Source organism: Cyprinus carpio, chromosome B24 (genome assembly GCF_018340385.1).
Source record: "Cyprinus carpio isolate SPL01 chromosome B24, ASM1834038v1, whole genome shotgun sequence".
Taxonomy (NCBI): domain Eukaryota; kingdom Metazoa; phylum Chordata; class Actinopteri; order Cypriniformes; family Cyprinidae; genus Cyprinus; species Cyprinus carpio.
In genome coordinates, this window is record NC_056620.1 from 11,643,341 (window position 1) to 11,931,698 (window position 288,358).

The 288,358-nt window shown below is 36.8% G+C and overlaps 18 protein-coding genes, 3 long non-coding RNA genes and 1 other non-coding gene across 35 annotated transcripts in view; 11 read left to right on the plus strand and 11 right to left on the minus strand.

The window, feature by feature from the left end:
• Positions 1-30,296: 30,296 nt before the first annotated feature.
• Positions 30,297-51,735, minus strand: mtrr (5-methyltetrahydrofolate-homocysteine methyltransferase reductase). Its single transcript, XM_042752185.1, has 15 exons — positions 51,557-51,735; positions 50,719-50,872; positions 50,473-50,626; positions 50,283-50,400; positions 49,821-50,199; positions 49,154-49,267; positions 48,409-48,562; positions 48,151-48,239; positions 47,789-47,969; positions 44,735-44,777; positions 44,055-44,241; positions 43,621-43,739; positions 35,557-35,649; positions 31,869-32,054; positions 30,297-31,774 (listed from the first exon to the last, which is right to left on the minus strand). Exons 2-15 carry the CDS (start codon positions 50,860-50,862, stop codon positions 31,630-31,632), a joined length of 2,106 nt encoding a protein of 701 aa, XP_042608119.1. The 5' UTR covers positions 50,863-50,872; positions 51,557-51,735; the 3' UTR covers positions 30,297-31,629.
• Positions 51,736-51,955: 220 nt separating this feature from the next.
• LOC109070643 (T-complex protein 1 subunit epsilon-like) lies at positions 51,956-58,852 on the plus strand. Its single transcript, XM_042752187.1, has 11 exons — positions 51,956-52,192; positions 52,576-52,636; positions 52,716-52,880; positions 53,949-54,147; positions 54,242-54,434; positions 54,527-54,679; positions 55,034-55,153; positions 55,594-55,779; positions 55,877-56,014; positions 56,117-56,297; positions 58,186-58,852. The coding sequence occupies exons 1-11, from the start codon at positions 52,088-52,090 to the stop codon at positions 58,311-58,313; spliced, it is 1,629 nt and encodes a 542-aa protein (XP_042608121.1). The 5' UTR covers positions 51,956-52,087; the 3' UTR covers positions 58,314-58,852.
• Positions 58,507-61,418, minus strand: cmbl (carboxymethylenebutenolidase homolog (Pseudomonas)). Of its 2 annotated transcripts, none has more exons than XM_019066736.2 (6): positions 61,268-61,418; positions 59,945-60,156; positions 59,763-59,870; positions 59,532-59,674; positions 59,334-59,425; positions 58,507-58,799 (listed from the first exon to the last, which is right to left on the minus strand). In XM_019066736.2, exons 2-6 carry the CDS (start codon positions 60,154-60,156, stop codon positions 58,620-58,622), a joined length of 735 nt encoding a protein of 244 aa, XP_018922281.1. In that variant the 5' UTR covers positions 61,268-61,418; the 3' UTR covers positions 58,507-58,619. The 2 variants fall into 2 exon arrangements, with proteins under 2 accessions (XP_018922281.1, XP_042608120.1); XM_042752186.1 differs by lacking the exon at positions 61,268-61,418 and adding an exon at positions 60,958-61,092.
• A 498-nt stretch (positions 61,419-61,916) lies between these two features.
• On the minus strand, positions 61,917-61,990 carry trnat-agu. Its single transcript has one exon. It is a non-coding gene; the product is annotated as a tRNA-Thr (tRNA).
• Positions 61,991-63,033: 1,043 nt separating this feature from the next.
• klhl15 (kelch-like family member 15) lies at positions 63,034-70,964 on the minus strand. Of its 2 annotated transcripts, XM_042751877.1 has the most exons (5): positions 70,681-70,964; positions 69,190-69,271; positions 68,836-68,933; positions 66,836-67,547; positions 63,034-65,691 (listed from the first exon to the last, which is right to left on the minus strand). In XM_042751877.1, exons 3-5 carry the CDS (start codon positions 68,853-68,855, stop codon positions 64,582-64,584), a joined length of 1,842 nt encoding a protein of 613 aa, XP_042607811.1. In that variant the 5' UTR covers positions 68,856-68,933; positions 69,190-69,271; positions 70,681-70,964; the 3' UTR covers positions 63,034-64,581. The 2 variants fall into 2 exon arrangements, with proteins under 2 accessions (XP_042607811.1, XP_018942736.2); XM_019087191.2 differs by lacking the exon at positions 68,836-68,933.
• Positions 70,965-71,697: 733 nt separating this feature from the next.
• eif2s3 (eukaryotic translation initiation factor 2, subunit 3 gamma) lies at positions 71,698-82,295 on the plus strand. Of its 2 annotated transcripts, XM_042752135.1 has the most exons (13): positions 71,698-71,780; positions 72,112-72,180; positions 73,541-73,604; positions 73,689-73,816; positions 74,076-74,197; positions 74,795-74,889; positions 74,994-75,152; positions 76,132-76,266; positions 76,357-76,451; positions 76,611-76,755; positions 76,848-77,017; positions 81,625-81,797; positions 81,942-82,295. In XM_042752135.1, exons 2-13 carry the CDS (start codon positions 72,112-72,114, stop codon positions 82,003-82,005), a joined length of 1,419 nt encoding a protein of 472 aa, XP_042608069.1. In that variant the 5' UTR covers positions 71,698-71,780; the 3' UTR covers positions 82,006-82,295. The 2 variants fall into 2 exon arrangements, with proteins under 2 accessions (XP_042608069.1, XP_042608071.1); XM_042752137.1 differs by lacking the exon at positions 71,698-71,780 and having other exon boundaries at positions 72,093-72,180.
• Positions 77,563-81,054, minus strand: LOC109070666. Its single transcript, XR_002014414.2, has 3 exons — positions 79,570-81,054; positions 78,500-78,737; positions 77,563-78,309 (listed from the first exon to the last, which is right to left on the minus strand). It is a non-coding gene; the product is annotated as an uncharacterized LOC109070666 (long non-coding RNA).
• A 652-nt stretch (positions 82,296-82,947) lies between the features above and the next one.
• On the plus strand, positions 82,948-92,143 carry zfx (zinc finger protein X-linked). 2 transcript variants are annotated; one of them, XM_019087195.2, is made up of 8 exons: positions 82,948-83,495; positions 84,815-84,892; positions 84,977-85,294; positions 86,785-86,937; positions 87,446-87,583; positions 87,657-87,791; positions 88,186-88,335; positions 89,490-92,143. In XM_019087195.2, the coding sequence occupies exons 2-8, from the start codon at positions 84,847-84,849 to the stop codon at positions 90,725-90,727; spliced, it is 2,178 nt and encodes a 725-aa protein (XP_018942740.1). In that variant the 5' UTR covers positions 82,948-83,495; positions 84,815-84,846; the 3' UTR covers positions 90,728-92,143. The 2 variants fall into 2 exon arrangements, with proteins under 2 accessions (XP_018942740.1, XP_018942741.1); XM_019087196.2 differs by lacking the exon at positions 82,948-83,495 and adding an exon at positions 83,527-84,009.
• LOC109070664 (lipocalin-like) lies at positions 91,924-93,542 on the minus strand. Its single transcript, XM_019087198.2, has 6 exons — positions 93,398-93,542; positions 92,940-93,079; positions 92,768-92,847; positions 92,576-92,689; positions 92,385-92,486; positions 91,924-92,305 (listed from the first exon to the last, which is right to left on the minus strand). The coding sequence occupies exons 1-6, from the start codon at positions 93,491-93,493 to the stop codon at positions 92,286-92,288; spliced, it is 552 nt and encodes a 183-aa protein (XP_018942743.1). The 5' UTR covers positions 93,494-93,542; the 3' UTR covers positions 91,924-92,285.
• A 1,198-nt stretch (positions 93,543-94,740) lies between these two features.
• Positions 94,741-101,751, minus strand: c8g (complement component 8, gamma polypeptide). The gene is made up of 7 exons (XM_019087202.2): positions 101,452-101,751; positions 101,098-101,234; positions 99,879-99,949; positions 95,812-95,919; positions 95,599-95,700; positions 95,486-95,515; positions 94,741-94,834 (listed from the first exon to the last, which is right to left on the minus strand). The coding sequence occupies exons 1-7, from the start codon at positions 101,620-101,622 to the stop codon at positions 94,824-94,826; spliced, it is 630 nt and encodes a 209-aa protein (XP_018942747.1). The 5' UTR covers positions 101,623-101,751; the 3' UTR covers positions 94,741-94,823.
• Positions 101,752-101,804: 53 nt separating this feature from the next.
• msrb2 (methionine sulfoxide reductase B2) lies at positions 101,805-104,316 on the minus strand. Its single transcript, XM_042751915.1, has 5 exons — positions 103,930-104,316; positions 103,102-103,199; positions 102,943-103,019; positions 102,582-102,729; positions 101,805-102,421 (listed from the first exon to the last, which is right to left on the minus strand). Exons 1-5 carry the CDS (start codon positions 104,054-104,056, stop codon positions 102,317-102,319), a joined length of 555 nt encoding a protein of 184 aa, XP_042607849.1. The 5' UTR covers positions 104,057-104,316; the 3' UTR covers positions 101,805-102,316.
• A 260-nt stretch (positions 104,317-104,576) lies between these two features.
• On the minus strand, positions 104,577-112,577 carry armc3 (armadillo repeat containing 3). The gene is made up of 18 exons (XM_042751912.1): positions 112,525-112,577; positions 112,353-112,424; positions 112,138-112,255; positions 111,875-112,000; positions 111,719-111,787; positions 110,764-110,939; positions 110,320-110,514; positions 109,977-110,160; positions 109,185-109,337; positions 108,943-109,051; positions 108,600-108,849; positions 108,279-108,415; positions 107,295-107,463; positions 107,089-107,189; positions 105,616-105,714; positions 105,341-105,535; positions 105,098-105,260; positions 104,577-104,842 (listed from the first exon to the last, which is right to left on the minus strand). Exons 2-18 carry the CDS (start codon positions 112,398-112,400, stop codon positions 104,642-104,644), a joined length of 2,493 nt encoding a protein of 830 aa, XP_042607846.1. The 5' UTR covers positions 112,401-112,424; positions 112,525-112,577; the 3' UTR covers positions 104,577-104,641.
• Positions 112,578-113,570: 993 nt separating this feature from the next.
• On the plus strand, positions 113,571-145,840 carry pip4k2aa (phosphatidylinositol-5-phosphate 4-kinase, type II, alpha a). Its single transcript, XM_042752436.1, has 10 exons — positions 113,571-114,477; positions 126,877-126,974; positions 128,207-128,303; positions 138,649-138,801; positions 138,911-139,057; positions 139,142-139,180; positions 141,600-141,713; positions 141,866-142,106; positions 142,536-142,639; positions 143,489-145,840. Exons 1-10 carry the CDS (start codon positions 114,337-114,339, stop codon positions 143,567-143,569), a joined length of 1,215 nt encoding a protein of 404 aa, XP_042608370.1. The 5' UTR covers positions 113,571-114,336; the 3' UTR covers positions 143,570-145,840.
• An 8,552-nt stretch (positions 145,841-154,392) lies between these two features.
• Positions 154,393-159,706, minus strand: skida1 (SKI/DACH domain containing 1). Its single transcript, XM_019066743.2, has one exon. The coding sequence runs from the start codon at positions 159,101-159,103 to the stop codon at positions 156,695-156,697; it is 2,409 nt and encodes an 802-aa protein (XP_018922288.2). The 5' UTR covers positions 159,104-159,706; the 3' UTR covers positions 154,393-156,694.
• A 3,316-nt stretch (positions 159,707-163,022) lies between these two features.
• Positions 163,023-213,282, plus strand: mllt10 (MLLT10 histone lysine methyltransferase DOT1L cofactor). 7 transcript variants are annotated; one of them, XM_042751941.1, is made up of 22 exons: positions 163,024-163,233; positions 166,702-166,864; positions 168,800-168,879; positions 172,898-173,023; positions 173,581-173,635; positions 176,240-176,349; positions 177,579-177,682; positions 177,906-177,999; positions 182,232-182,321; positions 189,003-189,098; positions 189,268-189,580; positions 194,195-194,845; positions 199,759-199,931; positions 203,728-203,842; positions 206,179-206,251; positions 207,710-207,882; positions 209,884-210,075; positions 210,350-210,423; positions 210,760-211,100; positions 212,204-212,224; positions 212,538-212,628; positions 213,049-213,282. In XM_042751941.1, the coding sequence occupies exons 1-22, from the start codon at positions 163,159-163,161 to the stop codon at positions 213,265-213,267; spliced, it is 3,429 nt and encodes a 1,142-aa protein (XP_042607875.1). In that variant the 5' UTR covers positions 163,024-163,158; the 3' UTR covers positions 213,268-213,282. The 7 variants fall into 7 exon arrangements, with proteins under 7 accessions (XP_042607880.1, XP_042607875.1, XP_042607874.1 ...); XM_042751940.1 differs by having other exon boundaries at positions 163,025-163,233; positions 212,201-212,224; XM_042751942.1 differs by lacking the exon at positions 212,204-212,224 and having other exon boundaries at positions 163,026-163,233.
• Positions 213,283-219,930: 6,648 nt separating this feature from the next.
• On the minus strand, positions 219,931-222,013 carry LOC122142219. The gene is made up of 3 exons (XR_006158448.1): positions 221,788-222,013; positions 221,542-221,652; positions 219,931-220,533 (listed from the first exon to the last, which is right to left on the minus strand). It is a non-coding gene; the product is annotated as an uncharacterized LOC122142219 (long non-coding RNA).
• A 1,220-nt stretch (positions 222,014-223,233) lies between these two features.
• On the plus strand, positions 223,234-229,244 carry LOC122142227. Its single transcript, XR_006158455.1, has 3 exons — positions 223,234-223,334; positions 228,170-228,241; positions 228,989-229,244. It is a non-coding gene; the product is annotated as an uncharacterized LOC122142227 (long non-coding RNA).
• Positions 229,245-238,602: 9,358 nt separating this feature from the next.
• On the plus strand, positions 238,603-248,461 carry LOC122134000 (polycomb complex protein BMI-1-A). 2 transcript variants are annotated; one of them, XM_042751631.1, is made up of 14 exons: positions 238,603-238,903; positions 239,547-239,658; positions 239,763-239,826; positions 239,916-239,950; positions 240,364-240,421; positions 245,249-245,381; positions 245,485-245,581; positions 245,842-245,897; positions 245,982-246,032; positions 246,167-246,272; positions 246,462-246,504; positions 246,629-246,727; positions 246,949-247,029; positions 247,250-248,461. In XM_042751631.1, exons 1-14 carry the CDS (start codon positions 238,768-238,770, stop codon positions 247,568-247,570), a joined length of 1,392 nt encoding a protein of 463 aa, XP_042607565.1. In that variant the 5' UTR covers positions 238,603-238,767; the 3' UTR covers positions 247,571-248,461. The 2 variants fall into 2 exon arrangements, with proteins under 2 accessions (XP_042607565.1, XP_018946277.2); XM_019090732.2 differs by lacking the exons at positions 238,603-238,903; positions 239,547-239,658; positions 239,763-239,826; positions 239,916-239,950; positions 240,364-240,421 and adding an exon at positions 242,030-242,685.
• Positions 248,462-249,903: 1,442 nt separating this feature from the next.
• Positions 249,904-256,466, plus strand: spag6 (sperm associated antigen 6). 2 transcript variants are annotated; one of them, XM_019090764.2, is made up of 11 exons: positions 249,904-250,722; positions 250,907-251,002; positions 252,163-252,329; positions 253,535-253,724; positions 253,810-254,015; positions 254,091-254,264; positions 254,587-254,739; positions 255,392-255,583; positions 255,719-255,835; positions 255,939-256,084; positions 256,223-256,466. In XM_019090764.2, exons 1-11 carry the CDS (start codon positions 250,698-250,700, stop codon positions 256,284-256,286), a joined length of 1,530 nt encoding a protein of 509 aa, XP_018946309.2. In that variant the 5' UTR covers positions 249,904-250,697; the 3' UTR covers positions 256,287-256,466. The 2 variants fall into 2 exon arrangements, with proteins under 2 accessions (XP_018946309.2, XP_018946310.2); XM_019090765.2 differs by having other exon boundaries at positions 249,909-250,722; positions 253,541-253,724.
• Positions 256,467-258,439: 1,973 nt separating this feature from the next.
• Positions 258,440-281,934, plus strand: LOC109103694 (polycystic kidney disease 1 like 1). Its single transcript, XM_042751904.1, has 53 exons — positions 258,440-259,848; positions 259,951-260,053; positions 260,793-260,941; positions 261,679-261,837; positions 261,918-262,115; positions 262,217-262,385; positions 262,620-262,859; positions 263,045-263,381; positions 264,162-264,343; positions 264,420-264,623; positions 264,747-264,910; positions 265,171-265,581; positions 266,370-266,444; positions 266,541-266,620; positions 266,687-266,885; positions 266,973-267,050; positions 267,153-267,295; positions 267,382-267,502; positions 267,596-267,719; positions 267,805-267,997; positions 268,508-268,564; positions 268,748-268,966; positions 269,690-269,935; positions 270,012-270,128; positions 270,211-270,362; positions 270,442-270,542; positions 271,256-271,451; positions 271,698-271,781; positions 271,874-272,081; positions 272,179-272,285; positions 272,394-272,610; positions 273,770-273,943; positions 274,063-274,182; positions 274,344-274,410; positions 274,500-274,597; positions 274,714-274,870; positions 275,439-275,571; positions 275,684-275,768; positions 275,893-276,054; positions 276,156-276,274; positions 276,363-276,476; positions 276,561-276,684; positions 277,568-277,651; positions 277,767-277,897; positions 277,994-278,228; positions 278,543-278,644; positions 278,764-278,904; positions 279,123-279,257; positions 279,367-279,579; positions 279,741-279,902; positions 280,002-280,169; positions 280,801-280,871; positions 280,977-281,934. Exons 1-53 carry the CDS (start codon positions 259,659-259,661, stop codon positions 281,437-281,439), a joined length of 8,481 nt encoding a protein of 2,826 aa, XP_042607838.1. The 5' UTR covers positions 258,440-259,658; the 3' UTR covers positions 281,440-281,934.
• A 142-nt stretch (positions 281,935-282,076) lies between these two features.
• On the plus strand, positions 282,077-285,809 carry pdia4 (protein disulfide isomerase family A, member 4). Its single transcript, XM_042751847.1, has 10 exons — positions 282,077-282,382; positions 282,634-282,802; positions 282,899-283,104; positions 283,246-283,384; positions 283,506-283,711; positions 283,790-283,948; positions 284,060-284,211; positions 284,440-284,596; positions 284,723-284,956; positions 285,175-285,809. Exons 1-10 carry the CDS (start codon positions 282,295-282,297, stop codon positions 285,588-285,590), a joined length of 1,926 nt encoding a protein of 641 aa, XP_042607781.1. The 5' UTR covers positions 282,077-282,294; the 3' UTR covers positions 285,591-285,809.
• A 1,430-nt stretch (positions 285,810-287,239) lies between these two features.
• The window catches only part of LOC109066954 (histone-lysine N-methyltransferase EZH2), a 14,535-nt gene continuing 13,416 nt past the window's right edge, over positions 287,240-288,358 (plus strand). For both annotated transcript variants that reach the window (XM_042751845.1, XM_042751846.1), the window contains exon 1: positions 287,240-287,619. The gene's annotated coding sequence lies outside the window, so the exon portion shown is untranslated. The remainder of the gene's footprint in view (positions 287,620-288,358) is intronic.

Sequence of the window (288,358 nt, forward strand, 5' to 3'; positions counted from 1 at the left end):
TATAAAATTTTATGGTGTATGTTTTAGTCCATTGGCTGAGACTGATTTTAACTACACCCCTAAATATATGATCAGGAAATATTCCTGTGTCCCCCTCTCTCATAGCTATAAGGTGTGAGTAGATAGGTCTCATCATTTTGAGGTCAATTGTTTCCGAGAATCTGTAAATCTGTGTGTAACTTTAAAGAACGTCGCAACCGAACACCTTTTTTCTGATATTAAGCACACTTTTTTTTTTTGGGGGGGGGGGGGGGTTATTCTATAACATTTAGTTTTTTATATGTATACAACTCTGAATATATGTGTGTGTGTGTGTGTGTGTGTGTGTGTGTATTATATATATATATATATATATATATATATATATATATATATATATATTACACACTTATTTTTATTTACATTTAAAAAGACTGAATTTATAAAGACTGAATTTCATCTGATGTAATATCATGCAAATATTTATTGACAGAGTGTGCAATTAGTTTCATTGTATTTGTTGAAATTAGACCTGCTTTGTATGGTACCTTAGTGAATACAACATAATTAGTGGTTGCATTGACTCACGTCTAAATCGTGAGAAATAGGTATCTAGCCGTAAATAAAATGGAACATGGAGGCAGGTGGAATCTGTCTTTGCTGACAAGGTAGCTTCTGGTTTTGGAGTGCATCACTCATATCATCCCCCATGTGAGAAATGGATCCTGTCATGAGCAGAGCTCATATCCACTGCTTTTAACATCTATACACCTCTGAGTGCTTTAAACACCTTTACGGATTCATTCAATGTGTATGGGCTCCATTAAGCACAGTGAATTTCTGCTGTTAATACAGACTTATACAAGTTTTTTTGTCAGCACAAAATGTGTTTATATTTTATTGATGCCTATGACATTTTTGGCTTTACGTTGTAGGCATACAGTGGTTAAATACTGAAAAGCATGCATTGACAGTTCCTGACAATTTAAGAAGGGTATTAGATATTCATTTATGATGTTTCAAAAGAGCCCTGTGCTGTCTCTTAAAGACATAATAATGCAGTTTAATCGGTGACTGTACTTATAGTCTGCACTATGGCATTTCAGGGATTGATGCTCAAAAAGCAAATTGAGAACCTAAACATGAAAGAGATGTGGAATGAAAGAATTGAAATGAATCCAGCATCTAGCTCGTCCCTCAAGAATAACGTCTCTGAAAAACCACTGTTGCATATGGTATGACTAAATGCTGTTAAATTAATGCACACTTTAATTATCGCTGACATGCTGCAAGACATCGGCTATTTTTCTCTGTCTGCCAAACAGCAAACCCATCTACATATCATTTTTGTACCATATGCAGTCTGGTTTAGTGCATAAAATAAATATTAACATAGTAACTATTAACATTATTCATTAGCAGTGAAGGTTTTGGGCCATTTATGAGAAGTTATTGTAATAGCAAAGAGGCAGAATGGTTGTGTAATATTGCTTTTACATTCAAGAAGCTAATATTGATATTGAGTAACATATTTTAGGCACAATATTGCAAGTTACTGTAGAACTGTTGACTAAACAAATGACTTAAAGGTGCAGTATGTGCAACACATTCTCACTCCCAACTCATCACATATTGATGGTTGGTCAGGAACCCTTGGCGTCGCTTTTTGATGTGCAGGGTCCTCTACTGTTTTCAGTTGTTTGTCTTAATTTAATGGTTCGCATGCATTTGTAATGCATTTATCTAAATTTATCCTTTGATTGGAGCACCTAACCCCACCCCTTTTAACCCATCCAAGTGCACACACACAGCAGTGAGAAGTGAACACACAGCCGGAGCAGTGGGCAGCTATATCCAGCGCCCGGGGAGCAATTGGGGGTTCAGTGCCTTGTTCAAGGGCACTTCAGCCATGGGTATTGAGGGTGGAAGATAGCGCTGTTCATTCACTCCCCACCCAGCACCGAGACTTGAACCTGCGGCCTTCGGGTGACAAGTCCAACTCTATAACCATTAGGCCACAGCTGCCCCCTCTGTATAATATAAAACACATAACAGGCAAATATAAGTGCAGTCACAGGCATTTAATGCAAAAACTGACCATAAAAAAGCAGTGTAAAAATATTGCATAAAAGTCGTGTTGTATTCCAAGTCTTCTGATGCCATACGATGTCTTTATGCGAAGAAGAGAGTAAAACAAAAGCTTTTAATTACTGAAAATGAAAATATTAAGTTTAATTTTTTATTTTATTTTTAACTTTATTTCTTTCAAGTTTAAAGGGGCCATATGATGCAATTTCAAGTTTTCCTTTCTCTTTGGATTGTTACAAGCTCTTTGTGAATAGATAAGATCCCTAAAGACTTGTCCACGTCCTCCTAAAACGCCTCGTTTAAACACGCCCCCCCACATGTCTATGTCACAATGTTGGAAGATTTGCATAACGCCACCCAAATATTCACGCAAAGAAAGAAGGCGTAACTTTGATTCTCGCTGTTGCCGCCGGAACCATGTCGTGAAGACGCTGTGTGTATCGTTGTGAAAGAAAAAATACTTTGTTTGGTCTTCCAAAAGAGGACACAACTAGAAATCAGTGGTTAAGTTGTATTTACAACACTGTTCCAGAACAGTTCAACCTAAAAACACATATTATTGAAGAACATTTCATGAAGCTCTGTTTCCTGACCCCGGGAGAGAAGACTACAATGCTGGTGCTTCTGACTCACAGTCTGTAAGTACGTTTACATATGTAAAGGATTTTCTGAGCAGTGTAGAGCAGCGGTTCTAAATTCCAGTCCTCACGCCCCCCTGTTCTGCACATTTTGTATGTTTCTCTTATGGCTTCAGACGTTTGTTCTATTCGAACGTAAGTGTGCTGCGAAGTGGACATCACAGGATATTCCGCCATGATTCCAGTTTGAAGCAAACGTATATGTTCCATTCAAAGTGCATTGAAGTGTGTGAGATCTGCCTATATATATCTATGGTTGTACCTGCATGAATGGTCAAGTCACATTCGTTTTCCGTTGTGTAGTGTAGACGGAGATTGTTTCTGAAACGCAGTGATAACACCAGTGTAGACGAGGATCGTTTTCATTTTAAAGCGCTGTTTTAAAACGAAAACACACTAGTGTAAACAGGGCCTAAATACATTTAGTATAAATGCACAAACAGGATAGCTTAAATCACAAAAAAATACTTTAATTATATTCTATTACTCCTTTAATACATTAAATTAATATTATAATATATTAATAAATTAATAATAGGCTACAATACAATTCAATATTAATGTTCATTTTCAGGCTGAGTAAGTTTAGTTTGGAAACACATACAGTGCAAACAAAATCATAGCTTGTATCATTCATAAAAAGCATAATCTAGTGGTGGAATGCTACAGCTACATTTGAATGACCTGAAGCAGGATGTATTGATCATGTGTGGGAATGACTTTGATACTACTGTAATACTAAGCATTCTCTGAAAAGTTCTATCTTGAAATCAATTTTCATTTTTCACTGTGTCCCCAGACCAATAATAAAATTAATCTAAACCCGAGTGTAATACAGAAACTGATAACATTTCCCTGGATAAATGTTTTCTCTTTAACCTTCCAATTAAATCCATGAGTGTATTAAATGAGCTATAGGGTGCGTTATTGATTGCTCATCCTCTTCAAAGAATCATTATATTAAACTTACTAAGAGTTCAGAAAAGAAAACAAAGACATTGAATCGGCTGAGTGATCCCTAGAATGCCCCTCAAAGAACATGCAAATGAAGGTCGCTGTGAAGTGTTGCGAGGCAAGCGTGGTTGTTAATATTCTCAGCTATGGCAGCTAGCGCATAGATAAACCCCCCGATGATCCATCAGACATCCACTTTGACGAATGACTTCGCTCTGCATTCATTAGAAGAGATGGAGATCGTAAGATGCAAAACCATAGGAAACAAAAAAAACCTGCAATATCGTTCAGGACACACGGAGCCCCATTAACCTCCTCTGCAGGTATTCATCTTTATTATCATCAAGCAAATTATAATTTGTCAACATGATCCCGATGATAGTAAACACGCGTTTAACCTTAAGAACTTTACAGCATTACAGAAGATCAAATATTGTTTTAAGTACACAAATACTTTTGTCAGAATGAGTCTTGGGGGAAAACAACAAAACAAATGGTTTGAAATATAAGTTCTGGTGCCCTTCGTCTGGGAAATCTATAGTTTATGTGTGAATGATGATGTTAATAATGAAAGAAAATGCCCCTTCATTTCAGTGTAAACTCCCTTTTTTCAGTGGTGAGAGAACTGAATGTTCCTGACTTTCTTTGTTAAATTGCTGGTTCAAGAATTCTATCTCTGTGCTTTTAATTTTTCTGAAGGACAGTTCCATGAAAACATTGTTTCATGTAAAGTTAAAGGATTTAATAGTCTTCAGAACTATTCAACTAGCCACACTAATTATACAGGTCCTTCTCAAAAAATTTGCATATTGTGAAAAAGTTCATTATTTTCCATAATGTAATGATAAAAATTAAACTTTCATATATTTTAGATTCATTGCACACCAACTGAAATATTTCATGTCTTTTATTGTTTTAATACTGATGATTTTGGCATACAGCTCATGAAAACCCAAAAATTCCTATCTCAAAAAATTAGCATATTTCATCCGACCAATAAAAGAAAAGTGTTTTTAATACAAAAAAAGTCAACCTTCAAATAATTATGTTCAGTTATGCACTCAATACTTGGTCCGGAATCCTTTTGCAGAAATGACTGCTTCAATGCGGCGTGGCATGGAGGCAATCAGCCTGTGGCACTGCTGAGGTGTTATGGAGGCCCAGGATGCTTCGATAGAGGCCTTAAGCTCATCCAGGGTGTTGGGTCTTGCGTCTCTCAACTTTCTCTTCACAATATCCCACAGATTCTCTATGGGGTTCAGGTCAGGAGAGTTGGCAGGCCAATTGAGCACAGTAATACCATGGTCAGTAAACCATTTACCAGTGGTTTTGGCACTGTGAGCAGGTGCCAGGTCGTGCTCAAAAACGAAATCTTCATCTCCATAAAGCTTTTCAGCAGATGGAAGCATGAAGTGCTCCAAAATCTCCTGATAGCTAGCTGCATTGACCCTGCCCTTGATAAAACACACACCAGCCAAACACCAACAGCTGACATGGAACCCCAGACCATCACTGACTGTGGGTACTTGACACTGGACTTCAGGCATTTTGGCATTTCCTTCTCCCCAGTCTTCCTCCAGACTCTGGCACCTTGATTTCCGAATGACATGCAAAATTTGCTTTCATCCGAAAAAAAAGTACTTTGGACCACTGAGCAACAGTCCCAGTGCTGCTTCTCTGTAGCCCAGGTCAGGCGCTTCTGCCGCTGTTTCTGGTTCAAAAAGCACACGCCTGTGCACGGTGGCTCTGGATGTTTCTACTCCAGACTCAGTCAACTGCTTCCGCAGGTCCCCCAAGGTCTGGAATCGGTCCTTCTCCACAATCTTCCTCAGGGTCCGGTCACCTCTTCTCGTTGTGCAGCGTTTTCTGCCACACTTTTTTCCTTCCCACAGACTTCCCACTGAGGTGCCTTGATACAGCACTCTGGGAACAGCCTATTCGTTCAGAAATTTCTTTCTGTGTCTTACCCTCTCGCTTGAGGGTGTCAATGATGGCCTTCTGGACAGCAGTCAGGGCGGCAGTCTTACCCATGATTGCGGTTTTGAGTAATGAACCAGGCTGGGAGTTTTTAAAAGCCTCAGGAAACTTTTGCAGGTGTTTAGAGTTAATTAGTTGATTCAGATGATTAGGTTAATAGCTCGTTTAGAGAACCTTTCATGATATGCTAATTTTTTGAGATAGGAATTTTGGGTTTTCATGAACTGTATGCCAAAATCATCAGTATTAAAACAATAAAAGACCTGAAATATTTCAGTTGGTGTGCAATGAATCTAAAATATATGAAAGTTTAATTTTTATCATTACATTATGGAAAATAATGAACTTTTATCACAATATGCTAATTTTTTGTGAAGGACCTGTATAGCAATGGAATAAAAGATATGTTTATTTAAAAAAAAAAAAAAAAAAAAAAAAAAAAATGATGATGTAATTTAAATGCGGTTCTTAAAGCTGTAAGTCAGAAGTAACACAAAAGTCAAATTTAAAGAGTCTTATGTAGAACTTTTCCATCTTTTCTACCAAGGGTGGGTGATATGACCAACATTTTATATCATGATATTATTTTTGCTTTAAATAAGGTCTTTATTATAGCAACATTTTTGATACCATAGAAATTTCATAATTCTTGTCGCCAGTGTCAATATCACAAAAAAAACTAATACTATTAGAAGCAACAGGACAAAAAACTACAGTAGAACAAATAAATAAGAAATTATACATACATTGTACAAATTAAATGTATAAAAACATTGCATATTCTTCACTTTGTAAATTAAATATATATATTTCGTCTAGTCAAGAGAAGGAGCAATGAGAGATTTTCTCTTTTTTTGTTGTTTGATTAACATGAATGACAGACAGCAGGAATATTAGACTGCTGTCACTTTAAGAGCTGCCTGGATCATGCAAACAGTCTATCTATCTATTAATTTATCTATCTATCTATTTATCTGTTTTAGTTCTTAAAGCTTAACTGCTGTTGTCATTAAAAAAAAATTCTATAGTATCTTTGTTTGTATGTTTGTTTGTTTTTTGGTTTTTTATGTTTTTTGTTTTTGTTGTTTCACAGAAGAAAGTCAGTCATGCAGGTTTGGAATGAAAAGTGAGGGTGAGTTTTTATTTTTAAGTCAACTATCACTTTAACATCCAGCCCAACTATACCACCCTGCTTTTTCACAGTCACACACTTCTCTTTTTCACTCTCACGCCTTTCAATTCTTTCCTCACCAAATAAAAAACTCCTCTGGGTTCTCTGGATCTGTGGACCGGAGAGTATATTCGACACCTTTCAGAGAAAATTGAGATGCATTCTCAGCAGTAGGCTTCTCTCCTCTAAGGAAGTGCATGTTGCTGACTCAACTATTATTCCATGGGAAGCTTAATAATGGACTTTTTATAAACATATGCAGTTAAGAGGAATGTGCTCACAGGAGTCTGCTGACCATAGGCTCCAGTTCAGTCAGAAAGTAGAGAGAGCTGAATACGATTGACATTTTCCCTGATGAGTGGACGGCATGATGAAAGCCCACCCAAAGCCTCACGTCACATACCACCAAGACCAATACTCCTCAGTCATCCTTCATTAGATTGACGTGCTTTCGTTTCGGTCATGTGGCAGTGAAGAGGCAAAGAAGTCTCTGGAGAAGAATTGGACTGAGATGTGATTTGTTTGCCTTCTCAGTCAGGTAATGCTCCGCCTCTTTCCTTCGTCTGAAAAACTCCTTTTCTCCCTTTGTGCACATTTATTCTGGCCAGCGGCCAGGATGGTAATAGACTAGGGAGTTGAGTTTCATTGACCGCACTGGAAAATAATGTGTGGAATGATTGAATTCTTTCTGAAACACAGCAAATTTGGTTGGCTTTAGGCCAGGAGCACTACATTCAGATAATTTGTTTTAAAGAGCATCATCTTTATTTCTGCATGGGCTTGATTTCAGGCGTCTTCTCTGTGTGTGTGTTTGTTCAGGTGGATGTTTCATTATTTTTAGCTCCTGTGTTTGTTTATATCGATTCGTCCTCATTTTCCTCATCCTGTCATTTGAAGTTTTGACAGCACTGAAGGTGTCTGGGTCTTCTATTTTACGTCAGGTGGAGATACATCTCGTATATAATAAAATGCCATCCAAATGAAAACAGATTGTTAGGCCAACCATGCAGCACCTTGGGCCTCCATTACTGGGTTGGCTTGCTGAGCGCAGAAGACGGATGAGACTATTCATTTTCAGTGCCGAATAGCCTCACTGCGTAAGTGGAGCATGCAGCAAATGCATGCTGTTGAACACAGCCTCAACATCAGCCAGTTTTACTGAAATTTAGTGTTGTAATGAGTGTTAGAAGAAATGATGCCATGAATAGGAAGGTTTGTTGCATATGTTTTTGTATTTTTGCCACTGGAGTTTGCTATTTTGGTACCATTCACAACTTCTGACAATGGAAACTATAATGGAAATAATAGTAAATCGTAGTGTACTGTACTGAACCATACCGCTTGGTGGAAACGTCGTTACAGACTTCAGTCCTTCAGACATACATGATGTTGATATTTATACTGACTTGATAGGGACTCTTCAACATAAAACTGATTTAATGGTGTCGCCCTGTGTGCATTTTACATTTCAACACACAAAAAATTTATTATCATTTCTGTAATGGCAAAGTTGAATTTTTTTGCTGTACAGTCTTCAAAAATCAGAAATCATTCTTATATGCTGATTTGATGTTTCATGTTTATTTCACATTTGTATAGTGCATGAAATAAATGCGACTCGTCTCATGAACTTAAATGTCATCTAGTTTGAATTTGTTAATTTTTCTAGGCTAAAAGTTGCTTGCTAGCACCTATTCTTTGTGGAAGCTTTGCATTTAGTGAGCTAATCAAATATTTCAGCTGTTTCGTGTTGAGGGCCTGGGGCCTGTTTCATAAAACAAGTTTACCAAATAAGTCACTTGCTTTGGTTTTATAAAGCAAATTTACCATAGCTCAAGCTCAGTCACTGTGGCATCTTATGCTGAGAAACTAACCTGATCCAGGACAGGCTAACTGCCAGGCTAAGCTAAGCTGCTCTAGCTGCCAGGCTAAGCTAACACTGACCAATACGAACACAATGACATTACGCTGACTTTCTCACATACAATTAATTGACTTTATTATCAGTCCAAAAATAAAAGTATACAGAATATACAATACAGGAAAACACAATGTCTCAAATGCATTAAACAACACAAATATATTCATTGTTTGCCATGGTGGGTTGACTGATTCATGATGGACAGTATAGGCTGCTTAAAAACAAGTGAGCACATCAAATTATCTTGACTCATTGAACCTGGATAGGATTACTAAGATTGCGTGAACTTAAATTGCCGTTTATGGAACCACTTTAGCCCTGATTGATTTGTTAGGTTATTTCAAATCAGTAATAAAACTTTAATCACTTACTCCACAACAAACATTTATGAAACAGCCCCCTGATCACCCTGATCAGACCCTAATAGTCTCAGCCTCAGACGTCATGCCCACAGACAGTTGGCTGAACATCTGACGCATATCGCACTCAAAATTGGAAACACTTCAGGAGTTTTGAAGTCTTCATCGGATTGGTCGAATTATACAGGATTTCCGCTAGATGTGTGTGTCGCCTTCTTTAATTGTTTGTTCTGCCTGGAAACAAAAAAGTAGTGGCGCCAAACCCTCTCATGGAAGACAAAAGCTGTCTTGTTTAAAAACTGTGACGATGAGTGCTTATCAGGATCAACTAAACGCTGGATTTTCAAAAGTATGTGAATTATTTAAAGTTCGTGGCATATAGACATATAGACAATATGTCCAAGAGTTTTACACACAGGTCTGTTATTGTGGGGACATTTCCACGACTCTAAACATGACGCAGCACAAACCAAAATGTGATTGGTTGCTTTGCCTGTTAGTCATATGGCCTCTTGGGTGGGCCTTGGCCTTTCAAAGCGGCCATGATTCCCAGACCTTCTGCCATCAGTCTGAAGGTCTGGATACACAAGGCTAATTCTGTGATAATTAAATGGATGTACATTATGTAAAACTCCCTGAACCAGAATGAAACTGTATGTTGGTCAACAGGGAACTATAAGCATCCAGTATATAAAATTAGCTTGACTGCACAGCCTAACTAGAATTCTTTGTTTAGTTTAGCATTTTTAGTGCCTGAGACTCTTCTGTTTTATTGCAGAATAATGTACATTGTCATTTTGGCTTCAAAGATTCTCTAAAAAACAGGCTACATTTCATAATTTCAGTGAAAAATTGTTGGTGTTCATTTCAGTTAATTTCACATGTTTTTGTGTGTCTTGCAGTCTCAGCTATATTGCACACACAGACAGTTTTGTGGATGAGAAACTGTCTGATTAGATTTCCTGCATTTCTTGCTTAAAGATGTATTCCTCTAATTGGTGGTTTTGAATAAAGTTATGCCTTTTCATTTCTCCAAAAATGAAATGTACATTTCAAAGGACCAGCCTCTACAGTTGTTATTTATTTATTTTTCAAAATTGAGATTCTCTGAATTATAATAACTTAGGCCTGGTTTCAAGTTCCTGTGTTTTTGTGCCTCTTTTGAATTACATCTCATATGGATTGCAAATTAAAATGTCAGAGCTGTTGAGTGCACTGATGTTTTTTAACCTTATGATGTAAAGGTCTTTGCGTTCAGTGCTGTGAACTCCAAAACCAGACACTAAAGCCAGATTTAAAATATAGAGATGGAAAAATGGACGTCTAATTTTCATTAAGAATCCTCATTATCTAACCATCTGTGTTGTTTGCTCTTGGACTATCCTTCTGAAAGACATGAGAAGGAATATTTACTTGAATTTTGATTGCAGTATTTATTACAGCCATAAATGCTTTTGTCATTGTGGAATACGTGATCACCACCCAGTCGCTAGAGAGTTATTCTACGCACTTAACCAGGTTTGAAAAATAAAATCTTAATTTTCTGCATCATAATTTGACCTGCTGTGATTAACAGCCCTGATCGAAATGGGCCATTCATAAAGCTCAATCCAGGGAACTTCGGATGCGTGATTCGATCAGCTCTTCTAAAAATGGTATCAGTGACTTCATAGAGTTTTTTTTCATTTATAGTCAAATCAATCAAAGCTTCACCTTGAAGTGTTCTCATTATGTCAAAATTGCACTTTGTGGAATAATAGTGGTGATATAATACTGAAGGTGGAATGTCATAAGATCTTCAGATCCATATTTCTGTCAGGACCACTATCGTCAAATTGATTGACAATTAGCATACAGTTTGGATTGGTGGTATGTTTCTGTTCTGGGCAAGAACTCCCTGCGCATCCATGCAGCCTAGCTTGGATAAGAGCAGGGAGAGCAGCGATAACCCCCCAAAACAAAACCATATGCTGATATCCCCCAACACAAACTGATAGTAAAATCTCAAAGCCTTAAGCAACAGTTGACTTTAACAGATGACCTAATGAATATGTTGCTAATACCTTAAAAGCTTAAGCAACATGTTCTCAGTAACACTAGATAGACTTAAGAAAAACGTTCCAATCCAACTACAGCTTTCAGAACAAGCATGTTCCGAATAATGACCCGATTGCTCTGGAACAGCATGTTCCAACAATACATCTTTAACTTAAGAACAAGCATGCTCCCAAAAAAAAAAAAAAAAAAAACAGGTAGCTTAAGATCAAGCATGTTCCCAATACGACTAAAGCTTTTAGAACAAGCATGTTCCAATAACAACCAGATAGCTCTGGGACAAGCGTGTTCCCGACAATAAAAGTATAACTTAAGAGCAAGCATGTTCCCAATAACAACCGAGCTTAAAGGAACACTCCACTTTTTTTGGAAATAAAAATAAAATAAAAATAAATAAATTGCGTTTTACCATTTTTGAATCCATTCAGCTGATCTCCAGGTCTGGGTGTAACAGGGCTGATGAGACGTGTGGATCCATATGCAAGCTTTTATTGGACAGAGACATGGTCATAATGGGCATAGGTGAAACAATGGCAAACAGTTATATTGAGGGCAAGACAAAGAATATTCCTAGGGCAAGCGTGGGTCTTCGATGAACGAACAATATCCAGAGGGCTAAGCAAGAGAGGTAATCCAGAATCCAGAGCAAAGGGTCAAAACACAAGAAACAGAGCAAGGCAAGAAAAGGGCTAAACTATGAAAACTAGAAACCGAAACAAGACTATGAAAACTATAAACCAAAACAAGACTATGAAAACTATAAACCAAAACAAACACAGAATGGCTTGGTATCGCAGCTATCACTAGGAGAGGGATATGTGCAGAACAATACTCGGCAGTGTGTGAAAGGAATTCCAGTGCTTATAAAGCGTGTCTGATTGATTGTGCTGTGGTGTGTAATTGGTCTGAGGTGCATTATGTGATTGTTATCAGGTGAGCAGGAGATTGATGACAGCTGTGTGCAATCAGTGTAATGGATGATGGGAAATGTAGTCCAGGGTATGTGTAACAGTCTGTGTAATGTGAGAGTCCATGTAGTGAGCGGGTGACCTCTGGTGGTGAGTGAACGGAAGTTCGAAGACCGGATTCATGACACTGGGCACTTTTAGCATAGCTTAGCATACATCATTGCATCCTATTAGACAAGTAGCATCGCGTTCAAAAATGACCAAAGAGTTTCGATATTTTTCCTATTTAAGACTTGACTCTTCTGTAGTTATATCATGTACTAAGACCAGCAGAAAATAAAAAAGTTGTGATTTTCTAGGCCGATATGATTAGGAACTATACTTCAATTCCAGCATAATAATCAAGGAACTGTGCTGCCATAACATGGCCACAGCAGACGCAGTGATATCACGCAGCGCCTGGAAATAGTCCCCAGCTAGTTTGTGTAGTTGCAGCAATAGCAGAGTTGCTGTGAACTATTTTCAGAGACTGCGTAATATCACTACGTTTCACTTCCTGCCTCCTGAAATATCTCATCTGGTCGATATTTAAAGGAAGAATAGATGTATCCTTCGCTGCCTTGATACCCACAATCCTGTGTGTTCTATCCCTTAATGGTTGATCAAATAAATCATTGAATATTTGCTTAGTTATCACCAAAGCTTGTTCTATTTTGTTGTTGATCATTGAACTGTTAAGCTGCCTCCAAAGCATGTCTGATATCAGATTCATTAGTTACCTTCATGAACAAACGCTGCCTGCGAAGTCATTGGCTGATAGGCGGCGAGGCAGCATGTCAGCAGCCTAGGTTTTCGGATGAAAACGACTTCAAATGAACAATGACCGTTTACCATTTTCTCTTGGAGCTGCGCCGCAGCAGAAATTATTCCGTTAGTCCACTTGACTACATTAAAGGGGAAATAACACACACTGTATCGGCCAATCTCATGTTAATCTTGAGTACCTATAGTGTAGTATTGCATCATTCACATCTCCGAAGAGTCTTCAGTTTTATCAGATTTATAAAAGAAAGATACAGCTTTGCGATTCTCTCTGAAAACAGCTGAGCACCATTTTTGAATGAATTCTATATTTAATGCATATAGCCTACAGTATGTGCAGGATTTAATGTGTTTTGTGTACAGGTAAAGGCTATACTTGAAGGTCAAATCCGTGTTTGTGCATATGCATTTGACCTATGCACTAGTTTGTGCATCTTTTTGTACTTTTGTAGCCCTACAATTAAATACATCCAAAAAAAAAAAAAAATTACCTAATTTGAACCTGAACGGACCGGCCCACTGCTGTGATTATGCTATAGAGGAATTTTTAATTAGGATCTTATTAAGAGCTTGACAACAAACATGATTCAATTTGGAATCTGCATGTGGATGGTAATTATAGCTCACACTTCTGCATAAACTTGATTGAGTCAAGGACTACTCTGAAGAGACCTTGAAATATCCTTTTGCTTGCATGTGCAGATACAAAACTTATATATCCTTAGATGTACATCCAAAGCTGTGAAATACTGAGAGTCATATTTAGTGTTGGGTAGTTGGGTGGTGAAAATATGTAGTATGTTTATGTACCACTTTATACAAGATTGTTTTAAAGCAGCTTCACATTAATAAAACAGGGAAATAATTTGAATGTTGTAAAATGCATCAATTATGAAAACCATCTGTAAAGAAGACAATAGTGTCATTATTCATCTTAATTTAGCTCAATGTTGAATCAGTTAGCTCTGTCATTGTCGCAATGTGCATCAATTATGATATAATTTCAATTCAGTTATAAGCACCTCTACCTAAGGCAATAGTGTCATTTTTCAACTTAATTCAGTTGAAATTTTGTTCTCATCCAAAAGTGTTAGTGCAGTTAAATCAATAATATAACTGAATATTAATCGTCTTTTAACCCTTCCATAAAACTAGTAAAGAATATCTTTGTAATAAGGATTTTATCAATCTATTATCTCTTTTATAAACAAAATCATTGTAAATAAAAATGTAAGGCAAACATCTCTACCCATTCCTTCACTGTTCTCCTTAAGAGTGTCAGCGAGATTGAAGACATGCATTTTGCACATCTGATGCGCTGTAACCCCTGCCTGGTGATTTATTGAAATATGTGGCTAATGTTCATTTATAGGGCAACCCAAAGGTCGTGTTCATAAATCTGCCTCCTGATTAGCTACTCACTATTTTCAATTAACAAACTTGAATCACTTAGTCCAATTAATCCAAAGTGTGCTTCACCCAGAAAGTTACGTTTTCTACACTACTGATGTTGATCTGAAAGTAGCATATTCATATTTAGCAGATGATTTCAACCAAATTTACTCACAAAAGAGGAACATCATAAGCAATTTGTCATAAGAGCAAACTGTATTCATAGTACACAATGCCAAGTTTGGTTTAAAAAAAATAGATAGCTAAACAGACTAGAACAGACATGCAGCAAAGAAAATAACTAAATTCATTTTTGATTTGAAAAAAGATTGAAAAGACTGAAACGGTGGGAAAAAAATAGAAGACATCAGTCAGGTTTTGTAAGTAAAAAATTTTATCCATAGAAAATATTAATACCACCTGAAGATTTTTTTTTAAATACTCTGATTCAGAAAGGATTCAGCCAATTTACATTTAGATTAGATTTAAATTTCACTTTCTATTTCTATTTCTATTTGATCTTTTTTTTTTATCTGTTTCCACAAAAATATTAAGCAGCACAACGTTTTTTTTACATTGATAATAAGAAATGTTTCATCAGCAACAAATCATTATATTCAAATGATTTCTGAAGGCCCATCTGACACTGAAGACTGGAGTAATGGTGCTGAAAAATCAGCTTTGCCATAACAGGAATAACATGCAAATAGAGATCAAATGATTTAAAAATCACTTCCAGGAGCTGCTGAAAAAGAAAGTGTCACTACGGCGATAAATAATTGAATGATTGTTTTGAACAAATATGCGACTGTTAATTCAAATTAACAGTCGTTATCAATGCAGCAGTTATAATGTAGCTTATCTTGTATTGTGTATTTATCATTACTTTGCTGTTATCTCTGATTCCCCTTTTATGGAGATAAAGTGTTTCATCACCCACAAAACAAAAATACTATGCTTTAGTACAATTACCAGATGATTTATTAAACTGCTGTTGTCCACTTTGGGTGTAGATAACAATCATTAATCCAATTAGTGATGAGCCACTAGAGCCTGGAGGACTCTGGAGAACAGGTTTTGTCATTAAAATGATTAAGCCCACATATAAGCGTCTCTTACGCACATTTATCAGCGATGATTAAGGAAGTAGATAAGATGGATCTTGTTTGTGTGTGTGTTTTTACTGTAGGTGGTTGGTTAGATGTTGAAAAATAGAGATGCTTGTTAAAGCTTGTTACGGATAGTTTTTGCTGTTCTCTGCTGTTACAAATGTAGAGTACATGATAAGTGCCACTCAAGCTATTTCTGTTTCTCCTAAGCACTCAAGGAACCAAAAGACAGCTCAAATCAGTGTTAACAAACTATTTTTCTGCTGTAAGTGCGTACTTTGAGGCACAAAAGCACACTGAAGTACAGTGTTTTTGCTAGTGAACATCTTTCTAAACTTTACAGCAAAGGTAAGGTCAAAGACAGTTACCAGCCACAGAATAACCCCTTAAAGGAATAGTTCAAAAATTAATTCACCCTAAGGACAGGACATCCAAGATATACTGTAGGTTAATTTAATCTGAACAGGTTTGAAGAAATTTCCGATGAATGCTTTGTGGTGAATGGGTGCCGTCAGAATGAGAGTCCAAACAGCTGATTAAAACATCACAATAATCCACATGACTCCAGTCCATCAATTAACGTCTTTTGAAGTGAAAAGTTGTGTGTTTGTAAGAAACAAATCCATCAAGATGTTGTAAACTTCAAGCTCAAGTCCTCGGTCCAAAATATTGCTTTCTCCTGTATAAAATTAAATCATGTGAATTGAATTGATGCACAGATCAAACATAAGTGAAAACAGTCCAAAACAGTTCTAAACAAATTTTGATGTGAGAGGACAACAAGGGATTAACCTTTTTTAATGGAGGAACCATTATTATGGATTATGGACTCATGTTTTGGTGAGTTTAAAATGAAAATGTCTTAGTGCTGGATTTGTTTACAAACATGCAGCTTTCATTTCACAGGATGTTAATTGATGGATTGGTATCATGTGGATTACTTGTGGATCATTATGTTTGGACTTTCATTCTGACGGCACCCATTCACTGCAGAGGATCCACTGGTGAGCAAGTGATGTAATTTAAAATTTCTCCAAATCTGTTAACTCACCTTGGATGACCTTATTGCTTATTGACTTGCTGGAAAAGTTTCTGTAGTGTCAACATGTATTTTTTTTCCCCAAGGCCTCAAGTCCAGCTGGGGTCAAGGTGACCCGTAGCCCATGGAAAGTGGGTCACAGAGAGTAATTAAAGTACCCTGTAATCTGTAATGGCTTTACTCACTGCTGGTGTTTGTGACGTTTTTGCTGTCCACTCTCATTTCGTTCCTAGTCATTTGCTTTTTGTCTGTCACATTGAGGGTCAGAGACATGAATGTGTGAGGTGAGGTTAATGTTCTGGCCTCTAAATGGCATCTAAAAGGATTTATTAGGCTGACAGGCACCTCAGCACCTGCCAAAAGGACAAGAACGGCTGGCCAAAGAGGAACATTGTATAATTTGCAAGCAGAAAGAGTTTAAAGGGGTTCATATCCTGATAATATTCCTTTGGTGTTTTGAAATAAGAGTTTGATGTATTATGAAAACATACTGTAATAACTTTCTAGTTCATTATAAACCTCTGTAATTTACTGACTGTCAGACATAGTACATTGACACATGACCACTGCACATTTACATATCAACATCTATTCAGTGTTCAAATAGTTGAACAATATTTAAATTCATCATTAAATCATTTAAAAATAATAATAATAATAATAAATACAATAAGGAATATTCTCATTAAAAATTAAGCAAAAATAAAACATGATAAATAAGACTGAAATATTTAAAATAATGGAAGTATTTATAATTTAAATCAAATAATTATTTATTTGGGTGAGCTAAGAAAATGAGACAAATCAGGTTAAATAAATATGAACTTTGGTATTGAAAACTTAAAAGTTTACATTACTTTCATAAAGATATTCCAACTAAACTTTAGAAGTTCAAATAACTACATTTGTCTAGTTAAACACTTTATTTTAAGTAAATACAACTGATTTAATGTAAAGAAAAATTAAAAAGTTAAGATTATTGGAAACTTAAAGTTCACCTTGCTTTCATACAGATATTACAAATAAACTTTATAATTTCAAGTTACAGAATTTGAAGTTGAAAATACTTAGAATACTTAGAATATTCTAAGTAAATACTAGCTACTTAACTGATTCAGGAAAAAGATAGATCCAAAAAGTTGTTGAGTGAACTTTTTTTTTACAGTGCATAGTTTTTTTATATTATTATTCATTTTTATTTTAGTTGTAGCTATTTTACTTCATCAAGTTTAAAGAAAATGAGAAATGTTGCCTTGGAAACTAAATGACATTATTATATTTTTTTCATGTGTGTGTGTAATATATATATATATACTGTATACACACACACACCAATAATCTCCATAAAGGTATCATGTTAAGTATCAGTTTCTGGCAAAATTGATGCTATTTTTCTTGTCTAGACTGGTCTTATAGATAATGATAAAGATGGAATAGGTTTTATTGGGCAAAAGAATAGAAGTCGTGCACAGTGCACTATTACTTTCATAGCCGGCAATAAATGGTTTTGCTATGTTATTAATATTTCATTGTGAAAGTTACAAATCTTCCAATGCTTTGCTGAAGACTGCCTCTCATTCTTTATTTTTCTTGCTGTAAATACAACAAGGACAGCATGAGCCTAAAAGTCTCTGAGTCCCAGACCTTAATTAAAAGTGTTTGCTTGTTTTTCATCATGCCATCTTTATGCAGTGTGCAGAAATAGGCAAGGAAAGGAAAAAGATTACTGTATGCATCAAGGGGGTTCATGCCATGCTGGATTTCATTTTTAACACACATTGGTTCACTTATCAATCTATAATCAAATATATTTGAAAACCCATCGTTTCATATTAGTTTTTATTAGGTTGAAAAAGACCATATGGTTCAAATTGCTGCTTTTAACCATAATTTGTCTTTTTGAATCAGTTTTGAGAGGTTCAGTGTTGTAGAGCTAACTGTGTTTTCATCAGAGTCTGATTCAAGTCATGATATGTCTTCAAATGATCTATGATGCAATGTTTTTCTTTACCGTTTTATACCAATGAGGCATGACAGTGTAGAAATGCGACCTGTGTAGATACAAAAGGAATGGCTGTTGGAAGATTTAGAACAGATTTCTTCATCAATGTGACCTCAACTTCCATATAAGTTTGAAATATTAAACATAAAAATATAAAACATTAAATATTTAAAAAAAGCTGGACACCAGGCTTTGTGCGTCATGCAGAACTGAATTGAGAATGTGTTTGGATTTGAGGTAGTAAACAGGATCAAGAACTGAAGAAGTTCTCTGTACTTTGTTTTATCATTCTGAACTAATGAAACTCTTCGGTTGACTGTTTGTGTTGACTTCCTATGAGATGTGGCCAGTTCAGTTGAAATTCATAGAAAGGCAGCAAGTTTTATTTTATTTTATTTTTTTATTCTGAATCTTGCTGAATGCCATCCAGGGTAAAAATGATCATTGCTCAAACTGCATGAAGTGAGGGAAAGTCGACATTGGACCCTACAGGTCACAGCTCACCCAGTCTTCAGCCTCCCTCTGATCAAATAAATCCAGCTCTTATCAGTGCAAAGAGAGGAATTCTTCTCAAACATCTGTCTGCATAATGAGGTGTTTGAGACAGAGTTTGTCGTGGCCCAGTTTCTGTCTGGCCTGCCTGCTTAATGACTTACAGAAACATGAAGAGGAGGAAAAAAGAAAGGACCATGGGAATGGATAGAAGTGGAATCTCTCAGACTACTCCGGGCTTGCATTTGAAATGTGTGAATAATTTCCGGGAAAGGATCAGATGTGCGAGAATTGGTTGGAAGTGCACTTAAATTTAATATCACCTTTCAACCTGAAAAATATCTGCTCTGCAGTACTAGTTAATGTATAGTCAAGTGTGTATATGAGTTAAACATATAAACTAGCTAGCTTTCTTTATGGCATACTGTAGTTGACTGAGCATAACTGAAAATACAGTCACTTATTTTAAAACTGTAACTAAGAGACTACTGAAAAGTGGTCAAAGATAAAATACATCATTCTAAATTATAAAAGTACAATCACTCTTTGTACAATTGAACTTTTGTTAAATAAAGCCACTTTATCGCAGCTTTGGCCTTGAAGCCCTTCCACACAAAGCCTGAAGTTCATCTTAATTAGCACTATTAGATGAGTGGTCTATCTAATCCTCCTCAATCCACAATAAATGTTCTTCACAATATGCTCAGAAAGCCATAATTAGATCTTTCTATAGAGCAGCCATCTACAGTATATGATTAAGCCACAAGAACTTCTTCATTGGTAGTGACAGGTTTAATTAAATCATGTCAAACACATCCTTGTATATGTTCATAAATACAGTGTCCCTGAACCTTTCCATGTCAGATGATCACATCTAAATGGCAGCTCATGCAAGGAATTTGAAATGCATAGCACTTATGTATATTTACATTCTGTAACTTAATAAACTTGCATTATTTTATGGTTTGTAAGCTTTCAAAGACACCCTAATGATGGCTGTCCGAAACGGTCAACTAAAACTAAATTCTAAAAACACAAACTTGCATCACTTGAAATTTAAAATGAAAACATAAAAATTTAAATTAATACAAATTATATATTATGTATAAATTATATAGACATATATAAAGAATAGTAAAATGACAAAAACACAAAAAACTAAAACTTTAATATTAAAATCAAACCAGAAAAAACAATATAGCTCAATGATAATAAAATCAGTTGCATTTTCATAATATTTCTTATCATTTACATAATCAAGCATACAGAATGTTGTGAGTCACAGATGCTTAGAAATACTTTAAATCTATACATAAAAACTAATGCTAAACCAAATGATGTCCCAATTCAACAGCTGTCCGAACAAACCAATTTCATATTGAATAATGTTGCTCATTTTAGATTGTCCCAGCATGAATTGCAGCGTAAATTATGTCCTTATTGTTGTATGATTCATTTTGATGAGGTTTGCTGACTTTAATTAGCTCATCTTGTTGATTGTGACTGTAAAACTATCACATAATTGCTCTGTAGTTGATCAGATTGTCTAAAAAAGACAGCAAAATGTTAGTTAAATGTAGCATTCTTCATTTAGTCAAACTTTTATTGTGGAAAAACCCTCTTATAAGGCCTACATTTGCTAAACAAAGTATTAAATGTGGTACTGTACTAATATACTGACCTTGAAAGTTGCACAGTACTTTTATACAAAGTATGTACAGCAGGACGATACCAAACAGCAGCACACATATGAGTCGATATGTGTTTTTCTTCAGCAAATCAGTGAAATGGAAACTTAATATGAAGTCAATTTATATAAAGAATATATTTAGTGTTATGTATGAAGGTAGAGGCCACTATGCCGGGTTGCATTTTTCTTTTTTTTTTTTCAACAATGATTGTATTAACCTGCAGAAAGAGCAAGCCAGTGAGGTGTAAATTTTACCTCTGATTATGTAGGTCAGCCTGTCCGCTGAGGGAAGGTGAATTTACCTGTTTTTCATCCCTGTGAAAAACTGCAAAATGTGTATGTCGACCAATATGAGCCACATAAAAATAGGGATGCCAGTACTTCTGAAAGTCCGTCATACAGTTTAGGTCTCTTTTGCATTGACAAGTCCAGCAGCACGTATGCACGATTAAAAAAAAAAAGAAAATCTCATGCTCAGGGCTGGCTATATCCATTTCACCGTCCTCTGATGATTTCATTTGACCTCATCCGCTGAGATGACAATGTCCTTGCATGAGGCAATGATTGGTCAATCCATCTTATTTTGACTGAATGGTGACCAATGAATGATGGCAGAGCTGATATTATTCCAAAATGAGGAAGCAGGGCTCCTCTGAACGTCAGCAATTACTGTGTTATCACCACCTGCCCAGACGGTATAAGGACTTATGGCCTAATCGCAAGCGATGCTGTGAGTGAGTCTGAACCAGAGGCTATTTTCCTCACTTCTTCACCAAACGCTTTATTGCCAGATTCAACAATGAAATGCTTAAGCTCGGGTCTAATGACCACAGCACACATGGAGAGAAAGAAGGCTTAATATCTCCATGACTTTTCTCTTCCTGTCACTTTCTATGAAGCTGCTCAATTTAGGAATATTGCCAGGGTGTTTGTCCCCCAGGCAGTGGATGAAAAAATAAATATTCTAAATTATGATATCAGATAATGTGTAAAGCACTCGTTTTTTACAGTAAGACTCAGAATTTATCTACAGGCAGCATCTCTTTTAACTTTTTTTAAAGGGATAATCAACATAACCTTGAGTATTCATATGTGTTTAAGGTAAAATGCGATTCTTCTATATGTATCTGCATGGACACCAACACATACAATACTGACATAGGCCTATTGCAGAAATCTAAAACATAAATCAAAACTTTACACATAAAAATGTTCTTATTTAATCCATAATATTTAATTCATGGAATTAATTCATTGTTTTTATTGGTAGCTGCATTGACAGAAGACTGAATTATGTTCTGTTTTCTGAGCCCTCTGATATTTTAATATATTAAATATGGAAATGACTATTCTTAATTGCTGGTGAGTCATGTATACACTTTATTGTAGCCTCAAACATATAAAGGATATATATAATAAAAGTAATCTTAGTCCTGTGGAATTATCTTTTTATGATGAAATATGAATACTTTTAAAATGAAAACAATTTTTAATAAAGTGACCAACTCCATCTTGATCAAGAAAATTTCAAAGCTAGCATTTTGAATCCTAAATATTGGCAATGAAATTATATTTTCTCAATTTTGGCATAAAATGATAATTACTGCTTGATTGGTAGTGATGCCAAATATATATATATATATATATATATATATATATATATATATATATATATATATATATATATATATATATATATATATATATATATATATATATATATTACATTTCTAAATACATTTCTGTACCTCTAAATGTCACATACGAGTAACATATGAACAATAAGACCAAGCTAGAATCATTCACCCAAAAAAATAATAATTCTGTCGGTTTATCCTTATGTCATTCCAAATCTGTACACTCTCAGAACAGAAGGTACAAAAGCTGTCACTGGGGCGGTACCTTTTCAAAAAGCAAACCTTTGTATTGTATTTATCCTGAAAAACTGCATATACCTTAAAGATACATATTAGTACCTAAATGGTACATTTTATACCTAAATGGTACACTTTAGTACCTGAATGGTGCAATTTACTAACTTTTAAAAAGGTACTGCCCCAGTAATGTACCTTTTTTATTGAGAGTGGCTAGCTTTCTTCTAGAGAAAAATGTATCAGTGTTTTTTTTAATTTTTTTGTCCATATAATGAAAGTCAATGGGATCCAAAATAGCTTTCATCAAATAAGAAAAAAAACTGTTATCTGTTCCACAGAAGTATCAGTTTGGAGCGACATGAGGGGGAGATTGCCTTCATTTCAGAAGTCTAAACTTGGGTATTCACAGAGCTGGCCTAACCCAAACAAACATTTTTAACACCATTCATTTATTTCTTCCACTAGTGGAATAGATATGTAAATATATATGCCCCATGTTCTTGAAAAAGTCAACAGTTGGTCTCGTAATTGCACCAGAAGAGCGCCCAGAGACAAAACCAACACCAGCTCTCTGCAAACAGTCAATAACGCATAATTATTTATTTGGAGCATCCCGCACTTGTGTGAACCCCAGAAGCATAATGATGTAATGTCCATCTTCTGTACATTTAGAATATATAACCTGTGTACTAATCTCTAGCCTCTGAGCATTACACTCAGAGTCAACAACTAATTAAACACATCTCTAAATAGAAAATCCATGGCCTCTCTCTAAGGGAGGGGATGTTTTTCCTCTAATAATCATATCATTAAAGACACTGAATGCACAGAGAAGGATGCTGATCATATTCATGCCTAGTCTCCGTGGACTTCATGTCAAACCTGAGGATGTTTTAGAGAGGCGGTTGGTCCCAGTTTGCGTGGATCAGTCTGAATATTTGTCGGATAAGATGAAAACCTGAAGCTGTGCGCAAACCTGCAGGTAAATGGTGGGATTACAGCCAACTGGAAAGGCTGGGTGTCATAAATCACAGTCCCGCTGATGGAGTGCCACAGCACTGAGACAGGAGTAAAGTGTTCTTTACATGCATGTGCAGCAGAGCCAGTGGATTAGAGCTGAACATGTTGCCGGTTCCAATTCAATACAAGCCACATGACAGAAAACTGAATTACAACCCCAGTGTTTTCTGAGCCCACTGATATTTTAGTATAAACAATGGATTTACTTGTGAATCGTATACTTTCAAGTGCTACTTATTTAGAAAACTCCAAAAGGACACCAAAGGAGCCCATATATGCACATATGAAAGGGGGAAAAATCTGAATTTTATAGCATGTGTACAGTGCAACAGCAAAGAGCTTTTTTACATTTTAGAGAAGTCAAGTTGCGATATCAAACAGGACCACATGGAGATGCCAAAAAAAAAAAAACTAAACCAATCGCCTGCTACTGCATATATACTGTAGACAGATCCATTCATTATCGTGAATGTGTGTGGAAACAATGTGAATGTACGGAAATGTCTGTGCTGTGCATAAATACAATGTGCGTTCAGTGCGTCAAGAGCATACACGCATTATAATAACGGACTCACACGTGCTTCCGCAATGGTCTTTACCTTGATTGCAGCCTTCATCCATCAAAACTTTACTAGTGAGACTGGTTATTCAGTCGAGAAACGTAGTTTGCGTCACATCTTGCCCATACAGCGGTGGGATGTGTTGACAATCCGTTCACTCTGCACTTCACACAGCGCAATGTGTGAGGGCTTGCGCTCTTCAGAGACAATCACTATGACAGAGCTCTGCAATCTCTGATGTAATCAACCTGGTTTCCTTTATATTAGCGCTGTTTTGGACGGATTGTTTGAACACATTCGCTTCCTGGATCATTGGACTGAAAACCCTCCTGGAGTTTACCAGCTTAAAACAATCTGATCACAAGCAGAGAAGCAAAACTGGGTTAAAGGGTTAGAATAGAAATAGTGCTTCAGTAATTTTGCATTAACTGCGTTAAATTATTTGAACACATTTAAATTTAAATTAGGATTGTAAAATTAATCGCATGCATTAACGCATTAACGAAGACAGCCCTAATATATATATATATATATATATATATATATATATATATATATATATACAAGGTGTTGGAAACATTCCTCAGAGATTTTGGTCCATATTGACATGATAGCATTATGCAGTTGCTGCACATCCATGATGCGAATCCCCCGTTCCACCACATCCCAAAGTTGCTCTATTGGATTGAGATCTGGTGACTGTGGAGGCCATTTAAGTAAAGTGAACTCATTGTCATGTTCAAGAAACCAGTCTGTGATGATTTGAGCTTTGTGACATGGTGCATTATCCTGCTGGAAGTAGCCATCAGAAGATGGGTACACTGTAGTCATAAAGGGATGGACATGGTCAGCAACAATACTCAGGTAGGCTGTGGCATTTAAACGATGCTCAGTTGGTACTAAGGGGCCCAATGTGTGCCAAGAATATATCCCCCACACCATTACACCACCACCACCAGCCTGAACCATTGAGACAAGGCAGCATGGATCCATGCTTTCATGTTCTTTACACCAAATTCTGACCCTACCATCTGAATGTCGCAGTAGAAAGCGAGACTCATCAGACCAGGCAACGTTTTTCCAATCTTCTATTGTCCAATTTTGGTGAGCCTGTGCGAATTGTAGCCTCTGTTTTCTGTTCTTAGCTGACAGGAGCTGCACCCATCTGCATGGTATTCTGCACACTTTGGTTGCAACGAGTGGTTATTTGAGTTACTGTTGCCTTACTATCATCTCTAACCAGTCTGCCCATTCTCCTCTGACATCAACAAGGCATTTTTGTCCACACAACTGCTGCTCACTGGATATTTTCTCTTTTTCGGACCATTTTCTGTAAACCCTAGAGATGGTTGTGTGTGAAAATCCCAGTAGATCAGCAGTTTTTGAAATACTCAGACCAGCCCGGCTGGCACCAACAACCATCCCACATTCAAACACACTAAAATCCCATTACCAACTCATTCTAACAATCATTTTGAACTTCAGCGAGTCTTCTTCACCACATCTAGATGCCTAAATGCACTGAGTTGCTGACATGTGATTGGCTGATTAGCAATTTGTGTTATCAAGCAATTGAACAGGTGTACCTAATAAAGTGACCGGTGAGTGTGTGTGTGTGTGTGTATATATATATATATATATCTATATATATATATATATATATATATATATATATATATATATATATATATATATACACACACACACACACTACCTTTCAAAAGTTTGGGATCAGTAAGACTTGTAATGTTTTTTAAAGAAGACTCTTATGCTCATCAAGGCTGCATTTTTTTTTTTTTTTTGATCGAAAATACCGGAAAAAAACAGCAATCTTGAACTATAAAATGTTATTACAATATAAAATAATGGTTTCTATTTTAATATCCTCTAAAATATTTATTTAATTTTTTTTGTGATGCAATGCTGATCAGCCTTTACTCTATTATAAAGTGTCACATGATCCTTAAGAAATCATTCTAATATGCTGATTTATTATCAGTGCTGGAAACTGTTATTCTATTTTAAATAATACTCTTCTTTTTAACTTTTTATTCATCAAAGAATCCTAAAAAAAAATATGTATCACATGTTCCAAAAAAATATGAAGCAGCACAACAGTTCCCAGCACTGACAATAAATCAGCATATTAGAATGATTTCTGAAAGATCATGTGACACTGAAGACTGGATTAATTCAGCTTTGCATCACAGTAATAAATTAGATTTTAATGTATATTAAAATATAAAAATGTTATTTTACATAGTAATAATATTACACAATATAAAATTTTTCCTTTATTTTTGATCAAATAAATGCAGCCTCGATGAGCATAAGAAACTCATTTAAAAAACATTAAAAACTTTTGAACAGTAATGTGTGTGTGTGTATATATGTGTATATATATATATATATATATATACACATATATATATATATATTAAATTCCTGTGGAATTGTCCATTTTTGTAGAATTTCTTAAAACAAACACATCTCAAATGAATTGCTAAAGTTAATTGGGACCCAAGGACCCAAGTGAACTTTTGAATGGTATAAACACAATAAAAATTTATATAGTTATGGTACTACATGTTCACTCTTTGTTTATGTTGTCATCATATCAGAATAAGTCATATTTTATCATGTATTTTCATATTTAAAGGTTTAAATCTGGGTCTGTAAGGTTCATTAGTAGTTTCCTGAAACTTGTGTATAACGTGTGTAACTACTCAGTTTGCTAACATCAATAAATCCAACAAATTGTCCATGTTGTTGCCCCAGCTCTGGTTTTACATCAATAACAGTGTTCCGTTTTTAGACTTGACTGAAACAATGCACATGTATCAAGTGAAAATTAGGTTACAACATTAGAAAGACTGAGAGTGTCTCACGAATGCATTTATTTATATGACATGACCTACCTTCAAATTGCAAATTACACTTTAAATTTGAGAAGTGAGGAAAATTTGTTTTCATCAACAGACTTATAAGCCTGATTAAAATAAATGCATCTGTAAAAAGGCTTTTGTGTATTCCAGAGTCATTTACTCAATTTTAAATTACCATTGTATCATTTTTAAAAGATAATTAGAATTCCTAGAAACTAGCTCTATGCCTAAATTTTTATTTTTCAACCTACCATCACAAAATCACAGATTTTACCTATATTCATTTCAGCAATCACAGTGAAGAATTATATAATAAACCCGACTCAACTCTCAAGAATGTTTCTGATTACAGTTTATGCCATAAAATCGTTGAATGGATGATAAGAAGGTCTGAAAGCTCTCTCCTCAGCGAAATATACGATCATGAAAGCATTAACCCCAACCCCCCAAAAACATTCTGTCCTCTTAGGTCTAATATAAAGCCTACAACCACCATTTGAGGGTCATTACTGCTGCACTCATTAGATGGAAAATCAATTAGCTTTGTACTGAAGGCCTTTTAGTAATTATAAAAACTAATTGACTCCCCTATCGCCCTTTTTACACTGCAATACCTGAGATGTGTGTGTTGTACATTTCATCTACGGAGATAAAAAAAAAAAAATGCACCTGACTCCGTGTTTGCTTTCAAGCTATTTGTCTTTGATGAGCAACTTTAACAAGTAGATATGTTTTTCTGCTCTTTGTGTTCTAGTCCTAAAATGAATCAGTCTGCTGGAAAATGTCTCATTGACGCAAGAAACAAACTCAATGCCTCATCTATTCACTAAAATCAACGGTGAAAGTTAACACATTTGATTTTTTATTAGGCTTATGTGGCAAAATTGCTTTCCTTTTCAATATTTAGTCTTGTTTTCTAATCTAATTTAACATATATGTAGTTGATTTGCAAAACAGTGAATGATGTAAAGATGTGATTTAATAGAATATTCATTTTTCTTACCCCTTTGGCTTTGATTTAATCATACCCCTTGCTAGGTTTTGTTAGATATATGTTTAAAACAATGCAAAACCGGTCAATGATTTAAGAAAAAATTAACTTCAATGTATATTTTCTGAAAACAATAATGCTAATTATTATTTATTAATAATAGTTATTATTAATATTAAAAAGCACAAGAGTTTACTGGAAAACAAGAGAAAAATGACTGATAAAAATAGTTTTTTGCAGTGTAGGGTGATTGGATTTATAACTGAGATCTAACGGTTGAGCTGCAGCCCTTTTCTTTGTAAAATTGGTGGCTATTATAAGTGGAATAGTGACATTTGACCTCTCTTTTCAATACTAAATAGCACATTTATTGTTATAATTATTGGGTAGCCTATAACTCTGTACCCTCTACTGAAAAGAGTTTTGTAGAGGTCTATAGAGTTTATTAAAAATCCTTTTCAGCACTGGCCAGACTTGATAATGTCATTACCCTTCCCCTTACAGTGGCAATAAAATGTCAAACCTAACAAAATGACCCCGAAATGGTCAACTATCATACACCTGGACGAACTACGAGAGAATCTGCTGTGGACTGAAGCGGAGGTTCCTCTAATGATAATCATTACCTCTAACACATATCTTTCTGCTTCATTTAAGCCATTCTTAGCAAGGAGATCGATCATAACCACCAGCATGCTGCAAGTTTGTGGCCTTTGTGATTTATTCAGATTACCATTTCTCTTCTATGTGCTCCAGTCATAAAGGCACCTTGAACCTTTTTAATTAAGAGCATCTAATTTAGAAGTAAACCCATCATTAATGCAGCACAATCATTATGGGATTCATTTACGTGCCTTTGCAGCGCTGTCCTGAAAGCCGTTCCCCATGATAGATGCAAATAACACTCGTAAACAAGCAGCTTTTCTATCATGGGATAGAAAAGACGAAAATGAAAACAAGACAAAAACCTGATGATTCGATGTCCCCTCGCTCTTTTGGCTTTGTCTGTTTTTTTAAACGGGTCAGCTAAATCAAACTTCACAGAGGATTCGATTTTGGCTGTTTGTACAGCAAATACCTAGAATGCTGTTTACAAAGTGTTTGTCTCCATCAGCTCCCTGTAGATATAAAGGAATAGTTCACACAAAAATTACAATTCTGTTATATTTTCTCACCCTCATATTGTTCCAAACTTGTATGACTTTCTTCTGTGAAAAGAAGATATTTCTTTTGTTTTTGTACACAGTGAAAGTCAACACTGACCCCATTTGACTTTCATTATATGGAAATTAAAAAATGAATATATATATATATATATATATATATATATATATATATATATATATATATATATATATATATATATATATATATATATATATATATTTATATATATGTTGTCTTTTATATCAGATTTGTAAATTAAATATATAACTAATAATAATTATATACTGTACTTTATATACAGAAATATTTATATTTATGGTTTGACCAGAGCAGATTTTTATTTAAAAAAAAAATCTTTTTTCAAACATGATTACCATAGTTTTGTTTGCATTTGTCTGTATAAAAACATCATTCACTGCTTCTAGTCAATTGCAATTTCAGTGTTCCCATAAAAGTTCAAGTGCTTGTTTTAAATTTTAAGAGCCACACTTATAAATTCACGATTGTCCCAAATCACAGCTCCACAGTTACTCATTGCTGTTCAGACTGAAAGCTGAAAACCCTCTTCCCGCTCTGAGACAACATTTATAATCCGTAGGATCCCTAATTCACAACTGATGTGAAATCCTAAAGGGGTTGTGTTCATAACTTCATAACCTCATGAGGTGAGGGATTCTGTAATTATTCTTCTGTGATTACACTGTCTCATTAGCCTGCTGACCCTCTGGAGTGTTGACGTGAAACATCGCCTTCAAGAGTTCTCATGCACAATCAGTGTTTACCAGACTTCAGCACCACAGACAGAAAACTCTCAAGTCTGTTCTTTTTTTATGCAATAACATTTGAGACAAAAGTGGTCTGAGATGCATGTAAAGAAAGGTCATAAAGATGATGCTTAATGCCACCAAGCTAGGGAATACAGAAAACGAAATGTCACGGAACGGATGATTAGCCATAGAGAATGATTTTAAAGAAAGATATGTAAGAGATAACCTACAGTCACCTGGTCACCGTCACCAAATAAACACCTGAGAAGGCTTATTTGGCAATAATGACTGGCTGATTATTTGCAATAATGACAGCCATTTGATAAGTGAGATGCCACATGCTGCTAGTTGCGTTTGTTGTGTTAATTGCCGCCCACTTCTTCAGCAGTGTTGGCTTCGCCAGCAAAGCAATTTTTCCATTCATGTTTCCCATAAGGATGTTTTAAAAGTTTATTAAAGAGTTATATAAACCATGATCCAAGAAAATCAGCTATAATGTGAATCAAATCATTGCAATTGTCTTATTTGAAGCAAAAAAGTATTTGAAAATCGGTCAAAAAGAAACGTCTAAATCTGTGTACTTGACGGCTTTAGTGAGGAAAAGAACTACAATCCCAAGACAAATTAAAATCATTGGTGGAATATAAAAGTATCCATTAAAGTTGTCGACTGTATGTAGAAACAATATATTTAAAGTTGATTTTAACTCAGTTATGTCATTTATGTGCTTCATGTTGTTCAAAACCCACAAGACCTTTGTTCATCTTTGGAACACAAATGAAAATATTTTTGATGAAATCCGAGAGCTTTCTGAACCTCCATAGACAGCAACACAACTACCACGTTCAAGGCCCAGAAAGATAATAAAGATATTGTTAAAATAGTCCATGTCACATCAGTCGTTCAACCATAATTTTATGAAGCTATGAGAATACATTTTGTGCATAATATTGTGTGAATATTATGCACTCAAAATAGACATTTATGAAGAATTGTTACACAGCCCTTGCCATAAAATATTACTTTTCTTTTTTAGTATGCATTTTATTTTGGACTAATTACAGTGAGTACAGGTATCATGTTAAAGACTTAATTAAAATGTTTTCTTAGCCTGTCAGGTTTAACAAAATATTGGCGTATAACAATAGACTCACCAACTCTCTAGACCGCTATAATTGCTGTGGGTACCTGAGGTGAATTTCAAACCTAAATAGCAAAATCTTTTTCGGGAAGAAAATGGATGACTCTAGAGTATCCTCTCTAATCTTAAAAAAACTGTTGGAATTGAAAAACACGGAAATGCTGCAGATGATCCTGGATTTGGCAGCTTCTGACAGTTTTCCCATCCAGTCTGTCATGTTTTGGTTTCTCTTGTCTAGCATCCTCCTGCTTTCCGTGTCTGATGCATTATGCATATTTTACCTGCGCTGTATCTAAACGTACAGAAACGGTCCTCAAAGAATGAAATGGTTATGCAGGGCATTTCTTTAATAATTGCATAAAAGGCACAGTCAAAAGTTTTGACCAAACATATCTAATCTAAGCGTTTTTAACCGTACCTTCAGATAATTTACTAAAAGCTTTTAAAATACTTGAAAAGGAGCGAAAAGCCTTGAGACTTAAGGCAGTTGAAAGGCAGTTGGTTAATGAATTTGGCTATCACTCAATAGCACCTGTTGTGTGGATATGAACGAAAATGGCCAAAAAGTAGCTTGCACATCTGTCTATGAATAAGACACTATTTGTTTGTGTTCTGTATGTGTGCTTTCTCAACTCCAGATGTCCTGCAGATATCGCTTCTCCTCACGAAGTCCTGCTACTGTCTTCATAGCATCCAGTTTATCGATTTGAAGTTCATTTCCTATGATCTCCAGTAGTGTGTCATTCACATCCTTTGCCATGTTCTTTGCATCCCTGTAAAATCGTGAGATATTGTCTCATTCCTGGAGAGCAAAATGTGATGGTACACATGGTAAAAAAAGTCAAACCATTTATCTTTTGTACCCACCCACAGACATAGAGAGAGCCTTTGTCTTTGAGGAGGATGCTGGCAACATTTTTAGCATGGAGACGCAAGTTATGCTGGACATATGTTGGTCTGTTAACGGTTCCCGCTGCATCAGGCTCATCTCTGGAGAAGCACACGATCAGATGGCTCAGAGTTCCATTATGCGCAAATCTCTCCAACTCCTCTCTAGAAGAAAAGCAGTAATGTGCTTATTACAGCATTTCACTGTTATTTCATCAGTCAGTGGTTGTTTTTGCGGTGGTTAAACTAAACTTGTGCATTTTAACATACAAATGGAACAAATGGCAAATTAGATTCTCTCAGATTTTGCTTTAGTAAAGTAACAACAATTGAGCTCATTAGTACTGCATTCGAAAACTCAAATTTTCATCTCCCTCATCTATCTGGCAGGAATGTTTATAAAACCTCAAGGCTGCTGTTGTAAATCGCTTCTGTAACAGCTTTTATTTCAGCCTCTAACAAAAGTTTGGGTGCTATTTAAAAAAAATGAGATGGAAAAGTGAGAAGGTTACAGACAGGGTCAAGCTCAAGGTTTGAGTCTCTTTTGCAATTAACTGCTTTGCTTTTCTCGAATGTTCACTTGGCAAAAGCCACGTTTTATTGCCTTAAAGGAAATGTTTATCCAAAAATTAATATTCTCATGTTGTTCCAAACCTGTATGACTTTTTTTTATTTTCTATTGAACACAAAAGGAGAAATTTTGCACTGGTCACTTTTTTCCATGCAATTACAATAAATGGAGCCTTCAACCTTCAAAAAATACTCCATAAAAGTGTCTTAAGTAAACTTGTATATAGTACCAGATTTTTCATATTCATTTAGTCAGAACTGCTTGAATTTTCTTCTTTGGTGTCCTAGAGGTTTAGAACAATTTGAGGGTGAGTAAATAAAGGCATAGCAACTATAGCATAAATAATGAACTATAAAAAATATAAATATTAAAAATAAACAATGAACTATTGCAAACAATAGTTGTGATACAACTTCTGAGGCATCTATTAAACATTTCCACTGAAGCTACAGGAGGACGACGGATTAAGTGTAAACAGATGGATGATGTATGAAGTATGAAGTGAGCGTTTGCACACAACATCTGAAAATAGCCGTGTTTACATGGATCATAAGCACCTGAGTATCGACATGCACTCTGAATGAGAAATCACCAAATTTTGTAAAAAAAATTTACATACACACATACATGCAAGTTAAAGGGTTAGTTCATAAATTACTCACCCTCAAGTCATCCTAGGTGTATACGACTTTCTTCTTTAAGACGAATCCAGTCAGAGTTATTTAAAAAAAATTGTCTTTGATCTTTTAAGCTGTTTAATGCCAGTCAGCGGGTGTTACATTGCTTCAGTCCAAAAGAAGTTAAATAAAAAGCACCCATCCATAAAAAAAAAAGTGTCTCACACGGCTCCAAGGGGTGAACAAAGTCCTCCTGTAGCGAATCGATGTGTTTTTGTAAGAAAATTAACCATATTTAAAACATAATAATCAATTTAATCTAACTTGTGCTTACTGTTGTAAATGGAAGCAGTTCCGGGAGGATGACGTATGGAGGTCAGAAGTGACGTACGCAGAAGAGAGTGAGAGAGAGGACAGATCAAAACAAAACAACGGTCATGAATTAGAAGTACAAAATGAGGATCTGTAAAGAAGAATGTCAGAGGATTTCTATATAAGCCAAGAGAAGACTGGTTTTCCTTTGCTAAAGTAAGGAAACTTTGCTTCTTTTGCTCCTGTTAACAAACGTTGGTTTTCACGAGACTCACCGGCGCATGCGCAACGCTGACCTCATACGTCATCAGCCCGGAACTGCTCCCGTTTATAACAGTGAGCGCAAGCTAGATTCAAGTGATTATTACATTTTGAATATGGATATTTTTCTTACAAAATGCATCAATTCACTACAGGAGGCCTTTGTTCACCCCCCGGAGCAATGTGAGACACTTTTTTTTATGGATGCGCGTTTTTTATTTCACTTCTTTTGGACTGAAGCAATGCAATACCCGCTGACTGGCATTAAACAGCTTGAAAGATCAAAAACAATTTTTTTTATATAACTCCGACTGGATTCATCTGAAAGAAGAAAGTCAAATACACCTAGGACGCATTGAGGGTGAGTAATTTATGGGCTAATTTTCATTTTTGGGTGAACTAACCCTTTAACTAAGCAAAGCTAACAATTTTGCATCTAAATTATGAAACTCCTTGTCATTAACAATCAGGTCTATTTATAGCACATGCTTCATGGTTTTGAGTACATATGTTTGCGTGGGCCATCTGGGAGCCACATCAATCCTAACTGGTCCAGATGAGCTGTTCTAGTGACAAATATCGAATGTTTACAAAGAAAACAGACTTGAGTGATCCTTTGTACCTTTTCCAGAATCTAAGCCCCTCGCTTTCCCTCCTCATGTAATCCAAATCCATAAAAACAAAGAGGCTCATTGCTGACGGGGGGATAAGACAAGTGTTCTTTATTTCAACAACACTGATTGAGGCTGATTTCACCCTTTTAACACTCATAAGTATCATATTTGATTAGAATTGATAGCAGACGCCTTGTTTTCTTTAGCAGGCTGCCTGATGGCTAGCCGGTTCGTTTTTTGTTTTTCAGTGAGTGTTGAGTTTTACAATCCAGGTTTTCAGTCGCTTTCTCATCTCAAATGCCACCGGCACTTTCTACTTTGCTCATTAAAGCGTAGCAGACAATGAGGGTGTTACACCGAGCAACACTAAGCACATTTTATTGATTGTCTTAATCAATGCAGAGAAAAAAATGATAAATGAAACCACAGTGTGACCAACGTGAATAAAAACGTTCAGGAATACAATCCTTGGATCTTCGTGACCACTGAAGGCAGAGATAGATAGATTCAAACAATGTGTCAGGACCTTGACTTTGATCTTGTTGTTATTAGCTCTTGTGTCAAGTAGAGGCAACGTTGTGTGTCGCCCAGCCGTCACAACACACACACTTAATACTCACCAATCCAGGCACCAATGTCATTACTCAGGACCTTGCGTATGATTTATGACTGTGTGCCTATGGGAGAGCCAGACCCCAATCATCTTATATAATGTCTCGTATCATATGCCCCATACTCTCAGAGGGAGTACTTTAATTTCATTGCTTTCCCAATCATTACTCTCAAGGACGGTGCAACAGGACCCTCTGGCTGGTAGCAACCAAGAGAAGACAAGACGCCAAGAGCCTGTGTGAAGCTGGCAGATCGAGTGAAAAATACTCTTATTATGGAGATAATGTATGATCAGGTTGCAAAGAGGGACGGTGGAATAATGGTGTGGCTGCACTGCAAAAATCTATTTTCTTAATCAGAATAATTTTTCTTGTTTTCAGTGAAAAATATATTTAAACATTCTTAAAACAGCATAAATTTACTTGGGACACAAGATTGCATCAGATAAGGCTGTTTTAGAGATTATCTTAAAACTGAATTTGTTTCAAGCCTAATTGTTGTATTTTAAGCATCTAACACTTCAAGATATATTTTTTGAACACTGCTCGTATAATAAACTCAATTGCTTCTCAAGTACATTTATATAAATTTAAGGCTGTTTCGATATTTATTCTGGAAAATAAGACAAACAACAAATTAAGAAAGTGATTTTTTGCATGTTTGTGATGCACATACTGTACCTGAAAAGAAAGTCTTTGTCTTTGTGGCGGCATCCAAAAAAGAGCCACATCTCTCCAAAAGTTGCTTCCCGGTTCGCTTCACGTTCTTTCTCTCTGTCAGGTCAAAACAATAATGCAGAATTGAACATAATGTCTTTATAAAATGAAAAGATATAACACGCATACTGAATAATAAACACTTTAACAAAAAGTTTTTCATGTTGATATCTATAGAAATGGATGGCCAATGGCCAAGTTAATGCCAATTAGGGATTTCAAAATGACCTTTACTTTGGAACCAAATCAATACTAAAATAAATACATAAAGTAATCTCAGCCTTTCTGTAGGTCTGGTAATACTAAGTGCAGATTCAATTCAGTGACTGACAGGCAGCTGCTTTCTAATGCTCGCATGCATATTTATATGTTTATGCCTCATGGTAATGTGTGCAAATGGTCAAATGCACTTCTTACTTAAAATGTCTCTTGGCGATTTATTAATGTAAATAAGTGAATGTATACAGTTGGGGGAAAAAATATGGTTTGTGTCAAAATATGAGCTCCGTGCATGAGGCTGTGGATTAAGCCTAACAGGCCTGCCACAGTCTATTATGTTTATACTAACAATAAAAAAAAAACTGGAAAAAAAAAAGAGAAAAACACTCTTTAATTTAATTTTGTTCTTTATTACTTACTGAAAATCACTTTTTAAAATATCAGCAATATTTACTTGTATAGACACTACCGGTCAAAGGCTTGGATGTGGTACGATTTTTAAGTTGTTTTTGTTTTTGTTTTGTTTTTTTAATCTCTTAAGCTCACCAGAGCTGCTTTGATTTTTATCAAAATAAATACAGTCAAAACAGTAATATTGTAAAATAATAAATATTATAAAAAATTTATTTTTACTACCATTTTCATTTTTAATTCTCAGTAGCCATTACTTCAGTCCTCGGTATATGTGTGTGTGTGTGTGTGTGTGTGTGTGTGTGTGTGTGTATACTATGTATATATATATATATAAATATATACATATATTATATATATATATATATATATATATACACACACACACACACACACACACACACACACACACACGATGATATAATAAATTATGTTTCACTGGTATTGATATAGACTACTAAAATCATAGCAAACCTATGATGCCAATATATACATACTATATACTTAATACATTTTAATAATGGCAAAGATATACAGCCAAATTTTTTTAAATACATTGAAAGTTAAATTAAATGTTATTTACAGGCAAGGCTGTCTGGATATTTTGGAAATGAAACAAGGGCAAACAATCTCAAAATTCTTGAATATGAGCCGATTAATCTACCTGACTGATCACTAATTACAAATTCAAAAATCTTAATATATCAAATGATCCAGTTCATAGTTTCACAATGATGAAACCATTAATTGGGATGTGGCGTTTAATTACTCTCTGACCTGCTGCATTACCACAAAAACACAAACTCACTCTGTAGAGCGAAGACCTTGATATTTATCTGGACATGTTCTTTAAGTGCAAGTCCTCCAAAAGATCTGGCAGTGTTCCCAGAATTCCCTACACTAAGGTGACATACAGGTACTGGGCACTATCTGTACACTGCACCTGCTAAAGGTTGACAGACTTCTCCAGAGATAAGAGAGAAGCCGTCACACAAACACAATCAAAACTTCTTTAGGCCCTTGGAAAAAAAGCAGCACACCATCTACTCCATTGCATCTTTACTCCAACATGATAATAGAGGAAGAGATCTGTTAGAGATGCATTACTCAGGCCAGAAGCAAACTCCACTGCGTCTACTCCTTTAGTCATCTCGGCCAACCTAAATGAAGCATTCAGAAATAGAACACGGTCTGGAACTTTCAGAAGCATTAATAGAAGTGGAATGTAGAAACACCCGAAGGACTTTGAGGGTGAGATGCCCTCCATCATGCTGATATCTCTCAAAACACTGCAGTGAGCCGAGTTTCAGACATTAAGCTCTCCCCATCTGCTGAACGTACAGTTTAATTTGCGATTTGAATACCAATGAGCCACAGTGTGGATGAGATGACCACAGGAAATCAAAACAGAGCTTCTCTTCAAACATCTACAATCTGTTCTTTTTCATTTCAGGTCCTTGCTTCAGTGACCCATTGCATGCAGTGAACAACTGGCAAGCAAAGCAAAACAAAAGGCTCACTTTTGAGTTGTTCTGTCAGACAGTTGTTATTGTGATGCCTTTATATTTAATTTAGTGGCATGTTGAGCAATAGCCAGGCGATAGAATACTAATGGGTTGTTTACTGACTGATGATAATAAATTAGATCATGCATCTTTTTATACACCAGGTATATGATTACTTTGTGTGTGACATAAGTCAACCCCCCCTCTTTCTATTTGCCATGTAGGCAATAAACATACTTCTACTTGATTTTAGAAAGACCTAAATAAAACCTACAATTGACCATTCGCAGAAAGTTTGATTGAGTGTCGATTTAACCAATAATAACACGGAATCTGCCTTTTTTGTCCGACCAATAAACCAGACAGGAGAGTAGATTAACGTTGGTGGACTTGAACTTGAAAAATGTTGTGTACTGACATCTTTCCACAGTTGAAACGTAACTTCTGATGCAGATTCATGTTTATGGCACGCTATAACTAGTAAATAGGGAGAGATGATCAGTTCACTGCCGCTTTAACTAAGGTGCTACAGTGATCTGTCATGACACATTAAACAGCCACAAAACGGTATTTATTGTTTGAATTTCTAAAAAGGACAAAAAAACGACTATTTTATATGACTATTTCTCGCAACTGAGACTTTATACCCCACAATTGCCACTATTTCTCAAAATCGTGACCTTATACCTCATAATTACAATTACAACTTGTCAAAACTGGCATAATATACTGCACAATTGTGATTATTTCTTAGAATTGCTAAATAAAAAAATAAACGTAGTCCAACAGTCCAGCCACTCCACATACACATTCTAGAGTAAATAAACTACCAAAAAAGCAAATGGCTCTTTAAAATGGTCCTCAATTGCCAAATTGAGCATTAATGATTTCTCCCATTCATTTCTCTGAGTGGTTCGGCTCCACCCCCTTATACAGCCTTTGAAATAAACACTCTACTTTCTAGATTTCCTAAAACACTTTCTCAGTGTTACACAAACAATTACAGCCACTGATTAAAGGGTAAATGAAACCGTGAATGCATGGGAAATGTTTTTCATTGAGAGTAATCACTTTATGTCTTAATGAGAAATTTAAATAACACACATAACCAAACACAGCTTGTCACATCCATTTCCCCGCTGTCCCTCTCTGCAGGAAATTATATTTTGTGAGACAGGGTTAACATTTTAGATGCTTCTTTTGGTCACGCCCATCTGTTCATAGCTTGGCTCAACTCAGTTTGGCATTTGAACAAACAGAGGGTCCACAGCAGAGCCATTAGCATCTGGGAGTTCAATATCCAATCTGGAAATGGGCTTCAATAAACTAGCTTTAGTGGGGCTTTATGCTGCCCCAGAGGGGCCGGTACCAATATGAAAAACCTGGATTCCATTTTGTAACACCATGCAGACCAGATCCCATTCTGAATACAAATCAACTGTACTGCGACAGCGAGGACGACATATCCGCATCCCTACAAAAAAATTACAGCCTGCCGTTGGGTAGAACAGGAACTAACGCAATAGCTGCTACCTTTTCATATGAAGAATGAAAGCGAGTCAGTGGCCTACTCTGAACATTCACCTTTATAAATCACCATACTGTGTAATCCTCCTCACTTTCTCTGAGAATATGCACAGCATTGTGAGAGCAAGGGACATACAGTGACCTCAAAGCTTATTGTAATAGCTCAGAATAACATTTTCTGACTGGCGAACAGTATGCAAAGTGTGAACAAAGAAGCGGATGTGAACAAGCATTTCATTTCCCTTTATAACATTCAACCACAGTTTTACTTTTTCTACAGAAAATGTAAGCAAACTTGATGATACAAGTGTGTGTTCGGTGGTTGCCAGGACCCTGCTATGTTGTCGTGACCGCTGGCGACAGAATGTAGGGGTGGGCAATAAACCGGTAGAAATTTTTTTTAACCGGTACAGATTTTTGACTATCGTCTCTTATCATGGTTACACGCTCACGTGACGTTGCTGTGCTACATGGTCACGAAGACTTATCGTTTGCGTGTGTTTTTTCATTGTTGTTTAAGAATTGATTTTAAGCTATTGAAAGGCAATCAGAAGTGGAAAAGAACTAATTTCGCTCCATGTGCGCAGTGTCTGCGAGAGTATTGAAAAGAGTTATTTTTCTCCGCCTTATAGGCCTTGAGTGGTTAAGTACACACATTTGTATTCTACACTTGTCAAAATGCCCATTTTTGCAAGTATGTTTGCAAGTAAACACAGTAATTTAGATTGTAAGTGAAAGCAAACAGTTGGGAAAGAAAGCACATGTGTAACAGTATATTGGATCCGGCCAGCTCTTAAAGTGACAGCAGTCTAATATTGCGGCTGTCTGTCATTCATGTTAATCAAACAACAAACCAAAGAAAATCTCTCACAGCTCTTGACTAAATCACTTTTGTAACTTTAATAATATGAAATATATTTTTAATTCATACAGTGAAGAATATGCAATCTTTTTATACATTTGATTACTTTATACATTGTATGTAGTATTTCTTATTCATTTGTTCTACTGTAGTTTTTTGTCCTAGTTTTTCTGTTTGTTTGTTTTTTAATTTAGGCTAGTATTAGTTTTTTTGTGATATTGACACTGGTAACAAGAATTATGAAAATTCTATGGTATCAAAAAATATCACATATTTGATATCATAAATACCTTATTTAATGCCAAAATAACTATTATGAAATATATTGTTACGATAAAATACAATAACTCATATCGTGATATAAGATTTTGGTCATATCGCCCACCTTTAGTGTCAAGCAATGCGAGTCGCTCAACAAAGTTACGAAATGTTTAACTTTATGCAAATAAGCTACGAATTTTGTGAGCGACAACCAATAGGAGTGAAGACTGTCGTTGGAGCTCACACGTCACTCTCTCGAGTGCAACTAAACAGGACTGAGTTCTGGAACGATTTCATTGTTTTATGTAATTTTACTATAAGCACATATATGAATATAATAAAATGCATTCTCAGTTTGATTCATACATTGATAGTTTTTGTTAATTATATGATGCAGTGAGCAGTTTAGCACTGCTGAAGTTCATATTACAGTTTCACCTGCATAATGTTGATTATTAGGGACAAGAAAATGTAGTATTTGTCAAATAAATGACATTTTAGTCATTTTATTGCAGTACAAGTGAGTTTAATTTGTTGATTGATCATTAAATCAGATTAAAGATTACATGCATTGAGAACACTGCAGTTTATATAGCAATCCAGGAGAATGCTACTTTTAATTTTGCTTTTGTTTTGAAGCCAGTCATATAGTTTTTTCAGTTAATTCTGTAGAAGCATCAAGTCCTTTCTGCCTAAAGCTCACTGGCAGCCTGCAAACAGATGAATTGGCTTGTGAGATTCTTACCAAGTCTCCTACTTTCTCCACAGAACAATACATTTCCGGCTGTCTGCCTGCTGCCATTGATTTACAGATGAGGAAATCGAAGCATCCCATGCTGTTTGCTCCTAAAGAGGAAACGCTGAGCTTTGTGACACAAACAATGTCCTGCTGACAGAATGGTGATCGTTATCTTTAATTGAAGGCTGGCATCAAGGTAGCTGTATTTAGGAGAATCTCAAGTTAAGAACCACATGGAAACAAAGTTCAACAGCACACACTGGCAGTAAACCTGCACATCCATGACTAATCGGTCTCGAATTCTTTCACAATTGCGGACGATTGTGTCCAAGAAAAGGCTTTTGTACTTGAGATGGGAAATGTGTAAATTGCTGTCATATTGTCTACAAATGAGCAGGCAAATTCTGTTATAATTGTGGTATTTTTCTTATTGTTAAAGGACTGTTTAGCAAAATTGATTTTGGTTTGACATACAGAATGTAAGACCTAAACTGGAGATGAAATTCTACCCTAATACGTTAATTATTGAATTAAATATTAATTGAAAAGTAGAACATTATACGAAAACATAAAATATTGTTATTAAAGATAATGCAATTTTTTACTATATAGAAAATACTACTACTGTTAATAAAAAGAATACTAATATAGATAGATATATATTTGCAAATCTATATAAATAGTGCACAAAAACATTAAAAGAAACTAATTTGTTATTGATCCATGGCTTGGAGCTAAACCAAACATGCTGTGCTGCATGAATGCCTCGACCTTGACGGTTCGGAAGGTGATGTGGTGTTTGAGGACAACTTTTGTCATTCATCATTAATGTCTCATCCCACTCTCAGCGTCCCCCAGACACATCTGAAACATTCATCAACCGCGTTCAGTTTGGACACTAGCCCCTGTGATTACCTGTGGCCCTTGTGTCACTTACAAACTATTCGTGTACACACACAGCAGGCATCACATCAGCGGCCAACCCTGCGCCAGGGCAGACGGCTTCATTCATATATAGTCCTGGCTTGTCACTCTTCATAGGCCCCTGGCACTGAGTATAAATCACACGCTGAGATGACAGGCCTCCACAAGACACCTTTACAACCAGATCCTGAATTTATGCCCTTCTTCATTTTAACACCAGGGCCTTCGGAAACACTATTAGGCTTCACAGATAATATGGCAGGGAGCAGGTCAATAGCACATTTACACTTTCTCTTCTTCCTTCGACCTCTTCAGATTTATCCTCATCACCCTAGAGGTGTTTTTATGCTACTTTTACACATGAGAATCAATAAACTTTATTTATTTTTTTGAAGATGCATGATAAAGGGTTGTTTAGACTTATTGCTCTATGGAGTGTGGAGTCATTCTGCAAATAACAACTATGACTTTGGACTGACAGCCGTGTTTGTGACAAAAATGGCAAACATATGAATATCTTTTCTGTTTTAATATATCTTAAAATGTCATTTGAATTTTCAGCATCATTACTCAGGCCTTTCAGTGCCACATGATCCTTCTGAAATCATTCTAATATGATGATTTGCTGCTCAAGAAACATTTCTTCTTATTATCAATATTGAAAACTGATTAATAATTGTGTGGAAACCATATTTTTATAGGATTCTTTGATGAATAGAAAGTTTTAATTTTTTTGTAATAATATAAATCTTAAATGTCACTTTTGTTTGAATTCATGCATCATTAAATAAAAGTATGAATATATATATAGGTTCATATATGGTCACAACAAATCTACGGATATAATAATTTACATTTTTTATCAATATCAGCTGATATTATGTGTGTATATATAACTTTTTGGCCTATTTTTGCCTTGTTTGATTATTAACTAGTATTTAGTGCGTTTTCATATTTTAAGTGCTATAGATTTATCAAATTAAAAATATTTCAACAATTACATTAACATAATTATCTGCTCATTGTTATCAGCCAAACTGTTTGTATCTGCACGAAAATATTGTAAAGCATATCACACTGCTTGAGCACTACAATAAAACAATATATGTGACCCTGGACCACAAAACCAGTCATAAGGGTCATCATCTGAAAGCTGAATAAATAAGCTTTCCATTGATGTATGGTTTGTTAGGACAATATCTGGCCAAGATACAACTATTTGAAAATCTGGAATCTGAGGGTGCTAAAAAATCTAAATATTGAGAAAATCAGCTTTAAATTGTTCAAATGAAGCTCTTAGCAATGAATATTACGAATCAAAAATTAAGTTTTGATATATTTATGGTAGGAAATTTTCAAAATATCTTCATGGAACATGATCTTTGCTTAATATCCTAATGATTTTTGGCATAAAAAAAAAATCGATTTTGACCCATACAATGTATTGTTGGCTATTACTACAATTATACCTGTGCTACTTATGACTGGTGTAGTGGTCCAGGGTCACATATTAGAATAAAATATTATACAGTAAAAACATCATCTGAAAAGAAAGGGAGAAATAAATCTGCTGAATGTACCTTTGCTGAAGAAATCCAATGAAGGGGGCCACACCTGTCCCAGGACCCACCATCACTACAGGAACAGACGGGTCGGCTGGTAAGTGGAAGGTGCTGCTGGGACGAGGCCTGACATGTACCTGGAGATGACATTGAGATCCATTCAGCTCTAAGCAGTGATAGGATTCTTAAATTGTGTAATCCCACACACAACATCTGTTTAACTAGAACAAACCCAGTTCCATACATTTTGTAGATAACATCTAAAGCAAAAGCTTTTATGTTGTTGTTGTTCTATTCTGCTGCAAGGATTAGTCCACTTTCTCCAGAGCTTATTTCTGTCCAGCTTTTACCTCAATCAAACAACCCAATTCAGCCCAAATCCTCCCAGGGTCTGTGAAAAGCTCATTCAAAGGTGAACGGGCTCGCTAATGTGTAATGCCTACGGTGCTAACCTTCGGCAGGGCTGATGTGCCTAGATGCTCCGAAGCCGGTACCGTCCCAAGGGGCCGCAAGATTGAGGAGACGTGACCAGCCAGCCAGCCTGTACACAACCCCTTCCTCGCCGGATGCTCGGGACGTGCAGGGAACTCCACAACATTGAACACCAAATTAACTTTCCCAGGGTGCTGAAGGCTGGAGCTGAGGAACGAGACAAAAATAAGAGACTAAGTGCTAACAATCCGGAACCAACCCTGAACATGAGCAAGCCGGTGGACCTCATTATCTCTCTCTTAATGGCCTGCCTCTATCGCGCCTAGGGGACCCCTGCTGACCGGACTTTAATATTTCAGAGCCCTAATGTTTCTGTGTATTCTACTAGCATCAGCGTACTAAACATAAGACATTAGTGTAGATGCCAGACCTCTTACAAGCCAAAGGAGACAGAGGCAGAGAACAAATGAAAGTGGCAGGCGGTTCTGAAAGGACATCCTTTGCATCCAGTGTTTGACTTTGATCACAACAAATGGAGTATCATCAAGCAAGAGAAAGTGATGCATCAAATTCACGTCTGTCTGTAATAAACCTCACAACATCAAAGGAGGATAAGACAGAAATAACAACCTGGATATGTCTCTGCTTTAATTTGGAAGTCCAAATAAAAAGCACAGGTGTTTCAAACAAAGTCTCTTACCTGGCAGCAGAATAGGCTCTGGGCTGAAGCTTTGGCAAATGTTCTGTAATGAAGCAAAGGAGAGATCAGAGATGAAGATGGCATTGTGACCTTGAGGCTATTCGTCCATGTCTTGAGTTTCTCTTTTAGGGCATCACCCCCTCTGGATGATACCCAAGCCTCTTGAGTTGGTGAGGGCCAATTTCTCAGAATAGCTCAGTTCACAACACAATGTTTCATTGCGACTTACTTTTTAGGACAGCCTTGATGTTTAAAGCAAGTACAGTATATAAAATCATGAAAGGTTCAGCAGATTCAATGTTTTAAGAATGTTAAGGGCCAGAACGAAATATTGGCTAGGTCAATTCGTTGGTCAATAATTGATAATTTAGCATTCATATGGTTTCTTTTTTTTTTTTTTTTTTTTTGTTCCACACATTATCATCCAACGTTTAGGGTCAGTAAAAAAAAATTATGGTTTCTTCAAAGATATTAAGCAGCACAACTGTTCTCAACACTGACAATAAGAAATGATTCTTGAACAGCTAATCGATAAATTAAAATGATTTCTGAATGACCATGTGACACTGAAGACTGAAAATGCTGCTGAAAATTCAGCTTTGCCATCACAGGAATAAATTATATTTCAAAGTCTATTAAAAGAAAACAGCTATACGTACTTTTTTAAAAAGCACATTATTACAGAGAAGGATTAACTGAAATTTCTTAAAATATTTGGCTAAAAGTGCAAAAATGTGAACAGAAACAATTTACCATCCAACAACATATTCTTCAACATGCAGAAAAAAGGTGCACGTATGTGAAATGATGCAGGTTTAATTCATTCTGATGTAAATGCAAATTATAATATTGACAGAAAAGGTACTGAATTACACACTTGCTGAAGACTCTGGAAGGATACTGCAGTCAAAACTCACACTGACTCTGCATTAGAGTTTCCTAGTTGTGCCTTAAAGTCCCCAACATGCTCTTGGTTATTGACACATTAACAAAGAGGGTTTCACTATGCTTGTGTAAAGACCGGGAGGGTATTTAATGCATTTCTCAGAAGACAGAGAAGCTTGTGGCATCTTTCATTTCCATTTTCTACTTTTGTAGTTATACTACTGTAGCTGAAGGAAGAACATACTATAATCACTTAGAAATATATTAAAACATTCAAAATGTGTCCTATTAAAATGTTTTGTTATTCCAAACAAAGGCTTGTATAAATGACTTCTTGATTTTGTTTTCACCCAATAATTTTCATTTCAGTGCAACACTAAGCAAGCACCTAATACCATTTTATGGCTTCCAATGAAATTTAAGATGTTGTTTACACTTAACATAACGTTCCTTGTTAAAAACACAGAGGTAGCTGTTTCTCAGCTCAAATGAAGTGTTTAAAATTCCCCTTCATCAGTCAGCAAATGACATATCATTTTCTCCAATTCGCTGAAATGATGAATCAATTTGAAATGTTCATTTCAAGCTCACCATATGTGGATGCTGAAGGTCCTCAATATTAACAATTAATTACAATCAAACATTCAATATAGCGAGCAGCTGTTGCAATTACAGTCTCTCATGAGTGCAAACAAATTCATCAAAAAGGCACATGGTGTTTTGGTAGAAAAATGCTGCTCTTTAATGTCGGGGAAGTCTAAAAATCAGTGACTGATGACAATGATCTTACTGCCAGAACACACCAGCAAAGAGTGATTTTAGGAATAAAATGAATGTCCTGTCAAACACTGCTGAACCAGCATTTCTGTCGATTTGTGCCATGGAGAATCACCGTGTTAATCCTTAATTTGCCAAAGTCGCAGTACTATTCACACAGATTAAAACTTTACATGTACTTGCATCCAATGCAACAATCCACAGGGAGGGTCACTGCATTATGACTACCTTGCAGTTCTCTAAAGCATGGCATCCATTAATAATTTCAGCAATACCAGCTGTTCCTCAAAATCAAGGTGACAGCATATTTATCACCTTGATGGAGAATTTTATTGCACAGTAGAGGCTTACCGTAGGACAAGAAATCTCCAAAACAACATATCCACTAATTATCGCTTGAAGGATTAAATAAGGTTTATTATTAAAAAAATATCAACTTTACATTGTCAAGGTTAATTACTTGATTTCTTATACAATGTGCACATCTAATACCACCAATTAAAAGTTTGGGTCACAATTTATTTTTTCTTTTATTCTGAAAGAATGCATTAAATTTGATTACAAAGTTACTAAATATTTTAGTTTCAAATAAATGCTGTCTACACAAAACCGTTCTCAGCGCTGATAATAGTAAGAAATGTCTCGTGAGCACCAAATCAGAATGATTTCTGAAGGATCATGTGACACTGGAGACTGGAGTAATTTCTGCTGAAAATTCAGCTTTGCCATCATAGGAATAAATTGCATTTAAAATATATATTAATATAGAAAACCTTGGTGAGCATAAGAGACTTCTTTCAAAAACATTTCAAAATTTTACCAACCTCACGCTTTTAGAGTACATAATGTGGGGTTCACATTTTCTGTGCCTATTTGATATGGTTTAAGAAAGAATCTGAGTTTTTTGTGCGAGCGAGATCCGTAAAGAGCACCCAATCTTGTGTCTATACAGCTGTACATATACGTTCTCAATATAGAGTGTCTTTCACTCAAATATTTTCCCCTTAAAAAGAGACTGATGGCATTTAATACAATTAATTATGAAATATAATCATGATTAAGTATCTTAATCGACTGACAGCCTTTTTAGTTTATACTTGCTGAATTCATCATCATTCTCCTCGTGTCCCCTGACATGCTTTGGTGAGTCTCAAATTTTATGCTAAGTTTAAAATGTATTTTTTCAGAGACTATATTTGCAGTTGCTTTTAAAAGGAGAAAAAGCAAAGCGGGGGCTCTGATCTAATGTTGTTTTACTGCCATCTGGTGGTACAAGCACTGCAAACGCTTCCAAACATCAGCCACATTTACCATGCAAACTGCATTTGCTGACAGGAAATTCAAAAATAGCCACATTCCAGTAAATTCCAAGCAGATCGTGTGTTTACTGACCGAACAGAAGGCTGAGTGGAGGTAGGCAGGATGGGAAGGCCCGAAGCAGATCCAGCAAACATACGTTGGCGTCCCTGACAAAGCTGTTGTAGTCTGCTGAGCCTTCTTTGCTACACAGCTCCAGAAGCCTTCTTTTCTCTGAACCGTTCTGAGTGAAGTCCACCAATGCTCGCACAAACGCCTGAAAGCACAAGAGAAACTTGTCCAGATTCTACAGCCTTGCATGTGAAAGCTAAATAAATCATCCCCAGCGGTACATCAAAAGCACTGTTGCGTATGAAGCAAGCGCTAGTGTTAAATCAAAGGTTCAGAACTTCAACAGCACAGCAGCTATCACATTAGGGTTAATAACACAAAATTACTTTTTTTGGAGCGCTCCTTATCTCCAAACACCAGGTGAGAATAAACTGCAAAGAGCCGTTCTGTGGGATGTGAAGGGGAACTTTCGCTGCTGTAAAAGAAATAAAAAACGGCTGTGTATTTATTCAACATTTCTGGTTGTTAAATCTGAATCTAGTTCTCTGACTTGTGAGCGGAATGCATTATATTATCTGTTTTCTGCCACAGTTCGTGCAGAATGTTCCTGGTGTCACTGATTATGTCAACAACGGCTGCGATACCTTTCTTACTGCTGTTTTTAAGCAAGTTGACCTGAACAGCACAATTCTTTCGTGTTTGCAGATCCAGTCTGAGCAGCAACTCCTCAACTTCACTGGCTCTGTTTGGACAGAGAATATCAAAGCCGTCTCCAGGCTGATAAGCAAGGTTCTGCTCCTGGAGAGACAACATTTATTATACTCCTACACAAAGAACACAACATAGATTTTTTTTTTGTTGGAAGAATACATAAACATGTCTACTTGACTGAACCCAAACCAAATTCTAAAGTAAACTTTTGGGTATTATATATATGTAAAGTAAACTTTTGGGTATTATTAGAATTTAGTTTGGGATCAGTCAAGTAGACATGTTTATGTATTCCTCCAAACAAATTTAATTGTTCATGCTCATTTCTCCCAGTTTTTACATTTAGATTACCTTAAATTTGGCGTTTAAATTAAATATGAATCTTTAAAAAAAAAACACTAATAATGTTAGCAGAATTAATATCCATTTTTCATACTGTACATTATAATATTGTTTTATATTTTGATTTAGATTATATTTTATGGAATTTTAATATCAGCCATTGATTTATGATGATTCGTTTAAAAAAAAAATATATATATATATATATATATATAATATATCTATATATATATATATATATTTATTATTCAAATAATTATTGGTTCATTTGTATCGACCAGAATTTTAATACTGCTGCATCAGTACTTAAATAAAAGTGAATAAATTTGGACTTACCGAAATATCAAGCTCCAGTAAAATGGCAGCTTTCACTGCATCATCTTGAGTTAACTGAACTGCTTTTGAAATGGACACCTCATGATAACCGTCTTTATCAGATGGGACTGGCTCCTATGAAAGGAGTATGTTAATTAGCAAAATTAATAGGAACAATTAATGAAATTATATTTCATCCCACATTATCTATACAACTGGTTCTCAACCTTTTTGACTCTAATTCAGTTGTCCAACACGATTATTCAAAGGCTTGAACACTGCTTGTTTTCAGACTTGATTAACAGAAACTGAAGTGATGATAATTCAATTTAATTAACCATGATTCAATTTGTGATTTCTACAAGATCTAAGATTCTGTTATGTTCTTCAATAACAAAACAAGTTAATTAAGGGGGGAAAGAAAATCTTTATTTTCGTTTGTTTGTTTTTAGCATTTTAATTCATTTAGATTTTTTATATTATTAAATGTCCATGCCCTTAGTTGAGAACCACTGATTTGCACTAAAACATTTACTGAATGAACCTTATTCATAAAAACTATAAATGTTCCTAAATCTGTGTATACACACTGTGTGTTGCAATGAATTTACGCAAAAGGTTTTAAACAGAAATTCTGTCAGGCTTGTGTTTCATGAATTGATCTCTGTATTTTCCAGAAAGATCATACCCTTTCAGTTGACACCTGCTCCAAACGGACCTCCAGATATGAAGCGGGAAGTGCAGGAACACTAAGAGCAGACTGTGACAGTGGTGGCACCGATTGTTTCAGAGATGCAACCAACACTGTAGAAAGAGTCTCTACATCACTGCTGTCAGATTTAATCTCTTTTCCTTTTTGTGAGTCTGCTTCACTCAGTTTTAAAAGATGAAGATCAACTTCTAGATCCGACTTATTTTTTTCCTGGCCAGATGCAGTTTTATGAAAATTGTCCTGTGTACAGTCACTGAGGTCAGCGTCCTGTTGATCTGAAGTAGCCATGCTGGAGAACGTTTTTTTCAGAGCGTCCCAGAGTCCCTCAATCCAAGGATCCACCACTACTTCAAGTCTGGAAAGAAATAAGCCTGGGAGTTTGGAAAGGCAATATCTCAGAGAATCTGCTTTTTATTGTTACTTAACATTCATGCTTACCCAGTGCCGTCATCTGCATGCCCAGTGGGATAGAAATGTTTAGCACCAAGCTGCTGCAGACGGCTATCAATGGTCTTGCCCCCGTTGCAGAAATTTGCATAGTTTGTGTCTCCCAAAGCTGCATATATAACAGCATGAAAAAGTGCTCATGGGTGGAGCTCACGCTTACATAACAGAATGATGATCTTACCTAACAGTGCATAACGCAGATGGGAGAAGTGGTGGTGTGGCAGAGATTTGTTCTTGATCTTTCTCACAAACTTCTGAGCTGTGTCCGGAGGGTCACCATCACCGGTCGTGGAAACCATGAAAACAACTGGCCGGATTTCACTATCCAAGTTGTACTGGGAATACATGAGAGAGTTGCATCAGTCGGTTCTGAGATATGACTGTCAAAGATTTGATATCCATGAAAAGTAATAGACAAGAAACATACATTGTGCTGGTTGCTCAAACAGCTGATGTCAGCTGTAAACCCATGTTCGGCTGCTTGTTGGCAGATCTCTTCGGCTATAGACTGAGCCTGACCGCGCTGAGATCCATACAGTATCAAGAAGCGAGCGGCAACTTCACACGGCATACTATAAAAGCTGGATAAAGGGGGTTAAAATGTTGAAAATCATTTCTGCATGTTGTGAAAAGCAATTAAAATACTCCATTTTTACATTATAACAACATATTTATTATAGATATTATAATTAAATGTATTATATCATATATTTACACACATAATTTAATAAACAATGAATTAAAAATGACATAAAATCGTAAATGTATCAGACGATTCAAAGAAAGTTTCCAACATGAGTGATGTTATATTAACTTGCGTAAGCATTTATATTTAATTTACATATCTCTTTGTTTTCATTTTAAAGTTAATGTTAGTTATTCCATAATGAGATTGTTAACCATGTTTCATGATTCTGCTGATTATGCGACAGAGCCATCCTTATCATATTCGTAATGTAGGCATAATATATATGCATACATTAAACGTTTTAAATATGACTTATATTGTGTTTACATGTTTGTGGGGCAAAAAGCATCATCTTCCATGTACAAACTGGAACTGAACAGCTCTGGTCATGGGATTATTTACATCAGACATGTAAAAAGGTCAAATCAAAACAGTCTGCACTCTCATTTATAGTTGACAGGTTTGTGTTAAATACACCAAGCATTCTTTTTAGACTATCCGAAGTTTAAAAAAGATTTAGTTCACAAATTTAATTTATGAGCGGTGAGATTAAATTGAATAAGTTGATAAAAGTTACCTTGTTTTTGTGAATAACAACTCCAACCGAGTCTTGTGCCGAGTAACATACTGACTAGTGAACTGGAGGAACAGGATACCACGGACTCGCACATGGCCCTGCAGATATAAAGGATTTGTAAATTAAAAGATATACTAGTCAAGGACAAATCTTGATATGTTTAGTCAATCTGTATGAAATATAAATCTGTGTCTGTAATCGCGTTATGTGTTGGAGTTATCGCGAGAGTGGAATAAACCATTTTATGTTTCAATTATAAATTTGGTAGAAAGAGATAGTTTTCTTTCTTTTTTATTCCTAAACAATTTTCTGAAGTGTTTTAAATTATTCTTTAATTAATCACTTAAAGTTTAGCAAGTTTTTCTCGAAAATGCCGTAGATGTTAAACCGCTTGGTTTGCTCCGGCCCGCCCCGAGATTCTTCACACCCAGCCGGGAGATCCACGCGGCGAGGTGCACAGCTAGAGGAGCAAACTCTCCAGTATAAAATCACTTTACATAGCTGTGCATTTAATTGAGGTGGAGATTAAACATGTCCTCCCTCGGGACCCTCGCCTTCGATGAATATGGAAGGCCTTTCATCATCATAAAGGACCAGGACAAGAAATCTCGCTTGACTGGCCTGGCAGCGCTGAAGGTACAAAAGCTAACGGGCTAACGGATCATCTCAGCTTTTGACTGGGCATTAAATCACATCTGTAATCCAGAACGACACACTCTGTTTTATATTTTCATTACGTATTTATTACAATATGCTTCATTTAGTAGTCTGACTTAGAAACATGTATTTCTGTAATTGTCTAATGTGTTCAGTAGTGCACCTCGTGTCAACCGCTTCCTCTATCGCTGTTGAGTCATGATGCGCACACACGGAGACTATTGTTTATACATACTATAGGACACCTGTAACTGTACTTTGTCATTATTTTTCTACTAATTACCGTGATTATTTGTTAAGAATCCTGTCAAGAAGTTTGTTGTTTGTGACGCATATTTTAATGTTAAACCTGCACATTTCAGTCGCACATCATGGCAGCAAAAGCAGTTGCAAACACCCTGAAAACATCACTGGGGCCAAATGGTAAGTCCTCAGTTCTATGTGTGGTCTTGCAAAGTCCGTTCCTTGGTGTTTTCTTAAGGCAAATGATTGTTGTTTACAGGACTTGACAAGATGATGGTGGATAAGGATGGTGAGGTGACTGTGACCAATGATGGTGCGACGATCCTCAGCATGATGGATGTGGACCATCAGATTGCCAAGCTCATGGTAGAACTCTCCAAGTCTCAAGATGATGAAATTGGAGACGGGACTACTGGCGTTGTTGGTGAGTTTCTCCTTATTAAACATATAAACAACGGGCTGCACATAGGATGCAGAATTTGGCTTTTTAAATCCATGAACTACATATTTCCCCCTGCATGTTTGTTTATTAAGCATTCTGGTGATTAATAATGTGTACATGTATCAGAGACAGAAATTACCCAGGGCCTGGCTAAAATGACAACTATATATATATATATATATATATATATATATATATATATATATATATATATATATATATATATATATATATATTATAATAATGTTTCGTGCACACTAAAACAGCATATTAGAATGATTTTCATACTGAAAATTCAGCTATAGCATAACAGGAATAAATTTATTTTTTTCAAATTGTAATAATATTTCACCTTATTAATGTTTTTTTTTTTTTTCTGTATCTTGGATCAAATAAATGCAACCTTGTTGACAATGAGCAGTCTTTCAAAAGCATTAATTATATCTGACCTGGAAATGTTTAACTGTAGTGTATATTCATTTTTTTATTATTATTGTTTGTTTTGATAAGATTATTTAAATATGTAGCTTTCATGTTCGCTTGGTTGTGAGCTATAGTAGATGACATTTTTTTTATATATATGTTAAAGTGCCTGATGTACTATATGTGACCCTGGACCACAATTTTTTGAAACTGAGATTTATGCGTCATCTGCATAAATAAGCTTTTCATTGATGCATGGTTTGTTAGGATATTTGTAAATATGGAATCTGAGGGTGCAAAAAAAATCCCCATTAAAGCTGTCCAAATTAAGTTCTTAGCAATGCAAAATATATCAAGTTTTGATATATTTACGGTAAGAAATTTACAAAATATCTTAAATGGAACATGATTTTTACTCAATATCCTGACGATTTTTGGCATAAAAGAAAAATCGATCATTTTGACTCATACAGTGTATTTTTGGCTATTTCTATAAATATACCTACGCGACTTAAGAGTGGTTTTGTGGTCCAGGGGTGCATATAGTATTGTGATTTTTAAGAAAATAATGTTTTCTGCTTATCCAGTGTAGCTTTTGTGGTTTAATGTGTTTGTTTGGCCCTGTAGTTTTGGCAGGAGCTCTTCTAGAGCAGGCCGAGCAGCTGTTGGACAAAGGCATTCACCCCATCAGGATCACAGATGGTTATGACCAGGCCGCAAAGATTGCCATTGAGCAGCTCGACAAAATTGGTGATAGTTTCCCAGTGGATCCCAACAACACAGAGCCTCTTATTCAGACAGCCATGACCACACTAGGATCCAAAGTGTGAGTGTCTGTCTTAGACTTTTCTTTTTATTTTTTTTAATTAACAGCTAATGAGAATTTTCTAAGGAAAATATTTTTTTATTTTTTTTTGTAGAATCAACCGGTGCCACAGACAGATGGCAGAGATCGCTGTCAATGCCATCCTAACAGTGGCCGACATGGAGAGGAAGGATGTTGACTTCGAGCTCATCAAAGTTGAAGGAAAAGTCGGTGGTAAACTAGAGGATACTCAGCTCATCAAAGGTGTCATTGTGGACAAAGAGTTCAGTCACCCTCAGATGCCCAAGGTTTGTGTTTACTATTAATATTCATTTCTGGTTGCATACGCATGGCATGATTATCATATGTAAAGTCTTTCTTAATAAGCATGTACAACAAGCAACTAAAAAAAGAAAAAAAAATCGCCATCCTCACCTGTCCGTTTGAGCCCCCCAAGCCCAAAACCAAGCATAAGCTTGACGTGACCTCAGTGGAGGACTACAAAGCTCTGCAAAAATATGAGAAGGAGAAGTTTGAGGAAATGATTCGACAGGTCTGTATACTGTATTCTTCTGTTTGCATGTTTTTTCAAAGGTCATTTTGGTTTTGTTTTAATTCACTGTTTTTATTTAATATGCATAATTAATATTGTATATCAAGATGTGGTATGTCATCGTTAAAATAACAAACAATGGTTTTCCTTCAAAATAGTCTTGTTAGCAATAATAAAATTTTCTTATTTTGCATGACAGCCCCCTTCAGTAAAGTTATTTAGAGCTACGTTTTGAATATTGTGGAAATTTTTTAATCCAAATTAATTTGCATCTTGAGTTTGATTTTTATCATAAATATTTACCTCTGATTATATAATTGTGTATTTTTTCCTGTTAAAATGCTTCTTCTAAAGGTCAAGGAGAACGGGGCCAATCTTGCCATTTGTCAGTGGGGATTTGATGATGAAGCCAATCACTTACTTCTGCAGAATGAGCTTCCTGCGATCCGCTGGGTCGGTGGACCTGAGATTGAGGTTTGTAAAAACTATCCTGCAAAACACTACTGATCAAACGTTTTGGGTCAGTCTGAATTTTCTGCATCATTACTTCAGTCTTCATTGTCACATGGTTCTTCAGAAATCATTTTAAAATGCACATTTGGTGCTCAAGAAACATTTCTTATCAATGTTGAAATCATGTCGAAAATGGTACTTTCTTGTCAGAATCCCTTGATTAATATAACGTTCAAAGAACGGCATTTATTTCAAATGGAAATCTCTTGTAACATTATAAATGTCTTCATTGTCACATTTGATAAATTTTTTGCATCCTTTCGGAATCAAAATATTAATTTCTTACAAATTTTTTTTTTTTTTTTTTTTTTATATATATCTTTGTGTATAGCACAGATGGGTTACTATCTAGAGTGTGTTGGAAGTATGAACAAACTGAGATTTTATGTAAACATTTCCAGCTCATCGCCATTGCTACTGGTGGTCGTATTGTACCCCGATTCTGTGAACTGACCCCAGAGAAGCTGGGCACTGCTGGGCTGGTGAAGGAAATCTGCTTTGGGACCACTAAAGACAGGATGCTGGTTATTGAGGAATGCAAGAACTCCAGAGCTGTGACGATCTTCATCCGTGGCGGGAACAAAATGGTAGAGAGTTTTAAGAGCTAAACTGGGATGTTTTCCCCTTTCAAGATATTAAATCTGGTTTTGTATTGCTGTTACAATGTTCATCTGAATCATTTAGATTATTGAAGAGGCTAAGAGAGCTCTCCATGACGCTGTGTGTGTCATCCGTAACCTCGTGAAGGATAACCGCATTGTGTACGGTGGCGGTGCATCAGAGATCTCCTGTGCTCTTGCAGTCAACCAGGCAGCTGATAAGGTATTTTATTTTTTATTTTTTTGGAGTCATCGGTACTCCACATTCTCTCAATCCTGAGGTTTTTGTTAAGTCTGTGTTTAAAATGCTCTGCTTCTATTCCAGTGCCCCTCTCTGGAACAGTATGCCATGAGAGCGTTCGCTGATGCTCTGGAGGTCATTCCTATGGCACTGGCCGAGAACAGTGGTTTGAACCCCATTCAAACAATGGCAGAGGTCAGAGCCCAACAACTCAAGGAAAACAACCCTGCACTTGGAATTGACTGCCTACATTTATCAACAAATGGTATGGACTTCTTTATTTTACTTTAGTAATAAGAAATTGTAAACAGATGTATGAATTTAAGAAAAACAGCAAGTAAAGAAATGTATTTTTAGTACTTGTGGAAATTGGGGAGTATTTATAGTAAGACTCCAATCAGAAATTTTAGACATTAGCGGTGCAGAAGCATCAGGTGCTCACTGTTCTTTCACACAGGAGTCTGCAACTGATCAGTGGCTGTTTAACACAACATTTATCCATTATTTTGATTTCAAATCCAAACATTGTTACTGAAAATGCTTTTCAGCATTGTGAATCTTTTTTTTACACAGTGCAGTAGCTAATACAGTCTTTCATAGACGTGTTTAAATGCAATAAATATAAGAAAATTATTCAATGCTTTTTACTTTTGCATTTACTTCTAGACTGATATATTAAGTTGCTCAAGCAAGTGGCAAAACATTCAAACTACTTTTCTTATATTATCACAAACATTCTCAATTGTCAACAAAACTTGCCATTGACAGTAACAGCACTACTGCCTTTTCTTTTGCATTTAAATCTTTGTTACAAGCAATCCTGCAGTTCATAAATAACTTTGTTTTGCTACCTCCACGAGTGCCATCTATTATTGCCTTGTTTAGCTAAAAGTCCTCTTTTCCTTTAAACCTTACCAAAAAGCCATAGCCTGTGTTGACTGTGAAACACAGTAGACTTTATTTATGTGCATTTATGGTGTAGTTACTACATTTTCGTGTCAATCCATGTTCATATTTGCCGCAAACGATGCGCTGTTACTTTAATTCTTCTCTTGCAGCACAGCAAAAATAGACTCGGTACGAAAACTATCTCTGCACTGTTGCAGACGCACTGCTACTGGAACGCACTGCCGGACCGCAACCGTGTGCAGTGAACGCTTTAATCTGTTAACATGAGCGTGGAAAAAATAGCCACCGCATTCACACTGCAAACGGAGTAATGTGAACCTGGCATTATGTGTGTGCGCTGCAAGTGTGCATGAGCACTCAGTCTCCAGGAAAGCGTGCAAGCGCTGAAAGGTTTAAACACCGGCGAGAATTAAAAAGAAATGCCATTTATAAACTTTAGTGATGATGTGACACTGACTCGATTGTGAAAGTGACAATTCTTGTGTTAACTGTGCAGTGTGCAGCTCTCTTATAGTGCAGACGCAATTTGATTTGAAGACATTTGCTCATTTTGAGAGAAAGAGAGAGCGTGCGCAGTGATTCACTCACACTGTTTGTGAAATTATGTCTCACAGAAAGTTTTCAAATTAGCTACTTTATAAGTTATTTAATGAAGAAATATGAACTGTACCGCACCTTCAGCATTATAATTATTTCACCCGCGCCGGACAGAGACTGAGACAGTGCTGCTGCATGTCGTGCCGAACCTCTCACAGCAGACGCATCATCAGCTTGAGATCGTTTTTTAAGATCGGTCTTTATAGAGACCGCCGATCAATCATCCCAAAGCGATTATCGGCCGATAGTGATCGGTAGCTGATCAATCGGAGCACCCCTAAACCCTGATATACACTACAGTTCAAATGTTTAAGATTTTAAGACTGCATTTATTTGTTCAAAAATACCATAAAGAAAATTGTAACATTGGGAAAGATTATTAGTTTTCTATTTGAAATATATTTTCAAATGTAATTTATTTCTGTGATGCTCAAGGAACAATAATTCTCATAAATGTTCAAAAAAAAAATTGTGCTGCTTACTATTTTTTGTGGAAACTATAATACATTTTCCTTCCAAGATTTTTTGATGAACAAAGTTAACAGTATCTATTTTTGTACCAATGTAAAATTCTTCAGTTTCACTGTTGATCAATTTAATCAGTCTTTGTTGAAAATTGGCATTAAATTTGACTTAAATCTTCACAGACATGAAGCAGCAGCATGTGATTGAGACCCTCATTGGAAAGAAGCAGCAGATTTCTCTGGCCACTCAAGTAGTCAAGATGATTCTGAAGATTGATGACATCAGGGGCCCCGGCGAGCCTGAAGACTGAGCGTCGTGTAGCTGTGGTCAAATGAAAGGTCTCAAGCACTTCTAAAGGAATGTGTCGTACTGTTATTTATGATTTGATACAGTTCAATGTAGTACTGAAGTGATCATTAAACTTTTCTTTTCGGATTTGTTTCTGTTGGTTGACACTTTCTTAATGTTGGAATCTCATCATTCAAAAAATACATACACAGAACTGCAAACGTTTTCTAGTGTATTTGAAGGAAATGTCAACACAGTGATTGATTTTTATCATCAGACTTTGCCATTAGAGAATGTTTAACCTTCAGTTGTTTTAACCCATTGCAGTTTACATGTACTTGTTCAACCAGTTGATCATATCTGTCCTGGCCTCCTCTATATAAGGTTTATCATCTGGGTTAATGTCTTCTCTCTTGCGATGGACAAACCCATGTGTCTGATTTGGGAAGATTTTCACTTGGAAGTCAGCAGTGCACTTTTCCTTCAGTCTTGTCTCTAGTGTAGTCACCTTGGTTAAAAATAAGAGAACAATAAACATTAACAGATTGTCTGTGCAAAGTTTATGGCCTTGATGTTTTTTTTTTTCATGAATACATTTACCCTCATTTATTATTTCTTATCCTTTAGAACTGATATTCAAAAAAAAAAAATTAGATTGAATGCTACATTGTATTTGTAATAAGATACTACAAATACATTTTAAAGAAAACTGATCTGATTATATTAAAATTGAGCTGTTTGGCCTGAAAGTAAAGCATTCAATAGGTGCAAATTAAAGCTTATCCATGTAACATAATCCTTAATATGGCATTAATAAATCAATTGTATGTATAAAGAACTATGATGGAATATATATATATATATGTGTGTGTGTGTGTGTGTGTGTGTGTATATTGTCATGTTAGAATAAAAAAGGGTCATGTCAAAACTGTTGCTATAAAATTAGAAATACACAATTCCCTAGAATATCATTATATGCTTAAACATTACGATTTGGAATATATGGTGCAAAACACTCGTTCTGTCCTTGACCTCATCTTACCTGATCAAGTGGAATGACTGCATCGTTTTCCGCAAAGATAAAGAGGGTTGGGCTCTTGAGATCAAACCTGTCTTCCCGCTCTCTAACGATACCTGTGTAAAAGGAGTTTATATTTACAATTTCTCGGATTGCAGAAAGCATCTCACCACATATTTCTTGTGTCTTTGACCATCCAAGAAGACACAACAAATGGATTACCATAGACAGAGACCCCAGCTTTGATTTCCTGATACTGAAGAGCAAGGTAGTGTGTCGCAACACCACCCCAGCAGAAGCCCACAACACCTATATGCTTCACTCCGCACTGCTCCTTCAGATACTTCAGTACAACATCCACTTCCCTGGTTAAACGACAAGATTGTTTAGTCTTTCCTTCAAACGTATGGTCAAGTTCATCAGATAGGAAAATGTAGTTTATTGAACTTGTACTTTTTGATGTCTGTAGGCTTTTTGTCCTCAAGCCACTGCTGAAATGTTGACCAGTCGTGAGATGGGCTCCACGGCTCTTTTCCAACAAAGAAATCTGGACATATAGCACTGCGAAAGAATCAAGTAAGAACAGGGATATCTGCGACTATTTTTATATTTGTAAAAATATAATTCATATTTACATGTATCCATTGGCTGAGAGCATGTCAGCCATGTATCTGGTGTTTGGAAGCTGCCATCCATAAATGTCTTGAATTACAACAATGGCCTTCTCTGATGCTGGAGGCTTCACCACGTAAGCTTTAATGTGCTCGATCTGAACTTCCTCTCCAAGACCTCCATATTCAATCTTGTCCCCGATATCACACGGACAGGGCTTTGCTTCATTTGCCATCTGTTCATAAAAAGGAAAGCATTGTGAACTCAATTTATTTAATCCCAATTTTCCAACTTTATTCCATGAAACAAAAACTGCATGCCTCTGCTTGAAAATAATAAAAGAGTTTGTGACAGTATGTGGGTTATTCCTTGTCACAACTGTAAACAGAGGGCAAAAATATTTCATATATATAAAGTTCATTTTTAAATTTGCAAACAATGAAGAACATACCGGTACTTTAAAATCTGAAAGAAATGATAAAGTTTCATGTTATAGGCCTACTTGATGCAAATATTGTTTGTTAAATCTACAATTTTATAATGTCATGATTCAGTAAGTTACTTGTGACCATGTTTGTGCTGTGATCATCTTTTATTAATAGTAATACTTTTTTATGAGACTGAATTATCTTAATTACAGCCTACGTTATATTTGATACGCGAAGTATCTAAAGTGTATATTATTATAATATACACTTGAGATATTTTGTGTATCAAATATTGTAGCTGCATTGTTACATTTGCGATATTTTTTCAGGCTGTATTTATTTCGTGAAATAATCTTTCAGATTCACAAACTGGATTTACCTAACAAGCTTTTTTCAGCAAACCAGAACTTTCTGTGTAGGCTAGTTTTTTGGTTATAAAATAAAACACAATAATAAGCACATAACATTCTTTATAGGTTCGTTCGTTTGTGGTTAAATAAACAGAGAACGCTTGTAGAGTATTATTAAATAACCGAAGCGTGTGCTAACGTTTAAGGGAACGGTCTGCTGCACGAACTGTTAATGAAATCAGAACAGACTGCACTTACATTTATAGTCGACGAAAACTCTTTGTAAACTTCACCAATAACTCTTTTTGTACAATTTCGGTTATATTAGATTAAATAGGCTAAATTTTAGATCTGGCACTTGATTGCTCCACATTCTGCAGTCTTTCAAAAGAAAGAAAGAAACTAGGTGAATGTATCACGTGATATAAATATGTAGCCTAACTCCGTTCAGACTGTTCAACGCTAAAGCGTTCGCTAGCACTAATGCTGCTACGGACAATAACACACACCGCATTCTGCATTATAGAGTACAGTGGTTTGTACTTTGCATTTAGGGAAATGCACTTACCGCAGCGCTGAAGCTCGGATTTATTTCGCTGTGAGGAAACGAAAAGGCTGAAATCTGGCACAGACTGCAGATTTCAATCTTTGTCCCTTTTAGCAACGCCCACCATAAAAGTGTCGCATAACCCACTCGATGCCGTTCATCATGAGTTAAGCAAAATTATTTTAGTTGAAAGTATATGGATTTTTAGTGGTGTGCAGATATGATTTATAGTGTGATATATATTGTTATATTTATCGTACTATTAAAAATCTAAACGTTCTCTGTAATAATAATAATTATTTTAAGTGAAAATGTTCAATTTAATCACAATCTGAATTTAAAAAAATACATATAGTGTTAGCAGTTATATATGAAATGATATTATACTATAGACATGCATAACTATGTATAGGAAGAGCATCTTTAAGATGATGTGAGTTACAAAATATAACGACTTTGAATCACTATTTCAATGGTCCTGATGTTTTTACGAATTAATTTCTGAAGCATAACTAAACTCGAAATAAACGTCTCTATTGATGGTAAATAATCATTAATATCAGAGCAGTGTAACGTTAAATTCTGCACTAAAAACAAAAAAAAGTCAACACTAATATCAGATTAATATCAGAGCAGTGTAACGGTAAAGGTTGCATGGAATGCATTTAAAAGGCACCGCTGGGATTCGAACCCAGGATCTCCTGTTTACTAGACAGGCACTTTAACCAACTAAGCCACGGCGCCACGTGCGCATCGCGCGCATTACAGCCCTTTTTCCTCAACGGAAATCACGCGTTATGTCGCTTCCGGTATTCATTCAATCATCGGCATCCTTTTATCTAACATACTATATCGCTAAACACATCATACTTATAATGTCTGCAATAACTTCATGTTATGGTTCTGTTCAATCTTCCTTTTATCTTCTAATTACCATTAAGTATCAGCATAAGCGTTTATTTCTAAGCTACCCTTGTTCAGTTGCTTGATTACACAGTATCACTTTTTTTTAACTAAGTCACATTTTCAAGTCATCAAGCCGCAGTAGAGAGATATGAAATTACATTTTGAGATTTAAAGTCACAATTGGGAGATCAGATTGCAATTATGAGGAAATAATTAATTGACATTAATTACCTTTTATTACTCGGAGGCAGAAGTGGATTTCCTACTATCACTGATGAATAGGCAAAAAAAACATTATTAAAGAAAAACACTCTTATTTACAAAATATATCTGCAAGATGAATATTTAGGATTAAATTAAAGTGTGGAATTTTGTTTATTATTGGAAAGAAGATGATTTCACATGAGGCTTAATTCTGCAAAGTTGATGTGGATATAATTCATTTCAAAAGTATCAAGAGACATTAGGCCCCATGACCAAAAACACCCACAAGGCACCTTTCCACACTCTTTTTTATAACATTTGGCAGACACTTTTACCTAACATGACTTAAAATGTCCACATTTTTATCAGCTCATGCATTCCCTGGGAACTTAACTCACAACCTTGACATTGCTATCAGCATGCTTTTACTCTGAGCTACAGGAATGCATTTTTCTCAATATAGCAGCATGTTGCTCTTCTGTCAGACATGGCGACACAAGCTGGAGAACAGGCTTAGAGTCACAGCACCCGTCCCGTCCTGCCGGTGGATCCTCTTACAGGGATAAACCCACAGGATAAGATGCTGAAATCTAAAGAAGACACAGGCTCAAATACACACTACACCCAAAAACAGCAGCACAGCAGGTGCTTGTATTCAATTAGAAAACCCAGAGAGCTGGACAGTATGAACATTTATTTCTGGAAATTAATTACAAAGTCTTCAAATACCAGTGAACCAGCAGATTCTGGTAAACAAGTTCGCAAATCTGATTATATTCCTCTCAAGAACAAGATACAGGGCTGTGGATGATTATTAAGATTAATTATAATAGTGGAATAATTGTCTGTTATTCTGCTAAAGGATAACAAGACGAGGTTAAAATCTACCGCTGCATCTGAATATTACAGCTTGACCCTTACAGACCACAGTTTGGCATCTATATGTACATGAATTTTGGATGAGAAATGTCACATGAAAGAGACAAAAGCTAGTGTTTGAGGAAGTACAAACCAACCAGGAACTCTGAAGAACACACAGCATCACATGTGAAGTCCATAACAGGAAATGACATAGTGCCAATAACCTTCAAGATCATCTTAAAGGGGCAGTTCACCCAAAAACGAAGATTCAGACTCACCCTTGCGTCATTCCAAATGCAGAACAGAAAAGATCACGTGTTTATCCATACACTGAAAGTCAATGGGGTCCAAAACAACTTTTCTTTGGACACCATTGACTATCATTGCACAGATGAACAAAAACATACATTTTGAAAATATCCAACCGGCTTGGAACGAAATAAGGGTGAGGAATTGATGAATAATGGGTGTACTATCCCTTTAACCACAACTGATTTTAAAACATAGTGGACAGAGCTGCTCTTAGTGTTTCATTAGACATTAAACACAAGATGCATATGTGCTTTAGCCCTTTGCTGGTGAAACAAAATGAGTGACACACACACACAGAAAGCAGTTCATTACATTACATGAATTGGATCAAGGCAAGGCTTTGCCATTTTAATAAATAAGTTGAAAATAAGCATAAGCACAACTAATAAAGGTTAGAGAAGCGGGAACTATGTGTCCCCTAATCCCTGCCTCCCCTTTTCTCTCTTTGCATTCAGCAGTCGAGGACCGGTGTTACTGTAGAGCAGTAATATACGCCCTTATACGAGTGCAATGCTTGTCAACATCATCGTCAAGATTACAATCATTACAGTCATTATCCACTACAACATCACTAGTATCAGCACAAATGGATTCTTAGATTAGTAAATGTCAAAGAAAAAAAGGGACGTTTTTTTTTTTCATGAGTTCCTCTACTTCTTTTAGTCTCCTTTTCATTTTTCTAACCGCTCCTAGACACAGCAGACTACTTGTTGTGGAAATATGCACGCATAAAACATGACTTCCTGTGAAGAGAATGAAGGGATATAGAAGAACGTCACATATAGAAGACAAACAATGTGGCGAAACATGAAGAGTATTATGTGCTCTACAGGATGATTACAGTGCAATGAGTCAGACATATGAGCAAAAAGGTTGTCTGTATTCGTTTTTACGGACCAAATAACAACCCTTCCTTCTACAATGCAAGCCTAAAAAGGAGTTTTCTTCTTAAATAAGCACTGGCCTACAGTTTAAAAGCTTCAACAGTATTAGTATTACTTGTCACAACTGTAAACGTTTGTCTCCTAAACTGTCCAGAAGTTACAAAAGACTCAGCTGCAGCGTCTCACGTGTTCCAGAACATATTCTGGGAAGTGCAAACTACACACTTGCAGTCCGTCCAGTTTGCAAGGCATCCTGGGATACTCGTCCTCTTTCCATTTGTTCTCCTCTGGGTCGAATGTGAGGATAGAGTCGCTGTAATGACCGTTGTAGCAAAGTCCTCCAAGCACCATGATCTGTTCGTCCAACACTGCCACTCCGTGTCCGCTGCGTCCTATAGGCATAGATGCCAAAATAGTCCACTCGTCGGTCTCTGGGTCGTACACTTCCGTCGAAGGGCAGCCCTGGGACTCGAAAGAGGCACGCAGTATCACACACACCCCGCCGAACACGTACAGCTTCCCATTGTGGGAGATCATCTTATGGAAGCAACGAGCGTAGTTCATTTTTGACTTGTTCTCCCAGCAGTTGGTGAGGATAGGCGTCCGCCGCATACGGTGTTCAGACGTTCCCTCCCGTCCCGGGTCGAAAACGCATACTTGTTTTGAGGTGGAAGAGGAGGTGATGCCACCAGTGATATACAACTTCCCGTTGAGCACGGTTCCTTCGTGGCCGTACTTGTTTACAGGGTACGGGTCTACAAACTCCCACTTGTCCTCAACAATGTCATAACGCTCTGTAGAATAGAACGTCTCATCGCGAGTGCGCCCGGCGACGGCGTAAATATACTTCCCGATGACGCCGACCGCAAACTCTGATCTGGGAACGGACATGTCAGCCATGCGTAGCCAGGAGTTCTGTCTGGGATCGTAGCGGTAGACCTTAGAAGAAGCATGGAATTCTCCATCTGGGCCTAGTTCTTCACCACCCAACAGGAAAGTGAAGTTGTTGACGATGGCCAGGCAATCGGGGCGAAGCGGCACCTGAGGGCCTTCTAGTTCCCACCACACTTTGGGCCGGTGGAGGAGGAGGATCTTGCTGTTGACCATGCTGTGGCCAATCATTCCACGGAATACAGCAGTCTGGGGTCTCACGGATCTGATGCGGTTGGACTTGGTTTCCGCCAGCGGTTGTTCATTCACTTGATGGAAGTAGCTGAGTGCCTGGTCTACTTCTAGTCTCAGTTGGCGGGAATAACGGTAGAACTCTGATGTCTTCACCTGTGCAAGTAGAAAGAAACAGATAAAGGTCAATGACATGACACTTCAGAAATACACAACTGTTCAAATATTTGGGGTTGGTAAGACGTTTTTTGAAAGACGTCTCTAATGCTGGTCAAAGCTGCATTTAATTGATTAAAAAAAAACAGTCATATTGTGACAGTCTTACAATTTAAAATAACTGTTTTCTATTTGAATATATTTTAAAATGTCATTTATTCAGCAGCCATTAGCATGATCCTTCAGAAATCATTCACATATATTGATTTGGTGCTCAGGAAACTTTCAAAATGCTTATTATTATTATTTGAAAAACGGCTGTTTGCCAAACAAAAATTCATGCAGAAAAAAATAAACGATATCATAGAGAGGACCCCTGCAGATCCTCATGACTGGGTCATATAATATGATTCTTAAAGAGATCGTTCACACAGAAATTAAAATTCTGTCATTTATTTCTCATCCTTATGTCGTTCCAAACCCCTAAGACCTTTGTTCGTCTTTGGAACACAAATACAGTTATTTTTGATGAAATCCGAGAGCTTTCTGACCCTGCATAGACAGCAAAGAAACTGACACGTTCAAGGCCCCGAAAGTTAGTAAAGTACATTGTTAAAATAGTCCATGTGACATCAGTGGTTCAACTGTAATTGTATGAAGCTACAAGAATACTTTTTGTGTGCAAAGAAAACAAAAATCACATTTATTCAACTATTCTTCTGTTCCGTGTCAGTCTCTGCCGCGCATTCACAAGAGTACCACGACGCATGCGTGTGGTGGGGCTGCTGACGTAGAACCCGGATGGCTTGCAGCTTGTTTGCAAGCAGAGAAACTGTCATGAATGCACGTCGAAGACTGACACGGAAAAGTTGAATAAAGTTGTTGAATAAAGTCGTTATTTTTGTTTTCTCTGCACACAAAAAAGTATTCTCATAGCTTCATAAAATTAGGGCTGAACCACTGATGTCACATGGAGTATTTTAACTAGAGTCTAATTTTAACAATGTCCTTACTACCTTTCTGGCCTTTAAACATGGTTCCGTTGCTGTCTATGGAAGGTCAGAAAGCTCTCGGATTTCATGACAGATTTTTTTTTTTCATTCATTCTGTCAGTGACACATAAGGAACAAGGAAGTACTTTTACCTTCTCAAAGATATTGGCAGGGGTCATGAGGCAAAAGCGCAGGTTCTGCACGACCGCATCCGTATGTCTCCAGCGCCGCCGGTCATGTCTCAGCCAGGCCTGCACCGCCTCGTACAGCTCAATTTCCGGAAATCGACTCAGCTGGTCACTATCCAGATATGCCATCAACTTCTCCAAACTCAGATAAGATAGGAAGTCCGGTCGTGCCATCAAGGGCACAAAGTTCTCCAGCAGAAACGCGTCAAGCTGCTCCTGCACGCCTTCCACGCCGACACTAAAGTCTTCCAGCAAGCGCATGACCTCAGCACAGTTCTCCAAGCAGATCTTGGCCAGCAGGAAGGAGCAGCAGAACTCTACAGCCTCGGTGAGTTGCACGTACATGGCAGCCTGCAGGATCTCCTGCACCGTGAGCATGCTCAACTCCAAAGAACCGTAGTACATGAAGCGAAGGACGTGACCAAACCCGGCTGCCGTCAACCCCTTCATGTGAATCTTATCCTGGTCACGTTCCCGCATATCGGCTGTGAACATCACCCGGAAATAGTCGCTTTGCGTTGCTAACAGAGCCTTGTGCGCCTGGAAGTGGTGCTCCTCGATAAGCAGAGTGACATCAAGCAGCAGTCGCTCCTCATACAAGGCTCTGAAGCCCGACGACACACTGCCGTCATGTCCTTGGGAAAGGTACACCTCCACATCCCCCGCCATTAGGCACCTGCAGAGACACAAACGCTCTTATAAATGACGTTTCAAGACGATAGTCGATATGTTCCAATTCAGCTGGTCATCTCTGCAAGGTTGGGAAGATAATAACTGTGATGGAGAGACAGACATTTTACAGCTTTCTCTTACGTATTTGATAGAAATAAGACTTATTTGTCTCATCCCGGAGTTTGAAATCAATCAACAGAATGGGAAAAGCCTCCTAAAGGGACAGTTCACCCAAAAATGAAAACTTATTTTGAAACACAAAAGAAGATATTTTGAAAAATTTCTCAGAGTTGTCTGTCCACACAGTGAGAATTAGTGGGGTCCACGTTAATGTTATTTGATAGACAAAAACTAGTAAGTCATAAAAGTTTGGAATGACATGGAAATGAGTCCAACACCATTTAAAAGTTTGGGTTCAGTTTGATTTTTTTTTTATTAATATTGTTATTTTGCTTAGATGCATTAAATTGATCAAAAGTGCCATTTATACATGTTACAAAAGATTTTTATTTCAAATAAATGCTGTTCTTTTGACATTTCTATTCATCATAAAATCATTAAAAAAAATGGATCTGTTTCCACAAAAATATAAAGCAGCACAACTGTTTATAACACTGATAATAATAAGAAATGCTTATTGAACACCAAATCAGCAAATCAGAATGATTTCTGTAGGATCATGTGACACTGAAAACTACAGTAATGGCTGCTGAAAATTCAGCTTTGTAATTACAGGAATAAATGACATTATATATATATATATATATATATATATATATATATATATATATATATATATATATATATATATATATATATATATATATATATATATATATATATATATATATATTTTTTTTTTTTTTTTTTTTTTTAATTGTAATAAAAAATGTAAATTATAAAATTTCACAGTAATAAGCTTTGGTGAGCATAAGAAATTTCTTTCTTAAAGAAAAAAATATATATATATCATACCGACCCCAAACTGTAGCATAAATGATGAGAAGATTTTCATTTTGGGGTGAACAATTGCTTTAAAACAAGATCAAATTAAGCATAATTACATGATCACAGCATCTCCTCAAGCTCTTAATCAACCAAATCGTGTGAACAATTTGTATTTTAGTGAATAATAGTTGGTGAAAAACTGCCAGATTTAATAAAGCCTCTGGAAGGACTTCAAGAACTTTCACACCTCAGCACTTCAGTTTCTGCTGCTGAAAGCCAAACTCTAGCTCAAAGCTCCCCCACACACACTCCCCCTCTACTGCACACACACACAGCACACTCACCTCTGATTGGCCACGGGCATGTCACAGGGGGGTGTCCGAGCCAATCAGAGGACAGTACCTCTTGTGTCCGTAGGAAATTAAATTCTGAAGATATTCACCTAAATGACAAATCGAACAAGCCCCAATCATTAAAATAATGTGAAAATTACCAACAGACTAAAATACTAAAGATGCACCAACAATTCAATATCCCACTGTGTGCAAACAGGAAACCCGGCTTGCATATTGAAACTACACCATATCTGTGCACAGAGGCTGTAATTTTTTATTATAAAATTGAGATGAAATGCACTGTATCCTTAGCAGGTTATGTGGCTTGTAGAAAAGTAGAGGGTGATGATTTTCTGATATTACCTTTTAGAGGCCTCCTGGCCAACTGTCGGCTTCACTGCGCTGAAGGGCCGTTCACATTTCCTCTGCTTATATTTGCCCTGCTCTAAAAAGAGATGACATCCACACGCTGATAAATAGACAGGTATTCTTGAATTTCTGTGTTATTATGATGTCATTTCCACACACTTGAAAATGTTCTGCTAAAGAGTTCAAAAAGAACATATCAAATGTTACTCATTCAGAAAACACAGAGCAATATCTGATATGGTGTATGAAAAATATGTGAGGGACGCTTTGTTGTACATAAGACAGTATAAGAGCTACATTCACAAACAGTAGACAGATCAGACAAAAGAAAACAAAAAGACTATTCAAATCAATCTGCATACATTTCACCACAAAAACTGGAATTTCCTAGAAATATTTCATTTCGTTTTACAAATAAAGTAAGATTATAAACGCACTACCGTTCAAAAACATGAAATCAGTACAATTTTATTTAAAAGAAATTAATACATTAAACCAAAAAATAAACCAAAAGCAACAATAAAAATATACATTAAAAAAAATTTATACAAAAAAATATATATAAAAAAAAAAAAAAAATGTTTTTTTAACTTTCTATTCATCAAAGAATCCTGAAGAAATGTGTACCATGGCTTCTTCCACAAACATTTATTAATCAGCACAATGGTTCTCAATACTGATAATAAGAATTGTTTCTTGAACAAATAAGCAGTTCAGAATGACGTCTGAAGGATCACGTGACACTGAAGACTGGGGTAATGACGCGGAAAATTCAGCTTTGTATCAAAAGAATATTTTTTATTTTATATATATATATTAAAACAGAAAAAACTTATTTTATACTCACAATAATACAGTTTTACTGTATTTTTGATCAAATGAATGCAGCTTTGTACTGATTGACACTGAGGTAAACTTCTCTGTGGTGACTAATAAGTTGTCCTCCAGTTTAATACTAACTCTATCACAATGTGTCTGTTCTAGCGATGTTCAACATTACATCACACTCAACTTAGTTTTAAATCCCCTAAACGTCTATGACCTCATGGTCAGACTCTCAGTGAACAAAACACAAAAACAACGTTTGACTGATTCCAAGAAAAGCCCGTATTATGTGCTTCTTAATCACATGTTTTGATTTCGCAGTTGTTGCTATTATTCAGTTTCTAAAATCTTTAATTACTATGTACAAGCAACTGGACATAAACACTGGCGGTGGCTTGAACCCTAATGAGAAGTCAAGCTAGACAGCATTTATAGTCAGTAAATCCTAACGCGAATATGATGCCTAAACATGCTGTCTACCTAGGGAGCTCAATATGAGAGGCAGTCAGTAATTACCGCTGACACGTCCCAACGAATGTCAGCCCACTAACGTTACACATGTAACAACTGTGCTGTTTCGGCTACACGAAGTTAAAATGAGTGCGTTATTAAGCCGAACAACGCTGTGTGGGAAATGAAGCGGTTCCAGTAGTGTTTTACCTCGGCGATGCGACTCCACGCAGCCCCGCTTCGACCAGGGAGCCCGCGGTCCTTCGGACATGGAGTGCTGGTGTTAGACAGCGACCAGAGAAATTAAATATGACATCTCATTATCGACGGAGATATGCTATCCACTGGCGTCTTTAGGTGACAATAAACCGGTGTTATTTGGACTGAATCGCTAAATGTTGTTTGTCTGGAGCCTCCACGGCGATCGTAGACGCCATATTATTGTCTGCACTGACGTCATTTCCCGAACATTTGTCGGTGGGACGGAAATGTTGGAGTTTGTGTGTCAATATTCTCTGCCTTGACTGTCTACTACATGTACAAAATGTTTTAGTTCACTGACACAGATGTGAAAATTACTTAGAGCACACAAGTCGTGGTGATATAACTTTTACTTTCCTTATGAATGCTTATGAACATAGGAACCTCCTGTTTCATATCATATTGTATTGTGTTATATTATATTTATTATATGTAGTCTCTCTAAGAATGTTTTTCTACTTTTTCTACAGCTAACCTAGTCATATTAATAGCTTATTCTGTTTTTGATGTCTGCGATTCAATGCAGGCTTTAAACTTCTTTTCCTTTCACTTTATTGCTACTTTATTGATCCCTCAAGGGCAATTATGTTGCATATTGCAAAAACAGATTAACCCTGTATGGTGGAGAGTATGGCGTTACACATATTACAATAAATGCAAAGAGAGAAAAAAATAAAAGCTATACACTGTACACAAGAGGTAAGTTTGCACTGCCCACATTAAAGTTTTTACACTTGTTTCAGAATGAATAGCTGACTGATATCTATGTCAGCATGGGAACATCAAAAAAATATGTTTAGACTAATTACACAGTGATATGTTTCTTTATGTTAGGCTATAAAACTTATGATACTATTAAAATAATTTAGATAGATAGATAGATAGATAGATAGATAGATAGATAGATAGATAGATAGATAGATAGATAGATAGATAGATAGATAGATAAAACTACAAAACGTGTGACGTCATAATCATGAAACGGACCCTGGCTTTATCCTCGTCGATCCAACGTGTGTTCAAGTTTGTAGACGTCAATCATATATTAGGTGAATTAAGCTGTTGGTTGTGTTGGTGTTTTAAGTTTGTTTATGTTATTATCTAGGATGCATTTTCCGGTCTGTTTTCTCCTTTTTGTGGTTTACTGGGTTTTCTAGAAACAGATTGCATCATCCCATGCCTTCAGGACGCTTAGTTTATAATAAATTATTTTATTTTATGGTTTTATACCGTGTAATAGTGAAACATAGAACACTATCTATATGTATATGTCAAGCGCTTCAAAATAATTTATCGGGGTATGCGTTAATGCCACACATGTATTTGTAAAAAAACAGTCAGGCGTTCGCTTGGTCACACTTCCATTCCTTTTCTATCAAGATGGCGGGCGACGAGTCTGGAACAACGCTGGGTCAGCCTCATCTTTCTAAACAAGACCTCAGTACATTGGTAAGTCTTCGTCTTTTGTTCGTTTTTGTAGCATAACATGTTGTAAAAGTACTAGCTGTATCGACAGGTCGAGTTAAGTGGTTTTGTACTCTGTGATGATAGCAGGCGTGCTTGTTAGCCGTACCGGTGAAAGCTCACCACATGATTCATTCGGAGATGGAGAAGGACCCCGTGTAGAAATTATGTGAAAATGTTGTGAAACCCAAATGTCATTGTGTTTAATACAGTTCCAGTCATGCGCTTCTTTGTTTAGGTACTAATCTTGCATGCTTCTAATAAAATGAATTCTGTATCTCTGACGTTTAATGTAATGTCCTCGACAGTTAATTTTCCCCTATGGCAAGCCGTTTTAACATGTATTCTTTGTAGTTACCTTGTATTTATTTTTGTAACTGTAACTTGTATATTAATTACTTGAAAGTAAGTGAATAATTATTGCAAGCTACACTCTGAATCAAAAGCTAGTAATAGCGATTATTTGATTCAATTTAAGTTTGCAACAGCAAAGTGCAGCTTCCCTTTTTTGGGGGGAAAACTTGGTTTTCCCTAAGAGAGGCTGTTACAAAGAAATGTGAAGGACTTACTTCTGGTAGTTGTCACTCATGAACCGATTGATTAAAGGGTTAGTTCACCCAAAAATGAAAATTATGTCATTAATGACTCACCCTCATGTCGTTCCAAACCCGTAAGACCTCCGTTTATCTTCGGAACACAGTTAAAGATATTTTAGATTTAGTACGAGAGCTTTCTGACCCTCCATTGAAAATGTATGTACGGTATACTGTCCACGTCCAGAAAGGTGATAAAAACATCATCAAAGTAGTCCATGTGACATCAGAGGGTCCGTTAGAATTTGTTGAAGCACCGAATATACATTTTGCTCCAAAAATAACAAAAATTACGACTTTATTCAGCATTTTCTTCTCTTCCGGGTCTGTTGTGAGCGCGTTCACAACATTGCAGTGACGCTGCTGACGTGTTATCTTTGTTATTGGGCGCACCAGAAAACACGTCAGCAGCATCGTACATCAGCGGCGTATATGTATATAGAAAATGTATATTCGATGCTTCAACAAATATGATCAGATCAGAAAAGCTCTCGGACTAAATCTAAAATATCTTAAACTGTGTTCCTGAGATGAACGGAGGTCTTACGGGTTTGGAACGACATGAGGGGGAGTCATTAATGACATAATTTACATTTTTGGGTGAACTAACCCTTTAACATGTTTTGATGCTTGTCACTCACTACTAATGTTTTTGATGTTGTTGTTTTTTTCTCTTAAAGTTACACATTAAACAGCCTGCCATACGTCCTTTTCTTGATGATTAGCATTAACAAATCTGTTTTACCGTGTAGGATGTGAGTAAACTAACTCCTCTGTCCCAAGAGATCATCAGCAGACAAGCCACAATAAACATAGGTGAGATTTCTTTTTACTGTTTTGTGCTGCTTTGCATGCAAACAGATGTCACATGAAATGAATTACCTATATATTTGTCTCTAGGAACTATTGGTCATGTAGCCCACGGAAAATCAACTGTGGTGAAAGCGATCTCTGGAGTTCACACTGTCAGATTCAAAAATGAGCTGGAGAGAAACATTACAATCAAGCTGGGTTATGCTAATGCTAAGGTAATTGCGTTGTTCACTAATCTCGCTAAAAAAATTATTGCAAGCTACACTCTGAGTCAGAAGCTAACAATAGCAATTATTTGATTCAATTTAAGCTTGCAACAGCAAATTACAGCTTCACTTTTTAGGATTTTTTTTCCTCTAAGTGCGGCTGTTACAAGTTATTTATTTTGAATAAATGTATTTATTTTTTAAGGATTGAGTAACGTTTGTGTGTTTTGCCTAAAGATGATATGTTTTGTATTGAATCCTTATTTAGGTGTATAAATTGGATGATCCAAGTTGTCCACGGCCAGAGTGTTACAGGTCATGTGGCAGCAGCACACCTGATGAGTTCCCCACAGACATTCCTGGCACCAAAGGCAACTTCAAACTAGTCCGGTATGTTGGTTGTATACATTTTAATTTCATCTAATAGATATATCAAATTTTACAAAATAATCATCTGGCATGCATGGCTTTGGTGTGGTTTTTTTTTCATCAGTATAAAGGTATATTAAACCTAAAAATGAATGATGTGTATGTGGTAAATCATGTGAACTGGGAAATGGATTTGCAACAGTCGCTTTGTCACACCCAGTGTAGATGGCTTTTAGCTGATGCGATGCAAAGCAACAATGGTTTTGTCTGGTGTGTGTTGCTCAGGGGAGTGGCAAATTCACAATAGCAGCTTGTGATGCCGTCCACTGAAAAGGTGTTTTTCTATGGCAAGGTTCTTCTATGTCAGATGATGCCAAGTCTGAAGAAGAAAAATTCAGAGGAATTGGCATTCAGTGCCGCTTTATAAAAGATACTTTTGTCACAGGTTTTTTTTTTTTCCTGCTGATTTCCTGTGCCCCACTTTGAAAACCACTGGTCTAATCAATGTGATATTTCCTTCTGAATTCAATCTCCATATTCAGTTCTTGTAGTTCAATTACAGTGGTCCACAACAAGCATTGGTTTCCCCACACATCCTGATTATTTTTGTCTTTTTAGGCATGTCTCATTTGTGGATTGCCCGGGTCACGACATCTTGATGGCCACCATGTTAAACGGTGCCGCCGTCATGGACGCTGCGCTGCTCCTAATCGGTGAGTATTTACCTAGCAACCTGTAGTGGTTTTTGTTTTGCAAGTAATGAACACAGCTGTTATCATGTGGTATGAGTGGCTAATGACCTTCTTTACTCTTTCAGCTGGCAATGAATCGTGCCCTCAGCCACAGACGTCAGAGCATTTGGCTGCCATTGAGATCATGAAGCTCAAGCATATACTGATTCTGCAGAATAAAATCGACTTGGTGAAAGAGAGTCAGGCCAAAGAGCAGTATGAACAGATCCTGGCTTTTGTGCAGGGTAAGAGATTTAGCTTCGTGCTATTCTGAAATGTCATGGTTATTTACACTATGTGTGTGAATCAGTGGGCGGGGCTAAACAGGCTGCACTGTAGAAGCAGTAGTGCTGTCACAATTACCGACTGCAGTACCAGTCGTTACTGAAATTTTAAAAACATCCATTTCCTGCTAACATTTGAGCACTGTTGAGTGAATTCTTAAACCATGCCATAGTGTTCACACGCTTAACAGATATGACTGTAATTGGCTACAATGATCATTGCTTCACGCTTTTTCATGCTCACACACAATTCTTCTGAAGATTTTAACCCTCTCTATTATGTCAAAGTGGTACATTCCACAACCTGTTGTTTAAGCAGACTGGCTTCAGTATAATCTGTTTTTAGACTAAGACTAAATTAAGTTCTGAAACTTCCATGATGTCAGGACCTCTTAAATATCAATTTTTGATTTTTCAGTTCATGATCCCTTTAGTGATTAAGAAACATTTCTTCTCATTATTGTCAATGTTAAGAATGTGCATTTATTCGAAATGGATAACATTCTGAAAGTCTTTACTGTTGCATTTGATCTAATTCTAAATACATCTTTCAAAGTTTTGTTGCAACAAACCTGATAAACCAATCTAGTGATGACTTCATTCTCTAAAATTGGAACTGGAAACAGATTGGAAAAATGGGTCCTCATTTATTCACTCTCATATTGTTTGACTTGTATGAATTTACTTTTTATGTTGAACACAAGTTTTACATTTTTGTTTTTGAAAATCTTTTTTTTTTTTTCCTTATATAATCAAAGTGCATAGGTCTGTCAGGACATCCAACATACAAATCCAACAAAAACTCCAAAATACTGTCTATTCAAATCTATTACATGAGGATGAGTAGATGATGACAGAATGGTAATTTTGGGCGAACTATCCATTTAACATGGACATTCTGTTACTCTTTTATGTGACTCTTTGATTTATTTTCTTATAGGCACAGTAGCAGAGGGAGCTCCAATCATCCCGATCTCAGCCCAGCTCAAGTACAACATTGAGGTTGTCTGCGAGTACATTGTAAATAAGATCCCCGTGCCTATCCGCGACTTCACCTCCGAGCCTCGCCTTATTGGTAAAAGACCTTCAATATTACTAAAGAGGACTCACTGTGCTCCGTGTCAAAGTTTAGATAAGCGACAATGTTCTTCTTTTTTCCCCACAGTAATAAGGTCATTTGATGTCAATAAGCCTGGCTGTGAAGTAGATGACCTGAAAGGTGGTGTAGCTGGAGGAAGTATCCTCAAAGGAGTCCTGAAGGTAACTTTTGACTTGTTTGATCCAATTTATGCCAAGCATTTTTTTTCACCGTCCCACAATTCCTAAAGCACTTTCATTGTCAGACTATCAGGCTTCTGCTTTGCTGTTGCTATTTTTGTTCCTCTTTTCATGCTGTTCTTCTGTGTTTATTTTGGTTCAGTTGGACAGGAGATTGAGGTCAGACCAGGTATTGTTTCTAAGGACCATGAAGGGAAACTAATGTGCAAACCTATCTTCTCCAAAATTGTTTCCCTGTTTGCCGAACATAATGACCTCCAGTATGCTGCTCCTGGTGGCCTTATTGGTATGCAAACTTAAACATTACTGCAGTCTTGTAATTGTGTGTGTGTTATTGTTACATTATTTAATGTTTGTTACGCACATTCTCTGTTGCAGGTGTTGGCACCAAGATTGACCCTACACTGTGCAGAGCAGATCGTATGGTGGGCCAGGTCCTCGGCGCTGTGGATGCTCTTCCTGAGATCTTCACAGAGCTTGAGATCTCCTACTTCCTTTTAAGAAGACTGCTTGGTGTGCGCACTGAGGGTGACAAGAAGGCAGCCAAGGTGAAGATTTTAAAGTAGTATTATCAAAACAAATGTTAACTCTGTTTTGTTTTTTAAATATAACTACGAATGAGATTAAATTTTTTAATTTTTAGGCAATTCCTCACATCGAAATTTAGTTTATGTAGTCCACTCTTAATGCTTAAGCATCATTTTGGTGTTATTTCACTAGGATGGCCAAGCTTAATTCTAGCACAACAGACATAATATGCATACAATAGCTTAAAGATTTGGGTCTGTAATATTTCGTTTGTTTGTTTTTGAAAAAAATATCACCAGGGCTGCATTTATTTGATCAAAAACACAGTTAAAACAGTATTACAGTTTAAAATAGTATGTTCAAACAAACTATTTTCTATTTCGATGTTTAATGAAAAATATATATTTTATTCCTGTGATGGCAAAGCTGAGTTTTCAGTTGTCTTTACAAAAAAAATAAAAATTATACTTTTTTGGGTCAAAGTTGAAAATGTTAATTAATATTACTACATTTACATTTAGTCATTTAGCAGATGCTTTTATCCAAAGCGACTTACAAAGTAGAAGCTATATATATATAGACCGAATAGAATAGGTAAGTACTAGTATTATTTGGTCAGGTGATGGTGAAAAAGATGTGTCTTTAGATGTTTGTTGAAAATGCTCGGATTGAGATAGACAGGTTGTTCCACCAGCTGGGAAAAGTCCAGGAAAAGGTCCGTGAACGTGATTTTGTGCCTCTTTGGTATGGCACCACAAGGCGTCGTTCACTTGCAGACTGCAAGCTTCTGAAGGGCGTGTATGTCTGAACTAGCGAGTTTAGGTATATTGGTGCAACGCCAGTGGTTGTCTTGTAAGCAAGCATCAATACTTAGAATTTTATGCGAGCAGCTATTGGCAGCCAGTGCAAGCTGATGAAGAGAGGTGTGAGGTGAGCTTTCTTCAGCTCGTTAAAGACCACTCTGACTGCTGCATTCTGGATCAGTTGCAGAGGCTTGTTAGTACATGCCGGAAGACCTGCCAAGAGAGCATTACAATAGTCCAGTCTGGAGAGAACAAGAGCTTGGACAAGGAGGACTGGGCTGTTGTAGCCATATGGTCTGTGAAGCTTAACTGATCATCCATCACAACTCCAAGGTTCCTGGCTGTCCTGGAAGGAGTTATGGTTGACCAACCTAGCTGTATAGAGAGGTTGTGATGAAGTGCTGGGTTGGCTGAGATCATGAGCAGTTCTGACTTAGCAAGGTTGTTGATCCTTCATCCAGCCAGAAATGTCTGTCAGGCTGCAATGTGAACAGCTACTGCCGGATCATCTGGTTGGAAAGAGAAGTAGAGTTGAGTGTCATCAGCATAGCAATGATAGGAAAAGCCATGCTTCTGAATGACAGATCCTAAAGATAACATGTAGATGGAGAAAAGAAGTGGTCCAAGCACTGAGCCTTGAGGAACCCCAGTAGCAAGAAGTTGTGACCTCACCCCTCCAAGACACCCTGGAGGACCTACCAGAGAGGTAAGACTTGAACCACTGGAGTGCAGTTCCTGAGATGCCCATCTTCATGAGGGTGAACAGGAGGATCTGTTGGTTAACTGTGTCAAAAGCAGCAGACAGATCCCGTGAGATGAGTTCTGAAGATTTGGAAGCTCCTCTTGCCAGTCTCAGGGCTTCAGTAACCGAGAGCAGTGCAGTCTCAGTTGAGTGGCCGGTTTTGGAGCCAGATTGGTTGCTGTCCGTGAGGTTGTTCTGTGCAAGAAACATAAAGAGTTGGTTGAACACAACTCGCTCAAGTGTCTTTGCAATGAACGGGAGAAGGGATTATAATAATAATATAATAATTTAAATTTAGAGATAAATTTAGAAACGTCTGCCTCTGAGAGGAGGAGGAGGAGAGAGAATGAGTATTTATGGTTACGTTTTTGTCAGTTTGTGGTGTGGACAATTGGTCGCTGATGGTTCTTGTTTTATTTATGAAGAATATTGCAAAGTCATCAGCAGTATGAGTTGATGAAGGAGGGAGTGGAGGAGGACAAAGAAGAGAAGAAAAGGTTTTGAAAAGCATGCTAGAGCCAGAACAGTTGTCAATTTTGTTGTGGTAGTATGTTGTTTTATCAGTGGAGACACTTGCAGAGAAGGAGGAGAGGAGTAACTGATATACACGAAGTAGAGTTTTTTTGATTTGCGCCACTTCCTCTCTGCAGCCCTGAGTCTAGAGCAATGTTCCCGAAGAACATCAGACAGCCAGGGGTCAGAGGAGGTGGTGTGTGCTGGTCTGGATGAAAGGGGGCAAAAGTTGTCTAAGCAAGATGTTAGAGTGGAGCAAAGAATGTCAGTAGCAGTGTTTGTGTCTAGTGCTGAAAACTGAAAGGGTGGATGAAGTGAGAATAAAACCATAGAGGATAGGTGAGTGGGAAAGAGCGAGCGTAGGTATGCCGAAAGGTGACCTGCAGAGGAGTGTGCGTTGTGTCCAGAATGAGTGTGAGGTTAGAAATGAGGAAGTGGTCTGAGGTGTGCAACAGCGTAACTAAAGTATTGTCATTTGAGCGCTAGCGTGTGTAGATAAGGTCCAATTGGTTACCTGATTTGTGAGAAGCTGTAGTACACACGCGCTTGAGGTCAAATGAGGCAAACAGAGTGTTGAAGTCAGCAGCCTGTGGTTTATCTAGGAGGATGTTGAAATCCCCGAGTAGTACCAGAGGAGTACCGTATTCCTCAGGGAAGTTTGAGAGTAACACATCCAACTCGTCTAAGAAGTTACCCAGTTGACCTGGGGGACGATAAATAACTACAAAATGGATTATCAGGGTGGGTAATAGTAATTGCATTTGCTTCAAATTAACTGTTGCTGGTAAGAGATGGTAGACTATCAAATTTCCATTCTTTTGAAATAAGTAGTACCTCCACCCCTCACAATCGGGTGTGGGGAAAAGTGAATTTAGTGGAGAGGGCTGCAGGAGTGGCAGTGTCCTCAGGTTTGATCCAAGTCTCAGTTAGGGCCATGAGGTTGAGACTTGAATGAGCAATAGATGAAAGAAAGTCTGCTTTGTTTACAGCAGACTGGCAGTTCCAGAGACCAACTGGAATAGAGAGTAAAGTAGTAGAGGACATAGGGACATTTCGCAGATTATTAGGATTGCGCTGCCTCCAACGTACAGTGTGTGATTTACGAGTGTTAATAGTAATAGTAGAGATTTGGAAGCACATTGAGTACAATTAACTAGAACAAGTAGATGAGAACAAGTTATACAAAAAGTAAAGGGGGGGGGGGGGGGTACTCGGGTGTCTTGTCAGTGTCCTTGCTCGGTGGAGTTGCGCAGGAAGAGTCGCTGGTCTTTAAACTCGTCGGGCTGCTGCGGTGTACTGCACAAATATATACTTCCCTGATTCCACGTAATTGAATTCAGCTGGCCACGCCTTACTACTTATTACACCGAAACTGCAAAGCCATGCGATGCGCATGAGAACAAACACACTAATATCTAATGAGAAAAGATAGTAAACACTTACAGACTGCTGTCCTCTTCTGCTGCTCGACTGCTTTTACTAACAACTACTTGCAAACAAGGTAAATTATACCTGGCTTTGGCCACGCCTTACTACTTATTAAACCGAAGCTGCAAAGCCAAGCAATACGCATGAGAACAGACGTGACTTGAGCATGTGTTTACCATGGTAAACACAGTAAACAAAACCATGTGTCCTAGCAATGACAACCATGCTAAAATCTAAATGAGAAAACGTACAAAACATTTACAGACTGCTGTCCTCTTCTGCTACTCGAATGAATGAGTTTTAATGGCCTCATCATTCCGGCTCAAAGGACCATGTAGAAAATTGGAAGGAATATTAGGCTGGTTTGGCCATACTGGTTTCAACATGTAGAAGTAGACATTTCCATGGTAACAAGTGCTGTTAATTGTTTATATTTGTTTATGGTTTATCAGAAACCAACAATTATCAGTCTTGTTACCATGGAAATGTCTACTCCTACATGTTTGTGAAAATAAACTGGAAACATGAGATTGATGACTGAATGAGTTTTAATGGACTCACCATAATGGTAGCAATAGCCAAACCAGCCTAATATTCCTTCCAATTTTCTTCAATGTGTATATTTGTAGCGATAGCCAATAATACATTATATGGGTCAAAATTATCAATTTTTCTTTTATGCCAAAAATCATTAGGATATTAAGTAACTATCATGTTCCATTAAGATATTTTGTAAATTTTCTACCGTAAATATATCAATATGTAATTTTTGATTAGTAATATGCATTGCTAAGAACTTCATTTGGCCAATTTAAATGCAATTTTCTCAATATTTAGAAATCTTTTTTATTTTATTTATTTATTTTTTTGCACCCTCAGATTCCAGATTTTCAAATAGTTGTATCTTGTCCACATATTACAAAAATTTTAGATGATGTATAGATCTCAATTTAAAAAGATTTACCCTTATAACTGGTTTTGTTGCCAGGGTCACATATTATGTGAACACAGACTTATTTTGAATATTAATCACAATTAATTGACCTGACAGCACTAATTAATAAGCATTCTTATTTCACTGTATTTTTGCCCTATTGAGTGCTATTACAGTTTTTGATTTTCATACTAATTTGGCCAACAGGTTCAGAAGCTGTCGAAGAATGAGGTGCTGATGGTAAACATTGGCTCGCTGTCGACAGGAGGCCGTGTGAGTGCAGTAAAAGCTGATTTGGCCAAGATTGTGCTCACTAACCCTGTGTGCACAGAGGTGGGGGAGAAGATCGCCTTGAGTCGCAGAGTGGAGAAACATTGGCGGTGAGCACATTTTTGTGCAGCTGTTTGTTCTGTGGAATAATATACCTCAATGAATCATGCACAATTAGATCAGAAACTTGTTTTCTATATTTTCCTCTTCATGAATGCTGTTTGTACAGTCATTGACTTGTTTCTCTTCCCTAGTTTGATTGGATGGGGTCAGATCAGGAGAGGGATGTCCATCACACCCACAGTGGATGATGACTGAAGAGTAACTACATTCTTTCAATGGCTCTCACTGTCTCCCTGCCGGACATAATTAAATCATTTTCACACACACTCATGCACAGGCCAGCGCGTTTTGTCCTCAGCGCAAAGTGAAGGGAAAGGCTCTTTTTGATAGGACGCACTGGCCCTTTATTTTAAGATGTTCACAATCCTCTGTGGAAGGATTGGTGTCATTTATATGATAAATGCAATGAAAACGATATTCCTTGGTTTGACGAATATATTGTCAACATCTTTAGGTGATGACTAATAAAAACCTTTTGGATCAAACTGTTTGTGTTCTTATTTCAAAGAAAAATTTTCATCATCACAACCACAACAACAACCTCACATGACCCATCATCAAGAATAAGATCAATGTAGTGGTAAAAACGCTCAAAATCTTATTGCAGTATGGCATGCAGGGTTATTAATAGCCCCCAAAGCCTTTTTAGAGTATGGGGTGACACATTGATTTAATAAGTAATTATTGTTTATAAGTGGGGGTACAGATTTATGGTTTGTACACCTTTAATTAAATATCCTGAACAAATATTGTTGTATATTAAAAGTAGGATGAAGGTAATCTATAAGCATGTAGTAAAATGCTTTTGAATGAGCCGCAGTTGTGTCTTAACAGTTTGGCTGCGTTATACCTTGTATTAATAACCTGTTATAGTATTAGTATCGTATTATTATATTGCTTAAATGCTGGCGTGTTATTATTTTTAATTTACATTATTTTTGTATAGGGTGTAAATTTGCTTGGTTTTTAATAAATGTTAAAAGTTATGTTTATGAAAGTATGTTGGCCTGCAGCTAGCGTTAGATCAAACTGGCGTGTTCAAGCGTCTTTATAAAAAGACGAGAATAAAAACCTAAAACCATTAGGTCAGTAACGTTAACCGTACACGCACTAAACTGTGTAAATGTGCTACTCTGCAAATATTTTCAACCCAAACAATTTTCCTAATTAGCCTTTATGGTTATTAAACCGTTTTCTATGCATAAATCCATAACTGGCTAATATCCCGAGCTCGCTAATCATTCTGCATCATATGCCTTTGACGCCACCACAAAATAAAGCCCACAAATACTCCCTCACAAGCGACCTCCGAAGCGTTAAACAAAAGCAAACTCATTCGTTTGGTTTTACTCAAAACGGCCTAGTTTTCAAATCGCCAACGCGCGGAGAAAATACAGTTTGCGGGCCTGCCAAAAGAGCCGGACTGCGGCCACCTGTCTGAGACTCCTTCCGCATTTTCCTGCGGCTCCGAGGCAGTGACGTGCGCCTCTGAAGGCGGCGTAATCTCCGGCGGAGCTGGAGGCTGCAGCGCCGCGGAGCGCATCAGACTCGGCCCCTCCCCTCCGCGCTCCGCGGCGGCCCGCCCTGCTCACACAAGAGCCCCGTCTGCGCTCTGGCCGAGTTTGGGGGTGGGAGACGGAAACCCGTACGGCCTTGGAAACGAAACCAAAAAAAATTCACAAAAGGTAGGCCGCTGTGTTTAACAGAATAAGAACGTTTTTATTGGTTAGATACGCATCTTTTGCGATATCTTGGAGAGTGAGTGGAATACGTGTTTGTCTGTTTGAGAGATTAGCATCGTCGCAATGGCGCGTAGGCCTTTGTTAGCACCGAGCCGCGGCCTTCAGAGGCCTAAAGTAGGCCGCGGAGACGAGACTCTCAAGACGCGCACGACTGATTCATAAGCTACTACACACTGCCGTGATGTTCAAATGCATTGTATTGTGTTGCAGGTCATACTGAGTATCATTGTGCGGACACTTAAGTATATATTTATGAGATTTGATGTATTATTTTAATTTATTCAAAATGGCGATGATCGCGAAAGGGGGCGTGTCTTGTTATTTCTAACAGTGGGCGGGGCATTGTGCTGCGCCCCTCTGACGGTCACAGAAGCGTCAACACTGCATTACAGAATCAGATTATGGGATTCATGGAAGCCTGTTTGCCGTACAGCTGCTGTACTAAAAGTATAATCAGGTCATTCCTATTGTATAGTTATTTTTTTTTTTAGCTCAGTAGCTTGAAAAATAACTCTGCTTGTGTTGTTATTTAAAGTATTTCTACCTAAGGGTGTACTAGACTTTCAGAAATATTCACTGATCGTGATCAGGTACTTAGATGTATTAAAAATTTGATTATTCAAAAAAAAATATTACATTAAAATCTGATTTAATGAATTCCATTATAAAGAATTTCTTTTATGTATTACTTTATGCAATATAAAGTTACATTTTATAATTATTTTCACGTTATGGCCTATACCTGATATAAACGTTGACCATTATTAACATTCTACACAATTTTGTCAGAATAAAATAAAACTAGTGCTGTCAAACGATTAATCGCATCCAAAATAAAAGTTTTTGTTTACATAATATGTGTGTGTACATTGTATTAATTATGTATATATATATAAATACACACACACACATGGTATATATTTTAAACCTATTTACATGTATATATTTATATTAATATAATATCTAAATATATTTAATACATAACAAATATATTTTTCTTAAATTTATACATGCATGTGCACACAAATATACACACTTCAAACACATTTTGGATGTGATTAATCAATTGACAGCACTAAATAACACTACTATCTAAAATAAGATGTTTTAGTTATCCTTTTAATATCCTAGTGTATCGTTTAATCCAATTCTGACAAAGTATAATATAATGCTGATTTTATGCTGTGAATCTTACACAAATTAGACTTTCGTGTTCATATTGTGTTGATGGTTTTGATTCCTTTTCCATGTTGTTCCTGTAGGTCTTATATTATGCAGATGACCGGCGGAGACAATGGATGAAGATTCCCATGAGCCCAAGATCATATTCCATGGGACAGGTAAACAAACAACGACTGATGAAGCCTCTCAGATTGTTGTTTTATGAGTGTAAATCTATTTATGTGTGTTTCTTCTACATGTAGAGGTTGATGGAGAAGAAGACGAGGTGGTGGTAGAACTGCAGGAGTCGGTTCTGGTGTCTGACGTGGATGGTGAGAAGATTGCGGTGCACGGCCTCGCCCATGAGGAGCTGGTCATCCAGGAAGCTATCGAGGATGTGGTGGCGGAGTACGTGTCATGCACAGATGAAGACGAAGAGCTTGGCACCATTGCTGTGGAGACCTGTGTGATGTCACCCGATGATGTGGCTCTGGAGGAGGAAGGACTGCAAGTTGATGTGGTGACTGACGCTCAGGTACAGGAGGATCCTGACACCTGTGGAGACTACCTCATGATCGCTTGTGAGTGGCTTCAGCCAATCAGAATAGAACATTTGCTTGAAATGATCTGTGGATATTAATGTCTCATTGTTGCTTGACAACGGTAAACAGTCTATGTTTAAAGGGATACTCCACCCCAAAATGAAAGTTTTGTCATTAATCACTTACCCCCATGTCGTTCCAAACCTGTAAAAGCTCTGTTCGTCAATTTAAGATATTTTGGATGAAAACCGGGAGGCTTGTGACTGTCCCATAGACTGACAAGTAAATAACAGTGTCAAGGTCCAGTAAAGCATAAAATACATAATAAGAATACTCCATCTGCCATCAGTGGTTCAACCTTAATACGTGCCACAAGGATGCGCTGTTTCTACGTGTATTTAGCTTTGACTTGAAAGAAAACAGCGCATCCTTGTGGCGCAGATGATACAGAAGAGCACACGTTGATATGGAGATACACAGAGGAGACTGTTGACAAAGGAATTGTTGAATAAAGTCTGGATAAAGTTATTTTTGTTTTCTTCGCATAAAAAAAAATGTATTCTCATCGCTCCATAACGTTATGGTTGAATCACTGATGGCAGAAGCACTATTCTGACGATGTCTTTCATACTTTTCTGGACCTTGACAGTATAACTTACTTGGCAGTCTATAGGACAGTCTCAAGTCTCCCGGTTTTCTTCCAAAATATCTTAAATTGTGTTCTGAAGACGAACAAAGCTTTTACGGGTTTGGAACGACATTATATTATTATTTGAGATGCAGAATATATTGGTACCATATCAGTTATTGCCCATTTTTTTATTATTATTATTGTAATTCAGATATTCATTTAGTAGTATATTCATTTGTTATACATTAGATATTCATTTCATTAATGTTAATTATATAACTGTGCATGCTCATTTGCTCTATTTCTACATTTAGATTATATTTGCCATAATCTAAAGCTCACTTGAAGTTAATTTTTAAAAACTAGTAATTGAATAACACTGTTAAATCTAAACTTTAGCTAATTTCCATCCCATACATTATATTATAATATTGTGATGCCTAAATTCACTTTATCATGTATCACTTAAAATAACTGAATGTAGTTGTTAATGTTTTTAGATTTCATGTTTAGATAAAGTAGTATAGAATTTTATTATCTATATTTATCAGTTATTGTTCATAATATAAAAATAATTATCAGAATATTCACGGCATAAAAAAACAATTGCAAGATATAAACTTACATTTACATACAGAGTTGCAGATAAAAAGTCAGAATTGTAAGATAAAATGTTAAAGTTAATTCTGCTAAAGTTAAGGATTTCTTAAACACAAGTGCTTTTTATTATATTACTGTTGCTGCGGTTTAAAGCTTCCACTTTGTGTTGAACATGTGGTAAAGGTAAAGCATGATTTTTTTTTTTTTTTTTTATTCTTCAAAATATTTAATGATGCAGTATGCAAGAACATGGATGTTGCTTGTTTGTCACCATCTGTTTGTCTTGATTTTATTTCAGTGGATGAGGCTGGAAAGGTGGTTTCTGATGAGGATGCTAAAGTTACTATTGAGGGCACTTTAGAAGACCCAGAGGATGTGGAGAAGGATGATGAGGGTCAAGAGGTCATCAAAGTGTACATCATCAAGGCTCACCCAGAGGAGGAAGACTTGGGTATGTTTGAGCTTTCTTCAAGTCTGCATCAAGATGCGGAACCTCATTAAAGAGTTTTTCAAACACATTTTATTTTAGTGCGTATACAGTGCCCTCCACTAATGTAAGCACCCTTGGTAAATATGAACAAAAGCAGATGTGATAAATCTGCATCTTGATCTTTTTGAGCTTTCATTGAAAAACACAAAAAATCCAAACTCATCAGGCATTATAGAAGAAAACTCAGAGCTGTTATCTTAAAAAAAAGAATTTTCAGAAATTTTTTTCAAATAAATATCGCTAACGTGAACTAGAGAAAGTATTTCACAATGAGACCCCCCAACCCAAACATTGTTTTACTTCAGTGAAAGGTTAGAATTTTGTGAATTTTTTTTTAATGAAAGATCAAAAGGATAAACAATGCCAATTTATTTTCACAGCCACCTTTGCTCATATTTACCAAGGGTACCAATATTAGCGGAGGGCACTGTATATATTTGGTGTTTATCGATTTATGGATCTTTTACAGGAGGCACTGTTGACATAGGAGACACTGAGCTTGATGTAGATGAGACCGTGGAGCTGGTGGATCCCTCTGGAATGCCGATAAGAGAAAAGATGGTGTACATGTCAATGGGTGAAGCCAGTCAAAACCAGAATGACATCAGTGAGTCGCATTCCTGTTGGTTTGTTGTGAAAGTGTTTTCTCCAAATGATACGATGGGTTTTTCCTCAAACAGATGTGGCTAAAATCACAGATGAGGTCTACATGGAAGTGGTGGTGGGGGGTGAGGACCCTGGAAACGTTCAGAGGACAATTGACAATGCATCGCTCAGCAGAGACTTCATGCCTGTGGCTTGGGCAGCTGCTTACAGTTAGTCAAACACATACACATTTTTTGATTACATTCAAAAGTTGCATTGTGCAGTTTTTTCCACAGTCAATAATTTGTGCAGTTAATTATAAAGAAATATGCCTGTTATTCTCTTAAATTGTGTCTCCTAAATCATTTGTACATTACCTAATAAGGCTAAGCTTATTTGTACATAAAACAATCTTTTTAAATGATTTTGAGTAATTTGATGATAATTTATTTAAAGTGATAAATTAACAGGCTTCCTAATAGACTTAGTCTTCATGCCAACAACCAAATTCATCACTGAGATGAGTTGTATTTTATTAATCGAACACTTTGTAATCCACATATCTCTTAATCTTCTGTACAAGATAGCTTCTCCTTATAACCTTTAAATATGGTGTAATGTCAGGTGGGGAGGAGAGTGAAAGCGGTGAGAACAGGAATGGAGCAGCAAGTGCTTTACTGCACGTTGATGAGTCTGATATGATCGAAAGACTCGGTCGTCAGCGAAGCAAGAACAAGAGCAAGAAACGCTCTGAACTTCGTCACGTTCAGACAGGTACATCTCTTCTTCATTTTAAGTGTCAGTGTCAATTATATACATCACATTTTATGTAACATTTTAAATGTATATATTTTAAATCTAAAACATTTTATTTCATTAAATATTATTACCAGTCAAAAAATGTCAGTATGTTTTTTTTATTAAAGAAATTAATTGAACTTTTACTGTTTTTAATAACTTTTAATACATAGTTACAGTACATTGTTGCAAAAGATTTGTATTTCAAATAAATGTTGTTTTGAACTGGCTGCTGAAAATTCAGCTTTGCTATCATAATAAAGTACATTTTAAAGTAGAATACAGATAATTTCGTAATATTACTGTTTGTACTGTATTTTTGATTAAATAAATGCAGCTTCAGTAAGTAGAACAGACTTAGGCCCAGTCCCAATTCTATTTTAAACCCCTTCACCTACTCCTAACAATGTGCGCTAGCAAAATAAATATTGTACATTTTAATTTCATGCTTGTATAAATAAACTCACAAAAACAAAAAAAACACACACACACACACATTGTAGAGCGAAACTCACAGACACACACACAACTTTTTCATCTCTCTCTCAAAATGGCTGTATTTGAGAAAAAAAGTTTAGCAATTTCTAATTATTGGGGGGACTAGCCCCCATCAATGACCAGATATGAAAATAAATATGTAGTGTGACTATCATCCAGTCAGTTAAAGGTTTAACGTTAGCAAACTTCAGCAAGATATATATATATATATATATATATATATATATATATATAGGTGTTTGCTCGGGCATACACATATATATATATAAAAAAAATATAAAAACACACAATATAAAGTGCCAAAAATGTTTACATTTATGGTGTTTGCTCGGGCAGCCACGTTGCTGGTGCTGAGATAACTCTCATACCCCTTCGTTTGAAGTGTGGTCCCAAAAAAATCTTTGTTTGAAGTGCTGTCTGGCCCTTTCCCCTACTCTTACCTCTTCAACCAAAAGAGAATCAAGACACCTCTACCCCGTCACGTGAAAGTGCGAAACAGAGGGGTGGGGGTAAGTGTGGGGGTAATGGGAAGAAATGAGATTGGGCCTTATTTTAAAAGAATCTTACAGACCCCCAAATCTTTCAACTATAGCATATATTATAATCATTTTGGTTTACTTTTTCAACTTCAGCAATCATCATTGGACCCTACGGCCAGCCTCTTACAGTGTACCCTTGTATGCTGTGTGGGAAGAAGTTCAAGTCACGTGGTTTCCTCAAGCGCCACACCAAGAATCACCATCAGGACGTCGTAAACCGAAAGAAATACCAGTGTACTGACTGTGATTTCACCACTAACAAAAAAGCCAGTCTCCACAACCACATGGAGATCCACACCCTCAGCAGTAAAGCCCCGTTTGAGTGTGAAGTCTGCGGAAAAGAGTTTCACCAGCAGGCGACGCTGTTCTCCCACCGTCTACAGCACCACCACCACCGAGAATCCAAGCTTCAGATCCCGCCACCCACCACCAAAATACACAAATGCAAGTTCTGCGAATATGAGACGGCAGAACAAGGACTTCTAAACCGACACCTTCTTGCCGTTCACAGCAAGAATTTCCCGCATATCTGCGTGGAGTGTGGGAAGGGTTTCCGGCATCCTTCAGAGCTGAAAAAACACATGAGAACCCACACCGGTGAAAAACCGTACTCCTGCCTTTACTGCGACTACAAATCAGCTGACTCGTCCAACTTAAAAACGCACATTAAGACCAAGCATAGCAAAGAAATGCCCTACAAGTGTGACCGCTGTTTCCAGACATTTGCCGAACCTGACGAGCTGTTACAACACGGACTGACACACGAAGAGGCCAAAACACACCAGTGCACCCACTGTGACCATAAAAGCTCCAATTCCAGTGACCTGAAGCGCCACATCATTTCAGTTCACACCAAAGACTACCCACATAAATGTGAAGTCTGTGGAAAAGGCTTCCACCGGCCATCCGAGCTCAAAAAGCACTCGGCCGCTCACAAGGCGAAGAAGTTACACCAGTGCAGGCATTGCAACTTCAAAATCGCTGATCCGTTCGTTCTCAGTCGGCATATTTTGTCAGCGCACACCAAGGAGCAGCAGGCCTTTCCTGACAAAAAGGGTCTTAAGAAGACGTTTGGACTCGGTGCTCATGGAGGTAGGAAAATTTTGGGCGGTGGCAGTTTGTCCAAGGGCCACCGGGATCGCCGGGTGTACCAATGCCAGTATTGTGACTACAGCACAGGCGACGCGTCTGGTTTCAAGAGGCACGTGATCTCCATTCACACCAAAGACTATCCTCACCGATGTGACTTCTGCTCGAAAGGCTTCCGCAGACCGTCGGAGAAGAATCAGCACATAATGCGGCATCATAAAGACCTAATGCCTATCATGTGACCTTTTCAATCAGAAACCCATTAGGAAAGGCTCTTTTCTGATGTAGCTGTGGTCTTCAGGGCCGTTGGAAAGCCAACTAGAGGCTTTTTCAGATCCTGATAGTACAGACAGGCTGAAAGTGCAAGAAACTAGAGAGAAAAACAACCATCTAATGTGTCCAGTTGCAAGTTACACTGCTTGTCAATATCAGTGTTCTGAAGATACAGTTTTTTAAAGTTAAAATAACCATTATTGATCACCTGACCAGCTTTAGATTCATGCGAAAATAGATCAACTTGCATAATAATTCATCAAGGGTGGATGACATACATGCCGTGAAGTTTTATGTTGGAGCGTCTGGTTATAAATTTATGATTTATGCATGTTACACAAAACGTGTTTGAACAGCTTTGGTGATTGTTGCGTGTACAAGTACAAACATTTTGGGAATAGCCTTGAAGACGTCCGTTGTCATTAAACTACGGTGCTAATGCTTTATCAACCAGCTTCAGATGAGCAGAATGTCTAATTAAAGTGAACTGAAAAATGCCATGGCTGCTAAAAATTTGTTTTAATTTTAGAAAAAAAAAAATGCTGTTCAGACCAGATATAGGCTTTTGGGAAACCCAACTTTTATTTTAGTTCTCTGAACAAAATGCATCAAAAACATTGGTGCATTAATTTAGTAAGATAAGCTGTTATTTAATAAAGAAAATGAATTTAATGTGGGACATGGTTTCTTGGTAATATTTCCAATAAAAATCATATTGCAAATAGTACTCGACTCACAAGAGATCTTGAGGTTTAATCAGAGTGTGCAGACATTAAATCAGGCCGAGTGGCTGGTTAATCTAAATTTATTTTAATTTAGACGCTAGTATGTTTGTGTATTTCTTGAATGTAGCCTTTTGGCTTTTGGTCTGTTTGTTGTAAAACTCACCCTCAAATTAACATTATTATTATCATTATTAAGACGTTTAGGGTAAATTTTATTTTTTACACAGATACTGAAAATGTATAATTTGGAATAAAGAGATTCTAAAAAAAACTTATGTTATGTCTATATGAAATATTTGTAAATACAGAAGTAATAAACAGTATTTTGTGTCCAAAATGTTTTGCAATTTATTTATTATATTTTTTGATGATGAAATGCAAATGGATAATCTGAATAAATCACACCAACCGCAGTAAACAAAACCACCAAAGACAAAAAATTAAAAAGCACTGTTTATAAAAATTTGTTTACAGGAATCCCATATTGGTCATGAAACGTACAGAAACATCAAAAACTGAGTTCAATTTATAAAAATGCATAATTTGAATAAGGTAATACTTTGCCATTCTTTCCCCCTGGCTTGAGAGATTCTTGGATAAGCTCTGTAGTTGCAAATTGGATTATCATTGTGAGCACAACATAACTGCTTAAGGCAAAAAGAAAAACTGATGCTTCCGTACAAAAAGAAAGAGATGAAAACCAAGCAGACAGAAGGCCAGCAAATTCACTTCTGTTTCTAGGTGAAATGATCGGACCAGCAGAAGATGTCTTTGTCTTTCTTTGGTCTTTTGGTTGAGACGCTTAGGCAACTGAGCATTCTCCTGTAGAAAAGTAGGTATAAAGTTAGCAAAGATTTCATAATAAGAGACATTGGCCATTGATTCAAATCTTAAAATGTACCATTTGGTGGCAGTATGGCAATGTTTTCCTCAAGGATGCCAGTGTCCAGAGAGAACTGCCTGAACTTTTCCTTCAAGTCATCCGAAATGTCTGTGGTACGACCTGTTAATGACACATTCAGGGTCTGTTTAGCATTTATTCATTAAAATGTTACAGCTAAATTGTGTCTTTTGGACAAATGGAGCTCTTACTCAAGAGTTTGTTGAGAACCTCAGAAACATCTCCCTTGGTCTTGATCACGTGCACCAGAGCGTACTCATCAAATTTGGCATCAACCACACGCATGTCATTGTCATTTCCCCAACCTGAAAAAAATTCGAGCACATTTAGGCCAAAGGAACAACAGTCTGATCATTAGCTGAAGCAGAAGCAGGATGACTTACGCTGGCTGTAGAAGACGAAACGTCCCGGCGTCTCGGTTTTCTTGGCGAGGTGTGTCAGTCTCCAGCAGGAACCATCACTTCTGAGAAACGAATGAAGCAATTAAAGTTATTCTTTTGTAATTATGAGAACATTTATCAAAACTCTTCTCTTTGAACACTAGTTCGAGCTTACTTCAGATTAGTGCAAGTGAGATCAAGGTCTCCGTCCTCGGTAGGCACCATCATGGCAGTTCCCATCTTCATGTTAGCCTTGTGACTGACAAACCATTTTGCATTCGTAGCAAAGCCAATGAGATACCACTTTCCTCCCATCTGCAAAGAATATATCTATTTCAGACCAATGCTCTTAAAAAAAAATATATTTCAAAATGTTTTTACACTGCTGCCAAAGAAGAACCTTTTTGGTTCCCTAAAGAGCCTTCCCTTCTTAAAAGAATGTTTTTTTCTTACTACTAAGAACATTCTAACTTTTTTTCCACTATGAAGAATGGAAAGATTCCATGGAAGGTTCTTCATGTAACCATTAATGGCATTAAAGAAGAGAAAACCTAACCTGAGAATATCCCTAAAACTCACTGATAACACGCAGATGCTTTAGTAAGATAAATGCCCGTATATTTTAGTTTTTACCTTTTCCAGGTTGAAGTCAGTCATGGGCATGACATCAGCAGAAGTGAACACTGCACAGAGCAGAACGCACAGCATCTTCAGAACACCAGTCATCATGGCTGTAGAAGTGTAGGCTCTCTCTCTGTATGCAGTTTAGAAGGTAAAGTTGGCTGTGTAGAGGACACGAAAGGCAGCCTCTGTTTTATCCTCAGATTTGAGCCCCCCCTCCAAACCCTCCTTCCTTGAGTCCCTCCCTCCTCTGAAGACACAGCATGGATTGATAATAACAGTCGTTACACAACTTGCAACATGCACGTGTGGATTTGTCCAGCTATATATGGGTGTTTGAAGCTTTTTTTTATATACTAATGTCCTTGTTTGGCTTTCATGCTATACATGTTTCTTATTGCTCATCCATGCTGCATTTATTTGACCAAAATACAGTTAAAACTGTGAAATATTATGATTCAAAACAACTGTTTTCTATTTTAATATACTTTCAAATGTCATTTATTCTTGTGATGGCAAGGCTGAATTTTCTCCAGTCTTCAGTGTCACATGATCCTTCAGAAATCCTTCTAATATGCTGATTTGCTGCTATTATTATCAAAGTTTAACAAAGTTTAGTGTAAACCTTTTTTTTTTCAGAAGTCCTTTAGGAATAGAAAGTTTAAAAGAACAGCATTCATTCAAAACAGACATGTTTTGTAGCATTATAAATGTCTGTACTGTCACTGTTGAACAATTTAAAGCATGCTTGATAAATAAAAGTGTATATATTTATATATATATTTAAAAAAAATCTTACTGCCCCCAAACTTTTGAATGGTAGTGTAGATTGGAGATGATGTTAGGTCCAATAGCCTAAAGAAAAGTGTTTTTAATCAAATGTAGGCTAATCAAAATGCATTTTATTGCCAAATCAAGCTCTCGTGCAGCCTTTTGGGTGACTGTGACAGTTGCAGCAAAAAGCAATTTTGAGTTAAAACTCGTTCATTTCTGTGTTAGATGTTTTTCCAGAAGAAAATGATTACTTTAGGATATTTTTTGGAATGTTGGATATGTAACATGTTTACCCTTGTGTTGTGTAACTCTGAAAGGGTGGGCAGGCAGAGTCTTGTTTTGAGAGTTACATCACAAACCACACTAACTTCATCAAGATGCCTTTGCTTGTTTCATAAGTATCTTTTTGTTATATCTAAAATCACCCATTATGATACTTATTAGCAAGGATGCAACCCAAATAAAGATTAGGGGGATGCACTTTACTCAATACCTACTGGTTTCTATTAGGCTATATTGAATGCTATAGTTCAATACAATAATAATAATAAAAAAAATCTCATTTTAAAACACACAAAATCTTAAAATTACAAAATAGCTTTATTGGTGCAATTCTTAGCACAACACTTTCTCACAGTGCTCACAAGATGCTGGCCAGTCAGTCTTAGGATAGATCTGGTGGACAAAGCAATGATTGTTGTGTTAGTTTGTTAGGCAAAAATAGGGATTATATAAAATTATACATATATTTCATTGTGTTACAAAACCTATTTTAAGTTATGCAAGTTTAGAAACACATGTCTTTAAAACAGAAAACGTGAATCTAACAAAAGCAGGAGATGCACAAATGGCCGGATTGGCTCTTTTTGTAGGATGAAAAAATTCTTTCAGCCAATCAGTAGCTAAATGTTGCCTAACACCAAGCAACGCCACAGAGCAATCGAGAAATCCGATTCTTTTAGCGAATCGGTTCGTTTAAATGATTCACATGAATCAGTTCGCAGAACTCCTCGCTCGGGATTTTACGCTTTATTGCACGTAATGAAATTAATAATCAGTTGAATATTTAATTACTTTTTATGTTGTGTCAGTGATTTCCATTAACTACTGTCGAGTATTAATTATTCGCTCTGCGAACCGGTTCATTTGAATCATTAAAAAGAACCGTTACAAAATAACGACTCGTGCGCCAATGTGACATTAGAATCAGTTGTGCGATGTTTAGAATGTTATTAAATTACTTAACAATATACGAGTCGTTCTGTAAATTCCAGTTTATTAAACATTAAGCCAATGTAAAAACTAACAAATGTAACTAGCTCTTACCCAGGACCTTTTCTGTGGACTCGCAGAACCCTGGAAAAGAGTATCGAGTTAAAAAAAAAAAAAGTACTATTTTTTTTATCAGCTGTTTTATTATAATTTGTGCATTGTCTCACCATAGTCAGGATACTGGAAAATGACGTCCAATCCCAATTTGAATGTCTTTGCACGATCCTCAAATTTATCCACTATATTATCAGGCACTTCACCGGAACGTCCTTTCAAACGAAATATATTTTTGATTAAAACAGTGCTCTTTTCCACAGTGGTGTCATTGTGACACTAAAGAATGGGTTTGAGAAGTTTAAAATAGAGGCTAGAACACCTACCATACAGTTTCATGGTAATTTTCCCTGCTTTTTTAAAAACCACCATAGCATAAGAGCTGTAGTCTGTCTCAAGCACCATTATGTCCACATTCTCAGCAGGTCTCTTACCTGCATAAAGAATTTGACATTAATGAATGCCAATCATTTAATCAATCAATAAATACCTACCAAGAGGAAATTATGTTTAAAAATATGTTTTAAATTATAAAAAACAAACTCATATTTGGACAATTTATGGTTGTCAAACTCTCTTACGACACCTGAGTGAACCTGATGGCTAGGAAAATAAAAATGTTAATCTATAAAAAAGCATCATTAGCATTAAAGCATAATTTGAAAACATGTTGTTGTAAATGCAATAATATACATACTCTTAAGTGTGTCTAAAGTGTTCAAATACATGCTGGATCTAATGTATTTGTTCACAGAAACCCCTTATTTTAGTGTCCTTCAAATAAATGTTACATGCACTTTAGTAATAGCAGTTCTATCATGACAACTCTCTGAAGATTTTAGCACGGTAATGGATATGACAATGTTAATGCATTTGGTCTTGAATGTAAGAGCCGAAATGATCTCCCCATGAAATCAAATTCTAGGAACTCTCACAAAACAATAAAACTAATCTGGAGAAGAGATCTCCAAAAAGAGCAATTAACAACAACCTCTCTCCTTGTTTATTTATGACCCCCCTCTCCCCTCTCACTTTCCCCTCTGAATTGGAACTGAAAATAATTGGATTCTCATTGTTTATTTATAAAACTGGCATGATACATTTTTATCTGACAAATAAAATGTTATATTTGACTTATTCCGAACTGTTCTGAAATCATTATGACTAGTAGATTAAGTGAAGTCTGGTATTACCACAAATCTGAATGGGAAAAAGAATGGGATGTCCAGATTAATCAAATATCTTTGTGATCAGTTTTAATTAATTAAATACAGTCTAAAATGAATGATCACTTAAAATTGGAGACAGATTAAACACAGAGCAAGACTAAAATAGAAACTAAATCCTGATAAATTAAGTGAACTTTGCAGAGTGGAAGTAAAAGAACTACACACATTATATCTTCACATATATAGTAGCATATACAGTCGTGGCCAAAAGTTTTGAGAATTACATAAATATTAGTTTTCAAAAAGTTTGCTGCTAAACTGCTTTTAGATCTTTGTTTCAGTTGTTTCTGTGATGTACTGAAATATAATTACAAGCACTTCATACGTTTCAAAGGCTTTTATCGACAATTACATGACATTTATGCAAAGAGTCAGTATTTGCAGTGTTGGCCCTTCTTTTTCAGGACCTCTGCAATTCGACTGGGCATGCTCTCAATCAACTTCTGGGCCAAAACCTGACTGACAGCAACCCATTCTTTCATAATAACTTCTTGGAGTTTGTCAGAATTAGTGGGTTTTTGTTTGTCCACCCGCCTCTTGAGGATTGACCACAAGTTCTCAATGGGATTAAGATCTGGGGTGTTTCCAGGCCATGGACCCAAAATTTCAACATTCTGGTCCCCGAGCCACTTAGTTATCACTTTTGCCTTATGGCACGGTGCTCCATCGTGCTGGAAAATGCATTGTTCTTCACCAAACTGTTGTTTGTGTTGTTGGAAGAAGTTGCTGTTGGAGGGTGTTTTGGTACCATTCTTTATTCATGGCTGTGTTTTTGGGCAGAATTGTGAGTGAGCCCACTCCCTTGGATGAGAAGCAACCCCACACATGAATGGTGTCAGGATGCTTTACTGTTGGCATGACACAGGACTGATGGTAGCGCTCACCTTTTCTTCTCCCGGACAAGCCTTTTTCCAGATGCCCAAACAATCGGAAAGGGGCTTCATCTGAGAATATGACTTTGCCCCAGTCCTCAGCAGTCCATTCACTATACTTTCTGCAGAAGATCAATCTGTCCCTGATGTTTTTTTTGGAGAGAATTGGCTTCTTTGCTGCCCTTCTTGACACCAGGCCATCTTCCAAAAGTCTTCGCCTCACTGTGCGTGCAGATGCGCTCACACCTGCCTGCTGCCATTCCTGAGCAAGCTCTGCACTGGTGGCACTCCGATCCCACAGCTGAATCCTCTTTAGGAGACGATCCTGGCGCTTACTGGACTTTCTTGGACGCCCTGAAGCCTTCTTTACAAGAATTGAACCTCTTTCCTTGAAGTTCTTGATGAACCTATAAATTGTTGATTTAGGTGCAATCTTAGTAGCCACAATATCCTTGCCTGTGAAGCCATTTTTATGCAACACAATGATGGCTGAACGCGTTTCTTTGCAGGTCACCATGGTTAACAATGGAAGAACAATGATTTCAAGCATCACCCTCCTTTTAACATGTCAAGTCTGCCATTCTAACCCAATCAGCCTGACATAATGATCTCCAGCCCTTGTGCTCGTCAAAATTCTCACCTGAGTTAACAAGATGATTACTGAAATGATCTCAGCAGGTCCTTTAATGACAGTAATGAAATGCAGTGGAAAGGTTTTTTTGGGATTAAGTTCATTTTCATGGCAAAGAAGGACTATGCAATTCATCTGATCACTCTTCATAACATTCTGGAGTATATGCAAATTGCTATTATAAAAACTTAAGCAGCAACTTTTCCAATTTCCAATATTTATGTAATTCTCAAAACTTTTGGCCACGACTGTATAATAACCCATGGCAGATCTATACAGGTGGAGCTGGGGAAGGTGGAGGGTTTCAGAGGAAGTCTGAAAGCATGCTGCGAAGTGCTCAAGTGAATGCTAACCTGCCATTTAAATGTAAAGCAGCAAGCTCATTGGCTGCGTATACAACATGAACCAATCAGCTTTTCCCAAGTAGTTTAATGCTATATCATCAGTTTCCATTAACGACCCATCAGCTTGCCATTCTAGAGTTTTTTGAAAGAACTTGGCATTACAATTTTTGCATAATTATCTAACATTAAACCAAACCCTAATCATAACCCTATAAGTAAGGGGCACAACTAGCTGTGCATTAAACAATTTTAATGCACGGCGTGAAGGCTTAGAACCACCTGACATGAAGCGGCCTTGCATTATCCTACTTATACCATGGTCGTTTGCCAGCATTGACAAATTAAAGCTGTTAATGATGTTTGGATTGCAGTATTTTACCAAAAGGGTAAAAATGACAGTTACGAAGTGTTAGCACTAGCAATCTGTCTGTTTCAAATCAGAAAGAGAGATGAAATAGTGCGGTAAGATCACATTTATTTGAATGAATTATAGCAGTTATTTGAATTAATTAATTGATCGAGAGAGAAAGAGAGAGAGAGAGAGAGAGAGTGAGAGAGAGATGACAATTGTGTATGCATTACTGCGCGTCTCTTTACAAACAATTAAGCTGTGTTTAGTTACTTCAAAAACAGTGATTTTACCAGGAATATAATGTAGCAATCTACTGTCTAAGCTATTTTATTAATACCACGACTGAGGTGCCCTTGAGCACGGCACCGAACCCCCAACTGCTCCCCGGGCATCTCAGCATAAATGGCTTCCCACTGCTCCGGGTGTGTGTTCACGGTGTGTGTGTGTTCACTGCTGTGTGTGTGCACTTTGGATGGGTTAAATGCAGAGCACGAATTCTGAGTATGGGTCACTATACTTGGCTGTATGTCATGTCACTTTCATTTTTTTCACTTTTAATAAAGGTCGCAGGGCAGCGTTGACAACAAATTTCTGTGTGTGTTCTGTGCAATCGGTGTGCGTGTGGATTTATGTGCATCAATTAAAGCAGTGCATTAATATAGTACAGGGATTAAACTCACCTGGGACTACTTAATTAAACAGTTTTAATGCAAACCTGCCAGCCAATCAGAACCGACTATTCAGACAGGCCATGATATAATTAACATTACTCAGTCCTTTTTTTTTAAGTCTTTAAAATGACTTTTGAAGATTATGAATTCAATTTCATCTATTGCATACCAATTGTCAGTCCAGGTCAGGGAGCATTTCACAACAAAGAAGAGCCATCAATTTAGATGGTGGTATAAATGACTTTGAACCCTTGTCTGTTGGTCAGTGCAGTTCATTCGGCACCAGATACCTACCTTTGAGAAACAGTTGGCCAGGGGTCTTTGTTCTCATGTAGTTCTGCTTGATTTCCCAGCATTCAAAATTGCTAACATTGGGAAAATGCACAATGGATAAGTAGACAAGACGGGGAAAAAATATTATATATATAATTTACATTTCCTAGTGATTTAAATATAAATCATAAATATAAATTATTATAAATTATTTATAATATAAATATAAATATATTTTGACAAAGCAAGCTGTATCTTGACCACCCAATGCTTTTGCTTACATCAGCTGTAAGTTGCCAAAGGGGACTTACTTAAAGTTGTATAACAAATCATGGTCTACCTGTGCAATTTAGTAGGCTAACACTCACAATATGGTACTATCATCATATTTCATAAAAATGTTATTAAGATTAAGATTTATCAGTATTAGAAGCATTTTATTGCCTGATGGACTCATAATGCCTTAAAAAAAGTTCTTGATCTTGTTAAAGCAAGACACTGCAGAAAAAAAAAAGTTTTTTGTTTTCTCCATGTAGATTTTGGGCTTTTGTAGTTTTCATAAAGTGTTTTTTTTTTTTTCTCTCAGAATAGTGGAATTAAAAAAACATCCAAACTACACTTTTAAGTGTTTCTTTTATTCAACACTATAACATTTTATCTCTATATATAAACAAAAATACATATCTTTAAAGTTCATTTTCATATTTTTCTACTCTTCAGTAGCACTTATGCCAAACATTACAGGTTTATCTTTAATCTGAAGGTTTTTACAGAGGGGTTGTTTGAATGTTTTGTTTGATTTTAAACAACATTTAATTCCTAAAAAATGGTGAACATTTGTTTTTGTTTTTTCTGCCTGTTGACAGAATTTTCAGATTTAAAGAGCGATAAAAAGAGATATCTGAATGTTTATCCAATGTTCAGATTTTTGTTCTAGAATTGTATGCAATTCAGTGCATATTTAATTAGACAATACCTAATTTGCATATTTAAACATAAGATACCAGAAAAAATTGTAATACAAAAAAAGTGTTTGCAGTTCTTAATGTAATCAATAACCTGGGATGTATGGTGATATCTGTGGTTTTTTTTTTTTCCCCCTGTTCACTTGGGTCTTCCTGCCCTGTCATAACCAATAGTAATTAAAGTATTTGGATACATCGAACTATATCATAAAGTGAACTAAGATCAGCTGGCAAGTGAGTAAAATGCTCCTCCTTGTGGCCTAAACAGTACTCACAGTTTCCTCACAGTGCTCACTGACACCTTGTCACCAGTGACAGTCCAAGTGGCAGTCGTGCTCTCCAGCTTAAAGCCGCTCTCCAGAAGATTCTTACACCGTGATGCCACAGTAAGAAGGTACCACTTCCCACTCATCTAGAGAGAATTGCTTACGATTTAAAATCATAAACTGTGCGTGCACTAATGAAGAAACATATCTGCCTTCTGTTGACACAACTCTGTGCAAGATAAATGGCCTACCAATTTGAATAATACAAATTCACTCATTGCCTATAAAATAATGAGCCTTTTTATTAACTGTGCCAAAACAAATTAACTTGATTGCTATGGAATTAAGGATGTTGAAATATACCTGATCAATGTTGATGTTCTGACCTGGAGCTAGTTTTTCAATAGCCTGTTCTGCCTCGGATTTCTTTGGCTTCGGTGGTGTTGGTTTAAAGCGTGCTCTTCGTGCCTCGGCAGGCTCCCAGAAACCGAGCCACGCGAGCACAAAGAACAACCGCAGCCAGAAGCGAATCATGAAATCGGTTGTTTTTAACTTGTTGCTTTACTAAAACGCTTTATACCCCAGTCTTCCCCAACAGCTCTGAAGTTTGCTAAAAAGAGCCAGTCAACTGTCCAGTGTTGCCAAATACAGTTTAGGATGATGACCCTCTACTCAGGTTTATCATTAACTCATCGACAAAGCCACACAGACACACATTTCTGACAGTGTTCACTTTAATACAACCTGAAATGTCATTTACAATCCAAAAAATGTTTTTGTTGTTGTTATAAAGTGTGTGCATTATCCGATTTAGATATCATAATGCAACACTACAGTGCACAGGAACTTAATGACACCTTCTTGTGGGATGTTTAATGGACCACACTCTTTTTATTGCCATCTGGTTCCAATAAGATTCTTTAACAACCCTTCCAATAGGTTCTTTACAGTGGAAAGAGTTCTTTAGAATATTAAAATGCTCAACTAAAAACTATTCATAGAAAGGTTCTATGAGGAATCAAAACTGCCATTGCTGCTAAAACTTAATTTTTAAAAGTGCACTTGTTCTAAAACACAATCTCCAAACATTTTTTTTTTCCCCACCATAAACATTGTAAACTGTAACTCATCGCATACCCCATGGACATGTGTTATTCAAATGCTATTTGTTTTTTTTATTTGCATGGAATAACTGTAAATGCAGAGTTTTTTGCTGGATGTCTCTACATTATTTCTCTCTGGGCTTAAAGTTTAGAGCAACGCTGTTGATGCAGAATCGCTGGCCAGTCGGATCTGGACCATCATCAAAGACGTGTCCAAGATGGGCATCACACTATAAAATAAAATGACACGTTATAATGGTATCTGGCAACCTGAAAAGAAGAGTGGAAATTTTACTGTTTACATTGTATGTTAGCAAACAGCACAAAGTAGGGTTTCCGAAAAACCCAACACATTGATTAAACCGGCTGACATCATTGTCCTGCACTCACATGTTTGCAGATAACCTCTGTTCCTGTGCTACCAAGCGAGTTGTCAGGGCGACGGACAATGTTGGCGTGACTCTCGTCTTTTTCCCATGTCCCGTGAGCCTCAAAGAAGGACGGCCAACCAGTTCCTGAATCATATTTCGCTTCTGAGCTGTCGGAGCCAAAATTGTATTTATAATTGCAAGTTTTAATTTATGATTTATGATAACAGATTTTTTATATTTATTTAATATTTAACAGATTTAATATTAATTTTAATCATTTTTTTCTTTTGTTACTCTTCATAACTGTAAAAATGTAAAAGTGTCAACATTACAATTTTAATTTTAATTGTATTTTGATTTAGGTTTTAAAACATTCTTACCTAAAAAGAGGGGAGTCACAGCAAACACAGTGGTACATGCCCACCTCATTGTGATTCAAGTAGATGACACTGAATGGCTATAAAATAAAATAAAAGTGTGTACTTTATTTGAGTTACCAAATGAACTATTTAAACATTATTATTGCTTTGTTAACTTACCACCTCTGTGCCTTTTTCTCTTGTAACAACATACTGTTCTGGAGTCAGCTTCCTCTGCCAATCTGTGGACTGGTCATAACGTGTCAGTGACTGCAAACCTGTATTAACAGCCATAAACGCAATACATTTTTTGTTCCAACACAGACATCTTAATAATGGATAAATACTAATCCCACAATTTGTAAAGAATTGTTACAAATAAAAAATGTAGAAGAAAAGTGTTTCTTCCTTATAAACTTGTTCTAATGAAAATCTTTCAAACAAAAATGTCTTGAAAATATTGTTTTAATTAGAAATTTTATATTTTATCATATTTGTCTTCTAAAATAACAAAGTTAGGTCTTTAATGACATCATTATCTATGCAGTGAAATCCTTTCTTTTGAGAAAACAACATCAACACAAACATGAATTTGATGAGGTTTCTGAAATATTTTGTGATATTAATAAAAAAATCGAATAAATCAGTGTTACAGGCTATTATCTAATTAGGTCAAATATACTATTATATAAAAAAATGTATATATCGTGTATTTCTTTTTGAATTATTATTATTTATTTTTTTTACTTAGGCCTATTTATTTGAACATGCATCACATAAACTTTAGCAGGCCTTTCTCAAAAGCCACCACTGTGTTTGAGTAATCAGGTCACGCATGCATGTTCTGAGCTACATGACTAGAATAACTGCACTTTGCACCGACTTGCTAGATAACGAAATAGAATTGCACAAGATTTAAATAGCAGAAAATACAATATTACAATAGAAAGAATATCCTAAGGTACTTCATTTGTAAACACAATAAGGATCGAGGATAAAAATCCCTACCCGTTGATGTAGACACCAGCCGAATCCCTACAAATATTCTCTTCTGAGGTAAAATTGATTTGACAGTCGCTCCGTTGGAGACGATAGAGGAGAAGCGAATTAGAAAACGCGACATTTTTCTCGACATATGATTTCATCCAGTGGCCTGACTTTCTCCACTATTAGTTCACATAAGCTACCCCAAAAGACTGAAAAGAAGCTGAACTGATCTCAGCTTTTTGCATTCCCCCCCTCACAGCTCGAGCAGCGGAAACCGGTCACAATTCAGACTTTATGGGTCACGGTCGACTGGCTGCAACTGATCAAACTTTGCACCTTTTGTCAATGGACTAACCGCATGCACGTCGAAGTTCATAAAGCGTGATTTTTGGGTTCCTTGTTTTCTGTCTTATCGGAATGTTTTCGCTCTTATCATATTTCATCGCAGACTTTGACCTTCATATGAGAGAGAAACGTGTACCGCCTTCTCCAACTGTTTATTACAGTCAGAAATGATGCAATGTAACTAAGATTTGACCAGAATTCACATAATTTTGATAATACTTTATTACAATTAAATCCATTTCACTTTGACAGAGTAGGCTATAATAAATAAAATGGAAAATGATGCATTAACCAGCTGACCCAGATGCCAAAATTCATTTAAAAAACAAATATGAAAGAAATCTGAACTGTGTGTGTGTGTGAACATAATACCAACATAATATTGCTATTAAATGGTTTGATATGCTAGAGCTGCTGGTGAGTTGCTTTTCATGAGGTTTCCAGGTTGATGCATGAGATCTATGATATAACATTCAGGCTGAGAGTAACCATACGTTTTCTTTGGACTGGTAATGAAGATTTCGTTCCAGGCTCGGTTGTATTCTCCTCTTATGAGACTGCAGCTCAGCCCAATTCGGTCTGCAAGAACCTAAAATGGATAGCAATTAATCTGTTACAAACAATTGGGCAGAAATATTTGTTGTAACTGAAGCCATAACCACACTTCTCACCAAATATTAACATTAGTGGTTTATTTTGTCTTTTCAATATGTGATTCTTATTTCTGAATATGTGGTTACATCCTTGGTTGCACAAAGTCACTGTCAGACCATTCAAGTCAAGACGAGAGAGGGTTCTGCCAATGGCACAGGATCTCTGGAGCGCATACAGAAGCATAAATTACCTTGTAAAGCAATGCTCTATGAAAGTAGGTGCCTTTTTTTATTTTTCCAATGAGAACTATGTTGGAACAGGCTTCAAATTTCAGCTCGCTTATATGAAGTTCCCACAGAAAGTCATGTAGCTTCTCTGCCTCAACCTGGCCGCCCATTGCATCACACACTAACCTGTGAAAAAAATCACATTACTTGTCATATTCCAAGCCATGTGGATGTTGAACATGGAATGACAATGAGAAAAAACTCACATGGCCAAAGCCGTATACATTTTGACCACATCCTGAAGTGGCGAGATGGATTCGACTGCTTCTTTGACTAGATTATGAAATGCAGCATCATACGGCAAGCTCCATGCTTCATCCACCACTATCTCTGGCTGTGGCTTATACTCATCCTCATCCTTCCTTTTCTCATCCTCTTTGTTACCCTTTCCCTTCATTTTACTTTAGAAAGAGAGATGAGGGTGAGAAAGATGGTTTACAGAAAACCTGTCTGTAAGTAAAAACAACTCACGCACACACACCTCGGTGTTTTGCTGCTCCTTTTGCTGCTCAAAACAGATGATGCAGTAGTTTCTGTTGGACTATCTTGCTTACAATCATCTGGTTCCTTGGCAATAAATCTGATAAAAAATTTGTATTTTTTTAACCTTAAATGAACAGTTCATCCAATAATGAAAATTTACTCACCCTTAGGCCATCCAAGATGTAGACGAGTGTGTTCATTCATCGGATCATATTTGGGGAAATTTTGCATTACATCATTTGCTCCCCGATGGATCCTCTGCAATGAATGTTTGCCAGAAGACTCCAAATCCAATCCAAATCCAATCCCAATAATCTACAAGTAATTAACTTAGTCCACTATAGCTGCATGTTTGTAATAAACCAATTCATCATTAAAATATTTTTAAGACTAAAGCTGCATCTGAATCATGAAAGAGATTTGTACAGATAAAGCACTATTCACAAGCGAAAACAGTTCTAAACAAATATCTCGGTGGATTTTGATGTGAGAGGACAAAATGGGATGGATTTTTACTTTAGGAAGCATTATTATGAATTATGGTATTTTGGCCAGAAGCGATAGTTTAAAGTTACAAGTCACAAGGAATTAACTGGTGGATTATTGTGGATTATTGTGATGTTTTTATTAGATGTTTGGAGTCTCATTCTGACGGCACCCATTCACTGCAGAGGATCCACTATGAGCAAGTCACATAATGCTATATATCTCCAAATTTGTTCCGGTGAGGAAAAAATTCTCATCTACATCTTGGATAGCCTGAGGGTGAGTACCTTTTCATCAAATTTTCATTTTTGGGTGGACTATGCTGTTAACATTCACTATGCGAAACCATCACAACATTTCCTAGAGCTGTGGATCAAATGATCTTTGTGCTCACTTGGCATTTGACAACGGTAGAACTGGATCCACAAAGCCTAAGATTAGTGCATCAGAACAAACACAAAAACAAACATTTAAAGCGGTCAAGTAATGTTCTGTTTGTAATTTAGAATCTTCAAATGTAATTAACTTGAACTGAGCATAAATTGTGTTGCTTGGGCCTCAATGGCAGAATTCCCATTTCTCTTGTGGGATCTGTGGGCCGATTCCCGAGCCAATGCGTGCAAAACAATTTCCCCTGGGGAAATTCATCTATCTACATCTATCTGTTGTGCAACAGAGGTATTTAATATTCAAGTGTGCTGCTGTAGAACTAATGGTGTGGAAGAGGGCGGGCTCTGAAAGTCTTTATTCTCCACAAAGAGCTTGTTTTCTCTCTGATTTGAAAAGAGATCTAAATACTAGTGAAAAAGGCGTTTAGCGTACAATTGATTACATGTGCCCCTAAAATGACTAGGAATGCACTAAATCAGTGAGGAAATTATTATTTGTGGAGCTGTTTGATACAATGTTTGAGCAAGATTCATGTGACAGTAATTTGAAACAGAAGGTTTGGATTGCCAAAGTATGACCCTTGGCCTTAACATACTGATCCAGAGGTTTCCCATTCACTGCTACAGTTGCTCGATGGTTGTTGACAACTTGTTTTGATATTTCCTCCAAGGTAGGAACCTGATGACCCATTCTTATCTGCAGAAGGAAGAAGAGAAAGCAAGAGAAAAGAGAGATTGACTGATCTGTGCAACCTCTGCGAGTGAGGATTTATTTTGGCTCTTGAAAAATTCACATTTGGACCTGTCCAGGGTCGTAGAAGCCATCTGTAGTTATATTGCTGGCTGACAGGTGTCCTGTCAGACTATACTTCAGTGATAGATTACTGTCCAGAAGCTTCTGTAGTGCCAGCTCACTAAATTTGTTGTTACGGTTTGGTGACAGGTTGATTTCCTGGAGTATCTCCAGAGCTCTGTAAGATTGATGACAACAAATCTAAATGACTGAACATTCAACAAAGAGACCCTTAACCAGCCAAAACATCTGAAAGAGTGAATCTCTCAAAACTAGAATCTCTCAGGAACATGTCCTGATCTCATTTCACCCACAAATCAAAAGAAATAATTATTTTTTAAAAGCCCTATTATAGCACCATTAGGATTTCATTAGTAGTAGACATTTTTTTTTTAAATTAAATAGTTAATCGCCTGATTCTGATATAATATAGTGAAAAAATACATTATTAAATACAGACATACATATTATATATATTATTTTATAGTGTTTGTTGTTTTGATGCTGATTTATATAAAAATATTTAAATGTATTTACATTTAATTAAATATAAAAATACTGTGATTAGAATATAATGGAAATGGCTACTGAGAATAATGTGATTTATATAAAATGTCCATATGCAGTACAGGAATGAAACGTTTGGCGAAAAACATGTATAATTGTCATAGAAAATAATCACAAATGTAAAATCTAGTCCTAAAATAGGCTTCATACTCATTAGAAATCTGATACTTGGGATTTACTGCCATCTATTGGTTTTTACTTTAACAGTTAATTATACAAAAGTTGCAAACGTCTCAAGCCTAGTAAAAATCCTTGCAAGTCAATTAATTAAATATTTATTTACTTATTTATTTTCCCTAAATCCAAGGATCATAGCATCAGTTTGAGGAATGGAAACTTGCTTTATATATTTTGTTAATATATAGACTTAGAAATGTGAATTTTAGTGTGGGAAATTTAGTCTATTAAAGCATAAAACATGCTTACCCGGCATTACACAATTCTAGGGCTGTTATTTCATCGTTTGCACACACACTAATTGCCCAGGAAGCATTTCTCCGAATTTCAGCATTGATAGACTTGAGCAGTTGAACTAAAGGTGACAGGCCGCCAACATTTCTCAGCTGCGTGTAAAAACAACAACAACAACAAAAACAAACAATTAACAGAAACTGCACATAATGTAAAGTACAAAAATATCCATTTACATCCTACACACCCACTGACCCGGAAAAAACACAGTTTTTACACTCAGTTTGCTGATAAGCTGTGGCGATTGTATAGACCTTTTGTGCAGTGCACTGTTACCTCCATCCTTGCCTCTGCATCACAGGCCAGTGAAGCCACAGCCTGCGTTGCACTGATGAGAATGTTATTGTCAGTGCAGTGTAGCAGCGCCACCAGTGCTGGCATAGCTTCATGGGCCAGAATGCTTCTGCGCAGCTCCTCCTGCGATGCCATGTTTGTCAAGACTGATGCCGCATACACAGCTGCTCCCATGCAGCTGTCTCGCATCTGTCGCACCAAGAGCTTGTCACCCTCTGCCTCATGTATAGCACTGAAAAAGGCATAAAGAAAGGTGCATTACTATGGAGCTGTGCAATACTGTATTGACTAAATAATCTTGTTGCATTTCGAAATTATGACTCACTAAGCATTGAGGTAGTTGTCGTTGGTCAAGCTGGACAGGGCCTCTGCTGCAGCCATTCTCAACTCACTTCCTTCACTGTTCAGCAGCTGCACGATGGGCTTAATCGCATCTGAAATGCACAGACACATCAGAGCTTCAATGACACAAAGGGACAAGAGTGATCATTTTGACAAAACTAAAGTCAGCTTGAATTAAAAAGGGAAATAAAAACAAGCCCGGATGCTTGATGTCAGTGAGATTACCCAGACTTCTAAACGTATCTCTGCTGGAAAGGTTTTTGCTCACTGTTGCCACAGCCTGGCATGCAGCAGTGCGTACACTCTCATTCTCCTGCATGAGAAGGTCAGTGAGGGTCTTTTCTACATTCCGTTCATGAAGAATTTTTCTGTTCTCACCTTTATGGAGAGAAATAACACAATATACAATTTGGATTGTTATACAATTGTATTGTAAAAGAAAATCCTGTTCTGTCTATTGCTTTATATCAGTTTCTACCAGTGTACAATATTAGACAAAATGTGCAAAAATTGTTCCTTTTGCATGTACACCTCAAAGCTACTAATTTGTCCTCCTAAGGTTCTGATATGCACCCATAAATACTAATATGTACCTGTAAATACAAATACAGCATGTACCCTTCATGTAGTAAAATGTCATATTAAGGTACTAAAATGTCCCTGTAAATACAACCTTGAAGTACTAATATGTCCTCTTCAGGTACTAATACATGCTTAAAGTATTAATATGTGCCAAATACAAATATACAACCTAAAGGCACTAATATGCACACTTGAAGCTCTAAAATGTCCTCCTTAAGTACTAATACAGTATGCGCCATTAAAGTATTAATATGTACCTGTAATACAAATATACACCTTTAAAGTATTAATATGTCCTCTAAAGAAACTAATAAGCATGAAGTACAAGATGTACCTTTGAGTGACAAGCTGTTTCTGCACATTTTGTCTGATGGTGTATAGAGTACAAACCCATTTGTCAAAAAAGAACAGAGAAGTGAGGCTTTTTTTCCATACCGCTCTGTGCCATCCTGGCTACGGCTTTAACTGCATTAGCCTGTGCTTCAGGCAGTGTGGATGTGCCAACAAACTGCAGTAGCTGTTCCAGACCGCCCATTGTCTGAATCAGCTGCATGGACTCGCTGTCTTCCAGACAGTTCGAGATAACCCTGAGAGCCCCCTCGTGCAGGTCACTAAACTCCTGTAGGGAGGAGACACAGCTGTGTTGCTTGATTTTCCCTGAATTGCTTGAATTGTTCTCAACTTTTATATAGAACGTTTGATTGCTCATAATGAAGGTGACTAAGATGCAGTTTCAAAAAGTGCTCATGAATAATTCAGATGAGAATAATTAGTCTACTTTGGTCCCGAGGATCTCCAGGATTCTGTCAAAGCCCTGTACATTCCTAAAGGCCACGCGGGTTTCACTGTCAGTGGTGATGTTCTCTATGGTGCGCAGTGCAAGTTGCTGAATAACTGGGAACTCTGAGCGTAGCAGTTCCAGAAGCGGGGGCAGTCCATTTAGCTGCTGCACGGCCGCTCGATTCTGAAAATCCTGAGTGTGCACAAAGAAGAAAAGAGCACAAATAATTGATTTTAACTGCATCCTTCTGCTATTCAAGGAGTTATGCTTTTAAAGCTGATCGAATATCTATATTGCATCATTCAAAATACTAATCATTTCAAATTAAATTTTCGTCTTACAATTGTGTTTTGTTAGTGCTGTAAAATACCACCCTGACCGATGCCTTTTAGTCTAATTCACAACAGACCTTCTGTTCGACTCGGACATCTGTTGTCTTACTTGTACAAGGTTAAAGATGCACTCCACTGAATTTTTCTTCACATCAGGATCCGGGCTGGACAAGAGCTGAATAAGAGGTTCAAGCCCTTTGTGCTCAAAAATCTGGACCTTGTAGCAAAAGTCCGCTGACAATGATGTCAAACACAAAGTGGCAAACTCGTGGACCACAACATTCTCTATAGAAAAGAAAGTGCCAGGTAAGGTTTGTGCAAAAGAAACAAAAATAAATTATATATATATATATATATATATATATATATATATATATATATATATATATATATATATATATATATATATGAATAATTATATGTAATCATAAAAATAAGAAAAAGAATATTTTATATATATATATATATATATATATATATATATATATATGTGTGGGGGGAGGGGGTCAATAAGATTTTTCATGTTTTTTAATGCTCATACTCAAAAACACAATTAAATCAAAAATACTGTGAAATATTAAAAATTAATAAATTAAATTACAATTTAAAATAAAATTCACTTGGTGGCAAAGCTGATTTTTCATTACTGCAGTCTTTTGTGTCATATGATCCATATAGATTTATTATCAATGTTGAGAACAGCTGTGCTGCTTTATTTTTTATAAAAAATTTTGGAATCGTTGATATTTTTTTCAAGATTCTTTGATGAATAAAAAGATTTTAAAAAGAACACCATTTATTCAATATATATATTATTTTGTAACAATATACACTAATGTGCAAAAGTTTGTAGTCAATACTTTTTTGTTCTTTTTAAAAATAAATTAATACTGTTATTGAGCTAGGATATGTCAAATTAATAAAAAGTGATAGTAAAGACTTATTGTTACAAAAAGATTTCTCTATCTATCTATCTATCTATCTATCTATCTATCTATCTATCTATGTGTGGGTGTGGGAGTGTACTAAAATTGAAAATGAAATGATAAAATGTTTATCATTACCCTCAGGTGATAGTTTGCTGATGACTGCAGGTATTACATCCAGCTTCTTCAAACACTTTTTAACTTCATCTGTTTAAATATGACAGCTCAAATGAAAACTATGTTGCCGAACATTCTTTGATTTACTAACAGTGCCTATTTTTATACCCTACGTACTGTTAGAAGCCATGACGCCCAGAGCCATGACAGCATTCCTGCGCACAGTCTTGTCCTCGTGAGATATGAGACGAGAAAGAGGTTCAACCGCTCCCAGGCACATCAAAGAAGTCTTATTCTCATCACCTAAAAACATCAACACAACAGCAAAACACACAGGGATCGATAAAGGAGAGCCACACATTGGAATATAGTGAGCACTTACCTCTGCAAAATCCTCAGTGACCTTTAAGATGATGACTTTAAGATTAGATGACAGTTACCTTTTTCTGCGAATTTGTGGATGGCCTCACAAGCTTTTGCCAGCACCTCTTCTTCAGGAGAGCTGAGCATAAGGACCGCTGTCGCCGCTGTTTTGCTCTCGATAGGCAAAGGGTCAAACTGAAAGAATAAGACGTGTTATTAATTAAAAGTTCGTGAAATATTTCAGGTAACGTTAAGCCCTGCAAAACCCCACGAGTGGAGAAAATGTTCTCACCACATCTTTCGAGAATGGCTCTGCCTCTTTTTTGACTTTTTTCCCCATCTAGAGTTCAAATACTTCACGGGCCTACACAAAAGAACAATATTTCAAAACTAATACAGAGCACCTTTCAACACGATAAATAATTAATATCTTAATAAACGATTTCTACAAAACATAAGAATACCAGCAACGCTGAAAGCTGTGTTTGGGTTTCTGTTTAGCCTGCTGCTGTTGCTAGGTGACAGATGCAACTTACCATTTCACCTGTAGGTGGGGCACGAATCACTCCCAAACATATTTGGTCGTTTATTTATTTATTTGTTTAAAATATGTCGGTCATGAACCGTTAGGTGGCTGTGACGTAATCATTTATTAGATTATACACAAAATAATTCAATAACTCATCAGAAGAACATCTGAAAAATTGAGGAATTCTGAAATAAACAGAAGCGGGTTACACTTTATTTTAAGGTGTCCTTGTTACACATCACATCTACTTACTATTATAATAACAATAAAATATGCACAATTGCATGCAAGTAACCCTAAGCCATATAGTAAGTACATGTAGTTAATTAATACAGTCCTTAACTAAGGACACTAACATGCCATTAGTGTTGCAGATTGAAGCATTAAGTCTATTCTGTTGTTGACAAAGTTGGGGTGGTGGGGGGGTCAGTATCATCTTGAATTTCCCCCATCTAAGATGACATGAACTGTCATTGGATCAGACCTGGACCTTCAGATGAGAATCATGTCCAGATTCATGGAGAGTGGAACCCACCCACTGCATGTTTGCTCGCTGGAATGAGGAGCATGTAGAGCTGATCTAGTCTGGGTGTAACAGGGAGCGCCATACAAAGTCATATGTACCATAAACTATACAACACATCCAGAGGCACTACGGACTTCGGTGAATTAAGCCATTCCTCAAGTACAATTAAAATGCACATCAATCGATCAGTCTATCTATCTATCTATCTATCTATCTATCTATCTATCTATCTATCTATCTATCTATCTATCTATCTATCTATCTATCTATCTATCTATCTATCTATCTATCTATCTATCTATCTATCTATCGTGCTTTACCTTTGTGCCAAATACATTTTTGTTTGTGCTCGGCTTTTCTAGCCATTTATTCCTTTTCTCTCTGAATCTAGATTGACCTCAGTGAAAATAAATATTTGAGTTATAAATCAAAGCGTGTTCGTGTGTGTGTGCGCGCGTGCGCTCGCGCGTGTGTGTAGCTGTCAGTCCGTCAAAGCAGTGCGGGTGAGCCGGATACGCCAACTTTAAGCAACATAGCTGACAAAATTCACACCGAATTCAGACTCGGACACGTTCCGCACTCGGAATACTGGCTGCGCCTAAAAATAAACACCTTTTCGGGGCAGACAAACGACGAAGAAAGAAAGTGGGAGTGGGATTTTGCTTGAGATATATTTGAAGGGTTGTTGGCTTAGCCTGACTGGGGTGAGTTAACGTTAGCATGCTAACGGAGCAGCGCTGCAGTGGATGTCACTCCACCCGCTCTTTTTTCTTCAAATTAAACTGACGTCGCTAAAATAGCATTTTATTCTTCATTTTCAGTGGTATCGGTCATTATTTGGTTTGTTTTTTCTTTAAGCGAAGTGTTAGAAAAGCTCCCGAGGGGAGACTGGCTTGGCAGGCTAGCTAGTTAGCAAGTAAGGAGGGCTTACTAATGAAGTATTAAGAAGCTTTTGAGGTTTACGGACGAGAGCTTAGAAATAATACGGCGTTTTGCTTTGAACTTTAATGTTATATGTAACAGCAGACTGTTTTAGCACATTTGACGAGATATTCATCTGTCTAGCGATCTAATAGTTGAGTTGGTACAGCTAGCTGGCTGCGGTTAGCTAACTGAACGTTATGCCAAATGATATTTTACTAAGAGACAGTTAGGACCCCACTAGCTTAATCAAAACACTTGTCACTGTGTGATAGTTAATTTATTGTTATACAACAAACAATGGCCTCGGTTGGTAACACTGTCTCATCGTTTGCGAGCAAAACAAAAACGAAGAAGAAACACTTCGTGGCTCAAAAAGTGAAGCTGTTTCGTGCCAGCGACCCTCTCCTCAGTGTTCTCATGTGGGGAATAAACCATTCGGTGAGTCAAAATCTGCAGTCTTTTTCTTTGTTTGTCTCCGTTATTGATCAGTGCATTAAAGTTAACGGGAAAAAAGAAGTTCAGCATGTCTCGCAACCGACAATTGGCACCATCTGTTGGGTACATGCACTTCATGACCATCAGAGGTCTGCTTTGATTTTCTCTTGCCTAAGCTTCAGTTTAATGGACAACATTCTGTTTTGCTCCTTAAAACACTTGCAGTTGCATATTGATACGTTAATACAAAACCTGTTAATGTTTATGTAAAGAATTGTTCACTTAAGGTTATTGTGCTTGTCGAAAAACTTCTGCAAACGTGATCATATTAATGGAAATTAGTGTAAAACCTTAATTTGAGGCGTATACAGTAATGCATCTTATTTGTAAGGTCTCTGTGTCCTTTTATGTGCATGCAAAGAGGTTGCAAAATAATATCTGTATGAGTAGTGGAGTTGTGGGTGAGTAATCGTTTCCTGTTGGAAGTTTTGGTTGCGAGATGATAAGCTTAGAGGTTTGCTGAAGCAAGACTCATCTCAGCTGACTACTGACTGTTATTGCTTGCACCATTATCTGTCTTTGGAGAGGAAAGCCTTGCTGATGTGTTTCTTATAGGCCTATGCAGTTCAGTTGGGAGTGGTTCATGTGCATATACTCGTGGGTCTGTTTGACTGTACTTTGAGATGAAGAATGGCAGTATTTGCTCTACAGATAACAAAATCATTCAGATTTAGATGCCTTTATGTTTGTCCCTTTGGTTGTCCATTAATGTTTGGTGTGACAGTCTTCACCTCCAGCTGTTTGTTAGATGTTTCTCTATGAATGAAGTGTCTCACAGACCAAACATACAACATGCCTCTAGTGTTCTACATGAAAATGTCTTAAAATGTTATTCTTTTAACGTCTTTTAATGAGTAACAGCTTGTTTTCTGTTTCATCTTTTTTCTACACTGTCTGGTGACATTTTCCAAATGGTAGCTGTGTTTAGTTGTCTGAGACATATTAAAGTTTTGTTATTTTCCAGTCACACATACCATCCTTAAGTGTCGTTTTTTGTATATTTACAGTGGATAAATGTAGCCTACATGGATGGTTGACATTTAAGAAAATGTTCCAGTGGAAAAGGCATGAAAATAATGTAGCTATTTGTATTGTACTCATGGCCTTTTGTGAAAGCACGTCCTCATATTTGTAAAAATAATTTCATCATAATTTTAAAAACACTGGTATTAATGATTATTTCTGTTTATTCATTTAATATTGGATATTTAATTGTGGATACTTTTTCCATGTTTTATAACTTTTGCCCTCATCTAACCTTTACTTGCATCAACAAAATATTTAAAAAGTAAGACATGGAATTTGTTCTATCCATTGGTTTCTGATAGTCATGGACCGAAATGAAAGTTCTTGGCCGAAGCCGAACAAAATTGAACACTGGGCCGAATACCGAACATGGTTTTTCACATTTTTTCCCCATTTTGCCAATTTTTTCCCCATTGCATAAATTAAATAGCTAAAATGTGCTTTAAAAATATTTACTTAACACTGAACATTTTTTACATTCTAGCAGACATTATACCAATAAAACACAATTTAACAATTTAAGTTAGTAAAATAATATTTTTGGCCATTTTTGAAACCCCCTTCTTGAATCAGGCATTAATTTTTTTTACTGTACAAATAAATGCAGCCCCGCTGAGCAGAAGAGAATTCTTTCAAAACATTAGAAAATATTACAGATCCCAATGTGAATGCAATAATAAATATACGTATTAATAGAGCTATTATAATTATTATTATCCTTATTATTGTCTTTTTTTATTTTATTTTACTGAACAACAGTAAAATTACAATAATAACATTCATTAATATTGATGGAGTTCTTGCTTTTCCTCAGCTTTTATTTTGAAACCCACAGGAAGACCTCAGTGCTGCTTTTTGTTGACAACAGTAGATTTATAAATGATTCTCATTACGAATTTGAGAAGCCGTTTGTTGCACGTATAGCATTGTCACATGCCTTGTAAAAATTCATAAAAATGTTACTAAGCAACTGACGAATAATATTTCAGCACAAATTTTCCTCACTCTATGGACTTTGAACCCTGCTGCCATGAGCTTGTGCAGTGCTGTTTGAATACATGCAGTTTATTTAATTGTTAAAGGGCATTTCGCGATTTCAGTCATCATACAGTAACCAGCAATAACCACCCCTTCCACTTCTCATGGAAGACATGAGATGCAGTGCTAAGTCTCTCGCTGTTGGTGCTTGTAATGATTTTTGTGTCTTTCTCTGACAGTTTTAAATGCTTTCACACTGCCGTCATGTTTGTTGCATTAGTTCGCGTCATGTCATTGTTTGGTACAGTTTATTCGGTCTTTTTGCTTATTCGGCCGAACACCAAAAGAGCTTTTTTTTTGCTATTTGTGGCTGAATAATTTCAGTTGCTGAACATTCAAGCATTCCTAGTTTTTGATTTGCTGGATACCTATCTGAAGATTTCCCTTGAATATTGAGTTATTATATTGTAGTAAACCCTCATGTTTTGTTTTGGTCACTTTTCTGGTCACACAAATTTTTCCCACCTAAGCTCAAATCAGTGAGTCTTACAACCAATCAGTTTCAATGGAAAGAAAACAAGTTAAGAAAAAAATTTAATTCTGGATTTGCTGATAATAATATAGCATAATGAGAGATCTACGAGCAGTTTTTAAAAAGGGTACAGGATTTCTAGTACAGCAGAAGAGTTAAAAATGATAAACTCAAAAAAAAAAATTACAGAAGAAATTAAATGCATGCATAGATGAATCATTCAAAAGATGCATTTAGAATTTTTTTTTTTTTTTTCATTTTCATGCTGACTTTAAAGTTGGTTTACATGAAAATATTAAATCACAGCCATTTGTTAGTTTGTTTTGCATGCTATAAACATCAACAGAGAGCTGTGGTGTTTTGTGCCATGGGTCAAAGCGGAGGTCAGGTCTTGGTCTTGCAGGGCTGGAATGGAATTGGAGAGGGGGGAGGCCAAAAATCACAAGAGAGAAACAGAGAACAGATCCTTCCTTATCTGTGACAGCTCCATCAGTTAAATACATTGACCGCTGCTGACTGGAGCCAAGCAGCACTACTACATTTTGTAGACTGCAAGTGGATATTTAGTGTTGGATATTTTCGATATCAAGCAACTCTGAGAGCATGTGGTCAAGAAAGTTGAGGGTGGAGTAGTTGGTGCAGCTCTCTGTGGTGCTTCCTCTGCTAATGAATCATGCATGCAGCTACAGGCCCTCACTGAGCTCAGACTACTAAACAGAAAAGCAGCAGCTCTTGACCACTAAGGACAACGATGCTTGAATTTGATTAGCAAACCAGTGAATGGGGAAAATAATGTAACCTTATTCTGTCTCATATCAAGGAGCACCTCAGCTTTTGTGTTCTCAAGCTGTCGGTTTTTGTGTGTCTACTAAAGACTAATTTGTATATGCATTGAGATTGAAATGAGAATTAATGCTAATAAGTCGGATATTCAGTTTAGATGATTATGAAACCAAACACCGTGGGAAGTAGTTGTTTTAGTCACTCATGACTGTTCCTCTACCCTCCCCTATCTGCTTACTCCGTACAGGTCTTTACTCTCTCTTAATCTCTTTATGTCTTACTTTTCTCTTTGTTAAGCCCTCCGTGCTTCCCAGACTCTCCCGCCCTGACCAAGAGTTGCTCTGTCTGTGTCTGGATTGCATAAGGAGTTTCTAAAAATATGCAAGATACAGCAGCCGATCTGTGGCACTGGGAAAATAGACACACTATTTTATTTTTAAACTGCCTAAGGCAAATGCTGAGGATCTTCAAAGTTTTTAAAGCTCAATCAGAACGCTTTTATCAGCAATACATCTGTAGATTATTTTCACATGCTCTTCTCAGTAAAATGCATTTCTCCTGAAGTGCATATGGGATGCTATTTGCCATTTATTTTGTCGTAGGCGTATCAGGTTCAACAAAAAGAAACTTGCTAATCACCACGCCACTTCTTATCTGTGTAGCAGTCTGTATTATAAGGACAGATAAATCAAAACCAACGGCACTGATAGTCAGTTCATTCATAGGCACTTCATTCTCTTCTTTATTTGCAAGGTTTGCCTAATGACGTCTACACAAATTCAGTATGCCTAAGTTTGTTATTCATCTGAAGGCAGTACAGGTGAATAACCTGCGTAATGGATTTACCTCAACCTTGAGTAGTCAAAAGATCAGCATGTGCCTTTTAATCCCACACATGCTGTCTTTAAAACAAACAAATAGATTGCAGGTGACGGCTCTTTCTAAATGCTCCAACAGTCTTACAATTATTCTTGTTGCTGTTGCTATGCATTTGCTGACTAACATTATGCCTGTGAGCAAATAGCAAGACATTTTTAAACACTGTCATTAATATAGCAGCTCAGTATCAGCATTAACAGCTGATGAACTCTTATTTTAGAGTGTAAATGAAATGACTTTAATGCATGTGGGCAAACTATGAATAGCCTCATGTGTGACCTTTAGGGCTTTTTCTTTAGCCTTCGTCAAGAATTTGAATGAGAATTTGGTTAGATAAATTCCTTCCTGATTTCCACAATACTTTTTCTTTGTGTTAAAGCCTAAGTAGGTTTTCTAAATGAAGTCTGCTGAATAACGTTAGTTATTCTGTCATCATTTACTCACCTTTATATTCCAAAACTTTCTTCTGTCAATAGAAATGTCCATATGAAAGTCAGTTGGGTTTAGGTTTGCATTGAGCCCCACTGACGTTCATTATAGGCACAACTATCAAAACATTATTCAAACTGTATTTTTTGTGTTCTACAGAAGATAGAAAGGCATACAGGTTTGCACTGACATGAGGGTGAGTAAATAATGACAGAATCAAATCAAATTGCGTCTGCACTATAAGAGAACTGCACAGTTAACACAGGAATTGTCACTTTCACAATCGAGTCAGTGTCACATCATCACTAAAGTATATAAATGGCATTTCTTTTTAATTCTTTTTAAACCTTTCAGCGCTTGCACGCTTTCCTGGAGACTGAGTGCTCATGCACACTCGCAGCGCACACACATAATGCGGTGCGTATTTTTTCCCGCACTCATGTTAACAGATTAAAGTTTACTGCACACGGTTGTGATCCGGCAGTGCGTTCCAGTAGCGGTGTGTCTGCAGCAGTGCAGAGATAGTCTATTTTTTCTGCGCTGTAAGAGAAGAATTAAAGTAACAGCACATTGTTTGCGGTAAATATGAACATGGATTCATTGTTGATTCATGGGCATTGACACGAAAATGTAGTAACTACACCATAAATGCACATAATTAAAGTCTACTGTGTTTCACAGTCAACACATAGGCTATGGCTTTTTGGCTAGGTTTAAAGGAAAAGAGCACTTTTAGATAAACAAGGCAATAATAGATGGCACTCGTGGAGGTAGGAAAACAAAGTTCTTTATGAACCGCAGGACTGCTTGTAATAAAGAATTAAATGCAAAAGAAAAGGCAGTAGAGCTGACTGTTAATATAAAAAAAAAATTTTAATTTAAAATGTTTGTGATAATGTAAGAAAAGTAGTTTGAATGTTTTGACACTTGCTTGAGCAACTTAATATATCAATCTAGAAGTAAATGCAAAAGTAAAAAGCATTGAATAATTTTCTTATATTAAAGTTTCTTATATTTATTGCGTTTAAACACGTCTATGAAAGACTGTATTAGCTACTGCACTGTGTAAAAAAAGAATCACAATGCTAAAAAAGCATTTTCAGTAACAATGTTTGGATTTGAAATCAAAATAATGGATAAATGTGGTGTTTGTAGTAAACAGCCACGGATCAGTTGCAGACTCCTGTGTGAAAGAACAGTGAGCACCTGCTGCTGCTGCACCGCTTACGTACCACACAAGGACTGCATGCACTCTGCAAACGGAGTATGTGCGAACCTGGTGTAAAAAGGTCGCCTCACATACAGCTCACGAAATCAGGCTTGTGTAAGTTATTGTGTAACAATTGCACGGTTGTAAAAACAAAAAAGAAAAAACAAATCCCGTACACTATCTATGCAAAAAATCTAATTATTTATTTAATGACTACGGTCCAGTCACATGACCTTCATCAGGAATTTTTGTTAAACGATTGTAAAAACAAAATTGTAGTGCATGGTCAAACATTCAGACAAATACTTTTTTTTGAAAAATGTCTAACCCCTTAAATTAAAAAAAATCCTCTCTCACAAGAGTCACCCGGGGAATTCATTTTCAGAAATGAAATTCAGTGAATAAATGTCTAAAATTCCTGATTGGAGTCTTACTATAAATAATTCTACATGATAAAAAGAAGGCTTTAAAAAGACCGGTATCGGTGATCGAGATACTGCTCTCTGTGATTGGTGATTGGCATCAAATCCTGATCGGAGCACCATAGTTTAATTTGTCTGAATATCATCTTAACCAGTGTCAGATCTTACTGTTGCTTTTGTTTTTCGACTCCTTGGCACATATGCAATAAATGAAAGCATTGTTGACATTGAGGATGAAATACCAAACACCCCACTAGGACTGCTAGATATGACTGCACTGCTTCGAAACAAAGAGCTTTATAAACATCTGGTAGGAGGATGAGCATTCTCTGAGCTAGGCTTCCTGCACTGATGTAGTGAAAGCTTGTCAGCTCAGTAGCGGAAAACCTGACTTCGCTACCATGGAGACAAACAGGAAGTGGTAGTGTGAAACTTGGCCGATGAGATGAGTGCACAGAGATAAGTGCTTAGTTGTCAAACAAATAAACCGTTGCTGCAGACTTGTTAAACACCTATAACATAGCTTCAGTGCGATGGGGGTATATAGCAGTCGCTTTTGGAAGTTATTTGTATTTATGTAAGTATGAGTGAACAAGCCGAGGAGATCCTGTGCAGCTGCCCCTGGCTTTGTTGAAAATGTTAGGCCACTATCCATGGATCCTCAAAGGATCTAGCATGTAGGTGGAAACTGGGATAGTTGGGGTATGTTGTCTACTCCAGTTTCTCACAGTTTCTAATCTTGTGTAGTGCAACGTCTCTAAAACTGCTCATGCTCTGTCACTGGCTCACTGAGTAGAATTTATTGGATCAAGGTTACCAGCTCTAATGGCTAGCTGTTTTTTGGAAGCTAAAGAAACATTTGTTTTAAATCAGTATAAGCACTTATTCATGTTAGGTGTTTTTCATGTTATAGCATATAAATGACTTGGTAAAGTATATGTTATTTCATTAATTTATAAAAATGGACACGTTCGATTGTGTTAAAGGGATTGTTCAGCCTAAAATTGAACTGTTGTCATTTTCTCACCCTTATGTTGTTACAAACCTGTATGACTTTCCTTCTTCTCTGAAGCACAAAACAAAAAGATATTTTCAGGATTTTTGATAACCAAACAATCTTGGTTATTGATTTCCACTGTATGGTCAAAATATCTTCTTTTGTTTTCATTTTCAGTTTCAATTTTGCATGTTATATTTATATTTTATTTCTGGTTTATTTCAATGAATGAAAACTATTTTTAACTTTTTTTTTAATGTTACATAACAATAACAACACTTGTCAGTCACTAAAGGCTATATTATACTGAATGAAATGTTGAAAGTGCATTTTTTTACTTTAACTGAATTAGTTAATTGAAATTATGAAAAAATGTTTGATAGCAGAAAAAAAAATAAAATCAGAGAAGTTCAGTATGGGGCATTCAGTCACCCAAAAATGATTTACTGAGGGCATTTTACCACTTTCAGTGTCATTTTTGCCTTTAGCCCTTGTTATTTGCGGACCCAGGTGTCAGATATAGGTCTACTTTGTTTAATAAAATAAGGAACATACATAGTTCCTTATTTGTCCACGTGGTACAGAGTCCTTAAAAGGCATAGGTTTGGTCTCCAAAATAAGCTGTAGCTAGCTACTGAGAGGGCCCCCTGCCGTAGTTGACGGGGGGTCACAGGGAGCATTTTCCCTCTGTGCTCGCTGTTGCTCCACCATTGCCAATAGACAGACCTTAGTCCTCTAGAAAGCACAGCTCATACTTCATCCTGCTCACACATGTTTCTGCAAGCGACTGTTACCTCTTAACCCTTCACATTACCGCTTAGCTTTAATTGCATTTCAAATAAACACTGCATTAATCCCATCCTGCAGGGAAAAAAACAGTGGTTTTACTGTGTCACTATGCCACGGTATTTTACATGTTATTTAGAACAAAAAGGTGTTGAGATGGAGATTTTTGTCCCCTCTGCTTTTGGTTTGCACTCTTTTGGTTTGTGGGTGATTTATTGTCATGTTCTCGTGGTGCCATGTGGCTGCTTTTCTGAATGCTTGTATGTCGTCTGCAGCAGCGCTCTGTCTGTAGCTCTCTTGATCTTTGATAAGTAGTGTGTACAACAGCCTGGCGGAGGCCCAAAGCGCAGTTATGTTTCTTCTGGTCAGACAGCCCATCTATTCTATAAAAAGGATGAACAGTTTGTGTCAGCACAATCTAGAGAAAAACTAGTTTCAGTTTTAGTGATGAGTGGGCATAAACTTTCATGAAATTTGTTTCCGTTCTACATAGCGTTGGTTTCCTCATGTGACATTTAATTTCCTTGAACAGTATGAAAAAAGATTCATCATATTTACAGTCCAAGCAAAGCATTTTTGTCGAAATCTACCTGATTGGCTTATGCTTGGTGTTACAAATAAAAATTCACTCTTCATGCCTAGCGCTCAGTATAGCCTAATTTTCTGACCACAGTGTGAAAGATGAGCCTAACTCACTAAGCAGTAACCGCAGAACAGCCTCCTCACACGTGCTTGTGTCAGGAGCAAGGTGTTTTAAAGGGTTTCAAGTGACCATGTTTAAAATGCCTGACTTCCTTTCACAATTTGCATTCTCGTAAGGGGTTTCAGTAACCCAGAGCCCACTCTGATTGGCCCACAGGTTTCTCATTGAGAGGGCGAAAACTCCACTCACATCCTTTTTGTCAGAAATGAAGGGTAAAACCCATTGGAATAATAAAGGGATAGTTCGCCCAAAAATGAAAAGAATGACATGAGGTTGAGTAATTAATGACAGAAATTTCACTTTTGGGTGAACTATACCTTTAAGGTTGCATCATGTAATGTGACACTTTGCAGGGCTGATTTGAAGGAATAGTTTACCCAGTAATGAAAATTTACTCACCTTAGTTAAAACCATCCAAGATATAAATTGAGCTCTCATTCTGACGGCACCCATTCACTGTAGAGGATGCACTGGAGAGGAAGTGATGTAATGCTACATTTCTCCAAATCTGTTCTGATGAATAAACAAACTCATTAAAAGGGCCGTCCTTAGCTGACGTGGGGCCCAGTGCGGGGTAGGAAGGGGTGGGGGAGTGTTCCACCTCAATCCGTTCGCGGTCGCGTTCCTCCCCCTCGGTCCATTCGCAGTTGTATTCTGGGGGGATCCCCCTCGGTCCATTCACAATCGTGTTCCTCAAGCGCAGGGCCCAGTGTGACCGCACCGGTTGCGCCCCCCTAAGGACGGCCCTGCCCATTAACATCTTGGATAGCCTGAGAGTAATTTTCAGCAAATTTTCATTTTTAGGTCAACTGTTGCTTTAAGAAAATTAGGAATCTACAAATGATCCATCAATATAATCCGTATATTTAATTGTGCATGCTCATTTCTCATATTTTTATTTAGAATATCCTTGGCACCATCTAATGCTAACTTTAATCTTTAAAAACTAATAATTTAATGAAACATTGTTAGATATAATATTTAACAAATGGATCCATTATTCATACTGTTTATTATAATGTTGTGATGCCTATATTTATTTGTAGCATTTAAAACAATTGATTTTAATCTTATCTTTATTTTGTTATTTATTTATTTAGATTAAACCTCAACCATTTACCATTTCACCATGAAACCATGACAGAAAATATTAGCATCAATCATGAATTTTACATATCAATACATTAAATAACACAATGCAAGTTGAATTAGGTATACATTACTGAAAGATGGGTCTTAAATTGCAGATTTAATATGTTAGAACAAGCTAATTATGCACAAGGGAAGTTGAATAACTGACTCTTGGATGTCACATCATGTCATGAAGATGTTGAGATTAGTGACGGCGGGTCGTCTCATAACCCGCGGCCCCCACGGGTCGGGTTGGGGTGGGTAAAGAAGTTGTCAATTTATTTTTGGGGTGGGTTGGGGCGTGTCATTAAAAACTAAATAAAAAAATTCCCTGTAGCCTATATTAAAAATTTGGAATATCCATTTTCATATTTTATTAGGTTCTTTGATAAGGTTACAATACAAAGGCCTACGTAGCAACGTAACTTGCGTGATGTCCCTGATGCGCGGGTCGTCTCATAACCTGCAGGTTGGGGCGGGTAAAGAAATTGTCAATTTATTTGCAGGGCGGGCTGGGGCGGGCCAAATAATTTCATAAAAGCGGGACCCACAGGTTGGAATAAAACCGACCCATGCATCACTAGTTGACATGCAGAACAAATGAGATATAATCACATTTCCTCAGACTAGAAAAAAAAAAAACACAGACATTCTGCCTCCTATACAGTAGGTAGCATTGCTTACCCACAGTGCACTGGGCTCTTAGACCCCCTTCAAATCCAGAAGCCTGGCATTTGACCAGCCAATAGGAAAGTCTCTTGAGACCTCAGTGCTCTCTATTCTCTGAGAGGTTATATCGCAGTGGGTCGATGCCATATCTCCTCCATGTCTTGGAAGACAACCTGTGAGCAAACTCAGTTAAATAGTGTGACTGACAGGCAGGGAGCCCCTAAATGTAACTTCTTTGACTGCTTACAATGTATTTTCAGTGTAAATGAAGCAATTAGCTGTAACTTTCTCCTTGATTAAAAGTGGTATTTCTTACTGATTAGATCTAATTATGTAAAATCCTAAATGACTGTTATCTTCTGTGAATGGCAGATGATAATCACAATTTGGTTGCAAAATTTTTCATGTTCTCATGTACTGTTTATGCATTTATTTTTATGGATTTATTTATATGTATACATTTTCTAATTGATTTTATGATTAAAAATGTACATATTATTTACAGGAATGCACAATATATTAGTGCTCCAGTTATTAACCAACATAATTGATACTGTACATTATTATTTTGTAATGCTCAAATTCACTTGTAGCATTTAAAGCAATAAAGTTTTTTATCTTAACCACTATCTAATGCTCACCTAAAATTCATCTTTAAAAACGCTAGTAATTTAATAATACTGTTAGATTTAATCTTTAGCAAATCATATCCATTGTTGTTATGGTATATTATAACGTTGTGATGGTTAAATTCACTTGTAGTATTTAAAATGACTGACTTTAGTTCTTAGTGTTTTATTTTTAATTTATTTAGACAAAATAGCATCAAATTCTAATATCCGCCACTTATCAGCCACAGTGTTCATTTCGATGCATCCTTACTTATTTGTACTTTTCATACACTTCATATATCTATTATTTACTGCTCTGCGGATTGTCTGTTGCTGCCGAGTGTCAAACATAACATCTTTGATCTCCCATGGTGCTTCATGCCTGTTTGATTGCTTATAATTATCCTGGTGCATGCACATCCTCAAACAAACAAATATATCACAGTAATTAAGGCCTTCTGCAGTCCTCTTGAGTTTAGTTAGCGCTATTGTTATTTATTTATTTCTTATTAGAGGGAAAGAACCTATGAGTCACCAGATCTCTTTGTTGGAATGAAAACTGTCTACAGCAGTTTTAAATTCCCACTTCTCTCAGTACAGCAGTAATTTCCGTTATTACGGTTTTATTACAAAAACGCTCTAGTGTTGTTTTCACAAGAGCAAACTGTGCAAAGCAGGAACTGATGACTGTTGAATGTAGCACATTGTTTCAGACCCTTACCGGAGCAAAGCAGAGCATTGTGCCACAGAGATATCGCCCTCTGATGAGCAGAACACATCACTCACACTGATGGTTTTCTGTACCCAACACATCTCAGCACCTTCTGTTTGTGTGCTTTGATTGGTTCAGTGTCACATAAATAATTATGTTCATCACAAAAGTGTGTGGTTGCTGTAGCTGTTAACCAGTATTAGTAGTTCTGATTGGTACAAGTCTTTCAAGTGTTGGAATTATGTTGCTTATTGATAGCCTGACAGGCTATTGAGTTTTGTAGGTGGATTTTGAGTAAATATTCTTTCAGATAATTAATTTAGAGTATTTATTATTTTAAATTGTGTTAAATCTATATTTACATGCCCATATCGGGTGACCACTACATTTGACTCCCATTTAAAGACCTGAACCCCGAAGAAGTAACCAGTAACTGAATCTCTCTCCTCTTTCTCTCTCTCTCCTTTTCTCTAGATAAACGAGTTGAGCCATGTTCAGATCCCCATCATGCTTATGCCTGACGACTTCAAAGCCTACTCGAAGATTAAGGTGGACAACCACCTTTTCAACAAGTGAGTTCTTCTCAAGGTTTTCCCCGTTCTCAACTATTATGTTCCAATATATTTTAATCTTTTAATCATATTAGAAAGGTGAATCTTATGAAACCTGTCAAGAACAAGTCTGAATTATATTTTGTTTAAAAAGCAGTTCAACTTAAAGGGTTAGTTCACCCAAAAATGAAAATTAGCCTGCGTTTTACTCACCCTCAACCCATCCTAGGTGTATATGACTTTCTTTTTCAGACGAATCCAATTGGGGTTATATTAAAATTGTCCGGGCTCTTCTAAGCTCTATCATTGTAGTGGGTGGGTGTTTCTGTTCAACAGTCCAAAACATGTTAAATAAAGTGCGCCAATCCGTAATAAAACATGCCTCACACAGCTCTGGGGGGTGAATGAAGGCCTTCTGTAGTGAATCCATTAGTTTTTGTCAAAAAAAATCCATATTTCAAACGTAATAAAAACTTTTGTCACTTCCGCCATCTGTCATACGTGGAAGCAGTTCCGGCGGATGACGTAGGACATCGGTGTTGCGTGATTAGTGATGAACATGGAGAGAGAACAAAACAAAACACCAGTCATGAATTAGAAGCACAAAACGAGGATTTGTAAAGAAAAATGTCGGAGGATTCCTATATAAACCAAGAGGAGACTTTTCCTTTGCTAAAGGAAGGAAACTTTGCTTCCTTAAACAAACTCGCGAGAGTTGTCATCCGTCGGAACGCTTCCGCATACGACAGTCAGCAGAAGTGAGAGGAAAGTGTTTATTACATTTGAAATATGGATATTTTTCTTACAAAAACACGTGAATTCGCTACGGGAGGCCTTTATTCATGCCCTGGAGCCGTGTGAGGCACGATTTATTATGGATGCGTGCACTTAACGTGTTTTGGACTGTTGAACAGAAGCACCCGCCCACTACAATGATAGAGCTTAGAAGAGCAAGGATAAGCTTTAATATAACTCTGATTGGATTTGTCTGAAAGAAGAAAGTCATATACACCTAGGATGCCTCGAGGGTGAGTAGAACACAGGCTGATTTTCATTTTTGAGTGAACTAACCCTTTAAGTTAAAGGTAAAAAATGTTTGGTATGGTAGGACACAGTAGCATTTAATTTAAGTTTAGACTTAAAGCAAAAAAGCATGGTAAATATTTAACTGACAGACTTTTCTTTGTGAGTTTTAATCAGACAACTCTTGAGATGTTTCTTCACTTTTATTCTTTTTCTTCTTTGCTTTTCAGAGAGAATATGCCAAGCCATTTTAAGTTTAAAGAGTATTGCCCTCTTGTTTTCCGAAATTTGAGAGAGAGGTTCAGCATTGATGACCAGGACTTCCAGGTAGGCTTTGTGAAAGAGAGAGAAATGATCCAAGGTGTCACATTCAATGTGTCTTAAAACCACAGCATAGTGCAGTTGAACCACACAAAACACCAGTGTACTCACTACTAAACAATGCAAAATAGATTCAAGTCTCTGTGAGAAAAGCCCATGATTACCAAGAGGTAATTTAGTCATTAACCACTCAATTTGCTGTCGTAATGAAGACCATTATTCCCATAATAACACAGTAATGTCGGAGCTGTCCTTGCATCCTTCAGCCTCCCACGAACATTCTTAATTGCCCTCATATTCCTTTCCTTATATTCCTTTCATGGAAGAAAATACCTTTTTTAGGAAGAATAGTCGCAATCAGTGTGCAATAGATGGAAAGGCTTTTCTCAACATTTCTTATTTTGGTTAATTAGGAAGATTTGCCTTTGCTCCTCACTGTAATCAGAAAGAGCTCAGGGTCTTGGTTAGAGCTCCCTGTCTGCTTTAAAAGGCATTACGTTGACTGTTAACCTTACACATGCGCAAAAACATCAGCTTCCCAGAATGTGCTGCTTATTTTATGGTCTTGATTAGAGACGTTCACTATGAGCTGTTTACAGCAGGTTTACCGTTGTATAGACTTCCTATGTTATACATCAGAGAAGAACGAAACCTTAATTTCACTAATACAAGCTAGCAGAAAAGGTTTTGCAAATTAGGAAGTGTGCTTAACAACTTTGTATTTTCAAAATAGACTAGTCAGTGTTAAGGAAGCCCTATGTCAGGGGCTGGTGCTCACTTGTAGGCCTCAAAAAAAAGAGGCCTCAAGATGACTTAAAACAAACATTGAAGTGCAACAGTTGGGTACCAGAAGTAAAAACTAAATTCATTTTCTCTATAGGCATATTGATTTTTTTATAAAACTTTAAAAGTTATATGCTTTTGTTGAAACCATCTGTTCACATCATTTCAACTTATTTTCAAGTTTGACTATTGAAGACTAGTCATTTTTAATTTGATTCTGTCATTTGAATGATTCATGGGATTGTAGTTCTTTCCCTCACTAAAGATGTTAAAGGGTCAGTTCACCCAAAAATGAAAATTCTGTTATTAAGTACTCACCCTCATGTCATTCCAAACCCGTAAGATCTTCGTTCAATTCCGGAGCACAAATTAAGATATTTTTGATTAAATCCGAGACCTCTCTGACCCTCCATAGACAGCAAGGGAACTACCACAGTCAAGGCACAGAAAGATATCGGTAAAATAGTCCATGTGGCATCAGGGGTTCAACCGTAAGTTTACGAAGCTACGAGAATACTTTTTTTGCACAAAGAAAACAAAAATAACAACTTTATTCAACAATTCTTCTCCTCCTCATCCCATCTGCAGTGACGCATCACGACGCATGCACACGCTTCCGGTTCATGTAAACAGTGCATGCGAATGAAGCTGCTACTTATGTAACACGCGCATTGCGTTGTTAACATGAACCTGAAGTGCACGCATGCATTGTGATACTGTCTCCGTAATTTTTCAGGATTCTTTGAGTAAAAAGTTAAAAGAACAGTGTTCATTCAAAATAAAATTTTGTGTTACAATATACACTACTATTCAAAAGTTTGGGGTCAGTACATTTTTTTTTTTTAAAGTAATTAATACTTTTATTCAGCAAGGATGTGTTAAATAGTTGAAAAGTGATAGTAAAGACTCATTTTGTTAGAAAATATAATTTTAATCTATTTTGATTAAAGCTGTTATTTTTTATTTTTTTTATTCATTAAAGAATCAAAGAAAAAAGTATCACATGTTCCAAAAAAATATTAAACAGCACAACAGTTTCAACACTGATAATAAATCAGCATATTAGTGATTTCTGAAAGATCATGTAACTCTGAAGACTGGCGTAATGATGCTGAAAATTCAGCTTTGATTCACAGGAATACATTATATTTTAAATTATATTGAAATAGGAAACCAATATTAGAAATTGAAATAATATTTCACAATATTACTTTTTTTTCTGTATTTTTGATCAAATAAATACAGCCTTGATGAGCTTTAGAGACTCCATTAAAAAACAAGGTCAATTGTTTATTAGGTTTATAATACAGACCTAACATAATATTATTTAATATAATATCAAAACAAAATGAAGCATTTTAACTGATAGAATAGAATATAGACTAATAGAAAACAAACTGAAGCATTTAAACTGAGAACTGTAAGCTAATTATTATTTTTTTTAAACGTGAACGTGAATTCTTCTATAGCTGTCTAAACATCCCTATGAAGTTCAGTTTGCACAATACACCTATGTGTGACTGTAAATGTCTCTTGAGTTTTGTTACCGTTCTGTGCCCATCATCCGCTATTTCCAGCACTTAATCAAGCCACTCTTCTTTAATACATGAGGACGTTTTATTTCACGTCACTGCCTTTGCGTGTTGTCTCTCGATTTGAGCAATGTCGTCAGCAACCATTGAAGTATTCTATTTCTACAGCGACTCATTTGGCACACATCATTCTCTTTCTATGATACCGTAAACCACATTCACTGGTTGTAACACTATAGCGATATCAACTCTATAGCGGTCTGCCCGAGCATTGTGATTCTTTGGTTTTTACTAGAATTCAATCAAATGGCTTTCCTAACTCATTTTTGTGTGTTCGTGGCACATTATTTCTTCTGCGCGGCTCCGTGTGCACGCAGTTCATTTCATTTTTTGGGTGAACTATCCCTTTAAGTACACAGTCTTGTACCTTTGTCTATTTGTCTGATTTTCAAATACTTTTCTGCTCTATGAAAAAGTTTGTAATGCTGTGATTCACCTCGTAGCTGGTTTGCTTAGTTCATGGCTCATAATGCTTTAACAAAGACCTTTTTTTTTAAAAAATCCCTATAGGGAAAATTAATGGAAAAAATGCTTCTGGAACCAATGATGGAATTTCCACCCCTTAATAATTGTTGCTTGGAGAATATGGATATACAGTGCCACCCATTAATATTGGCACCCTTGGTAAATATGAGCAAAAGGTGGCTGTGAAAATAAATCTGCATCTGCAATAAATCAGTTTATCCTTTTGATCTTTCATTCAAAAAATTTACAAAATTCTAACCTTTCATTGAAGTAAAACAATGGAAAATGGGGGAAACTCACATTATGAAATAATTTTTTTTCTCTGTAGTTCACGCTAGCCACAGTTATTGGCACGCAATTATTGCAACATCCTTTTGCCAAGATAACCGTTCTGAGTTTTCTCCTATAATGCCTGATGAGTTTGGAGAACACCTGACAAGAGATCAGAGACCATTCCTTCATCCAGAATCTCTCCAGATCCTTCAGAATACCAGCTCCATGTTGGTGCTTCTTCCAGGGTTCCCATGGGTCCTTGAAATCCTTGAAAGTTTGTGAATCTGAAAAAAAAAAACATCAAGGCCCTGGAAAGTTTTTGAAAATAAACATACATAGATACAGGTCCTTGAAAGTGCTTGAATTTATTTTGTGCAAGAAGTTTTCTGGAAAAAAAATCCATATTATTCCCTCTGGTTCGCTAATGTGTTATTTCGCCAACACTTTGTGGCCTATGCATACTAGCTTGCTTGATTTACATTAGTTACGCACATTTAGTTATGTTAAGTGTTACTTCGTGTTGTACATAGCCATGACGTTCACGCACACACGAAACTACTCAGACACACCGTGAAATTAATGTTGAATTGCTTTGCTTGTTAAGATAATGTAAACCCATAAGGCAAGAAAAACTTAAAAGCATATTCATATATTTTAAAACTTCTGGTTACAGTACATGAGCCTAAGCTCTTTTCAATAAAATCCATGCAAAAATAGGGTTGCTAACCGTTCAATATAATATGGAATTGTCCCGTATTTAAGGCATCAGAGAAGCGTTCCATATGAAAGATATACGATTTTCCTGTATTCGTAGGCATACGCCGTATGACCATCTAGACCATACAAATAACAAATGTATCATTCTTTTTGCACTAATCATTGTTTGAATTGCGAACATATCCACTCAAGGAAGACTTTAAGACCTTGCATAATCCTCTACCGCCTGGACACTTCCACTTCACTCGTGCTAACTGCAATCCCCTTCACCATCCGCGTTTTGATTTTGCCAAATCAGTTTGGGTGAATTCAAAGAAAGTGATTATTGATCATAAGCACAACATCCAGCTAGGCAAGAAAACATGCAATCTACCTTTAATAGAGAATAAAACAAAATTACACATTTTTAAAATATCAATCTCTATAACAATCCCAAACCTCCACCAAATCAATATCCAACAAAAAACAAAATCACCAAAATTAGCCCACACACTCCAAGTTCTCTTTAATTGAAAAATATTCATTTTCATGAATTCATAGGCTACATTGTTGCAATAACATTTTAAAACAAAAAATTAAATTTCATAAAAAAAAAAATTCATTAATTAAAAAATCATAAAAGATCATCAGTTATAATACCAAAAAATTTAATGGCATATTATATTTAATTTCACAGTATATTCACTTCCTAAATTACTACACTTGTGCAGTCACAATTCGACAGTGATAGAATTTACTGAAGCTGATGCTTTGTATATAACGTGTGGAATTTTTTGTATGACATTAAACTTTATTTTTTAAATAATTGTACATAGGTTAAGCAAAACAAATGTGATTCTTTCCGAGAAACTTTTATACACATAATTGACTGTAGCCACGGAAATGACACTATGTGCACTGTAAAAAAAGAAATCCGTAAAAAAAAGGCAGCTGTGGTTGCTAGTTTTTTATCGTAAAAAATACGGTAGCAACATTTTAGGTTTTAACTTAAATTTACAGTTAAATAATGCTAATAATAAATAATAAAATGTTAATATACCAACCTATTGAAGTACTGAAATCTTTTTTGTACTTTTGTAATACACTGATAACCACCAAATGCAGGTAGTTTAGGTTTAAGTTTAAGTTAGGTTTAAGTGGTGATGAAAAAGTCACATGATGAACCAAAGCCTATCACAAGCAGCTTTTAAATACTAAGAAATATAGAAGGTGCACAGTGTCATTCACCCAAACACTAAACAGCATCATTGTAACACACATGAAACTCAAATAATGCAATAAACATTCATTAATTAACATTTGCTGTAACACGCAACCCTAATATACAAAACTGATAAGAAAAAAATAAGAAGCAGCATAGTTATTTCAACAAAAAAAACATCAAATTTGAAATGTAACGCAGGGAATTCTGGGAATGTCAATTTATGGTTACTCACTGTAAATTATACGGTCTTATTCTACTTCCAAAAAAGCCGGTATACTACCGTAAAATTACATGTAATGTCCAATACAGTTTTTCGCCGTATATAGTAGGGGAATTTACTGTTAACTATTTAACAGGTTTTTACTGTAGCATTTTTACAGTCTTTTACTGTTAAATTCACGTCATTTTTTACAGCATCGTACAGAAAAAATATTTTGAGCGTCCCTTATTGTGTCCCTTATTTTCCTATAAAGAATCACAGGTGTCCCTTATTTTCATTTTCTGAAGTTGGCAACCCTAATGCAAAACTTAATATCACATCATTTTACAATACACTGTGTGCAGAATTATTAGGCAAATGAGTATTTTGACCACATCATCCTCTTTATGCATGTTGTCTTACTCCAAGCTGTATAGGCTCGAAAGCCTACTACCAATTAAGCATATTAGGTGATGTGCATCTCAGTAATGAGAAGGGGTGTGGTTTAATGACATCAACACCCTATATCAGGTGTGCATAATTATTAGGCAACTTCCTTTCCTTTGGCAAAATGGGTCAAAAGAAGGACTTGACAGGCTCCGAAAAGTCAAAAATAGTGAGATATCTTGCAGAGGGATGCAGCACTCTTAAAATTGCCAAGCTTCTGAAGCGTGATCATCGAACAATCAAGCGTTTCATTCAAAATAGCCAACAGGGTCTCAAGAAGCGTGTGGAAAAACCAAGGCGCAAAATAACTGCCCGTGAACTGAGAAAAGTCAAGCGTACAGCTGCCAAGATGCCACTTGCCACCAGTTTTTGACATATTTCAGAGCTGCAACATCACTGGAGTGCCCAAAAGCACAAGGTGTGCAATACTCAGAGACATGGCCAAGGTAAGAAAGGCTGAAAAAACGACCACCACTGAACAAGACACACATGCTGAAACGTCAAGACTGGGCAAAGAAATATCTCAAGACTGATTTTTCTAAGGTTTTATGGACTGATGAAATGAGAGTGAGTCTTGATGGGCCAGATGGATGGGCCCGTGGCTGGATCGGTAAAGGGCAGAGAGCTCCAGTCCGACTCAGACGCCAGCAAGGTGGAGGTGGAGTACTGGTTTGGGCTGCTATCATCAAAGATGAGCTTGTGGGGCCTTTTTCGGGTTGAGGATGGAGTCAAGCTCAACTCCCAGTCCTACTGCCAGTTTCTGGAAGACACCTTCTTCAAGCAGTGGTACAGGAAGAAGTCTGCATCCTTCAAGAAAAACATGATTTTCATGCAGGACAATGCTCCATCACACGCGTCCAAGTACTCCACAGCGTGGCTGGCAAGAAAGGGTCTAAAAGAAGAAAAACTAATGACTTGGCCTCCTTGTTCACCTGATCTGAACCCCATAGAGAACCTGTGGTCCATCATGAAATGTGAGATTTACAAGAAGGGAAAACAGTACACCTCTCTGAACAGTGTCTGGGAGGCTGTGGTTGCTGCTGCACGCAATGTTGATGGTGAACAGATCAAAACACTGACAGAATCCATGGATGGCAGGCTTTTGAGTGTCCTTGCAAAGAAAGGTGGCTATATTGGTCACTGATTTGTTTTTGTTTTGTTTTGTTTTTGAATGTCAGAAATGTATATTTGTGAATGTTGAGATGTTATATTGGTTTCACTGCTGAAAATAAATAATTGAAATGGGTATATATTTGTTTTTTGTTAAGTTGCCTAATAATTATGCACAGTAATAGTCATCTGCACACACAGATATCCTCCTAAAATAGCTACAACTAAAAACAAACTAAAAAACTACTTCCAAAAATATTCAGCTTTGATATTAATGAGTTTTTGGAATCATTGAGAACATGGTTGTTGTTCAAAAACAAAAATACACACAAAAAAAAAAAAATAAATATTAATTCTATTATAAATGTACAGTATAGGATATTACCGAATATTTTTTCAGTTTTATGCACAACAGAAATACGACAAATAGAATATCGGATCTCTGTCATAAGGCCAAAAAAAAGAAATGCACAAAAAATTGTTTATATATGTGTGTGTGTGTATGTATGTATGTATACGTATATATATGCTTTTTTGCATAGTTGTCTTTGACACATGAAAACTGTAACAATGTATCTTACAAGGTAACACGATGTAACCTTGCTCTCACTTGAAATGTGTCTCCACATAAAGTCCTTGAATTTGATGGTATTGGACCTGGAAAGTCCTTGAAAGGTCCTTGAATTTGAAGTTAACCAAGGTGTGGGAACCCTGTTCTTCTCTTCAGTTCACCTCACCCATTTTCTACAGAGTTCAGGTCAGGGAACTGAGACAGCCATGGCAGAAGCTTCATTCTGTGCTCAGTGACACATTTTTGTGTTGATTTTGATGTTTGTTTTGGATTCTTGTCTTGATGGAAGATCCAAACATGGTCCATTATAAGATTTCTTACAGAGGCAGTCAGGTTTAGACTTTTAATCTGTTGGTATTTGATAGAATCCATGATGCCATGTATCTGAACAAGATGTCCAGGACCTCCGGCAGAATAATAGGCCCATAACATTATTTAACCATGGACATGGGGTACTGTTTATCCCTGTTAGCACCACACCCATCTGGTGGGTTTGCAAAAAGCTCTTTTTTATGTTTCATCTGACCATAGAAGCCAGTGCCGTTTGAAGTTCCAGACATGCCTGTCATCTGAATATGCTAGAGTTTGTTTTTGGATGAGCCAGGAGTTTTTTTTCTTGAAACCCATTTAAACAACATGTGGTGATGTAGGGACTGTTTGATATATTTTTTAGGCTTTCTGACCCCAAGACTCAACTAATCTCTGCAATTCTCCAGCTGTAATCCTTGGAGAGTCCTTTCCACTCAAACTCTCCTCTTCACCGTGCATCAGGACGATACAGACACATGTCCTTTTACAGGCAGATTTGTAACATCTTTAGTTGATTGGAACTTCTTAATTATTGCCCTGGTAGTGGAAATGATGATTTTCAATGCTTTAGTTGTTTACTTACAGCCACTTTCTATTTTGTGAAGCTCAGCAATCTTGTTCAGTACATCAGAACTGTATTCTTTGGTTTTACTCCTTGTGATGGATGATTAAGGAAATCTGGCTTTTGTGTTCCCCATATTAATATTTCTATGGAACAGGAAGTCATGGCTAGATAATTTCATGTTCATAATCACCCTGGTGTGCTAAAAAAAAAAGTGTAAATATGAATAGGAATATACTTCAGAGATATTTTACTCATAAGAATTTCTAGGGGTGCCAGTAATGGTAGCCAACATGCATTGGAGATTAACATTTATTTCATAACGTGAGTTTCCCCTCACCTTCAGTTGTTTTACTTCAATGAAAGTTTACAATTCTGTGAATTTTTTTAATAAAAGATATATGATGCAGAATTATTTTTACAGCCACCTTTGCTCATATTTACCAAGGGTGCCAATATTAGTGGGCAGCAATGTACGAGGTAACATCATTTTAAAAGTGTAATTATTGACACTGTTAAAGTCATGTAAATTAATAAAATCTATGAGCATTTTTAATATGCATTTTTCTAGTTATGCCATGTTTAAAATATTTTATATAATTTTATAGAAACTGAAAAATTAAAAGAAAAAAAATATTTTTAAATCCTTATCTTTGATCCTAGTTAATTACTACTGGAAGAGTCTTGTGGCCTTAGAATATGATTGTGGACAGTCAATAACAGCCATTAAAAAGAAAAGGTTGAGAACCCCTGCCCTATGTAATTATGCTAGTTTAGCACTGCTTTTCATGTTGGTCATAAGTGGGCGGTACTTGGGACCAGACGTTATGCCACAAATCAAATGTCTACCTGCATAATAACAAAGCTGTTTTGTAATGCAGATCTAGCGTAATCCCGCTATGACTTCCTAGAGTTGTGGTTCCTCAGTCCACCCTGCATCCTCTGCCTCATCATCACTATTTTCAGCCCATCTGTGCACACACTTCCCTGCGGAACAAGCCGCCAGCTGAACAGCTACAAGCCCTAACCCGCATGACTCAGCCTGTGAAACCTTTAGAAATTTCATATCCTGCTTTTGGTTTTGTTTAATGGCTATACTTGATGAATATAAATCCAAGCACATGTAGAAAATGATGTAGAAAGAGGCTCTGATACTCAGACTGAGGGAGGTTGTAGGGAAATGTGTGGGTGTGTATGTTTTTGAGGTAGCAGACCTTGGGAATGTATGTAGAGTGGTTCGAGCTGCTCTGTGCAGCTGTGTCCTTCACTCACCCTCACGGAGCAGAGACCCTCCGGTCCTTTTTGAAGGTTTTTTTTTTTTTTAACTGGAACATACACAAGGGCAGACCACTTCAGTCGGTGAGAGAAAATGGTTGGAAATTGCACCGTGTCTAAATGTCAGTGGTCATGTGTTTGTGGGCAGGGCAATTATGGTAGTGATTTGCACACCAGATCACCAGAAACTTGCATACCATTTTGCACGAGTCCCAGTCCTCAATCATGAGTTCTGTGAATCTCTTTCAGAACTAGAACTTCAGATTCAGATCCATTTTTACCAGTGACTTGACAGCCACACCATGACATAACTGATTGTTAGCTACTTCTTTTACTTACTGACCTCAAACCATTAAACAGTAGTGCATGATATTTGTAAATAAAATAATTTTATTTCAGATAAAATATATAGCAGCTCTGCGACACAACAAATGTTGCCCATCAACTGAATTAAAAAATCACATTGAACACTTTCAGTATTGATAGGAATTTCGTTTTGTTGCATTGGATTAGCCAAATTGAGTTGCTTTTGTTTTGAAAACTACTTTTATCATGCTTCCTGGATAATGACATTAGTTGGATTGAAACCAGCAGGTTCAAGGGGCAGGTGCGGGCTGATTTTCTGGCTCAGAACAGCCTTTTACATTAGCATGTGTAACAGTGCCAGATTGGGTGGAAAAGAGAGACAATTTATGCTTATTAAATCTGTTACTCAATTGCTATAAACATTGGTGCGCTTAAAATTAGTAAATATTTGCAAATAATTAAATAAAAATGAAATAAGTGTTAAAAAGTATCACCATCTTTGTGTGCGCCAAGACCTCTTTCCCATGTGTGTTTGCAGAACTCTCTGACCCGCAGCGCGCCCCTCGTCAGTGAAGCTCAGGGCCGTAGTGGTGCTCGCTTCCACACTTCCTACGACAAGAGGTACGTCATCAAAACCATAAGCAGCGAGGACGTGGCTGAGATGCACAACATCCTCAAAAAGTACCACCAGGTGCGAACAAGCTCATACATTCCCCATGTTTACCAATCATTTGTACATTTACATGCACATTTCTTGTGAGCCAGGTATAATGTATTTTTAATGTCTTTTTTGACTGCAGTATATTGTGGAATGTCATGGTACCACACTGCTGCCACAGTTCCTAGGCATGTACCGCCTCACTGTAGATGGAGATGAGACTTATATGATAGTCACACGCAACGTTTTCAGTCACCGCTTGTCTGTGTATAAGAAATATGACCTGAAGGTAAGGATTATGAAAAATGATTGGCCAAGTCAAACCAGATGACCATGATATGGTTTGACATGTTCCAATTTTTCTTCTCTATAGGGATCTACTGTTGCCAGAGAGGCAAGTGACAAAGAAAAGGTCAGTTTCACCATCAAACACAAAAATCTGTTCTGAATCTGATCTTTTTTCTTGGTTTTCTGTGTGTAGAGTGTATTGTATGTGAGGTTTCATTGCTTGTGTGTTTGAAGATGGTTCTTTCTGTAGTGGCTAATTATTTGTCACTTCAAGCACCTTAATTTACTGTGAAGCAGAGCGTGAGTATGAGAGTGAGGCGTGCTTGTTTTAGAGCGTCTGTGTGATTATCGGGTGCACAGATGTAGGCCTAGATCTATCCTATACTTAGTGTGTCAAGGTGAAGCAGAGTCCATGGTGCTTTTTTAAGCTATGGAGATTAAAGGAAGAGGCTGTAAGCCTCAGTAGCATCAACACTGGCACTGAAAATAAAACGGATGATTTAATGACCGTGGTTGGGCCGTGTACCTGTTCACAAGGTACCAGAACTTAACAAAGAAGAAATATGAAAGTTAGTTATGTATCCTTGTAATTTCACATGTCTGTCTATTATTAGGCATCATGTTCCCCCAGAGGGAACTGCAGAAAAAAAAAAATCTAAATATTATAAAAACTGAAACTAAATTATATAATTAAATAATATCAACTATTATATATAATCAATCTAATTTAATATTAAAAATTTTTTTAATAATATATATTCTGAAAACTAGTCTTATGACACAATTTTGCATCAAATTTATCGTCGTTTTAGACATTTCTACTGAAAAACAAGACCAAAATGCTGATTAGAGAAATTATTAGTTAAGATTTTGCAGCCCATCTCTCATCTGTCACACAGATCTACTGTCACTGTAAAATCGAATGTCTGAATAAATGCTGAGCCTGTTGCTGTTCTGTTACAGGCCAATTGTAGCTTTACAAAACAAAAGAGGAGTAGAAAGAAGAGTTCCTGTTCTTCATTTGCTCTGTTAGTTTTCTAAGAAAAGCCTTTTTTAATATTGTGCCTGTACATGTGTTGGTACAAATGTGGACTTTGAAGTAGCTTTCTTGGAAATATTTGCAAATCAAATATTTATGTGTTCTTGTTTTTTCTTAAATGTGTAACTTTATTATTCTCACAACAACTTGTATCATTGAGATACTTTTGTGAGGTTTACAGCCACAAATACTTTTTCTCTTAAATGTAAGTCAAACACTCTTGTAAAACAAGCTTGAGCCGTTTCTCAGGTTTAGAGTTCTCATCTCAAGCCATGGTATTCTGGCAGTTACCCTAGAAAAGGTTTTTAATTACGTTTTGTTTGTTATAGAGGCGATGGTTCAAAGTAGATTTAAATATTTTTCTTTCTTCTGCTATTTTAATGTTTTCAACATGAGAATAGCATTAGAAGCTGTCATAGCATTAAGAAACAAACAAATGAACTAAGCTGGCATACACTATAATTTGATTCAGTCCTCCCGCAGGTTAAAAATTTCTCCTTTCGCTCAATTCCAGCCTACAGTCTTAGAAAAAAAAAGGTACGAAAGTATGAAGCTGTCACTGGGGCAGTACTCTAAGCAAAAAGTTACATCTTTGTACCTGATTTACCCATAAGTGGTACATATTAATACCTTAAAGGTACTTTTCAAGTGGCATTCACAAGTCATTTTACTTTTATAATGTGACATATTTCTGAATGAATAAAAAATAGGCTCTTTGACAGGTGTTTGGAAGGTAGGGGTTAAACAATAAAGAATGTGCATTAAACTTTAATGGATGCAAACCATTTAATCAGTGCCCTCCCATAGATGTCTGTTCACTTACAGTGCTTTCCTCAACCAGTGCTCTTCAACCCATTAACATGGCACACTTCGGCTGTCTTTCCTCTAGATTTCACAATAATATGATACTGTAGGTGTATGTTTGCTTTTGAAAGTTGGGAAATCTGCAAATGTTAGAGGTTGTTAAAGTCCATTAGTAAGGTTTTTACTGGAGTCTGGAGCAAGGATACCAAATAAGCTAATTACGCAGAATTGCTGGAGTCGGTTCATTCTGGAAGTTTAAATCACCCCAGAGGAAATATTTTCACCTGCATTCCTTTTCAATAGTTCGAGCGAGCCGTAAAAATCTATTACTTAATTATTGAATAGTAATTACTTACAGCTGTTCATATTGAGTTTTTGTGATGTCAATGCAGCGTCATTAATGCTGTATATGAAAGCTCATTTCATTTGTAGGCCGTTCTGAATATCTCTAAACACATCAGCTGCTAGTTAAGCTGTTTTTGAGGGTCCCTGGACACTACATGCAGCTGAACATGCCAAACAGGCTTTTTCTAATGAAGCTAGAGCACCCCCTGCTGCACCCTGTGATATTACATGACATGACCAGCACTTCAGGACCTGAATTCATTTTAATGTTAATGATCAACCTCTTTTGAAGCCCTTGAAAGTGTCTGCAAGCATAAGTAAGCCTTTTTAACACACTAAATGTTGTTTCCCCCAGGCTAAAGAACTCCCCACATTCAAAGATAATGACTTCATCAACGATGGACAGAAAATATACATCGATGAAGAGAGTAAGAAAACCTTCCTCGATAAGCTACGGAAGGACGTGGAGGTAAAAGATTTAGAAAAATTTGTTTTTCCACTCTGTTTGCCTGCTATGGATACAATGACTGATTTATCTTGAATACTCACTTTGTCGCTTCCTTCCTCTTTCTGTTTACTATTAATCTGTTGTTTTTTTCCCTCCCTCATCTCTCTGTCTAGTTCCTTGCTTTGCTGAAGTTGATGGACTACAGTCTTCTGGTTGGGATCCATGATGTGGAAAGGGCAGAACAAGAGGAGGTGGAGAGTGAAGATAATGAAGGAGAAGAGGAAGGAGAGAGTGATGGAGGCATTATCGGCACTCCTCCTGACAGTCCCAGCAACACTCTGGACAGCGCTAAACCACTCTCACCGGGAGACTTCGACCCCAGTATTGACGTCTATGCCATCAAAAGCCATGACAGTGAGTGGGGCAGGAAGCATATGTGTTGTCTTATTGAAATGGGTTCTGTGCATATATTTCCCTGTATGTGATAAATACACTTTTGAACATATATACTATATACCAAATCTTAAAGTTAGAATGAAATCAAAAGTGGCCCCGTTTCCTCTCTTAATGCATGTCCCTGTGGTTATTGTGAACAATTCATCCATGCATGATATTCTTAAAATAAAAAATAAAAATGAGTTTCCTCCTTGGATGATGTCATCAAGAGAGGTAGGTGGTGAAAATAATTTTAATAGTCATGCCTCCATTCTGGTACGTAATAGGCACCTTCCACAATCCACTCAATTCTTGATTGATAAGCTAAGACCCATCCTACTTTTTCTGCAGTGTGTCACATTTCATGTTCTGTTTCCATAAATGATAAATGTAACTTTTTTCCTCCAGATTCTCCCAGAAAGGAGGTCTACTTTATGGCTGTTATTGACATCCTGCAGCATTATGATGCCAAGAAAAAGGCCGCTCATGCAGCCAAGACAGTAAAGCATGGGGTGAGTGCTTTGACACATATATCACTGTAAAATTATACATACTGTATACTATATATAAATCTTATTACCATGTATTTAGTTATTCAGGTAACTTCAGTATTGACATTGTTATATAATGTTAGTAAACCAATGTACTTGAACTAGCAAAATCTGCTTTTTACTTTACAGTGTACCAATTACTACCGTAATAATGCAGGTGGTAAAATAGAATGCCACATGATGACTATGACCAATAGTCATGTATAGGCGGTGCAACAATCAGGGTAACACACATAATTAAAAAATAATGCAATAAACAGAAAATGTAACACAAAATTAAAAAATAATGCAATAAATATAAACTAATTTACAGTAAATGTTACACAAAACACTCTAATGTACATGGCTGATAGCAAAAATATGAAGAAACAAAACTATTTAAAATATGATCATGTGTGGTGTGTCCCACAGGGACTTCTGGGCTTGTCTTTTCACTGTTCACCATAAATTCTATAACAATTTGTAATTTTTACTTCCGAAAAACAACATTTTTATTGTCGTTGGTAATGTTAAACCATGTACAGTCTTGCACAGTATATGGTTAATTAATACGTTTATTTTTCTGCTAAAAACATTCAAACTTTTTTTGTCAGTGTATGGTTGGATAGAAGAAACATGATCAAATAATGAAAAAATACTTCTAAAATGACCACTACATTTTTGAAGTTGTACCAGGAGTACAGTACAGAGAGCAACTTTGCGTATTTCTCCCAAGCATCTCATTCATCATTTATGCTCTAAAGTGTATGCATGACTGAAACCTTTTATAGCTTTTATCAAAGCATCGACCTCATGCTTTTTTCATCTTAGGCTGGGGCAGAGATTTCCACCGTGAACCCAGAGCAGTACTCGAAGAGATTCTATGATTTCATCACTACCATTCTGCCCTAGTCCGAGGCAGCTGAGCTGAGTCCACGGGGATGAAGAGGGACGCAGGAGCGGGGTGTTGAACACTCACTCGCCCGCTCTGCCACGGGGGGGGGGGCACCCCTACAGCAGCTACAACAACCATTCGTTTACATTTTGATTTTCATTTATTCCTCTTTCTGTTTTGTGGGACCATGAGAGTGTAATGGAAAAGGACAATAGTTATAACTTTTTTTTGGGGGGGTGGGGGGGGGCTTTTTACTGCTTTCTTATGCATGCCCCTTAATCTTGTTTGTTCCATTTGATATTTTTCCTGCCTTTTAAAGTGGAAGAGTACGGAAAGAGGAAAGAGAGCTCATGTGCTGGTCTGTGGCTCAGTTAGTAGAATTAGGTCTCTGAAAAAAGGAGGCCGAAACACAACTTTTCAATCGTTCTCTTACTGAATCATTCATCAAATCCCTAGCCGAACTCACTTCATGCAGCCCTTGGCTGCCCGCTCCGCTTTACTCCACCAGGGTCAACAGCTTCATGGAAAGACACCTGAAGCACTTGACACCACGGCACCTGCTAACTCTCCTTAATCACGCAGTCCTCTTCATTCTCTGGACAGACTAACCAGAAACGCTCTTTGAGCCATTTACAAAAGGAGGACCCTAACTTGCCTTGTGTGGACAGACAGCTGAATCTGACTGTTTTGCATGTTCCTTCAGTGTTCTGAGGCAAACGCGTTTGAAACAGTGGCGGTAGGTATTTTTTTTCGTTTGGGTTTTTTTGTTTTGAGTTTTGTTTTGCAGCAACTTGACAGGAGGGAGAATGAAGACACTGAGGCAGCAGGATCAGTGGTTTCTCTTCGGTCATCAGTGAATTCTGTTACATTAGTGATTCAGTTGCCATCCGCACCTTAAACTGTTGCACTTTTTATTAGGATCACTCGGTCTGTTACAAGCTGCAACGATAGCACTATGAGGCACTGTTCAACGCAGCCTTGCCATTTCACGTGTTCTCACGCATACGCTTGTTCTCAACAGACAAAACATAGTTTACCTCTTGCATCGTACCAGACACACTGATTTGTGTTGTTTCAGTATTCCATGGAGGTTTGGGGAAGGGGTGCTTTGTTGCATTTTTAATTTTTTTCTTATTCATTTTAAAACATGACATTGTGTATATGTCTCGTGCGTTTTGTTCGAAATTTTTTTGAACGTTCAAATTGGCAGCAAAATAGATAAAATGTTGTATATTTTGCACATGATGAATGGAACCAAAATGTTCACGGAATCCTGTTGGTTCAGCAGTGGTATTTACAAGGGAAACATAATACCTGTAACAGAGGAGAATACGGTTGTAAATGGCATTGAATTAGATGCAGGTAATATGACTTAGAGATTAACATTTGTTTAACTTTTCTAATTCAAAAAAAAAAAAAAAAAACACCTCATCCTATGTTGTTTAGACTTTTTGATCACTTGCACATATTTTTTCATTGAATTTTAATCCCCCAGAATTTTAAAGCACCACTCCGTGATTCGGTAAAAGTGTTCTGATAAATGAAGAATGTTACTGTTTTAAATCATACAACATAAGTACTGTGTAAAAAAAAAAGAAAGGAAAAAGATGCATGTAGCATTATATTTAGTGTTCAGTCTGGTTTAGTCCAGAGATGGTGTATATTCCATGTTTGGTCATGTTTTTATTTGAATTTTTTTCCCCTTGCCCTTAACCCCCATCCCCCCACCCCTCCACCCCAGGTCTATTTTTTAAGAAGGTCCCATACCTGCTTTATACTGTGTTTTCAATGTATATACACTGTGCAAGAGTCGTGCCTTTTTACTCCAAATTATTTAATTCCTTATTTTTGAATCTTTTTTTTTTCTCCCCTCCAAACAGAAGTAAAATATTATTTTCTAATAGGGTGGTTGTTGGAAAAAAAAAATCCAGATGTTTTTTTTTTTTTTTTTTTTTTTTTTGGTGTTTTGATGTTTCAAAATATGCTGTTGCTTCAAACGGATAGAAGACATTGCATTTTCTGTTCACAACAACACAACACTGAAAAGGTCACAATTTCTTCTTGACTGGCTAATTCTATGTGCAAAGCCTTTTGGACAAGAGTGTGCATTGTGAATTTGTTGATATGAGTAGGTGTGGCTCTTGTTATAGTGTTAATTGTAAATTGTGTTCAGGCTTTCTCCAAGCATTTTTATCTGGAAGTATTATCCGGCACCAATGTTAGCGTCCTTGGTTAGTGTTTCATTTTCTTAATAAACTGAGCGCTGCTTGTGCCCTTGGGAAACCGTTGCACAGTGGGAAAAGAAGCATTTTTTATTCTCATTGGGATGAAAACACATCTTATTGGATGTAATATTCACAACAACAAAAACAGCACCATGGGCATGACAAAAGAGGCTGTTTTAGCGGCAGACTTTGATAGTGTCATCAGAGAATCGCTTCAGCTTCTGATTCTGGATTCACACGCAGCGATATATAGGCTATGTGAATTTCACTCAATGTGAAAAGTGCTACAGCTTCACTTCACGCCTTTTTAAAAAAACCCTCCACCATGTTCTTCATTTGCCAAAAGCATTTTTGCTCAATGTGTTCTTTGATGAATAACTCCTCACATAAGCTTTGGGGGGAATAATGTAATTTTAGCAATTTGATTTTTATTTTCTAAACATTTATGAATGCCACGAACGGATGGATTTTATTTGAATATGCAGGTTTACACGCTTACTGAAAAAAATTATAAAATTCCCCTCGTTTGTGACTGTTTTAATCTAGATACTGAAGTTAATAGAAGTGATGGGGAAGCCCTGGTTATCTGCATCACACTCACAGATATGAGAATAAAAGTTATTTTTGAGAGTAACCAAAGGGGAGGCAGTCTCATGTGTTATGATGTAAACCGATATACACTCCATTCCATCCATAAGCATTGCTCAAAACAATAAAGCACTTTGTCTGCAATTTACGGTGCAACGTCTTGTCATGTTTTCTGCACTTTTAATAATGTTTATATGGTATTTTCTGAGTCACACAGAGAATTGGCTTTCATTTTATAAAAGCTTAATCAGTAGAATGCATGCCATTTACCTACTATGTTAATAAACATTTATTGCTTAAATGTAAAACACTTAAAAAATACATTTGCCTTCTGAACTCAACAGACAAAAATAAGTTGAACACAATTAGTAGGCTACAACAAGCGCACGGAATTAACCAATTATGAAATTAAATTACACCAGTCTGTGGGCAGATTAGTATATTTAATAAAGGAGTATATAGCTTAATTTACCGTACGCAGAGGAGACGCCCTATTTAATATATTCTCGAACGGAAAGTAGGCTGCGCGAGATCTACCTGGATTCACCTGAAGCAACATTGAAAGTGCGTGTAAAAAACTGACGTCAAAATTCCGAAAAATATGTTGTGAAACAGACGTGAAGTGGGAGCTTTACACAGTCCAGCACTTTGAATGGTTTGTATGTTTATCTTTCATTCGCTAAAAACAACATATATATGGCGTCTGCCTCGAATGAGGTCCGTAGCCTGCACAGGCCTGTTCTTTGTAAAAGTGTTGAAATGACTCGGGCTGAGCGCTCATTGCTGATTCAAATGAACATCCTGTTGCCAATTCGTTTGAAGATAATGTCTTCTAAAGCATGTTAAACATTGTGTAAATAGTATAATGAAGAAATCAGGACTGATAATAAAATCAATCTCAGCGAATGTAGTATGCGGTCAGACACAATGGGAACATGAAAAATTCGTTCATGAACACTCTTCTGGACTCTAGGAGGTCAGTGATGTGTTTAAGAAGGCAACAGCTGACCGTGTAGACTCTGATGACTACTTCTCTCATCACCCAAATCACAAATTCAGCACCTGGTCTATATGTGGGCACGGGAATAATTAAATTAAATAGTACGCCAAACCGGAATTTGAGAACGTGAAATTCGACATTATCACATGTAGGCTATTAGCTATGCGATTTTAAAGTCCAGGGTCAAAAGTCACATCGACACCCACTTCTTAGATAATAGACTAGTTGTTCTAAATACTCAATTGTTCGGGGCACAGTTTCGGAAACAGTTCATTGATCAAAACAATAAAGCATCGTTAACTCGTACCCTCCTTTAACTTAACTTTTGAGGCCTGCTCTTCTAAGCCTCGTTATCGACTTGACAAGTCAATCCTGCGTAATAAGCTGCAACTTAAACGAATCTTTCACCATTACCCAGTGTAGCCCACTGTCGAATTTAACACGGTTACATATAGATTTTCTTGCTACATTTGTTTCTAATCATTTTTTCAGTGTTTTTTTTTTTTTTTTTTTCTTTTTTTTTGTTTCAGTACTTAATAACCAGTGTTCAAATATTGATTTTACATCTGTTAGCTTCAGGTCTCAGGACTTCTCTTTCCTCTTCCTTGATGCATTATCTTTATTATTATTATTTTTTTAATGTAGGTACTGACTGACAGATACCAACATTTGGATGAATGGCCCACAAGGACAATAGGGGGGGGTGGGAAATAGAAAAGATCAGATAGGCCAGGCTTCATTCTTAATTAACACTGTTCTGTAGGCCAGTCTTTTTCTGGAGGACTTCCACACCAAGTACACCAATAAAGGTTTTTATTTTTCTCGGATGAAAGCATAAGGTTAATGCGATAGTCTACGTCTCCTCCATTATTCACCATTTTCTTCGGCTCCTTTTTATTTAATTTTTTTTTTTTTTTTTTTGGTGGCATATTATGTAGCTACTGAACATTCTCCAATAAAAGTCCACCGACTGCTACAATCAGAAATGTACTGTTTTCACTTCATTTGTTTTGCGTCTTCTGTTTAAGAAGCCTATATTAAGAACCATATAAGCCTAGCTGTAGTACGAAATGCGTCCCGTAGTTCAATCACATGAATTAATGAAATACCAGAAGAAAACATCAGATATGAAAATTTAACAAATAAAGAATTATACGCCGAAAAACCAAACCTCAGTCTCTTCATTTTTCCAACACAATTATTTCCTTATTTTACCAATATAGCATATTTTACACAACATAACATTTACAAGCATTCACTTCGGAAACCGCTTCCTGTAAAAACTTTTTATCATTTTATTTCATTTTAGCATATTTTATAAGGCCTATGAAAAAGAAAAGAGTGTGTTTTCCCAACTTTGCCTTGACGATATAGCAAGAGTAGCCTATATTTAGCAGTTTTAGGGAAACCAATTTTTTATCATCAAAATAAAACTCGTCTACCTTGGGAGAAGTAATCCTTATATTCATTCATTATTTAAATAGAATCATGGTTTACCTGGGGTCAAGATCACTGGGTGCTATTTCTTCATTCCACCTTAAATCATTGTGTCCTCCCCTTTAAGAGAAAATTCTCCAAACGTTCCCGCCCGAGCGGGGGCGCCAATAGCACGTGCAATGACGAGACGTTTGCGAGCCATATTTTTAAGAGCTGTCACTTACGCTTCTGTTCTTACTCAAACAAGTCGAGACATCTCCAGTATTTTTATCATTTATGTCCACGCAACTGTTGTATAGCTCATAGCGCAATCGGCAAAATGAGTTTCATGTCTGAGGGTATTGTTTTATTGGGTATTTTCTACCCTCACCTACACCCTGCATTTCGTCTTTTTCTCGGCATCGGCTTTTCCTCAACTGCTCGCATTCTTACCTGTTTACTCCTTAGGAATAGCCGAATTTAGTCGATTTTTATATTGATAAAGACATTCACAGCTGAGGTTAGCTGGAAGAATACTTAAAAAGTACGGTTTATATATAAATAAGATGTCCTGTTGTCACAAATTCCTCAGCGAAAAGAAAAAACAAGCCTGTAAATTTCGAAATTTTCGTTCTTTTCTACTCTCGCGTAGTTTTTGAGACACATCGTTAGAGTTTATTAAAATAGTGACGGGTTTCAACATTAGTCGATACAATAATGATTATGAAATTAATTCAGTAATAACAGCCTAATATCTCGCATCGCCGTGGTTATGGCTCGCGAAAGCTCTTCGAATCAGAAGTGTATGCATTAAATACATCCAAGCCTCCTTCATTCATATTTTGAATATTTGCCCAAGGACACAGAGACCGAGAGAAATTAACGGAATAAAGGCTATTCTGCCGTAGCCTGCTGTGCGGAAAACGACTTGACCATGTGGCTGCCAAAGCAGGCTTGCCATGGTCTACGTTTTTTCTTTTTTTTTCTTTTTGGATAATTTTTTGACAACCAAAACAAAGTTGCTTTCTGGCAATACAATACACCTGCACCAGTCGTTGTAACGGTAGTGAAGAACCGGCCTGAATGCGACGGTTTAAATGCTACATTTATTTGACTTTAGGACAGGTGACATTTTTTTTTTCAGTGGGAAAGGCTAGTCTGTTTTCTAAATGTTCATTTTCATTAAAAAAAAATTACCTTATAAATATGCTAATTCCATTTGACACTCTGCTGGGAATGGTTAAATAATGCTCTACATCTCACTAAAAGTGATTGTTTTAACAGATCATCCGAAGGGCTAATTGGTTAAATCCACGTCACTATAAAATCATATGGCAGATTACATTCTACGGTTATATAAGTGTACGTTGTATGTATATTAGTGTGCTTAAACCCTCTTAGTGTGTTTAAACCGCTAATTCCTTGCGATTTCTAATGTGTGGACTGATCAGAATGGTCAGAATTGTTAGGCAGGCTCTCAGCTGAATATATCACTGACCCACAGCACATTTTTCCTCAGTGTTATGAAAGACGCACGTCATCTAATTGAACTGTTAAGGGAGCTTGTTGTTTTGGATCAGTGACTTGTTTTTACAAGTGTTTCTGAAAGAAGCGTTGCTCGGGATAGAATTAGGTTTAATGATTTGTTTGACTGCAGCCCAATTCACGAATCATTTTACTAATATCACTAATTATTTCAACACATGATAGTTAAGACTTTAATTAGAATTGCCCTTGTCTTGAAGTAGCCTATAGAATAGTGGCTGATCTTTAAAAGGAAAGAAATACACTGATCCTGAACTGTTTCCGTAATTGAATCAAACATGATTTTCCTTTTGGTTTGTTCATTGCTTGCCATGTGAATTATTAATTTGATTCACATTCTATACGTTCTTTTCTGAATCATCGTCATGAGAAACATTTACAGTTATAAGTCTCAGAAGTCTGATTTATTTGTCCTTATTACTAGCATTTTTTTAATGAAAACCTTACCAATATAAACGTATCTGGAACAAAAGTATATCGCTTGTCTTATTAGTTATTTTGACATTTTTACACGAAATCATTTTCAACAATATCACTACCATTTTCATTAAATTTAATCGTGTTGATGATTAAAAAACTAATTAAATGTATGGATACCCAATACTTTACATTATAGGCTAGTCTTTATTTTAATTGTACGCTGTGACAATAAACTTACGTAACCCTTTCAAATAAATAGGGTGGGACTTTTTTATCCGTTTGAGTTTGTTTGTTTGATTCATACCTGGGTTTAAGCCCTTTAGGATTTCGGAGAAGTCACTATTGCAGGAAAACAGAGTCGATTTCAAATGTACTAATTACAAATTTCTAAGATTTTTAATGAAAGTAGTTTTTAATATTTTTCCCCATTGACTGGGGATTCAGACACAGGTCAGAGGGTCAATATGCATTTTTATAAAAACTGTAAATGGAGAAGCAGAGAAAATCTATTTGGATTGTTTTCTAATAATTGCATTCAGCAGATGGTAATAACCAGGGACGCTGTTTAAAATAAAATTTGCACATTTGCTGGGTAACCATAAAATAGGCTATAAGGTGAATTCTGAGAATAGCGATTGATGAATAAAGACCAGCAGAGCAATAGGCCTGCTCTATTTGCTTAATTAAACATCATCTCTTACAAAGTATATTTTGTTGTCATCGTCTGCATCTTCTTATTTGGAGTTTGTGTGGGGGTAGGTCTTTCAGGATACGTGTTCGGTTTGCGGAGGAATCTCTTTCCACGAGGCCGACGAGGACCTCGGTCAATCACAGTAAAAGTGATGCAGATAGCCTTTGTCATTGTTTAGACCTAACTCTCCCGCTTTCCCATCAACTAAACTAGATACTCTGATAACTGTATATACATGCTGTTATTGGCCTATATATATATATATATATATATATATATATATATATATATATATATATATATATATATATATATATATATATATATATATATATATACACACACACATACATAAAACGGGACGTGTGTGTGTGTGTGTTTGTGTGTGTAAATAGCGGTTGTAGGATGTCATTCTCAATCTGGTTTTCATGTTTTATGACGTTCTCGAGTAACTAACTGGAGGAAAAAGCATTCAAAAATCGACAGAACGAACTGCTGTTTTTGTGGGATTAACAACATGTTGATGAGTTTTTTGCCGGTCACGTAACAGCATTATTTTCCTCTCACGCCCTGATCCCATTACAAAAGAAGCTTCCATGAGGCCGCTTATCCTGTTGGTTGAACCACGTGTCTAAATATGAGGCGAACGGTTCTTATCAGTCAGTAAATGGGATAGTTTACCGCGTTTAATAAGTGTTAAGTGTTTAATAACATATAGACTATTTATACAAAACCTAGCTATTTATGCAAAACCTATGCTATTTAATTTATTAAGATTACTATTGACCCCGGTGTGGATTATTTTTATAGTTGCATTGGCAATTCGGAATGGTGTAGCTAGCCTACTATTTATAATCACTCCATTTTCATAATTTACAAGACTCAATGCAAAAACTAGCCTATCAATAAAACACTTTTACACTTAAAAACATATTAGGGCTAATTTCTAGGAGTGGAGAACGACAGGTTGAGCAGAAACTTGTTAGGAGACTGAAAATCTTCTCCTACTGAACAGCCTAATGGTGGCCTGTTGAGTTCTGTGAATGAAGCCTCGAGTCCATTCGTCGAAGTCAGGCCTCGAAATTAACCGGTCTGTTTCGCTGTGCAAGATCCGTCTTGCTGTCCCATGTGTTCGACGTGATATAATTTGTTAATCACCATTTCTTATCTCTAGGATGTAGCCTGCCTTAAACTACTCTTTTTAAAAAGGCAGTTTTCACACCGACTCAGTTCGCAGTGCGTTCGGTTTGGTTAAAGCAGAACATGCAGCGGCTGTCTGATTTGATAGGCCTACCTGTAGATAATACACAAAACATTGATTCAGACGTTTAAATAAGCGTAGGCTACTTTGTGTTTGTGTATAAATGCTTTGGCCAAGCAATTTTCTCAGTTAATTAAATAATAATTTTTAATCATCATTATTACCCACGAACACTTGCATTTATAAGCTATAGGCTACTATACATTTCACAAGATTACCACGACTCAGTCCTGCTGTACTGCTACTGTGTGTATTTCCATTGTGTGACAGATTTATCGCCTTCAAGTCTTTTAGGGAGGGCTGATTCCTTTTTGCTTGTGGGCGAAACAGCTTCTCTGTGTACATATTAAAGCTTAAACCATATCAGACAATATGTTCTTATATTTTATTATTATAGCTGTATTATTCATTTGCAGTTGTTATAACATAATTTTATTTATTTATTTATTTATTTTTATTTTTTTTTTGGATTGGAGATTTGTCTTACGTTGTCTTTGTGGCCCAAAACTCCGAAGACCATGATTTTACACGCACTGGTAGCCTATAAAAAATAGGATGTAGGCTATGAAATGTTTACGATATGAACCACTGTCATACAATTAAATGTAGTTAATAGTGCAAATGTTAAATCGGGTGAATTTAATAGTATATAACTCATATAAAATTTACATGTAATTTAGAAGGACACCTACTCTTTCAACCCCCACTCTTCCCGCATTTACCAAGGTCTACACACAAGTGGCTACTCGCTATGCAACTAGTCTAGCACTTGTTTTTCTTATGCACAAATTACCCAGTTAACAATTTCATTTGTCCCCTATATCTCAGGACGTAGCGTTCACGAGGAACTCTGTCTGTGATGCATTTAAGTTCTGGCTAATTGCGCGCCGTTACGGTGTCATTTTTAAACCTTTTTCGAAAGCTCTTCTTCCTCCTGATCCTCTGCTTTCAGTCTTACCCTCACTGGAGAAAGGAAGTCAGACGAAGAAGCTTATCTTGAGCCTAACTGGTCTCAATATCTTAAAGATATCTAAAAACTATATCAGAGACATTGTGCTGCCTCGTCTCAGTTTCACGAGCGGATTAGACAGATCTCACGGCAATTCGTACATATTTTACGAGGTGCCTAATTCGTACGAATTCGTACGACCACACTCGTACAAATTCATAAATTTTTGCCAAATCGTACTATTTTACGAGTTATTCGTATGAATTTGTACGAATTACCTACACCAAACCCCGCCCCTAAACCTACCCGTTGTATGTGAGGTCGTACCGTACGAATTAGCCACCTCGTAAAATTTGTATACCTCCTCATTTGAAATGTGCTGGCCCTTGTGTAACCAGATCATGTCTGTTGTATACCTCCTCATTTGAAATGTGCTGGTTCTAGACGTCCTTGGTTTTCCTGTTTCCTTTCTCTGATTAGAGTAGCCTGTGTACCCTAAGCGCGCTCATGTGTGGTTATAGGCTTATGAGTAGTGTGCTTGAGTCCATAGTGTGTATAGCAGGGCACGAGACCATCGGTTTCTAAACCCCTCCCCCACACACTAACACTTTTCTTTACAATAAACAACTTATCTTAAAGTTTGAGCTTACATTTGCTGGAACCGCATGTTACCTCAAGACAGTGCCAAACAACGGTTAACTTATAATAACAATGAATATTAATGAGTTAAAAATGGACGATCATCTCACATCACACTCAGATGTATTTAATGAACAGTTTCACCATAAAAAGAAAAAGAAAGTGCTTCAAAATCCACCTCACGTTTTCAAGTTTTCATTTCGAGTGCATTTATCCTACACAACAATGGTATACAAAAACCAGGAAAATCACAAAAATAAATATGCATTTTTATAAACAACCAGTGACTTCAATTTAAGAAAAAACTCATGTCAAAATCTGATCTCAAGTATTGTAGCAAAATCAGAAAGATAAAAAAAAAAACAAAGTCCACCTTGACCAGATAATTCCTAACCTACCATGTTTACAGTGAGTCACCGCCCATTTTTCCATTTATGTTCATTGTGGAGATCAGGCATTTCTTTAACTTTATGGGGTTGTGATGTGTGCGCTACATTCTGTTTAATTTGGCTAGTTTTGAATTCATTCCTCTGAAGTTGGGACGACATAGCTATTCTGTCCGTCCGCAGTGCACTTTGACACAGAACGGAACAAAAAGTTCCTTTTATACTCTCGAGAGAGCAGACATTAAATAGTCGAGTTACAAAAATATAGAACTACTATATTTTAATCATTCACCTGTCAGAGTGTCACACTATATCGCATACTGGAACATTCACAAAGCGATGCAGTTTCACTTAATAGGCTACATAGTGTCAATCCCCACTTGTACACGTTAATCAAAACAGTACACGTAATGGACCCATGCCTTAATACGTTAAATACCCTTTAAAGTCTATTACGTGTTTTCTCAGAATGACGTGAACCCGGTAGCCTCACTTTAGCCAAAGCTGCATAGTCTATGCTCATTTAGTGATAACTCACAGGCTTTGTATTTATGTTTTGTTTAGGAAATTAGAATGCAGTTGGATATTTTCGTCCCTTGGCAATATAATCAAAAAAGTATTAATTTAGCTCATTGGCTGATCCAGTCACAGATACAATTTGCTTTTAAAGGCCCGTTTTGCAGGCAGTCTGCTTTTGCTGACGTAAACAAATATGGTAAGTCACAGTACATTCATCACAAGGCATTTATATGGGGCAGGGTACTCTAGTGGAACACCAAGTTAACACTTGCATGTTTTTTAATGTTATACGTTTTCGAGTGCCAAGGTAATCCATATCCTTGGAAAATAGGCCTAGCAAAAGAAAATACAATCAAAACACCATACGAAAAGGACAAGGCTATTGAGTCAAAGAGAAATAAACATTTACTAAGTATACCCTGACCAGAATGTGTGTATATTCCATTAAGCACCGAGGTCTTTTTTTTTTTTGTCACGTATGTACAAACACTGTCGTTTGCAGTTGTCTGTCTCTCTGTAGGTCGCTCCATTGAAATCGGCAACATTTACAATAAGAACGACTAGCAAAACCTCCTCTAAAAGCAAACGAACATATTGGAAATAGCACCACATGAATAATTACTGACTTAAAAAAGGTTTTTTTGGGTTAACTTGCGATGGCTCTTTTGCGTAAGAAAATCGAAAAATAAAAACACACGTCACGAATTCACCTTAATGGGCATTAGCAAAGTGCAATGCATGGTAAATTTGTGCTTTAGCTGTTCTATACCTTAAGCTATGAATGTGCTAAAGAAGGAGTTTGATTTGGTGTTTTTCCCTCTATTACATCGTGCAAATCAAACAGCTCTTGATTGTCAGTTAGAGGGCCATTGTGTTTGGCCTACCGTTATGTTATGGTGCGCTGCGTGTGAGTGAACACAGCCAAGCGCCAACAACTGGGGAGCACCCATAAAATGAATAAATAAGAAAAAGGTATGGATCAACGGCCTACAGTAATTCCAAAACACAGTATGTGGATGAATCATCAAGGGAAAATACAAAACATTGGCCCAAAATAAACCGACAAAGTCAGTTGTTTTAAAAACAAAATCATCATTTTAGTGTACACAGACCTGACAATCACTATAACGCCATCCTTTTGAGAGATGGTTAACCCTGTCCCTGCCTGAAGAACGAGCCAACATTTGCTCCGTGAGAGTCTAGTCCATCAGGTCAAAAACAGCTCCACGATGTCAATAATGTCATTTTGAAAACAAGGTTGTGTGTGTGTGTGTGTGTGTGTGTGTGTATTTTTTTTTTTAACTAGACCAGCTTATTATAAATATCTCCGTATATTCCCGAATCCAAGACCAGCCTGTGCTATATGAGGACGGTGTGTGCTACATAACAACAGGCCAGAAACGTATGCATTGAAAACAACACAACAATGAAAACGAAACAACTAACGGGAATCAGTGCTTGTCACAGTTTTAAGACATTTCCCCCCGAGCTCAAAACAACAGTTCACGGGATAACAGAGGCTTTCCTGAATTTGTGGCTTGGAGGGGGAGGAACAACTGAATGACCGAGCTGCCATCTCCACACTGGGTGAGAACGATGAGGCAGTTGGTTACTTCTTAAAGAGTTCAAAGAGTAAGCGGGACTCAAATCTCCATCGCTGCCAATAACAAGAGACGGCGGAGAGGGGAAATTCGCCATGAATCTGAAGGGCTTTTTCAGAGATGCTACACTGGCGCTCGCTCGTTTGCGTTTGCTCGCACCCGCACAGTCTTCATTCGATCCCTCACTGCTAGCGAATTTTCCTGCAAAACGGGGGCTCCGGTCAACTTTGGCAACTGATTTCGCGGATGTTCTCACGCTTTCGGTTTTTGTACCCAAAAGCATCGCCCTGTAGTTTTTCCTGACCCTTGCACCATTCTTGGAATCCCCTTCCTTGGAACAAGGGGTGTTTAAAGTGCTTCTTGATTCCTCGTTACAGGCAGGGTGTTTTTGAACAAAGCTCTCTGTGGCTTTGCAGTGGTCAGCTTCCTTTAAATCGTAACTGATGCGCTCACCATCGGCGTCGTGATCCTTACATTGATATTCCGAAGGCTGATTTGCATATTCATATTCGTCAAAGGTGTCCTCGACTTTAATCTTCACGTTGTTGAGTAAAAAATGTGGCGTTTTTACTGCCCTGTTGCCCTCATTGTTAAAGCCTGAGGTACTAACGGGCTCCTCGGTCTCTGTTTTGATAGGTTTTAGAGGTGAAGGCAGTTTCAGGGAAGTTTTCGCTTCCCTCTTGGAATTTGCTGCTAATGAAAGATTGCTGTCAGAAGACTTACAAACCGTTATTTCTTTGTCCGGAACACAGTGGGAGATCAAGCCTTGGGAGTATTTGTTTGCAGAACCCGGTATTCTTTGTTGGGGAAACGCCTTGTTTCCATTTGCATTAGGTTTAAGCCCAGTCTCTTTAATTCTGTTAGCGACAGAGTCTGTTGTCTTTGGATCCTTTGAAAATTCAAGGCGTGATGGTGCTTCAGAGCCCTCGTTTTTTCTTAAATCTGGGAAACAGGTCCGCAACGGGCAGAACTTCTGCACTTTTGCGGCATCGCCATCCTTGTGTGCGTCCCTGGACAATGTGAAGTCCGATTTTTGAGTTTTGCCAATTCGTTCGCAATCCAAAGTAGTCGTTACTCCTTGGTCAGTGGTGATGTTCTGTACATTAGGCCTGTAGTGAAAAGTTGGCTGTAAGAGCAGAGGTGCTTTTGTGTTGAGACTTGAGAACCTCGCACGCCTGAAACGAATACTCTGCACTGAAACTTGACTGGACACAGAGCTCGAATCAGACTGAGAGGAGCTCTCTTCATCGCTGCTGACATCTGAAGAATCCGAGAGAGAGTCATCCTCCTCCTCCTCATCTGAAGTCCCGGAGTTGCTGGTGGTAGAGAAACTCGAGCCGAAATCCGAATCGTTGTTCACCCGTTCTGATACGGAGCTAGATTCCGTGTCGCTGCTGCAGCTTTCCTGAAAATGTCCAGTGTGCAGAGGATCGACGTATAATCCATGTTCGAGGTGGTGAAACTGGCTTAAAGATCCGTTGGGAACTTTTGGTTTACAGCACTTTGGGACGACCAAAACCGGATGGCTTCTTCTGCTCCTCGACCAAAACTGCCTCGCGCTGCTCTCGCGCTTCCTCTTCCTTTTGTAAAGTAGGTCTGCGTTGCCTTGGTGCTTCGCCTGCGCTGCAATGGCGGACTGATAGAGCAGCGGCTGCCGAGTCACAACGTGCCGAAAAAGCGTATGTTTCTGATTAAAAGCCACACAGTTGTCAGGTATTTGATCTGTTTTATAGTTTTTAAAGGGTGTAGATGCCGACTTCGTGACCGGTTGAAAGTCATGACCGAAGGATTTACTGTAAATTTGAGGTAGATTTGAGTGAGTGCGAGGGACAGGGTCCTGACGAACAGCTTTATTTTTGAATGAGAAAGTCTGAGGAACCCCATGCAAACTCAACCAAACTTTCTCTCTCCAAAAGTCACTTCTGGCAGAGGTGCGATTTTTGCCGTCGCACATTTTTTCTGGGGGATTTTTTGTCTTTTCCCTTCTTTTGTTTGATTTCAGTACGCGCTCAGTTTTACATGAAAAATACAGTGCCTCAACGTCCTCTCTTGAAATCAGAGTGCATTTAGCTGCATGGAAAGCTATAGAATTTATTGCTTTGAGCTTTCGCAGTTCCTTCAAATCACAGTGATGCTTCTTCACGTTTAAATGGTCCATTCGTTTGTGTACAGTAGTCCGCGGGATATTTTTCAAGAGGTCGGTGAAGACTTGAGAAAGGGCAAACATTTGCTTGCCTTTGATAACCAAATAGCCAAGCTTTACACCCTGCATTTCCTCAAAACCGGATTCCAAGTCCCCCATTTTCTTCATTGCATTAATTCCAACATTTAGAGCGACGGATGTCCTTAAAGTAGCCTTACTGCTGCTTCTTTATTTCAAGGCATTCTGCTGACCGGTCCAGCATGGGCTTTGACATGTCCACACTGCTTGGTGAACAAAAAGTTTTAAATAGAAAAATAAAAATGAAATGGCCTGTTTGAATGAAAACAATCAGTCCATTGACCTGAGCACTGCATGATCGATGGAATGTGTGTGATGTTGCCGACAGGCTGGCTGCTGCCTGTCTGAGCTCCTGTATACCTGCGCTCCCTCAGCTCCCTTCCCATTTGGCCATGAGGAAAAGAGGAAGGTGAACAGCACTGCCAGTGAGAAGGATAAAAAGCGAGGAGAGTAGGGAAGGGAAAAAGAGAGGGAGTGAGCAAGAGAGAGAGAGGGAGGGATAGAGAGAGAGAGAGAGAGAAATAGAGCCCAAAATGCAGCTGCTATTCCCGTTGCTGGTTTAGTCACAAATAAAATGACAGTGGGAACTGAGCAAGGCCGGAGACACCTTCATCAATTAATGCCCCCAAAGCCGACGCTGATTGGACGTTACTGACAGGTGATGCAATAAAAATGGATATTCCACCCATGGCCACCCCCATCCCCCTTGCTAATTACCATACCGTTGTAATCCCACCTCTCTTAGAGCAAATAATTCGCTAGTGATAAGTTCATGCTTAGAAATTAATATTAGTCATTTTGTCGGAGTCTTGTTACAACTTTGTGTTGTCGTGGTTGTGTAAAATTATTAATGCTGACAGATGGGTATGTTAGGCAGCATATATATGATGTGCATCTTTTTTATATTATTTATTTTATGAATTAAACATTGTCGTTATGTTTAATTTAAATGCGTTTTATCCTTTTAAATAGCTATCTTTATACACTCTGCAAAATTTAATGCATCTGTTTCAGGGAGATAAGCATTTTAACTCAAACAGAGATAAAACTTGGAATTTGAAGCAAACATTGTTAAGTGGCAAGTTAAAAACCGAATGAAAAATCTATGTTTGCATTTTACCAATCCCAAAACTCGTTTGAATTAAAAAAAAAAGAGAGAGTCGTAAACCATTGTGTAGGCCTATAGTGTTTTTTTTTTTTTGTTTTGTATATGTAATCAACATGAATCACAATATACATTAAATGCTTTTTGTCATTTTGTGTGCGTGTGATATCTGCGTGCACTCACGCTCTTTAAGGTAACAGCGTGTGCAGAATAATAAAAAAAATGCCATGCTTTAAGAAATCTTCAGAGCTATTTTTCCCAAGTTGGGAGTTAATATATATATTTAAATCCTGAAACAAGAACTGTCGATCAAGATATACAAATTGTAGAAGGAGCTAAGAATGCAAGAAACACGTGTGTACAAATAATAATAATAATAATAATAATAATAATAATAGAATTTGTACGTTAATCAGCATGTTCTAATACCCTCGTAATTGTTCAGTTTTACACTAGGTCTGTATAAGAGTGTGAAGAGAAAGATGGGCTATTATTCATACTTTTTGCGGTCCATTTTTTTTTTCAGATCAGGCAGGCCTCCATCCCACTTCCTAACGTGAAAGAGAAAATAACTGGTCTTCAGAAGCAAAGACTTCCCCCTCCCCCGTTTGTGTCAGTGTACAGACATATGTCGTTTTACAATGGTGAGGAAAGAGAATGAACAGAAAAAAAGTCATTTTAACTACAATACAATACCGTTTTTTTCAGGCATACATAATTTGACAGAAAATCCTTCTGCTAATCTTAAATGCATGTACAATATTTTGCGAAACTCTTAGTAAAAACTTACAAACATGTTATGAAACACTAAGCACTCCTGATACAGTATTCGAAATTCCCATTGTAGAATACGAAGTGATTCTGTAGATGACTGTTGTTTTTTATGCAGTGTATAACCGGGCAGACTTATAAAGCCTTGCTTTTCAGGTGGTTCTTAAAACTCAAAAGTTTCGATGTTTTGCTGCAAATGTTATATGGTAGACTACAAAAAAGATAAATAGATTTTTCATGAAACTATGCATTTTCAGTCATTCCATCATTTGAATGCAAATGACCTGACCTTACTACCACCCTTCACATCTTGCCTATTATAAAAAAGCAAACCACCCGGGACGAGAAAGCCAGCGCCATATTATGGGTTTGGACTTTACTGTGCATCATACGATTTATACAAGTTTTTGTTGGAAGTGCTAGTTCAGGATGATTAATTTGTCATCATATTACTTAATATTAATTGATTAGGTCTATTGATATATTGGTTGAAATAAGTTTGACATAAAATTGTTTAGATCAAGTAAACGCTCTATGCGGTCATTGTCAAGTATTGCTCTTGATAATGAATTGTTATATTATGCTATACTGTATCCGCGTTTATCTGATTATGGGGTGCACAGGCAGCTATATAAGTGGTTCGTGTTAATCACCACAGCTCATTTAGTACCAGATTCAGCATCGGTATTTGTCAGAATGTACACAATCCCACTTCACTCATTCGCAAGGGGCGGTAACATAAATCGACTCTAGTTCATAAAGATTTTCAACGGAGTTTATGTCACTCTATAGGCAACCTTTCCTAGAAGTGAGTCGTCGTCCTGTTGATTAAGAGCACTCGGTCTCCTGTTAAACCTTCAGCGTTGAGTCCTAGTGCAGCTCCTTGTTTCTGTGGCTCCTGCTGCAACTGCTTTGTTAAACAAACGGTCAAACTGAATGTTTATAGGCCTGAATGTCTGCAAATATTTAAAGAACACACGGTTTTTTTATATATATATATAAAATGTCAAATAAATATTGTCAGCATAATATATAAATACATATAAATGCTACAAATATGTATACAAAGAAGACACAATCGTTAACTCTTTCATAAGCGTTTCATTTATGCTGCAGCTGCTCTATAATTATTCTCTCACTTGTAGAGTTTATTTACGCTCAGAGAGCGGCTAGGTAGTTGTTCTGACAAGCAGTAAACAAATGTAGGCTATTTAACGATGGGAAAATTTCTCTAATGTTATTGGACCTGCATAAATGAGCTGTTCCACGTGTTAGTGTATGCGATTTGATAGTTTTTTTTTTTTTTTCACGTGGTATTTGAACGTTCTGCAGTGTTAATAGTCAATTTTATTCCAACCTTCACTGAACTCTCTATAACTTTTATCCAAGGGGCACACATCATTTGAAAGACAACACGCAGGTCCTGGTCCTTTGATTCTGAAACCTCACAGCTTGAATAGCCCTCAATTGTGACATGAGTGATAATGATTGATCAACGACCCAGTGTGCATCGGGTTGCCTTCAGAATTGTTTTGTTTTCCCGTTTTAAGATTTATTTTAAAGTTGATCACTTTTGGAAAATCAGGATAACTCAGATTAATCATTGATCATATTATTAGGCTACTTCCAATGAAGTTTACTGGAAATGATCAGCTTATTTCCACAGTCTGGGGAGTCGTCTTTAAATAGCCTATATTTATTTATTTATTTACACTACGCACAGGATATGTTATAATATATAGGATACAAATAAATTCATTAAAACAAAAACACACATCGTATATTAACAAATCTGAGTTAATCTGACAAAAATCACAAACGCAGTTTAATTTTGATCACCAGGATTAGGAAGTGCATGCATAGGTACGCTGCAAGTTAGTGAGGAAATGCGGTGATGCATTATCATTAAATATTAATATAAGGCTGTTACTATATATTAAGATGATTTCTAACCATTTATATGTGAATAAATCAACATTTTAAAACTCTTGTTGTTTTCATATGCGTGATTTATTTATAATGAAGAGAAGAATTCAATCTTTTTGACTTGGTCACTTCTATTTTGAGACAATTGAGAGTTGGAGTCATTTATTGCAATGAAATCAGGATGGGCCCTGGACCCTCAAAACGTGACGGACTCGCCAAGTGGGGGTCCGCGTGGGCTACCTCACTACAACGTGCGCGGAGTCTCAAACAGCATGGCAAAGATGTCCGGTGACAAATAAAAAAGCTCACTGCAACCCATTTATCATTAAGTTAAATTAAGTAAATGCGCGCATACTTTTCGCAAAGGATCGCGAGCTCAAAGTTTGATGAAGAAGCTTCTCACATTAGAGAGAGTGAGGTAAGAGGACGTTTGTTCGTCGCGCTTTAGCTAACAATAGAAGAACAAAGAACACATTTCCTTTGCATTTAGGTTGTTTAGTAATTTTATAAGGGGCAGCTCAAATGTTTCAGCGATTTCGAATAAGTTTGTGTCTAATTTCTTTAATGACACATTAAGCCAACTGTTTAGTTGACATTTTAGTAAAATGTTTTCTTTGCATGCACGATAAATTGGCATAGCTTACAAAAAGTCACGGCGGAAGTAAAGAGATCTATATATGCCGTTGAAGTTCTACCACAAGCAAAACACTGCACGACTGCTCCACTAAATAATGGAAGGCGAAAATCTGCTTTCAAGATGATTTAGTAAATGTTGAACGACGTTCAATAACAAGATGCAAACATCTCGTGGGACGCATACATTCTAAACATAAATGGGGATAAACATCTCTTGTACACACGTGCACAAAGAACAATTTCATGACTTTAAGTCCAAAGTTTCTATCGTGTCTATGAAAATCACGAGGCACACTTTAAACACGACTCGCTAAACAATCCCTGTTCAACTCGAAACTAATCTCCATTTACATTTCTGAAACAAGCATAAATATAGCGAGTTGTTATTTTATGCCAACATTATGAATAGTTCCTTCCCATCTCAAACACATTCTTCTTTCAGAACGTATGAGTTGGTACATGCAACTTGAATTTACAGGTTGGGGGTGGGCTGAAATAACCTTTCACCCTGCCGTGTCATATCTGTGTATGTGCCTGCCCCTGAATTACCCACAAGTCTTTGCGCAAAAGAGAGCTCGTGAGTCGTGCTTTAGGCAAACTCTTATTACTTCTACACCGTACCCCCCCAAAAAACACGTCGTCCATTGCACCCTCTCTGTTGGACATTCGTTACAGACCTTATCGTTAGCCTATGCCCCTTCATGTGAAAAAAGCCAACAACGCCTATTCTTAAATATAGGTTATTTAAAAAAGCACATGTAATATTATATTAAATATTTTCATTAGACTGTTTAGATATAAGCTATGAGGTTACTGACTTTCATAGATGCAGTATTCATTAGATACAGGATAAGGGATGATGCTATAGAGGCATTTTAGTAAACTAACCGAAACAAGTTGTTAGATCTAATTCAGGAGGATACGATATTAATCTTTTGTGGATGTAAATAACCCTGAAGAGCGTTATTGGGTCTATAAACCTACTGGCCTACACATCATTAAACTATAGGTGACAACTTATTTCAAAATACATGTCAAGGCTTTGTAAACTTTTTTTGAAGCACTAACTTAATCTCTGATAAAAAAAATACATACAAAAATACATACAAATAGTACATATAGTAGTATAGTTTGATTTAAGAACATTTGTCTAATATCAGCTAATAAATCTTATCATGTGTTTAAATGAGAATTTTCTTTTTGCTTTCGATTTTACAGAACCATATATTGGTTTGCGACAACACTACCGCTATCAAAATATCAACGAAAATAAATTGTTTATTGCAGCGTATGTCAACTCAATTAGCTGAACTTGATGTTGTATAAATTAATCCAACATTACAACTCAACATTGCCCCCTCACCCACCCCCACAATAAATTGCTCCAAGTCCGACAAGCCTCACACACAACCCCAAACTCTAGAGTGAAAAGAGGCTAAAGCAGGAAAACCCACCAAAGGACTAATTCTATAGACTACTACATCATTTCATTTCATATAGGAAGACTGCATATAAATTAATAAAAATTTCGTATTATTAAACATTGAACGTTATGCTCAGTGTGTAAAGTTAATTTATGCAGCCTAACTGGGAATGTTCTTGCATTAATATTGTACTGCGGGGGCAGCTTGCTTTGAATAACAGGTGGGCTACTCACCAAAAATTCTGATGGACATCATGACAGGTCCAAATATCTTTGACAATTACCCAGTATCATTCAACGCCAAGGGTTGTGAGCCATAGCAACTGCGGAAGTGCCTTAACCAACCCTAACAGCTGATTCTGGTGTTGTGCACCAAACACACTTCAAAATGTTATGAATTCACAGCTAGATTATGGTCATTTTAGACTGACCTTATCCAAAAACGCCGAATGCCAGCGAGCTGCTTTTCTTGAATTAAGCTCATAAAGAGTCAAAATAAAATATCCTAAATTAATGTTATATAGCCTACTTATTATTCAAGTCACAAAGGGGACAACGTTAAATGGGACGATAAGTGCCAACATTAAAATAAAAACAAACAAACAAACTAGTAATATTCATATATGAGCGCCTCACCTTATAACTTAATTTCCACAACGTATAAGAAGACGAAGTTTCGTGCTGCTGGAGCCTATTAAAGGGTTCGTGTTGTGTAATGGGGACATGGAAATCGGTTGGGTTAAGGTCTATGCCAAAACAAATCGGTTCAGATTTGGTTTTAAAAGAGTTCATTTGCACGTTCACAAATTTGGCGAGTTAAGACGTAAAGCAGAGCAATAAAATAAGAATGATATATTGTTTACTTTTTTCACGTTAAACAGCACTTTCGTTTTCATGGGCCCAGTTGTCATAGCCTAAGCAAGCAGCTTTTGACGTTAATAAAAGCTAAACTGAAAGCTACCTAAACATTTGTTAGTTTTGTTTAATGTTGACAGTAACCTCTCAAATTTGCCTGAAAAAAAAAAAAAAAATAGACAGGCAGTTTATATGCCCAAAAATATGTAAACCAGTCATATAGCCTACCCTGTGGCATTATTATTATTATTCCCTGTGAGAATTGTATCCAGCACATAGCCAATAGGCTAGGCTACTATGTAAATATCTTAGTACAGTATCTAAACTGATGAAATTAATGGGATATACTGCTTCACAATTCTCATAAATCTGTTATTCTTAGAATAAATGAGAATGAGCATAAATGAGCACACTCATTAATTCTGAGGGCAAAACTCCACTGTGTGCATCATTTGCCTTTATCTTAAATAACGTTTAAATAAATATGATAGCCTATATAAAGATGGAGTTTCGGGGTAACCGTCTGAGGATAGCCTCATTTTGACCTAAATAACAAATGTGAACAGAACCTGCTTAATGAGTGTGTAAAGCAACGTCGTTTCAGTGTAAAAACAGAACTCCCAGAGGATCATACTTTGTGGTAGAAGTGTAGTGCACCGTTGCTCGTCCCCTGCTCGCGGTCAAATCCAATGGCGTTTGCCGCGTGGATCAAACAGCCCCGCGAAGCCTCTTCCAGTCCGCTGCCTCCTCCGGGCGACTTTCCGCGCATGCGCGCGCGCCTCCACATCCCGAGAGCCTTCAGTACGGGGTTTGTGTGTTGAGCCCAAAAAATACCGCCTTCAACAACAACGCAACTGAAATATGGCTTTTCATCGAAATGGGACATAAAATACGGCTTTCAGGGGAAATAGGGATTCGTGAGACAAACGCCCGACCGCCTTTTTGTTGGTCTTTGTGCGCTGCCGATGGTAGATGGTATCCAGCGAGCTGTATCTGGCAGAGGAAGACGACGACTCGGCGAGTAATATGAAGGAGATGATCGGAGGCTGCTGCGTTTGCTCGGATGAGAGAGGCTGGGCCGAAAACCCTCTAGTCTACTGCGACGGTCACGGCTGTAACGTCGCTGTCCACCAAGGTAAATATAAGCGTCTCGACATCTCTAAACTGTTATATTTCTTGAGGGACGGGTTATTCGAGGCTGGTGTTTTGCTAAGTTCCCTTCTGTTGTGGTTTGAGAATTAGCTTAGCATAACCTAGCCTAGCTTAGCTCAACCGAACAGGCAGTATGACCTAAGTTTAACCGCTGCAGCGTGTTTGCGTTATTGGGATGACAGTTGAGAACTTTAAAATATTTGTACGGTTAATTCGTGGTGTTTTTAAGATGTGTTGGTTGCTGTGAAGCAACGGTTTGCCGAAGGCCCGTCGGAGTGCTAATGTTATATGTTAGCACCAGCGCTACTCGGCTGTAACAGCATGTCGCTCATGGCTTTTCATTATCTTCACAGTTTCAGGACCAACAACGTGTCAGTCACAGCTATGGAAACAGAGATGAGTCACACTCAGACAAACTCTGTAGGTCATTACAGATATGTTGATAACACTCATTTATGGCTAGTCAGCAAAGCCGTAAACTAATTCCGGGATTCTTAACAGGATCTTGACTGTTTTCTGCGCGTGTAGTTGTTTGTCTTGTGTTATTTTAGGTTCTATGACGCTTCAAATGACATATTCACATACATAAATACCTTGGTTCGAAGAAAGTTGTCCTTTTAGGTAACTAAATGGGTGCAGACAAGTGAAAGAAAAACTGAGCAAACAATTGCGGTTAACTTGTTTTGTTTTAGATGTAAAGTAGAAATCTGACCTGTCATTGAAGATTGCTTTTTCTACATTGGGATCCTGTTGTGATCATTTCTTTTAAGAAATATTTTTTGTTGTTGTTGTTTTTTTTTATCATTCATGCCGTGGAAATAGTTGGATGTCTTTTTAATATTTACTTCTTGTTTAACTTAGTTTAAGCTTATATGTTCAAATCAGATAATCCTATAACTAATAATATCCTATAACTGGTGTCTATTTTGTTAGTTCACTGAAGATGATCCAGTACAAATGGATCAAGTTATCACCTATAGACTAACAGACAGATGTTAGTGTTTGGATATGCTTCTGATAAAGACGTTTTTGTATTGGCTGACTGTTGTGAGTTTGTTGCTTATCATTGATCTTTTCTGATAAGTGGAATCATAACATTTATTTGCGTTGTGCAAAAATACCTATAAAGCAATGATTGGAATTCTTGCGTCTATCTAAAGTATTTTATTCAGGGTATGATTTTTATCCTCCACCAAACTTAAATGATTAATGATTAGTGTTTCACCAGCTTTTTTATTTTTCCAGTCCAAATATATAAAATATATTTTTTTAAATATGTAAAATTGAACAAACACGCAAAGGCCTTTGTAAGTGGACCAAAAAAGATTCTCTTTGCAGTCTTCCCTGGCCTTGATAGTGAACTTGACTGACTGTTTTTGGTCCACTTCACTTTTCATTCACACTGTTGTCTGTTTAGAACTTAGTTCAGGTTGTCCCCAAAATTATAAAATACCTATTATAAGTGAACCTCAGTATTCATGTATAAGACTGAATTCTGTGGAACCGGTGACACAAGAAAACATGGAAACTTCCCACACGCTTTTGTTCTGCAAAGTGCTCATGCTACATTTTGTTTTGTCTGTTCAGCAAGATACAATCATACATGTTTTTTTTGTTGTGGTCTTTGCATCTAAGCAACAGCATTTCCTGTCATGTGTCAGTTTGAGATGTTACAAGTCACATGAGTTACCCACAACTGTGCAAAAATCACACACATTTGGCTCATGGCGGGTGTTAAATTCATACCCTGATGTTGATGCAGTAGGACTACATATCACACATTGCTTAAAATATAATTTTTAACACTCTCACATGTTGATCTCGAAACCTGACAGGACAAGATAATCAAGCTGTCAGATTTACAGTAGTTGGAAGCATGTCTTTTTAACTGATCTGTCCTTCATTCCTGTTGTTTCAGCCTGCTATGGAATTGTCCAAGTCCCCACCGGACCCTGGTTCTGCAGGAAATGTGAATCACAGGAACGTGCTGCCAGGGTGGTGAGTTTCCTCATCTTTATATAAATCTTTCAGACTATCTGTTTTGCTGAAGTCCAGATCTCCTTCCTCTTTTTGTATATTGTGGATTTGTTTACAGTTTCCATTTGACAGATGATATTATTTATAATTGATACTTTGAACTGGTTTTACAGATTTCACTTCAAAAACTGTGGTAGCCAGCATGAGGGACATATTATAATAAACATGGTTGAAGGCCAGGCAAAGGACATTTAGGCATTCAGGGAAATTCCCTGTGATCAGCCAGTTTTATCTTGATCAAAATACAATGCATTTAAGGTCAGCGTGTGCATGGAATAACTTCATCTTTTCTTTTGAAGTTTTGTCTATGAGCTAATGCTCTAATGTTAAAGGGATAGATTGTCCAAAAAAATAAATATAAGTTATTTTTTACTCAACCTTGTGTTGTTGTAATGCAGTATTCCCTTCTTTCTTTTTCAGACCACAAAGGGAGAAATTTAAAGAAATATCCTACTTGGCCATGTAACGGCAGGGAATAGCAGCCAGTGTTTTTTTTCGAAAAAGATGCAAAAGTATCACAGAATAATCGCAAGTAACACATGCCATATATTCCAAGTGTTCTGGGGATCTACAATAAAGTTTGGTGAAAAACAAACTAAAATTTAAGGGTTTCTCCATCAAATATCCTGACTTTGGCTGAGACTCTAAAACATTTAATTTCAGTTTGGTTTTTGCCAAACTTTATTGTATACCCCCAGAACACTTGGAATATCCGATATTGTTAGGTAGTGTGGGTCCATTCTGTAATATGCCTAATTCTGCATCTTTTTTTAAAAGCTTGATGCTGGCCACTATTCTCTGCCATTTATATAGGTCAGCACGAGACGGACATTTCTTTAGATTTCTCTCTTTGATGACTTAATTTTTATTTTTGGTTAACTATCCTTTTAATGATGCATCAGGCACATGAAATGGTGAAGACATCACATACTATTTATCATTTACATATGGACTATTCAAAATGTGGACAATTATAAATAAGTATGTTCTTAACATTTCATCAGTATTTAGTTTGAATGCAGTTTTAGGATATTTATTAAGACCTCTAGAAGCAAATGAACTAGCCAGTTCCATACAGAGTCAGTCACTATAATCTTCTCTATGCACAATGGCACTATTGCACTCTGGGATAGTGTTGAATGCGTCACTTGTTTACTGCAAACAGATTATCAATGGTGGTACTTACATGGTCACCTTTTTAACATTTAACATCATTCATAAAGTGTATATGTCTGGATCAGGGGTTGTTGCAATCATGTATTTTCACAATATTTAATTTCATGGTCTTGTATTGATAACTGTATTTTTATGTATTCATGTGTGTGTTTGTATCATGTAATTTTGAAGCAGGTTGTCCTTGTGAGACTGCAGTTTGTCTATGTGATCTTTTAAAATGCTTAAAGTTTTTAGACTTTGCACTTGAGATGTTTATAAAAACCATATAACAATTCAGAAATCATAGCGTCTGTGGGCTGAAGTGCTTAACCGTATATCACATATATTCCAATGTGTACTGAACAAACACCTGGTTTGTATGAATGCCATGTATATAAAACCAATATGACTTGGCAGGACTCTTAGGCCTGTAAGTATAACAGATGTTATCAGACTTAATAGTGGGCTATTACACAACTTTTTTTTTTACTTGTCTGAATGATAAGAGGTTTGAAATATCATAAGCTGAAAATATCAGAATTGTACAAAAAGCTTCTTTATGGCTCAGGCCCAAGTCTGTCCACAGTCTAGCTTCAGAGGTCATATGTCTTTTTTATCCATTATTCATTTAATCACTGTTATTTCTGACATTATTTAATCACTGGCTATCTGTGGAGCAGTTTGTATCATGTGGTAACATAGTGATTACATGAAAATAATAACTATTATGTTATATATGCCAATACATATTATGCTTTTTTAAAATACGTTTTCACACGATAAATATAAGTAGAAAATTTGAAAAATATCAGAAATAATAGTATACAGTAAATAATAGGGCTGCAAAAAAAAAGATTATTTTGATAATCGATTAATCTAACGATTATTATTATGATTAATCGACTAATTGTCAATTATTTCACTGATTTATCAGTAGACTTTGATTATTCAGCTTTTGCAATTAGTTAAAATATTGAGTTCTACATATTCTAACAAATAAATAAAGGTAATCACTTCAGCTTTTGAAAATCATATTATGTAATTACAATTATTATACAATTAATATATATAAATAAATATATTAGCCACAAAATGAGATGACAGACAGATAAACTCTCTCATTCACCATTTAGTTAGCCATACGAAAAAGTCACTGAATGACATCATTTTGCCTAACATATCCTTTTGTAAGTCATATGGATATGAAAAACAGTATGAGACCCTTTATTTTTGGATAAACTTATTTTATTCAAGCACAACCTTCACAACATAATCTCTCTTAAAATATCTTATAGGGTTATGATTATCAAAACAGTCCTGAGCTAGATCAAGTTTTGATTTCTGCCAACCAAACCATCACTTTAATTAAATAATATTTTTTCCCACTTAATAAAAAGATTTTATCATTAGCTAGATTCACACTGGAGAGCTGCTTTATAACAAAAAATCAGGTTGTAATTCTAACTGAAAGCGACACTGTCTCTGGTTTTTCATGTTTAATACTGTAAAGCTGCTTGATTTAAGACTATCTATTCTATTCCATAAAGTACTAACGTTATATAAATAAATGTGACATGATTTCACTGGAGTACCGAACTTCAGAGCTTGCGCAAACATCCATATTGCTGTCTTCTCTTGAACGCCATTATTGCTGTAAATCAGATGTGTTTTAGACTGCCTTTCACACAGTGGTCAGTTGTTGTGTTTATTTCGTTATTGAGAGCAAAGTGTGCAGCAATGTTTACATAACCATCCAAACGCCACTCATTGCAGGTTCGGCTCTTCTGTGAATTACAGTCTGTCTTCTCTTGAATTGCATCCAGTAAGGCTGAATTAATATTCCAAACCACGTTATTGCAGGCTCTTACATTGGACCATATTACAACAAAACAAATACGGTCAAAAAAAAAAAAACGACTACTCGACAACAAAAATATTTGTCGACAATTTTTTTTTTTGTCGATAATTTTGACTAATCGTTTCAGCCCTAGTAAATAAGACATTCAACTAGGGCTGCACGATTAATCGCATGTGATTGTCATGCAATTAATCGTGCAGCCCTACATTCAACAAATTCAGTAAATTCAACATCCTTGTAGAGCGATGAAAAAAGATCTGTTCATTTTTAAAACTGCCATATTTGAGGAAATGCCTCTATTTGTTTGAATTTTTTGCTACATGTTTATAATGTGTTGTAGTCAATGTTAGTGTCCTACACAATGACCCTGTTTCTTAAAACATGCTGGAGCTTAAAATAAATGCCATTCTTGTATTTATTTATAGAAGATGGTGGTTGAGGTAAAGGAAACATGAATGATCAGGATAGGCAAAGTTGTGTTGGCAGTTACAGCAGTTTCCTTTGAGAGCTCTGCAATCTGATGGCTGTGCATGTGACTTGCGTGAGCTGTCAGGTAGCCATGAAACCTAAGTGGCAGTTTAGAGCAAAAGAATAGTGGGTCACAAGAAGGGGAAACTTGTTACACAACCCATTATGTAGCCATTTTTGTTGAAAGATCTGGATTCATGCCAAAACAAGGCGTCCCACATAAAGCCTTTTATGAGGTTAGAGACATTTTCAATGCCAACTGCTCTCATTCTGAAAAGAAACAGGACTTCCCTATTTTTATCCGCAGGTTTGTCACATGTATAATATTTTTGTGGCCTTTTTGCCACTTCTAACAAAGATTTGTGAAAACCATAGCTTACTGGAGCAGTTTTAAAACTAAGCCCTTTCCCAAAATAATTATGAAACCAAATTTCTGCATTTGTCCTCATTCCTCCACATACTAAAAATGAGCCCTGCTCTGCCACTTCATTCCTAAAGATTAAAGGGTGGAGGGGGAGAAAGCCAAGCTGGCAGACCCCTGAAGGAGGAGGACTGTCCTACACCTGTAACAAAGAGGAGGAGGACAGCAGACTGAGCAGAAGTTTAAAAACTTTGAACATAGTGGTATGTGGCAAGTAACGGCATGGTTCCAAGCACAATGTTATGCCCAAATATCTAACCCTGTTCAAGGCTTTACAGATGAGTGAAATTATGTCATAGTATTTATGCATGTGTAATAGACCATGTATCAGTGCCCATTTCTTTAGGACACTAAAGAAATTAGAGGTATTAGCTGTCTTTATTCCATTATTCATCTTATATTCACAGGGTTTTATTTTCTTTTCCTGTCATTTGTTTCAGAAATATGTTGTCCAAACCTGTTTTTCTCCTATAGCAGAACAGATCCTATTTTATCCTTGAATATAGAAGAAGCTCTTCAGGGATTTTTTTTCCAGCTCCAGTCAACTATCAAAGGCTCTTGTCTACCGTTTCATTGATCAGTTTTGCCAAGATCCTCTGTTCTCTGGTTTAAAGAGGAAAAAATGATGTCTGACCCTTAAACTCTGCTTTAGTTTGATGTCCATGTCAGAAGTAGAGTTCCTGAAAGCCTTCAGAGCTTGTGTCTGGCCCACAGATGCTTGGATGAATTGTGGTTTCATGTATTTCTCTTCTTTTCACAGAGGTGCGAGCTGTGTCCCCACAAAGACGGAGCACTAAAACGAACAGATAATGGAGGTAAGACTGTTTTTATTTTGCATTTGCTGAGGAAAAACATCTCTAGCATTAGGTCTACTTTAAATGTTATTGACGAGAATAGACTGCAGTCAATCATTTGCTAAATATAGGCCAGTAGCGTAAATTATGTTAGACATGGCAGCCATTGGGAACACACATGGCGCTGTGCATGGTTTTGTAATGCTTTATATTTCGCTTTAATTTTTTGATGATTGAGTGTGTTTAATGTACCAGTTATTTAATAAAATCTATGAAGAAAAAAGTAAGTTAAGTCAGCCCAGTTTTATTGTGAGGTGATAAAATGATGGAAGCTCTTGAGAAGAACACATGCTCTGATGAGGATGACACCTTTCTATTTTTACGCCTCTAATGAAAGTCATAGTAAAAAAAAACAATGAAGTGAATTGACTTTCTCTTGTATGCAGTATTTCACTGCTATCCTCTGGCAGTTTTAATTATCACAGAAATGTTGCTTGTCAAAAGGGTTTATTACCATATCTCTTCAATAAGCTGTTAATTAGTATGTCTCACCTAAACGTAATTTAATTTGGATTTCAGGAAAACATTGCCATGAATAAATGCAGAGTTCTGATGTATTTTTAATGTTTCTTTTTCTAAAATGCTTCTAAACTTCATTTGAACAAGCCAAAAGTTTTATGTAATTTTTGGAACATAATTTTATCTTTTTTTTTTTTTTTTTTTTTTAAAGCAGTTGAGTAAAGGGGGTTAGGAAGTGTGCGTGTTTATCTCTCTCACCTTGTTTTTATGGGTGGGCGGTCTCAGCGGGGTCATTGTGGGGCTGAGAGGAGTCTCCTCTTCTTCATGCTCCGGGTTCACGGCAAGGGCAGCTCAGAGACTGTAAACATGGCATGGGACACAGCTGCGGGACCATGCCCCATCTTTAGGGGTGGTGAGCTGTTTAACGGCCATGAGGGAAACATCATTGCCCCAGGCTTACGATTTAGCTGTTTCAGACCATGTAATCTCCTTTTTTTGGCCTGAATTTGAAAAGGCTTTTGAAATTCTTCGTGATAAACATTCCATGATTTGCCATTATTTATGAGTAGGAGTGAAGATTTCTGAAACATAAATTGTAGGAAGTATTTGTTTGGACCAGCAATGATCCCAGTAGTGAGATGTAGGTGTGCATGATGTGCTTTTAAGATATCTATACATTTCGGCCAACTGAGGAGTGAAACTCAGCAGCAGTGACCAGACCAGCACATGGAGAGGTTTTTACAGGTGTTGCTTCTGTTAAGTTATGCAAACACAAGAATAATCCCAAATGAAAACACTTGAGCAGGGAATATACCTGGCCTAACACCATGTGTAAAAACTGAAAAACGCATCCTTCTTCACGTGGAGCATTCAGACCAGTTTTTGCCTCCCTGGTATAACCTTTCAGGGTTTTTTTTATTTTTATTGTTGCTTTTGTCCAAAATTTGACGTATTCTTTCTAACTTGAATTTGAAAAACAAGATTATTTGAGTGCTTTATGCTAAGCTAAAGACATCTTTGGCAAATTGTTCTCTTTTTACGTTTGCCACCCTTCTGTCAGAGGGGTTTAGAAGTTCTTTGGGGTGTGCTTGGGTTTTATTGCCTGGTTTTATAGGCTTCTGCTGGATTCTTGGAGGGACTTCAAAACAACAAAAACCACCTCCCTGTCCCTTTAGGCTGGGGTCAAAGACAGTTCATGGGTTCACCTTTAAGTTTAGGCCTGTTATTGTGCCCTTACGCTGGATAAACAAAACTCATTTGTTGACTTCTTTTAGGTTCATTTCAACTTGATATCAGTAGCATCTGCTCTCCTCTAACAAACATATTGCAGTATATGGTTATTAAATCTAAATCCTCACAGTTTTGTGGTCGAAAGACAGCTGATGTTGGAGATAAGATTTAGTAGTAGCCTGAAATTATGATATAATATTTATGTATTGTGCTTGTGATGACACCCTATGGTTCAACACTTGGTCTAGACACTAGGCAGGAGAGAATATGCCTCTGCCTCTTCCAGTCCTGGGTGTTTCGTCTTCGCGGTCACACTCAGCCCACATGCTTTAATAAGTGTTTTTCACACTGAGGAGGAAGCCAGGCGTGCCCCATAAGCACGACTATGAGAAAACAAATGACCATGGTCTCGAATAAATTTGAAAACAGAAAGATGTGTTGAATATAAGAGCCTCCTATTTGGCATTATCCATCTTTTTAACATCTTAATTTTAAAAGAAAATCATATTATTCAAAATAAGTAAGAACAACAACAAAAGTAATTTATTTAAATAATTTTATTAAATTTAAAATGTTATTTGATTTTTTTCATTCATTTGTTAAAAAAAGCAATTATATATATATATATATATATAGTATATAATTATGCAGTAACCCCTAAACTATATATACATATAAGTTTTATCCAATAATAATAAACCAACAATAATTTTAGCCAACTGTTGTTGTTTTTTTTTTTTTTTTTTTTTTTTTTTTTTTTTTTTTTTTTTAACCGAGTTCCATCTTCACAGCAGGTTTGCATAGAAATAAAGGAAAAATTAAACCTTAGCCACTTTATTTAACATCTACTGATCATTTGTCATGTGTCTTGTTTAGGTTGGGCCCATGTGGTTTGTGCTCTTTACATCCCAGAAGTGGAGTTCGCCAACGTATCCACCATGGAACCCATTGTGCTCCAGTCTGTCCCTCATGAACGTTATAATAAGGTAAGTTCTCTAACCACTGAAAGACACATGCTGATAGTCTGGATATCAATGGAAAAACAAAGGCTCAACATAAGGGCCTCATAAATCAGCTCAGCAATATAAACAGTATGCATGTAAGGAGTTTAGGTCTATACTGTGAATGTGTTTTCTTAAGGGACCAAGTGCTACATTCATCAGTCTTACATAAACATAGAATATTGCTATAAATTCTGCACCAAAGCTGAGATCCATGTTATGGGAATTTACACTCAAGGTCCGAAATGAAAAGAACCAACCATATTTATTTGTCATTGGATATCCTTATTCATCAAGCCAAGTCACCTTTATTTATATAGCGCTTTTAACAATACAGATTGTGTCAAAGCAATTTTACAGTATCAAATAGGAAAATAGTGTGTAAATGCAAAAGGACAGTAGAAAACATTAAATTTTCAGTTAAAGGCGGTTCAGTGATGTCATCATCCTACTTAGTTCAGTTTCAATATTTGTGCAATCAAGTTGATGATATCGCTGGAAATTAAGTGTCCCCAACTAAGCAAGCCAGAGGAGACAGAGGTAATCAGAGAATTATTTTAAGTTGTCATTTCCAAGCCTGAAAAAGTATTAAAAGTCATGAGTGAATATTAATTTGTTTATTAAATACTTGCAGGTATAGGTTTATAATACTGACGTCACTGAAACTAAAGACTAATTGCAAAGTCCAAATGTTTAGATGTTAGCTTAAAACTTTTTCGCTCAACCATGAATGTAAAGAAAACAATGTTCAATCAAGTACTAATGGGATATGCCATCATGACACCATTCTTTCATTTTTCATTTGAAAACCTAATTATGTTTTGTTTTCTATGGATGCCCTTCAATGCAGTAGATAAGTAAAATACAATCAGTTAGTGTTATATGATTTGGATTCAGTACTGTGTCTGATGACTCGCAGGACTAAGGAGCCAAGTTTAATCTCATGCTTGAAATAGTGGGTTTAAAATCTGGGATAAAATAGATTCAGCTCTGTTGGTAATTGAGTCCTCACTGTGAGCCAATTTAAAATGGCATGGTTATCACTTGCCTAATAATCGAGGCGTTAGGAAGGGCGGCTTCTGAGAGACTTGTTAAATTGGTAGAGCCTTCACGCTGAACAAGCTGTGGGCCGTGCAGCAATGCATTATATACCATAATAACTGCTTTCTGTATGTGAAGAATCACTTTGGTGACTGTTTTTTTTTTCTATCTAGACATGCTACATCTGTGAGGAACAGGGCCGAGAGAGCAAAGCTGCTACTGGAGCCTGCATGACATGCAACAAACATGGCTGCCGACAGGCCTTTCATGTCACATGGTGAGTTGCAGAGCCCTAATATTCCAGCTATACATCCTTGTAAGCATGTTAATGTCCTTAATTATGTCATCAGTTAAATGGATAGGAATACAAATGTTAAATACAGCAGACTTCCCTTTAATTGATTTGAGACCCCTTTAAATGTATAAAACTAGTTTTTAAAAATGACTAATTGTAATCTACAGTCTTTTTAAAGTTGCTTTTTTTCTGTCTTTGAATATAGCGCTCAGTTTGCTGGGTTGTTGTGTGAAGAACAGGGCTCAGATGCTGATAATGTGAAATACTGTGGATACTGCAAGTACCATTACAGCAAACTGGTAAAAATCTGTTTTTTCTAAACTTTACTGTACTCTCTGTATCACCCTGGCACAAAGCACCGCTGTTGTGGATCCCACAGCATTTATGCTTTTGTTCGTTGATATTGGAGAAATTGTCATTTGAAATTAAGGCATTAAGGACATCCAGGCTGAGTATAAATAAAAGTTGCAGTACCGGAAATCTGAATGGTATCTTTAAGTGGTTTTCAAGATGATGTGCAGATGCATATAGATGCACTAGTGTTCAAAAAGATTGGGATCTGTATAATAATTAAAAAATAATAATAATTTAATACATTTTTCAGCAAGGGTGCATTAAATTAATCAAAAGTAACAGTAAAGACATTTTGCATTTCAAATAAATGCTGGGTTTTCTATTCTGTACTTTCTATTCTTCAAAAAATCCTGATTAAAAACAATTACAGTTTCCATAAAAATATTAAGCAGCACAAGTTAGCTCTTTTCATCTGTAATTAATAATAATAAGATGCAAACTCCTCACCTTTCAGTGAGTATGTTTAAATGGACAACAATATTCAGATTTTAACACGATTAAGACAATACTCTGATTAAGAATCTACCATGTAAACAGATTTTTGATTACCTTAATCCGGCTAAAGTCATAGTCGAAGTAAACACAAATCGAATTAAGACGTGGAGTATTCCTATTTTAGTCGCATTATTGAAGTGCAGTATAAACATGTACACACCTTAATCACATTTTTACTGTCGTGTATGACTTTCTGCCACATTTTGCGACAAGGGGGTCTTTTCAAGGGTACTTGTGATCTTACAAGGGTAAATGAACTGGGGACGGTTGCATAAACTGTTTAGACTAGTCTTAAAAAGTTAGTCATTTAATTTCTTTCTTCAAGACTGGTCATAACTTTTTGAATTCAGTTATGAAAAGGCAGATTGGTCTTATTTGTATTGGAAAGTAAGACTGATTAGTGATTACCTCTTGGCAGCTGCTAGTTGGTCAAATGCTTAAGTTAGAGTCTTAACATGGTGGCTAAGTTTATGCAACTGGTCCCTGATTGATTCAAGAAGTTTTGTATAATATTTTCTTTACTCTTTACTTTAAAAACAATGTCTAAAAAGGGTAATATTTTATGTATTTGAGGTCAGAGATGTGGGAACGGTGAAGAGAGAGAGGGCAAATATTTAGCATTTTAGGTCAGCATTGCCGTCTAATCAGCCAATATTGTCTTATCGCCTGCATAGCACTTCTTTTATAACATGGGATTTTGACCAAAAACTGTATATTCAGTCTGGATTTTTTTTAAACGTTGCAAAAAGATGTTAATGGGCTTTTTTTTTTTTTTTTGTGAAATATTAGTATTGGACATATAATAAAAATATACAAAAATACCTTAAAGTTACTATAAATGAGCATGTAAAGCGAATATCTTTAGAAGAAATTTCATGTGGAGCATGCCTCCGATCCACGCAATGTTCTCACTTTTTTTTCCCCTTACCTGTTTGTATCTCTGAAAAAGAAATTTCTTGAGAACCAAATCAGTAAGAAAGATTTCTAAAAGATCATGAAACACTGAATACTGAGTAATGGCTTCTTAAAATCCAGCTTTGCATCACAATAATAAGTTGTATTTTAAAATACATTATAATAGAAAGCAGTTATATGAAATTGTAATAATATTTCACTTACTGCTTTTATTATGTTTGGATTAAATAAACACTGCAAACACTTAAAAAATAAAATCTTACAGATCCCAGACTCCTTAGAACAGGAGTGTATATGTTGTTTTCCCCATAAGTCACGTGTTTTAATAGTGAGTTAGTATTTGATGGTCATGGTTTGTGTATTTTGCCATTAGTGCTTCATATATGGAGGTATATTTCATGTATTTATTGAATTTCAGACACACTCAAGCTACTGATTTTTACAATCGCCAGTACTTGAATCATATTGAGCACATCGTTGAGACCATGTCATCATCGCTCATTATTGCACATTCAGAATCGCACGTGAACGCACCAGGCTTTCGAAAAAGACACTCCCTCATCTGCAATATCTCTCATTACTCGAATGTCTCACACTCATGGTCCAATTACAGCTGCTGAAAGCTGAGCTGTGGCATAAGCCCCCCTGTCCGGCCCCTGCCGCCCCACCTCGAGCTCCCTCAAACCCTTTAACCCCTTAATCTCGTTGACAATCAACAGCAACTCACTGGACCTTTGTCTGTGGCTCTCCTTTCCTCTCCTTCCCATCATCCCCCCCTTTCCTGCATTTCCCCCTTCACTTAATACCCCTCTCAGAAAAAGAGGGCTAAGGTTTCAGAGAGATACATGGACTGCCCAGTGGCAGCTCTCGGTGACAGCATAATGGCCTGTGGTTTTCTGTCCAGCTTCGCTTGGTCCTCAGTGTACTCTTGGGCTCGGGCGGTTGTGTGTGTGTGTGTGTGTATGCGTGCACGTGTGGCAAGGGGTTTTACTCACTCCAGCCCTAGAGCTACACTGAGCTTTAGAGCCACAGCCCCCTGCTGCTTCTCAGATTTGTGCTGTGTGTGTGTGTGTCTATCCTCCCACTCAACAAAGGCTTCTCAGATACTGCTAGTCCTCTACAGGTCTTCTGAGTAAGGGGCTGGAGGCAGGGCCAGCGCTTTGTGATGTTCTCATAGGGGATTGTAATGAGTTGAGGATGGAGGGCTAGTGATGTTTATTTATACACAGTTTTATTTCATTGAGGCATTCATGACTACTCTGGTTACTGGTGATAGATGCTGGAGTCTTCATGTCTTTTTTCTTGTGTTAGTGTTGTGATTTTATGTATTCATTCATATTTTACAGGGGTTTTTTTTAATGGTTTTATTTGGGCTTTTTAGCATCTTTGGCTTATATATAAATATGTATTTTTATAATCATAATTTACATTTATCTAAATGTACACTACCTTTCAAAAATTGAAAAATGTATACTTTCCGAATGGGTGCATTTAAATTGATCAAAAGTGACAGTGAAGATGTTAATGTTACAAAAGATTTCTGTTTCAAATAAATGCTGTTTTATTACTTACTATTTATCAAAGAATGCTGAAACGATATCACAGTTTGGGTTAAAATATTAATCTGCGCAAAAATGTTTCTTGAGCACCAAATCAGCATATTAGGATGATTTCTGAAGGATCATGGGACACTAATGAAAATTCAGCTTTACCATTACAGAAGTAAATTACATTTGAAAATATTTTAAATGGGGGGGGGTGTAATATTACGTTGTAATAATACTTCACAATTTTAATGTTTTACTGTATTATTGATCATATAAAGACGCTTCCTAAAAACATCTTTAAAAAGCTTAAAATGCCTTCACGCTTTTTAAATGGTAGTGTTTATTTATGTAAATATAATTAAGATATATAATTATATATTTAAATAAATATTTTTTTCCATCTCATTTCCATTTCGTTTGTTGTCGTCCATTGTGGGTATTGCACTATTGTACATGACAGCATGATGTTTCTGCAGGATGTACCATGTCTCCCTGTCAACATGTTAATGGACTGACAGCATCAGCACTGTCTCTTGGATTAATAGTTCAATAGTTGGCTACTAACCCCTGACTTTTCCATGTAGGCCTTTGTTTCAGTGGGCTGCTGGTAAACAAAGACCATTCGGTGACCTGAGGTTTTTATATGGCATTTATTGACAATAGCAGCATTAGAGAGTGTTGACTTCAAAAGAAATGAGGCATATTTTAATTTGAAAGAACTGAAATTGTGTTGTGAGAATATATATTAAGTTGGTCAGTTTAAATGTCACTTTGAATGCACATTTTTATATATATCAGCTGTTTCTGTTGGTAAGAAAATATTGTTGATTTGTATTTTTTTTTTTAAATAGAGAAATTAAATATAATTGAAAGTTTAAAAGTATACTTTAGCTTTCCCAAACTATATTCCTGTAAGTTAAATAGCCCTTGGATGCTGCCATACGGTTACAATAAACAAACCTGCAGACAAATATTCTCATGCATGTTGCTTTTTGACGGAGTAGCTTCTCAAAATACAAAAACATCCTGATTGGTTATCATGACAATGTATTTTTCCTTCTTTCCTTCCGTTTTTGTCTTCTATTTGTTTCCTTTGTCTCAGTAAGGGCTATTTTCATTGTTGCTAAAAAAAAAAAAATAGACAGAAGTAGGAAATAGGAAAAAAAAGATAATTGGACAGACTTTAAATGGTAACTCGAAGTTCCTCTTTCACCTTTTAGAGAAGGAGCAAAGGCCGTGGTAGTAGGGCTCAAAGCTTAAGTGATTCTTCCACTCACTCTTTGGATAAGCACCATGACAAGGAAAAGAAGGTAAGGCAGCCTCCAGATCTACCTCACTTCCTGCCATGTGTGATTGATGCCCCCTCCTCATGACTTCAGACTATGAGGTAAACGCACAAAGCCCAAAACTCTTGTTTGTCCGAAATATGCACCGCTGTGATTAGGTTTGTTTAAATCACACGAGCCACCGTCACCCTTTGCTGCCCCTCATACGCACACTTTTCATATCCCACAAAGCTTTTAAAGCCACAGGAGGGAGAAGAGTGCCTTTTATCACTCAAAGTGATTAGTATTTTGGTGCTGCCACAAATGATCAACATAAAGAGTGCTGTATTCATAGAAAAGCATCCGTCATGGCCATTAGTTCCACAGAGTACGCTTAATCAGTATTGATAGGTAGTGTAGTAATTTGTTCCACTAATTTTCTATACGCAGCCATACCGAATGAAACATGTAGCATTATTAGCCCTGTTCGCCTTCCCATCTAATTCAATTAAGATTAGGCCCTGTAACATGGCCTCATATCAATAAATGTGTACGTACCAGCAGAAGATGATCTGTACTGTGTGGAAAACATCTTTGATTGTGCCTCTGCCTCTATTTTTCTCTTCTTACTGTAATAACGGTGATATCTGAAATACTAATCCAGCAGACCTCATAGTGTGAAATGTGTGGAGGAGCTCATCACATCTGTCGATCATCATTGATAAATTTCTGCCTGTCCCTAGCAGATCCCACATATTTCAAACATTCAGCCTCTCTGCAGCCATCTTAATCAGCGATATCTTACCTGATTTCTTCTTAGGGCTGTCGCAATATTGCAATACCACGGTATTAGAGAGCATACCGCAGAGGAATGCAAGAACCACAGCAACCACGATTTTTGCATGTTTTCTCTTTTCATAGGATTATGCCCTTCTCTTTTTACAGTTCATGCATGTGTAATGAATATTAAATAAGTTAGTAATGATAAAATAATGAGTACTATTCTGATTTGTACAAAGGCTCCTTAGATTTGCACTTAACAAGCCTAAACAGATACCGAATGAGAGAGATCTACTGAGCATGTGTGATTACTTGCAACTCATATATATTTGTGAAAATAGGTTATCATGTCCAAGGAAAGTCAAATCTCTGTCTTAGGATCGATGCATTGCTGGTCAGCTTGAGCCTAATGTGGCGCTCAAAGTTAAAATGATTTCAACAGCATGTTTCATTACATCTCTCTGTGAATGAATCAGCGTTTTTGAACATGTAGTTGAATGAACGGTTTAAAGACTGACTGAAAGCCCATCTGGAACTCACAGGTGGAAAGATCAATAGAAAGTCTCTTGTCCAGTCAGATTCGAGGATCAGAACAAACTGTTATACATATAGGCTAACAACAATCTTATTGTCAGGTTTATGTTCTGTTAAGTGGATCGTTATTTATATGGCGATAATACCGTATACCGCGCTATTGAGTGAAATTTCACAAAAACCGCAACAGCCCTATTTGTTCTATACGAACCAGGTCATTAAAGGTGCTGTATGTAAGTTTTTGACTCTACTAAAGCATAAAAATACCATAATATGTATGCAGATATTTAAGAAACATGCTAAGTTAACACATTTGTTTATCTGAAAAACAGTGTTACAGTCAGTTATTCTCCTTTAAAAATGTGTGTTCTGGGCCTGAATGTCGGTCTCTGTTTTGGTTTGTGATACCCTCCAACTGCCTGTTTACCCAATTGTATTTTGGCACCCTGTGTTGCCAGTTGGTGGGAAACACAGCGCATTTCATTTCAGTCATGGAAGCTGACAAACTAAAGGGGTCAGAGCATCAATCTGGCAACCTGCGTGTGCCTCAAGTCTGAGGAGGAAGGACTGGGTGAAAAAAAAAAAACCCCTCTCCAATATTTAGAATTTGGACTGCAATACCTAGTTCAACCACTCTGTGTCAATCCTACATACAGCACCTTTAAAATGGCTCTCAATGTTGATGAAACGTTTCTTTAAGTGTTTTGTCGCGTTTTTCAGTTTTTGAGATTTGTTGGAAGAATTTACATTTATTTTTTAGATATTTACTATTTATTTAATAAACTCATTTAATAATTCTGCTTAAAGGTGCCATACGACATTACTAAAAAGAACATGTTGTGTATTTGGTGTAATGCAATGTGTTTATGCGGTTTAAGATTCAAAAAACATTATTTTCCACATAATGTACATTATTGTTGCTCTTCTATGCGCCGCATTTCTGAAATGATTTTTACAAAGCTCATTGTTCTGAAAAGCGAGGTGTACGCTGATTGGCCAGCTATCCAGTGTGTTGTGATTGGCTGAGTACCTCAAGCGAGTGACGGAAATGTTACGCCTCTTAACATACTGTGATGCTGTCTCCTGGCACGACGAGACAAAACCAAGCGGCAACCTCCCACTCTCTCTTGTGAGGCCAACACGGAAGTGACTTAAACTGTAATTCGTCAGCTGGCCGCTAGAGGCTGGCTGCAAAAGGGAGTCAGTCCCATAGACTACCCATGTTAAAATGCACAACTTTACGAAAAAAAAAAAAACGTTTACAGCCTGGTTCAGAAAATTATTTTGGTCTATATAGCTAATTCTGCTATTCTTGACAACTGTGAGGGGGGTGCTTTTTTTTTTTTTAACTCATCCTTTAAATTATATTAAGCCTTAAAGTTTTGCATAATTAAGGGCATGGCCAGGTGGCAGTGACAGGTGGATTGCCGCTGCTGTCACCACCGTCGAGATAGGTGGGCATGGTTTTAGCAACCAGCTCCTGCCTTTTTTCCCATTTTCAATTATCCGGGAGTGACACGTGGTGACGCACTGCCAAGATGGCGATGGTCAGCTCCACCTACTTTAGGCTTCAAAAACGCTCTTCGGAAACCTACGGATGAAGTCACGGACACTATGTCCATGTTTTTTACAGTCTATGGACAAAACCAGTAAAACCCATTACAAACGAGGCATGTTGCATTCAGTGGGGACATAATTACTGGTTATAATGACTTATGCTGTGTTTTTACACATTGCATTGTGTATCGCGCCACATGAACATAAAACCATTCCTGCATTTGTGATCGGAGAAAGCGCTACTCTATACTGCTTAAAACTCACATTTGAATCACTAGTGGCAAATTCTTTAAATATAAACTGTACTTACAGGCTGTGAGTCAGAAGCGCCAGACTGTCCTTGTAAAGTTGGAACTGCCCCACTTTATAGAGCAGCCTTTGAGCACAGACCCATTGTAGGCTACTGGTTCAGGAAACAGTCCTCCATAAAATGCGTCACACAGCGTCACACACTAAGGGCTTGAGTGAGGAATGGCCGGCGGACTTGAATGGTGCAGCCAGCAGATTCGACAAAGGAGCAGCCGACGGGCTTGCAGCAACCATATGTGACGACCCTGGGCTGGACTCTGTTTCGTCCATGGTGAAAGCCGAATCGGAATTTTATGAATCGGCAATCTACAGCGCGAAGTTGATGTATTTCCTCAGCAACCAGCACGAATCAGCTCTAGGCATGATGAAGCGAATATTGTCCTCTTTTGGAAGGCCAAGCAAAGTAGTTTCGCTTTCACAACGAAACACACGGTGTCTCCATGACATGACATGGCAGCGGCAGAAACAATACTACAGCGAAAATCAAAGTTACTCCTATCTTTTCGTGAACATTTGGTTGACGTTATGCAAATCTTCCCAGACAGTGACGTTGACATGTGGGGGCGTGTTTAAACAAGGTGTTTTAGTAGGGCATGGACAAGTCTTAACTTTTATAAAAAATATCTCTTTGGATTTGAAACTTTAGTCTTTGCAACTTTACAGATCTTCTTTATGCACCAAGAGCTTGTAACACTCCAAAGAGAAAGGAAAAATTTAAATCGCATCATATGACCCCTTTAATCATTATTATTTACAGGGGTGCACATAAGCAGGTCTGCATGCGCGACCAAAATATGTGCCGTGTGAGGACCAAACCAAATCTCCAGGTTCTCATATGAGAACCAGTCTGAAAAAATTATGTGCACCCCTGATTATTTATTATGTTCTAGTGGTGATATTTTTTTTTAAATAAAGGGAATTTTATGACATTTTATGTCTTTTTTTTTTAAATCCCCTTGAATTGTTAAAAAAATGTAAATTCTTCTGAAACGTGAGAATATTTTTGTTTTGCTACTCTGCAAACTTTCCAGCTTATATATTAAGTCACAAATTAATTGTAAAGTATGGAATCACACATGCATTTTTATTTATATATATATATATATATATATATATATATATATTTTTTTTTTTTTTTTTTTTTTTTTTTTTTTTACTATTGTATTTTGTATAACAAAGCAGTTAGGCTAACACAATTTCAGCCATTATGAAACACATTTTTAAGTAATGTAAAGTATTAGACTGCATTTAAGGAATTGTATTCCATTCATGTATTTAAATGTGAATCTGAAAGCTCACAATAGTCAGATGAGCATTTACAGCGAGGAGTGGAGGTCAGACATCGAGGCTGTTTGTTATTTGACACGAATTCACTAATTATTTGAATTGGTTTGAATGACTTTGCATTGGAAATGTATACCAAAATGAGTGGATGGTGCTCTTTTAAGCTGCTCAAAGACCGACTGTGCAGCCTGTGTAATCTAGGTCAGCGAAAGATTAAATATGAGATGCCATTTCTCCCAGAATTATTCAGATATTTAACTTTCCCCTATTCTGCATTGAGAGGGGTTGACGTAAACAATGATTTGAGTTGGAGCCGTATTCTTGAAGATCGTGTTGTGGAGTGCTCTGTGCTCCGCCATGGCTATTGTTAAGATGCCTGATTTGCATTAGCAAAGGGGGCCCATCCCCCCTACTCCACATTCCCAGGTCAAAGGTCGGGGGGCTCAGATGTATACCTAGCTAATTCCAAACCCCAGGGCCAAACAACAATAGAGGCTAAAAGCTTCTCAATTTGCAGCTAGTTCAGATGTGTTCTGAGAGGCCGTCGAGAGCGGCATGTGGGAATAAAATGATGTTTTCAATCTCTCTTCCTCCTCCTGCCTCACATATCTTAAATTCCGATCTGTTTGGGTTTTTAGCTTTGTTTTCTGGATGATTAGTTTTCTTCTTTTGTATTTAAACTTTATTTTAAGATTTATTATATTTATTCATTTCCTTAGTTGAATTTTAATACTTAGCCCGAAGCCTCAGGAGTAATTTCTTTGTTCATCCTGAAAGAGATTTGCTACATTTCACTAATCTGCTGAAGGCATTGATGAATTATGATAAATGTCTTGGCTTTTTGTTCTCTCTCTTTTGCACTCACCTCTGCCTGAACTATTCATCTTTGTATAATTAAGATAGCTGTCGTCTTATGTCAAACTCTTGAAAGACGTTTATGTCAGAATTTTAATTAGACCAGTAAACAGCAGTTCATACATGCGTTTTTGTCATTACGTAAGGGTCTGGATATCTAAACTTTCAATTTATTTATTTGATGGAAATAAAATGTTGTTGTGCCTTTTTTTCCCCATTCATAAACACAGTCAAGTAGTGACATTATTTTTCCTCACTATAACAACCGCCCTGTCAACACCTTTAGGAACAATGTTAATTAAGATTTGGATTCTTGTCTTAGCATCCATTTAAAATTAGCACTTTTCTTGGGGAGCAAATGAGGCATTACAAAGCTTTATAATTTCAGTAAATGCTGTTATAATTTTAATGATTTTGTCACCATTAGTATACTTGTAATTCTGCTGCATATAAACTGTTTTTTTTTTTTTTTTTTTTTAAATAACATTTTGTAATTTAGAGCATAAGCAAATGATTTTTAAGCAAAACAAAAACAGTGACATTTGGATCTGTAGGTTGCAGATGAAAACCAATAGCATTGAGTATTCAATACAAATACAATCTTTTCCACCCACTTAAAAAAAATTCCCAGGGTGCTTATTCAAAACCTTCATTTCAAGTGTGTGTGATTTTCCCATTCTACGAAAATGACATTTAAAATAGTATATGCAGGAAAATTGTAAATGGTGTAGAGGAAGCGGAAGCTCATTTTCATTTTCATTGAAAAACTTGAGCCTGAGGGCCTCTGGAATTGTCACTGCCACTTGCACTGAGAAGTAGCATAAACCGTTATCATGTTCAGAATAATTGTCAATTCTGTCTGAGACAATGGCTGGAAGATGACAGGAAGTGGCTAAAAAAAGAAAGATGTTTGTATATCGCTCCAGTGGGGAATGTGTAAATATTCTTTACGAATGGTTCAGGATCACTGCATATTTTTACAGCCGCACTTTTAAGGACAGAAACGGAGAGGTTGGAGGTGTTTTGTTGGAGCGCAAGGTGTAAATTTGTTCACGCTCCCGTTTCTCGGGCGCAAATAGAGCTGTGTGGTGTGCGGCAGTAGACCGGGGTGTAAATTAAGCTGCTGTAGACTCTGGTCAGGCCTGCAATGTGAAACCTTACCCATCTACAGGAAAACCTTTTCTTTACATGAAGATCTTCATGGACAGCACAAGTGACTATCCTTGCGGGGTTTGAATGTATGCAAATGATTGACTTTCATTGTTTCACCCTTTTGAGTTTCTCATCTTCTGCCTCTTTGTTTCAGAAATGGCAGTGTAGGCTAAAGTCCTTCCCAAGCTGTACTGGCTTTAAAGCATTTGCGGAACCATCTTCATTAATGTTTTTGTTTGTGTTGTTTCATCACAGAAACATAAAGAAAGAGATCGCCACAAACCAAAGCACAAAAAAGCTTTGGAACTGTCACCTTCCTTGGTGCCAGCACTGATGGTGACCTCTGAGAGGGTGAGTTAGACTATGATATATTTATTTATAATTTCTATTAATTTAATCGTATTTTTACTATTATTTTTTAATATATTTAATTTCTTTTTACTTTTTTGTCATTACATTATTTTACAAAAAGCACTCTAAGCATTTTTGTCCATGTGTGCCTTTCCCTTTTTGGCCACAGAGCTACAACAGCAGCAGTGGTGGAAGTGTCTCCTCAATCTCCTCTGCTCAGAAGCGATTGGATGACAGCGGAGGTCGTTTCACCAATGCCAACTTCCAGGAAGTTCCGTCTCACTCCAGTTCCAGCTCCAAGGATGGCAGCCTCTCTGATGGCAAGAGCTCAGATGGCAAAAGCAAGAAGTCCAGCAGTCACAGCACCAGCTCGAACTCTGGCTCCAGGGGCCGCAAGTCCGCGCCGGGAAAACCCCACGGCCCTGTGGTCACCACGGCGACGTCATCCACAGCTCCCTCCTCAACCAGTCCATTTCAGCAAGGTGAGACTTCCAAACATGCCAACTTCGTTCACTTTCACTTCAGAAATGAATTAGCATGTTCCCAAATTGAGCTGCCAGATTCAAGTCTCGTGTCGACTTCCTGTGTGTGACATTTGATTGAGAGTGTTGTGACAGGGCTGGATAAAATCCAGAAGCCGTAAGCTTGGCGTGTGTGTGTGATAAGGCTGTTGTCTGATTGGCTGCTGCTGCAATGTGGAGCGGCGAGTCTTTCCGAGCCGCTTGTGCCGTGGGTGGCGTCTCCTGTGTGTGTGTGTGTTTATGTGTGTTATGAGGGAGGTTTGGGAGCAGGAGGAGAAGCATGTTCCCTTCCTTTCTGCTATCAAGCCGTGATGGAGGGATTGAAGCAGAGGTCACGTCTGGAAAATTCAGACTAATCATTAATGTGTCAAAGTACGGCAGGGGCCTCCTTGCTGGAGTTACAGGCAAACTTCAAGGAACCCTGGAAGAAGAAACAACACAGTGTTTTCTCAGCAGAGCGCAATGAGATCAAAAGATGTTTGGTGATTAACTATGGAGTCTAATCTTCTGCCTGGGAGTATGTCATATTGTCTGGGCTCTTGTGACAACACCCGACACAGACCCAGGGTCGGTGAGCCACTCGACTGTTCTGTTATGCTGCCCTGATGTAATATTCCAAGTATATGAGAGATTGTAATATCAGCGATCTTTTATTAAATAGAGCCCTTTGTGTTTGACAATAGCAGGGAACTATAGTAATATGGAAAGCTTTTTATAATGCAGAATATTTGAGTCTTGTTTTTGATATGAGAGAGGCAGATAAAATCAAATATTCTTTCAGACAGGGTTTAGGTTGATCGCTGGGTCACTTGCTTAAATTTAGCTCTTTTTTTTATTTCTTTTTATTGCATTTTAACAATACACGTGTACAAATAAATTTCCAAGAAACAGAGAAAACACACACAAAATAATAATAAAAAAGGGCTTCTCAGTATTTTACATTAATATACAATATCACCTTTTTTTTAAGTCTTCTATCAACACATTTCCAACTTGACCACATTTTAAAAACAATTTGAAAGGTCCCCAAACTCCATCAAAAATTTTGTATTTATGTCTTAATATACAGGTTATCTTTTCCTTTAACATATTTGTTAACATTTCTTTCAGCCGTGTCCTATATTTGGTGCATATATACTTTTCCATTTTAAAGAAATAAACGGTTTCACTTGAAGAATACTTTTTTAACTTGATCTCCTTAAGATATAAATGAAATAAAAAAGATTAAAGGTGACAGTGGTACGTTAACATCAAGAATCTTTTCTATCATTTCTTTCACATCTTTCTAAAAATTCCTTCTAACTTCTTCACACTCCCATATACGGTGATATAGCGTTCCTTTAAAGTCACCGCATCTTAAGCAAGTGTCTGGGATATTTTCATTATATTTATGCAATACAACTGGAGTTATGTAAATCCTCATCAACCACTTATATTGTAGCAGTTTCCGTTGTGTGTTCAGTGTTAGTGATTGCACTTTCTCGCATGCTTCCATCCAATCCTCCATCTGAATATCCTCCTTAAAATCCAATCTTCAAGCTTCCAATTTATAGTTCGAAGAGTCCTTTGATCCTGGCAGCAGCATATTATATAATGAAGAAATTAAACCTTTATTAAAACAATTTTGTCATCACTTCTTTTTCCAAAATAGACAATGATGGCATATTGAGGGAATTATTTTGTGATTTGAGGATAAAATTTCTTATTTGTTGTAAATACTTAAATAAATTTTCTCAAATGACATAAGAGTATTGTTAACATATATATCTGCTATCTTTCGAATGCCCTTGTCAGCCCAAATCTTGAAACCTGCATCTAATCTGCCTGGTTTAAATTTTTTGTTGCCCCAAATGGGACTAAAACAAGATAAAGGGTAGAAGGCACCTGAATATTTTTTCACATCAAACCATATGGCAGTCTTATTTATAACTATAGGATTGGATTTTTTTTTAAAGATCTTTCAATTCTGATGAATATAAACACGAATTTAAAGGCGGGCCAGAATTGATATTTAAAATATTTTTTTTCAAAATATTTTTTTTAACCAATTAAAGATATGGGTAAGGACATCCATCTTTCTATAGAGCTACTAACACTTTCAAGAAGTGGATCATAATTTACTAGCACAACATCTCCTAGTTTTGGTACAATTTTTATACCAAAGTATGTAAAATGGTCAACTATATTGAAGGTTGCAACACAATTGCTAAGTTGCTGTCTGTCAATCTCATTTAGATCTAGAATAGAACTTTTAGAATTGTTAATTTTGTATCAAGAATTTTTTCCATATGTACTGATAAGATCGAATAAAGCAGGTATAGATGTATCAAGAAGATGCTTTAGGAAAAGAATGACATCATCAGCAAATAATGCAATTTTATGTTCTATCTGTCAAATCTTAATGCTTTTTAATTCCATGTTTTTTTTACTGCTATTGCAAAAGGCTCGATGGAGATGGCAAAAAGAAGAGGAGAAGCTTGTCTACACTCTCTTGATACACTAAATGGTTTTGTAACAATATTATTTGTCAACACTTCTGCTGTAGAACTATTATAAAGTAATCTAACCCACCTACAGTACCTTTCACCAAAACCAAATCTGACCAATAAATCAAACAAATAAGACCATTCAACCCAATCAAAGGCCTTTTCAGTGTCCAGTGATAGTAGAACAGTATCTCGTTCACCACTCTGTTCATAAAGAACATTTAGGATTCTTCGAACATTGTGATGCAGGCAAAAGATCTTTTTTTGCTTGTCTTCAGAGAGAAATGGCAGGAAATTTATTGCAGTGTTTAATCTAGGATCCAGCGATAAGATATAGCAGAACTTCCTGGATGTGTTTTGGAAAGAATACAGAATGCTGCTAGTTATCTATTGGCTTTGGCAGCTGTTTGTGTGACATTGCTTTATCTTCGAGACGTGTTAACTGGCATGCAAGCTCTGCGTGTTTTAATGTTAGCGGGAGGCTCAAGGGATAGACCGTGTAGTAAAATTGGGAAGTAAAGCCTCAGCAGCCTTCTGCCACAGCTGTAAAAACATGCATGTCGGAGTTGTTTCTCTGGCTTTGGTTAAAGGACGAGTCCTTGCCTGAGGGGAGGGCCTGAATGAACACCTAGATCTGGGTCACCCTTCTTGCCTGCCTACATAGCCTGCCTGATTGTTTGGCTTCCTGCAAGTTTGACTGGCCCACCTAGGAGTGGAAGATGATGGCATTGCTTGATTTCAGGTTCTGTAGATTATTTTCTGGTTTTGTCGAGATTTTAGCCAGCCTTTTTGTTTTGTTTTTTCGTAGAATAATTTTAAATTGTATTCATTGTCAATGATAAATAAGAGGGTCCTTGATAAGGAAAGGAGAATCTTTTTTTAAAATCTAATTGAAAACGTGCTGAGTTCTTAAAAATGTTTGTATGTATGTTTCTGGAAATGAAAATTCTGTAGCATTTTCAGCTGAAGTATATGTTTAATTTCATGCTGTGTAACGGAGTAAAATTTTTCCTTACACCTTACATGTAATAGTACATATCTTAAATGTTATTTTCAAGTCAAGTCATTGTATTTTTGAATAAATTAACAGATCAGGACAAAAAAAAGGCCTTCAATCAGTACTGGTAAATTTTAGATAACTGATATAGTTATTCACATGATAATTGAAATTGGTACATGACACAGCCATTCAAATATTTATGGTCAGATTTTTTTAGGAAATTAGTGCTGTCAAATGATTAATCGTGATTAATCACATCCAAAATAAAAGTTTTTGTTTGCATAATATAGGTGTGTTGTGTATATTTATTATGTATATAAAATTACACATACAGCATATTTATATTCATATAATTTATATCATATATAAATAATTTAATATATAAACGTAACACATTTTTCTTAAATATATACATGCTTGTGTCTTTATATATACATAAATATACACAGTACACAGCACATTATGTAAACAAAAACTTTTATTTTGGATCTGATTAATCGTGATTGACAGCATTAAAATTAATACTAATATTCAGCAAGGATTCATCAAATTGACTAAGGGACATTTTTAATGTTCTAAAAGTTCTAATTCAAATGAAATCTGATCTTTAGAACTTTCTAGTTATTAAAGAACTGTTTTCATCATTTATGATAATAAGAAATGTTTCCCTGACACCAAATTATCATATTGAAATGATTTCTGAATGATCATGTAAAACTTAAGACTGGAGTAATGGCTGGAAAGCTTTGCCATTACAGGAATATGTCACATTTCAGATATATTAAAAAACTGAACATATTTTTGATGATAGTGTGTAATAACGCAGAAGTTTTAAACTATTTTGCACTAAAATTGATTGGTTTATGTGCTACAGTGTTACAAGCACTTAGTAAAGATGGTTGTAGTGCTGTTGTCCAGTTAAGCACTCCAGCTGTGCTGTGCTTGTGCGTATTTACAAAATTGTGGCGGCAAAAGGTCTTTTTTTATGACCACATGCCACCTCTCTGGTGGTTTATGCTGTCTCTTTGTTGATGTGGTTGTGATATTAAGGTGCGCTTTCATCTTTATGTCTTCCTTTTTCTCTTGCAGGTCTTTTATTAGGCAGCAGCAGCAGTAAATCAGCCACTAGTGGGTCTGTGGTTCAGCCCACATCTGATTTCCTCAGCTTCTCTGATCCCAGCCTAAGGGCTGGCGACTCATACACGCCTCCATCCTTTAGCCGTTGCCACGTGAAGAGTGGTGCAGAAAGCACAGCTTCTGAAGGCATGGTGGCTCTCAACACCTTCGGCATGATGTCCCTCCCCCAAAGCTCAAGCTCAAACAAGCATTACGAAAACTGTCACCCGGCCGGAGAGCTGGGAGGCCTGGCCTCAGCAAGCTACAAACGACCCCAGCCCTCCTCGTCCTCTTCCTCTGCAACGTCCTCTTCATCTACTGGCGAGGATGGCGTGAAGAAGAAGAAGAGAGGGAACTGGAGGAACCGGTATGGACCGTGCTTCACTACCCAGGACAGTAAAACCACTGATACGGGAGAGCACGGGTCCACAATGCCCTCATCCACTTCCCCCTCGCCATCCTCCATGAGCACTATGGCCTGCCGCGGGAGTGCAGTCAGCAGTACTGGAGGTGTGGGAGCAGTGGGTGCTGGTAGCAGCAGTCTGGGGATTCAGAAGTCCCCATCCCTCCTCAGGAATGGAAGCTTACAGGGTATGACTGTCAGCTCCCCACCTGCTGGACCAGGTGAGCAGACATTTGTTTTGCTATGGTCTATTGTCTTAAAGTCAACATGAAATTAAAATTGACCCATTTTTTTGTGAATTTTGTGATGCACATAAAATAAAATTCTCACTAATAACAATATATATTTTCTTGTTATAGACAATAACAACAGGGCATAAGAATTACTTAGTGCTGCATGATTAATCATTTTAATTGTGATCACAATTTTATGCTTCTCACTATTTAGCATAGTCATCTACGATATTGGCTTGTTGGTTATTTATCCTGAAACTTTTTTTTTATTTTATATTTTTGTTATCTTGCATTGATAACGAGCCGCAACAGGATTTGTTTGCTGTTGCCAGATGTAACGAGTTGAAAAACCCAGTCAGAATTTTTTGCTTGGATGGATACATTTTCTTCCTAGTGTTTTTGTAGAGCTTTTGTGAAAGTGCAATGATGCACTTTATCAAAACAACTGTGATAAATCATTTCGCTCAAAAACAAAATCACGAATGTTAATCAGGTTCGGCGAAAAGTAGTCTTCAATGCTAAATATGAATTTAGGCATGTACTATTTACTAATAAAACGAACCAGTTTGGTACTGCTGTGTTGTGCATCCCTAATATGCATTATTCCAAAGAAAACATGTTTTTATCCTTGCTTTCAAGTGACTTTCAGCTGACGTCACCAACATTTCTTGTTTTTTTTAACCATCTGCCATATTGAGACCACTTTAGCTGATCCAGTCAAGTTCATTTTATTCTGAAATGCATCATAGTACAGATGTAAAACGGGTTATAAACATTATTACTTGTTGACTTTGAGGTCCTTTGTTGCCCATGTTGTTGTTGTTTTTTTCTATCTTCCACATCCTCATTTTTATTCCTTTCAAATTACATATGACGTCTACCATGACTTATTTTTTTTTTCTTTTTAATATGTTACATACTCATAAATCTAAAAGTTCTCTTCTAATATTTCCCAGCTTTTTCTTTTTTCATGGACACTTATTCATAATTGTGCATGGAAGCCTATAAACATAGGCTATTATAAATTGGCTGAGTTAATTATTTTTCAGGAATTACACATGGAGGGTCTTTTCAATATCGCATTCAATTCATGTATTTCATCTTAATCTTTCCCTGAATCGCAATTTGTTCCATCTCTGTTTATTTAAAAAAAAAAAGGAATCCATTTGAGGTCCGCTTTTCTCGAAGAGAAGCCTGGGAACCAGCATGATGTTGTTTTGGTCTGTGCTGAAGCTCATTAGGGTAAAAGTGGATGGAGGTGCTCTCTAAAGTGCTTCCTCATTCCTACCTGATTGAGAGCTTAGAGTGGCCTGCTGAATCTCCATAGAGATGCACATTAACCTGTTGAGCCTGAGGGAACTAGAGGAGGGAAGGAGCCTGTAACAGGCAATTAGTTCAAATTTTTTATTTGTTCCTCCCTGACGTTGTCTTCTCTCGGGATCTAGAGAGAGCCGGCTTGAGATAGTGTGTAGAAATGCCCTGACCCCTACTGGCCTTCCCGCTCACTGAGCTGGAGCCAGAACACCTAAATACATGGTCACACCATTCTCTCTCACTCATTTGCAGGCAGTTCCTCTCTCTCTCACCTGCTAAATCTCGCCATTGACATAAATGCTCCATGTACGCATGCCAACTATAATGTTAAAGGGACCTTATCTGTGGTGCTTCCCTGTTACTTGGCAACCATCTGGCTGTTTTGAGTTCCTTTTCTTTTGATCAGAACTTGAAAACTCTGGTGTATGTTTTTCTCTCACTATCGCCCTGTCCATTCTCTCAAGGCCATATGAGTTTTTTGTGTTTGTTTGGGACTCGTTTTCCCACCCGTCCCTGCCCTCACCTGTTCCTGGCCTTTGGCTGGACTGTAAATATTTAGCCATGGCTAATGCAGGGCTACAGCAGAATGCTTCACCTCATCTATCTGTCTCACCCTCCCTTGACGCCTCGATGGCTGGTTTATCAGGGGGAGCAGAGGGAGGCTATTATTAAATGCAAACATCCATGTCAGCCCGGCCGGGTGTAGGACTTTATAGGGTGTTATTTGGAGAGAGGAGGAAACAATTCTTATTGGTTTCCATCTGAAATTGGAAAGAAAAGCTTGGTGAGACAGATGTAACTGTAAAGGCTGGAATGCTCCTGTACAACGTTTAAATCCTAAACAGATTCGAAAACACTAGGGTTGCACAAGAAAACTGGGCATTATACACTAAATGACTGTCGATCACACACTACCAGACTTTGAAGTTATTCCAAACACAACAAACTCACGTAGAAACATGTGCCTTGTTGCTAGGAGATGCATGACAAATGTTTCTGTGAAATGTCAACTCCGACTGCCCAATATCTGCAGGCTGGTTCTGACTTTCAGCATCTAGTGTTATTTTGGAGCTGCCTTTTTGTTTGTTTTTGAATGTAAACATACTCTAGCGTTCTAAAAATGTGGGACTCAAGTTATAATAAGTTCAACAATTTAAAATGCATGTCTAAAGACCTTGCATTTTCCTTTTCATTGTCCTGCGTCTTGCGTTTTTAAATGCAAAAACATGTTACAGTGTATCTGTATGATTTCCTTTCCATTTTTGAACACAAGTTGATATTTAAGAATTTTGAACCATTTTCTTTATCCACACAGTGAAAGTCAACATTTGGACCACATTGACTTTCATTATATGGACACAAAACATTGAGACATTTTTCAGAATAGCTTTTTTGTTTCACAGACGAAAGTCGCACAGGTTTGGAACAACCCAACACAAATAATTGAGGATTTCAGATCTAGGAACGTTTGGAGAAACTAAATTATCTCTACTTCAGAGCAGGGTCTAAAACAGTTCTATAGGAACTATCAGTGACATAAGTGTACGCTGATTGGCAAAACACATACAAAACACCAGCTACCTGGCATTTTTAAAAACAATGTAAAAATATTTTCTCCACAAACATGGGAAACAGCGATAAATGCATTAACCTGTTGTCTGCATTATGTTCTTTAATGATAACAGTGCAAGTTGTCATAGGAGATTTTAGTCAGATTTTCATGCTTATTCAGTCACCTAAATTGTGTTTACATTCCATCTCCGTTATCACGAAACCCATGACACACTACAAAAACAGCTCCAATCATGGTGCCCTCCAATCACTGGTTATTGACGTTCATATATGTGAATAAAAACGTCGCTGTCGGCTGCTTCAGAGTTCCTGCTACCAGGAAAAATTGAAAGTGGAGAAATTAGCTCTCTATAACTGAGTTCATAGAACTACGCGGTGTGAAAGCCCCTAATGACAGAATTGTCATTTTTGGGTGAACTATCCCTTTAAGCCTAGATTTATTACTCTGGATGAAACTATGCAGCCGTCCTGTTCTTTCGACTAAACATTTATGAGCAAAGCATGCGTTTGCTGCATTAACTGCAGCCATGTGCTGTAACTTATCTTCACTTTCGGTCGGCATGCATTAGAAACGTCAAGCCCGTCTGTTGGCTTGTGATAGAACATATCTTGAAGCTAGTACCCCAACACAAAACACTTCAAGACATCGATCACTGCTCAAGATATCACATTTAAATTAAAAACACCTGCAACGTCAAAGGCCTAAATATGTTCTGCCGGCGTGCAACAATACCTCGAATCAGTCCCTTCTTTCTTCTCTCCGTCCGTAAGGAAAGTGCCGAGGATCCTTATCAGGTTCTGAGCCTCGTCATTAACCTCCCTCTGAACTCATGGATTTTCTGCTGAGAGAGGAGACAGGGGTTTGACTTGAAATGCTGGCTAATCTAATTTGAAATTTCCCCTCTCTTCCCCTGATTTGATAAGGGGGGTTTCAGGAGGAGATGTTAAGTCCTGATCGATCGGGCCCGTTCGATCAGCACCAGATAACAGGATCTTTGTCCTTGCTTTGTTTGGTCGCTCATGTCTAGTAACCTCTAATCAAATGCTCCGTTGGTTGACCTTTTCTGAAATGTTAATTATTAACCAGATTACCAGATCAACATGATGATTTAAAGATTAATCTAATCATTAATGAGCCAAGTTAGCTGTTGGTATTCCCAAATCGCCCAAAGGTAAATGGAATACCGTGACACAGCGATGTCTTAAGCTTTCCTTTCTCTATTACATATTACCTATGTGGAGTTTGGAGCTTGGTACTGTAAATGCTTCACGTGGTACTTCTCCTCCCAACAATGTTTCCTTGTTTCACCAGTGAATGTAGACTGCCGCGAGCCATTCATTCCTTTGTGTGGCAAGGGGGCCTCTCTCGTTCCTGCAACGGGTCAGCCTGGGCCATCAGCTGGGTTTATTTGAGATGGTGGCAGGGGAGGAGGGAGAGAGAAAAGGGGAAAAAATCAATAAAACAACAGCAACAACAAACAGCATGCATGTCTTGAACCGGCACATAAATATGAATGGGCCGCACTCCTCCCCAGCCCCGCCTGAAAAGCCCTCAGTCATTTTTACAGAAGAAATAGTGAGTCGTCAGATTCAGGGAACTGTTTTCTGGGTCACCGGGAGGCTGATGCAGAGTGCATGTTGAGAGGACTCCGAAATGCTTTGTGCTCGCTCTCGAAGTCTGCTGTGATGAGGGCCTGGTCAGACAGGCCATTCAAAGTCCACAAAGTTCATCTCAGGGGCAGCGGCAGAGATAGATGGATAACCAGTCAAGGTATATTGGAGGACAGAGGTTGCCCTTACAGCTATTAAAACGTTGCTTTTACCACGAGATTACAGGTCATAACCTGTGTTGATTTGTTTCACATCCCCCAGTTGCTATGCCAGATCTCCTGCTGATAAACAAGACAATGTTATTTTTTGACTCGGTGGGAATCAAAGTCTGTTTGGCCAAGTGATTATCATTGAAAGTGTGCTGTTTTACTTTAATCATTTGCTGTAATTGCTGTCTTTTGCAGGTTCGTACTCCAGCAGTAGCGATGTAGCCTGCCCATTACCCAGTGCTGTGTTTGGAGGGTCTCTGTCTGGATCCAACTCCGAGTTACCTGCTCATCAGTCAGTGGTCACTTCCATGTCCACTCTCACATCTTTGCCCCCGACTGTGCCGTTCAACAGCACCTCATCCACACATGTGAGTGTTTACCTTATTATGTATTCATGCTCAGTGCTCACTCTTTATGTGATTGTTTGATTAATTCAACACCCATTTGGTTTGGTTTTGTGGAAATGGGCAAATGAATGCCTCCAGGCTAAATTAAATCTGTGTATGAGGTTTTTTTTTTTTTTTTTGAATAAAATTTAAAAAACTGTTTAAATTAAGAGATTCGTTCCTTTTTTAAAGAAGTTGATAATCTTGTTCATCAAGGTTGCATTAAATTGGTCAAAAGTGACACTTGTTTCAAATAAATGCTATTCATTTTAATATTCTGTTCATCAAAATTATTGATTAATTAAATTATTCGAAATTAATAATATTTCAAAATATTACTGTTTTTATTAAATATATGCAGTCTTGGTGAGCATTTAAAAATCTTACCAACACCAAACATTTGAACAGAAGTGTATATCTGCAAAAAGTCCATACCTAGATTTTATTTTAAAAAGCAACATACATCTGCGAAGAAAGATTGTACTGATAATCGCACAGAGCTTTCAGTTCACACGTATCCTTTATACATAATCTCTCACAAAATTAACCAATTAAATAGAATTATACTCATCATCTTTGTACTGTGTGCTAATTTGCTCCAGTTTTATCAAGATAAATGCTGTTTGAGCATGTTCATGCCACAAATAGTAATTAACTCCTAAAAGGCTCAGATGTAAACGTTGGGTGCAGCTATTTATGTATTAAGTAACTCGTATTTTTCTTTGTGACAGGATTTTTTTCTTCTCTACAGAACAAATGAATTTGGTTCAAGTTTGCCAGGGTTTGTGCTAATGCAATATTTATATAATTGCAGCAGTATGTTAACAGTATGAAGGAGGCCGTGTGCGGGCCACAATGGTACATAACATGTCAGTGTGAGAAGTAAAGTTCGTCACTTCAGACCTCATTTTTCAGCTCTTGAAAGACAGTGTTTTGAGTCATTTAGGGTATTTATGACTTGGCTGCTTAAGTATATGGTCTTAACGGATGAACGTCAGGGTGTTTCGATTGTGTTTGCATTAGCTAGTCAGAGCAGTATGTGTGGTCAAATAAACAGAATGAGACTGTGAGAAAAGTGCCATAATTGGCTTTAAATTGGCTATATTATTATTGCTTTGAGTCAGTAATTTTATACATGTATAGGAGTTTGAAGTTGGTAAAAAAAAAATAGTAAAATGTTTTTGAAAGAGTCGCTTATGCTCACCAAGGCTGCATTAATTGAATGAAAAATACAGTAAAAGTAGCTATTCTGAAATCATTCTAATATGCTGATTTGGTGCTCAAGAAATATTTAAAGATCAGCATTCACTGGAAATATTAAATAAATGCACAGTGTTACAAAAAATAGTGAATAAATACCTTCATGAATCAATGACTTTAGAATCCCTACTGCATGTGTTCAGATGACAATAATAAAGTCAAGTCATTCTTACAGGCTCCCAGTGCAGCTCCAAATGGGCCCTTTGGAAGCGCACTAGAGACTGAGCACCGTCTCTGCCGCTCTCCTGAGCATCTTTGTCTTGACTTGCGCTGCTGTAGCAACCGGTCGTTTCCAGGCAACAGGGCTTTGTTTGTGCAGATCTGCCCTCTCTGCAGGCAGGGTGGCCTTACATTAGGAGATGAAGTAGACCCACTGATGGCCTTAATGCTGCAGGGCTCCCAGCAGTCCAGCCCCTCCTTATGCACGCTTGCAAATATATATCCCCCATTAGTCCTAAGCTTTATGGCATGGGAGATTTAAAACAATGAGCTTTTTTCTTTACTAGGTTGTAGTTAGCAGATCAGTAAACAGGTGAGGTTTTTAAAACTATGTCTGGGGTCAGGAATAGAATAAATTTTTATTAGATGTATAACATGGTGTTTTATCAAATATAATCTGTGCAAACAATCATACTTTATTCCGTCAGCATGACTGTCCCTGAGGTGTTTGCAATTTTTTTCTCTCCCTTTTTGTGGATTGAAGAATGGTTGGATGAAAAAATTCAGTGGTTGCAAGCAGGGCAGCAGTGACCTTCGACCCCAGTGCACACCCCCTAGGCCCACCTCTGTCCCACTCTTCGTTAACCTCCACAATGGTGCTGAGAGCCCTAAGCCTCAAACAATCCGGCTGTCCCTCTTTTCCCTGTGCGGGCGCATTGAGCCCGGCTCACTGACGGGATGAGGGCTGACAGGCTGGACAGAGAGCTGTGTAGTGGGATGAGGGGTTCTCTTCACACTGGTCATGCTCCCTCCTCTCTCCACACGGCCTGAAAGAGGAGTCTGAGGAATGGGGAGGGCCTGCGGGGCCATGAGGGGCCAGGGGAATGTAGGATATCTTTTTTTTTTTTTTCTTTCTTTTTTTGTAGTAAAAAAAAAACTAAAGACTTAAGAAAAATATTAGCCATTCCATTAATATTAATTATTTTTATTTTTATTATATAATTAATAATATATATTTTTATTATTATAAAACAGTTTTTTTTTTTTAATAGTTAAGGCAGTTCAAATTCAATGTCATGTTTAGGATTAAAGTTCCTTTTGCTCCAGTGTCTTAGGACCATAAATAATTTTTTATATCCTTTAGTTGTTAGCAGAAGATCCATAAAGGGAAGCATGTTTTCAAGGTTGGTTTAAATGTTGGCATGGTATGGTTGTCTGTTCACTGGTCACCTGTAGATGTGATTTCCAGTATGTTTTAGTCCAGTATGGTCAGAAATATTTAAGTTAGACATAAAGACATACTTCTGTAGGAACAGAGCAAGAAATCCAATGCATTGTATTTTCAGCTATAGCGTTATTTCCTGTTTGGATCAGATAAGGCCTTGATGTAGATAAAGCGAGCAAAAGAAAAGGAAAGAATTTATTGATTTCATTAAAATAACCAGTGAGTGAAAGGACCGAATATTTAGGATATGTTGTATGAAGTCCATGTCTTTATGCATTTTTTTTTTTTTTTCAAAAGGACCAAGGTTATATTTATTTGATGGAAAATAAACATTTATATTGTGAAATATTATTACAATTTAAATGAACTGTTTTTAATTTTTTATTTTAATATATTTTAAAATGTATTTTTTCTTGTGATGGCAAAGTTGAATTTTCAGCAGCATTTACTCCAGGTTTTAGTGTCACATGATCCTTCAGAAATCATGTAATATGCTAATTTGGTGTTCAAGAGACATTTACTATTACTACCAACTTTGAACAGTGCTTAAGCTATTTGAAAGATGTGAAAGTTTTTCAGGATTTTTTTGTTGTTGTTGTTGTTCAAAAGAACAGCATTTATTTGAAATAGAAATCTTTTCTAATAAATAAATAAGCACTATTACTTTTGATCAATATACTGCATCCTTGCTGAATAAATGGTAGTTCCCTGCTATTTACAACATTGTTCCACTGCGAAAGTGTTATTTAAGTGCAAATCATGTGAACCTTTCTGTGGTTTACACCATGCACCAAGTTTGTTGTTGCACATATGCTGCTACTTCAGAAGCAACACCGCAACCAATCCCAACCATTATTAGGGAAATGGCTTAATTGGATTAAATAATTAGCTGCAGAAGCACATGGTCTGTATGTTGTTCAGGGCTGTGGATCTGCTGTTGCAGGCACAGCCAATTCTCCTGGCTCACAGGAAATACAGCTGACATGGTGTTTTATCATCCAGCTCTTTGGCCCAACACTCCCGCACACATTCATACACACACACACGCAGAGACGCATACTTGTGCTCCATCAGCATTTGGATTTTGACAGTGTTCTATTGTCTAACTCTCTTTCTTATGTGTTTCTTCCTTAGTCAAACTCTCTACCGGGATCCTTTAACCTGGCGCCATCCCATATGTTCGGAAACAGGCTGAATCCGAATTCCGCAATGGCTGCACTGATCGCCCAGTCCGAGGGCTCCCCGGCAGGTGAGACTCACAGACGAGGAACCACGCTGATCTTTAGCCGGTACCTCCCACTGGCGCAGGATTACCTTCTCAAATCCTTTCCTCCTGCTTCCTGCGCTCTCTTCTCCCATTTCTCCTCATCCTCCCATTCTTTCTCCACTCCCCTGTGCATATGGAATGTGTGGTCAGCTGTATCCCCCCTCCTAACCTCCTCAGGTCGCAGAGAGAGGGAGAGGCAGAGAACAAAACTCCCCGGGACAGAAAGCTGAAAGTGTGCATACCTGTTAAATGAAGCATGCTACCACTCAAACATTTCATTAATCTGCACAATGACCGCAGTGATGACACAGAGGGGATTGCCCTGGGTTTAGGAGGCAGGCTTACCTTACACTCAGCCTCTCCCTCCTTCTTCCCTCCATCCCGGACCACTCAACACTTTCCCCAGACCCTGCCTAAACCCTGGGGGTCTCGGTCATGAGCGAATGGGCTTGCAGGACCCTGTCATGGGGGTTGGGGTGGGGAGCAGTTGAAAGCAAGAGAGAGAGAGGAAAAAAGGGGAACACAGCCTTTGAGGAATAATGGATCAGTCATGCCCTCCTCCTCAAACAGAGGTCAGGGGGTCATTTGACTAACAATAGGAGGAAGAACACCCGTTCTTAAAGAGACCACCGCTTGAGACTGGAAAGCTTGCATGCTCTTAGCATAAGCCCAGCTCTTGTCTGGCATTAGTTTACAGCGCAGCGTGTATAAAGAAGGGGATATATATTAACCATTAATAGTTTAATGATTTGGCTTGTATGTTGACATTTTGAGAGATATTCATTCCGAAGTTTAGTAAGATTTAAAAAAAAAAAAAGAATTGAATACTTTTATTCAGCAAGAATGCATTAAATTGATCAAAAGTGACAGTAAAGGCAATTTTAAATAATTAAAAATATATATATTTCAAAGAAAAGCTATTCTTTTGAGCTTTTTATTCATCAAAGAATCTTGAAAAAAAAAATGTTCAGTTTCCACAAAAATATCAATAAGCACAACTGTTTTCAACATTGGAAAATAATCTAAAATGTTTTTTAATATCAAATCAGCATATTACAATGATTTCTGAAAGATCATGTGACACTGAACACTGGAGTAATGGCTGCAGAAAATTCAGCTTTGCCATTGCAGAAATAAATTACATTTAAAAATATATTCAAATATGTTTTAGATTTTCAATTTTAATGATAATACTTTATAATATTACTGTTTTACTGTATTTGTATTTTTGATCAAATAAATGCAGCCTTGGAGAGCATAAGAGACTTCTTTGAATGGTTGTCTGTGTATACACACACAGACGTACATATAACTTTATAGTTGCAATATAAAAAAAAATTATTCTAAATGTAAATCAATTATATCTTATACATTGCATTTTTTTATAATGTATAATATAAATTAGTGGAAATAATACATACATTATTGTTTTTAGTGCATTTTTAAATAAATATTTGATTAAAATGTAGCAAATTTTTTACACCTCATCTAATTTGCTGTCATTTAATAAAAGTCAGGTATATATCAGCCACTGGCCACCCTGTTGTCTAGATATTGGCATTTGTCAATTAAAAAAACCCTGGTCACCTGTTGCTCCTCATAGGTTTCCACTGTGTCGTTCAGTCCCTGTTCATTCTGTCTTTTTTTTATTTTGTAAAGTGATACCCGATGCTTTCGGGTCCAGTCTGCACTGCAGCCCCGGGGCTGATCCAGGGGCAGACAAGGGGTCAGCACCATAATAAGTCAGACCAGACCTTGGCCGGCTCGTCCTGATGTGCCCACACCCCCACTGGAGCCAGCCTGCGCTCGAGGTGGTAGTGGGCTGGAAAGTGTTAAAAAGAACAAGAAGGGGGTGAAAAAGAAAGGGGGAAGGAAGCAGGGAGGAAGAGAAAATGGGATTGGCTAACTGTGACTAGAGGGGGGTGGGGAGAAAAAAAAAAGAGAGAGAGAAAGGAGGGAGGGGGTTGTGCTTGGCGAGGCGCATATGTGATTCATTACTTTCACTGCAGAAAATGAAAAGCAGTGTCTGGCGTGGGGCCTGCAGGCAGGGTGATGGGAGCCTCCATGGGGAAGAAAGAGCTGGAGGGAGGGGGAGAGAGAGAGAGAGGTGACTCAGTGACACACTCAGTGGTGTCAGTGTGCAAGCTGAGCCGCCAGAGAGACCACTCTGCCGCCCCTAGATGGATTTCTGTGAGGAAGATCTGATGGCTACCAGGCTCACTTTGGATCGAGCTGCCCGTCCCTGCATTTCCCAGGCTCCTCTAATGCTCACATCTTCATGCAGGCTCCTTATCGACTGCTCTCTGTTTACCTTTCAGATCAGGAGCTTGGAGACGGAGCTCTCGGCTTCTCCAGAAGAGGAAACTCACCAAAGACAAACCTCTCCCCTCGGTAAGTCCTATTTACATTCCAGAGCTAGACTTCCCCTCCTCCAGGCTCTGAGATTTCACTCGCCCTCCCTCCCTCCCCCACAGAACACACTCATTCACTCACTCCGTTTCCTCCCTTGCGCGCTCGTTTTCCGAACAGCAGGCATTTTGAGCACTCAGCTGTTGTCCATATCGCAGTTACAAACCGGCTTCAGAGTTCGCCGTGGTTGACAGTGTCTTCGAACGCAGACAGAAACATTGCATTTGTTTTCTGTAACCTGAGATGTGGCCTTTTTTGCGCTGTGATTAAGGATATAAAATGGATTTATATGGAAGCATATATATATACTGCACAAAAATTCCTCCGGGATATTTGAAGTTTGGTTGAAAAGGTATGTTGATTTGATTTGTGATCGTTTTGTTTTTTAAGAAGTGGGTTTATTTTGTGTACTTTCATTGCTGCTTTAGTATATTTAATGTATGGATATTAATATTAATATAAAACACTCTTTTTTTTTTTCAAATGCTGTATATGACTTTTTAGATCAGTTTTGTCTTTTTTTGAGTCAAAATGTGAGTGAGAAATGCATTTAGCACAATATCGCTATAAACTCAAGCTTGTCAGTATGTGTGTTTGCATGGCAGCATTTTCAATGCTGAAGATACAAGAAACCGTTCACACTAAACAGGTTTTTGCATTCCAAAATGTTGCTTTTTGGTTGTTTTTCTATGTAAACGTGCTAGACGGATGTGTTCGTCTGCTGATCTCAAATTCTGCATCTTTTGCAGCGTCTCGCACATGACAGCGTTTTAAAACCAGGTTACTTAATTTAAAAATGTCAACTCTTTAAAAAAAAAATTCCTTTTTTAAATCCCATTGCCATCCGACTCACGTTTTTAAGTGGAAAAAACACATTCTTTGTGAAGGGGCCTTAAAAGTGTGCCAAATGTCCATGAATCTCATTCAGAAGAGCTCTGCACCATCGTTAGATTAAATGTGAATATCTGTATGTGCTGTTTCTGTGATCCTCATCGGAGCAGCCATGCAGGGTGATATGGCTTCACAGTCCTGTGCTGGAGATTTATTGCCTTGTGGAGCAGATCTCAGCCCAGCCGTAATTACCCCAGAGATAGATTCACGCTCGCCCGAGAGCCCTGATGTAGAGCCCAGGGTTGGATGCATTCATAATAACACAGATCGCTGTCTGTCCAAACAAGAGCGTACTGAGATTTATGGTGTCAGAGAGGCAGGCCCAGGCTCTCTCACTTGGAAGAGCTGTGGACTCTGTTTGCTTCTGAAGGCAGGATGCCAGACCAGGAGTTCAACTGTGTTGTATTTATAAGCGAAAGCTGATTATTTATGAATTAAATTGAACTAATGTGAACAGATCTGACACATTTCCAATTTAAATTCATGACAATGAATTTTGATGAGTTTGTGTGTATATACATCTCACTTGTTTTGTATAAATGACTTTAGGTCTCCGTTAAGTGGGCTTCATATCCGGTATGACTCGTCAGGACCGTTGGTTCCAGGGCTCGGATCTGGTTCGGATACGTTGCCCCCAGTGGCCACCAGCATCGACCAGCTGCTGGACCGGCAATGGAACGAAGGACAGCAGTTCCTCCTACAACAGGGCTCACAAGGAGATGGTGAGAGGCTTGCTTACACACACATAATGATGCGTGTTGCATTCGTATACAGTATTAAACCACAACTCCAGCACAGAGCTGTTTGGTTGTGTGTTGTGTGGTTGTTATTGTGCTGGTCTTGCTGGGGATGTTGTTGAGCCATAGGATCCTGTCAGTTCTAATGTTGGCTGATGCTACTGTAGTTTCTGAACGTAAGCCTGCACTAGTGTTCATTTTGGCACCTATGGTTTTTAATTAGTCCTGTCAGATGTCTTTGTTAGCTTTTATAATATGTAGTCAACCTTAAATTGCTTTTTGTTAGTCCAGTTTTAGTTGACAAAGTCTGGGCATTTGAGTCAATCAGAACTGGAACATTTTATTCACGTTCGGTTATGAGGCACAATAATGGTGAAATTGATAATCGTGATTATTTTGCTCAATTTTAATCACTGTTATTAATAATTATTGTTGTCATTTGAGAAAATTGCATTTCACAGGAAAGGAAGAAGTTGTTTGTGCCATCCAATAGATGGATTGTATTTAAAAAAAAAAAAAAAAAAAAGGTTGTTTATTAAACTACATTCAAATATTTTTTTCAAAAACATTGCATGTTGATATAGTTATTAATATCACTTTCACTTTTTTTTTTTTCACTTTTATTTTTTTGATGAAGCTGTCTTCTCATCACCATGTTGTCTTAGTCATAGAAAAAAGGTTGTAGACAAATGTTTTTGTCATGGTTTTACGAATGGTGAATTAGACAAAAATAATACCTTTAATCATATGGCTTGATGAGAGGGCAAGTGCTTCTGTTTTTTTTTTTTTTTTTTTTTTTTTTTTTTTTTTTTTTTTTAAGTGACATGAGATTTAGGATTTTCACCTGATAAAATGAGCCAAAAAAATCAGTGAACTTGCATTAAACGAAAAATCAGAGGCAAATTTAGAGACCAGAATCTCAGAGAGACTTTTGAAGTTGACACTTTCTACCTGGGGCAGTAAATAACCAAGCAGAAACCTTAACAACCATGGCAACATGCTAAAACCCACTCAGAACAACTTGGTAACCATAATAGCAATGTCCTGGAAACCCACTTAATACACCCTAGCATCATTGTGATGATTTTTAATTTGCATGTAAAATCAATTAATTCCTGTAAGAACAATTTCATAGTCTAGCTGAGAGGGTTTACAGATTTGCTAAAGAATGTTGTAGAGATATCAAAAGGCATTTTTAATTAATTTCTCATTAGTACGCTAAAAGCCTTTATTAATTATGGTCATTGGAAACTGGCTACATTTAAATTCAGTCTAATTTGTCTATTTTAATCTCAGGGTGCATAGTGATAAACCTGGGTCTGTTGCTTTCACGGAAAATATTTTATTTAAAGTAAAAATAATAACATCATATAAACCTTATTTTACAGCATGTCAATCAAATAATATGCGGGTTTGAAGCCTGTAATTACATCCATCCCCTTAATGTGGGTAATTTATGCATTGGTTAATACCGCAGTAATTATGAGCCTCATTACCTGTATTTTGTCTGTGTGTAACTTGTGTAGTTTACGATCGGCTAAGTAGAGGTAGTAGCAAATCTTTCAGTAGCAGCAGGTTGGTTTGCAGTGTCACAATTGTGTGAATGAGCAGCAGCTGTTTCTGTTATGATAGAGGCTCTTCTGGCGACGGGGGAAGTCTGACAAACACAGAGCAGGAAGCGGTAGGACGGTTGTGTTTCTGTTCACCACTGATATGAGACCAGTTGTGCGGTTTTGCTGACACTGCATCTGGTTTGCATTTGGCTCGGGGTTGCTGGCCCCCGATCAGTGCTGTGTGATCCTCTGAGAGCGGAAGTCTGTCGTTGTAGTTTTTTCTGGAGGTCTTGAACCACATGTGTGCCAGTGTAGTTTTCGGGCTTGTGGTATTGGGTTCGCTGCTTCATCTCTGTGGTTTTTAACCACTGCTATTTTGCTGTCAAATCTTGATGCGTATGTTTTGTGTGTGTGTGTGCGCTTTTATGTCCAGTTCTGGGAATGCTGAAGTCCCTGCACCAGCTGCAGGTAGAAAACCGGCGTCTGGAGGAACAAATCCGAACTCTCACCATGAAGAAGGAACGACTGCAGCTCTTGAGCGCTCAGCTCTCTGTGCCTTTCACCCCCGCGAGCACCACGGCCACCACTGCCTCCTCTCCTCTGTACCCCAGCAACACTCACGCAGGTTAGACACACACACTACCTTCTGCCTCTCGTCTACTCGTACAGTTTTCACACACTCCATCTGGACCGTCACAGTCTAATCCCACCCCAAACACCCCCCACCCCCACCCCGATCCACATATTCACACATACACGCACACGAGCCCACCTCTCACCCCCCGTCAGACCCCCTTCCTCCCCCTCTGTTCTGCTCACGGAGCCTCCTCTCCCAGCTCAACTCTAGCTAATCTGGTCTCCGCATTCATGTCAAGTTGCAAAATCTCTCTCTCCTCCAGACATGCTGCACAGCAAGAGCATTCAGCTAGGCAGCAGTGTTTTAACAGAGTCCTCTCAACCCTTGCCCACTCAGGTAACTTCCTCTACCCCTGCTCTGCAGATGCCATCTGCTGGGACTGAGCACCTCTTTAGTTGAGTCAAGTGTTATATTATGTATATCTGTACATAGTTGAGTGTGTGGCAGTGATGTGATGGTGATGGTGTAGTACGTAATTGCATCGTAATGACAGATTAAAGGGATAATTGGTGGCTGTGTGATGTTTAAATTACTTGCAGCATAAATCTGATTGGAATGATGCTATATCTATTTGGTTGGACAGGTACAGGAGGCGCCTCTCTCACGTTGACCTCTCTTTTCTCTCTTTCTCTCACGCTCTTGTGCTTTCTCTATTCTTTCTCTTTCTTTCAGCATCCCCTGTCTGGTGGCCATAGTAGCGGAAGTAGCACGTCCTCTCTCTCCACCCCTCCGTCTGCGGCCCACAGTCCCCCCCAGCAGCAGGTGAACGGAGTTGGCATGGCCGGGGTGGCAGTCCAGCCTGGTAATGCCAACTCGACCCTCCCTGCCATAGCAGGGGTGACGGGTCTGATGGGCGCTCTGCAGGGGAACCACCTGGCCATGAGTGGCATCGTGGGCACCCTAAACGGAGTCATCCAAACCTCCCCCAGCCTGCCCCAGAATAGCAGCCCCCTGCCCCATCCCTCAGCAGCTACCAGCGCATCCCTGCCCATGTCCAACAGTCTCAGTAACAGGTACGAACTGGAACTCGCCAACTTAGACTTTGCACTGAAAGTCCTTTTTGTTAAATAGTGCATTTGGTTACTTCGGGAGGCGCTGGTTGAGGATCCATATTTTAGGGTTATGATACCACACCCTGGATTAGTATTAAACTTGGGCGAGGGGGGAGATATGAAATATGTTGTTTCATATATGTTACAAAAAATAATAATAAAAATGTGATTGCGACTTTTTTCTCACAATTCGGACTTTTTTTCTCAGAAATGCGAGTTTATGTCTTGTGATTTTCTAACACGCATTTGTGAGTTGAGTCAGAATTGTGCGATATAAACTCTCAATTCTGAAAACAAATCAGTCTTTTGCCCCCTTTAGAATTGGACTTTATAATTGTTAGAAAAACTCTCAGAATTGCTAGAAAAAAAGTCAATTGCAAGATACAAACTCGTATTTTAAAGAAAAAAGTCAGAATTGTGAGTTATCTCACAGTTCTTGACTTTATTTCTCGTAATTGCGAGTTTATATCTTGCAATTCTGATTTTATAACTCTGGAAAAAAAGTCAATTGCGTGTTTGTATTACAGAATTTTAAGAAAAAGTCAGAATTGTGAGATGTGAACTCGCAATTACAATTTTTTTCAGTGGTGGAAACGGGCTTCCATATATAGCACATTTATTTGATCAGTGAAAACAGTATTGTTATTTTGAAATATTCTGAATGTTTATTATGAAAGAATATCATGAAAGTTTTCTATTTTAATATAAAATGCAATTTATTCCTGTGATGGTAAAGCATAATTTTCAGCAGCCATTACTCCAGTCATCAGTGTCACAGTTGTTTTTTTTTTTGTTTTTTTTTTTGTTTTTTATGCTGCTGTTTTAAATACTTTTTTTTAAATATATGAAAAATATATATTATTAAAGTGTATTGATATAATTCAATTTCTATTTTAATTCAACTTATTTAATTTATTATTTAAATTTTATTTTGGGGTGAATTGTGACTTGGACATGTTCATTAGATTCATCCATACTACTTGGCATTGTGCGCTGCATTCATATTTTCTTCATCTTTTCTGCTTCCTGAACTCTCTTTTCGCTTGCACTTTGGAATGCAGCAGCATGCCCACTGCAAAATCCAGGTGAGGATTGGCTTGCTTCTTTCTCACTTGCTCATTTTGTTTCTCTGCCTGTGTGCCTTGCACCTGTACGTCTGCCTCTGAAACAGGATTGTGTACTTACGATTGAACAGCGGATGTTTTCTAAGCAAGGTCAAGTTTTTAACAACCCTCCCTTTTTCAAAAACAAGACCATTAGTTATGCTAACAGTCTCTTTCCTTTAGTATACAGAGTGGTTTTATTTTATTTGTAATACTTTTGTGCGCCCATGGCCAAGAAGTTTTTGAAATGATGAAAATTTAGTTTGCTTATGAAGGTTTATGCATGTGTTTGCAGTGCGGCAAGGTTTTTCAATGATCAGCACAGACAGATCCTCCTCCATCAGCACCAACTTCAGCAGCTTTTCAGCTCCCAGCAGGCCACACCGGTAAGAAGAGCACCAACACTTCATTACACAGAGTTCGTTTGAGCATTCACAATTGTTCATGTGACTTAAAACACAAAGAGAGTCCACGCAGCAGCTTATTTTAGCCATGATCCTTGTTATTAGTCAAGATGATTCTGTCTGAATGATATATAATATAACATTCAGGGCCGAATAAATCTGAAATAATACATTTATCAACACCTCATCTTTTGGTGATTCAATGCCACAAAACTCTCATACGTCACAACACCTTCTTCCTCAGAATTATTTATTTCAGCATCCTGGCAGCTTGGAATTGCAATTTTGAGGAAATTCTTGCCACTGTTTTGTGCAATATGCGTCATACGGTCTGTGGGCAGTATGTGGGTGTGCCGTCTTTGTCTAGACATCTCATCATACTCTGTTTGTCTCTGTGTTTAGGAACAGCAGCAGGCTCTGCTCTATCAGTTAATGCAACAACAGCAGCAGCAGCAGCAGCAGAATGACATACAGCTGCAGCAGCTGCCAATCAACAGCCTCCTGCCCGCCACACAGCCAGCCATCACTACAAACCCCTTCCTCGCCATGCACAACGACAACAACACTCCTAAAACTGGAGTTAGTACTGCAGCTATCAAACAGACAAAAGTATTCACTTAAAATATTCATGGATTCATTTTGAAGTCTTTTTATTTTAAATGTGTATGTAATTAATATATGAATAAATTAATATGAATAAATAATTGTTGTAATATATATTATTTTTTTAGAATTTTATGATTATTATTGAAATAATTTCATATATATATGTGTGTGTGTGTGTGTGCGTGTGCGTGCATATATAGGCATGTATTTACAGTAATAATTATAAGAAAATAAAATTAAACCATATTTATAATTTTATATAATATTAATATAGTAATTATATAATGTATAACTATATTTATCTATTTTATTAATATTAATATTTTAATATGAATAGTATAATATGTGACCCTGGACCACAAAACCAGTCATAACAATACATTGTATGGGTCAAAATTATTGATTTTTCTTTTATGCCAAAAATCATGAGGATATTAAGTAAAGATCATGTTTCATGAAGAGATTTTGTAAATTTCCTACCGTAAATATATCAAAGCTTAATTTTTGATGGATTTAATTTGGACAATTTTAAAGTTTTTTTTTTTTTTTTTTTTTTTTTTTCACCCTCAGATTCCAGATTTTCACATAGTTGTATCTCGGCCAAATATTGTATATCCCAACAAATCACACATCTATGGAAAGCTTATTTATTCGGCTTTATTTATAAATCTCAGTTTCAAAAAATGGACCCTTGTGACTGGTTTTGTAGTCCAGGGTCACATATACTATAAAGTATAATTGCATTATTATAATTATAAATACTTATATTATTTTTATTGTATTTACAGTAATTATAATTTTGTATTATAATTAAGTATTAATACTATTGTATTATTGTATAATTTTTATGTTGTAAAAATAGGTTTCTTGTAACAATTTATATATATTTATTATAAAAATTATTTTACATAAAATATTATGATCACCAATTAATAAAATTGCTCTTGTTTTATTCATACACAGACTGAGAAAGAAGTCTCTGTCACAGAAAAGAAAAAAAAAGACCTGATGTAGAAAACAACATTTTGGAGGAGTTCTGCCTTATGGATCCCTCTCATCTGCCCACCCCAAGAGACTTGCAATCTGAGCAGCAAGACCAGAACATTCATGCACCAGCCTTTATATGTACAGTTTGATGCCCATCTGGCAAACAACATGCTGCACTGAGTTTGAGTAAATCACTTGCTGTAAACGTACTGGATCCCATGGGGGCCAAAAGACAGGCTCACACACATATGTGCACAAACACAAAGTCTCTCTCACCCTGCCAGTCTGCTGAAAATGACATGCTGGTGTGAGTCGCTGTGGGCGGAAAGTGTAGACCGAGGTCACGGATGAGGACTGTAAGATGGAGATGCCTCTGGAACAGTATCTGTGACCTCTCTGTACCCCTTTAATAAGAAACACGTAACGATAATCTCAATAAAAACCTGTCGCATATGTCCATCTGTGTATTTAAAGGCGTCAAATATTTCAAAGCTGAAGCGATCAGACATTTGTGCACCACGAAGGCCTTCTCTGCATCCTGATCTTGAGCTTCCCCTGTGAGGAGGCGTCCCAAAGTCCCACAAACTGTCTCACTGACCCTGCTGCACTCTCTGAAGAGCAACTACCTCTCAAGCCAGGACACACAGACCAGGCCCTGAACCCAAGTGCCTGGCCCCGATCTCCGCGCTCTCAGCTGGAGACGCTGCCAGCTCTCTCTCTCTTCCCTTTTTTTTTTGTCCTCCAGTTGATCCAATTTTTTTTTTTTTGTGAAATTTGATACCAATCGGCGTCGCTCAGGCAATACCAGTTCAGAGAGTCCCAGAGATCTCTGCCTGTACAGTGACTGACTACACTGAAAAAAAACCTGATTTCGAATGTTTGCGCTGCATTGATCATTTTTGAAGCCAACTTTCTATTATTCCTTTTTTATTTAATTGCATTAGTCGCATGTTGGGCGCAAGGTAATATTATCTAATGCTCAACTGGCAAAATGTTTTTATACTACTGTACAAAACTCTCAGCTCTTTTTTGAGTCTTGTAAACATTTTGATGAACATGTCTGCCTGGTGTTTGAAGTTATAAAAAATAAGAAAAAAGCCTACTTGATGATTTTGTGGTCTTGTAAATACGCCTGTTTTTCATCCCTTTCGCTTTTGTTGCTATGTAAATCTACAGATGCATATTGGATTAAGAATAAGCTGTCAGAATAAATAAGATTTAGTTTAGCACACTTTTACCTCTTTTCTGTTGTAAATACATATTTGTGATTCACTTAGTGGTGTGAAGGACTGTTTCGAAGCACTGTCGGTGTGTTCAGATCTTTTCCAACAGGCTTTCCACAAGACTGGTGACTGGATAAAGTGTATTAATTTATTTTTGTATGTGCAGGGACTTTTTTTTGCACCGTTTTATTGATGTGGTTTTATACTTTATAGATGTGGTATGTCCACGTTCTCATGTATCTGTACAGAAATTATGCAAGATCTCTAAAGTTTGTATTTAAACCATCAAAAGTGAAACCACACGAGTCCTGCTTCATATTAAGAAATTCTGAACACTGAGATTGTAGTGTTGTGCTTTTTTCAGTGATAAATTAAAATCTGTTTATTGCAATTCTTGCATCTTGCAGTGCCTTTTTATTTACCAGTCTGTTTTGGCATAGCAAAACAGATGGAGTTTCAGTATGCTTTTAAATCCTTGCAAAGAAGTGCTAACAAATTATGCAAACCTCTTTTCATTAAAAGTATGACTCATTCGTAATACAGACTTATGACAAGTATTCCAATTACAGAACTCTTCAGTTAAAATGAGAAGACATTACATTCAGTGCAAATGAAGTGCTTCTAGATTCTAATTAAAATAAATATCTGAGCATAATTTAAAGCGATAGTTCACCCAAAAATTTTAATTCTATCATTATTTACTCCTCTTCATATTGTTCCAAAACCTGTCTGCATTTCTCTCTTTGGCTAAACACAAGAAGACGATATTTTGAAGAATGTTGATAACCAACTAGTTTCAGATGCCATTGACTTCCATTGCATTTTTTGTCCATACAATTTTTTTTTTAAAAAGATTAGTTACCAACGTTCTTCAAAATATCTTCATTTGTGCTTAACATAAGAAAGAAAGACATACAGGTTTGAAACAACATGAGGTTGTGTAAATTACAGAATAATTATCCTTACTACCCTCAATAATTATAAAGACCCTTTTCATATTTCCAGGGTTTCTCAGATGCGGAAGTCATCATAGTTGGGTCATTTTGTTTAGTGGTGAACGGAAACTACAAATTTGTATTTTTTTATTTAATTAATTAGTAAGTGTTCCCATTTGCCCCAATAATAAAAGAAAAATACACTTTCTTTCTGTGACTTTCCAAAGGAGGAAAAAATACAAAGTTATAAATTTACATTATTTAAAAACAAAAAAACACTTTGGTATATTTACAATATTAAAAATGCATCACCACAGTCACTGAAAAAGGTCCATAGAATGAAAATCACACAGCTCTGATGCCGAACTAAAACCATTGAATGAAATAGATGTCAGTCATATCCGTTTATCTTAAACTTTTTGCTTTTATCAAATTTAGACTACTTGTGCTGGAAATATCAGGTTCAATGCATCAGCCACATGCATATTTCTTACACGATGAGCAAGGAAACAGACACTAAACTCCGTCATCCCTTTCCACCCATATTTCTGCAGTCTGTCCTTGTGTTTGCTATTTGGTGAGTGGAACCCATTTCTCAGCATGACCCCCAGGGACCTGCCCACTGTCCCTGCCCAGCTCTGAGCGCTCCTGCTGTGGGAACAGCAGGCCCCTCTCTCCCCTCAGCTTCATCAAGCTGTCCACACTACTGACCACCCACTGACCCCTGACCCCTCCACCCCAGCCTGATACGCTCAAAGCGGCACGCACACAATGGGGCCAGTGACAGCATTCACACATCTGAAAAATCTTCGCTTTATTTTAATCAGATGAAAGCATTCTTGGGAATTTGTTAAACGTCACATTTTGTGGGGCGCCGTCTCGCTTTTCCCATGATTAAATAAGGAACTCTTTTACGACCTAAAAGCGAGTTCTTCAATAAGCCTCTAATAATATTTTTATTCCATTCGCACGGCAGTGATAAATCAAATATTTAGTTATTTAGTCCTTTCTCGCCCAGTTAGTGATAGCTTCGTGTTAATGCCCACTCAGAGAGCAGATGGGGTAATAGGAGGCCGAGGGCAGAGAGCCCGCGTGTCGCTCACTCTTTCTCTACCAGGTGCACTGGAGGGGGGGGGGATCACTGAAGATCCTTAGGGACGATTCATTTTCACCCCTGCTGCCTGTAAGGAATGGATTCAGCTTACAGGTAGGTAACAAAAGCTGCTAACTGACAGAGCTGGAAGGAAGGTGACTGATTTATGGTTCTTTTCTTTCTCATTCTCGCCACAACTGTAACCCTGAATAACCGTGTCAAATTGAAATGTAGGAATATTGTTAGACCACAATGAAAAAGTGTGTTTTGTCACTAAAGACGCCATGTCTTTAAAAATGTGGGGGAGACAAAGACATGATGGGTTTTATGATGTTCACATTTAATTTGCTGATAATTACTCATAGGATGAGACAAACATTTGAGGTGAATTACTGGAGCGGACTTTTGTAAACAGAAATCTTACCCTGCTTTACTTCAGTTCACTGCTGTCTCTTCTTTATTTGAATGTTTCCAATTCTTCCCCTTCCCCCTGTACTCATCTGTACCTAAAGGTTAATGTTATTTAATAAGATTATTTGTTATTATTTGTATGACATGTATTTTTTGATTATTACTCAAAAATATGTGTAACTGCACAATTATTATTACCTTTGTCATTCTTAAAAGAGTCATTTTATTTCAATATATACGCATAGGATTAAGTGAATTTGTATCCTGCTCATGCATTACCTGTCCAGTTAAATGATCATTTGTCTTCATATTCATTTGTCCCTCAAATGTTCTATCATAGGTTATTTTATGTTATATTTGCTTTTTATATTTTATTTTATTGGAATCATCTCTTTTTTCCCCTCATTGTCGTTGTTCTGTTTGTTCTGTGAAAACGCAAAAAAACACTAATAAATATTGTGTGTATATGTGTGTGTGTGTGTGTGTGTGTGTGTGTAATTATATGTGATAAATGATCATTTCATTAAATAAAAGTTTAGTGTTTAAAATAAAACAAAAGTGCATACATTATTTGGTGTTATACATTATTTTGCATGTTTTCTAGTGTTCTAGTTTGTAGTTTATTTAATTTACATGGTATATCTCAAACAACATACGGCAAAAGGACTCATTAGGAAAACAATTTTACAATTGCAATTGATAAAATACAACAACAGCAATGATTTCTTTGCCACGTTCCTTTTTCTTGGTTCTTCTTCAAAATCCAGTTGTCATTTCATCCATATTTAAGCTGACAATCTGAATAGAATTAAAAGCCCAATCACATCCTTCCAGAATGATTCTGAATCACCGAAGCCACATGATTGTTCTTTTATTAAATCAAATCCAGCAAATATTCTGCTTGTTTCTCTTATAATCAGCATCTAATGCGTCCCACTGTCCACCTTTTCTTTCTTTCATTCTTTCTTTCTTTCTTTCTCTGTTCTCCCCACCCACCTTTATTTCTCCTCCCTGTTTGGTTCGTGCTGATGATTTCCAGCTGCTCAGGCACCATTCTGTTACATCTGCTTCTGCTTTAGTAATTAATAGCTCACTTTCCTCTCCCAGTCAGATTGGGAGACTGATCCCCCTCCACCCCTCCACCCCTCCACCCCCTCACATACACTCTTCTCTTATCAGACCTGTCAATCACGTCCGGGCTGTTTAAACATGCCACTGCCACCCCCCTCCTCTTGCTTGCTTTCTCACTTGCTCTCTATTTTTCCCCTCTCTAACTTACTTTCGCTCTCTTTTTCTCTGTCTTTCTCTTTGCTCGTTCTATGCTCTGTCTTTCTCCACTCCTTAGCTGCACCCCTCCTCCTCCTCTGGGTTTATTCATTCACATCTTGGGAGTTTGGACACACACCCTCTTCAGTCCCATCCCCCTTGTTTCCAGCTGAACTCCTGTCCAGCATCAACGGTTTCAATCAGTCTGCCAGAGGCCTATCGGGACACCAGCTCTGCCTCTCCTGGGTAGCCAATAAAGGGCCTCTTCTGTCCGTTTGGGTGCCTGAACAAAAATATTTGTTTGTTTAGAAATAATTGTTTAGATTTGTATTTTTTATACTCAAATAAATAAGCTAAATATTGCATGCTGTGTGTTCGGTGTTCAAAATATGCATTAATTATTTGGTGGGATCATTATAGAAGAAGATTTGTTTGCTTGATTAATTATTTACAAGTATATTCATTTTCTAATTTGGTTTAATGTTTGTTTGATTTACAGGGAAGATCTCAAACAATAAACAACAAAAGCACTCAGTCATATTAGGAAAAAAATTACTGAAAAAAACAAAAGAATATTGATACAATTGTGATTATATCAGAAAACAGAAAAAAATCTTGATCAAAATGTAAACTATTTTTAAAAAACAATCCTACTAAAAATGATGTTACATGTCTTGTTTTAGTGTTTGAAAAACTATAAATAATAATATAGGGAACAAGTATAAATATAATTGTGTTCTATTAAATCACAAAGCTTGGAGGAGAAAAATCTTTATCACATTTTTGATTCATAATTTTTTTTCAAATTATTTTTTATTAGTGTTACTAAAAAGTGTTATACATATTGTTTCAGTTTTTGTAAAAATTATAAATAATAATATTATAGATATAAAATATACTGTGATTTATTAAATCACAAAGCTTAGAAGAGAAGACATCTTTTTTATATCTTTGATCTGTAAATGATTTTCAAACAATTTATTATTATTTATCGTCTATCAGGCTTCAGAGTTGCTCAGGGCCGTGTTCCCATTCTGAATTCCTCCTGTGCAGTTGTGTTTGAGCTCTTCGGCCAGCTCGAGGGGCCCCATCTTACACTCTCCACCTCCTCTCCGTCCTTACAGTATGTGTCCTCCCCCGCCATTGAGGGAGATTAGCGGGGCTGGGTACAGGGACTACAGTCCCGAGCCTCCCCCAAACTCATCACTGCCTCCCTCCCACTGCTCCTGCCATGGACCCCCACAGGTTTCACTCCTGTTGGATAATGGTCCCAGTGTGGCCCGGTGGGACTCAGACACATCTTTCTTCATACGCAGACAAGCTTATTCTTCTTCCGAAGTAACGCCAGCCCCCACCCCTTAAACCCCTAAACCGACGGGACCAAGAAATACACACTAATAAGTTTAGAGCAACTGATGAGAACCAATACTGAAGAAGACATGCCAAATTATTTGTTCTCATACAGGCATGTGATATTATCGGAAAAAATAAGCGACATTTTTTCCAGTGTGTTACAATAAAAAAAGCTGTTATACATTTTATAACTCTTTTTTTTTTGCATTGTATGTCACAAACTATATCCCATATCTATCTGATACAAATCAAAGCCGTTTAGAAATCTATTATTTATCATAAAACTGTGTAAATTAGTGTGAAATACAAAAAATGCTGCCGTTACAGGTATTTCACTATAGGACTGGGCTGTAATGCAATAGAAAACAGACATTTTCATTTGTACAAGAATTGATTGTGGTAATGCGATCTACTTGTTCATATTTATTATGGTTTTCTTTATAAACAACCCCACCCCACCACCTAATTTTAAGCATTTTAATTCATAAACGCAAACAATAACAAAAACACGATGCATAAGATAACTCTAAAAACGTAATAGCTTATACAGAATGTGTGTGTGTGTGTGTGTGTGTGTGTGTGTGTGTGTGTGTGTGTGTGTGTGTGTGTGTGTGTGTGTGTGTGTGTGTGTGTGTGTGTGTGTGTGTTTTAAACGTAAATGGTCCTGTATAGGCCTGTACACTGCCATTTTGTACACTGGACAGTTTTACAACCTTCTCAGTCTGGCCAAGCATTGTATTTCTAGTTTTTTAACATGGAATCAAATACATAAACAAACTAACCCTTTATGACAGTGAGCTAAATTGTAATTGGTTAAACTGAGGTGTTTCCCGTAAATAATTAGGCTAAGTGTTCATTTTCATTTTTTGTATTTCTTACAAATAAAATACAAGATCAATGCGAATAGAGTAAAAAATGATTTTAAGTTTAATTTGATCCGTACTGTAAAGTGACCATTTGAATCTCCGCGGTGGTTTAGTTCCAGGCGGTTGGAGGCAGAGTGAGTGCGGAGGGAACTGACCTCTTCATGGGGGAGAGAGGGGGGACTGAGCCCCTGCGTGACATTAATCTGCCCTGTCACCCTGTCTCTGGGATCTGCACAGGAGCATACGGCACAGGAAGCATGTCCTAACTGGAAGTAAATCGCTCTAATCAATAATGTCACATACTGCTTTTTCATTTTGTGGAGGCTGCACATAAAACACCTTTCCATCATATCCATAAATAACGCGTAGCTACATAAACACAAACGTGTATTTCTACTCACAATTCGCTTAATTCTTCGCGGTTTTCATTCTGCCGGGGTCTGCTCGCTCGCATCGAGGCACACACACTCTTTCTGTGTGCTCCTCCGGTCGTGCTCGGTAACAGCAGGCCTCTCAGCGGTGTGTGCTGATTTTCCCTGCCGCCTCTGACTGCCGCAGCCGGAGCTGAACAGCAGCGAGGAACAGGAGCTCAGCGAGCGCGCTAGAAAGCCTCCAAACGCACGCTGACACACTGATAATTTTCCATAAATGTTAAAAATAATGACAAAATATGAACTTAATCTGTAAAGTATCATTTAAAAATGACACGTTTATTTTGTTATGTATGCATTACAAAGGACAAATAATAGGCTGTATAAATGGTTGTGTTATTTCTGCTGGCCGTTAAAGCTGTTATATGAACACTATAGAATTGTCAGTAATTTTAACGGGAAGAGAATGCAAAAATTCTACAGTAAGACATGTTAATTAGCCTACCGTTCACGGTAAAATTAATGAATGCTATTTCAAAATACACTGTAGGCCTATGTATTTTTAATAGTAAAAATGTGTAAATACGTTTTTAGACGTACAATGTTTGAAGTTGGCCTATTAATTACGGGGAAGCTGGAGGATGCATTTGATCCTTTATCAGTATTTTAGTGTGTTGATGGTGTTTTGTGTTTATGTGGGTCTTTGCTCTAATGTTGTTATTTGGCAACAGTTGCCAGTTTTGAGATATTATGTCATCATGTGGTTTTCCATTGTGCACATGAGATATTTTCAATATATTTTATGGTGACCTACAGATTTTTATAAGCTGCTATATTGACAATATACGATTTAATGACATAAGGCCTAGGATTTGCCATGCTGTAATGTTTGTAGCATTGTAACTTTATTATTTTACAGTAACGTTGCATTCTAAACCACTGTTAGGCCTACCATTTGTGTTTTGTTTTTTTAGTAAATTTAACAAAAAATAACGTAACATTAAAATGAAAGTGTAGGTTTGCTCGTCAAACAAACAAACAAATAAAATAGACATATATTATACGAGGTAATGAATACAAAATATTACTGTTTTGTTGTATTCTTTACTTCAAATAAATTTTGCAGTAGGCTATAGGCCTATGTAAAGAAAAATAAAATAAAACAAGGAAAATCCTTTTAATGCAAATCAACCTCTTTAACACAGATAAATTATAATTCCAGGCAACTTGATAAATGTGACAGACTATAGTGTTGAAACATCATGTATTAATCGGATAAAAATAGATATCAGTTCATTATCTGAGCAGCCCCCATCATAATTAATAAAATAGTCAAAAGGCGGTGGGGGTGTAGGCTACTTTAAATTATTCTTATTTCCCATAATGTCCCAGAGAAGGAGTAAATTGCATATAATTTCTTGATACAAGACGAGCTATTCATTTTGTTCTGGGTCAGGAGAGACACGCTGTGATAGGCTCACCTGCCGCAAGCTTGTTAATTATGGAAATGTGAGTTAGAATCAGCTGTCACTATTATGCAGCGGAGCCACTCTCACGAGGGAGCGATGTGTGTGTGTGTGAGTAAGCAGGCTCTTTCATTTTAAGCCGTGCAGTGAACATGCATGTCATGGACAGGGGCTGCTTTGGGCCACTGCACATCTCAGGAGACTTCATTAATTATTCAACCCTTTGACTCCCAGAGAGACGAGCCCATTCGCTGTACGTGGCCGGTAACCCCAGAAAAAGACCATTAGGCCTACAGGTTACCTGAGTATGCAGAATAGAAATGATGCGTTGCTATGGAACCAGCCACATGAAGATTCGGCATTTAATAACAAGAACATCTACAGGACTGACGCTAATTTGGGAGGGAACGCTGAAAGAAGCGTGTATTGTATGTATGCAGAAGCAACCACATGTGCATCCGGGGAGGAAGAGGCGGTCAGCTCATGTTGATTTTAATACGGTAAAAGTTGAAGTAGGGGCACAGAATTGACATGTAAAACTTAAATAAATTAAATTAAATACATTAATAATTAAAAAATATATATTAAACATAAATATTTAATTTAATAATTTATATACTGAATATATAAATTATTAAATGAAATAAATATGTATATATATATATATATCAAATACAATTATATTATAAATGATTAAATTATTAATTATTAAAATATAAAATATAATTAAAATGATTAAAATATCAAAATGTAATTTAAATAAAACTGAAATAGCCTACATAAAATTCGAAATAATTTGTAAGACTTAATCAGATCGCGCGGAATGCTGTTATTTTAAATTGTGTAGGGATCTGATATTCAGCGTAGACGCCATATTTAATTTTTCACGAATGAAAGCTACCTAGGCTACACTTAAACTCTCATATCAAGTCAAAAGATGTCTTTTGATCAGCTGGATGATCGACAGACAGGTACGGCGTCTGCCTCGAGTAGGGTACGTAAGTTTGAAGACATTAAATAAACATATTAATAAACATATTAGTCAATGGAGTCAACGGAAGATCCCCACCGTGACAGAAAAATAAACGCGCGCGTTTGTGTGTGTGTGTGTGTGTGTGAAGGATGGGGTCGACTAAATGCCTCCAGTGTGTTCCGCTTGTGAAATGTTATGCCTTTAAAACAATGCTATGTATTTTGAGGATGTACATTTTACTGGCGTTTTTACGAGAAGCATAAATAGACTACAGATGGCTATATTAATAAAACAGTTCAAGTATTATAAACTCTGAACTTTCTAATATTACATTAGCCTACTATATTAAACGTTGCGCCTGATTGAATGACACAACAGAGGAAACAGTTTCAAGTCAAATTTCTTCTAATGTCTTCTATCCTGCCTCTTATAATTTGGACCAGTTTGTGGGAGCACATATTTGCAACATTAGTTTAGAGAAACACTGCTTTCAGTGCTGAAAATATTACTATTCAGATATATCAGACAAGGGAATGCACATTGAACGACAACTAATCTGTTATTGAAAACCCCTGTAAATTCCACAGCATTTTCCATTTAAAACATGGTCAACCTAAGGCTGACATATAAAAAGAATGAGGTCATCGAATGCCAGGTGTGCATTTATCAATGTAATCTATGAGTACAGAGACCTCCCACAATCTCACTGGTCTATAAGAGCACATGTAGTGACTTGAAAGAAGCAAAGAAATCACAGTATGACATAAATAAATATAAAAACATGCACACAAGAATCTAAACCCTTAAGCCTCCAGAATCCACTACATCTTTTCTCAATCTATGATAAAAAAAGAAGTTTGGTTGGCTTTTAGTTCTTTGGCAATATACATCTGTTGAGCCACGTGGCCAGTATTTTTTGCAGAATGGAGGACACTTGTTTTGAAGGATTAGCTGACTAAGACATTCTGTGTGTCTTCCCTGGCTAGCCATGTTTTATTGTTATTGGTTTTGGGCATGATAGGAAAGTATGTAACTACAGGTGTTGGACACATGAGAGACAGGGACCAAATCAAGTCCAGGACAAAAGATAACAAAATGTGTTTTATGTCCTTCAGGATGTGAATGGTTTGGATGCTTTTAGATTTGCTGGGAGAGAAACTGTGCTTAAGGTTAAGGGAGAGGGGCCGTTCGAACACTGGCAGCTACACAACACCCACAATTAGTGGTGTTTGCTGTGCTTTGTCTGCATCAAGCTACAGCACAGGACACATAATGGCCACCGTCAGGCCAGGGAGAGGGATCGAGAGAAAGAACTGCTGCTTTTCAGCTCAGAAACAATGAGGCCCAGGCTGGAATAGCCTCTCCCCACAATATGTGAAAGGCCCATCTAGGATTTGATTGCATAACTTGTAATAGAAAATGACTTGAAGAAATACACCGGCCAAATTCTTGTCTTTAATGAACTAGGTTCAGTGAGTCTGTTTTGAAACTACTGCAATTAACTGGTTACAGTCATGGTAGGACAATTCATTTACTTTTACATTTTTACATGGATTAGCACTGAGGTTAATTTTAAATAACTGCTTTACAATGACAATCATCTTGGAGAGTGGTAATGGGTCCTTAGAAAATGGCTGTTTTGATTGGATCATTTCCAAAGCTCTGCATTTCAGACAAAATCAATTCTATTTTTCATACCACTAAGTTTATGAAATCATGAAAAAATGTATATACATTTACACCTAAAAACTGTTTTGTCCCTTTTTCTTAAAAAAAAAAAAAAAAAAAAAGTACCTGAAACGCTGGGTAGAAGGTTAAAATCTTTTTAGATTCATAAAAACAATTCAATAAAAATTTAAAAGCACAAATGTGAAGCTTATGACTTCATAAAAGCACTTGCATTAAATATTGTTTAAGCTGTAAAACTGTTTAAATGATTAATTTTACAGTCGTTTTAGGGTTTATGGCGTTACATTGTTATGCTGACCAAGTTGGAAAATTAGATGTAACTTTAAACAGAAAGGCTTAAATCTTTTTTCACGCTAAAATCATGTTATCATGCATATTATTAACTATTGTTGGCTATACTGTATTTTAACGTTTGGTTTAACCTATTCAGTTCCATTGTAAGTACCTTACTGTAACTGATTTTTGCTTTTGTTTAGGAAAAGGAGAGATGACTGGAATTTAATTTTTGCAGTAATTAACATTATACCACAACTGCTGAAAATGCTCCTTTAATTTCTCAAGTTTTTTGATAATTTTCTCCAAACTAACAGCACCTTATGGGACATTTGGAACGAGGGGTTAGTGTGCTCTGGACTAGGGCTGCCTTTGTGGTCACTGGAGAGGGAGGGCCCTCTTTGTTCTGTCAAGGACTTATCACAATCAGAATGTACAGTGTGTCAGGCACACACCGGCATATATCAACTTCAATCTCTTTTTAATGAGAAATTCTGCCCTCTTTAATATGTGCAAATTAACCTTCCCCCCTCCACTCCTGAAACCTCTGTATATGCACACCCTTTTCTCTATATCTGTCCCACTCTTTTTCCCTCTCCACCTCCCTCCCTGCTTTCCCCCTAGGGGCAGAACCCTACGATGGACATAGTGCTAGATTAACCATCAGGCTGAGCAGAGCACGAGAAGATTTGACTATGAAGCCAACACTATTCAGACCCATACCAGCTGCCTGCCTGGCCCTTATATTATTACCATCATTATTCTTACTATTATCAATTTTAGATTCAAGCCATGTTGATTATAATTTTTGAATTACAGCTAATAAGGAATTTTTAAAAACAGAGAGTGGCTCCAAGCCTGGCACGGTGGTGTGCCATAATTTAATAGATTTCCTGGTAAGGGATCCATTTCCCTACAGTGTACCCAGCGTGAGGTCCAGGGAGCTGCCAGCATCCTTCTATTTTTTCCCCCCTTACGCTTTTTACTTAATAGGCAAAAATATTGTTTGACTGTCTTTGTAAAATAGCAATAAATAAATAAATATATATATATTTTTTTAAATAAATGAATAAAAATCTGGCAAAACCTTTGATTTGGAGGTATATTTATATCAACAATTAAGTAAAGGCTTTATTAAGTATAGAAATTTTTATTTTCAATCTGAAATTGGTTCAGATTGGAATCTAAGGTGTTAAATTATGTTGTATTAGAATAAAGGAGTTAGAAAAAGAGTTTAGAATAAAGACTGCATCTCAAAATAAACTCACTGCTTTCACAAAACAAGAAACAATAAAATTTTTTACTAAATCATTTCCCCCCGTCTTGTTCTAATTGTAATACTTAATTTTAATAGCCAGTGCAGGATAAGGACCCTTTCCTCACTTCTAAGAATCTCTATATTTCTTTTATGCTTGTGGAAAATGTACATGCAAATTGAAGCCATCAACAGCCAGTGATGAAGTGAGAGTACATATTGTAAACAGTGTGTGCCGTTGCTATGGTATCCATTTTCACTTCAGAAGTGGGGAGGGAGCGAGTGTGTGGCGGGGAGACTGTCCATGCGTCTCCATAGTGATCAAGATGCCATGCAATCCTGCTATTCTCCACAGCAACTTCTGTGTTTCCAATCACACAGACAAAGAAACTTTGAATTTATATAGTGAATGTGCAACTATAAAGACATTATAAGTAATATTTCTGAAAAATTTGATATAAAGTTTGCAGTAAATATTGATTTCTACAAGCATTTTTCCTTCAAAACCAATTTCTCTAATAAGACTGAACTGAATTACAGAATATATTCCACCAATTAAGTGAAATGTTCTGTTGACCCAGTAGCGTAAGTACCGACCTGCATGTTCAGGGAACAGGCAATTAGGAGAAAAATGTAAACTTCTCCAGATCATCATTAGGCAATTCAGTCTCAGAGGAAATTGCTTTTTTTTTTCCTTATTTGACCCTTCCTCCTTTCAAATTCCATTTAAATCCTCTCTCCATTTTCAATCCATAGGGTTTCTGCACACGTTGCCGTCAGGACTGAATTTACTGAGGCAGAAAGAGTCTCAAGTCTCTCTCGTTCCAGGTTAGTTACTCTCTTTTTCTTTCTCTAGTGTTTTAAAGGCATAGTTCACCCAAAATTGAAAATTCTCTCATTAATTACTCACCCTCATTTTGTTCCAAAACTGTAAGACCTTTGTTCATCTTCGGAACACAAATTAAGATATTTATGATCATATCCAAGAGCTTTCTGACTCTCCATAGACAGCAATGCAACTGAAACGTTTTATGGCCCAGAAAGGTAATAAGGACATCGTTAAAATAGTCCATGTGACATCAGTGGTTCAACCTTAATTTTTATGAAGTTACGAGGATACATTTGTATGCAAAGAAAACAAAAATAACCACTTTATTCAACAATTCTTCTCCCCTGCTTTACATCTGCCACCATAATGTATTCTCAAAATATTCTTGTAACTTTATCAAATTAAGGTTAAATCACTGATGTCACATTAAATATTTTAATGTTCTTACTGCATTTCTGGGCCTTGAACGTGTCAGTTGTGTTGCTGTCTGTGCAGGGTCAGAAAGGAGATTTCATGAAAAAAATCTTAATATGTGTTCCAACGATGAACTAAGGTCTTATGGGTTTGGAATGACATGAGGGTGAGTAATAAATGACAGAATTTAAATCTTTGGGTGAACTATCCCTTTAAAACCAGATTCACCTTCCACTATTCCTAATAACTCATTAATCACCTCTTTTTTATTCTTTTTTCCCTTACTCCCATTCTTTCTTTTACTTCCCCTTCTATTACTCTCTGAACATTAGGCTGAGAATCAATGCCACATTGATTTTCCTATCAATGGACATTATCATAGATCAGGCATCTGCTAGCACTGGCCTCAATCCACGTGCCGCCTGTTGCCACGGGGACAGAGAGATTTCATCACTCCTCGCTCTCTGACAGACAGACTGACAGAGAGAGAGATGGCTAAAAAGCAAGGGATGGCAGGGAAATGCATGCACACACGCAGAGTAGAGGATCAATACCTGAAGTGCAGAGGATATTGAGTCAGAGGGGATGTTGGATTTGACTACCGGAGGAAAAAAAAGTGCAGCTTTTGTCACCGAGCAAGCAGGTTTCAGAGATCTCCTGGAGTTTGCACATAAAATGCGTATCCTTGTTTGTGTGACGGCTTCATGACAGAAAAATATCTGCAACAGAATGTAATTAGCCAAAAAATACATGCACAAACTCACTCTAAGAGCTTTTGCACATATTCATAAACATACACAATTATCGAATACCAACATCGGAGAGATATAAGCTGTAGATCGATCCTTTGCGGAGACACTGACAACACATTCATGGGAAAATAACAAATACAAAAATCAGCTCATATCTGCAACAAGCCGCTTGATAGGAGTTGAAGCAAATATGGTTAGAGAAGATAATTTCCTCATATGTGTGTATGTGAATGCTTGATTTCGTCTATCCCCAGTGGAAGCTGTGAAGCCTGAGGCCTAATGACCATTTCAGAGCTCTCTCGCTTAAACGTGACATCCACTTTCCTCTGTATCACATACCCCGTGCTTGAATTTGCACAGTATGACTCATGGACATACAAGTGACACCTTGCAGATTGTGTGGACTGGGTTCAAGTAAACAGACAGAAGCTCTGGACACCGTAGGCTGTGCAGTTAACCCATGGAGGGCACCATAGAGGATTAGTCCAGTGGAGGAGGAGGGGAAGCAGGGAAACCTTTCCACCACTGCTCCACCACTACACAAAATACATGTAGTGCATGCTCAAACATTTGCTTCATACCTAAAAATAAGCATTTGTTTTAAATAGAGTGCTGCAGTGATGATGTATTTTTGAAGGCCATCCTAGAAGTTAGCATCACCCTTATTGCCTCAACAGAAAAACAACAGAATTTTCCACAAGCTTTCGAATATTGCAGAAAATAAGATCTGTTACCAAAAAGTTTTATAATTACACATTTTGTTCATCATAATCTTTTAAGCCTAAATACAATCACCAGAAGTAAAAAAGCTAAAAGTAGGCATCACCACTTTAGATGATGATTTCAACAACTCTTTATTTAAAATAAATTTTCCCTGAAAGTTTGAGTTAAGATTGTTTGCAAGAGTGGGATTATAAACACAATGAGGCTATAGTGTAGACGCAAACTTAGAAAGTTAGTTTCGGTGTGATGATGTTTGATGTCCCCTACAACCTCTGTAGTCCCATTTAGCCACTTATTAACGACTGCTTTTATTTACTGCTTTAAATTTTTTGTATACTGATGCATTTTATGTTTCAGAATAAAATGTGAAAATATCATGAGCTTTGTCGTAGACTTTTTTTCAGGCTTTTAACAGAAAAATCCAAGTTCTGAAATACTCGTTTCTGGGTTTTGGCCTACAAAAATACATTATCCCTGCCGCACTATAGCATTAGTTGAAAAATAATTCCTTTAGATGATCTAATTTTCCATTTTATTCATTTTTAATTTTCTATTTCCTTAATTTTTAAAGGTTGACTTATGATAATCACAACATTTATACAGTGTTTTATAGATGGTGTTAAGCATTTTCTTGCAAGTGAAAGTTATGTTAAAACAATAAAAATCAAGTCTAGATGCGAGTCTGGAAAAGGCTACATTTTTACTAGACATTAAAAAAAAAAAATCAACAATTCAAAAAGATTTCAATCTAAAACAGAACTTCAAAACAATACTTTTTAAAGCTATTTGGCTAAAACTATAAAGACAAACCAAACATGCAGCATTATTTGTTATGAGTTGCTTGCTCATTCTTGTTTTGTTTAACAGGAGGTTGTCAGTTCAGGGGCATGCATGCAGTGGGCCATCCGTCTGTTTGCAGCAGAGTGCTTCTAAAGACCGACAGAAACACAAAGCATGGCCTGTCAATCAGAGTACCCCGGTCCCCCGGTGTAGCATTGGAGAGGCCTACTGAGAGAAAAGGAAGGAGGGCAGCAACACCACTTTCTCTTTGGTAATGGCCGTTGTAAGATGTGGGCTGAAATAATGTCTGAATTGTTGAGAGAAATCACATAGATATTGAATATGATTTCTTTCTCTGGTGTAATTCAGTTGGTATGTGTATGTGAATTTTTAACAGATTTTTGTAACGTGAACATGAACACAAGTTTGATATATACGCACACACACACACACACACACGGTTTCTGTTTACACATCTACCATTTTTTGGAAGAGAAGCTCGTGCACAGATATTTGTTTCAAGCAGAAAAGCTAAGCGATAAAAAAATATTCAAAAAAAAATTCTAAAAGGGGTTAGAGAGGAGTGGAACAAAGAGAACACTTTGCGTTAAAGCGCGCATATGAAAGCCGATCCCTCGCCGCAGAGCTGCTCGGACCTCCTGCACTAGGAATTTGAGAGCCCGCGTGAGCCTGATTGTAAAATGCTTTCATTTGTGCCGCATTTGTAGTCGAGAGGGAAATGGCACAGAAATCACCCTCAGAGCTTCAACAGAAAAGGAAACTTTGTCATTTCAGTTTAATTTGACTTGTTGCGAACATGATAAAGCCCTCTGGTTGATGTGTGTGTGTGTGTGTGTGTGTGTGTGATGCAAAGAGTGAGAGACAAAGAAAACCCCTAATAAAATCAATTAAGCCATATTTGTATCAACTCCACCGTATCCATTGTTGTTCTGAGGGACTTGAAAAACTGACTGATTAATTAAACCCAAGCTGACAATCGAAGCATCAGTGCGCGCACATTTACAGCAGGCCGACGTCAAACATTAAAATGTTCCCATTTATACAAAGTAACTTCACGGCCACCTAAACAGACAGGCAAAAACTCTAGGTCTAAACAAGAATGAAGTGATGAAGCTACGACAATAGGAGTTACATAACCAATTTATAACTGAGCCGAAGATCTTTGCAACAGCTATGTGTTGTATTAGGCTGAAATCAATGTCTAATGCCTTTGTGTAGGCTAATGCCCCAGATGCATTTTTAAAGGAATAAAAAGTTGTTTTTGCTCACGTATAAAAGTCGATTCAACAAATTTGCTTCTTTGAGATAAATGTTAAGTCTCTTTAGCCTGTGCGAAAACAACAACTGATATAAAAAATAATCAGTCTTTTATGAAGTAGCCTATAGGCCATAGTTCAACAGCGATTCCTTTAATGTTTAGGCCTACTTTAGAGTAACATAACTAAGGAATAGCACTGTAAAAAGAGTGACTCAAATGAACGGTGAGCATGAAGTTCCTGGAAGTATGAAATGAGGGAAGAGCAGGAACTATAAATGTGTCAAAAAGACCTTATCCCGGGATGCCGATTTTTCCGTTCCGCTGAATGCAAGAGCGCTCGAGCGGCTGCTTTTCCCACTTACGGTCACAGGAAAATCGCAGCGGCGTTGTAAAACCAGGCTTGCAGGACAAGCAAATAAAATGCGACCGCAAAGCAGCATTTGGGGTGCACGTGGACCGCATATCTTTGAAAATATGCGACATTTTTAACATATTGATTAGGCTATAAGCTCTGCATGTTTGAAAACTTTATAGTGCATCTAAAAAAAAAATAGAAGTCCAAGCAAGCTTATTATTGTATTCACTGGCATATTAGGTCGAAGAATAGACGCAAAATTACATTTTTAAAAAAAGATTTTTAAACCAATATGATTTTTTTTTTTTTCAAATTTGGTTAATATACGCTAACGTAGCCTATTTAATAACCCTTATTTAATTAACTCTTCTTATTAACACCATCTTCCTTAAGTCTTAACATTTGGTTTGCGCACCAAATGAATTATCCTTTTCAACTGACATACAAAGTATGAAGCACCAAGAATTATGAGACAGCATACTAAGCAATATGTCGGTAGCCTAATAAACGCAATTGGTTACAGATATTTTCAGAAATTGTAACAATACAGTAGCAAACCGGACCGTTTTGATTTGTGCAACACTCTTCGCTGGTTGTGAATTTCCGTCATAGTGAATTTCAGTTTTGACTGCCCGGCCGTCATTGTCCCTCACCACTGGCTTAGTATATGGCCATTACGGTCAAAAAACGACGTCTTTTCTGATTCAACGCCCACACTTATGTCCCACCACTGCCATCAAGCGGCCACGGCCGCGCCCCCGTTTATTCTATAATATAGTCTGTATGTGCGCGGGTCTGAGGCCTTCATATAATATTCGCACGAAAAAGGGCACTTTATGATGTTGGTACGTGGTGTTTGTTATGCAACTAAAAAAAACTATTTTAACCCTTTAATAGGATTAGGTTAAAATGAAGGGAAATATAGGATTAGGCCTATGTTAAAAACGTGTCAGAATAACCTACTCTTTGACAAATATGCCTGAATGAGCGATAATTCACAAATCAAATTAAATCCAAGGTAGGCTATATATATTAAAAAGTGTGTTAAGGAACTGGACTAGAAGTCAATGTTAGTACTTTCGGTCAGTTTTGCTGACCAGCTGTCATTGTAACAAAAAGCATTATTTTAAAGTAAATTTGCAGATTAGTTTAATTTGACAGTTTACATATTTACAGTTTATTGTAAAGTACTAAGGAGATTTTTACCAGGCCTTTATCATTTTTATTTTTTGTTTTCATTATTATTATTATTTTATTTTTTGCCTGGTCAAATTTAATGGATCATTTCGTTCAGGGCTTTAGTTCCTATAGGGGGCAGAGTCCCTGTCTGAAACCACGTCCAGATACACACACAGTGAGGTTGTTTACACCACGTACCATGGCCTCTCGAACAATCAAAAGTCAGTATCTTGAAGGTTAAAGTAGCTACATCACCGGGATTACAAGAGACCACCCCTCTTTTAAAGCTCAAAACTGGGAGATAATCAGATTTTGTAAATCATTTTGAGCTCTGCATTCGGCGCATTGTGGCACCATCGTTTTAATAATAATAGAGATATAAAGACTTGCCCAGTTCGTGATCCGTTTACTCCTTAACGAATAAGATGTAGGACTAGAGGAGAGGGGCGGAGACTCACAGCACTAACGTTTGGCACTGTACCCACACTGAATGAGCTAGAGCAAGGGGCTGGCACGAAGAACCATTAGGATTTCCCAAACCTCACTAATAAACTGCCCACAGTTCACAGGATGAAGCAACACAGCGGCTTGTAAAATGGAGGGGGCAAAGTCATTAGTAGTATCAGTGGGAAGTGAGCAAACGTGTATTTTATTATAGGCTACGTTCAGTCTTTGCAAGTGGTGAGTGAACAAATAGACCTCACGAGCCTGAGTTAAACGCTTTGCCAAAGCAAACAGGATTATTGTGAGTTGAGGCTAATCGTAATTGCGGCGTTGCGGTACAAGATGAGTTCGTCTGTCTTCGCAGATTTACAGTGGTCTTCACAAAATCTCGTTGAGGATCGTGGGAATTAATTGTATTTTTTCGACGACAAGATCATACTATACGTATTTAAATAAACCATATGTGGTGTGAAAATAAAAGCAAAGTTCTAATCTCGACAAAATTACTTGAGGAAATAAAATAAACCGACAAAAGGCACAAGGTTTTCTATCACATGCCTTTTCTGTATCTTTAGCCTACTTTTATTCACCAGAAAAGTGGTTCAAAGATCATTATTTCATTCTTATATTTAGCCTAATATAACATGATGCTCGTGTGCAGTGCCAGTGGTCGGATATGAACTAACATGATTTCCTCCAAGTACAAAAAAATAACAAATGTTCCCTCTCATGTGTCTTAAAGGAGACGTAGCCTAACCATAAGTCCTCCCCTCCCACCTCACAATGCAGCCAACTGTCTTTATCTTTACACTGATGATCGACAGTCCTGTCAGTTTATGCTGTTGAAGCATCTCACAAGAGATGTCCTGACAGCTATTCTGATATAATTGAAAAGTTTTTTTTTTTTTTTTTAAAGCATCATACAAAAATGTTGTGCAGTTTTTTCCCCCAGTATTAATTAGGTAGTAGCCTAAATATTAGTTAAATAATTTAGCCCATATTTTACAACATTGGCCGCCAAAAATGTAAAACTTGATTTTAAATAAACCTTTTTAGTATTTTTACATCAAATTTTTATTTGAAAAGTATTTGCGTTTCTGACATAGTGTTTTCTTCCTCTTCCTGGTTTCTGATTTATCTTATTATTGTCTGTTTACTTATCCTTCTTTATCTTCCTGTTAAACAATTAACATATATTCTATAAATATTACCCCCCCCCCCCCACCCACCTTTATGAATGCTAAATATAGATGATCTTAGTAATCAGAGAACATTAGTTGCATTGTCATACTATTAGAAACGCAGCAGTTGTAACACTTTGTTTTCTTGGTTTAATTTATCAGGTTTATTAATTCATACTAAGAAAATATATGTGTTAGATGAAGTTTTAAAAAAGGAAAACGTTTAAAGATCAGTCTTGACTGTGATATGCGTGGCCAAACACATTTAGGCCACCACATGATTCCTTTATCTCAACACCTAAACATAAATAAATACATTAAATATTTTATTTACTTGCTTAAAAAAAAATAGATGATGCAAAAATGGCTTTTTAAATTTTAGTTTAGCCTATTTTTGTTTATTTGTATAGGGTCTCGTGTTTATTGTTGAATGTTATGGCTTATTTATTTCCTTAAATTAGAGACTTAAGAGCTTAATTTCAGATAGGCGAGCAGCGAAGTTAAAACAAATTTAATTCAGTGATTTAACGAATTTATTACATTTAAACTAAATATTTGTTGATTTCTAAAAGCAATAAATAAACGCATTTATGCAACCAATAATGCCTTTTCATTTCAAAGAAACACTACCCTACCAAGCGAAATAAAATTAGTCAGACTTTAGGATATTTTATCTTTCGTTTTTTTTTTATTTTTACACTTACTTTTTTCACTATATAGTGCCAGTTTTCTCTCAACTTTATAGGGTATATTACAGTTGGATCATATTCATATTACTTCTAAAGCATTGCTGTGTGCTTTGCTATAGGCTCTCCATATTGACCCAATAGCTTTTGCTGTATGGTGTATGGACAACGACAAGGCAATAAAATTGTTATTTTAACAAAACAGCCCATAACAATGTGCTAATGGCTATTAAATATCTCCTCCCCCTAATAAAAAGCACTAGTGGCGCAAAAGGTTAATTGAAACATATATAGAGTTTTCCCCTATTAGCACAAACTTTCTTCTAAACATTTGCTGTCGAAGAACCCCTTAAGTAACAGCCGTGTTTTTTTTTTTTTTGGTATCTGAAAGTATTTCAGTGAAACACTTAATAAGTGCACACGTCACATCCATTTTGTTGCACAATCTCTTGTCTGGGCATTACCCAAAATGGCCGCTGTTCTGTTTGAGGGTTCGAGAAAAAAAAAATACATCTTCAGCTAGCTGAATTGCATATAATGACATTGATAAACTTTGTTGAAATTGGGACTTTTCCTGTTGTATTCTATGAAAAGTGATTGGAAGCGTTTAACTGCTTTGTGAACTTCATCTGAAATGACAAGGTCGACAGACAGGCGATGTTTTAATGACAGCAGTTTATTTTCGGGCTGCAGTTCAGCATTAAAACTGTGCTCAAAGCTCTTATTCTGACATCAGTTAGAGCAATGACCTTAATAAGACTGTTTTATTTTTCTTCTACATTTGGCGTGCTTATTTAACTAAAACAAACTGGTTAATATGGGTCATCATGCATATTCTATAGCCTATGCCATTTGACTTCGGGGTGATAACGCAAATAGCCTGACCAACTCTTTGCGTATCATAAAATCGAGGAGAAAGTTTTTTGTTTTTTCCCCCCATAAACAATCTTAAGGCTTCTATCAAATATAAAAAGGTCGCAAAGCAAAATTTCCCGATTAACAAAATATTTTTTAACCGATGCATGGTCCGATGTTAAACATATATTAATTTATTTTAAAAATAAATTATAAAACACCCGTAATGTATTATTAACATTTATTGCATAACCTCTTGATATCGCATGATCAGTTTGAGAAAATGTTTGACCATATTTTGAACATATGAATAAAAATAAAACATTATACAATAAAAGTGTTAGTAGTACTAAATTATAAATGATAAATTAAATGATAAATAATAAATTAATAAGAAATAAATTCATAATAAATAATTTATATAATAAATTATATATGAATATTTCATGTAGCCTGAACCAATTAATGAATTAACGAAATAAATAAAAATAAAACAAACAAATAAATAAATGTAACAGAACAAACATGCGAATACATTTAAAGACATCATCATTCATACAGTATTTTTTAAAGATTAAATGTATCCTAATAATTAAACAAGTAGGCTACTTATTTGATGAACACCACTGATTCAAACTTTTTGAAAACCAACAAAAGGAGGGCAAATTTTAACTTTAATTTTATTAAAATCTCTATGTATGTCACATTATCAATACTCCGTTTAAATTGTCTGACATCTGTATTTGTCACAGATTCTACTTTCTGTAGACATTTGTCTAATCTTTTTTTAAATAAAATTGGAACATTGCTTCAGAAATCTTGAACATAAAGAGACAAAATAATTGTATTTATATATAGTAAAATATTTTGCACTTGTCTATTCTATATCTAAACACCTATATTCTGTATTCTATATCCACCTATATTAGTAGGAATACTAATTTATAACATTTATGAATGAAAGTTTTGTTTCTTCAGTGCTGATCGACGCTAGTAAAAATGACAACTCTGTTAAGCTGATTTGTAACCGATACACAAAAATAGAGGTTCCACTTAGAGCCAAAATAGAATTTACAATCGATGTCATAAGAAATTTGAGATTTTAGAGTTGTGTTTTAAAGAACGCAGAAACCACTAATCTGTGACATTAATAACTTTTTTATATCAATAAATAAATAAATACAGTGAAAACATTTTAAAGGGTGTAAAGGGTTAAGAGCGAAATAGCTGTAGAACCATGTAATTTAAAAAAAGTTTAAGGAGGTTGTGCTTTGCAAAATTTTAGATCTTTCCTCTTTGCTTAGCTTTTGGAAACTATATGGTTGAAAGTAGATTTGTTTCTGTGTTTTGTAAAACAATATGTTACTTATTTTGTAATTAAAGAGCTGTTTAAGAGGAGTAACTTATAGCTAAGGTTTATCTTCCAAAGGTGACTGGCAGAGGAACTGAGCTGCCTTCGCTCGTCAGAACTGAGCCTGCGGACAAACAGCTACAGAATATCGTATGCCGAAATAATGAGGTGCCTGCTTTGTTGAATAAAAAGCAGTATAATGAAGCTGCGCTGAAGCCTTTAAGAATTCTGCCTCCTCAAGAATCAATCTAATATATTTTGAAAAATAAAGACATGCAGCGGTAGAAATACGGATGCGCTGGATGTGTTACGCCAGACAAACGTCTACCAGCAGGCGGGACTGAAAATGCGGAAAGAACACTCTTGGGTCGTTAACAACCATAAATATGTGAGTGCTTTTATCCTGGTTATACAGCAAGTACATAGGCCTTTGCGTTGTGTATCAGTACTGTGTCTCATTCTCCGACAAATCAAGTCCTGAGATCAGCTGACGCGCTCATGTGACCAAGGCTAGAGTCTGCTCAAAATGGAGTTGTCGGAATCAGTGCTGAAAGGGCTTCAAACCCTGGCCGATCCAAATGTGTTCGACCTGAAATCATTTACGACATTCACGGAGGTCGCGTTCGACAGTCTAGACTCCTCTCGAGGCGAAAGCGTTCTAGGTAAGATGGTTGAGCTTTTTTTTCTTTGTGCTGCATTACTTCCGGTGCTTTCCAGACAAGAAGGAAGTCGCGCTGCGCCGTGTCTGTTGCTGATGTTATTTTCTAAGGCTTCACATATTATATATCACCTAGCCCTAAAGCTATGCAAGGGCCGACAGACCAACGCTAGCCTTGCTTGTGGCTTGCATACTGTGCTAACACAGTATAGTGTAATGAATCCTCCGCTTAGCCGTATTAGCTAAGCTAATAACACAACACATACGGTGTGAACGATGAATTCTTCTTCTTTAAGAACTGAAATTAATAAGGACTCATGAACATTTACTTGGTTATGGTCAAACACAGGCAAACGTAGCCTGCATGTCTTTCATCGAAGTAAAATAGCAGTTAATACCTCCTCTGCGCTAGTTATCCGCTAAGCATGTTTTTCGTCTCTGTTTTCCCCCCCCGCTTATCTACGTTTTCTCTTAGTTTGTATTCAACGCGTTTAATTGGCATGGCAAATCATTTGTATTGCCAAATCATTGTTAGTTTAGTTGGCTCAGCTCAAAACAACTCACGTACGTTTCTCGTAAGCTCTCCCTTGTTCTCTCTCACGCACATACATAAACTTATCTTGAGAGCAATTTTTCATCTCTCGCAGGTCACCCAGAATTGAGGCACATCGACCAGACTACCTTGAAACACTGTCATACCGCGGCAACGACCTTTATTCTGGAAGGCGTCAAGCAAAATGCAGATAAATCAACTATCAGGTAACATGATCCGAAATGGTTTTCTGAAGATTATACAAAACTGTTTAGCATTAAAAATAAATAAATAAACTTTTACATTCTAAATATATCGTGTGCTCTTTTAGCTCATGTCTTGAAGACGTCAGATTCCAGAATGAAAGAGTGGATACATTTTATAATTCATTCCAGGTAATGTTTTTGTATGCCCATGATGATCCGCATCCTCTGAATTAAAGTACAGTTGTACTGCAGCATATTAAATGTTTCTTTTCTTTTAGAAACACAAGAAAAATTTGGAATCTTTGTTGTCAAGGTGAGGAAATTTATTTATACATTGTTTACTACATCCAATTAAGTAGTGACTTTTTCCTGTTCTGCAGAGTGTAATGAACCATGCAAAATATGTGTAACTCTAATGGCTGCAGTGATAGTTTATTTATTTATTTATGCTCCTCAGCACTGATACCTGTCCTCCCCATATAACGGATGCTGAATGGCGTCTTGAGTATTGTATAAAGGTACATTGTTTCTATAAGTTAGTGTTTCTAATACTTCATTATTATCTCATAACCGTTGTTTTTCTCGGCAGAATAGTCACGTGCATAAAGTCAATCAGCCGTCATACCTGATTTCCTTAAACACCGAGGTATGTAATACATATAGCTATGTTCAGTAATTGCTGTTGTTGTTTTCTTCACTTTGAATAAACTTTGGTTACTTTTGCAGAGGGCTGGCGCTTCATCGGAAATTAATTTTAGTTGCACCATGGACCAACTTCAGGTATGTATTGTGAACGGCAAAGTTGCATGAGCATTAGTTTGCTTTATCCTCAAGTAGCTATTTAGTATTAAAGACACGTGAACATGACATGATTCACATCGCTTATCAAGAGGTTTTTAAGGCCTGGGCAAAATATACTGTTTAATATTTGATCACTTTGTCTTCCTACAGTCAGGCCTACATTTTGTGGTCCATCCTTATTGTACCAGAAGTCCTAGTCTAAAGAAATGTACAAGCGCAATTAATAAATAAATAATTAAATCGTTATCTGTTGTTTTTATTATTATTGACCGTTAATTGATATAACCCATTGATTCTATTGTAATATTGAAATGTCAGCTTTGGTTTTCTGCCTCTGTTTTAGCCTGCTTGGCAATTTTACTATCTTGGTCATTACACAGATGCCTGTGTTTGTTGTAGGGGTGACACAAAGGTGAATTGTCCAAAAGATCAAGTCATAAAATTCTCATGCACTCAATCATGGTCACAATCACGTAACAAATATCCCAGCAGCTCACTTTTTGAATCGGCCCACAATTTTAGTAAACTGAAATCAGAAGGTTGCCACGGCGTATAAAATACAATTATGACGAAATCGACGTGTTTCATTTGTGATCACGGTTGACGGTCCATGTTATTAACTTGTTTGCATAAAACTCAAAGCTTGTGAGGTTTACGATGGCAACCAACTGATTATTTTGAAATGAAAGAGTGCTTTGGCACTTAAGACAATACCGCATAAACAATATATGTGTGACTATATTAGCCTACATGAACAGTGTTGCAGCATAAACTTTGATTTTATATTTAGCTCAGAGAGAGAAATTTGACTTAGTAAAATAATGGTGGGAAATAACACGTCCATGTATCTGCTGAAGGATAAATTTGTTTGAATTGTGTCTAGGATTTGGTTGGAAAAATGAAGGACGCAGCAAAAAGTCTCGAGAGGGCAACCCAGTCTTGATTCCTGGATGCCTGGCTCTCTAGATTTCGGATGCCAAGGATTAAAGAGCGAAACGTGTCTTTCCTTCAGGACGCAGTGCCCCATCAGTTTTTTTTTTGTTGTTGAATTCTTCTTGCATATAATGACTTGTATTCTGTAGCTTCTTTTCATAAAATGTACAATAAAACCGCGTTGATATAATTAAACCTGCATTTGTGTAATTGTTTTAGAGCTCAGGCAGATGTCTTTGTTGATAAACCCATATTTCCGAGGAAAAAAAAAGGATATTAAGTGTCTGACCTCCCGTTACTGATAAAACAACGCAATGTGTCTATATACTACAGAAACTAAAAATTCTTAAGGTTGAGGGCTAGGACAGGTTTTTAAATAGGCTAAAACGTTGACGTTAATAAGAATATGCGGAATTATTGTGTTACTCTGCGAAACTGTTATTGAGTCATATTTGTAGAGGCAAAATAGCACTTATTTTCTATGGGAACTCCCGGCCATACGTGCGTAGATTTCTTACTGCTCTCTGCGTTACCTTCACCACCATGAATTAATTTAGAAACAGACTATTGGGTTAGGTAGTCTGAACATGTGACTGGCTAATGTATGAACTGCTTCCTCAACCCCTTTGCGCTATTTAGTTTAACCGACTGTCTATGAATAGACCATCTAGGTGACTCATATTTTATGGTGATAATGTCTCCTTTATGAATTACATTCTTCTAAGCTGCTGAGGGATAGAAATAATTTTGCAGACAAAAGTAACAAACGGTTAAATGCTGACCTACAAGAACTTATGTTGTGTAAACCTTACAGGCTGGACCGCGGTCAAACAGACTTTGACACGCAATTCTTTGTTATTTGCTGAACAAGACCAGCGCTGAATACACCGACACATATTCCCAGGCCACCCTTAAGGAATTAGATCACGTGACGCACGGGGCGGTCGAACTACAAGCCATTTTGGGGACGGTGTCAGTTTCCACTGAACCATCAGCGCAGCATTTTTTCGAGCGAGAGACTGAAGGCGCTAGCCTAGAGAAAACGCACGTCAGCCTGGCCGTTTTACTGGCGGGAGGTCTACATTCAAGAGCGCTTACAAATCTGCAACCTAGCACAGCACACATATCGACAACCAGACCTTTTCTGTTTTTTATTATTATTGAAATGCGCCCTGCACCGCCGTTCTCTTATTGCAATTGACAGCGTCTGCAGCCCATTTCAAGATGGCCGCTTGGCTCGTATTCTACTGATCGCCTCCTAACTTTCATTGTCTAACCACCTTCAGGCTCGACTATTCGCTCCAGCTCAGTAAGGTATGTGTTCTTCGATATCTTCCCTTACCAATGTCTAATTTCACACTCTGCTCTAAATGCATCTGTGTTTTTGTGAGCGTAAAATGGAGACGTGTGTTAGAATGGATGCGGGAACTGACAGGCTCGCGTACGCAACACTGGCTCCGTCTCTCCGCGTGCTTATAGATTTTAGTTATTTTATCTAGTAATATCGTATTCTGTCTGTGGGAATGATTCCTGTTTTGTTGTATGGTATTCAGTTATGGACATCATTACGTTCGCTTGGCGTTTCTGACGAAATGAAACGGTTTAGTTCACAATAAATCCTGATCTGCACGCGAAATCGGGTAGAAACGGGTTGACTGTTCATGTGAGGCTGATTTCTAAAGGATTTTCTGTTTGTTGTCTCATTGAGCAGTTATCTGATTTTATAGATATACGATCTGTATGATGTTTACAGCCGGATAAACTCGTTGTTTTTCTGAATAGTACCTATTTGTGTGTTTTCTTAACTTAAATTTACACTGTAACCTAAACGTGTCATGTTGTCGGATTTACAGGACAAAGCTTTCAGCGGTTGACCGCAAACGTTCACTACACGGTTTATGTGTGGTTGATTAAACAACACATATTTATAAACTCAGGTACTTATTTAACATATTTAAAATGTTTTTAGTGGTTCCTTTATTTGTCCAAATGACCTGAAGAATTCTTCTGTAGATACAGGGGTTTGTATGGTTCTTATATCAGTTTGTTGGACTTTGACAATCACATTTGTCAAAGTACTTTACCAAGATAAAAAAATAAATAAAAAATAAGCTCAAACAATAAGTTTTCGCTTATCTAGCTAAATATTCCATAATGTAGGCTAAGCCTTCCTGTGGCTTGTCACGTCAAGAAGAAAAATGTTTTAATATTGAATTTTTTTCGGCATCTTGTTTTAGATTTTTTATTAAGGTTATTCACTCGCGCATATGTTTTTATTTTTTATTTAGAAACCGCAATTTGTATACCTGAGACTTGGGTGCATAATTTTGTTTAATATCACTTCTCTGATTCCCTGTAGTTGTGAATGTCAGATCTAAATATAAAGTGACGTGTTATTTATAATATTGATTACTTAAACACGATCTGACGACATTTCGAGTATTCTCATCTGCTTAATCATGTGGAATTCCATTAGGCTACCTGTATTCATCGAAATAGGCCAGACAGGGCTTTGTAAACTCGGCATTTTCTCACGTGGCACAATTCATGTATAAGGGTCATTTTCTCCTTTTGACAGTTATTTATTCTATAGCCCACGTATAGCCCCACCATCACCAGAATGCTTGTCTAGTCAGAGTTCAAAAAGTTTGTTGTTTTGTTTTTATAACCAACCGAAAGGCTTGTTGCACAAACAGCACTGCATCATGTTCTACGTGACTGGTGGATGTTTTACTAAATAGATGTTAGATCATGAACGCCTTTAGGCTATTTATTTAATAAGCGAGGGCAAAGGTTGACATTTTTCCTCTGTAGGTTAATATGGGCTTGAAAGTTGTCTTACAGATATGTTTTGATACCATCTAACGTGAAATATTAGAATTAGTGTCGGGTGCATGGTTTTCTCGCGTGTTCTTGGAATCGTTTGTATAGCTAGTCAGTCCGGTGGCTTATCTTCCAACTGTCATACCTTTAATGCATAATCTTAAAAACGCATTTTATAACTGGTACTTGCAGTAACCTACTTTTGGTATGCTTCATCCAGCACGAGTTTGAGAAGGTAGTTACTTGAAAGTTATTGCTTACTCTGGTCGTTTTCCCATGATTGTGAGCTCCTTCAAGAGTCAAGAGTCACTTCATAGCACTCGTCTTCGGCTCTTAGTGAATGCCCCGACGTAATAAGTTGTTTCAAAAACAGGATTTGTGACAAACGTAAATAAACTTCGTGTATAGCAACGTATCAGTTTAATGCAAGGTGCATTCATTGGCAATGAACGACTGCAACATTAGTGATCCATGCAGGAGGGAGAGAATGTCAAAGCAAAGCAAAGATCAGCATCAACAATAACATGAATGTTCAGTGTTTTAAGATACACTGTTTTGAAAGGCCGTTATAACATGTTTAATGGGCGAGATGTTTATTTTAAATCGAAGTTTGCGCGTTCACTGCATTCTATTCGGAACGTTGCGTTTCAGCTGCTTGGTGCGTTGCCACGTAACGCAGCTTTAGTTGCTATAGAAACCGTAAGAAGGGTTCGTCACGTAAAGTTCATTTACGCAGACTGTCCTCATAACTGATTCAGTATATTATGGTGCGTTGTGCAGTGTTATGTCTGTTATGTAGTGTGTAGTGTAGCGAATCTGACTTTGCTGCGATATAACGATCGTTTACATCGCAATCGTGTCGTTTCACAGCCCCGAAGACCCGTGTGTAAGAGATGATCTAAAAATTGCGCCAATTCTGTTATTCCGTAAATATACGCAACAGCCCATAATAACAAAATGGTAAAGTCTCAGGTAATTAACTCATCATGATTGTTCTCATTGGCAGTTGTTTATAGTTACAAATCTTTATCATCTTATTTTGATGCACCTGCAGGGTCTTTTCCATCCCATGACGATGCATCGTACAACAAGGATCAAGATTACGGAGCTCAATCCCCATTTGATGTGTGTCTTGTGTGGTGGATATTTCATAGATGCAACAACAATCATAGAATGCTTGCACTCATGTGAGTATATGAGTTGTGCCGCTCTATTTTTCTATATAAATAATAAATCATGTAACATACCCAGACCATGTGTCTTATCCTCTGACATTTTTCTGATCCTTAGTTTGTAAAATGTGCATTGTCCGGTACCTGGAAACCAGTAAATACTGTCCCATATGTGATGTACAGGTCCACAAAACCAAGCCACTTCTCAATATTCGGTAACTTTTCCATCTGTCCCCTTGTTGTAAATAGTTATTCATAGTAATAATTAATTCTGATTATATATACATCTGACATCTTGTTTGATTCTATCTCTGTTGTTGTATATTTTGTTTTCTGTTCATGACTTTTAATGTGAGAATTAGGAAATAACATGAATTTGAGTTGGTTGCAACAGCATTGTTTGAAGTGCATAGTTTTTTCAAAAAAAAAAAAAAAAAAAAAAAAAAAGGTTTGACCAACACCCCTCCCCCCACAGGTCTGACAAAACTCTACAGGACATTGTATACAAGTTGGTTCCTGGTCTTTTCAAAAGTAAGTCAGTCACTGTGAAAGATTATTTTTATTGTTTGTAATTATTTACACATGCTTTGATCTGGAAATTTCTTTTTTGTGCAGATGAAATGAAGCGTAGGAGAGATTTTTATGCTGAACACCCATCTGTTGATGGTAAGTATTTAATATACCTACGCAAATAAATTGGTTTGGTTAGGATAACCATTTGAACAAAATGTATTGTGTAACTTAAGTCTAATTGTTGAAATTTAAGCTATTATTCATAATTCTTTTTTTTTTTTGCAAAGCTGCAAATGGATCAAATGAGGATCGAGGAGAAGTTGCTGATGAAGACAAGCGAATCATCACAGATGATGAAATTATCAGTCTGTCAATTGAGTTTTTTGATCAAAGGTATGTGTTTACATATGTCTGTATAAGTGATTTTTGGTGTCAGTGTCTGTCTGTGCTGTTACAAGAGTTTTAAAAATGTGTACAAAAATTAGAAGTGGCCATTCTCTATTGTAAAGATATTTTATTTGAAAATATGGGAAGTTATAATTTAGTATCTAATTTAAAACTATTGTATAATTTATTGTTCAGGGCCCAACAGCAAGGTAGCACAGATGAGAGGCAAAAAGAAGAGGTAATTAATTAAGTGTTTGCTGATGCTTGTTTTTTTTTCTCTAATGATGGTGATACAGATTACACCAATAGTGAAGCTTATCTGAATAATATATTTGTATGTTATTTTATTTTTAACCACACAGGTTAATAATAAAAGATACTTACAGTGCCCTGCTGCAATGACTGTGATGCATTTGAGGAAATTTCTGAGAAGCAAAATGGATATACCTCCTACTTTTCAGGTAATGTGATCTGTTATTGCAGATGAAGTTTCAGTTTCTGGCCTTTTTTGAAATCTGCTTGTTACAGTGGAAGTTTAGTAGTTCAGTGTTTCATCACATAATTTTATATAAAGAGGGTATTGTTAAATAAGTATTTATTTGCTTATCTTGCATGATCCATTATGGTGTAATATTGATTGACTGGTGTTTTATATATATATTACCGTTCTTTGTTCTAATAGATTGAAGTTATGTATGAGGATGAGCCTTTGAAGGATTACTACACATTAATGGACATTGCCTACATCTACACTTGGAGAAGAGTAAGTTCTGACGTTTTTTTTTTTTACTGTCAAATCTGACTGCTGACTGTTACTTTACACAATTAAGCCTTAAATCTCGAAGTAAGTGAAATATTCTAACAGGTAATTTATTTATCTTTCGACAATTAGTCGACAATTATTTGTGGATTGAGAATTTCAGTTGCTCAGAATCCACCGTTCAATAATAAGGTGCCTTCTGTTATTTTCGCACTTTCCGTAGAATGGACCACTGCCTCTGAAATACCGCGTGCGGCCCAGCTGTAAAAAAATGAAGATAGCCCATCCACAAGATGGCGTGAACAATACAAACCGCTCTGAAAGCGATTCAGCCAGCGATAAGGCCAGCAGTCCCGCTGGAGTTCCATCCACCTCCTCACCACTACCGAGTCCAAGCACACTGGTTCAGCCTTCACAACCTCATTTCACCCATATTTCCAATCCTGTTAATGGCACGACGATGACAAGCCCAAATCGACAGTTCACCTTAGGCAACAAAGTCCGAAAGACTGCGCTGAACGGATCTTCCACATCCTCGGGATGATGAGGGACTACACGATGAAGCCAACGCCAGATATAATCCAGCTATTTCCATGCCAACGTAGTGTCATGTAGATCCATTTCTTTTTGTCTTTATTATCAATATATTACACATGTAACTTTAACGTTGTGGAAATGACACACTTCATTCACATTGCTGGAATTTCTAAGTTTGCGTGAGAACGTTAGAGGCCCATTCAATTGCAAAGTGGAGCGCAGGGCGACGTTTGGGGCATTTTCAAAATGCAGAAATGACTGAATTATACCTGCTTTTTATATATTTTTACTTTCGGTCTACAGTTTCCCTAAACAAACTGCGTTATCTGTTGCTTGTATTTTACATGTGTATTATAATGTTCTTTAAAAGCATGATAAAAAGCATTTACTTTTGATTTTAGTTTGCCTTTTCTGGGGTAGTTACTAAACATTCCTGGTATATTCTGGCCTTTAATAATGTATCAAAGAAAGGCATATATATATAGTTCAAAATTAAAGGACAAAATACTATATTAGGACTGCGTGTTAAAAGGGATGAAGAAATCCAACGTTAAGTTGTAGTCGGCGTAATGATTTTATTATTCAAAGTTCTTGAAAATTCAATTTTAATCTTTGTAGTTATTGTACGATTTGCTCCACTATGCCGGTTCGGGTCATGCTCCAGTCCTGTATAGCATGCACACAGTCTATATCTTTCAGACTGCATTCAAGCGATTACATACACGAATTTGTCAGAAGACAAACAGCCACTGTTATACCCCAAACTTCTTATTCTGGACAACATTTTGATGTCTTCAGTGTTCATTGTCTTATTGGTCGATTGTAGACTATTGACAGCTATTGTATTGTGACTGTTGCACAGTATAAAACATCTAAATAAAACATTTTACACTTTCAATCGTTTTCTTGCGTTTTAATACTGCTTCTAATCATACAAAGAGAAAGAAATCTACATACGCCTGAAAATCTTCATGAATTTGCCCAATATCCGAATATATTTATTCAGACTTTTATGTAAAATAAGTAGCTATTATGGTGAACAAGTTTGACGTTACAGTATTCAAGAGGACCCTTTATCCTTTCCAGGTTTAGCTCATCTCTCAGTAGACAATAAACTTAAAGAAATAATAATAAAGTGTGGTCCAGTAGAGAACAGCCATGCATTTTTAATTATTTATTTTATTTTTTTGACGCATAAAGAGAGCCTATATCCTTAAGCGCGGTTGGCAATATGCTATATTAAATGCTTGTGCTGTAAACTGGTAGCCTAATAAACGTGAAGAAGTTAATCTGATTAATTTGACCTCATGTCTGTTGCGAAGAAGGTATTGTGAGGCAGGTGCTGACTTCACGAACTGTAGCTCAAATAGATGACAAGCTTATAAGTAGTCTGTAAGTACCCAGTCAGACCTTTTTTTGTGTGCAAAGTACCAGTCAGACGATAGAAACGGATAATTTGTCGGTAAATCTCTCCATGAGGCGAGGAGTGCTTGACTGAATAGGCTACACTGAGGTAATGAAAGCAATTTATTTTAATGGGGTATGCAGTTCATCTGCTATTTGTTAGTTGACGGTTTCAGTAATAATCTGGTAAATCGACATGGTCTTCATAGACTTCAGAAATCTTGTAGAATTGGGCACTTTCTCAGCACATTTAGTCGGTGCTGGGACTTCCATAGTCTGACTGAATATTTTTCAAGGCTGTAATCTTTTTTTTTTTTTTTGCTCACTCAGACTTGCAACGCGGTAGTATCTTATAAAACTTATAAATTGCTTAAGTTATTATAAAATAAATGAGACATAAGAAAATCCCTACAACCAGTGATGTTGACTGAACTTAGTAGTGAATTTAGGGGAACATAATGTTTTACAATCATTTTGTGACATTCAAAATAATCTATTTTTAAAAATGAAGAAACATTTTGAGAAAATAGCTTTTTCCAAAAATGAATTCATCTCTGCTCACTTTGCCTTGCCCTGGCTGATGTCATGATGATGTAGGCCTACATGTTCTTAATTAATTACATTCAACAGCATTTACACAAATTCGTTGAAAATCCTTGCTCATTATGAGAACATGTCTTTGTTAGAAGTGACACTGAAGTTAATGAATACACTTCTCAGCTTTGAGCTGGCGTTTAAAAGCCAGATTTGTTGGAAAGGTTTTTTTTTTTTTTTTTTTTTTTTTTTTTTTTTTTTTTTTTTTTTTTTTTTTACTAGAGGTATATAACCTTAATAAATTGATTAGGCTACTTATCCAATAATGGTCCAGATATAACAATCTAAATGACAAACTTATATTTTTAACATTTTAGGCCCATATAACTAAATACAGAAAAACTGACAACGTTTTAAGTGATTGGCCAAACAGTAATCATGTTACAGGACAGAAAGTGCGTGAAATGCAACTAGAGACAACAAGAAAATATGAAAGGTATCCGGGAAATTATGAATTCATATCTATTTGGTAACCTGCTCAACTTACCGCATTATTAAAGTTTGAAGAGGGATAATAAACTAGAGCGACAACTCTCAAGTGAACAATCACGGACGGAAAGTTTGTAGGCTATTCACTTTGACGATAGACTAATTTTTGCCTATATGATGCACGAACTATAACAAGCACAAGTTGCTTTGTTGTTCTAAAACTTATTAAAAGAAAATGTGCGAGTGTACAGACTAGTAATGACTAAATATCAGTGCTGCTGTGACTGCAGTTATCTGCGATAACCACGTAGAAGGCAATGTGGGGGCAGCTGTTCCCTCTCGCAGCTGCTCTGTCCCGATATCCCACATTCATCGACTGGTTTTGAATCTTATATAATATCCCAATCTAATTAGGGATTATTTTACCTGCTATAACATCTGGACACCAACTGCATCCGGCACTGTCCCTAATTTGAACATACGCGCGTTTCAGCACGAAACATTTGAAGAACGTTGACAGCAAGCTCACCGAACGAACGCGGTGCCTATCACTTCCGGTTTGTTGTCAAGACAACGGTTGCACGCCTCCTCTAAACTCAAAGTCACAACAAACGCTCTTTCCTAATGGAAGCTTAAACGTACTTTTTTTGGTCGCATTCACTCAGCTTTTTGTCGTTTTTGCTCCGATTTGGGATATTCATATAAACATGAGCCAACGACAGATTTTGCAAGGTGAGAAAGTGAGATCCGTTGAAGTAGCCGTCTATGTTAAAAATATAAAAGGTTAATTAAAACTGCTAACGTTAGTTGCTTACTGTTCCTAATTTTGCAGTTTTTTTTTTTGCCATAATTGTGGGCATTGATTTGTCTTATTTTGTCTATTATTTTTTTTATTATTATTATTATTATTATGCAGTGTTTGAGCAGTACCAGAAGGCAAGAACACAATTTGTACAAACTGTAGCAGATCTTGCAGCAAGACCACAAAATACTGAAACGCTTCAAAATGCGGGTGAGTGTTTAAAATATATATTTTGTTTAAGGGAGGTTTCGGCATTAATTTTGGGTATGGCATTTGCTTGTATTTACTTACATATAATTTCTAATTTAATAATTTAAAGGAGACATATTATGCCCCTTTTTACAATATGTAATGTAAGTCTCTGGTGTCCTCAGAATGTGTCTGTGACGTTTTAGCTCAAAATACCCTTATAATAAATATAATTTATTATATCATTTTGAAAATGCCTATTTTGAGGGGAAGCAAAAACAGGCTGGTTTTCGTGCCTGTCTCTTTAAATGCAAATGAGCTGCTGCTCCCTGCCCCTTTTCCAGAATAGAACTGTCATTACAGCTCATACCTGCTAAAAACATGTTTTGTTTCTGATTATTATGTTTATCACGCTAAAATCATGCGTTTTAAATATTAATTAATATATATATATATATATATAAATATTAATTTAATTATATTAATTTAAATTCTGAAATATGGTTTTCTGAGTGCACATGGCTGTCACAGCATGTGAGCACTTAACTAAGTTCTCATTCCCACACAAGTTTACATTAAAACACACACGAGTTAAAAACAGTCGGTTATGTCTGTGAAGGTAAACAGCTGGATGCACCGGGGACCTGATTATAGCACATAAAACTTGGAAAAGTCAGATTTTCATGATATGTCACCTTTAAATATAATATTTATTTATTTTATTTTTTTTTACAAATTCGCCAAATTCCAACCTTCACATAACTCAAGTAAATTTAAATTTAATTTGATCTATTTCTTTGTTTGTCCTTACCTATAATATTAGAGAATAATCATTTATTTCAAACCTTTCAACACTCAGGACTGATGGAGGTAAAAAAAAAAAAAAAAAAAAAAGGCCATAGCAAATGTTTCTTTGTACAAGGACCTAAAACAATATCTTTCATTTTCTCCCAAACACAGTCTCTGGACAAAATGTCTTCAAAATAAGTTATCAAGTTATATTTTTTAATTAATATTACAGAAGTAAGGAATACATACGCTCATGCTTCATCTCTTTTGGAAGATATATTTTATTACATGATTTGAATCTTTGAAAGTATATCCTCCCCTCATCTGCTCTCGAGTGCATATCCACTCCTGTTTTCTCCCCTGCACAAATGTGCTCACTCTCTTTGGCTTAGGTGTAATGTCCCTTTTGAGGCCTCTCCTTTTGGATGCAGTCCCAACTATTCAGCAGACAGCAGCTCTGGCTCTCGGAAGGCTTGCCAACTATAACGATGACCTGGCTGAGGCTGTAGTAAAGGGAGACATTCTTCCTCAGCTTGTGTACTCCCTGGCTGAGCAAAACGTGAGTTTCATTAGCTGTGCCTCTCAGCTCTAATTTGAATGAATAGGATTGCATTGAGGTGTCGAGCTTTAATGCCTACATTTGATTTTGCACAATGCAAAAATTTACATTAACACTGTCAGTCAAGCAATCCATACTTATGTAATTTACATTTTAACATATTTTTTTGCACTGTTATTCTTTAAATGTTTTTTTTTTTTTTAACAAAGCAAAACGGTTTGTCTGCATTATTTAAATCCAATGACTTTAAACAGTAACAGGACTTAGGACTGTTGGCAGGTACTAAAAATTTACATATTGTTTCATTATGAAAATTTAAAGTTCATGGTAGTACAACATCTCCAGATCTCAGACCATGTCTCTCTAAATTAATTAATTCATTTACTTGACTTGACAGTGTTAAACAGGAAAATAACAGAATTAATGATGCAAATCAGGCAAATCAAAATTCTGCTATAAAGTAGCTAGAAGTGTCATTATGCAACTGCATTCAGTTCTGTGTTGATTTAGTTCAATATCTATTAAGTTCATTTATTATGAAACAAGTTCAATTCAGTGATAAGAAGACAGTAGTGTGGTTATTCAGCTTAAGCCAGTTCAATTTTGATTAAATTCAGTTCAATAACAGTGCCAATGTTGCAAAATTCATGAATTATGAACAAATTGAATTAATCTATTAAGCAGTATACAACCGTGTCATAATCAGCTCAATTCAGTTTTTTTAGTCTCACGCGACAGTGTCAGTGCTGGCAAATTGATCTCTTTTAGACCCCAGCTAAACAAGCCAAAGGCAACAGTGCCAAGACAGAACCCAAACTCCATCAGGTGACAGAAATGGAAGGGGAAAAAAACACACTTGGGAGAAACCAGGCTCTGTTGGGGTCCAGTTCTCCTCTGGCCTAAATGAATGGACTTGGTGTGATATTGGTCTGCTTCAGCAGAGAAAACAAAACACTATAAAGTGGCGGTCCAAAGGCTTTGCTTTAAAACTCATTGTTAGAATGCTATTATGCTGTCAGAGAGGCCTCATCAAAAGTATAAAACATTTTCTACAGAAGGTCCTTTTATATAACTGAATATTATAGAATGTGATATATCACTTACTGTTTAATAAAGGCAGATTTGCTGGTGATTTATGAACATTCTAGTGTATTTACTGGTCAATTGCTTTGTCCCTTTCCCTCTGGATTACTGGGATATGAAAGACACAGCGTTTCTATAAGAAAGCCGCAGCATTCGTGCTACGGGCTGTTGCTAAGCACTCCCCTGAACTGGCCCAGGCCGTGGTGGACTGTGGAGCCCTGGACGCTCTTGTCATCTCCCTGGAGGAGTTTGACCCTGGGGTCAAAGAGGCTGCTGCATGGGCAATAAGCTACATTGCCAGACATAATGCACGTAAGTTTGCATAAAAAGGTCGTTTTTTATTCTTTCTCACAATTTGTCAATGTTCCTTTTGTTCATTTCTTCTCCTGCTGTGCAGAGCTGTCTCAGGCAGTGGTTGATGCTGGAGTTGTGCCTCTGCTCGTGCTATGCATCCAGGAACCTGAAATCGCCCTGAAGAGGGTTGCAGCTTCCGCTCTGAGTGACATAGCCAAACACTCCCCAGAGCTGGCTCAAACTGTGGTGGACACTGGGGCAATCGCTCACCTAGCACAGATGATCCTAAACCCAGATGCCAAATTGAAGGTGACACAGGGTTCACATTTTGTAATCAATGACATGCAGGCTTAATTTGACAGTACATTTTCCCCCTCTTTACAGAGGCAGGTTTTTTCAGCTCTCAGCCAAATCGCAAAGCACTCCGTAGATGTAGCCGAGATGGTGGTGGAAGCCGAGATATTCCCTGCTGCACTGGTTTGCCTAAAGGACCCGGATGAATATGTTCGGAAGAATGTCACCACTCTTATTCGGGAAATCACAAAACACACCCCCGAGGTACCTACCACATACATAACATAGCCACTAAATGATTTCAAGATGCTTGGGTAAGTTTGGAATCTCCACTTTGTCAGCTCTTTGACACCCCTTTTAAATAACATGGTGTGAGGCAGCTAGTCTGTAAACCATGGAGAATGTGGGTCTGTTATTTATCACCAGTGAAACACAGGAAACAGACAATTGGAAACCACATTGCATCACCCATTTTTTTCACCTGCCCAAAACTGTTTTGCTTTTCTGGTCTGCCTCACTGATTGTTTATCACTATGTCACACTGGCTTACGTGTTTGCTTGTTTGCATTGTGTGTTTCCTACTCAGCTGTCCCAGATAATAGTGAATGTGGGGGGCGTAGCAGCTGTGATTGACTACCTCGGGGACTCCAAAGGGAATGTACGCCTGCCGGGGATCATGATGCTGGGCTATGTGGCTACACACTCTGAGAACTTAGCCATGGCCGTGATTGTATCTAAAGTCTGTTATTACATCCTTTCATAAGCTTGCATGTAAAATTTGAATTTAACTACACATAATGCATAACTACACAAAAGTTTGGGGTCAGTATTATTTATTTTTTGACAGAAATGAATGCTTTTATTCAGCAAAGATGCATTCAATTGAATTTTTTTTACATTGTTACAAAAAATTACATTTCAAATAAATGCTGTTCTTTTGAGCTTTTTATTGATCAAACAATCCTGAAAAAAGTATCATGGTTTTCACATGCATCTTGAGCAGTACAAACATTTTCAACTGTGATAATAATTGTAAAATAATAATAATAATAATAATAATAATGCTTCTTGAGCACCAAATCAGCTTTTTAGAATGACTTCTGAAGGATCAAGTGATACTGAATTTCTGTAATAATGACTGCTGAAAAATTCAGACTTGCCATCACTGGAATACATTACATTTTTATAAATATAAAAAAGACAACAGTTATTTTAAATTGAAATAATATTCCAGAATATTACTGCTCTTGCTGTATTTTGATTACTGTATCTTGGTGAGCATGAGACTTCTTTCAAAAATATTAAAAAATTCTTACCAACCTCAAATTTTTGAACAGTAGTGTTCTCTCATATGATTGATTATGATCATAATTGCTTCTCCACTTCTGTAGGGAGTGCCACAGTTGGCTATCTGTCTGGAGGAAGAGCAAGAGGATCACATCAAAGCAGCAACTGCTTGGGCATTTGGCCAGATCGGCCGACACACACCCGAGCATGCAAAAGCCGTTGCTGTGGCCAATGTGTTCCCTAAACTCCTAAATCTCTATTTGGACACTGAAAGTTCTGAAGACCTGCAGGTCAAGGTGAGCCCATTCTTAAAATGACTGATAGAAGAACCGTTTTTCATTTTGGTGTAAATTATTTTTTACCACTGACATTTAGATTAGATTTTAGTACTTGTTGTCTCTTCTTTGCTTTGTTTACATGCTAAAATAAAGGCCAAGAAGGCACTGAAGAGCATCCTTCAAAAGTGTACTTATCTACCAGCACTGGAGCCTCTTCTCTATGAGGCTCCCAGCAACATTCTTAAACATGTCATCTGCCAGTTCAGTAAGGTAGTGGGAACTTCAACACATTTTATGAGATCAGCATTTGTTAATCCCAATAAGAATAGTTCAAATAGTTTTTTTTTTTTTCTCTCTCTTCCCAATCTTACAGGTTCTTCCTCATGACAGTAAGGCACGTCGCTTGTTTGTTACCAGTGGCGGTCTGAAGAAAGTACAGGAGATCAAAGCAGAACCTGGTTCTGCAATTCAAGAATATATCAATGCAATCAACAACTGCTACCCTGAAGAGATTGTCAGGTTCTTACACATTTATATGAATTATAACCAGTACAATATCAACATATTTTTAAACCAAACAAAGTGCATTTATAATGCTGTAAACTTTAGAGTGCTGTATAGTTTTTGCTGTTCCATTGACTGGCTCTTCTTTTACAGGTATTATTCTCCTGGTTACTCTGAGACCTTGCTGGAAAGGATTGACACCTATCAGCCAATGTGATTTTCTTTACTGAAACACTTATGGATGCCTTTTAAAAAGCTGTGAAAAAAGGAAAAATTACCATACCAATGATCACATATGTAACATCTCATGTAAAAAAAAAAATGTATGCTAGGATTTTGATTTAGCTTTGATCTTGTTTCATGTTTAGTCAATAGTGTAAAAAAGCATTTTGTTATATTTAGTGGTGGTACAAGGTTATTAATTCCTCTAGAGCATCCTCTTCTACAATCCACCCTTCATACCCAACAACTCACCACAAGGTCCTCGTTATCGCTTCGCGGAGCAAAGAGCAGACCGCTCAGTTTCACACTGCAGTGGGCTACTGGCAACATGAACCTCGCAACACGAAGAACCTCGAACCAAGCGATTAATACCTTCGTCTTTGGCAGGATCCTACACATCACAGGGTTCACTACATGGGTATGGGCCCTGGAATGTTGCCTCTATGTCTCCACTGGCGCTGAAGCTTGTTTAGAATTTGACCCCATGAAAGTGCGAAAATCAAAGATTGCAAATGGACATCAGATGAACGAAGCAGCGAATGTGTCAAGGTTCTTAACAAAGGACTCGCACAATTATAAGTCTGCCTATACAATTTTGAATATTTAAGAAAACATTAAAGACTAAAGGCCACTGAATTATATAAATGACTCTATAAATATTATAGATCAGTGCTAAAGGCCCTAATAACTAGCGATTGACATTTAACACGTCATGAACAAACAACTCTTAAAAATCGCGTAGCCAGCTTCCGTGTTTGTGTTAAAATATGTATAATAAATGCCCGCAGAAAAGGAACTAACGTTCGAAAGTAAACGAAGGGAACACAATTACCGTTACCGAGAAACGAGCCCAGAACGTTTGATTTTCATTGGCAATTATGCATTCACTTATTATCGCCCCCTGCTGTCTTATTCGTGCGTAAAATACGCATTAAAGAGCAGCTGTTAAACATATGGCAGCCGATTCTTTGTTTATTGTTTCCTCTTCTGGTGTCAATCAGATTACTTTTTCAATTGACGTTGTTTGATTATGCATTGTCTCCATCCCAACTTTGTCCCAATTCACAACCTTGATTACAAAATCAGAAATCCAGATCACTTTCGGGCCTATTTGCATTTGTATTGATTCAGAAGCAGTTTGCAGAAAATTTGTCAGCTTAAATATAATTGAAATAATTGTAATATTCTCTGTGGTAGGGGGTGGTTTGCCATAGTTATTTTCTTCAAGTGTCCTCTCTGACTTGCCTCTTTTACCGCAAAGTCGGAACAAACAAATATCAGCTGTGGAATCGCGTTTTCAACCACTGCCTTGCCCAAGAAACGGAAGAAACCTTGAAATAATTAAGCCATATACGCTTGAGGCTTTTAAATAAGAAGGCTATACCCACAAACCTTCGTGTGCACCAGACTGCAAGCTGCTATGCGTAGATTCAAAGAAAACTGACAACAGTAGTTTGCCTCCTGCCTTTTTAGGCTGTTTAAGTCTGTCCATGATATGAATGTCCTCTGATTTTTCCTTTATTGTTTAAACGGTAGGCTATGTATAGCAAATCATAAACTGCTTTTAAATGTTGTAGGCCTTTTTGGGCCTCTTGAAACACGAACATTCACACCCCTTTAATAAAGTCAATATTAAACTTAACTGTCAAACGAATATATAGCTTAATGTAGCCTATGAAACATAACCAATGCTCCATAAAGTCTCTGCTTTCTTATAGTTAATTTTGTTTAAAATGCAAAGAACGCGCTCAGCAGCTGTTTTGTTCAACGACAACTGTCATTTTATTTTTGGATGATTTTTAATTGTTGAAAACATTGGTTTCTACCATGTTTTATTTTATTTATTTTTAGCCTATATAAATTTAAATTAAATTGCCACGTTTTATTTCATTTTTTTTTTATTAACATATTTAAAATACATTTTAAAATATTAATTTACCTTATATAAAATTATAGGCTTCTGTAAGTTGAATAGCTTTATTGCACACAATAAGCATTGAATGGGTAGGTAGATATTTAATTTGAAATAGGAAATTAATTGGAACAACAAAAGAAGAGTTCATAAACAAATGTCTTATCTTTGTCGATTTGTTAATTTGCCGTAATCTACCATCTGTAGGCTACACAAGTAAACAAGGGGGCGCGGTCCTCTCCGCCCGAGCTGGCACCCAATCAGCCCAAATCTACATCTTATGTAGAGTGTTATAGCCTATAGCACAAGGAGAAGCTGGTTTTATTCAACTTCGTCATCCATTGTGCCCCTGGGCGTCAATGGTCCACTTCAGCTCTCATTCATCACGGTGGAACATGGATACGAATCCCCCAGAGCTGATGTTTGAAGTGGGATGGAGCCGTTGGCTTGCTCAGCACTTGTGGTCCTGTTGTGGGTCACTAATGTGTTCATGCCTCACCTATAAATGTCTGTGTCTCACTAATCCTGACGCTAAAAAGTCTTTGAAGCTAAAAACATCACTGGCATGTGATCAGTCAGAGTTTGTTAGCAGGCTCTACACACAGGCATCCATGCTTTCACCTGAGATTTCCTCACATCCTCTGTCTGAACAAGAACGCATAAGCTACGTAAACAGTCAGGGTTTTCTCCATGCAACAGACCACAAAGCATGAATGCAAAATGTAATCTTATAATGCATAACGCTGTCCAAGTAGACAATTTTACCAATTGCTATGGATTTAGAGGAGCATGCAGCATTTACTTGATAAGCTAATGTGTCGTTGTGTTTCATCGCACATCCGAGTACTATCTCCATCAGTTTCTGATGACTAGCCTATACGCATGAACATATATGTTTTGGAGTATTTTGGATTATTTAATTAGGTTTTGTGTGTGTGTGTGTGTGTGTTCTCTCTTTCTATTCGGTTTCCTGTTTGAATACAGTCAAGAGATGTGTCATACAGGCGTTGTTTATCCTGTGTGAAACTTACAGTCATTGTTCTTTGCATGAGTTAAAAGTCGCTGAATTTGCAGTTTGAAGGTGTAAAGCGTAGGCTACTTGTGAAAACCCTTACAGGACTTTAATACAGCAAATCACAGGTAAAAAAAAAAGTACGGGACCTTAATAGTCGCACACAAACTGAGGATTTTAACAAAAACTATGTAATTGATTCGTGATTAAGTTCCAGCAATCATAATGACTTCTCAATAGAAGTAGCCTACATAATTGCACTTTTAACTTCTGATGTCTGAAACTTGTGCCTACCAGAATGTTTAAGAATTATAAAAATAAAATAAAAAAAATAGTAGAACTATAATAGCATACGATACAGTCATAGGTCTACATTACAATAAAAAAATGTTGTCGTAGGGATTCCTGACTGAACGCATAAGAATACAATCGATCGTTTGGAAATGCAACTGTCAATCAAGAAGTCACGCCTCCTATTCGCCTGTTCACTGCGACTTCAGACAAAGAAATCATTCGCACTGGTGACGAGTGACATTCAGATTGTTACGATGTTTCTTTTATGTCGGTTTGTATTTTGTTTCATTTTGTCACTCATTTTTGCTCTCAGACTTGTCAAGGGAAACTCAGGATATGGTATGTAGCAACTCTGAAATAGCACGTCACAAAAAGGCCTTGTTAAGACTCTTTTGAGAAATAATTTTGGTAAACATTAAGTTTTGTGTACGCTTTTTACAGCTGTTCAGTGGTGCTTTGGATTCAGCAACTGTAGCTCATTGGACTTACTCCATTGTCAGGAAACGGAGCTTCCACTGTGTTCCAAGCTGTGTTTCAGTGAAGGGTAAGAGCATTTTTTCTACTACATTTTTATCTGCACTACAAATGAAATTACACTGTAAAATGTTTTGTGAGGTAACCTAAAACTGTGAATAATAAAATAAAAAATGAAATACTGTACATCTAAATAATATACAAATTGATTACAAGTCAAAAAATATGATTTCATATGGCTGAATATTTGTACATTTTTTACAAAAATAAAAAATGGAATTGCAGACAATATAAAAGCTCAATACAATTATTCAGTTTTTACAATTAAATTAATTAAAACAAAGATCATTATAAACTATAAAATATAATAGATATATTAAAAAAGAAAAAAAACAATCTAAAAATGTAAAATGCTTATATGACTTTAAAATACAATTAATTATTGCATTAATTTTAAAGATGGAAGTAAAATGTTCTGTGTAATTGGTATTCATTTTAGCCACAATTTTACCCCCATTGTTACTGAACATGCAAATATAAACTTATTCCCTTGTATATTGTGTAGATGCTTTCTTGAAATTTAATTTGAAATGTTTCATTTTCACAATCTAGTTTCAACCATCCAAGAAAAAAAAATTCTCAGGACAATGTTTTCAATGCATGTCAGCATGAGTTTATCATACAGATTTACTTTTTTATTATGCATTTGTGAGTTTAACTGCTCACTCATTGATTCAAGACCTGCAGATACGTTTCTGTGTTTTAATGTTTTGTACTGAGAAGTAAGTCTGGTTTTTATTTGCGTACAGATGCTTCTCCTCTGAGAATGTCCCTTCTGGGAATGAGACGAGCTGGCTGGCAGTGCACAGCAGCAGAGGGCCTTCTGTTCATGATGCCACTGTAGCTGCTTTGACTGACAGGGTGCAGATTGGGAAGCCCCTCCTCCTGGAAGTTTCAGGTTATTGTCAGCCTTGCCATAGCAACCCTTGTGTAATGTAATTTGCTTGTAATTTGATTGGGTTTTTAGTTAAATTTATTTAATTGATTTGAACACATCTTAAATAAAGACACTTGAAAAACAAATGGAAATCTAAAAATAATGCAATATATTACATAATACATTTTTCATTTAAGTATAAATTTACTTAGATTTTTAAGTATACTTCAGTATATGCATGGATCATGTATGGCTATATATTGAAACACATATAATTATATAGCAATAAAGCCAATAAAGAACCCAACTTTTATCTCACTTTTGCATAGTTACACATTTCTTATATGAAAATATTTTTAGTAGTATAGAGAATTTTTTTTTACTGAAAACAAATTTAAAAGTCATGGCAACATGGTGTGTGTGTATGTGTGTATAATATTTTTCATAATTGTGTACATATATTGCACATAGATACAGTACCAATTTTAATCACATGTACATCTATATATTATAAAGTGTATTATTGAATAAGTCAATATATTGCTACATTTTTCATTAAATTATATTCATTATATATTATTTTTTATTTAATATATTGTAATATATAAACAAAATATATTATTCCTATATTTTCAATATACATTAAAAAATGTGATTGTTAATATATAAGGAATATATATTTTACAATATTCTTTCCTCAAAACATTATCTATGGCTAAGCAATGCAATGTAACCCTTTGTATATGTTCTTGTTCCAGGCATACTAAATCTGAGCAAAGAAAACGTTTCTATGGTTTTCATTACATTTAGTGGGAACTCTGGTCCTCAGGGTCTGCATAATATATCTGTTATGGCCAACGGATACCTCACCTGCTACATAGATGCGATATTACAAGCTGCTGGATTGTACTATTTAAGTATGTTTAGCTGCAAAACAACAAATATACAGGAAGAATAACACAGCTTTTGTGACCACCATATGTCTTTGTATTTTTAGATGTGACCATGATGAACAGTATCTACACTCATTTTGCCAGCTGGAAGATTAGAGCGTGTCCCTTTGGGACTGAGTACTTGAATCTCATGTTGTCCAAGAGAGATCAGGATATCCCATCTTGTGCCCCTCTGCCCACAGATGCAGAGGACAAGCAGCAGGGTAAAGCCTCAACAAGATCCATAGACAGTCACAAGCGAGGTGTGAGGTCCCATGCATTCATAAAGAAAAGCAACGCAGTTCTACAAACTTATCATCGCTTTTTATACTTTAGCGCTCTGTATGTGTGCTGTGTTTTCCAGCTGTTTGGATCTTTTCTGATAAAAGGGCATATGCATCTGAAACAGACATTCAATTTGTAGCAGTAACAGAAGAACCTGATCCTCTATACTTTCATTGGAAATTTGGGGATGGACCAGAAATAAAAACAACATCCAGAATCTACAAAAAGAGATATCTCTTACCAGACAAGTACTTTTTGTTTCATCTATTTTCATACTTACCTTTCACAAACTTACGAGCTTACAATTATAGCATATTTCATACAGATTAAATATAATGTTTTACTGAATCAATACTTTATATATCTAGAAGTGTTTAGTTACTTTTTTATTTATTCTTTATTTATAATTATAGTCTTATTTTGATATAAGTTTTGTATTGAGAGACATGTCTATTTATTTATTTTCCTATCTTTATTTGCAGATACAGTGTCACTGTCAGTGTGTCTAATGGTCTCACATCCATCAGCTCAGATGTTTATCCGCTCGTGATTCAGAGAGCTGTGCAGCCCAACAGGCTTCTGTATAGTCCCTCAGTTTTATCACACAGCTTTGTGAACTTCACCTGCCGGATCAGCGCAGGAACTGATGTCTCATATGTCTGGAATTTTGGTGATGGAACAGAACGAGACGGATCAAGCACTGAGCATCATGTCTACAACAGGTAAAGAAAATGCATTCTCCTGGCTGTATTGTTTTCAAATTATTTATCGTTTGTTGTTTTTATGATTTTTTTTATATATACATTTGTAAGTTATTTCCACCAAAATCTTGTCCTCAGTCATAATTGTTGGTCACTTATGACACAGAATGCATTTATTTTTACATTATTTTTCAATTTTTCTACAGAACTGGAGAATACATAGTAGAAGTTATTATGTCCAACCTGGTGAGCTCAGCCTCTTTAACAGGGCACATCTTTGTCGTTGAAGAATTATGTCAGCCTCCTCCCGTGAAAAATATGGGCCCAAATAAAATACAGGTGTGGCGGTATCAAACTGTCCATCTTGCTGTGACATTCGAGGCTCAGATTCAGTGCAATGTTACCAGAGGTCTTCTGTATAGATGGACTATATATGATATGAGCGGACGACAACTGCTCTTCCCACACATAGACATGGGACGGCAGTATACTGATCTTCCAAAATACCTCCTTCATTATGGAACATATAAAGCTATAGCAAAGGTAATGTCTTTTTGTCACTTCACTGCTTTGCTTAAATGTTCTGTCAGATAATCTAAAAAGGGCTTGATATGGTAACATTTAAATAGCTGCTATAATTTAAATATATGCAACTATTTATATTTATACATACTTTACTGTACCAAAGTTTGGGGTTATTTGCAAATGCTGGATTTATTTGAATAAAAATAGTAAGAAATGTTATTGCAATTTAAAATAACAGTTTTCTATATTTAATATGTTTTAAAAAAATGTAATATTTTCCCGTGATGCGCAGCTGAATTTTCAGCATCATTACTCTAGTCTTCAGTGTCACACGATCCTTCAGAAAATATTCAGATATGCTGATTTGGTGCTCAAGACACATTTCTTATTATTAGCAATGTTGAAACAGTTTGTATATCGTCAAAAAATCCTGAAAACAACTGTATCATGGTTTCTACAATTTTTTAAATTTTTTTTTCAGGATTCAAAAGCATTTATTTGAAACTCTATAAATATCTTGACCATCTCTTTTGATCAGTTTAATGCATTCTTGCTGAATAAAAGTATTAATTTCTTTAAAATCTTACTGACTCACAAACAACTATAGTGTATATCCAAATATATTCCAAAATATAAATTTATGTTATTAAATAAATGATAACCTTAGGTTGCACCACAACATTAATTTCAAGAGTCAGATCACATAGCTGGTTAAGGTATCTGCTTACTTTAGCCTAACTGTTCTACATTTTAATAGACATATTTACATGGGGAGATACTAACACAAGTTTTATTTAAGTCCAAGTAACCGGTAGTGTGGTGTACAGCAACTACAGTGTTTTAATTGAAGTGGTACGCAGTCCTCCTGTCAGTGTCATCAGCGAAGCCACAAATATTTTCATCAATCGTCAGAGCGGCACCATCATCACTCTTGACGGACGGGAATCACATGACCCAGACTACCCCAATAATACTATGAGGTACAACAGTGTTTGTTCATTGATACATTCTGTCATTTTGACTTAAATCACATCTGTTTTCTTGTTTCTGTTTTAGTTACAGCTGGTCGTGCAAGCCAGTAAACTCAGAAGAGAGCAGCTGTTTCAACAGGAACATTGTGACCACTTCAGCAGTACTTACATTTCCCGCTCTTTTCTTGAAACCTGATTTTGACCTGCTTAAATTTACTCTCACCGTGTACAGTGGCCATCGATCTTCCTCATCTGAGATGTTCATCACTGTAACATCAAAACATGTCAGGTGGGATAACTAAAATTACATGGTTATAAAAAATACATAACATGCAATAAACACAATATAGTGGCACAAAGTATGTTGTATATCACATGTTTAATAAATATATATTTTTTTTATTCTCTGCAGCAACATTCATATGTCTTGTAAACATTTCCGAGAAAATTCAGTGAACTGGAATGAGCAGTTTTCTGTTTCTGCTTTCTGTGATGCTTGTGGTTTTAATGCAAAAAATGTGACCTATTACTGGAAACTTTACCTGGTTAATTCCTCAAGCAAAGCTGTACCAGAAAGTAAGTTAACAGCCATACAGAAATACACCTTTATTAGCATTGATGGTTCCATTTAGAACCTTTAACATCCAAGGAACCTAGAACCTTTCAATTGATCTTATACTGGAAAAAGGTTTGGGGAACCAAAAATGGATCTTTTCTGCAACCACCATGAAAACCTTTATTTTTAAGAAAGTAAACATCTAATATTTACCAAGTCAATTGTTTAGTTTGTGCTTTTGGATCAATTTGAAATTGATTGCTCTTGCTCTTTCTCTCAGTTCCGTTCTGCAGCAGTATGGATCTCGGTTTACCCTCCAAAATGGAAGAGAGCTTACATTTCTCCAAGCCTGCTGTGACACCCTACACTCCAGCCTATTTTACTAAGCCTTCCGTTCCAGTATCTCTAGCTCCTTATCTTTTATCTGAAGATACTGACCTTACAGCCCCAGTTACACAAGATACTCTGACTTCAATAATACATAAAAAACACCATAATATTAGTGTACCAACTCTAATTGAAAACCCCAGCACAAACACGTACCACCATGCAGCATTTCCGACTATGGCATCTTTACACCCCCCCTTCCTTCCGTCCTTCCCCGAGGAAACAGAGTCGTCCGGGAGTCAATGGGAGTATCAGGGGTCTTTACCAGCCTCAGATAAGGTGTCACTGACTGATATGACCTCAGGTAAGATACTGTATTGAGAGTGACAGTAATCATGTCTTAAAGTCAGAATCATGTGAATTAATGAATTATGTAAAAGATTTAAAACTCGAATAGGATTACCTATAATAATAAAGCTTTTGTCTTTATGCTTTAAAACAAATTTAGCTCCGTACAGCATTGATAGTTGATGTTTTCGATTATAATATAATGAGATTAGACGCCCCCTGGTGGTTGTTGCTTTTAGATAAAATGGGAAGAACACAGCTGAAGGCAAAAGCAATTTGTGGAGATTTTTTTTTTATTTATTTGGTCAGTTATAATCTTGCAGCACCAGGATTGCCACTGATGAAAATAAAATAAAGCAATATTTAAAATTACTTTTAACTCACATTATTTTAGTATCATTGATACACCACCACAATAGTTTTTGTTTATATTTTGAATTAAAGTTTATGTTTTATATTTCTGATTTCACTTTAATTTTAAAGTGTAACTTTTAACCAATATTATTTTAGTGTCATTGACACCACAATATTTTTTTGTTTATATTTTGAATTAAAGTTTTTTTTATTTATTTCTGATTTCACTTTAATTTTAAAGTGAAATGTTGTTGTGTAACTGTTTTTATTATTATTGTTTTAAATATTACAGTATAGTATATTTAGTTTTAGTTATATTAGTACTAGTTAAATTACACAAAAATGAGAAATGCTGCTTTGGCAACTAGCTGAAATAAAATAAGTTTAAAGCAATCAAATAAAATCTAATAATAACAAATAAAATCCTAACTTTGTGAGCTACGTTTGCAGATTTTCATACTGAGGACATGATTTACACAGACGTTTATCAAGAGTCGATATCAGGCGATCATCTCTCCCTACCAGGTATTTTACATCCAATTAAACAATAATTTTATTATAATAAAAAAACAGTATACTGAATAAGCATGTCGCTCATTCGATTTTTGGTGCTGTTTATAGAGTATGATTACTATAGTTTTGGAATTGAAGAGGCTGATCCTGGTGTCCCAGTTGGCAGACCTACTGGTATATATTTTTATGTTCTGCATAAAAACAAAACAATAATGATCTAATTGCTAGTATTTAAATGTTGTTGTGTATTTAACTGTGTCTTGTGTGTGTGTGTGTGTGGGACCAATTCATTGGGCTTTAGTTGGAACATATCATTCCCTCACTCTTACGACAATGAGGGTGATAATCTGGTGGACCCCAGACTGCATGGCCCAGCGGTGTCTGAGAAGACCCTGCTAGATCTGCACAGAAAGCTCATTCATCCGTCTGTGTTTGAGTCTTACACTCTCACAGGTACATCTCACAAGACTGAATTACCTAACCACTCATTTTACATACGGACTGTAAAAAAAACCTTTGGTTGTCGTCTCTTTCCTTTAGGATTATCCTCTTCGGTTGTCACATTTAAACCCTTCATACTTAAACCAAAGAGTCTTTATTTGCTTGAAGTGTCTGCAAGTGAGTTTTGGAAATGGAAAGCTACAAACAAATAAATAAGGCATTAAATATTTGTGAAGTTTTTTGGCTTAATGCTATTTGCATTTTTTCCCTCCTTGTCAGTTTCTGAGGAGCGGCTGCAAGGGAAAAGCCAGCTGTTCTTCCAAACTCAAGCTGTTCCTGAGGGATTGAGCTGCCAAGTGCAGCCCAACACAGGCTATGAAATTCACACTTACTTCAGCATCTTCTGCTCCTCTGGAAAAGAGGTCTACATTTTGCCTTATACTCCTTCCATTCATATTTTAAATTTTTCTTTGATCTGATCTTGAAGTAATTGTGTTTCCGTGTTCAGGATCTCTTGTATGAATACAGTTTTAGTGTGGGCAACAGTCCTAGGAAACTCCTTTACAAAGGCAGGGATTTCCAACATTACTTTAGTCTTCCTAGTGGAGATCCTAATGATGATTACAAAGGTACAAAGATTTAACAATGAAGCAGACTTTATTATGATCTCACACAAACAAGCTATATCTTATCTCAGAAATCCTCTTCTTTTTTCCCCATAGTCACAATCTATATAGAAATAAAGAACAGATTTGGAGCGACGACCAAACCATGTCCTGTGAAAGTGACTGTTCTTCCAAGCTTTCAGAGAAACGCATCCTCTCAGCTCAGCCCTGATCAAGAACTGTGCGGACACTATGGAATTATGCAGGAAATAAATTCTCACATCTTTATTTGATGTATTTAATGGACTTTTATTCTTTTTTTCCAGGTACATGTATGGAGTGGGTAACCTTACGGGTCTGAGTAAGATCGGAAGCAACAGAGACATCATCAACTACATCTCTCTTTTGATAGCGGTGCTGAACCGATTGAGTCTGGACGCAGAGTCCTCTGTTGAGCTTCTGACGCTCACACGCACTTCCATCATTACAGCAGCCTGTCAGCTGTCCAGCACTGATAAGGTCTTAAACAGACAAAGCCAATGTATTTAAGATTCTATAATTGCCATTTGTAATAAAAACAATATTTAAAAAGACTTTTAACCATGTATTATTTTAGCATAATTAATATTTATTATAATTTTTGCTAATATTTTGAATTAGTTTGTTTTCCACTATTTCCACTTTTTAGGTATTATTTGTGTGATTTTTATCTTTTTTATAATTTTTTTTTCTAAAATATTTGATTTGATATTCTAGTTTTATTTATTAGTTTTATTAGTTATTGGTTTATTTTGTTTTAGCTAATTTAGTACTTATTTAGTACAAGTTAAACTAAACAAAATGAGAAATGTTGTCTTGGCAACTAGCTGACAGTGAAGTGTTTTACATACATAAAATAATATATATATTTTTTTGTTAAAGTTTATTTTATTTCAAGTAATGATTTTTTTTTTTATTATTTTAATTTTTTTATGGTTTTAGTAACTATAATAACCCATAATAATTTTTTTATTATTTATTTTTTTTTAGGGAATTTTATTTGAAAAAATTTACAGGCTAACAGATCTGATAAGAGTCTCCAGTCAAGTAAGTATAACCCAGAATATTATATATAGCATTATATATTATATATATATATATATATATATATATATATATATATATATATATATATATATATATATATATCATACATTTAATTTCAGTTTCTGTTTGTAAAGTTTCATACATTTTGCTCATTATTTTTCATCTATCTTTTATCTGATTTAGGTGACATTTTACAGTGCCAAACAAGTAATTCAGCATGTTGACGACATCTCATCCCTCTCACATGAGTCCAAGCCTCCGGCAGGCCATATTCTGGACACTGGGATGGTGCAAGCACTAGTATCTCTCCTGTCTAGTGTGTTGGAGGCTCCAGTGCTCACTTCCAGACCAGGACACCAACTCACAAACAAAGTGCTTTACACCATCACTGATTTAGTACTGGTATGAGAAGCTTCCCTTATGTTGTGTTGATATGTTAGTTTACAAAATCACATGACATTAACATGCCCTGCTGATATCTTTTCTGTTAAAGAAAATAAAATCAGCAGAAATGTTTAATAACTAAGTCCTTCAGATTGTCCAGTTCTGGATACGTCTCGTGATCAGTTCATTTCTGCATTATATTTGCTGAAGGAAATTCAATGCTTGTTTTTGTTTTATTTAAAATTGAATTTTGGGATGCTGATTCCAAAAATAGTGTTATGTTCTAGCATCATTTTTTGTATTCAACAACCATTTGTAAGGTGAAGAAGTCTTGTATTATTCCTTAATCACCAGAAAAGCTGCCACAAAACACGATTCATATCTTCCACTGAGCCAGGTTACAATTATTTGTTTAATTCCTAACCCATTTTTTATGAATGATTCTGAAGACATTATTTTATGCCTAATTCTGATTCAAAGGTTAGTATTATGGCCAGTGACAGAAGAAAATGCAAACATGGGTATCATACAAGCAAAAAGTGACAGAAAATAACATCTTTAGTGAAAAAAACGTTAATCATTAAATTGAATATTTGAACATATTTTTCTGCTCCTTTGCAGATTATAAGTTCCATGATACATTTGAAATATTTCTTTTGTTAATATATTTCAGTCTTATTTTGATTTAAACAGATGCCTTCTGGCATTCTGTGATATTAAACGTGTACATTTTGATCGTAGGAGTGTTTGCTGTCCAGCAATGTCTGGCAGTACAATGTGAACACCATGTTCATGGAAGTGTTAGCCTGGAAGGATGAGCGGTCTCATTCTGGGGTGAAAACATTTGGCCTCACTGCGTTCCACCTCACTGACTTTCTGGAGATGCAATTTCAGCAATGGAGCAGAAACAGCCAGCACAAGCCCTGCGTCATTACCTGGCTCACAGTGTACAGGCAGAGCCCATACCGCTGGTCCAGACACGTGCAGGTACACCAGAAATGCATGGCTGTGTTTGAAAAAACATGTGGAGCAAATTACATTCTAATTTAATGCAACATTACAGCTCAGTGGAGAGACAGCAGAGATTCGACTCTACAATTGCACCACTAGGAAGGAAATCAAAGTCCGACATCTATCCACACCAGTTACTATTGAATTTCAGAGGAAAGAGGAGACAAATGTAGATGCTTTCTACTGCTTGATCACTAATGATGCCAAATTGTTTTCCTCTATTTGCTTACCCTGATTTGTCTTTGTTCTAGCGGAGTCCACACACACGGTTCACTCTTCTGCGCGGTCAGGTGAACACTCATCAGTTCAACATCACGTCACAGAGCCTTCAGAGAGCCATTCAGATCACTGTGCAGTTTAACAGGCCAGCTGAATGCCCCTTTCCCATCCTGCTGCTGCTTAGGTGAGGACACCACTGCATTTCAGTGATAGACTTCAGTGTTTTAGTTATCCTGAATATTAACTATAACATCTTTTTACAGGATGTATGAGCAGCCAACACCTAATCTGTACAACAAACAGAACATATATCACTGGAAAGGACAGACGGCTCGCATCTTCCTCCCTCAATCCTATTTACAGGGTTTGGTGAAACATTTTAGTCCATGCATTGTTTATTTTCTTATCATGAAATATGAACCTCATTTATTTTTTTATCATCATCATCATCTTATAAGATTTATATATAATAATAATAACAATAATAATGATAAATATAAAATAAAGATAGAGACATTTATATGAATTTATATATAATTTATAATTAATATATAGTCTATATTAATTAACATACCATATTTTAATTTATAGTGTTAATACAATATATTATTTAAATATAAATATATAATTGAATTGTATATAAATATCATTTTTATTTTTTATCATGAAATATAAACCTCATACATTTTTTTTATCATCATCATTTTTAAGATTTTATATTTTGGTCCTCACTATTATAAAATAATTATACATAATTTTACATATTAACCAAAAAATTTAGCCTATAGGCTGGAGCCTAAATCTTTCTTTTCTTTCTTTTTTTTTTAATAATATGCATCACTTCCATGAATAAATTTAATCTGTACAAAATATACCAAAATAACAGTTACTTAAGACAAAATTTCTTAGGACCTTTATGCACAACTGAAAATTACATCTAATTAATATAATTGTTTAACATATTTCATATTCATATTGTTTATTTTTAGTTCTATATATTTGTTTATCATGTTATTTGTACACATTGTTTAACTTATCAAATTATGTCACCAATTAATTTCACCTCTTTACCAACAGCTGCTAGTTCTGTGTACCTGAGGCTTCTCAATGCAGACTTTAATAAAAGCCCTAGCAACAAGTACATCGCCAGAGCTGTGAACTACACACTTCGCATTGAGTCTGTGGAGTGTTTGTCCTGGGATGGTGTGAAAGAGTGGAAGCGCAGTGGCTGTTTTCCTCATGGTGGTGTTTCCACAGACAAGATCTACTGCAGGTTCAGATTTACACAATAAATGCTCCACCTAGTGGTAAAACAAAAAACTAAAATTTCTGGATTTTTAAATGTTGTATAGTTACCTCAAATGTTTTAGTAATTGCTTCAGGGTCTTACATATAGGTTTGAAATTAATTCTTAATATAGTGTTGCTTAATATCAATTACTGTGTCAATCATTTGCTCTGACACCATGCACTAATAAAAAACACTAAAAATGTGTTTGTTTTTTTCCCCCTTTTTTCAGTTGCAACCACCTGGCATCATTTGCAGTATCACATGAGAACATCATAAGCAGCTACAACTCTGCAGATGTTTCACAATTTATCCAGTACACCTGCAATGCCTCTCTCCACATTTATCAGATCTGAATATGCTTGTTTTCCAACGTACACTTACAGATATTTTCTTCTTGTCTCGCAGCTCCGAAACCAACTACATACTGATCATTTTTTCCGTAATATTCCTGGCTCTCTACGTGGTGGTGTTGGTCATCTGTAGGAAGGCTGATGTTTCCATACAGAAAACTACAGGCTCATTTCTGCTACCAGAAAACAATCCCTCAGATCGCTTTCTTTATGCTGTCACCATAGACACAGGATTGAGATCTAGAACTAGAATGACAGCAAAGGTATTAATCATTATCACAGGAAATGAGAATGAAAGTGAAATCCTTATCAGAGACCACTGCTGCATGAATTTCTGAATCTTTGTCTATACATTGGCAGGTCCATATTGTTCTGTATGGAGATAAAGGTGTCTCTCAAACCAGGGAACTCAGCAGCTCTGACTCCAAACTCTTTACATGCAACTCAAGGAATACCTTTATTCTCAGGTAAATGCTCATTTCGCACATTTATCATTTTTGAGGCAGTAGTCAACTGTTAACCGATTTGTTACATATTAAACTATAATTTCTCATAATTTCACCTTTATTATTCAGTTCCCCAGAGAGTCTGGGTCGAGTTTGGAAGCTGCATCTTTGGCATGATAATGGAGGTTCATCTCCCAGCTGGTATCTGAGCCATGTGGTGGTCAAAGACCTGGTGCAGGGGTCCTGCTGGTTCTTCCTGGGCCAGTGCTGGCTGGCAGTGGATGAGGGAGATGGAAGGGTGGAGAGGAGTTTAGTTGCTTCTGAATGCAGCCTGACATTTAAACAGGTGAACCCTTATGTTGTTAGTGATTTACAGCTGGTTAAATATGGCTATAGATTTGTGTCTGTGCAGTGTCTTTAAAGGGATAGTTCACCCAAAAATAAAAATTCATTAAACGTCAGATCATTTACTCATCCTCTTGTCATTCCAAACCTGTATGCATTTCATTCTTCTGCTGAACACAGAAAATATTTTAAAGAATGTTGATAACAGTTTCGGTTCCCATTTACTTCCATTGTATTTTTGTCCATATACGGAAGTTAGTAGGAACTGAATCTGTTTAGTTAGCATTCTTCAATATATATATATATATATATGTGTGTGTGTGTGTGTGTGTTTTGCAGAACAACGAAAGTCAGGTTTGGAACACCGTGAGAGTGATTAAATGACAGAATTATAATTTTTCATTATAATCTTTTTAATTTGACAACAGTGCTCAATTTTAATTTAAAATGTATTTAAATAACACTCTTTAAAAATGTGTTTATCATTATTCGTTACAACAACATGTTTGTTTATCCATTCAATAATAATGTCTGCCATTTTTAGTTAAAAATCTTAACGTTTCACCTTACAATTGTTAAAAAATTAATACAATTGTTTCATATATTTCATATACAATTTATTTTGAGTTATATATTTGCTTACCACTTATTTTGTTACAACACCATTTTTATTTATTTATCCATTTAATAATAATTTCTGCCATTTTTAAATGTAATTTTGGCACTATTTTTTTTTTTTTTTTTACTTATTGCTTAAATCTTTAAGGCAGCAATTAAACTTTCGGAAAATTGAGCTTTGGCATCACAGGAATAAATTACATTTGAAAATATATTAAAATAGTACAGCTGTTTTAAATTGTAATAATATTTAACAAATATTTATTTTTAATTTATATTTTTAATATTTTATTTATATCTATATTTACTGTATTTTGATCCTATAATTGCAACTTGCTGTTGCCTCTTCTTTGAGGTAGAAAAAACTTCAAGGTTTAAAAGATTTTAACTGCATTCCCTACTGGCCTGCACAATACAAAAACACAAAGATTAATGAATGATGTAATATGTCATGCGTAAAATTATAATATTTTCTTTAAATATGTCTGTTATACAATTTAACACGAACATCTTGTGTTTTTCCTTCAATGTATCTGCGAAAGTTCCTGTATTTGAAACTCACAGAATACCTTGAGGACCTTCACCCATGGCTGTCTGTGTACAGTCGTCCGTCTTTCAGCTCTCACACACACACTCAGCGTTGGAGTGTGTGCCTGCTGCTCCTGCAGGGCTACATGTGTGTCAGCGCAGTGCTTGTAAATCTTTTGGAAGAACAGGTGTTCAACACAGAAATCAATACTTTCCAACAAATACTGTTGTGATTTTGTTGATTTACTTTAATTTTCACAATACTGAGATATGTCTTTGTTGTTTTCTACTCTACACCAATGGGCAGTGTTTTGTAGAGATGGGGCTTATTGATGTTTCACCGGTTTCCATGGTAACAGGCCTGTGCAGTGCTCTGGCTGTGCTGCCGGTGGGGGGTCTGGTGTCCCTGGTGTTTCGTGTCAGTAAGGTCAGAATCCTCAGGCTGCCTGATATTGTCCCTCAGTTTCTCCTTGCTACACAGTTAAACGTTAGATCTACTGCATGCATTCATTCAGACAATTTGTATTTATTATGTATGATATATTTAGTTATTTTACCTATATGTTACTGTTACTTGATCTGTTTTAGACCACATCCAGTAGTGTGTCCGGAGAGCAGTATAAGGTCAAGGTGCCTGATGTCTACTCTGTAGAAGGCATGTTTTTATGCATTTTCCTCTTTTGTTATCATGTGTCAGTCTACTCATTATTCAAAACACGTTCTATTGATTTGTCTGTTTCACAGATCACCATGATGCACTTCTGATAAATGATTGTGCATCGTATTTGTCCTGGAATACAGTTTCCCAATGGACTCAAGGATCATGGAAAACAGATTACAAGGTATAAAGTACAGATCAGTTAAATATGCTTCCTTTATATGCTCATTTAAATAAGCTTGACATTGAAATGATTTAAGTCTACATTACTAAAGACAGTGCAAATGGTGTGTTGCTCAGGACTGGAAAACCTCAGATTCAGTGTCTTTGTCAAAACTGCAAGAGGACCCTGATGCCATCTTAGAGATTGTAGAAGACTCCATGTCTGATGTCAACAGCAGATCACATGACAAATGCAAATGGAAGAAGTCTGATCTGAAATCACATACCTCTGCAGGTTTGTAAACTCATTAGTTAAAAATTATTTTATAAGAATGATATATGGTTATGTATTTATATTTTTAAAGCAATTATAATGATTAAAAAGAAAATAACTTATAGAAAACTTATTTTAATAGTATTTCACAATATTACTGCTTTTACTGTGAGCATAAGATACTTCAGTATCACTTTAAAGCAAGGTTCCATTTGTCAGTCAATCATCAGTTAACTTAAAAACTAAGAATGAAAAATACTTCTAAATCATTTATACATCATAAATACAATTATACTTTATTAAAACAAAACGTTGCACGTGCTCATATTATTTAATGGACCTGAGCTAACATGTACTGACAATGTTAACAAAATGTTAACAAAAATTAATAAATACTGTAACAGCTGTATTGCTCATTCTTAGTTAATTTAACTAATTTGAACAAATGGGACCTTATTGTAAAATGAGACTTCTTTTAAGCATATTAAAAACCTTACTGACCCTAAGCTCTTGTGCTGAAGTGTATTGAAAAGGATAATTTATGAACATTTACAAAAATCTCTTTTCTCTATTCTGTCCTTTTTTTCAGGCATCCTAGAGAACCGACAGGTTTGTGGTGGTAGAATCCAAAGTCTTCAATCCTGGTGTTATTATGTGGGCTGGAGCCTCTGCTTGTCTCTTTCTCTTACGTGCTTCATCATCACAGGAACTCTTGGAGTAAAGTGAGTGATCTTTTTATTAGTACTATATTCTGTTGCAGCTTGAATATTACTCGGGCACAATATTTGTTTCCCAAATATATGAAAATTAGGATTTAAATTTGTTACCCTACAGGTTCGACAAAACAAAGACTCTTCTTTGGGCTTATTCTGTGTTCTTTTCTCTTGTCTGCTGTGGCTTTGTACTGCATCCAGCAATGGTAAATCATCTTGATCCCGCACACAGATCTGTATATGGTTTCGATTTAATATTTGGCTCACATTTCCTGGATCTTAAAATAAAAACAAAAAACTTACATATGCTAATTTTATTTCCTCATACAGATACTCATAACTGCTATCACAGTGTCTCTGCTGCTTCGAAAGAAGCCAGACTGGTTCCACAGTCTAAGTGTAAAAGAGCCTGTCACTGAATTATTGAGACACAGGGACCAAAAACTTGAGAATGTCTTTGTTAGCAAATACCAGCAGTCTCATTTTGAAAAGGTAAAATCATTTCTATCACAGTGATACATCTATGTCAGAGAAGTTAAGAAGCCTGAAATCAAGTTTGCATCTATTCTGCATGATGTTGAATGAATGTGCAGACGCTCGCTGCCCGTCAGAGAGCCAGGTATTTGCGTCTGGTGGAGCCACCAAATTCAAGAGAGTTGAAGTGTGTGAGAGGCCAGATGAAGAAACAGACTCTCCTTCACAAAACCGCAAGGTCTTATTATGTGATCAGCCTCAATTCTTATTTTTTTTCTTATAACCTTTTACATTTGACTCTCAAAATGACACCTTTTATTCAACAGGGATTTGATGTTTCATCTAATCATGCTGTTGACAGTTCTGTTCGTGACCTATGGAAAGTCTGACAATGACTACAAGTACCATTTGAATCAAGCTATCAAATCTCATTTCACAAAGTAAAAACCAGACATTCTTAAATAACTACATTACATGAAATTATATTATTACTACAGTTTCTAACAATATTTTCTTATAAACAGGAGTCCGCAAAATTCATTTCACTCCATCCAAAAACATGACGATTGGTGGAACTGGACAACAACCGCTTTCCTTGAGAGATTATATGACAGTGCCATCTGCCATGATAAGAGAGTAGAAAATGAAGTACATTTTTAATGATTTAGTTAACATCTGTTGCTATTTTAAACGAGATTTGAAGGGATACTCCACCCCAAAATGAAATTTTTGTCATTAATCACTTACCCCCATGTCGTTCCAAACCCATAAAAGCTCTGTTCGTCTTCGGAACACAATTAAGATATTTTGTATGAAAACCGGGAGGCCTGTGACTGTCCCATCGACCTCGAAGTAAATAACAGTGTCATGGTCCATAAAAGGTATGAAAGTCATCATCAGAATACTCCATCTGCCATCAGACATATAATCTGGTTTATATGAAGCGACGGGAACACTTTTTGTAAGCGAAGAAAACAAAAATAATGACTTTATTCAACAATTCCTTTGTCAACAGTCTCCTCTGTGTCTCTCCATATCACTGTATGCTGCATATGCTCTTTTGTATCGTGCATGCCACTAGGATGCGCTGTTTTCTTTTAAATCAAAGCTAAATACAGTAGAAACAGTGCATCCTTGTGGCGCAGATGATACAGAAGAGCATACGCAGCATACGGTGATATGGAGAGACACAGAGGTTGTTATTTTTGTTTTCTTCGCTTACAAAAAGTGTTCCTGTCGCTTCATATAACCCAGATTGCACGTCTGATGGCAGATGGAGTATTCTGACGACGACTTTTATACCTTTTATGGACCTTGACACTGTTATTTACTTGGCAGTTTATGGGACAGTCACAGGCCTCCCGGTTTTCATCCAAAATATCTTAAATTGTGTTCCAAAGACAAACAAAGCTTTGACGAGTTTGAAACGACATGGGGGTAAGTGATTAATGACAAAATGTTCATTTTGGGGTGGAGTATCCCTTTAAGTGGCTTTGCAAAGGATACTGCTTACTATGTGTTGCTTTAACAGACAGGAGATTTCAGCTGTCCTTTTTCTCTTATTGGGAGTCCAGTCATAAGAAAGATCAAGAGCACATATAACTCGTCATGCCAGGTAAATCATCAACACTCACTGTTCTACAGTAATAAAAATAATTTCTTGTGAAGACACATTAAATGTATACACACAACACTTTGGACAGGCTAATATTTCTTTTCTCAATGCACAGATCCTGAATTTGTTGGGCAAGAACAATATTAAATGCTCTGATAACCAGTCTGTGGAAAAGAGACACTCACTTTGTGGGAAAGTTTGGTGTTATGAGGGAGAAAGTGTGAGTGTGAGCCTTGGAAAAACAAGGTCAGATAAACCTCTGATTAATCTGATATATCTAATATTTTAAATCTTATACTATGTGCAATATATAAAGAATATGTGTTGCATTGCTAAAAATAGGTCCAAAGCAATCAAGTCAATTAAAAAGCTTCGGGATACTGGCTGGATGACTCCTTTCACCCAAATTGTGATGGTCCAGTTTATCCTGTACAATGGGCCCAGTAACCTCTTCACAGCAGTCACTATCCTAGTAGAGCAAACCTCAACAGGAGCTCTGATACCCTCGGCAAGCATACAGTCCACTAGACTCTACCATTTCCCAGCTGCCCTTGACTACAGTGTTATGACCTGTGAGGTGAGCGTCTTATTACAGTCCATACGCATGTATCTTCATGTATGACAGCACAGTAGCTGAGCTGATAACATTAAAGGGATAGTTAAGCCAAATTACTCACCCTCATGTTATTACAAACCTGTATGTTTCTTTCATCTGTTGAACACAAACAAAGATAAGTTGATTAATGTTGGTAACCAAACAGTTGATGTAGCAATTGACTTCCATAGTATTATTTTCAAGATTTTTATTTCTATATATTTACATATGTTTAAATGTATTATATTGTAAATATATTAAACTTATTTTTCCTCTCTGTGTCTTTTTACTTCTAGCTTCTTTTCCTTGTATTCATTCTGCTTCATATGTATCGGCTAATATATCTTATGACTCAAAGAGAATGGCTTTACTGGAGAAACCTTTGGAGCTGGCTTGAGGTGACATTACACTCTTTTTAGACATGCATTTTTACACGGTACTATGTATTTTTTTAAAAACTGTAATCTGCTTTACTGTATTTTACATTATTGGAATAAATTTTTTTTTTTTTACACAGGTGACAGTATTCATCTGCAGTCTTTTGCGGTTTATCTGCTCTGTGTACATCTTTATGCTAAAAACAGAGACGATTGATTTCCTGCAGAAGGAGGATTTTGAATTACTTGTTGATCTAAGCCCCATCTTCTTTTGTGAACAGGTAGGACAATCCAGTTTAGTTCATTATGACATTACTTGTATGATTTTCTATCATCCCCCTATATAAAAAAAAATGCCATAATGTGACTCAATTGCGGATTAACATTTCAGGAGTACAAAAATGGTGCAGCATGTAGTTATATAGATCAAGTGAACAAATTTGTTCAGACTTCCTGCCTGCTTTCTGAATTTAAAAACGTGAATGTATTTTATCAACAGCTTTCTCAATCTCTCCTCGGCGTTGTGGTTAATTTGCTTCTACTGAAATGTGTGTCCTTACTACGGCTAAACAAAGCAATGGCAGCAGCTGTGTCTACTTGGAAGCTGATCTTCTCCAACCTGCTTTGGTTACTGGTAGCCCATCGATTTACATAACATCTATGTAATATGTTGAAATCAGTTCACCCCATTAATGTAACTAAAGGCTACTTCCATTAAATTACGTATCTTTATTTCTATTTAGGCACCTGGTGTTATTGTCGCAGTGGCTCTCTCCAGTCTCCGCAACTTGATCTTTCATTCATTCCCATTTACCAGTATCACTAGATCTGCTCATTTGCTCTTCACTCGTTTCTTTTGCATGAGCCACTTTAGTGACATTTACCTCCAAGCCCAAGTCCCATCAACAATTTATTTTGGAGCTATATTGTGCACTATGATTCCATTTAATGCTACGGTATGTATTGGAATATCATAATATTGATGATACACAGTTTATATTTGAGTGCAGTTAAATCTCATATATAGTTAAAAGTGTAACATTTATTAATGAAAAAGAAGGTATTAAAACTATACCTCCTAGACTGGCTGACATGATTCTGTTTTGATTTTTTTCAGGTAATTGCCGCCCTTACCTTTTTTGTGAAACAAAAAAAGAAAACTAAAAAAAGAAAACATTTACTGACTGTCTTTGAGCTGATGTCTTATGTCAAAGACAAGGCTTTACTCATTGTTGGCAAAGCCAGTCACAAGTCAATTGACCATCAAGTCCACACTAATGTAAGCAGTCTGTTTTCATTAAGACAGATTAAATATAGAAATACTCTTGACTGCATCTTTTTTATTCATTTAAGGACAAATCTGCTTTTGTTTTCACAGAGGGTTTACTTAGCAGAGATTGAGGATGTCATGGATGAACTATTGTTCCATCTCTGCACTATGTCAGACAGTCTCCACAACACCCTGCCAGCAAAAGAAAATCTATTTGAAACTCAGAGTAATTTCTCTGTGCCGCTTTCTGGGCATGTTTATAGCTCAGACTCAGAGGTGATTGTTTTACTTTTGCACAGAACTCAAATTATTCAAGCTGTATTGTACAAGCACATATTTATGCAACTTATGCATGTATTTTACTATATTTATACAGTATTAGTAATGTGTCTGAATAATATGTCAGATGTCTGAAGCACCAGTGATAAAAGTGAAAAAGGTTATCTAATAAAATGTATGTTATATTAAAAGAATAGTTCACCCAGAATGAAAAAATTTACTCACCCTCAAGCCAACCAAGATGTAGTTCAGTTTGTTTCTTCATCAGAACAGATTTGGAGTAATTTAGCATTACATCACTTGCTCAACAATGGATCCTCTGCAGTGAATGGGTGCCGTTAGGATGAGTGTCTAAACAGCTGATAAAAACATCACAATAATCCATAAGTAAACCATATGACTCAAGTCTATCTATTAATGTCTTGTGAAGTGAATAAAACCTTATGCCATTGCTGCTGGCCCAAATTTCTCCAAATCTGTTCAGATAAAGAAAAAAACAACAACTCATCTATATCTTGGATGGCCCAAAGGTGAGTATATTTTCAACAACATTTTACTTTAATGTCTAATAATTTTCTTACATTATATATATAATTGCAACAATTGCATATATACATGTTTTGTATAGAGTGTAATTTTTGATGGACTGGGGAAGAAACATTTAGGATGCCAGGCCTCATATAGGGAAAACACTCACAGGTAGACTTGTTTTCTATGTCAAATTCCAAATACAGTAGAGTTGAGATGCAATATGAATGAATAACAAAGTCTATCACTTTAATGTGCTAATTGTTTCATTTAAAGATCATCACTTGAACACATAACATCTCAGTACTTACAAGGCAGAGGAAGAATGCAGGAGGAGAGTTTTTCAAGAGGGCCGAGGAATTTCAGAAACTGCCTCAAAGATCCAATCAGAGAGTCAGAAGGGACTGGACAGGCCCAAATTCTTTCTTCAAGCAAGCAGACCCATTGTGCAAAAGCTGAATGGAAGGACAAAGTGTACATTAAATCATCAATTCCGCCTGATCCAAGCAGGTTGGCGGATGAGCGTAATTTCGCCATCAAGACACAAATCATGACTCAAAAGATGAGAGGGCACACTCTTCTAACCTCATCAACTCGCAAAGTGAACATGGGTCATCATACAGCACATGGCAAGCGAGCTGGAGAGTCATATGTGTTTAATACATCTTCCATTGAGGGAATGGACAATTCTGTACAAGGGCAAACAATTATTCCAGGATTCATTGAACAATGTATGTAATACAAGAAAAAAGAGCTGTTCGGTTTTACAGTTTCATTCCAGAAGAGAATTAGCATTTACTAGCCACATTTCCTCTGGTGTTGGGTTTTCAGAATGGTCCTTAACATTACTTTAAAAACTTATTTGATCTGATTAAATACCTCAAAAGTGATATTTAATTTGCATGAAGTTGCTAAAATATTAAGAGACTAAATTAGACTGTTTTTTAAATATACAAATTTTAAAATTCACATTTGGGTATTATTTGCGTTTGTGTGAAAATTTATGAGGGTGGCCCCTTCTCTTATTTTGCAATTAAAAATGAAACATTCTTTTGCTAAAAACCAATTTTAAGAAATAAAACTTTTATATATCTACAGCTTTTTCTCATTTACTATATTACTTCACCCATGCTGTCAAAATGCAGATCCGTGTGAATGTCATATTTGACCTATTAACCACTAAAAACCTTCAATCGTAAAAGCAGTAACTTGCTCCTAGCTACACTTCCTGGATCTCGTCTTATCTCTTTCACTAATCGTCCAATCAGCTTACCGCCCACGACAGATCATCCAATTGGGGTTTTGAACGTGCATGAACTGCGGGCTTGAGTGGCGACCGATGATTGGCCGAGTCCTTGCTCTACCAGCCAATCAGAGCGTGGCAAGTCAGTCAAGTTCAAGTAAAGGAGTGGGGAGGCGAAGCAAGAAAAAAGCATTTAGAGAAAAATGCGTGACTTGTAATGAGCTGAGCCAAAGCATTTAACGCAAGCGTAATAACTATCACAGTATTTATTACTTTGATTACCGGTAGCAGTATATGTGTCTCGGTTTAATCCATTAAGCTAAACTAAAGGAGGAGTGACTATTAAAGACCATGAAGAAGATAACCCTTCTATTCATTGTGCTGCTTGGAGTGACACACTTCATATTGCCAAGCCGATGCGAAGAAGATGCCAAAGATGGTAAGATATCTATTGCAGGTTGTTGATATCTAACATGCTTGTTTGTTTTGGGATATTCAGACCCGTTGCATTGCTAGCTAGCTTGATGCATTGTTGTTTATGGCAACACTGCATGTTAGACTGTGTTGTAGAGAACATAGACATGTTTTTGTTGCACTACAACAAATACCTATTTATATAAAACAAGCATCAAGAAAACAGGAGCTGATTTAGCTTGATGCATTTCATATTTTTTAACTATAACATTTTAGATTCAGCAGAAAATGTTGCAGAGGAAGATGATGATGACGAAGATGATGATGATGATGCAGATGACACTGAAGTAAAGGAAGAGAATGGGGTGCTGGTCCTGACAGATAAAAACTTTGATACTTTCATAGAGGGCAAAGATACCGTACTGGTGGAGTTCTATGCACCATGGTAAGGTTTCTTTGCTCTACATCCGTAGGAGACACGTCATTGACTGTCAGAGATCTTGCCAATGCAAATATAACTTTTTTTTTTTTTTTTTTTCAGGTGTGGCCACTGCAAACAGTTTGCTCCGGAGTATGAGAAGATCGCTCAGACGCTAAAGGAGAATGACCCACCGATTCCTGTGGCAAAGGTTGATGCCACTAAGGCTAGTGCACTGGGCAGTAGATTTGAAGTTTCTGGATATCCCACCATCAAAATACTTAAAAAAGGGGAGCCGCTGGACTATGATGGGGATCGAAGTGAGCGTGGTGAGTTCACTTAAAATTTATTTAAATGGCGTTATAATTTTTTTCCTTCCATCAGATTGCGGTGAATTTGACACGAGTGCTCATCAGTTTCCTTCCGGGTACGTTGTTGATCACGCATGGTTTTAACTTTCATTTTTTCAGCCATTGTGGAACGGGTTAAAGAAGTTGCCCAACCAGACTGGAAACCTCCCCCGGAGGCCACCCTAGTCTTGACTAAGGATAATTTTGATGATGTGGTGAACAATGCAGACATTATTCTGGTGGAGTTCTATGCACCCTGGTTTGTATATTTAGATTTCTGTGCAGCTTATTTATTAACTTGTGATGTTACATCTTTGCATTCTTTCTGAAGCATCAGTGTGTCTGGGTTTTTTTAGAGTCATGTGTTTTAATTCAAACAGGTGTGGCCACTGTAAGAAACTTGCACCTGAGTATGAGAAGGCTGCTAAAGAGCTCAGCAATCGCACCCCTCCAATTCCACTGGCTAAAGTTGATGCCACTGCAGAGAGTGATTTAGCAACACGGTTTGGTGTTTCTGGTTACCCAACTCTTAAAATCTTCAGAAAGGGCAAGGCTTTCGACTACAATGGACCCCGTGAGAAGTTTGGTAAGTCCATCACCCATTGTCTTGCTGTCTGATTGATTTGGAAGCGTAATGACAATCTCTTCATTCTTTTTCCTCTAGGTATTGTTGATTACATGTCAGACCAGGCTGGTCCTCCATCAAAGCAGGTGCAGACTCTAAAACAGGTTCAGGAGCTCGTCAGAGATGGTGAAGATTCTGTGATTGTAGGTGTTTTCTCCAGTGAAGAAGATGCAGCATATGAGATCTATCAAGAAGCATGTGTGTATTATGCTGTCTGGAAGTCTTTCTCAAATGCATTAGATCTGAACTTTTCTTTTTTTTTTTTTTTTTTTTTTTTTTTAATCTAACAACTTGTCCTTGTTCCTGCAGGTAATTCTCTAAGAGAAGACTACAAATTTATGCATACGTTCAATAATGAAGTCGCAAAATTCCTCAAGGCCTCACCTGGACAAGCAGTCATGCTCCAGCCAGAGAAGTTTAGGTCTAAATATGAGCAAGCATCTCATTCACTAACAATAAAAGTAAGTTCTGAATCTTTATTGTTTGTGTGAGATCTTTGCAAAGCAAGCATGACACTGTTGTTAAGGTGTGGTAACATCAGAGAAGTTTCGGCAAAAAAGCTCCAATGTCAGTAGTGAAGTGGTGTGAAGCACTGCTCACATAATAGTTTAACAGTTTAGATAACTCTAATTTTTGTGAACAAACCTTTAGTCGGTTTTCCTGAACAATTTTCCTTGTTTTTCCTAAAGGACTCCACACCTGCTTCAGAAGTTCAGGAATTTTTCAAGAAACACACACTACCTTTGGTTGGGCACAGAAAGCAGAGCAACGATGCAAAGAGATACACCACACGACCTCTTGTGGTTGTCTATTACGGAGTAGACTTCAGTTTTGATTACAGAGTTGGTATGTGTCTAAGCCGTGGCTCTTGCAGCGCTTTGAAACTCTAAAAGGAATTAAGATAATGCCTGTCGCTAACAATGCAAATACTTTTGTTTACTACTGACACAATTTGTTATCATTTCCACCCAGCCACACAGTTTTGGAGGAGCAAAGTGCTTGAAGTCGCGAAGGACTTCCCAGAGTACACATTTGCTATCGCGGATGAGGAAGACTATGCTGATGAATTGAAGAGTCTTGGACTCAGTGAAAGTGGCGAGGAGGTGAATGTTGGCATTCTCGGTGAGGGAGGGAAAAAATATGCCATGGAGCCAGAGGAATTTGACTCGGATGTGCTCCGAAGCTTTGTCATGGCCTTCAAAAAAGGTAAGGTATTGGTGTGTTATGCATGTTATGTATTCCTTAATAAAATGAACATGATTTCTCTTAATACTTCTTAATCAGAGCTGATTGTTACAATGAGTTTAAGCCAGTGTGGTAAATGTTCTTCTAAGAATGCAAATGTAAGACTGACAGCTTAGAGAGAGCATTACTTTTGTCATTACATTTAAAATCAGTGACTACATCCTTTTCTTATCTGACAGGTAAGCTGAAACCTATTGTAAAGTCTCAGCCTGTTCCTAAGAGCAACAAAGGACCAGTGAAGGTTGTGGTGGGCAAGACTTTTGATGACATTGTGATGGATACAAAGAAAGATGTCCTCATCGAGTTTTATGCACCATGGTGTGGCCACTGTAAAAAGCTGGAGCCAGATTATACAGCTCTCGGAAAGAAATACAAGAATGAGAAGAATCTTGTCATTGCCAAAATGGATGCCAGTGCTAATGATGTGCCTCATGACAGTTATAAAGTAGAAGGTTTTCCTACAATCTACTTTGCTCCCAGCAGCAACAAGCAGAACCCAGTCAAATTTGAAGGCGGCAAAAGGGACGTGGAGGAATTAAGCAAATTTGTGGAAAAACATGCCACAAAATTATCACAGAAAAAAGATGAGCTTTAAGAGATTTAGAAAAACCATGAACTTTATATATATGCAGTTCCCTGAGAATGGAAGTATTCTGGAGGGCTTGGTGACCTTCAGATAAGAGAATGTTTTGATTTTGTTTTTGTACTTTTTGTTTCTGCCATCAAAACATTCAGTATTTTCATTCCAAACCAAGCACTGTTTATTAGGTGTATTTCTCCCAAGTCTTTTAAATAAAATAATGAAAAACACAAATGGAGTGGTTGTCATAAGTTCCTGTTTACTATATCTCAACAGGATAAATCTGATGTTATACATCACCATTTTCAGTTCCAAATTCTCCTTCAGAAGCCAAAAAAGAACAAAAAACAGTTCTGATATATAAACTTGCGTTGTGCTGTAGTACTACTAGAACATAACAATCCTGACCTTTATCTCATCTCAGTTGGCCAGACAGTTATTCATACTTTAAGAATTGTTAAAATATCAGTGCCCGGGACACCATGAGCCTGGAGACTGTAGTGTACATTGTGAGTTTTTAAAAGCTTAGCTAAAGGGTATCCTGTAAATTAATAATGCTCATAAACAACTGTTAAATTTGTGTTCTCACTTTAAATGGAGTAGAGATTTGGACCCTGAAACAGTATTTCAGGTCAGATCATATCTACTTTAAATTGGCTTTAAATTAAACCTGTATTACAATTTTTTTTTAATGTATTGAGAGTTCTGAATGGTGTTTAGACTTCAGTGAATCGTTGGTTCACGATTCGGATTGAATCTGTCCGAGCCAATAGCTTCCAAACGGAGAACTAATAATGAGCCTAAAATCGATAAAGTGTTAGTACATTTAGATTGATCCGACTGTTTCAAAATGAGGCTAAAAGTAGGCTACTTTATTCGTGTACGTTTAATTTAACAGTAAAACATGCGGGAAATACGTGACGGTTTTATCAATACATATACGAAGAAAAAAATAGATTTATAGCGTTTTATTTGAACTTTAACTTTTAAAAAAGAAATATGTGACTATTTATGTTTTTTTTTAGGGACGTTTTAGATACAATTGCCATGCTGTGAGGTCGGGGACGTGATGACGTAGGAGTCTCTGAATCATTTTTCGAACTCTTCGAAAGAACCGACTCGCGGAAATGACTCGGATTGCCCACCACTATTGTACGCAGATGGTGGGGTGGTACATAATGAACCGGGTGACCGAAGTCCAAACAGTCCACAGGAAGTCCCTCAGTTCAATGCGAAAATAGAATGACATGTTGACTGTATCGACTTAATGGCCGTGTGGAATTGTGTTCTCCCAGTAATTACCACAACTGCAGCACGTTTTTTCCGTCTGTCTGTACTAAAATAAAGTAAAAAGAGCTTAAATCTTTGCATTACACTGTATCGCCAACACATTCACAACTGCTGTTCTTCGCTGACATGATTCACGGCAATGATAGAAACCCAAAGACTACTAATAGCATACTGCGCGCCCGTTTTACAGTTTAACAAAACTGTATTCGTTCAAAATCAAGAACAAAGAGAACTTCTTCACGTCCCCCACTGCAGTCACGCATCCGATTCGCCCAGTCCCCGATAGGATCTATCCAATCAAAAATCGCAACATTGAGCGGCTCGAACATGGCTTGTTCTTATTGGCCGATCTGTTTGGCGCTCGTTGATTCTGCAGTGCGCGAGGTGGGCGGCGAATTCTTCTGAGTATAAACGACAGACTGAGCGGGTTTGAATACTTACAGAAACGGAAATATTACTCATTTACATACATTTCAAATTTATTTCACTTCGCGCACAGTCTGCCGCAGTTAAGAGAGAGAAATACGCCTGGCCAGACAGATACTTGTAGAACTAAAGACGAATTAAGCGCCTGTCTTTTGTTTATCGAGGCTCGCCGGTATTGTTAAAGCGGACGCGCGGAGGTGAAAGGACCCTCTACCGCGAGCTAGCCGAGTTAGCTAGCACACTTAACCGATCATCTTCACTTAGGGACGGCGCTGACAGACTGACAGAAAAGTCGTTTGTTTGGATGTGGACAGGTCTTCTCCTTCAGGTAGGCACTAGAACAAGACACTAAAGAGACAGTTGTCTGAGTGTTTAAGTGAAACCACATTTACTTTCTGGTTAAGACAGCCCAGCTAACCAGTTAGCGACTAACTTTAAATTGAAACACTGCAAAGACAGCAGTCATGTTAGATTATAGACAGTTTACTAGTCATATGGTTCATGTTCTAACCTACTGTTAAACCATAACGAAGTTTAAAGGATAATTCGACAAAAAAAACCCGATAAATCTGTCATTTACAAGCCCTCACGTTGCTCCAAACCTCTATGACTGACTTTCTTCCGTGAAAGGAAACAAAGGGGATGAAAGAAATGACAGTCTCAGTCACCATTCGCTTTCATTGTGTTAGAAAAAGATGCACTGCAAGTGAACAGTGACTGACATTCTGTCTAACATCTCTTTATGTGTCGGAAGATAAAAGTCAGGTTTAGAGAACCATGAGATTGAGTAAATGACTAGTTTTCATTTTTGGTTGAATCTTTTTAGCATCTAAGTTGTCAGCCTCTTGTTAGTTCTTCAGTGTTTATTTCTTAATTGTCATTCCAAGACTTGCTGATTTTGTGAAGTTGTGTGAGTAAACACGAGTAAAACTGTTATAAGGTTTTGTTTCAGTTAGACTTCGCTTCAGTGTGTGTGTTAGTCCAGCAGGGGCGCCAATGAGCTCATACACCTGTCACATCTACACCAGGGATAACATAAATCCCAGATTTGGGAATAAAAGTCTACC

Coding starts and splice junctions, on each gene's coding strand:
- mtrr (XM_042752185.1), bottom strand. CDS start 50,862: ATGCCGTGTGAAGTTGCCGCTCGCTTCTTGATACTGTATGGATCTCAG. Junction 48,563..49,153: donor TACTGGAGCTTGATATTTCG/GTAAGTCCAAAT, acceptor TTGTCTCTCCAG/GAGCAGAACCTTGCTTATCA. Junction 44,778..47,788: donor TCCACTCAGCCTTCTGTTCG/GTCAGTAAACAC, acceptor GCTTCATTACAG/AACATTTGCCAAAGCTTCAG.
- mllt10 (XM_042751940.1), top strand. CDS start 163,159: ATGCGCGCATACTTTTCGCAAAGGATCGCGAGCTCAAAGTTTGATGAA. Junction 189,099..189,267: donor TGATGGTGACCTCTGAGAGG/GTGAGTTAGACT, acceptor TTTTGGCCACAG/AGCTACAACAGCAGCAGTGG. Junction 199,932..203,727: donor ACAGCACCTCATCCACACAT/GTGAGTGTTTAC, acceptor TTTCTTCCTTAG/TCAAACTCTCTACCGGGATC.
- armc3 (XM_042751912.1), bottom strand. CDS start 112,400: ATGGGGAAAAAAGTCAAAAAAGAGGCAGAGCCATTCTCGAAAGATGTG. Junction 112,001..112,137: donor CCACAAATTCGCAGAAAAAG/GTAACTGTCATC, acceptor TGATGTTTTTAG/GTGATGAGAATAAGACTTCT. Junction 108,416..108,599: donor ATGCAGAGGCAAGGATGGAG/GTAACAGTGCAC, acceptor TTTTACACGCAG/CTGAGAAATGTTGGCGGCCT.
- cmbl (XM_019066736.2), bottom strand. CDS start 60,156: ATGGCAAATGAAGCAAAGCCCTGTCCGTGTGATATCGGGGACAAGATT. Junction 59,675..59,762: donor AAGCCTACAGACATCAAAAA/GTACAAGTTCAA, acceptor TCGTTTAACCAG/GGAAGTGGATGTTGTACTGA. Junction 59,426..59,531: donor AGCTGGGGTCTCTGTCTATG/GTAATCCATTTG, acceptor CCTTTTACACAG/GTATCGTTAGAGAGCGGGAA.
- c8g (XM_019087202.2), bottom strand. CDS start 101,622: ATGATTCGCTTCTGGCTGCGGTTGTTCTTTGTGCTCGCGTGGCTCGGT. Junction 99,950..101,097: donor GTGAGCACTGTGAGGAAACT/GTGAGTACTGTT, acceptor TCCCAATGTTAG/CAATTTTGAATGCTGGGAAA. Junction 95,516..95,598: donor TTTCCAGTATCCTGACTATG/GTGAGACAATGC, acceptor ACTCTTTTCCAG/GGTTCTGCGAGTCCACAGAA.
- LOC109070664 (XM_019087198.2), bottom strand. CDS start 93,493: ATGATGACTGGTGTTCTGAAGATGCTGTGCGTTCTGCTCTGTGCAGTG. Junction 93,080..93,397: donor CTGACTTCAACCTGGAAAAG/GTAAAAACTAAA, acceptor TATTCTTTGCAG/ATGGGAGGAAAGTGGTATCT. Junction 92,306..92,384: donor TGCCATACTGCCACCAAATG/GTACATTTTAAG, acceptor ACTTTTCTACAG/GAGAATGCTCAGTTGCCTAA.
- skida1 (XM_019066743.2), bottom strand. CDS start 159,103: ATGAAGAAAATGGGGGACTTGGAATCCGGTTTTGAGGAAATGCAGGGT.
- zfx (XM_019087195.2), top strand. CDS start 84,847: ATGGATGAAGATTCCCATGAGCCCAAGATCATATTCCATGGGACAG. Junction 84,893..84,976: donor GATCATATTCCATGGGACAG/GTAAACAAACAA, acceptor TTCTACATGTAG/AGGTTGATGGAGAAGAAGAC. Junction 86,938..87,445: donor CCCAGAGGAGGAAGACTTGG/GTATGTTTGAGC, acceptor GATCTTTTACAG/GAGGCACTGTTGACATAGGA.
- pip4k2aa (XM_042752436.1), top strand. CDS start 114,337: ATGGCCTCGGTTGGTAACACTGTCTCATCGTTTGCGAGCAAAACAAAA. Junction 126,975..128,206: donor GACAACCACCTTTTCAACAA/GTGAGTTCTTCT, acceptor TTTGCTTTTCAG/AGAGAATATGCCAAGCCATT. Junction 141,714..141,865: donor AGCTACGGAAGGACGTGGAG/GTAAAAGATTTA, acceptor CTCTCTGTCTAG/TTCCTTGCTTTGCTGAAGTT.
- eif2s3 (XM_042752135.1), top strand. CDS start 72,112: ATGGCGGGCGACGAGTCTGGAACAACGCTGGGTCAGCCTCATCTTTCT. Junction 73,817..74,075: donor TGGGTTATGCTAATGCTAAG/GTAATTGCGTTG, acceptor ATCCTTATTTAG/GTGTATAAATTGGATGATCC. Junction 76,756..76,847: donor TGCTCCTGGTGGCCTTATTG/GTATGCAAACTT, acceptor TCTCTGTTGCAG/GTGTTGGCACCAAGATTGAC.
- msrb2 (XM_042751915.1), bottom strand. CDS start 104,056: ATGTCGAGAAAAATGTCGCGTTTTCTAATTCGCTTCTCCTCTATCGTC. Junction 103,200..103,929: donor GCTGGTGTCTACATCAACGG/GTAGGGATTTTT, acceptor CTGTTAATACAG/GTTTGCAGTCACTGACACGT. Junction 102,730..102,942: donor TGTGACTCCCCTCTTTTTAG/GTAAGAATGTTT, acceptor TGGCTCCGACAG/CTCAGAAGCGAAATATGATT.
- LOC122134000 (XM_042751631.1), top strand. CDS start 238,768: ATGGAGTTGTCGGAATCAGTGCTGAAAGGGCTTCAAACCCTGGCCGAT. Junction 240,422..245,248: donor CATGGACCAACTTCAGGTAT/GTATTGTGAACG, acceptor ATGCACCTGCAG/GGTCTTTTCCATCCCATGAC. Junction 246,273..246,461: donor ATTGAGTTTTTTGATCAAAG/GTATGTGTTTAC, acceptor TTTATTGTTCAG/GGCCCAACAGCAAGGTAGCA.
- LOC109070643 (XM_042752187.1), top strand. CDS start 52,088: ATGTCCTCCCTCGGGACCCTCGCCTTCGATGAATATGGAAGGCCTTTC. Junction 52,637..52,715: donor AACATCACTGGGGCCAAATG/GTAAGTCCTCAG, acceptor TGTTGTTTACAG/GACTTGACAAGATGATGGTG. Junction 56,015..56,116: donor TCAACCAGGCAGCTGATAAG/GTATTTTATTTT, acceptor CTTCTATTCCAG/TGCCCCTCTCTGGAACAGTA.
- klhl15 (XM_019087191.2), bottom strand. CDS start 70,741: ATGTCCGAAGGACCGCGGGCTCCCTGGTCGAAGCGGGGCTGCGTGGAG. Junction 69,272..70,680: donor CGTGGAGTCGCATCGCCGAG/GTAAAACACTAC, acceptor ATCTCTTTTTAG/AGCAGGGCAAATATAAGCAG. Junction 65,692..66,835: donor CTGCCAATATCTTTGAGAAG/GTAAAAGTACTT, acceptor CTACTTGCACAG/GTGAAGACATCAGAGTTCTA.
- pdia4 (XM_042751847.1), top strand. CDS start 282,295: ATGAAGAAGATAACCCTTCTATTCATTGTGCTGCTTGGAGTGACACAC. Junction 284,212..284,439: donor CTCATTCACTAACAATAAAA/GTAAGTTCTGAA, acceptor TTTTTCCTAAAG/GACTCCACACCTGCTTCAGA. Junction 284,957..285,174: donor TGTCATGGCCTTCAAAAAAG/GTAAGGTATTGG, acceptor CTTATCTGACAG/GTAAGCTGAAACCTATTGTA.
- LOC109103694 (XM_042751904.1), top strand. CDS start 259,659: ATGCAACTGTCAATCAAGAAGTCACGCCTCCTATTCGCCTGTTCACTG. Junction 266,886..266,972: donor TGAGTCTTACACTCTCACAG/GTACATCTCACA, acceptor TCTTTCCTTTAG/GATTATCCTCTTCGGTTGTC. Junction 280,170..280,800: donor TTTATAGCTCAGACTCAGAG/GTGATTGTTTTA, acceptor TGTTTTGTATAG/AGTGTAATTTTTGATGGACT.
- spag6 (XM_019090764.2), top strand. CDS start 250,698: ATGAGCCAACGACAGATTTTGCAAG. Junction 252,330..253,534: donor ACTCCCTGGCTGAGCAAAAC/GTGAGTTTCATT, acceptor GGGATATGAAAG/ACACAGCGTTTCTATAAGAA. Junction 256,085..256,222: donor TACCCTGAAGAGATTGTCAG/GTTCTTACACAT, acceptor CTTCTTTTACAG/GTATTATTCTCCTGGTTACT.